At 37.7% G+C, this 258,266-nt stretch overlaps 3 protein-coding genes and 2 non-coding genes across 15 annotated transcripts; 4 read left to right on the top strand and 1 right to left on the bottom strand.

Annotated features, from left to right (window-relative positions):
* The first annotated feature begins 30,764 nt into the window (after positions 1-30,764).
* Positions 30,765-148,813, top strand: ANKRD26 (ankyrin repeat domain containing 26). Of its 7 annotated transcripts, XM_036998266.2 has the most exons (33): positions 30,766-31,185; positions 32,854-32,968; positions 33,130-33,303; positions 39,413-39,519; positions 42,720-42,781; positions 46,677-46,710; positions 48,379-48,451; positions 59,923-59,983; positions 60,077-60,273; positions 68,805-68,916; positions 69,214-69,275; positions 71,830-71,920; positions 81,320-81,418; positions 82,027-82,055; positions 82,149-82,221; positions 85,851-85,933; positions 89,718-89,872; positions 102,108-102,141; positions 102,421-102,559; positions 110,644-110,857; positions 112,211-112,394; positions 113,008-113,145; positions 114,587-115,537; positions 116,915-117,067; positions 119,915-119,985; positions 120,259-120,352; positions 122,436-122,548; positions 124,416-124,545; positions 131,001-131,291; positions 131,844-132,058; positions 133,255-133,486; positions 147,385-147,430; positions 148,570-148,813. In XM_036998266.2, exons 1-33 carry the CDS (start codon positions 30,935-30,937, stop codon positions 148,704-148,706), a joined length of 4,920 nt encoding a protein of 1,639 aa, XP_036854161.2. In that variant the 5' UTR covers positions 30,766-30,934; the 3' UTR covers positions 148,707-148,813. The 7 variants fall into 7 exon arrangements, with proteins under 7 accessions (XP_073085658.1, XP_073085660.1, XP_036854161.2 ...); XM_073229557.1 differs by lacking the exon at positions 131,001-131,291 and having other exon boundaries at positions 30,765-31,185; XM_073229554.1 differs by lacking the exon at positions 81,320-81,418 and having other exon boundaries at positions 30,767-31,185.
* On the bottom strand, positions 79,914-80,020 carry LOC118968334 (U6 spliceosomal RNA). The gene has a single exon (XR_005055956.2). It is a non-coding gene; the product is annotated as a U6 spliceosomal RNA (small nuclear RNA).
* Positions 87,125-88,036, top strand: LOC140848094 (putative coiled-coil domain-containing protein 144B; the record flags this gene model as incomplete). The annotated part of the gene is given in 2 exon segments (XM_073230377.1): positions 87,125-87,657; positions 87,659-88,036. Coding segments are annotated over 2 exon segments (813 nt in total), but the record flags the coding sequence as incomplete, so codon positions are not given.
* Positions 122,164-122,265, top strand: LOC118968353 (small nucleolar RNA U13). The gene has a single exon (XR_005055971.1). It is a non-coding gene; the product is annotated as a small nucleolar RNA U13 (small nucleolar RNA).
* Positions 148,814-148,951: 138 nt separating the features above from the next.
* LOC118968284 (uncharacterized) lies at positions 148,952-239,096 on the top strand. Of its 5 annotated transcripts, XM_073229560.1 has the most exons (16): positions 148,952-154,707; positions 155,885-156,054; positions 173,981-175,032; positions 191,351-191,465; positions 191,628-191,801; positions 202,909-203,015; positions 204,256-204,393; positions 206,435-206,514; positions 214,492-214,560; positions 217,185-217,249; positions 220,008-220,151; positions 226,115-226,291; positions 226,834-227,042; positions 234,139-234,208; positions 235,247-235,292; positions 236,379-239,096. In XM_073229560.1, the coding sequence occupies exons 6-16, from the start codon at positions 202,957-202,959 to the stop codon at positions 236,513-236,515; spliced, it is 1,194 nt and encodes a 397-aa protein (XP_073085661.1). In that variant the 5' UTR covers positions 148,952-154,707; positions 155,885-156,054; positions 173,981-175,032; positions 191,351-191,465; positions 191,628-191,801; positions 202,909-202,956; the 3' UTR covers positions 236,516-239,096. The 5 variants fall into 5 exon arrangements, with proteins under 5 accessions (XP_073085661.1, XP_073085664.1, XP_073085662.1 ...); XM_073229563.1 differs by lacking the exons at positions 148,952-154,707; positions 155,885-156,054 and having other exon boundaries at positions 169,547-174,038; positions 174,855-175,032; XM_073229561.1 differs by lacking the exons at positions 148,952-154,707; positions 155,885-156,054 and having other exon boundaries at positions 169,547-175,032.
* Positions 239,097-258,266: the final 19,170 nt, after the last annotated feature.

The following is a 258,266-nucleotide window of genomic DNA, read 5'->3' as shown; positions in this document are numbered from 1 at the left end:
CCTTGATCTTATTACTTCCCTTCTAATTGTTCCAACAAGTCCAGCATCTAAATCTTACAAGTTCCAGAAAGAGAAAATGAAGAGGAAGAAATTATCAGACAACTAACTAATGCAAGACTACCAGTACTGGACAACAGATACCTCGTAGGACTCATTGAGTGCCCAGAAAATTCCTTTTAAGGAAGACTGACACCAGAGCACATGATTATGGAATTGTAGAACATTAAGAAGATCCCAAAAGATTCCCAGATAGAAGAAACAGGTCATGTACTAATGACTGAGAACTAAAATAGGTTGGGGATCTCAAAAGAAATGCTTGAAGCTACAGCACAGTGGAGCAATGCCTTCAGAATTCCAACGGGTATTTTGAAACTAGAAGTCTATACTGAGCCAAACTACGTCATTTAAGTGCAATAGAATGAAGACATTTTTATACATACAAGGAATCAGAAAGTTTATCTCCTATACTCCCTTTGTCAGGAAATGACAAAGCAAGTGTGCATTTTGCTACATAAAAATAAAAATATGACGATGTCTTGCCAATGGGTTTCAGCCCCAACAGGTTCACTGTGGATTCAATGTGACCAAAAAAATGACAGAATGTTCTTAGGGGTGAAAGGGTTATTCCCAACTTAATTCCCACAGTGGCAGGTCAATCACTAAAATCCCAAGCACTCAGAGCGAGTCTGCAAGCAACAAGCCGGTCTCTGGGCCTCTGTCCTCGGCACTGCCACCACTCCAGCCTCTGCTCTGCCTTCCTGCAGCCTTGCAGCCCTGCCACTGTGTAGCCCAGAGCACTGGGCAGAGCTCTTTATATAGAGTCAGCAGCAATGTGTTGCCCACACGTGTGTAGTGACTAGCCAACCAGGGCCAGGTGAGAATCCCAGCCATAGGGACTCTCGTTTTATCAACAGACAAGAAAAAGGAAAAGCTGATGAGAAGAGTCCCACAACAAAGAGGTTTCAGCACGAGAGAGGACAAAAGAGCCAAAGGATGATGTTGAACAACGGGGATCCTGGGATGACAGCTACACAAGATGCCTAGAGAGCCGCAGTCCTTCTGGAAACACAATGATAGGAGTGTCTCCAAGAAGAGTACTGTATTTGAACATAGTGAGTGTGGATAAAATGAGAGTTCCCGTAGCCAGAATTCTCACCTGGCACTGGTTGACTAGCTCACTGCACACCTGTGGGAATACATGGCTGTTGACTCTATAAAAAGAGCTGCTCCCAGTGGTCTGGGCATGACACGGTGGCAGGGCTGCAAGGCTGCCAGAGAGCGGAGGCAAAGACGCTAGCTTGACCTACCGCCTGAGAACAAGCCAGGTAATAAACCCTTTCTCCCCAACAACGTTTTACAGTCGATTTATTTGGTCACACTGAATCCATAGCGAACTTGCCTGGGGCTGAAACCCATTGGCAAGACAGTGAGGGAGTCTTCCTTCTGTGAATGTGGAGATGAGTTAATAATAAATTAGAGTACAAAATGGTAAAAAAAAAATAAAAAAAACACCCTCCAAGTTACATAAAATTAACTGTCATAGCATCTTGATATATGGAAAGTATTTCATCTAAGATTTCTTCTTATGATTATTATTAATATTGGGAGAAATAGGAAGGTAAAAGGCAGGAGAACTGGCCAAGTTCTGTTGCAAGAAAGTTTTACTTTTTCATTCTACTATGATAAAAATGATCTTCACTTTATTTGCATATAGTGCATCTTTAGCTTCCAATTCTGTGAATGTTTTCTTACTTATGTATGTAAGTATTACTTTAGAATATTCCAAGGGTTCATTCATAAAATCTTATGAATCACTTGAGTAGCCCTTAACAAATCTTATCCCTTTGTTGGAAGGAGTAATTTGGGTAATTAAATAGGTATGAATCATTTGCTAGCTACTTTATGAATAAAGATGGAAAAATAGAGAATGTGATCTTGTATAATTTAATGTTTGACTAAATAGGTATATATCATTTGCTAGCTACTTTATGAATAAAGAATGGCAAAATAAAAAAAAGGTAAAAAAAAATGAGGCAAATTGACTTAACTGCTGGGATTATCTTTATATGTATTTTAGGAGACCTAGTTTCCACTTTTCCAGTGAGGACTCTCAGTAGTCTGACACAAAAACAGACCACAAATAGGAATATACTCTAACAATTACCATGGTAGGGTGCAACTAATCAAAGACATTATTGCCAATTAAAATCTCTTCAGTGTTTCATGCTAAGGCTAAAAAACAGTGCTCCTATTTAAGGATGCCTCTTGGATCTCTTCCTGACTTATAATGTTGTTTAGAGGTAGGAGTAAAGATGAGAATAATTACCATAGGTTTTTATTCACTTTTTGGAACTGAGAATTTCATCTTTTTAAATTCCTGAAACAGCAGCAGTGAATAGCCCTACTATAATTAGCGTTGCTGTTATTTCCAAAGATTCACGCTTACCATAAAGAGAAGAAAGAGTTTATCACTTGCAGGTCACTTGTTCTATTGAATTATGTAACTCCCTCTTCCTTTTAAATATCTTAGCCACCTGATAAACTAGCCTTCCCTAAACTTAATGGTGACTTTATTCCAGAACACATTTCCCACCTCAGGGTTTTATACCAGCAAAATTATGAACACTGTTTCAAACAGTGAAACCACCACGTAAACACTCCTCAGCTGACTCTCCTCAGCTCACTTAGAATATGTTCCTGGAAAAAAAAAAGTCTGCTGTCAATTCAATCACTTTTTAAGTGTGCAAGGTGTGCTCCCTATTTAAAAACAACATTGAAATAAGTTGGTAAAGCCTAGACACGTGTGAAAGGTAAACAATTTTTCCTCGGTAAATGGCACTTTGTAAATATGGATTTAGGGTAGCTGATTATTTTGTAATAGAACATTCATGTGTGAAGATTAATAGTCCCTGTTGCTAAATTACCATTTTCACCGGTATCTACAATTTTTTACAAACCCCTTTTAAAAGATAAATTTTAAAATATGGATTATTTTGCTTAAGTGAAATGGTCATCTGTACTAAAGATTCTATCACACTCATGAGGCATGCCCTTGAAGGTGGTAAAAATGTGGTTGGTTGACATTCCAATAAGTTAAATAAAACAGAAATCAAAATTAACTTAGAGTGTGGCATTTGGCTCCCCTTTCAAACCTGTGTTGAATTCTGCTTTCCTAAAAATTAAAACGTATTTAGAAATTCCTCCCCTCCACAAAATCCTCTTTGGAACTAAGACAGGGACCGTGGGCTTATAGTAGGGTGACGGCCTCCAGCAAAAAAAAAAAAAAAAAAAAGCAAGATAATGCATTCTGCTATTTGCTTTGGCCTGCTAGGGGGCCCAGTTTATTTTTCTAATTTTACTCAGGTGCTGCTTTTCTTGCTCCAGCCCTAAACAAATGATTTGTTGCAACTTGGGCAATGTAGCAAGCAAGCCCAAAGCAACATAGTAAAAACAGGAGGGATTCCATCTGGAAAATAAGATTTTGCCTCTTAAAAAGTAAGTTTCTTAACAGACAATAACTCAGCCCACCTTGGGAGCAAAGCAGGCAGTCTTGAGCCATATGCTCCCAGAACAGGAAGCTGGTATTCTGGGAGGAAATCAGAGCAATAAAATTCTTGTAAAGAACCAGGAAGACTCATAAGAAACTTAATGTCTCTTCAAAGTTAAACATTTTAGGACCACTTAGCAGGTGTACATCCCTAGCCCTTTGTCTCTCAAGTGCCAATAAAACCCCTAGACAACGCACCACCCCGGACCCTCTTATCCCCTCCTGGCTTGAGCCAGGAACTCTGTCCTCTCGCTTTCTCTCTAAATAAAAGCCTCTGCCTTGCTCTCCTACCTTGAATGTTTGTGAAGTTCATTCTTCAGCTCCGCGAACAAGAACCCTCAGTATCAGAAGGACTTAATATTGTGACAGTAACAATTTGCATGCATATTTATGAATTTTTTGCAACCCTAGTCAAAACCCTGAAACACCTGTTAAGAAAATTAAAAAGTTGGGTATTTAAAAAAAGGGAATCAGATTCTTTTCTTAGATCTTAAATAGGTAACGGGTCTGTAAAGAAAAAGCTTAAGGTATTAATGGAGACAACAGACTACCATTGAAATCTGAGTTGGGTATGGGACACTAATCAAAACACAATACAGAAAACAATGAAGATTAAAAGATGTGGCTACATTAACTATAAAATTAATATATCACTTAAGACAAAATACATTAAATGGTTGAAATATACATGACAAGAGTTAGTATACGTAACACTCAGATTCTCCTATAAATGAAAATGAAAAAATGTGAAAGGTCATGAGTGCTCATTTCACCAAGGAAATAAAAGTCAACAAAAAAGTTTTTTAAGAATTTCCCTCACTTGTAATCTAAAATGCAAATTAAAACAAGACACTTCATTTTGCCCATCAGATGTGTACAAATTAAGAAGATTTATGTTTATATTCTACAAAGAGGTGTGGAGAAAAGGACACTCATATTCATTGACAGGCATATAAATGGGTGACAGCCTTCTAGAGTACAATTTCTTAGTGTTAAACTATTCAAACTGCACAATTTCACTTTCAGTCTGCATGAGCTGGAAGACAATATGCACAAAAATTTTAATGCAACATTATTTTTAGCAACAATAAAAAGAGAAACAGCAAATGTCCATAGTAGGGAAATGCTTAAATTAATTGCTATACTCTGATAAATAGGAAAATTATAAATATCCATTTAATTGAATGCATTCTCTGACCTGTTCTGAAAACTGTCCATGATACACTGTTAAGGGCAAGAAGACAATTGCAGAAAGTTACATACTATTTTTATAGAAGAGCATGTCTATACATACATAGAAATGTAGTCATGAAATTGTTTACAAAGGTTACTTCTGGGAAGAGGGACTGGAACTTGGGGAATTAGATTCTGACTTTCATTTGATGCTTATCAATAGTGGTTTTGTTCTGTTTTTTACCATTTTTAAATTGCCAAGAAAATGTAGTTTATTTACAGATTCAGTCCATCTGAATGACTTTAATTACAAGTGTGTTGAAGTGTCAGGCAAAGACCTGTGTTAAAAAATAAGATTATGAGCTAGAATGTCCAGGTATAGTGTCAGAGTTTTGAATCTTAGGCATTTTTCCTTTCTTATAAAAATTTACAATGAGAAATAATGTGGTACTGTTTTATTCAGTTTTCATACAGTCTCAGAATTTTAAAACTTTGAAATCAAGGACAAGATGTCTGAAGTCCACCTCTGAAAGATCAGCAGAAACACAGCACATAGCACCATCATTCTTGAAGGTAGTTAGACCTTCTATTGGTTCACAAAAAGTAGTAATTTTCAAGTTATTAAAACAAGAATCTTCAATATCTGATTTCCTTTGTTAACCAGTTAATTTTCTCCTATCTTTCCACTTATGATAAAGAATTAATAACCTGTGTAATCACTATATTTACAACTCTTCTAGGTGCCAAACTTGTGCCTCTACTCCTTGGTTGGACATCTCCCTCTGGCTTTTTCCCTAACTTGCAGCAGCTCTGTGTTAATGAGTAGCATCCACCCAGGCTAGAAACCTGATGATCAACTTTGGTTTGTCCATTTACTTTGACATCCCATCCATTAATCACGACTGTCCTATTGATCCAGCCTCTTAAATTTCTTAAATCTCTCTCTTCATCCCCAGCTCCATTGCATCGACAGGCTATATACCATTTTTTGCCTTGATTGCTCTAAAGAAAGAGCTCATTTAATCTCCTTGCTATCAGCTTTGCTACCTTCACTCCAGCTTACAGATAGCCACCCACCAGTGTGTCTAAAATATATTCATGTAACATTTGTATTCCTTTGCTTTACTGTCAGATGCCTGCTGTGGCACAGGGCATTTCATCACTGGCCTCTGCCTACCAGTTTCCTGTTCTCATCTTCCAATGTGCCACCCATTCTGTATCCCTACCTTTCTCCTCTCTTGGCATTTTAAAGTCCTGTCGTACGAGACAGCTTGAAGTTGTTGAGCACTCAAGGCTGTTGTTTCATGATGTGTCAAATTATTCATGCTGTGTAATTTTCTGTGATTTAGATACCCTATTCTCTGTAAAGCCTTTCCTGACTTACTTAGGTAGCATTTCACTTCTTTTACTACATACCTAGTAGTTAAAATATAAAAATGATTTTTAAAACTTAGGTATTTATGTACCTCACCCCATTAAACTTAAAACATTCAGATCTTTGGTTACCTTTACACCTTCATGTGACCTATTAACAGTTTTAGTATAGAGTTCTTATGGAGAATTTCTTATATCAGTTGATTTTTGCAAGAATGTGGTGCAGTGTTAGTTTCCTTGCCATTGATTAAATAATTTATTGTGAGTCTTAATCTAAATCTTCACACTGACAGTAAAAATTTTAAAATCATAGAATTTGAATTTTTTTGTGAGTGGTCACTGTATTTGGGGGGTGATTATCTACATGATCAACCAGGACTGATGGTTGTTTGTGTACTTAGGGGTTTCTTCTGCAGGACAGAGGAACAGGTGTTGAGAATTTGGACAAACTCATGAAAACTAAGAACATACCTGAACCTCACCAAGATGCGTTTGAAACTGGTTTTGCACAGGTGTTCTGAAAGCCCAGGCACTAACACAGAAAAACAATGGTGAGTTGATTTGACACCATCCATACTTGGATTGAATATCTGAAAGGAACTCAGAGTCCACCTTTAAATGATTATAAATAACTTTGATAAGTTATCCAGCTTTTCATTTTCATTTCATTATCCAAAAGTTGTCATATATCCCATTGTATTTGTAACTTAAGATGTGAGGAAATGGAAATAATCTGCTGAACCTTTAATTTTCTAAGTGCTAAATCAAAGTCAAGGACAGAAGCACAAGTGGCTTCATGAAGTTTTTGGTAACGTGGCAATTATGCAAAAGAACGCCAAGTTACAAAATAGGATGTAATGAAATAGGAGTACCAGGAGTAAGCTAATTTTGCACTTCATTGAGCTGACATTTCTCATCAGTGTCTTTTGACACAGGCTTTTTCTTTTCTCCTCCAGATTCTCTAAGAAAACATTTATGGACTCTTAAAAAACCCATTTTTATCTGATAAAGGTTTTTATTTTTCTAACTTATTAGTTTAAATCTTTTAAAAACCTGTTTCTTTTTTAAAGTTAGTCTACCTAAGACTAAGAGAAAGAAAACACTAATGTTTGTGGCTCTAGGGTCTAGGCTTTTCCTTCCTAAATAAAGAATTCTCATATTGGGTCACTTTGCAGTTGTTTTTTGTTTTTTACATTGAAGAAGAAAAGTTTTAATCTGTTTTGATTGTGTACCACCTGCATTTTCAGAAGGCTTATTTTATTGACATTGCTTTACAGATTACAAGAAAAGTTCCTTCAAATACTGCACAACTTCAAGTTTTACTACTTGTTTTGAGAAAATAAATTTTGTTAAAATTCCAAGGATTATCTTAGAGGGAAAATATTAATTTCTAGTAGTGGTTAGTTTCCCAGAGTTTTAGGAAACCTGTCCAATTATAAAATTAAAAACATGTAGAAGAATTTCATAATAGCAATACAAAGGGAAATAGTTATCCATTTCAAAGACACTAATAAAGTTATTAAAATGTGTATTAAAAATTAACATACAAAATGAATCCCATATTTTCTCAGTTTGCCAGTCTAAGAAGTAATATTGTCAAGTTTAACTGGTTGCAACTGTATTTTCTATTACCACTCAGTTTTTACCCCTTGTTCTTTTTTATGACTGATTACCTTGAGAGAAAACATTGATAGAAAATTAAGAACATCGGTTGACCTAGCTCGCATTTCATCCCAGAATTTGCACATAGGCCCATATATTTTTAAGGTGGCATCACACATTATTCTTTATTTTTTTAATTGCTGTCTTGCATTAAGCAATACATAATTAAAATACAAAATGCATTGCCTATGGGTAGGTACTCTAATTTTTTATAAGATCCAACTGATTCGGCTGCAAACTTATTTGCATTGTTTATTAAGTCCATCAATACAGATAGTTTAAAAATAATTTGGTGGGCTATAACTATTAAGGTCCATTCTAGAATTACTGAATTAAATTTGCTCTCCTGACTTATAATACAATCTTGATATGTTGAAGGTTTCTTCTTAACCCTGTATTTTTGCCTACTAATTCTTTGCTTCTAAATTTCAATCTATCTTAAAGACAGTATTTTTGGCTGTCAAACTATCTTAAAGGCAATATTTTGGCTGCTTCTGAGAAAATTAGACATTGCTCAGTTTACTCATTTGCATCTGTCTAGTGTGGAAGTTTACTTGATGTTTAAGAAACATCAAAGTTTAAGAAAGCTTTGTATGGAATGTTATTCAGCCATAAGAGGAAAACAAATCCTACCATTTGCAACAACATGGATGGAGCTAGAGGATATTATGCTTAGTGAATTAAGCCAGGCAGAGAAAGACAAGTATCAAATGATTTCACTTATCTGTGGAGTATAACAACAAAGCAAAAACTGAAGGAACAAAACAGCAGCAGACTCACAGACCCCAAGAATGGACTAACCATTACCAACGGGAAAGGGACTGGGGAGGGTGGGTGGGAAGGGATGGATAAGGGGGAAAATGGGGCATTATGATGAGCACACATAATGTAAGGGGGGGTGAGACACAGAAAAGGAAGTATAAACAGAGAAGACAAGTAATGATTCTATAGCATCTTACTACGCTGATGGACAGTGACTGTAATGGGGTATATGGGGGGTACTTGAAAATGAAGGGAGTCTAGTAACCTTAATGTTGTTCAAGTAATTGTGCGTTAATGATCTCAAAATAAAAAAAAATAAAAGTAAATTAAATAAAAGACATGGTTAAATGAGAAGACAAGCCATAGACAGACAATATTGTATCATAAAGGATTTGTATCCAGAATATACAAAGGACTCTTTAAACTCAATAATAAATAAATAGAAATGGAAAAAAACAAGAAAGCTTTATAATAGTTACCCATGGTTTATCTCAAATATTTTACTACCCTACCAAACTCTTACTGTCTTTCTTATACTTAACCATGTCATTAGTGATATGTCATCTGAGGGCAACTAAAAACAGTTGTTAAAGGAATAAGGCTACATGAAAAGTGAAATAATCTGTTCAGGTGTGCCTCCTTTTTCTTTTAAATGCCAGTGCCAGTTTTTATATACTTCATAGTGTAGATCTCTAACCAGTTGTGTCAGGATAATCCAGGGTGATTGATAAAACTACCGTCTCTTCTGGGCCCTTCCCTAAATCTATGAAAGAGAAGTTCTGGGCCATGGCCTAGGAACCTGCATAAACATATTGCTAAAGTGATTTTTATGCACAATGGAATTTGAGAACCATTGGTTTAAATTTCCATTATTAGATATTATAAGGAAAAGAAACAGATAATTCTTAGTTTTAATTGGAAAGTACAAGGATGTCCTTTTAATGTGAATGATTTATTCCTTGAACGTGGTCTAGAAACACAGAAGCCCTAGTTTCTACTCCTCACTCTGATTTAATGTTTGTGAACTTAGATATTTAATTTAATTTTGGGGGACCTTCTTGCATCTGAAATGTAAGGTGGTGGGAATTTTATGAATCTGCCAAATATGTAAATGTTTCTTTTTTCCCCTTTAGTCTGTTTCTGGACAACAGCAGGGCTTGATTGTGCAGTAGGTCCTGTCTGGGTGAAAAATGTCATCTTCAAACATGTTAAAGGAGGAAGTTAAAAAGTTTCCCTTACCCTCTTCAAACATTATCTAATTGTATATGGTCAATATTTGATTCCAAAACTGTGAAATAGTAGAAGACATATATGTGGGTCTTTGCCCCCAATTCCTGTCACAGAGCTCCTAAACCCTTGCATTTTCCCAGTGGCAATAGCACTAGGAGCTTCTTTATAGTTTTACTATTTGGTCTTTGAACCTAATTCTTGACACAGGGTATCTAAATCCTTTGGAATTTCCTGGGTAATAGCAATGTTTTTTGCTCTAATGAGTGTGACTCTTGGTGGGCTTCTTGGTGGGGTCTAGTCAATACCACAAAGACCAAGCCATGATTGGAAGCTTGGAACTTTCAGCTCACTCCCTATTCTGAAGAGTGCAGACAGGCTGGAAATGGGATTAATAATCATCATGCCTGCACATGATTACTGAACACATGGTGGTGTAAGGAGAGTTAGCCTGCCTAGGGACACCTTGGAAGCTCTTCCTCTTCCCTCATACCTGGCTTTGCAAGTCTCTTTACCAAGCTTTTCCTTAGGGTAACTCCAGGGGAGAATCCCGGGGCAAAATACCTTTGAAACTGAAATCAGTCAAAGGGGGAAATAAAGTGGGAGAAAACCATTTATTGCCTACAAGCAGTCATCCACTTCTGGTCTCCCGTGTCTCTTGTGACCTGGATGCAGGAAAAAGGGATCCCACCCAACCTCTCCAGTCCAGATATGCCTCTGTTTGCCCATGTAATTACCTATGGAGATGGAGATGGAATACTTCTCTTCACCTCTTGGAAACACCTATTGATATGGACATGCACTGAAGCCAGGCAAGAGATTCTGGAAATATTGCAATTTTACCCACAGCCCACCTCTCCAGAAATCTCACCTCACAATCTACTCAATCACCATCTTCCACAATGGCCCCTGTGAGAGAAAAGTGGAGCACTGTAACCAGACTAATAACATAAAATAGCAACAGCAATAAAATAATGATAATCCTTCTGAATTTAGTTCAAAGTCCTATGCAGATTAAGTCCATAGCTCACCCATTCCACAGACAGTCAGTAGCTGAACAGGAAGGAAGTTCAGAGCAATCACCCCGCGGCAGCTGCAGAGAGTGGACAGGTCTGTACTGCAGAGAGTGGACAGGGACTCTAGAAGAAAATAAACATAGGGGGGCTAAGATACATATTTTAATGGCACCAGCATAGGCAAATCTTGCCCATCAGGTAGGATGCATGCCAGAGAGTGGTCCTGTGAAAGAACAGTGGCAGGAATGGGATCTCATCTTGGTCTAGTATACCAGACTTTCACCCTCCTCCCTGTGGGAGTTACAGATGTGTCAATATATAGGGCTATGGGAGGTATATGCACTGGCCATAACGATAAAACAAAACTTCCCCATAAGATGCTCTTTCCTCCTACACGTTTTGGGTACAATACTCTGACCATTGGGGGCCACTCTTCTGTTACTGCAGGAATACACAGGAGCCAGCTTCCTGGCCTTTACCCCAAGGTGCCAGAAGGGACAGCTGTCACCGGTCCATGTGTCAAAATGTCCAGGGTCATGTCCACTCAACAGAGTCTCCAGGGTTTAATGCAGGGGCTGTCAGCAGGATGTTGCTCTTCTGGCCATATCCTGGCTTCCATAACTCTTCTTTGGTTTGCACATATAGTTGTATAGGAGAAGCAACAATGTATGTTAGAATATCCACAGGGCTCAAGGCTCCTCTTCCAGGCTTCTCATTCAAACACCATAGCACTGTCTGTAAATGAACTGACCAGCCCCGTAGACTATTGTTGTCTGACTTCAGGCCAGATCTCAACAAACTGTTGTACCTCTCTATCATGCCTGCCCCAGTAGATATGGTACATGAAACTTCCACTTTATTCCTAATAGCTGCACCCATCTTTGTAACACATGTCCAGTAAATTGTGTGCCCGCAAAGAGATGCTCTAGGCTCCTCTTGGTAGTTGCTGATCTCAAAAGCAAGTGCAGGAAAAGCAACCAATAGTCCAGTAGCTGTGTTTACACAAGTCACAGCATAGCTATATCCTTCTGATATGGGCAGAGGCCCAATATAGTCTATCTGACACCTGATGAGGGATACCAGCCCCTTTACTATTGTTCCATGTTCCTGTGGGACTTGGTGTTAAGTCCCTCTTAGAGCACACAAAGTACTCCCTCTGGACTCTGTTGACTTCTTCAAAGGTTAATGGCAAGCCCCACTGTTGGGCTACAGCCCACATTGTCTTTTGCCCCATGTGCAACAAATGCTGATGTAACCATTGGGTCACATCAGAGGTAGGCTTTCCTTCTAGCCAGTGCACCTGGCCCAATGTGTCTGCTTCATCATTCCCTGGGGATGCCAAAGGCAAATATCTGGTCACATGATATATGGTAACTCTCTTAGTCTGACCAGAGGCCCATAGGTCTTGCCACAGCTCTTGCCCCCAAAGGGTCTGGTGATAAACCATCCAGTTGGCATGGTACCATGTCGGCAGCCACAAGGTCAAGCTCCGATAGACGGCCCAGCAGTCAGTGCAGACAACTATAGGGGAGGGCTCCTGGGTGATCACGAACCATACTGTCCACCACTCAGCCCACTGACTGCTCTTCCCCTCTCCATTCTCCACTATATATAGTCTCAGTCTTAGGATGGAAAGCCCAGCCCTCCACTTTGGAGGCTGCCCACTACTGTAGCCGTCTGTATACCAAGCATCTACAGGTATAGGGGCTTTTCTCTCCTGATAAGGACTCTCAGCTGATGGTGGCTCAAAAGCAAGTCTTCCTGCTTTCCACTGATATACATCACTGGCCCCAATAAGCGCTGGAGTTCTCCACTTAAGGGGCTAGTAGAGAGGTAGCTATGCTGCTGTAAGTACATGCCCCATTTGGCCAGTGTAGGCGTCTGTGCCACACCACTCCATGGCCTTTGGGTGCAGTCTCACACCCATCCCATGATGGGATAGGCCATTATTACCTTGCCCAACCTGTGGTGGGAGAAGCTGATGTTCTCTTTTATTATGATTCTGGATCAGAAGTTGATGAGATGTGGGTGTGGGAGTCACCATATAAGCAAGCTTTTTAGTCCATTCTGGATGTACTTTCATAGTGATACTAAATTTTCTTAATTTTAGGGGAAGAAGGCACTTACCTTTTCTTTGCTACTTGATTGTAATTGATAGTCAGTTGAAATAGCCATCATGGGATTCTGGTTCCAGGTAAATTATTGTGTGAGCTGAAACAGAACTGTACTTTTTTCCCAAATACAAGAGTTAACAGAAGTGCTGGATGAGGTCGGGGGCTGCTGAAAAGCTAGAGTTTTTGTTTGTTTCATTTTATTCATCTGTTCTATGGTATATAATTAAATAGTAAGTGACCTCAACTGATTGTATATCATTTTTACAGCTAGAAAAATAAGTACTCAGTTGTGTTTCTTAGGTATCATTCTGTATTGCATAGTATTTTTTCTTCTGAGGCTACTGTTCTTCAGTCAGTTTTAAAAAGATGTTCTATATCTTTTTTTGGCTTTTGACAATATTACAGGATTTTAATATTTAATATTTATATGATTTTGTTCAAAAAGTGTTGATTTGATTGCCTTATTTGAATCTTTTCTGTTTTCCTAGGAGAAGCAAAAGCAAATGCTCTTCATGTTATATTCACTGATGAATTAGATTCTGTTGGTGGGAAGTGAACTGAATCTCTGGTGCATCCATATTCAAGGCAAACTATAAATCAACTTCTTGCAGAAATGGATGGGTAATTGAATCTTTTCCTGAGTTTGTAATATGGGGACATATTTGGTAACATTCAAGAGCTAGGAAGAAATGTTATGTTTATAGGCACGAGAGTAGTCCCCTATGCAGAAAGTCAAGACATGCTATTGTCAGTATTATATTGTTTGCATTACTAAGGGAGTAGTTGATGTATCAACTACCCTTAACTGTTGATATCTACACCTTTTTCATTTATATATTATGACAGGAAAGCAATGATTACAAATGGGAATAGTAGTCTGTGGAGTTGTAAGGGAGAGTACACTGGCTCCTTCAAACTTTGTGGCCAGCTTCGAAGGTTGCAGTAGATTAAAAGCTTGCTTCAATTGTCATAGTGTAAAAAGAAGAGGAGTTACTGTGAAAGAAGCAAAAACAAACAAAAAGCTTTCTTAAAGTCATATAAAACATTCTGGAACCAAATAGGAAGTCTAGGAGCAAGTAATTCGAATGGGTAAACTTGAGAATAACATTTCAAAAATTAGTGCCCAAGCTTTTTGTGTCAGGTCTTCTCTTCCTAAGTAGAACAAATATTGTGAATGTGCATGATTATAGATGATATTGTGATTTATTATTAGCAGTTTTGTTGACGTGCACTGGCCTAACATTTGTTCCTTTTAAAAAAGCAATTAAAGACATTTTATTTGGGGCCTAAAAAATATATTAGTCCCTATTCTTTGCTTTTATGGTTAATGATAAACAATTTGTATACAGCATTTCTATATGTGTGCTGTTTTAATTTGCAGCAAAAAGGTCCTTTTTTAAGTAGTTTTAAACCCAATGGAGGAGTTATCATCATAGGATACACAAGCTTCCCAGAGACATTAAATAAGTATTAAAATATATTTTTGTGTGTGACATACTGATACATGCTAGAACATGGATGGATTTTGAAATCATTGTGCTGAGAAGGAAGCCCATCACAAAATAGCACATAATTATATGACTCCATTTATATGAAACATGCAGAATAAGCAAATCCTTAGCAACAGAAGGTAAACTGGTGGTTGTCAAAGGCTGTGGAGAAGGGGCAGTGACTACAAGTGGATATGGAGCTTTTATTTGGGAGGGTGGGTTTTTGTGTGTGTGTGTGTGTGAAAACTCCCTAAATTAGATTGTAGTGATGGTTGCACAACTCTAAATATATTAAAAAACACTGGATTAACCACCTTAAACTCTGTGGTATGCTAATAATATTCCAGTAAAGCTGGTAAAAGAATTTTCTGAAACAAATTTTTTTTGGGTGAGGAGCAGATTTTAAAATTTAATGTATTTTTATGTTTTTGTTGATTTAAAATAGAAGTTATTCATATTTTTCATTTGATCTTACAGTTTAAGTAAGGGCTGCTTGGATTAAGGTGGTGAGAGTAGAAATTAAGTGATGTGGTGAGTTCAAGAGATACCGATACAATGGAATTACAATGCCATTGTGACATTTTTTGGCCTGTTTTGGGGTTGTGCAAAGAGATGAAATCTCAAGAGGTAAATGGGGGAAACTCCCTTTCTTTTTACATATATATTAAATAGAAAAATAGATTTCTATTGTCACAGACCTTACCTTAAAAGCAGATAAATATGAAGTATACTTTTATTTTTTCAAGTAGCTTTTTGTCTTAAGTAGTCCTCATTTATCTATAATGGAACATTTCAAAGTACAAAAGTGTTATCTATGTGAACCAAGCTTTTAAAGGCTTTTATCTTTTATAAAGAGAAATCAACAGGTTTTACATTTATTTCTCATTTATGGTTTTTCCTTCTTGGTGTTCTGCCTCTTACATATCTGCTTTTCTATTTCAGGACTCTTATGAATGAGCAAAACATACCTTGAAAACTCATGCAAAAGAGCATAAGAACCTACCAGAAGCATTACTGACCTGTGAGACTTTGGATGCCGAAGAGATTCAAATTGTTCTTGAGGGGAAGAAATTGGAAATGAGATGATAACTCTCTTGAAATGGATGCGTTGCTTTTATTGTGAGAATGTAAGTGTGGTTGTCTCCTTTTGCAATGCTTTTCTCCCTCTCTTGGTATCAGTCAAGCGTGTGAAACACTTTGTCAGTCTTTTGTCACAGTTAACTAATGCTGGTTATTCTTGTGATGACACCTACTATAAATTAGCAATCTATAGCAAATATTTTAAAACCAGAAACTATCAGGATTGAAAACAGCAGGGTTGAGAAATGTTAATCAGTTATTAAAGTTGAAAATAAGTAATGATTTTATGGTTGGTTACTCTACTAGATGTGAATAAAATTTCCTGTAACTGCTAGGAAATATTTTGACTTAGCAAAGTTGTTGAAGGACTTTCTCTATTTCCAGATAATACCATTTAATATCATTTATCTTTGATAAAGAAATGATGCTATTAAGCTGTTGGTAAACCGTTTTTCTAATTACATCAATAGAAACTTCATTAAGAGGCACTTGATTGTGCTCCAAATTGTCCAGACATAAAATGGCTTAAAAAATCTAAGTGTGGAAAGCGTGGAGAGTTGAAAACAAACAGATACAATCAGAATTTAAATGATTCTAACCTTCTAAAAATGCAACATGCAGTTTCACGGTCTTTTCTTTTTTTAATGTTACTGTCACTGTGACTAATGAAATTCATTTCAAAGCACAGCAGCAGTGTTTTGTTAAATAGAGAAGTAACACAATTCACTTCTGAAGAGCTACATAATTATACTTGGTATTGGAAGAAAAATTGAACCAAGTACTCAATCTCCTTCAAAATGAACTTTTGATTTAACCTGTGTTAGAAGTGGAAAGTCATCTATGTTCTTTGTTCAAATTTTGTGACTATGAATGTGTTGTCACAGGATTTATAAGTAAGTTTAACTCCATAGAAAAACTATTTTAGAGCACATTATATTGGTTTTACAGCCCAATTATATTATTGAAGTAATTTTATTAAAATTATCTACAGTTTTCTAATGTCTTTTAAGCAGTATGTGGTTTTCATTGAAGTAGATGATAGATGGAGCTTGCTACATGATATTCTTGCTCACCTCTTTTTTTGGTAATTTTAAATTTTGATGTAATTCCAAACAGAAAAATGTTATCAGAATAATACAAGGAAGTCCCATTATCATTGATACACATTCACTAATTATTTTCATTTGTCCCATTTTTATTGTCCCCCATCTCCGTGTGTGTATGTGTGTGTGTGTGTGTGTGCATACATACACATGTCTGTGTGAACATGTGCATTAATTCTCTCAGGTAGACTTCTAGGATTGAAATTGCTGGGTCATGTAGTAAGTTTCTGTTAATCTTTGTAAAACCCTGATAAACTCTTTTCAAAGTACTTATAAAATATTATGTTCCGGCCACCAGTGTACAAGCGTTCTGGTTTTTCCTCATGTTCTACTGTACTTCCTATAGTCTTTTTGATGAGGCCATTTTAGTCGGTATGAAGTAATATCTCATTGTGGATTTAATTAACATTTCTTTAGCACTAATTTACATTTCTTTGAGCATCCCCTCCTATGCTATTGGCCATATCTTTGGAGAAATGTCTATTCAAATATTTTACACACTCACATCCCTTTTAGATTGTTTTTCTTATTATGTATTGTATATCAATCTTAGGTTTTGAATACAAGTCTTTTATCAGATGGATCTAGCTTTTTTTAATCCAGCCTGACAATCTCTGTTATTTGAGTGGGGTGTTTAGTTCACACTTTCTTATTCCTTTGCTTTGTAATCTTGTTGATTTTCAGGTGTCATAGAAATTATGGATTCTGATTTTCTTCCCAGTGGGTAGTTCTTGTTTAGTAATTTGCCTCCAGTAAATTTGTGAAGTCTGTTTCTACTACGGTGTGCTGTCACTGATGTCTTTGCTCATTTTTAAAAATTCTAAAGCTTGCTTTTTAACCATTGCTGCTGTCTGCATTACATACTAACATTTAGTCAAAAGACTGGACAGAGGTTGTGTTCAAACCTTGTCACTCAGGCCTTCCACTATACTGATGAATCTGTGTGTAGGCTTGCAGGTGCCTTAAATGTTCAGGTCATTTTCAACTCTGCCCTAGTTTTTGCTTTCTACTGGGCTTTTTTGCTTCTCCTTTGTATGTAAATGCAGGCTATGGTGACCCATGGGTGTGTGGGTGGCTTGAACCAGCTTCAGTTTCTACTCTGCATGCCTCTGGTAAATCTGGAGTATATGAAGCACTTATCAAATCTTGATAGCTGTATTAACCTCCATAATTTACAGTTAAATATCTAGCAGTTAAATACCTTGATTGTCCCAAACAGGACTGCAGCCTCAGACTAGAGAACTCTGGTTGTTTCCCCCTGAAATTATCACAATTAAATGCATCAAGTCAAGCGGGTCCCTTCTGTCAGTGGCAACAAGCCCAGGCATGGGACGTGGGAGCACAACACCACAGACTCATGCGGTTCTTACCATCATTTCCATGGTTTTCAGAGTTTTTCTTTGTTTGTTACGGGCTTCAGTTGATTTGAGCACTGAAAAGTTTTTTTTTAATACAATTTTATCCAACATTTTAGTTGCTTTTTAAAAAGGGGAGGTGATTTGTCAACTTCCTCACCTCATCATGCTGAAAGAGAATCTCTTGGACTCATTTTGGATCACAGTCCAACCAAAGCAGTTTAATAAGAAGGGACCTAGAGAGGACTTGTACCTTTTTCAAAGCTACCAGAATGCCAGTTTCACATGTAACCTGTATCTATTAAATTGATTACTGTTGGTAACCTACTTATTTTTAGATACTCTGTGTATTTATACTTCAAAATAAATGCTGAGTTATTTTAGTCTAAGTAGTTATGAACATAATGCTTCATGTAAGTATGTGACATTTAAACATGTTGGAATGTTGTCTTGATCTTTGTGTTGAAAGAAACACACCTAGTCATGGATATGGAAATTTGAAGAGTTGATACATTTGAACTGAGGGTTTTGTCTATGCAAATTATCCCCTGCCTCCACTCTGTCACCCATGAGTCCTGATTCTTTTAGGCAAGAATGCAATCCCCTCCATTTACAGCAGGAACTTAATTTAGTTACAATAAATGTTGTGATATCTTCAGTATTGCATCTGTATGGTGACATAATGGGTAGCTAATCTCTTAAGAACTTGAGAATGCATTTCATGGGGAAGAAAAGTAAACAAGTGACCAAGCTGCCAAAGGGGGAGCATGAGAGGAGAGCTGTAAAGCCTGGTTTGGGGAGCATCACAGGAATCTGCTGCAGCTCTGGAAGCAAATGTTGGACTCATAGCCAGGAAACCTGGAACCTGAGAGGATGGGTAAGGTGCTTTGGCTAATGAGGGAAGAATTGCTAATGTATTGAGACTGTTCTGTGCTCAGGATTTGTTTTGACAAAAAACTGAATGTATTGAAGGACCAAATAAATGCTGATCAAGCATGAGAATGAGTTGTTCTCGGGGAGACTATTTTAGATAACATACAAAAAGGCTTCTAAGAGTCTTCTCTAAGAAGAATCTTCACAAGAGAGCAATCCAAAGTGGATCTGGAGATTCCTTAAGAGATAAGGACAAAGAAAGGTCAACTGAATGGACTGCATTGACTCAGGTCAAGGGAGCTGCAGGTGAGAACAGCTGTGGGTATAGAAGTACCCCTGAGAGAAAGAATCAGATTTAAAATAATTGCCAGATTCAAACTGCTCAAACCTTAGAATAGAATCAGCCAGATAAGAACTCTACCACCTCCTCCAGTTACCCTGCCTGAGGGAGGAGGGATGGAATTAGGAAAGAAAGAAAGGACCATTCCTGGGCCTGGCCTGGCTGATGAACTCGGACTTTGGCATTATTGTAGTTATATGGGGCTGAACATTCTGTTTCATTGCTTTGTGAGTTCAAATAACTGTATGGACTTCTAATTATTTGAGAATAAGGTTTTTCTTTTTCTTTGTGGGTTAGGAGAAAAATACCTGAATATTTAAAAATATAGTGGGAGATGATGTTGCCTGCTGATTATATCCCATGTGTGAAAAATTGCGGTTATCTGTATTAACAGATTTTTGTTGGGACACATTTTTGGTGATATAATTCCATTTGCATGATTTTTCAAAATCTGAAATACTTGTGTAATTTCTATCACAATTATGTATGTGATGTGTGTGTGCATATAGATCAATGATTTGCATTTATAATAAGTTTATTTGGTCACAAATTTTATGTGACCAAATGTGTTGATATTTTCTAACTTCTGTTTTTTTGTTTGAAAAATCTTCCATCAATCATTAATAATACCACTTAACTTGTTTTCTTCTAAAATATGTAATGGTTTAATATTTTCATTAAAACACTAAGCACTTTACTAATTTGGAGTTCATTTTGGTTTATGTGTCTGAGATGTGTAGTTAAGTTCACAAATTGGTATTTCCCAAATTACTCATTGAATAACCACTTTTACATTTATGAGTTATATATTTTATACTCTATTATCTAATAGAGAAAGTTTAATTTATGTTAATTTTCTTTATTTAGTATGTGCTAGTTGAAAGGAAAGGAGCAACACACAGCAGCAATTCACCGGAGAGTTCCACTTTATTAGGGAAAGGTGCTGGGTTATATAGGAAGGGGCATAGGGTGATTGTGGTGTTACTTCTACAGGGCTGTTGGCTGTTGGCTAGGTGCTGGGATTGGGAGGGGGGCGAGAGGTGATTGGGCTTCAGGTGGTGCCGGCGGGAACCGAGGACCCCGAAAAGAAGCCGGAAGTTTGCCATCTTACTGGTGGGGATCCTTCATTCCCCCCTTTCTCCTCTATGGGTTTGTGGACGTTGCTTTCTCTCTGACTGCTTCTTGCTGAACAGGGGCGGAGAAGGGAGTGAGGGTTTGAGGATTGGGAGGAAAGGGTTGATAGGACTCCCCACAATAAGGATGAGTAGATGTGGACTTCTTCAGGTTGGAAATCAATGAAGGTTCCCTGTAACCATAGGTTGAGGACCTGTTGATTCCAATGGTGCCAAGAGGATATGGGTGTCAGGAGCCAGGCGTCTGTGGCCATTGTTTCCAGGAACAGTTTCCAGTGGAGAGAGGGGTCCATCTCAACATGTGGTGAGGAGGTCACGTGAGGGTGAGGGATCTTCTGTGGCCAGAAGCTGGTAGTTCCTGAGTAAAAGCTGGTTGAAAGCTTGATTAGAGATTTTTCCAACTTGGGATTTGATTAACTTTATTATACAGGGTAAGAAGAGACAGACGAGAAGAATGACTATTATGGGGCCTGCAATGGGCCAGAGCCAGGTGAGGAGGGGGTTTGTTAGTATTGAAGAGAATGGGTTGGAATTGGAAGCAGAGTGGAGACTGGAGGCAAGGTCGGTGAGTTTGGTGATGTCAGTTTCTACAATGCCAGATTCGTTGATGTAATAGCAGCACTCTTCTTGGAGGAAGACGCAGGTGCTGCCCTTCTCGGCTGTAAGCAGATCTAGGGCCCGCCAGTTTTGAAGGGTGACTTTAGCTAGCGAAGTGACCTGTCTTTGGAGAGAGGCTAGGGAATCGGCAGTGGATGTCAGGGCTCCCTCAAGTTTGGCATCGAGATCTCTAACTGCCCATAGAGAGTGACCCAAGGCTCCTCCCGAAAACCCCACCCCAATGGCTGAGGTGATCAAAGAGATACCTACCATGACGGGAAGGAAAGCAGCCATTTTTGTGCACGAGTGCAAGGGAGGTTGGAGCTCAAGGAATTCTGCCATGCTGTAAAGTGTAAACTGTGGGATTAGGGTGACGAGAATGCAGGGTGTATCGGAATTGAGAGGCAGTGAGTTGAAAAGACTGCCATTACACCAAAAGAAGTGTCCTGGTTGTGTAAAAGTCTTAGAGCCGGAGGTAGGCGTGTAGATAGAGAGGCAGTGAAATGCGCTGGAGGGGGGTGGAGTTGGGCCTACACAGTGGTGGATGGTGAGATTATCTGCGTATTCTGGTTCCCATAGGGGTATGTCTGCCAGGGGACGGAGGGGTTGTCCTTCTGCTTGGAAAGAGTAGTTGGAAATATTGAGGGGCACGGCGGCCAGCAGTGGGCGCTGTAGTGATGCGCACAAGAAACAATTGGCAGTGTTGAGGGTGTGGTTGAGAAAGATGGTGGTGTCTTGAATGAGCTGTAACCAAGAGTAGGAGGAATAAGAAGATGAAGAGGTGCCATCAATAGTTTGGATAATGACTTTCTCAGAATGTCTGATATCTGATGCAACTTGAGAGATCTGGGAGCGAGAGGGAACATACTCTCGAGAGATATGAAGGGTACCGTGGGGGGTCGAGGACCCCTTGTAGTAAACTGAGGCTGTTACTCCAGCAGCCCATCGAGAGTCCCAGGGATCTGGGATTGATAAGGAGAATGAGCAGTTGGGATATTTCATGAAATGGTTGGAGGAGTAATACTGTGGGTACTGGAAGTCACCCATGTAGTGAATGGCGCAAGACCAGTAGGGACATCCCCCGTAGGTGTCTTGCCATCGCCTGCAATAGGCTTGTCTTTGGTCATAGAGGAAGCAGAGGTAGGGAGAATAAAGGTAGCTGTAAATGAATACTTCGGTGGAGGGAGGAAAGTGGAGGTACAAAGGCTCAGAGCAGCCTTTCAGAGGGCAGTCTGATGTGGCAGTGAGGGCAGTAACTTTTGTTTGATGCTGTGTGTAAGTCTGCCTGACTTTGAATCGCCATACAAAGGAGGGTGGGGCGGCGGGGAAGACAATAGGAATGAGGGACAAAAGCAAGAGAGCAGTAAAGGAGGAAAAAGTCATGATTCGGGTATGGATGGCAAAGGGGGTGCACGGGAGATGCGGAGCTTCAAGGGATCAGAGGGATGAGGCGTGGTAGAGAAGACAGCGTCTTGGGCTGTATACAAAGGACTCTGGATTGTGACTTATGGGTCTTGGGTGTCCAGAGAAGGTGGGTCTTGGGTATTTGGTTTCAACCTGGAGATATGAATCCAAGGGGTGACAGAGTTATCAGGCAGTGAGAGCTTGGCGGCCGAGGGGGTGCAGAGAATAACTGGGTGAGAGAGGGCCGATCCTCTGGTGGCTTATAAAACACTAGTTGGCCGGGCTGTAAGACAGGAGGATTTTGGGAGGCGGATGGATCAGGAAGGAGCCAATCCTGACATTTCCACAATTCAGTGCGGAGGAGAGAGAGTAGTGGAAGGGCTATATTGGGAGGAATTGGTCCTTTGTGGGAAGGGAGCCCTGGGGGTAGAATCGGGCGGCCGTACATGATCTCAAAGGGCGACAAGAAGGAAGGTTTCTTTGGGAGGGCTCGAATGCGGAGTAGAGCTAAGGGAAGTAAGCGAACCCAGTCAAGGTATAGTTCTAGAGATAGTTTGGTCAGGATGTCTTTTAGAGTACTATTGGCTCTTTCTACTTTTCCTGAAGCTTGTGGTCGATAAGGACAATGTAAATGCCAGGGGAGCGAGAGCAACTTGGAGAGGTTCTGGATAATTTGGGCAGTGAACTCAGGGCCGTTATCTGATTGGAGGGAAATGGGCATCCCGAACCTAGGAAAGATCTGGGTGAGGAGGATAGAGGCAACTACGGACGCTCGTTTGTTAGTGGTGGGGAAAGCTTCGACCCATCCTGAAAATGTATCTACTAGCACGAGTAGGTATCTGGTACGTCGTACAGGGGGCATGTTAGTGAAGTCTATTTGCCAATCTGCAGCGGGCACATTACCCCTTGCTTGATGAGCCGGGAAGGGTCGGGCTTTGAGGGGGGTATTAGGGTTAGTGAGTTGGCAGATGGTGCACTTGCAGGTGATTTGGTTAAGTAGGGTTTTGTCTTCAGGAGAGAGAGGAAAAAAAGATTGTAAAAAATGGATCAAGGATTGGGGGCTGGGATGGAACAGGTCATGTAAGAGGCGGAAGAGAGACTCTTTGTCCTGAGAGCAGAGGGCGTCTTGTGATAAGGCTAAAACCGCAAGGGCAGACGGATTGTTGTCTGGTGTGTTTTCTTATAGGGCAACTGACCGGGCTACTCTGTCAGCTTTGTTGTTACCTCTTGCAATGGGAGAGTCATCTTTTTGATGTGATTTGTAGTGGACTATGCCTAGTCGGTGTGGGAGTTGTGAAGCCTCTAGAAGTTTAGTAATTAAGGCTGAATTAGTTATGGAATTCCCTTTTGTGGTGAGGAGGCCTCGTTCTTTCCATACTGCTGCGTGGGACAAGAGAATGTGGAATACGTACTTGGAGTCAGTGTACAATGTGAGAGACGTGTCCCAGGCCAGAGTGCAAGCTCTGGTGGCTGCAATGAGTTCAGCCTGCTGATTGGTTGTACCAGGGGGTAGGGCTCATGCCTCAATGACATCTTCGAGGGAGACTACTGCGTATCCTGAGTAGTGGGTGCCCTCATGTTTAAAGGAGGACCCATCAGTAAACCAGATGAGGTCGGAGTGTGAGAGGGCTCCTTCGGAGATTATGGAGTGGCACGGAAGGAAGTTGTGAAGGGCTTCCAGGCAATCATGCGAGGGAGTATGAGGAGAGTAGGGTAGAGGAAGAAGAGTGGCCGGATTCAGGGGCAGGCAGGGGAGGAAAGAAATGTTTGGATTTTGGAGGAAAGAGGATAGTAAGGTCAGGAGTCTGGAGGGAGGGAGAGTCTGTAAACTTTTGTAGGTTAAGAGATCTTTTAGGTGATGTGGGGACAGAATGGTAAGGGGCGCTCCGAATGTTAGTTTATGAGCTTCTTTCTGCAAGAGCTGTCCAGCGGCTAATGCCCGTAGGCAGGGGGCCCATCCCCGAACTGTGGGGTCTAATTGCTTGGAGAGATAAGCTACTGGGGCAAAGGATGGGCCATAATATTGGCCTAGGACTCCTAGAGCTTGACTGGACCTCTCATGAATGTATAATGAGAAGGGTTTTGACAAATCAGGGAGATGGAGAGCTGGAGCTTCTACAAGGGCTTGGCGGAGCTTAATGAAGGAGTGTTGGGGTGAGGATGATAATGGTTCTTCAGGGGGGCCCTTGCTGAGGTCATATAGGGGTCTTGCCAACAGGGAGAAGTTAGGGATGCACGCTCTAAAATACCCAGCCAGGCCTAGAAAGGAAAGGATTTCTGTCTTGGTTTTGGGAACGGGCAGGTCAGAGAGGAGTCGTTTTCTGTCTAAGGTAATGGACTTTCTTTGTTGAGACAGAAGGAATCCAAGGTAAGTGACAGAAGGGGAAGAGATTTGAGCTTTGACGGGGGATACTTGGTAACCTCTGGAAGCTAGAAGGTTAAGTAGGAGGGCAGTGTCAAGTTTAGACTGTTCCCATGAGGGACTGCAGAGTAGAAGATCATCTACATATTGTAATAAAGTGGACTCAGGGTGATCATGGTGAAACTGTTAGAGGTCTTGAGCTAGGACTTGTCCAAAAATATGGGGACTATCTCAGAAGCCTTGTGGCAAAACTGTCCAAGTAAGTTGTACAGAATGTCTTGTGTATGGGTCCGTCCAGGTGAAGGCAAAAAAATCTTGGGAGGAGGGGTCTAGAGGGATAGAAAAAAATGCGTCCTTGAGATCTAGGACTGAGAAGTGGGATGCAGAAGCAGGAATCTGCGATAAAAGTGTGTATGGATTTGGAACTAAGGGATGGATAGGGACAACGGCTATGTTGATGAGGCGAAGGTCTTGGACAAGGCGGAAAGATCCGTTGTTTTTTTTAACAGCTAATATGGGGGTATTAAATGGGGAGTGAGTGGGTCTGAGGTAGTTTTTGTTTAAGAGATCTTGAATGATGTGTTGGAGGCCTATGAGAGCTGAAGTGGTTATGGGGTATTGGGCCTGACAGATATACTGAGAGGGGTCACGTAATTTGATAGAGGCAGGGGGACATAGGGCCACGGAGGGGCTTGTAATGTCCCAAACTTTGGGATTTACAGGGTGTATAAGGGCGGAACCGGAGCTTTCATTGGGTAGAGGGGGGTTGTCGGCTATGAGGGCCATCAGAAAGGGAGTACTGGGGGCTGTGGGAGTGGATATAGTTATGGAAATGTGGAGGAGGGAAAGGATGTCCCATCCTAGTAAAGGGATGGGACACTGGGGCATAACTAGGAAGGAGTGGGAGAAAGGTATGGGACTGTCTAGGATTGTGCATAAAAGGGGGGGTTAATGGGAAAATCTGTTTACCTCCTACCCCAACTATAGGAGTAATGGCTGGCGTGGTAGGGCCCCGGTATTCTCGCAAGACTGAGAAGGTGGCTCCTGTATCTAGGAGGAAAGAGATGGGGCGACCGTCTACTGTTAAAGTAACCCTGGGCTCCTGTTTGGTGATGGAAATGGTGGGGTGAGAAGCCCCGGGCCCCATCAATCTTCTTCTGCCAGCCCCACTACGGCGGGCTTAGGATGGGGGTTGTTTGTACAGCCTCCCCTTCGGGTGGTTGGGCAATCAGACCCCCAGTGGCCCTTTTTGTGGCATCTGGGGCATGGGGTGGTAGGAGATCTGGGGGAGGGGCACGCCCTTGACCAATGTCCCTCTTTTCCGCACTTGAAACAAGCTTCTGGGGGGGGCTTGTCTGAAGAGGGGCGCCCAGGTTGTGGTTTTATCAGCTGGGCCAACATCTCGAAATTGGCCTGATCAGCTTTTTGTTTACAGCGTTCTTTCTCCTCCTCCTGGTTATGGAAGACTTTAAAGGCCACTGTTAGGATCTCAGTCTGTGGGGTAGCGGGGCCCTGTTCTAACTTTTTGAGTTTAGCTTTAATGTCGGGGTAGCTTTGAGCTAGGAAGTATGTCATAAGAACCTGTCTTCCTTCAGGTGTTTCTGGGTCCAGGCTGGTATACTGTAATAGGGCTTGAGTGAGTCTGTCTAAGAACCTGGAGGGGGTTTCGTCTCTCTTTTGAATTATGTCTTGGAGGTTTTGAAAATTGACTACTTTACAAGCTGCCTTTTTTAGACCTGCTATTAAGCAGGAGGCAAAAATATCTCGAGAGTGGAGACCCATGGCGGTGTTATAATCCCAGTGCGGGTCTTGTTCGGGGACAGCAGTGGGGCCAGGGGGACAGGTGGGGTCAGTCCTGTGGGTTTCGGTAGCATGCGTTTGGGCGAAGTCCCAAGCTCGTCTACGCTCTTCAGGGAGGAGAGTATTGGCCAGGAGCATGAAAATGTCATGATGCGTGAGGCTGTAAGACTGGAGGGTCCATTGAAACTCCCTGATGTATGTCGTGGGATCAGTGGAAAAGGAACCTAGGCGTTTCTCTAGTTGGGCTAAATCTCCTAAGGAGAAAGGGACGTGAACGCGCATGATGCCTTCGGATCCTGCTACTTCCCGGAGTGGGGCGATAATTATGGGAGGCCCTCGGGACCGAGTCTGAGGGGGACTGAAGGGTTCTGGCTCAATCTGTGCAGGGGAAACAGGTGATGGGGGCAAAGCCGCAATAATTTTGGGAGGCCCTTGGGACCGAATCTGAGGGGGCAAAGACGGACGAGGCTCTTGGAACTTAGTTAGAGGGGGGCTGAAAGGCTCAGGCTCAATTTGCGGGAGGGGGTAAGGTGAGGGGGACGGAGGAGGAGGGGGTGAGGTGCAGGAAGAGATGGTGGAGGAGGGGGAAGGGAGAGGATGGGAGGCTTCTGCGGGGGTGGAGGAGAGGAAGGGGGAGGGGCTGTTGTAGGAGAAGAAGGGGAAGGGAGAGGATGGGAGGCTTCTGCTGCGGGGAAAGAGGCAGCGGTGGCAGCGGTAGGGGGAGGGGCTGTTGTAGGAGAAGAAGGGGAAGGGAGAGGATGGGAAGCTTCTGCAGCGGGGAAAGAGGCAGCAGTGGTGGCAGTAGAGGAAGGGGGAGGGGCTGTTGTAGGAGAAGAAGGGGAAGGGAGGGGAAAGAGGCAGCGGTGGTGGCAGTAGAGGAAGGGGGAGGGGCTGTTGTAGGAGATGAAGGGGAAGGGAGAGGATGGGAGGCTTCTGCCGTGGGGAAAGAGGCGGCAGCGGCGGTGGAGGGTGGAGGGGTTGTAGGAGGGGGAGGGGCCGAAGGGGGAAGTCTGTATGGCGGAGGCTCGTCAGCCGGGTCAAAGGTAATTGAAGAGGGACTGGGAGTGTGTGGAGGGGAGGGAGACGGCTTGCAGGCTAGGAGAACTTGGGGCGGGGAGCAGGTGGTGCAGAGGCTGGGATTTTGAGCTAGGAGGTGAAAAGCTTTGATATAGGGAATCTCCTTCTATTTTTTCAGGCGCTGGCAGTAGTTAAAGAGATTGCGAGTGATGTTAGGATCAAGAGTTCCCCCTGCAGGCCATTGGTTGTTAATGTCTAGGGGGTATGTCGGCCAATCTTGGGAGCAATATTTACGGAGAAGTTTTGGTTTTATATCAGGCGTCAGGGAGAGGGTAGCCAGATGCTTAAGCAGGCATTCAAGAGGTGAACTTTCAGGGCGGGATGAGGAGGCTCCCATGGCTTAAGGACAGAGAAGGAGAGAAACAGGGGAAGACAAACGGAGATCCTCGGACTGGAAGCAGACCACAAGGAGACAAAGGGCGTCCCCGATGATCCTTGGTGGTCTGTGGAAACTCGTATACGAGTCGGAATTTCTTGGGAAGTGTGGGTCGTCACCCAGACTTCCCTAAGAAGGCAGAGTGCTGGAGTCACGAGGTACCTAGCGCTAGGTGTTTTCGGCGGACGGAACAGAAGGAGGAGGGGGCGGGGAAAGGGAGCGTTCTCATCGCAAAGGAGTCACCTCGTTTATGGCTGTTGGAGGGGGGAGCCTGAGAGTCCGCTGCAGCTGTGAAAGCCTGAGGCGGGGATTTATGGCTGTTGGAGGAGGGGCCTGAGGGTCCGCCGCAGCCGTGAAGGCCTGAGGCGGGGAGAGTTCCCTCCTCTTCCCTGAGCATCAGGGCCTTGCTGACGATCATGGTCAATGGCATTGCGATAGCTTGGAGAAGAGTGGCCCATCCCAGGGAAATTTTGCTTAAAAAGTTTCAGCACTGATGGAAGGGACGGTGAATTCGTTTATGGCTTTTGGAGGAGGGGCCTGAGGGTCCGCCGCAGCCGTGAAGGCCTGAGGCGGGGAGAGTTCCCTCCTCGTCCCCGAGCGTCAGGGCCTTGCCGGACGATCACGGTCAATGGCACTGCGATAGCTCAGGGAAGAGTGGCCCACCCCGGGGAAATTTTGCTTAAAAAGTTTCAGGCCTGAGGCGGGGTTTTATGGCTTTTGGAGGAGGGGCCTGAGGGTCCGCTGCAGCCGTGAAGGCCTGAGGCGGGGAGCGTTCCCTCTTCGTCCCCGAGCGTCAGGGCCTTGCCGGACCATCACGGTCAATGGCACTGCGATAGCTCGGGGAAGAGTGGCCCACCCCGGGGGGAAAACTTACCTAAAGGCCAGAGAGGAGTGGTGAGTGTGATGAGCCAGCGCCGGAAAAAGAGGACGAGGGCAAGCTGCTGCTGGTGTTGGGGGGAAGACGGGGCCCAGTTGGGGTGTCCCGTCTCCCGGGTTTTGGCACCAATGAAAGGAAAGGAGCGACACACAGCAGCAATTCACCGGAGAGTTCCGCTTTATTAGGGAAAGGTGCTGGGTTATATAGGAAGGGGCATGGGGTGATTGTGGTGTTACTTGTACGGGGCTGGTGGCTGTTGGCTAGGTGCTGGGATTGGGAGGGGGGCGAGAGGTGATTGGGCTTCAGGTGGCGCCGGCGGGAACCAAGGACCCCGAAAAGAAGCTGGAAGTTTGCCATCTTACTGGTGGGGACCCTTCACTAGTTAGCAGGCACAAGCCAGGGTGGGTACTGATGGGATTGGATTTTAAGGGACTTGGTAAGTGGGATGGAGTATAAGACTGGATAAGCAAGAATTCATAGATGCGGGGACTTTTTAGGGGGAGACAGGATTTAACACTCAAGCAAGAACCCCAGTGGACGGAGGAAATTTTATGTTAGGTTCTATATTATAACTCAGGAGACAGGAATGTTCAATGCTCAGTGAAGTGGAAGTGCCTGAGTTCTGTACAGTTGCAATACCCACTGTCCCGCAATTCAGTTTGATACGCTTAACTACCGAAAGTTAGCATAGACCCCACAGGTTAAGGGGCATAGTTCCGCAGGACTTCCCCCACTTCAAAACACACCCAACTCCCCAGTCCCCAGGCTACTTGCTCTTCTGTCTGACTTGGCTACAATTTGGGGATTCCCATGATCCTCCTTCAGGTTTGATAATTCATTATAATGACTCAGGAAACTGCTTTATTGAGGATTACTGATTTATTTATAAAGAATATGAAGAGACACCGAATGAAGATGTACATAGGGCAGAAAGATCTGGGCAAGGTCTACATGCCTTCCCCAAGCATGTCAGCCTCTCAGTTAATAGATGTGTTCATCAACCAGGAAGCTCTGTTATAGTCTCATTTCAGAGGGTTTTTTTGTATGTTTGTTTGTTCATTTTTTAATGGAGTTTCATTACACAAGCAAAATTGATTAAGTCACTGGTCATTTGGCAACTTGATTTCCAGTCTCCCTTGACAGTTGTGGGAGGCAAGAATTCTTTTTAATTTGGCATAATGATTAAAAATAAGTATCAAATAATGTAGAGGTAAACACTGCTAAGAGTATAATGAAAAGGAAGAATAAGGGGGGGAACTTTGGAGCTGTAATGAAAATTACAATATATTTTATAAAGAAGAGTACTGGTGCAAGAAGCAAACCCAATAGAAAACATACCAGAGAATTTAATGTTCAATAAAGTGGTGTTTTAAACTACGTGAGAAACAGTGGTTTAGGACAAGTGAATAACTTTTTTTTAAGTTCTCAAGTGATAAGCCATGCTCCAAAATAATCTTAGATTGAGTAAAGATTTAATTGGGGAGAAATAAAGCAAAAATAAAAATAAAACATAAATATAAGGTTGGGCCAAAGGGGAAGGAAAAGATGCTTGCAGAAATGTGTTTACATTTCATCTGGAGAATATGTATTCTTTTCTCCTAAGTCTGCAGTTAATAATATACATTGCCATAATCTCTGAAACCAAGAACACCACTTTCTGAATCCACTAAGTTCCTTGGAGACCTCCTGGGGCCCAGAGGGATGTAGAAGGAAAACTAACGCATAAGGAGGTTTCTAATTTTTCAGGGGAGTTTTCTGGGGAAGAGGTTCTCAGCATCCTGAAGTTTCTTGGCACTCCAACCTCAGACGTACACAAAGACCGTTTTTCCATATTTATTAGCTTAACTTTCATAAATTTCCCGAAATACTGAGCTAACTCTCACCACCTTCACCAGGAGCCAACGCTGCTCACCAGCGAAACGCTCTGATTCGTGACGTATGGGTCCCGCACATGCGCTCTCCGCACCTTTGCACGGGTGCACTGAACGCAAGCGCAGTGACGCAGTCTCGGTGAGGCGCACGCGCACGTGCGTTGAGCGGCTTTGCCAGCCGACAGTTAGTCTCAGCTGAAAGATTCGAAACCGCCGATCCGAGTTTGGCGGTTGTGGCCAGACCGGGTTGGCTTATCTCATAGCACTGGCGGAAGGCAGCGCCGGAGCTGAGGGTGTCTCTGGAAGCCCGTTGGCTCCGCAATGAAGAAGATTTTTGGTTTCGGGGGTAGGCAGAGCGACTCCCCTTGGGGCCCCTCCAGCAGCCAGCGGAGGGACAGCAGGGGCGGCCTGCGGAAGGACGGCAAGAGAGCCGACTCCCCGCCCGGGTACCACATTGCAGACAAAGATCTTGGGAAGATACACAAGGCTGCCAACTTGGGCAAAGTAGCCAAAGTGCAGCAGGTTCTATTGCTCGGAAAAAATGACTTAAATGATAGAGACAAGATGAACAGGTAACAGGGACTGGGAGGCCAGGGCGGCTCGGGAGGAGGTGGGCAGACCCGGAAAGTGCGCACCTTCCCTGGCTCCCCTGGGGAGCCAAGCCTCCTGGTGCGAGGCTCCACTGCACCTGGGTCTCGGAAGCCTGATGACAGTCAGGCGCCCAGGCCCACTTTATAAGCAGCAGAGACTAAAACTATAGCTGGTTTCAGACCCACTCGTAATTCCCCTTATACAGCATTTGACTGACAGTTTTTCAGTGACTTAGCTAAACATCAATAATAGAAAAACGAAATGAGGTATGGACAGCATTTTATTTTTAATGTACACATTTCATACCGTAATGTTTGATAGTACAGAAAGGTGCATAATGGTATAAAAGTGACTAACAAAAAGTAGTAGTGCATAACAGTGCATAATACATAATAAAAATAAAAATTTTATGTGATCGATCAACTTATACAAATTCTTTGGGTAAAATCCAGTGTCCATTTTATATTGGTGCACATCTATGTACATAGATGTTATTTCCTGATGGACCATGGAAAAGACTTTTGAAGTGGGAAAATATTCTTGAACAGGAAGATTCATTTTCTCAAAATGTGTTCTCTTCTTACATTTGTTAATTTTACATAAGCCGAATAAGAATATGTTTTTAAAAATTAGGGGTTTCACATGCTGTCCCTAATTTATCACTGCAATGATATTTAGAAAAATTATGTATACTAGACAAAGATTTGCCCTTCTAGATATCAAAATGTGCTGTTAATTTTCACAAAGTATTCCATTAGTAACAGCTGAAAAGGCAAATAAATGTATGGAACAGAATGGAAAATGACCAAGCTCCCAAACATATATAAGTCTTCAGAGCTTGATTCTGGTGACAATTCATATTAGTAGGAAAAGGTGAGTTTTTCATAAATGGTGGAGAAATACCTATCTGAAGAAAACTAGCTAGATTAGTATTCCACAAAAATAAGTTCCAGAAGGAATTTGTATTAGCAGTGAATTTTTCTTTTCCTTTTTGAAAAATCTGTGAGTTCTACAATGACAATGTATAGATGTAGTAAAAGTTAAGTGCTGCCAATTATAGTTGTCAGACATTATGAATTATAAATTGAATTGCAATGTCAGAGATGTTAAAATGTGAGAAAATGAGAATCTTAAAGTCATTATGATACAGTGTTCTGTCTAATCCTTAAAACATTTGCAAAGTAGGTGTAATTATATCATTTTACTCAATTGAAATAATTATCTTTGTAAAGTAGTAGTAATAGTAATAATTATAATAATATAACAATTGCTGACCTGTTTGTGCTAGGAACTGTTTTAAAACTTAGCATAGATTCTCATTTAAGCAAAGCAGTAGTGTCCTGTGAGATAACTTACTTTTTTCCCCATTTTGTTGATGAGGAAATTGAGGCACAGAAAGACTTAGGATCGCTAAAGTAGGATTCAAACCAAGGTGAGCTGAATCCCAAGGTCATGCTCTTTTATTCAAATAGACTGCTCTTTCATTAATGTGGTGAATACTAAGGCTAATAAATATTGTACCTTCTCCAGGAAAAAATAAATACTTGTTTACTTAATACATGCTATTTAATATTTACAATTGCATGAATAATTGTAATGTTTTGAAACAGTGCCATATAATTTCCTAAAAAGTGTTCACTCTTTCCTAGGACTGCTCTCCATTTAGCCTGTGCTAATGGCCATGCAGAGGTAGTAACTCTCCTAGTAGAAAGAAAATGCCAGCTTAACCTATATGATAATGAAAACAGGACAGCTCTTATTAAGGTATGTAGGAGCCATCTATGCCAGCCTGAGATGGATTTTATGTAATAGCTGAAAAGAGAGATAAATTCATCTCATTTAAATATAACTAATTGCAAAATCTATGAAGTGTTCAGATTGAAATCCTAGAATTTACAGTCTGTTTCTTGGTATACTACTGACAGGCCGTGCAATGCCAGCAGGAGGAATGTGCAACTATTCTTCTAGAACATGGTGCCAATCCAAATCTTACAGACACCGATGGCAACACTGCTCTCCACTATGCTGCCATTGGTCAGAATTTATCAATAGCTGAAAAGCTGCTTTCACACAACGCAAGCATTGAGGCAAGAAACAAGGTACAGATTACCCCATTTTATTTATAAATATTTGAAATAATGTTTTCAATATTTTTAGTCGCCATAAATATATAAAATCCTCTTTTACACCCCCCCCACACACACAGACATATACTGAATACTATACATCAGGCTCTGTCACCATGGAAACAATTCCAAATCCAAGTCAGAGAGGGCTAGAGAAACGTGGTGCCCATATAGAGGGCAAAACTCTCTTGGCCACTGTTCCACGCCAGAAGGAAGACCTTCCTGTGAGTGTGTGGGAGTGGGTGGTGGGCTCAGAGCCCACAAAAGACTGAAGGCTGAGAGGGTGTGAGGTGATGGTGGAGGCTGGAGGTTCTACAGGGCCTTAGGAAATGGGTGCTGCTGGGGATGGGTCTGATGAGAAATAGAGAGCTGGCAGCAGGCCAGAGGAGCTGGGTGAGTACATGTGGGAGGGGAAACAGCAGACCACAGGCTCTGGGCACTCTAGGACCCCAGAGCTCTTGAAGGTCAGTGTGATGGGCCAGGTTACGTTGATATCAGCGGGGCATTCACTTGTGCTGGCAGCCACTCTGCCAGCCATGTACCACCTTATGGTTTCTCACATCAGAGAGTAGCTCCTGCTCAGCCTTGTGTAGCTGGTCGCAGCATTATAGCTGTACGTGGGGAGCAGGTGATGGTGGGGATTGTGAAGCTGGTCTGTCTGCTTTAGGACATACATTAATTCCCATGGTGCAGCCTGCAGGAGCATACTTGGTTGACAGAATGTCAATTTTACATATTTGGAAACTCAAGCATTTCCTGACTGAAAATATTTTGAAATAACTTGTCTAAGATTGCACTTTAAATAATGACTAAAGAAGCATTAGAGAGTACAACTTTCTTGTATGCATTTATGGCAAGTATTTGTGAAAACACCAAATTTGTTAAAGTAAAGCTTTCAAGTATTTTTGTCCCACCCAAGTTTTTTTTCTAATTAGTGTAAAAAAACAAGAAAGCCAAATTCCTTGGAAATAGGCTTTATCTGAAACTCAAAACAAATGCATTTATAATATAAAATTGTGGCTGCTGTTGACAAGTTCCTATTTCATAAAAGAGTGAAAAGATGAGTGAAAAGATGAGTACCAAAGTTACTCATCTTTCATTGGCTAAAGCTTAAGAGGGAAAAAGGAAAAGGAGCGAGTAATGAAAAATATGCAGGCCAGTTTTGAAATTTGGCAAATGAAAGGGAATAAAAAGAAGTTTTTATGTTGTTTTTTTTTTCCTTCCTTGTTTTTACATGTTTAGGCAAGATCTCTCCAGCTTTGGGGGATAATAATTTTTAGTTTGGGAAAGAGGATGAGTGAGTTAGAAACTTGCTTACAGATTGATTTTAGGAGGACTCTGAGGAACCAAACCATCAGTGAACAGCTGGTGATGAAATAGGAAATGAGGGAAGAACTGATAGCCTATTCTAACAGAAACAGCCAGGTAGATAAGAGTCTAAAGTGCCTTCAAATCTAGAATGTCTTGATGGGAAGGGAGGAGTTTTTAAATAATGAAATCAAATTACATTTAGTATACTTACTAGTCCCTGTCCTACCCCTGCCCTGGAAAATTAGATGCTGTTTTGCTAAGTGACTCATTTCTTATGCTTATGCTTTCTTTTTTTTTTTCTTTTGACCAAATCCAAATAGAGGGATTTGGCCTAAGTATGTGAGATATGAGACTGAAGTGATTGTCCAGTTTGCCAGTTCTCAGCTAGAATTGTGCTGGTGAATCAGAATTGCCTGGGAAACTTTAAACAAAACTTAAGCTTAGACTGTCCCCTGAAGATTTTGACTAAGTCTAATAAGGCCTGGATGTATATGTTTAGAAATATTTCCTTGGGATACTGATACAGCTCTTGTGTAAGAAATACTGAATGGATAATTGTAATATCTAAATTTGAAGATCTCAAAAACTTAAGAAATTTCTAGAAGAATTGAGGTTTGATAGGCACTACTTCCTTCAGCTCTCTCCTTTCCAATTATGTTAGCCTGACTTCCTTCTGGCTCTACCTATGTGACCGAGAAATTGAAAAAGAGTATTATTGGTCATATATTTTGGCTTAAGGAATAACACCTTTTCTCCTTCCAATCATCAGTCATTCACTGGCACTTAGAGTGTCTTTAGAAATTGGCTTCTGGGTAGTCTTCTTAAGTAGGGGCAGACCCTTGGAGAATTTTGCACCTTTTGTTATTCAGGTCGTTAGGCCAACAAATTTGTTATTACAAGCACGGCTTTCTGATTGCAATAGTAATAAATCATGGATCTTCTTTTTAGCTGAAGCAGTGTGATAGACTGTTTCAGTATTTTTTAAATTTGTAGAGCTCTGGCATAGTTAGAATGGCAGTTTTAAACATTGAAATCCATGTAGTTAGTGACAATACATGGGAAAAGTTTTAATAACTTTGTTCCAGCAGTCCTGTGAACTAGTCACCCATTTGATTAATAGTCTCGGAGAATTAAATACAAATAGATTGTAGCTATTGCATCAAAAAGAATTAAATACCTAGGAATAAACCTAACCATGGAAGTGAAAAACCTATATTCTGAAAACTATAAGACATTCATGAAAGAAATTGAAGAAGACACAAAAAGTGGAAATCTATACTGTGCTCATGGATAGGAAGGATTAATATTGTCAAAATGATCCTCCTACCCAAAGCAATTTACAGGTTCAATGCAATCCTTATCAGAATTCCAACAGCATTTTGAACTGGAATAAATAGTTGTAATATTCATATGGAACCACAAAAGATCCTGAATAGCCAAAGCAATCCTGAGAAAGAAGAACAAAATGGGGGGGGATTGTGCTCCCTGACTTCAAGCTGTATTACAAAGCTACAGTAATCAAAGTAATATAGTACTGGCACAAGAACAGACCATAGATCAATGGAACAGAAAAGAGAGAGAGCCCAGATATTTGCCCATGCATATATGATCAATTAATATACAATAAAGGAGCCGTATCATATAATGGGGAGAATATAGCCTCTTCAATAATTAGTGGTGGGAAAACTGGACAGCTACGTGGAAGAGAATGAAAGTGGATTACTGACTAACTCCATATCCCCAAAAGTGAATTCAAAATGGATCAAAGACCTGAATGTGAGACTGGAAATCATAAAGCTCAGAAGAAAACAGGCAGAAATCTCTTGAACATAAATATGAGCAGTTTTTTTCCTGGATACATCTCCTCAGACGAGAAAAACAAAATAAAAAATGAACAAGTGTTACTACATCAAACTAAAAAGCTTCTGAACAGCAAATGACACCATGAGCAAAACCAAAAGGCATCTTACAGTATGGGAGAATATATTTGTAAATGATTTATCTGAAGAGGAGTTAACATCCAAAATATATAAGGAGCTCATATGCCTTAACACCAAAAAACCCCAAATAGCCTTATTAAAAAATGGGCAGAGAACCTGAACCAAAATTCTTCCTAAGTACAGATGGCCAACAGGCATATGAAAAGATGCTCCACATTGCTAGTTATCATGGAAATGCAAATAAAAACCACAGTGAGATATCACCCCACATGAGTTAGAATGGCCACTATCCAAAAGACAAGAAATAACAAGTGTTGGCAAGGATGCACAGAAAGGGAAACCCCATACTGTTGGTGGGAATGTAAATTAGTTCAACCACTGTGGAAAGCACATGGAGGTTCCTCAAAAAACTAAAAATAGAAATGCTTTTTGACCCAGTAATTCCACTTCTAGAAATTTACCTGAAGAAAACAAAATACCTGATTTGAAAAGATACATATACCCCTCTGTTTATTGCAGCACTATTTACAATAGCCAAGATATGGAAGCAACCTAAGTGACAATAGATGAATGGATAAAGAAGATGTGGTACATATACACAATGGAATATTATTTAGCCATAGGAAGAAAATAAATCCTAACCATTTGTAACAACACAGATGGAGCTAGAGGGTATTATGCTCAGTGAAATAAGCCAGGTGGAGAAAGACAAATACCATATGATTTCACTTATTTGTGGAATATAAAAACAAAGCAAAACAGAAGGAACAAATAGCAGTAGACTCACAGACCTAGAAGGGACTTGTGGTTATCATGGGGGGGATGGTTGGGGTGGGTGGGAGGGGAGGTTGAGACTGATAAACAGGCACAAAATTTCTCAATCATAGTGTATGCTGATCACAGCAATAATAGTACAGCATGGAGAATACAGCCAATGCTTCTGTAACATCTTTGCATGCTGACAGATAGTAGCTGTGCTGGTGGGGGTGCAGATTTGCTAATGTGGGTAACTTGAGCCACTGTGTTGTATACTTGAAGATAAGACTATATTCATTAAGAAAAATCCTTGGAGTGGGTATTAGGAAGCTTAATAGCAATTTTTATTTACATGTTGGGGTCCAATATTTTGATAAACCATATGATACTTAAGAAATATTTTACATACAAATATTTGCTTTATATACAACCCTTTGGAAATATAACATGTAAAAACACAGGTGGGCTATAGACTAATTGTGACCCTTGGATATGTTTAGTTTGCCTCCATAAAGTGAGTCAATATTTAAAATATAGGAGATTCATGCAGAAATCTGGGTTTCAGGCATCTCTTAATCATATCTGGAACACTGAGCCCACCCCACTGTTGGGTGTGCTGTGTAGAGGCTGCCCCTTTTCTTTACTTTCTTGGGTCACCTTTGCCTCTGCACAGTTAGGTCACAGTTCCTATTTTATAGTATATTTTGATAAAATTTTCAAGATTTTCAAGATAGTCTATATTAATTTATAATGTAGATTTCATATTTTATATTAACCTCAGGAACAGGATTGAATTTTTCAGTTGGAATTTATAGCTGGTTTTTTAAAAAGCTTTTTATATGCTATAAGAAATCATATTCCCACTGGAATGTCACTAAGCCTGATGAAGTTAATCTTGGTTATAGTTGGCTAAGTTATACATATTGCAGACAGTTGTATCTTTCTCCTAAGCATTGTTCCTTAACAGTACAACAGATTTAGTAACTTCCATTGTGCTAAAAATAATCCATATAGATCAATATTAGAAGTTTTATTGATAAGTCATTATATTTTTATTTTTGATTCATATTTTGCCTGGAATATAATTTTAAGTAGCAATTAAAATGGAAACCAGAATAAAAACAGATTTTTTTTAAAGTTGTTATGCAGGGTCCCAGGACTATCTTAACAACTGAGAATAAAATTTCATAGTGAGCTTACTAACAGCTAAGATAAAACTATCTTCTTACAGTAGGACAAAACCCATGGACCATGAACCATAGTAATAAGCAGTCAAATTTCATTTGAAGCCCGTCTCTTTTAATTCAGAGCCCATTTGCTAGTGACCCATTTGGAGCAGGAGTGCCTCACATTGACTTCAGGGAACCTGATATCATTGATAGAAGAGAATCAAGCAAGTTTGTATAACTTAAAGAAAACCTTCACTTTACTGGCAAGCTGTCAAAACTGTATCCCTGAAACTAATTCCTCAGCTGTTAATGTTTACCACAAAAAAGTATTGGTCAAAGTTAAACAGATTTCTTTAATACTAGACATACAATGCACAGCTTTATAATATTTCTCGAACAGATCATGGAATCTTATCATTGGGGCACAGTCATTAACTTTTGGTAAAGTACATATTCTTTGAATAATTATTGTAAGGAACACTAGAGAGAATCACTTAGGTTATTAATTCAGTAAAAATACTTAAAGCAGTTAATACTATGTTTTAAAGCTTGGAAGTAAAGAGATTAAGAAATAGCCCCTGTTCTCAAGAAGCTCTTGGTTTAGATGAGGAGCACTAAGGTCAGTATAGTACACCATGATCAACACTGTGATGGAAGCAAAGACTCGTTGGAACACTTCAATGTTTGAAGTGAATTTTTGAGAATGACTTGGCCGGTTATCTATCAAAGAGGTAGAGCAGGGGCGCTTCCAGAGAAAGCGGAAGATGAAAGCTCTGAGGGCTGAGAAGGAAGGGGCTACTTTTTATTTACTCCTATATTTTCTGTTTAAGGGCAGAGTGCCTTTTGTAAGTTTCTGGTTCATTTTAGAAATACGTAATTTTGTAAATTGTTTTTGCTGTTCTGCAGGATGACCTTACACCACTCTTACTTGCTGTAAGTGAAAACAAACAGCAAATGGTAGAATTTTTAGCAAAGAAAGAAGCAAGTATATGTGCAGCTGATATGATGAAAAGGTACAGTAGTGTTTTCTTTAAACCTTATATTGCTCTAGAGTGGTGAAAACCACTCAAGTCAGAAAGATTAAAATAGGATTAATTGATAATTACATAGTGAAAAATATCAACACATCATTAGTTAGTAGAAAAGCAGTTATTCGGATGGGGCAACAGTATATATAGCAGAATTCCTTTACAATATTGACTTGCAGTCTTGATCTTTTTTGCCCATATGATTTACTATTAGCTAAAGGGGGTGTCATATCAGTTTTCTAAAGTATAGACTCTTTAAAAACACAATTTTTGAATTTCTTTACCCTTTTATGGTGTTTTTTAACCTCTATATTTTTCCTTAAAAGATGCTTGTTAAACATAAATAGGAATTGATTTTATCTTGGATGTCTCTCTGCTTTAAGTTGCTTTTTTTAGAGTACTGATATTAGGTTGTTCCTGTGACTATTAATTATTACCATATACTATGGTCTTATCAGTTTTTGTCCTTTTTCATTTCTAGTGTATTTTGTTGTTTTTATTTTTCATTGGTATGGTAGAGGAAGCAAGGTAGCTTTAACTGAATAAACTTTGTTTACTGAAGTCATAGGTGGGTGATAAAGAGAAAAGAGATTGGCTTTAGATTCTCACAAGATTGAGTTTAATTCCTAGCTTTCCTACTTACCAGGTTGTTGACTTTGGGAACATTACTTATCAGCACCCGTCTGTTTCTTGATATGAAAAGGCAGATAATAATATATCCTTCAAGGGTGGTTGTATATAATTAAGATTGTAGATATAGCACTTAATTTAGTGCCTAGAACATACTTAGTATCATTAACTACGAGTATTACTGTTATTACTAATATTACTGTTTTAAGCATGCAAACGGCTTTTATCTGCTCTCTAGCTGACTTTGAAGTATAATATATCAGATCAAGGAAGAAATGGGGAATTCATTTAAATCTTCACCTACTTCAGATAAATGACCTCATCATAGTTTCTCGTCTGTCAAAAGACTTTAAATTAGCAACTTCTACTACTCAATACCCAAGTTAGACAAAAGGCTTCCTTTTTGCCGTGGAGGTAATTTACAAAGAAGAGCCCCTGAACATGTGAATGGTCAATTCTACACAGACAGGCAAGATATTAACTTGGTAAAGCATATCAAATTAGCTGTTTAAATAACTTAAGTTCCTAAGGGTGAAGTTAATCTTTCTGTTAATTTAGCACAGCCTTCATGCTTGCTGTAAATTATGAATCAACAAATACAGTCAGGCTTCTTCTTCAGCAAGGTATTGATTCTTTTCTCAAGGTATCTACGGATGGGCTGCAGAAAAATATGCTCGTGTTACTAGTTGTAATGTGTAAGTTCTTACATTAAAATGCTAGCTACTGCTCTACTGAGGTTTAAAATAATTTAACTGTTACTTGATATGTAACAGGTGAGATTTCATAGTTTGGTTCAGGTAATTTTGGAATAGCAATGAGTTAGTCCACGTCATCAGCCAGAAATCCAGCAAAAAGCTAGACTAGAAATAGCACTGGTGCTGGGTTCTTTATCACAGGGCTTTTAAGACCTAACATTATCCATTTCATTCCAGGTGTAACCTCTAGGCATGGGGCACAAATAATGTCTCATCTCTGATTTTTCTAATGTTATTTGGGTCTGGACGTCTTCAGTATAGCAGAAAATCCTGTACTTACCCCTGGGGACTATCTCCTATATGCTCACCCTTGAATTTTCCAAGAACCTAAGAGGTTCCCTAAGACCAAAGAGAGAGCCCTCTTTCATAAGACATTTGGAGGCAGGGAAAAGGACATTCTAATCATTCTGTTAATGCTGAATGCTGCAGTGTTGCTGTTGAAATGGTCTTTCAGGCCATCCTGATTGACCTTTGCTCCAAGGATGCCCTTGCTGTTCTAGATTACTCAGTCTTCATGGTGATCTACACTTAGACTGAAAAAGCTACACCTTTTCTCAGTTCACATATACATGTTTGTATGCTCAGCCACTAGTCTAAAGTACCAGCACCCTGTCCTGGCAGCTGGGCCTGCTAGCTTCAGCCACACACTATTCCCCTGACCCTCAAAAACTCATGGAGGGCCCACATACTAACCCAGAGCTTCATCCTAGCTGAAGAAATTGTTTGCCTTTTGTGTGTGCAAATATTATTTGGGACCATTAGTTGCAGATATTAGCAGAGAGGTTCAAATAATGCTGCAGGAAGAGATCAGACTTGCCTTTCTCCTTTGGTGATCTGTTTGAGTAGATAGAGAAGGAATAGTAGTAGTCAGAGCCAAGTTTTGATTTCTAGTAGTTTTCTGACTTTGGTGTGATTAGCTACAATGATAGGGGACAATTTTGTTATTTAATTTAATGAGGGAATATATCTATAAATAAATTTAGTTATGAATTATACAGTAGCTGAGATGCCTGGAATTGCCACAAAGGAAGAACAGCTGATAACCAAAAATAATGACATTTTCTGATCATTGCAACTAATTGGTTAGAACCTATGAAAATGTGCGTTAGATTTTATTTGGGATTCCAAAATAGTTTCAAGTTCAAGAACAAATTATTCCCTTGCTAGATTGTTTCTCCAATCATTTTGGGGGTGTAGTATCTCATTAAATCCTAACAACCTTGTAAAATGAGGCAGCAAGGTCCCTATTATATAGAGGAAGTCTTTGAATTGAAGAGATGCAGCTTGTCCAAGAACAAATAGTTGTTGGTTATAGAGCTAGGCCTTCTGAGTTCCAGAAACATCCGTTATGACATCTTTATCAAAACAGATTTTATCAAAGAACTTCTTAGGTTGGTTTTGCAAATTATAGGAGACACAAAGATGGAATGGACAGAGGTTTGTTTTAAGGTGCTCATGATAGAATAGAGCTGTTCTTGGTTAATTTCTGTGTTTTTTAAAACATAATTTTCAAAGAAAGCTTTCTTATTCATTTGTCTGCTTAACAAGTAATTGTTGAATTATGGCAAGCTACCTCTGACTAATTTTCTAAGCCATAGTGCCCCTTCAGTTCATCATTGGTCTACCTTGCTATTTTTCTTCTTTGATTACTGATATGCTTTTTGAAGTATATGGGGTAAAGTTTTGATAATAGCTGTGGTGTTATCCAAAGTACTCTTTAAGAATTTAATATATTTGGTAAATGTTTTTTCATATCAGTGTTAAAATAGTAATGTTATTTATAACCTTTTTTATACATAGCAATCGTAAAGAGGAAAAGGAATCTAAAATTTCTTCTCAAAATTCTCTAAATCCTTCTCCAGGTAAGAGTTCGGATAGTGAATTACTCTTGGTGGTCCTACCATAGATAAAGTAAGAATAAGGGAATTTTGATAATGAAAGAGCAAAGAAGAAAAACTATGTAAATTGCATATATATTTTTTCTTTATTTATTTCTTGATAGTCCAATATTCAGAATTATTTAAGAAGCTAATTGTCGGTAATTTAAAATCAGAGACAGTATTGTCTAAAAAGAAATTTATTTATTTAGTCATGACCCCTAAGATCTTATATAACTTTGTATAAATAAGAAAAAAGCTTTTTAAGTTAATATGTTCTATGTTTACTCTATAATCACATTATAACAAATTGGACTTGTTATAATAAAATAAAAAATAATGGTAAGAAATAATTAAATAAAAATGGACTTTTTATTTAAGTTTTACAGCAAATGGATTATGTTTAGTAAAATGAATGTTTCTTACTAAATAGTGATTGTCTCACTAAAAAAAATAGTCTTTAAGACTGGGAACTCAGCAATGCCCTCTTGGAACCATACATAAATGACAGGCAGTAAGAACTGCAGAACTTCACTGGTGTGCAGCAATACCAGTGAGACTGGCTCTTAGAAGACACCTGCTGGTAGTCCAGGAGTCAGAAAAGCAATGCCTCATTGAGAAACACAGGTTACTTTCCATATGGTTACACCAACAAGGTCTCACTGTTATCAACTTCATTCCTCGTAAGTCAAAACAGAATGAGATGTGTTGACTGCATTAGAACAGATGTTTCCTCCTGTTTGCAGGACAGTTGTCCTGAAACTGTTAGAACAAGATGCTCTGTTGTCACTAGTCAAAAGTTTACCATAATAAATATTCCAATGGCCCAACTTGGTTCTCAGCATATTATAATAAAAGTACAAAAATGTTTCACAATAGCAAAAACCCTGCATGCTCCCTAGGTGTGTTACCTTGTCCATTGTATACTCTGTACTGAATGATGATGCCTTCAGCTTAGCAGACTTTATCTAAGAACATCTTAGGTTGGTTTTGCAAATTATAGGAGACACAAATATGGAATGGACAGAGATTTGTTTTAAGTTGCTCATGATAGAATAGAGCTGTCCTTGGTTAATTTCTGTGTTTTTTAAACAGAATTTTCAAAGAAAACTTATTTATTCAATTGTCTGCTTAACAAATAATTGTCAAGTGTCTTTTAGGTACTAAGTGGTATTCTGAATGTTGGAGAAGATAAACATTTAAAAAACACAGTCCCCACCCTCCAGGAACTTTTTATTATCTTTGTAATTTTTATTATTTACTGTACTTTATTCAGTGCTTACACTGTGCCAGAGCCCACTAGGAACTTACAGTGAACATTATTTATCATTTTGTATTGGTGTTTGCTATGTGCCAGACACTTTAAATCCATGGGAGGAATTGGAGTTTTTAAAAAGTGGGTAGGATTTAAGGTAAGCATGCAGAGTGAGTAGAAGCTTGATGGGTAGAGGCAAAGAGATGATATTTGTCAGGAAGAACAGAAAGATTACTTGTTTGACAAAAGGAACAGCTGTGCAGAGGCTAAGATACTGCATAGATTTTTACAGGATTTATGAGCAGTGCAATTTTGCTGGCACAAAAAGTATGCTATGGGAGTGGCTGGGAATGAGGTGATAGCTAGCTGGGGCACTTGTGAAAGCACATCATACAGTATTGTAGAAAGGAATAGGTCTTCTGTAGGCCTTGGGAAATCTATTAGGTAGAATGCTTTTAGCTGCAAATAATACATAGGACCTAATTAACATTGGCTAAAATAATAGGAACCAGGATTGTTTTGTCGGTCAGTGATGTCTTCGGGGTCCCAGTTGTCCCTCTTTTAGCTCTGAAGTTGGCAGTATTTTATGTCTGCTTTCCTGGTTACCTAATTAGGAATGACTCCAAGCATCATATTCTCACATGACAGCATCCAAAAGCTAGAAGGATTACCTTTCTTTACATGTTTCTTTTAAATACAAAGAAAACTCAGGCTGAGTTCTCCTAACATTTTATAGACTGAGTTACATCTCATGCTCATTTCTAAACTGGTCTCTGGTAAACCCATTACTGCGATTAGCTTAGAATAATCATTTCTCTTGTTGGGGCTAGGGAGAGGCTACCTTTGTGTATTGGGACAATAAATATCCAAAGAATGTTGTTGGTTCTCCAGCAAGAATGAAAAATAACAAATGGCTGTCAAGGAGGAAGCCAGCAATATTTGCTGCAGGGGTTCATTGGAGAATTTTGAGCAGGAGAGTACAATGATTAGATTCGAGTATTATCGCCCTCTGGTTGTGGCATTATGCAGGCAGTACCAACCTTTTTGTGTAAAGAGCAGGGCAGTGAATGTTTTAGACCATGTGCTTTCTGTCAACATTTATTAACTGTGCCATTGTAGTTCAAAGGCAGTCTTAGACAAGACTTAGTGAATAATAAGTATGACTGCTCCAGTAAGACTGTTTACAAAACCAGATGGCAGATTGGATTTGGCTTGTGGGCCATAGTTTGCTGACCCTTCTTATAAAGGACAGATAGAAGGAAACCACAGAAAGAGACTGAGATGAAGGAAGCTGTTGTTTCCTTGGACTTGTATCAGTCCATTACGAAGTGTTCACCCATCCATGCTGAAATAAACACAGTCAGAGTGCTCAGTTTATTAAATTTAAAATGATCTTTTCTAGGCCTTTTGTCTTTCTCATTTGTTTTGCTTAAAATTTTTTATTCATTTAAGCAGTAACAATAATAGTTGGTGGCTTTTTTTTTCCTGTGAAAGCCGTTGATTAAGAGCCTATGTTTGACTGGGGCACTGGGGCAGTGGCAGTGGAGATACAAAGCAGAGACAGAGAAGAGGTGAATTTAACAAGACTTGATGGTTATTGAATGTAAAAAGTTAGGGAACAGAGAAAAATCTATGATGACTCGTGGGATTCCAGCTTGTGGGGGCATGTAAATTGTACATGATGGGTGAACAGAGATGGGCAGTGGGTCAGCAGAAAAGACCAGTTTTTTTCTGTACACGTTGAGTTTGATGGAATACCAATGTAAGATATTTTCAGTAATTGGATAATTGAATAGTAGGGTCTAGCTAGAGAGCTCCAAGGTTGGAGATGCAGATTTGAAATAATCTGATTATAGTTATGCAGTCATAGATCTGGATGAACTTATTTGTGATGGAGAACATGTAGAATGAGAAGGCCAGTGATAAAACCCTGGGAATATCAACACTGAAGGGGTGAGAAGAGGGAGAGTTAGTAAAGAGACAAGTAGGAGAGGAGATGGATCCAGATAGATTCTCCATCAGTGGAAGGAGAAAGTCTTAAGAGGTGATACTATATAAAACTGGAATCACTAAGTCTTTCATACTTGTCTTGTAATTGGTAAGAGGGACAAAGGGAGTCTGTTTCCTATGCTTTGCCATGCAAGCAAATTGCAGTGCCTGTAGCCCAAGCTTCCTTGTGGTGGGGGTTTTGTCCTAAACTGAGCAATATCAACTGAAGAGCTGGGAAAGCTGTGTTGTGTTTCAGCAAAATAAGTATATTCTCTTCTCACTGCACCTAGTGATAAAGTCCAGAAAAGTCATGCTCTTCAATTTGGACATTGTCAGTTTATGATCCTGATTCTGCTGCTGATACCATTTTTTGGTCTGTCTCATAGAGTTTAGGTAGGATGGTCACTGTGAACAGCAGTTCACTTGTAGCTATCAAATTTTGATAAATATTCAGGAAGGGAAATAAGAGTTCTTAATGCATTAATTGCCTACCAATAGTAAAATTAATATTCATTCCAGTATAGTCTCCTGGTATGTTCCCAAAGGAATACTTTTTTAACAAAGCATTAGTTTTACACTTTTAATATTCTCTATTTTTCTATTGCTGACTTAAATTTTATTTTTTGTGTCTTTTAGGGGCAGAGAGTTCTGGAGAAGACTCTTTAAACAGGTTGGTTCTTATAGTTTTTTAAAAGTTGTATGTTAACTGAGAGAAATCAGAGGAAAGAAACTAACATTTGATGAGTGTCCTAATTTGGGTCCCGCAGTATTATGTGCTTAACACTTGTTATCTCACCTAACTGTAGCTGTGCTGTTATAGCCTACCTTTTATTAATTAGGCAACTGGTTCACGTTGGTTGGTTAACTCCAACCAACTTTGCAAAGTAGCTGTGCTGTTATAGCCTACTTTTTATTAATTAGGCAACTGGTTCAGGTTGGTTGATTAACTCCCATTATTCCATAGTTAATGAATCACTGACCTATGATTGAACTGTCAGTTTGCCCAGCTCCCAGGTCCATTCTCCTGTCTCAGTGTAGATTGATAGGTGTCTGTGCAGCAGTGGACCAAAATAAAGGTCCCAATCAAATCAACTCAGAAAGTCAAATTTGACTAAGTGTTAACTCTGATGTGGAGTTTTCTTAAGCCCGGTTAGTCCAAGCATTTGTCCTAATATATCTGAAATTTGCAGTGGTAACTAGTACCTTATTTTTACTACCATCAAAGGTTTGGTTAGATCTCAATTGGCTATGGCCACAGAGCCATAGGTGTTATATAAGCAAGACCTAATTAGGCATGTCTTCTTGAGATGAATTCTTTTTCTGTAAGTGAAGAATATCTATGAATAGACCATGTTATGTTGATGAAATTTAGCATCTATTTAGAAGCAATTTCTAAAAGATTTCTCTGTGTACTGTCTTCCAAGTCTAGTTTTCCTTTCCTATTATTACCCTTACCTAGTTTTGTGAAGTTTTTTCCTTTACTTTTCTTTTCTTAGAGACTTTTTTTTCTTCCATGATTTTGCTGTAATCTTCTGTTGATTTTTTTTACCTTCTCTTCTCATGTTCTTTCTTTTGTTCTATTATTTTTCAAACTTCTGCCAGCTAAGTATTCTCCATTTTTCTGTAGACAAAAAATCAAAAGCAGAAAGAATTTTAGGATTTTAAAGATTCTTAGAGATTGATTAATCAAAACAGCGTCCAGAACTTCAATCTGTGTTTAACATCCTGGCCAAGTTGTTCAAATGGAGAATTTGAAACCCAAAGAGAGTAAAGTAATTAATTAATTATTTATCTGGATATTGTTAGTGTCAGAAATGAGATTTAAATTCAGGTTCCTTCCTTTTTTTATGATCCTGTTGGTCTGTTGGTAAATGTTTTCATAATAGAAAGGTGGGGAATAGGTTTAGTGAACACAGTGAAAGAGGCTAAGAATGAATTTGTAGAGGAGATCATGTTTCAAGAGGAACAACACTGGTTTGGATAGAAATAAGGGTTTTAGAGAAAAGATCAGAGTTTGGGGGGTTTATGATGATGGTTAGATAAAGCTAAATTACAGAAATGAGGGACACAGAGTGTTGGGTGTTGTCTAGAAAGTAATTTTAAATAGAAGGGTAAAGGGAGTCCTGAGCAGGTTGCTGCTTTTTTGTTTATTTCATTGAAGGTACTAGCCTACTTTGGGGTTTCTATTGAAAGATGAAAAAGTCATTTAAAGCTTTCTTAAAACAGAGGCCAAATTTTAATTATATCAAAATCTTCATTGAATAGATAGCCAACTTTTCACTCTTTTTTTTTTAAGAAATGAACTCACTCATTTTTGTTACATATTTTTACTCTAAAGGCTTTCCAACAAACCTGGCATTGATGATTCATGGCCTGCATCAGATGATGAAGACTTAGAAGTTGATACCAAGGTAAAATGCTCTCTAGTGAAATTAATTTTCCTGTATTTGTATAGTGTTTACTCTTAAAATTTAGCAGTGGTCTGCCAATCATCATTGTGTGCTTGTAACAGAAAGTTGGTCAGAGCAAACAATTTTATAGAAATACTACTGCTTGAATTTTTTTTTTTTTTACTGTGGTAAATACTGAAGGTGGGGGCTGAGGAGAAAAATGGGCTAGAAAATATATAGTGATAGGAAAATTATATTGGGAAAGCTCTCGTACAATGGAGAAAATAGGAAATTTGGTCAAGGATAAAGATTCCTACTGTAACTTTTAAATCATCCTAATATGACTTTTATAATACTCATGCTGAAAGGAATTCTTTAATGGATCCAATTACCTATCATAATAATCATGGATTCTTCCTGGTGGCTTTCAGTTTGAAAACCATATAGCATATATCACATAGGTTTTTTTTTTTGGACACTTTTTATCTTGGTATATACAGCTATAAAGAGTTTTTTTCTGTATTTCTATCCTTGCTTCTGCATTTGGACTAAAATATTATTAAAAATTGTGGAAATTTAGATATTTAAATCATCTTTCTCAAAATTAAAATTACAAAGGGATTCAACTATTTTATCAATATCATTTCATTAGGAAATTGAAACTCTTGACCTAATTGAAGGATACGTGTTTCACCTAAAATAATAACCAGCTTTAAGGTAGAGATTCTTAATAGCCATATGGTAAAACTTGCAATTTCAAAGACTTTTTATTTTATAGCTTTTAAAGCTACCTACTCAAAGTCCCTATATCACATTTTAATATTTCAAACTAAGGGATTTTTAAAGATTATAGTTATTTAAATGTTCATTTTAAAGCCCTTGCCTCACTACTGGAGGCTAGGAAACATAATTGTGCAATTTCCTGGATCACCTTGATTAAGGTCTGGCATGGTAGTAGCAGTTTAACATTTTTTTAGTGTGCATAAATGGAAAATGGAATTCTGTACAATGGATATTACAAGTAATTTGCGTAGTAATCATAATTAAATGAATTTGAATTTCTAAATATATGGCCTAAATTTATATTCCCTTTTAATGTTTAGGATGTATAAGTTCAATTGAGTTTTGTTGTAGAAATGTAATTCAGGGAAGAGGAAATCCCAGGGCAAAATATCTAGCTGAAACTGAAATGAGTAAAAGAAAAATAAAGTATAAAGTCTGTTTATTGCTTACAAACTGCTTTCCAGGGGCAGCTCTTCCTCTCAGGTTCAGATAAGCCCTCAGTTGCCCAGATAATTAGATCACTGATATGGAGATGAACTACTGCTTTCCACCCCTTAGGAACGCCTGTTGATATGGAGATACACTAAAACCAGGCAAGAGATTCTGAAATATTACAATTTTACCCGCAGGCCACCCCTCTAGAAATCTCACTTTACAACTTACTCTTTCCCCCTCTTCCACAATTGTCCCTGGGGGAGAAAACTGGAGCATTGTGACCAAACTAATGATATACAATATCAACAGCAATAAAATCATGACAATCCTCAAGCCAGAGGATTAAGCTAGGTTCAAAGTCCTATGCAGATTAATTCTATAGCTCACTGGTTCCAGCAGACAGGCAGTAGCTGAAGAGATAGTGATGCTGGGGTTCTTGTTTGCAGACTTGAAGAATGAACTTAGTAAACACCCAAGGTAGGAGAGCCAGGGAGAGGTTTTTATTGAGAGATACAGTGAGAGGACAAGAGAGCCCATAGTGGTGCATTGTCCAGGGGTTTTATAGGCAGTTGAGGATTTTTGGGAACTGATAAAGGGCGTAGGGGTGTGGACTTGTTAAAAGTGGTTTTAGGATGTTTGTCCTTGTTGAGACATTAAGTCCCTTTTAACACGCTAAACTGAATCTTACACAGGATTATAAATGATTGGCATAATAAAGACATGGGTTATGCTGAGATACTTTCCTTTATCTGGGGAACATTAACTGATGTCACTGAAGAATGACTCTAGAGCTTAATGTTAAATACAGAGTTTTGTTAGGGGGTTTCCTTGCATGTATACATTGCTCTGACTGTAAATATCCTGCCTTGCTTTTTCCAGAGGCCCTCATCCTACTCTGACTACACCCACAGTCCCTGTCTCAGTAGAGGGTTCACAGCAATCATCACATGGCAGCTGCAGCCAGGGGGCACATCCAGGCCACAGGGACTGTAGAAGAAAATAACCTTGAGAATGATAAACTATATGTTTTAATGACACTAGCATAGGTAAATCTTGTCCATCAGGTATGATACATGCAAGAGAGTGGTCCTGTGATAGAACAGTGGCAGGAATGGGATCTCTTCCTGGTCTAGTATACTAGACTTTGAACCCCTCTCTGTGGAGTTACACGTGTCAGTATTAGGGCTATGGGAGGTACATGCACTGGCCATAAAGATAAAAACCTCTCCATAAGATACTCTTTCCTCCTAGACATTTTGGGTACACTGCCATGATCTTTGGGGGCCACTCTTTTGTTACTCCAGGAATACACGTGAGGCCAGCTTCCAGGCCTTTTCCCCAAGGTGTCAGAAGGGACAGCTGTCACTGGTCCATGGGTTGAAATGTTTAGGGCCACATCCACTCAGCAGTGTCAACAGGGCTTATTGCAGGGGTTGTCAGCAGGTTGTTGCTCTGCTGGCCATATCCTGGCTTCAATAACCCCTTTTTGGTCTGCACATACAGTTGTATAGGAGAGGCAACAATGTGTGTTAGAACATCCATAGGGCTCAAGGCTCCTCTTTGGGGCTTCTCATTCAATAACACTGTAGCACTGTCCATAAATGAACTGAACAGCCCCGTAGAATATTGGTGTCCAACTTCAGGACAGATTTCAACAAACTGTTGTACCTATCATGCCTGCCCCAGAGAGTTATATGGTACATGATATTTCCACTTTATTTCTAATTGCTGCAATTATTCTTGTAGCGCATGTCAGTAAAGTGGGTGCCTTGATTGCCATAGGCTGCAAAGAGATGCTCCAGGCCTGTCTTGGTGGTTTGCTGATCTGCATGATGTGCAGGAAAAGCAACCAATAGTCCAGTAGCCATGTTCAGACAAGTCATGGCATACTGATATCCTTCTGATATGGGCACAGGCCCAATGGACACAGCCACCTGACAAGGGGTATTGGCCCCTTTACTATTGTCCCATGTTGCTGCAGGACTCAGTGTTAAGTCCCTCTTAGAGCACACAAGGAACTCCTTCCGGATTGTTGACTTCTTCAGAGGTCACTGGCAAGCCCCACTATTGGGCTATGGCCCACATTGTCTTTTGCCCTGTGTGCAACAACGCTTATGTAACCATTGGGATACATAAGAGGCAGGCTTTCCTTCTAGTCAGTGCACCTGGGCCAATATGTCTACTTCATCATCCCTGAGGATGCCAAAGGCAAATGGCGAGTCACATGATATACAGTAACAGTCTTAGTCTGACCAAAGGCCCATAGTTCTTTCCAGAACTCTTGCCTCTGGAAGTTGGCATGCTACTGTGTTGGTAGCCACAGGGTCAGGCCCTGACAGATGGCCCAGCTGTCAGTGCAGACAGCTATAGGGGAGTGCTCCTGGGTGATCATGAGCCATTCTGTCTGCAAGAAGGCCATTGGCTCTTCTTCCCCTCCCCATCCTCCATCCATATTGTCTTGGTCTTAGGATGGAAAGCCCAGCCCTCCACATCCGGGAGTGCCCACGACTGGAGCCGTCTGTATACCATGTATCTTCAGGTATAGGGGCTTTTCCCTCCTGATAAGGACTCTCGGCCGCCATTGGCTCAAAAACATGTTCTTTCTGCTTTCCACTGGTGTATGTTACTGGCCCCAGTAACCATTGGAGTTCTCCACTTGAGGGGATAGTGGAGAGGGCAGTACACTGCTCTAAATATGCACCCCATTTGGCCAGTGTAGGTGTCTGTGCCACACCAGTCCGTGGCCTTTGGATCTTGCACCCACCCTGCAATGAGATAGTTGGTTATTATTTTGGTTGGAGGTGTTCCGTGATGGGCTCTGTAGCAGCAAGGTGTGGTACACAGCAGCTAGTTGCTTCTCTGTCAAGGTACCGGACTCTGCTCCTTTCCATAGTTGTGACCAGAATCCAATGGGTTGGCATGTCTGTTCAAGCTGCTGCCAAAGACTCCATCCATAACGATCTTTGGTTACATGAACATCTAGCTCACAGGGCCTTGATGAGTCCATTATACTCAAGGCCTGTACAGTCTTGACTGCTGGCTTAGCAGCAGTAAAAGCAGGTGCATATGTCTCGTCCCAGTCCCATCTGATGCCCTTTCGTACCAGCGGTATAAGGGCTTCAGAATTTGTGTCAAGTGTGAGATAAACACTCTCCAGTAGTCCCAAAGACCCTAAAACTCTTGTAATACTGTCACAGTGGTAGGTATAGGGAAAGTCTGGATCTTGTCTATGACTACTTCAGGAATAACTTTTGTTTTACCCAACCAGACAACCCCCAAGAATTTTACAAACCAGGTCCCTGAACCTTGGTGCTGTTCTCAGCCCATCCTTCCTCCTGCAGATGTTGCAACAGTGTAGGAACTGCCTCTTCTAAACCTGCAAGAGAATCCAATGTGAGCATAATATCATCAATGTAGTGATACAGCCTCACCGTTTGTGGTTTCTTCCATGTGACCAAGTTCTGGGCTATAGTTCATGACAGATGGTGGGACTGTGGAGGTATCCCTGTGGAAGGACAGTGAATGTCCACTGCTGGCCTTCTCACATGAAGGCAAACTGTTCCTGACTTTTCCTGTGCAATGTCAATAGAGAAGAAAGGCTTAGCAATAGCCACAATATAATGATACATTCCTAGTTGATGGCTTGAGTGTGTCCAGAATGGCTGCTATAGAGGGGAAAGCAGCATGTAAAGGGGGTGTGACTTCAATCAATTCCCTGTAGTCAACTGTCCTATGCCAGGAGCTGTCTGGTCTGGCATTTTCACTGCCACACTGGGGAATTTAAAGGACTGTTGAGTGGACTTTATGATGCCCACCTTCTCCATCTCCTGCAGAGTTTCTCCAATTTCCTTGTGCCCCCCAGGCAATTCATACTGTTTAGTACTTGTTACTCACTGAGGTACAGGTAGAGCTGAAGGTGGGTGCTTAGCATGTCCCCTCAGAACTGCCTTTGTCACACATATCCTCAGTCTGAACTCACCTGCAGTGGTCTGTAACCACAGGCCCTGCAGGATATCTACCCTCGAAATATAAAGGGATGCGAGAAATGTATACAGTATAGTCTTTTGGGGGTAAATGCCCTATCCCCAATGGGATTTGGGCTTTCTTCACTCTTAATTGCCTTACCCTCATAGCCGTCTATCACAACAAGGGTCCCGGGAAAACACTCAGGGTTGCCATAAATCAGAGAACACTCAGCTCCTGTGTCTACCAGTGCCAAGACATGTACATTCACAGGGAACCAATGAATTGCTAATTCTACATGTGGCCTCCAGTCCCCACCACTTCCCCCAAGGTGGGGACCTTGACTCCCACCTTAGTCAAACTGCAATGCCCAATCATCCTCATGTGGATGAGAGGGCCCAGGTGAATATTGAGTACTGCCCCCAGGAAGTTTTGCAGGGACACAGGCTGGGCATGAGGCCTTGACTCTGGTTACTATGTCCTGGACCTTAGCAGCTGGAACTGCTGCTCTGGCTTTAATTGGTGCCACAGTTCTAACAACATGCTTTTGGGCTGCCCACCAAGTTTTCCTTTCACTACCCTGGCCTTTATCAAATAGACCCACATCTGGTTCCTCAAGACCTTCACGGGGCCTTTTGCACCTCTCCTTTCAGTTGTAGCCCATACTTCCCTCTGTGCCCTTCTTGTTTCAACCTCCCCGAGATCTGCTAAAGTACGAGTAGCCTCACTTATGGGTTACCCTACATGGGGGCAAGAGTATTCACTAGGGACTCAAAGATGTGGATGTGGGAGTTGTATGCAGCACCAGATTTCTTAGTCCTACAGTGAACAACTCCTTATCAGGGCCCAGGGGTCCATATTATAGATGATATTTTTCATGCCCAATCCCTGCAATACCTGTTGGAGCTCTACATATGTTTTCTAGCCTAGTGGATAAATATGGTAAATCACCCTGACTAGGCCAAACTGCCCTGATGGCAGCTGTCTGCCATTCCAGAAGTGTCTGATTCCCTGAGGCATAATGGGCACTTTGCAACTGCTGCTAGAGGGAAGGATGAGTCATGAGGGAAGCCAGTCTACTCACCTCAGTAGCTGACATAGGTTTTCTACCCCCATATCCCAGAGATATAAAAGCCATGTAGGCAGATTCCGATGGCCTTTGCCTATACCTGACGCTCATGTCCACCAGCTTATCCTGGGCATAGGGGTAGAGCATGGAGTCCTCCACAACCTGGGGAGGGGGGCTGCTCCTCCCCCTGAGGAGCCTGCAGTTGTTTCATTTTTATTTTTTTAATTATGGGCAGACGGACCTTTAATACAGGAGAGGCTGGTATCTTAGGGGGTGGCCTCGGCAGCAGATCGGCCTATGGCCCCACCTCCTCATCTCCTTCTGGCTCCTCCAATATCGTGGGGCTGAAGGCACCACTCTTTCCTCCCCCTCCCCCGTGGCCTCCTGTAACACGGCTTTTTTTGCTGCTTCCCCGTCACCACTGCTATGGAATTTTCCAGGAGTGTGACCTGTCTTTCCAATCACTGTCTCTCTTCCTTAAGGGCATCCCATAGGTTATTTTCCTGTTCCTCCAAGTGATGCTAAAATGTGTCTCTCTCCCACCTAAGTCTGTCTCTCCTCACTAACACTCTTGATAATCCTCTCTTTCTCCTTGATAGCCCTCTCTCTCTCCTGTATAACCCTCTCTCTCTCCTCAAGAACACTTTCCACTGTCTCGAGGAAAAAAGACCCTCCAATGCCATCTGCTATATGGCCACTCAGTGCCTCTAAGCAGTCTTCTAGCTCACAGAGGGCTAATTCTGTGGCTTCCAGTGTTTCCACCCTTCCCCAGTTCTGGGGAAGGCCCCACTCCTCTAGGAGGTGCTTTCCCCTAGACCAGTTCCCCAATAGGGGCTCCCAGATTGGAAGCCCCACAGACAAAGGGCTCCTAGGTGAAGCTGCACCCTGTGTCGCTGCAGCCACTGGGGCCTCCCAACTATTCACAGGGCAGGTTCTGGGCATCTCCCCACCGTCTCTAGGGGCTGCCCACTCAAGGGTTTCACCCCTTTATACAGATTTCAGGTTCAGAGGTCCTGCCAACTACTGCCAGGTGTAACTCGAGGGAGAGGAAATCCTGGGGCAAAATACCTTTAAAACTGAAATCAGTCAAAGGGAAAAATAAAGTTTAAAACCCATTTCTTGCTTACAAACTGCATTCCGGGGGCAGAGGCTCTGGCAGAGGCAAGCCAGTCCTCCACCCAACCTCTCAGGTTCAAATAAGCCCTTGGTTGCCCAGGTAACTACCCCTTGATATGGAGATGGACTACTTCTCTCCTCCCCTTAGAAGCACCTGTTGATATGGAGATACACTAAAACCAGGCAAGAGATTCTGGAAATATTACAATTTTACCCACATGTGTCATAAATAAAAAGGAGGTATATAAGTACATGATTATGAAAAAGAAGGTGGCAATATATTTATTAGCAACTTCCAATTGTGAGCTTATAATTTTAGATTAAGAAATTTCAACTTTTTTAGGCCCATCTTATTAGATATATCTTTTCCATTAGGTATATCTTTTCAAGCCATACATTTCTCCTTAGAATTCTGATTTTCAGCTCTTTCTCCAAGTGGAAAGTTGATAAGTACGAAACATTTCTTTTTCTATTTTTCTCTCTCTTTTGTGATAATTTACAGAATTTAGGTAGTGATAGATGACCATGTTCCACTAACTGAATGATTTATTTACAGTGAGAAAATTAACTTTTTATCACAGTCATATTTATAAACAAACAATTATAGAGTAATACAAATCAGAATGATTAGGGATATACTATGAACAAAAGCCTCTATTATATATATTACATACAGGAAGGTATACAGAGAGATATATATATTTCAGTATTTATAAATGTGTAAATTTAGGAATATACCAAAACAAAAGCTTCTGCTTTATATTATTTTAGTATATATATATAGTATATATAATTTTAGTGTGTGCATATATATATTTACATATATATTTTAGTGTATATATATATATATGAAATATGTAATACTTTATAAAAATGTATATTATAAAAACATATGTATAAAACAGAAGCTTCTGTTCATAGTATATCCCATCATACTTACATATATATTCATATATGTATACTGAAGAAATATTTACTTCTCCAAATACCTTATTGTATTTGTGTTTTTTCCTTTTTCCTTGTCTTAAGCTCATACTTGATTGGCCATACCTTATTTTTTCCTTTCTCCCTCCTCTCCTGCCTTTTTTTGTTGTTTATGATTTAACCTTAACCTAATTTTTTCCCTGCAGAAAACATTTCGTTAGTGTCTGTTCTTTCAATCTATCTCACTGCCCCTCTTGTCAACAAATTTGGTTATGCTTTTCTATTTAGTATGTGTATGTTGCTTTCATTCATGAATCATTGACCCACAAAGTTTATTTAATTTTTCCCTCTCTTTCTTGGATGGAATTGAATTTAAACAATCTTTTGTCTTTAGTTTTTGGCAAACAAAAAAGAACCTACTTGTACTGTTTGCAATTCCAGTTCATATAAATAAGATACTTCTAAAATCTAAAATTGTATTTTCCCCTACAAGAGATAATTCATGCAAGTATAAATCATGTCAAACACATTTCAAAATGTAACAAAAAATTTAAGTTTCTTAATGTTAGTTTTTTCAGTAATACTTCAAACTACCCAAGTATAAATTTTTGTTTTGGTTCTTTTGGTAAAGAAAATAATCTAGTACATATTACAGAATTTGTATAATAATCAATTAGCAGTAAGGAGAATAACATTTTGGTGCCACATAATTCATGTCTCATAATCCTTGCCCCTTTTATTTTTTTGGTATCATTAATGTACACTTACATGAGCAACATCGTGGTTACTAGATTCCCCCTATTATCAAGTCCCCACCACATACCCTGTTATAGTTACTGTCCAGGAGCGTAGTAAGATGCTATAGAGTCATTACTCGTCTTCTCTATACTATACTGCCTTCCCCCTGCTCCACCCCTACATTATTTGTGCTAATCATAATGCCTCTTTTACTCCTTATCCCTGCCTTCCCACCCATCCTCCCCAGTCCCTTTCCCTTTGGTAACTGTTAGTCCAATCTTGGGTTCTGTGAGTCTGATGCTGTTTTGTTCCTTCAGTTTTTTTCTTTGTTCTTATACTCCACAGATGAGTGAAATCATTTGATACTTGTCTTTCTGTACCTAGCTTATTTCACTAAGCATAATAACCTCTAGCTCCATCCATGTTGTTGCAAATGGTAGGATTTGTTTTCTTCTTATGGCTGAATAATATTCCATTGTATATATGTACCACATCTTCTTTATCAATTCATTTACTGATGGACACTTAGGTTGCTTCCATTTCTTGGCTATTGTAAATAGTGCTACAATAAACATAGTAGTGCATATGTCTTTTTCAAACTGGGCTCCTGCATTCTTAGGGTAAATTCCTAGAAGTGGAATTCCTGGGTCAAATGGTATTTCTATTTTTAGTTTTTTGAGGAACCTCCATACTGCTTTCCATAATGGTTGAACTAATTTACATTCCCACCAGCAGTGTAGGTGGGTCCCCCTTTCTCCTCATCCTTGCCAACATTTGTTGTTGTTGTTGTTTGTATGTCATTAGGATGTTGGCCATCCTAACTGGTGTGAGGTAATATCTCATTGTGGTTTTATTTTGCATTTCTCTGATGATTAGTGATATGGAGCATCTTTCATTGTGCCTGTTGGCTATCTGAATTTCTTCTTTGGAGAAGTGTTTGTTCAGCTCCTCTGCCCATTTTTTAATTGACTTATTTGCTTTTTGTTTGTTGAGGTGCTTGATCTCTTTATATAATTTGGATGTAAACCGCTTATCAGATAGGTCATTTATGGATATATTCTCCTATACTGTAGGATGTCTTTTTGTTCTACTGATGGTGTTGTTTGCTGTACAGAAGCTTTTTAGTTTAATATGGTCCCACTTGTTCATTTTTGCTTTTGTTTCTCTTGCCCGGGGAGATATGTTCATGAAGAAGTTGCTCATGTTTATGCTCAGGAGAGTTTTGCCTATGTTTTTTTCCAAGAGTTTTATGGTTTTGTGACTTTCATTCAGGTCTTTGATCCATTTTGAGTTTACTTTTGTGTATGGAGTTAGACAATAATCCAGTTTCATTCTCTTACATGTAGCTGTCCAGTTTGCCAACACCAGCTGTTGAAGGGACTGTCATTTCCCCATTGTATATCCATGGCTCTTTTATCATACATTAATTGACCATACATGCTTGAGTTTATATCTGGGCACTCTAGTCTGTTCCATTGGTCTATGGATCTGTTCTTGTGCCAGTACCAAATTGTCTTGATTACTGTGGCTTAGTAGTAGAGCTTGAAGTCAGGGTGTGTAATTACCCCACTTTAATCTTCCTTCTCAGGATTGCTTTGGCTATTTGGATCTTTTGTGTTTCCATATGAATTTTAGAACTATTTGGTCTAGTTCATTGAAGAGTACTGTTGATATTTTGATAGGGATTGAATTGAATCTGTACATTGCTTTAGGCAGGATGGCCATTTTGACAATATTAATTCTTCCTAGCCAAGAGCATTTGAGGAATTTCCATTTTTTAGTGTCCTCTTTAATTTCTCTTAAGAGTGTCTTGTAGTTTTCAGGGTATAGGTCTTTCACTTCCTTGGTAAGGTTTATTCCTAGGTATTTTATTTTTGATGCAATTGTGAATGGAATTATTTTCCTGATTTCTCTTTCTGCTAGTTCATTGTTAGTGTATAGGAATGCCACAGATATCTGTGTATTAATTTTGTATCCTGCAACTTTGCTGAGTTCAGATATTAGATCTAGTAGTTTTGGAATGGAGTCCTTAGGATTTTTTATGTACAGTATCATGTCATCTGCAGTGACAGTGACAGTTTGACTTCTTCCTTACCAGTCTGGATGCCTTTTATGTCTTTGTGTTGTCTAATTGCTGTGGCTAGGACCTATGTTGAATAAAAGTGGGGGGAGTGGGCATCCTTGTCTTGTTCCCGATCTTCAAGGAAAAGCTTTCATCTTCTCGCTGTTAAGTATAATGTTGGCTGTGGGTTTGTCATATCTGGCCTTTATTATGTTCGAGTACTTGCCCTCTCCTTACCCTTTAGATGAAGGTTAGCAAATGGCAAAACTGAGATTACATCTACATCTGAATGATTTCAAAGCCTCTCCTCTTTATGTTAGATCATCTAGTAAATGGTGAATATTATAGTTATTTTATCAAGTTTGATGCTTGTTTTTCTTAAAGCTATTAATTTTTTTCTAGAATGTCCTGAAACCAAGCTTAACAAAACTAATGACTGCTTCTCAGCAATCCAAGAAAAACAGTAAGCTATTTGAAGCCTGTCTGTTCTTGTGTTATTTGCTGATTCAAAATTACAGATATTTTCATGTACTCTTTACTTTGTTTTTCACTATAGCTGAAGCAAAACGTAGTGTAAGACCACACAAAAGAACCTTATTTGAGGACAGTAATTCTTATAGTGAAAATGAAGAAGTGGTTGAAACCCTTCCCAAGCCCTCAGTCGAAATCCAGGGCTGTTCTCATCCTTCCTTTCTATTCCCCAAGTCTGTGTTGAAACCTCCAAAGTCTTTAGTAGTCCTTGGTGTAACAAAGGTAAGTTGTTTTGCATTAAAGTTTTTCCTCCATGCTTTTTCACATACCACTGTCCTCGTATGCCATCTTGGAGGGAAAGAATTGGATAGCAACAAGGAAGAACAGCCAGATGAATAGGAAGATGAGGGGGATGAAGGGCCAGAATTCATTTAAGAAGAGCAAGATGAATATAAAGATTGAATAAGAGTCAAATCAGAAAAAGTATTATAAAGACACAACAGAAATAGGTTAAGTAACAACAGGAACTCTAAATTATAAAATACAGTAGAAATTATTTTGAATGTACAGTAAGAAAGCCAGGTAATAAAAAAAATGTTCAGATGCTTCTGAATGATTTATAGCTGATTTTTATGAAGAACTGAATGAAAATTTAATCCCCACTTTCAGGATTAATAAAGTGATAGGTTATATTTAATCTAGCAAAGACTGTGTTCATAGATAATACAAAATGAAATCTGCTTAGGCTTTATCAAATTTATTGTGAATTATGACTTTTTGGCCCTTCTGTTTCTAACTTAACTTACAATAACTCATGTTACTGTTTGGTATAATCTTGGTAAGTGTTTTAGATCTTTTTGAGAAGAAAGAAGAAATAATTATGCATTTTATTCAGTCTTCATTAGTCAAAATTTATGATTATATGAAGAGATTTTTCATCTCCATTAAATGAAAAATTAAATTTTAAGCTGCTACACTCTTAAATATATTAATGTAAAACTTATTCTTTTCTGGAGAAATTCTAATTTTTCTTTTTCTGATAGTGTGTGGGTGTAACAGATACATATGCACACAGCAAATGAATGAAATCCCAATTTATCATTTTTTTCTAATAGAAACTACTTGTTATTATAGAATCATAAGGAAGGAAAGATTGTTCACAGAATACAAAAAAATTATTTCTGGAAAATGATTATTACTTTTTAAAATGCCTCCAGCAACTGGTACATTTCATATTATTCTTGGGAAGTGTTATTAACTTTAGAAGTCACAGCTGTTAAACCTAACATGTGAATGCTTTCATATCTAATATTCAGAAATCGCGGTATTTTGGTTTTGTTTACTTCCTTCTCTCCTCGTGAATATTGGGTCCTGCCTGATAATCATAGATGTATTCTGTAACATCTTGAATTGGTGTTTCACAATTAAATCTTTTCACTAAACTTAAGAGTACTTATTCCAGAAATGAATATTTGCATGCATCCATTAAGGAGTATATTTTTTATTCTTGAGGCAAATGATGAAATATATAATTGAAAAACTGAGTCCCATGGTTCTTATTCTGTTCTTCTTTTTAATTTTCAAAATTTCAGAGTTCTGTGTAGGTTTGTATGACTTAAATATATCAGTTTAGTATGTTACAAGTATTTATCTTCTAATATCATATGTTACTTCTGGGTATGTTCATTAATTATTACTCCAAATGTGTTAATCCAAATCTTTCCTTGCAGTCCCTGCATGCCTCACATTTGATAGGTCCCAAACTAAAGACATTGTCCCTGACCTTTTCCTGAATTTTGGTAATCTGTTCTGTCCTCCAGTTTCCCTATCCTATTAAACAGCACCACTGAAACAGTGAAGCAGGCAAAATCCTGGCCTCCAACCTCTCCTGCCATCACTGCATCCCTTCACCAAGTTTAGTCTTTTTTTAAAAAATTTATTTTGGTATGATTAATCTACAATTACATGAGTAATATTATGTTTACTAGACTTCCCCCATCATCAAGTAACCCCCACATACCGCATTACAGTCACTGTCCATCGGCGTAGAAAGATGCTATAGAGTCACTACTTGTCTTTTCTGTGTTGTACAGCCCTCCCTGTGCTCCCCTCTACATTATGTCTGCTAATTGTAGTGCTCCCTTTTTCCCCCTTATCCCTCCCTTCCCACCCACCCTCCCTAGTCCCTTTCCCTTTGGTAACTGTTAGTCCATTCTTGGGTTCTGATGCTGTTTTGTTCCTTCAGTTTTTTTTCATGCTTTTATACTCCACACATGAATGAAATCATTTGATACTTGTCTTTTTCCACCTGGCTTATTTCACTGAGCATAATGCCCTCTAGCTCCATCCATGTTGTTGCAAATGGTAGGATTTGTTTTCTTCTTATGGCTGAATAATATTCCATTGTGTATATGTGCCACATCTTCTTTATCCATTCATCTACTGATGGACACTTAGGTTGCTTCCATTTCTTGGCTATTGTAAATAGTGCTGTGTAAAACATAGGGGTGCATTTGTCTTTTTGAAACTGGGCTGCTGCATTCTTAGGGTAAATTCCTAGGAGTGGAATTCCTGGGTCAAATGGTATTTCTATATCGAGTTGTTTGAGGAACCTCCATACTGCTTTCCACAATGGTTGAACTAATTTACATTCCCACCAGCAGTGTAGGAGGGTTCCCCTTTCTCCACAACCTCGCCAACATTTGTTGTTGTTTGTCTTTTGGATGGCCATCCTCACCAGGGTGAGGTGATACTCATTGTGGTCTTAATTTGCATTTCTCTGATGATTAGCAATGTGCAGCATCTCTTCATGTGCCTGTTGGCCATCTGAATTTCTTCTTTGGGGAAGTATCTGTTCAGATCCTCTGCCCATTTTTTAATTGGATTATTTGTTTTTTGTTTGTTTAGGTGTATGAGCTCTTTATATATTTTGGATGTTGGATCTGTCATTTATGAATATATTCTCCCATACAGTAGGATGACTTTTTGTTCTATTGATGGTGTCCTTTGCTGTACAGAATATTTTCAGCTTGATATAGTTCCACTTGTTCACCTTTGCTTTTGTTTCCCTTGCCTGGGGAGATATATTTATGAAAAAGTTGCTCATGTTTATATCCAAGAGATTTTTGCCTATGTTTTTTTCTAAGAGTTTTATTGTTTCATGACTTACATTCAGGTCTTTGATCCATTTTGAATTTGTTTTGCCAACACCAGCTGTTGAAGAGGCTCTCATTTCCCCATTGTATATCCATAGCTCCTTTATCATATATTAATTGACCATATATGTTTGGGATAATATCGGGACTCTCTATTCTGTTCCACTAGTCTGTGGGTCTGTTCTTGTGCCAGTACCAAATAGTCTTGATTACTGTGGCTTTGTAGTTAAGCTTGAAGTTTGGAAGCAAGACCCCACCTGCTTTATTCTTCCTTCTCAGGATTGCTTTGGCTATTCAGGGTCTTTTGTGGTTCCATATGAATTTTTGAACTATTTGTTCCAGTTTGTTGAAGAACACTTTTGGTATTTTGATAGGGATTGTATTGAATCTGTACATTGCCTTAGGCAGGATGGTCATTTTGACAATATTATTTCTTCCTAGCCAAGAGTATGGGATGGGTTTCCATTTGTTAGTGTCCTCTTTAATTTCTCTTAAGAGTGACTTGTAGTTTTCAGGGCATAGGTCTTTCACTTCCTTGGTAAGGTTTATTTCTAGGTATTTTATTCTTTTTGATGCAATTGTGAATGGAATTGTTTTCCTGATTTCTCTTTCTGCTAGTTCATTGTTAGTGTATAGGAATGCCACAGATTTCTGTGTATTAATTTTGTATGCTGCAACTTTGGTGAATTTAGATATTAGTTCTAGTAGTTTTGGAGTAGAGTCCTTAGGGTTTTTCATGTACAATATCATGTCATCTGCAAATAGTGACAGGTTGACTTCTTCTTTACCAACCTGGATGCCTTGTATTTCTTTATTTTGTCCTATTGCTGTTGCTAGGACCTCCAATACTATGTTGAATAACAGTGGGGAGAGTGGGCATCCCTGTCTTTCCTGATCTTAGGGGAAAAGCTTTCAGCTTCTTGCTGTTAAGTATGATATTGGCTGTGGGTTTATCATATATGGCCTGTATTATGTTGAGGTACTTGCCCTCTATACCCTTTTGTTGAGAGTTTTTATCCCTAATGGATGTGAATTTTGTCAAATGATGTTTCAGCATGTTTGGAGATGATCATGTGGTTTTTGTCCTTCTTTTTGTTGATGTGGTGGGTCATGTTGATGTATTTTATAATACTGTACCATCCTTGCATCCCTGAGATGAATCCCACTTGATCATGGTATATGATCCTCTTGATGTATTTTTGAATTTGGTTTGCTAATATTTTGTTGAGTATTTTTGCATCTATGTTCATCAGGGATATTGGTCTGTAATTTTCTTTTTTTGTTGGGTCTTTGCCTGGTTTTGGTATTAGAGAGATGCTGGCTTCATAGAATGAGTTTGGTAGTATTTCCTTCTCTTCCATTTTTTGGAAAACTTTAAGGAGAATGGGTATTATGTCTTCTCTAAATGTCTAGTAAAATTCAGTGGTGAATCCATCTCACCCAGGAGTTTTGTTCTTGGGTAGTTTTTTATTACTGATTCACTTTCGTTGCTGGTAATTGGTCTGTTTAGGTTTTCTGTTTCTTCCTCGTTCAGTCTTGGAAGATTGTATTTTTCTAGGAAGTTGTCCATTTCTTCTTGGTTATCCAGTTTGTTAGCATGTAGATTTTCATAGTATTCTCTAATAATTCTTCGTATTTCTGTAGTGTCCATCCTGATTTTTCCTTTCTCATTTCTTATTCTCTTTATGTGTGTAGAGTCTCTTTTTCTCTTAATAAGTCTGGCTAGATGTTTATCTATTTTGTTTATTTTCTCAAAGAACCAGCTCTTGGTTTCATTGATTTTATCTGTTGTTTTATTCTTCTCAATTTTATTTATTTATTTCTTCTCTGATCTTTATTATGTCCCACCTTCTGCTGACTTTGGGTCTCATTTGTTCTTCTTTTTCCAGTTTCAATAATTGTGACTTTAGACTATTCATTTGGGATTGTCCTTCCTTCTTTAAGTAGGCCTAGATTGCTATATACATTCATCTTAGAACTGCCTTTGCTGTGTCCTGCAGAAGTTGGGGCTTTGTCCTGTTGTTGTCATTTGTCTCCATGCATTGCTTGGTCTCTGTTTTAATTTGGTCATTGATCCATTGATTATTTAGGAGCATGTTGTTCAGCCTCCATGTGTTTGTGAGCCTTTTTGTTTTCTTTGTACAATTTATTACTAGTTTTATACCTTTGTGATCTGATAAGTTGGTTGGTAGAATTTCAATCTTTTTAGATTTCTGAGGCTCTTTTTCTGGCCTAGTATGTTGTCTATTCAGGAATATGTTCCATGTGCACTGGAGAAGAATGTGTATTCTGTTGCTTTTGTGTGTAGAGTTCTGTAGATGTCTGTTTGGTCCATCTTTTCTAGTATGTTGTTCAGTGCTTGTGTGTCCTTACTTATCTTCTGTCTTGTTTATCTGTCCTTTGGAGTGAGTGGTGTGTTGAAGTCTCCGAGAATGAATTCATTGCATTCTATTTCGTCCCTTAATTCTGTCAGTATTTGTTTAACATATGTTGGTGCTCCAGTGTTGGGTGCATATATATTTATAATGGTTATAACCTCTTGTTGGACTGCCCCCTTTATTACTATGTAATGTCCTTCTTTATCTCTTATTACTTTCTTTGTTTTGAAGTCTATTTTGTCTGATACAAGTACTGCAACTCCTGCTCTTTTCTCCCTATTGTTTGTATGAAATATCTTTTACATCCCTTGAGTTTTAGTCTGTGTATGTCTTTCAATTTGAGGTGGGTCTCTTTTAAGTAGCATAGAGATGGGTCTTGCTTTTTTATCCTTTATATTACTCTGTGACTTTTGGTTGGTGCATTCAGTCCATTTATATTTAGGGTGAGTATCAAAATATATGTACTTATTGCCATTGCAGGCTTTGTATTCATGGTTACCAAAGGTTCAAGGGTATCTTTACTATCTAACCATCTAACTTAACTCTCTTTAAGCTATTATAAACACAGTGTGACGATTCTTTATTTCTCTCCCTTCTTTTTCTTCCTCCTCCATTCTACATATGTTAGGTGTTTTATTCTGTACTCATTTGTGTTTCCTTTGACTGCTTTTGTGGATAGTTTATTTTATTTTTTTCCTTTAATTAGTATTTGATTGGTCTGCTTTCTTTGGTGTGATTTTATTTTCTCTGGTGACATCTATTTAGCCTTAGGAGGGCTTCCATTTAGAGCAGTCCCTTTAAAATATCCTGTAGATGTGATTTGTGGGAGGCACATTCCCTCAGCATTTGCTTTTCTGTGAGTTGTTTAATCCCCCCTTCAAATTTAAATAATAATCTTGCTGGATACAGTATTCTTGGTTTGAGGCCCTTCTGTTTCATTGCATGAAATATATCATGACATTCTCTTCTGGCCTGTAAGGTTTCTGTTGAGAAGTCTGATGATAGCCTGATGGGTTTTCCTTTGTAAGTGATCTTTTTTGTCTCCCTGGCTGCCTTTAATACACTGTCCTTGTCTTTGATCTTTGCCATTTTAATTATTATATGTCTTGGTGTTGTCCTCCTTGGGTCCCTTGTGTTGGGAGATCTGTGGGCTTCCATGGTCTGAGAGACAATTTCATTCCCCAGGTTGTACAGCAATTATTTCTTCAAAGACACTTTCTATCCCTTTTTCTCTCTCTTCTTCTGGTCACTCTTTAATGCAAATATTGTTCTGTTTGGATTGTTCACACAGTTCTCTTAATACTCTTTCATTCCTAGAGATCCCTTTTTCTATCTTTGCCTCAGCTTCTCTGTATTTCTATTCTCTGGTATCTATTCCATTAACAGTCTCTTCCACCTCATCCATTCTGCTCTTAAGGCCTTCTATAGATTGTTTCATTTCCTTTATCTCTCTCCAGAGTTCATCCCTTAGGTCTTGCATAGTTCTCTGTAGGTTCATAAGCATGGTTAAGACTTTTATTTTGAATTCTTTTTCAGGAAGATTGGTTATATCTATCTCACCAGGCCCTCTCTCTAGGGTTGTCTCAGTAATTTTGGACAGGACCAGATTCTTCTGCCTTTTCATGGTGATAGAAGTGGTTGCAGGCAGGTAGCACATGTGTCTACTGGGAGAACAAAGTCCCATCCTGCTTGCTGGTTACCTTACCCTTCACTGCTGCCTGTGTCAGTTACCCGCACACTGGGAGCAGTCTCTGGGATAATCTCGGGAGCTGCCTTGGGCAGTGCCCCACTCAGGCTAGCCTAGAACACTGCGGGGTGTCATCAGTGCATTGGATGTGTTCTTCTGTGTGAACAGTGCCCCTTCATGCCTTTTGGACCTTGCTCTGGCTTCTGCTGCCTGTGCAGTTTACCCACACACAGGGAGCAGTCTCTAGGATAATCTCCTGAGCTGCCATGAGTGGGGCGGCTCTCGGGGTAGCCCAGAGCCCTGTGGGGGTTGGCAGATGCATAGGGTGTGTTCTCCTGTGAGAACGGCACCCCTTCCTGCCCTCTGGACCTTGCTCCAGCTCCCTCTGTGCTGGGCAGCTACGCACCAGCGGCAGCCTCTGGGTCTGTGCCGGGTTTTCCTTTGTAGGTGATATGGTATATATATATATATATATATATATATATATATATTTATTCAGTCTGGATAGATACACTCTCCTTTGCACTGGGAGGAGACTCTGGGTGGTTGCTGTGGGCAGGGATTTTCTCTGGCTGCTCCACAGCTATGGCAGGTCAGCTGGTTTGCTTGCAGCACTGGCCAGGGGGAACTAATGGCATGCTGCTTATTGCAGTGAGAGGCTTTGGGGCTGGGTAACTCCCCAGGGGGCTGGAGCTCCTTAAGTTCCTTATTATTCCCAGCCTGCTGGGCTGAGTGTGCCAGGACGATTTTGTCCAGCTGTTAAGCACTTGTTCCTTTAATACTTTTAAAAAGCGCCTGCTTTTCTTTTGTCCCAGGGGAGCCGGCAGTGGGGACCGGCCTGTAGTCTCTGTCTCAGATTTTACTTTTCCATTTCTCTAATATCCAGTATACCACACAGTGTGTGTCTGTGCTTCCAGTGCAGGTTACTGGGACTGGTTATTTATCAGTCCTATGCTTCCACTCCCCATTCTGATTCTTTCCCTCCTGCTAGTGAGCTGGGGTCGGGGGAGTGCTCGGGTCCCACTGGGTCATAGCTTTGTATCTTACCCTCTTCATGAGATGCTGAGTTCTCACAGATGTAAATGTAGCCTGGCTGTTGTACTGTATCATCTGGTCTCTCTTTTAGGAGTAGTTGTATTTGTTGTATTTTCAAAAATATGTATGGTTTTGGGAGAAAATTTCTGCCTCTCTACTCATGCTGCCATCTTGAGCCCCTCCTCAAGTTTAGTCTTTTTTATTTGCTGACCATAATTCACTTTCTCAATCTTCCCCCCCTCAGTTACAAGATATAGCCTTTTTCTTGATCAGCATCTCCTGAGCTTCCCAGATACAACTGACTGTTCTCTTTTTTGCTTGACTCTCCTTTATTCACTTCAGTTGTAGAAATAATGAATGATACTAGTTTTCATGTTATCTCTACCCCTACTGGAATATAGGCAGACCTTTTATTTGTATTCCCAGCTTCTCCCAGGATAATGCCCACAATTTGATAGGTACAGTATATATTTGTGGTCTTACTGACTGACTGAGTGAGCAAGTGAATGAATATGTTGTTTTCTGAAATTGGGTTTTTGTTTCAATTTGTTTTTATAGAAAGAACCAACAAAGCCATCAGTTGGAAAACAAGAAAATTGTAATGATGCTGTTGAATGTACTCCACATAATTTGACTTCTTTTGATGGAGCACCCAAAAGTAATAGAGGTGGTAAGTGAGTTAACATCTATAAATTTTTTTCTATGCTTAAATGCTAGTGTAAAAAAATCTAAAGTGTATAGATCCAAATGTGACATCCGTTTCTTTTAAGGATTTTTCTTTTACCATCTTTCTTCATGAGTATCCCAACCACTACCAGTTTTTTCTTCCTGAAAATGCTTCAACTCTGAAATTTTCTGCTATTATTTTTATTTTATTGAAATGCTCATGAATGGAAATCAACTTTTATGTGTTTTTAAAAGTGATAGTAATTGTTCTCATTAGTGTGTCTGCAACTGCCTTTTATAGATATGATGTCTGCATTAGGATTGGGAGGGGAGGAAGACAGAGAATCACCTTGGGATTCTGAGGTACTGTTTTCTTTTCCTTTTTTTTTTAACTATAAGCCTTAAGTGATGTTTAACATAAAAGGAGATGCTTTGACTTTACTTTCTCACCATTTCATTATTTATTTTAACCTATAATTAGTATATAATTATGTGCTGAATACTGCATAACACAATTCTGTTAATTTGTAAGATTGACTTAATGAAACCAGTGTAATATAGTGCAAAAAAGTAAAGCCTAAGTCATAAGGGATCAGTTCTGATGTCATGTGAAAAAATTAAATTATTATTCCAGGCTAATCTATGGCCAAATGTATGATTCTATGGCATATATGAATGTGTAAAACTCCTAATGAGATTCAGTTTGGATTATAGTTTTTTACAATTTAGAACTGGAAAAATTAATGCCTGGGACTTAAAAGTATTGTAACATTTGGATTGTCTAGTAGCTTGGCAAGGACCTTTTAAGGAGAAGGAAAAGCATGGGAAGTGGTAATAAATGTATGGGATTATAATAACAAGTTTGATTTAGCAGTGTTTTAATGAGTAAAAACCATTCCAGATAGTTGGAGGAGCATGCATTGGATGCTTTATGGCAGCCATACTCATTGTGTTGTAAGTATAAAGTAATGATGACCTTTTCCAAGGAAACAACTGTGGAAGGAGATAAGGGCCTGATCTTAGATAATAGGCCACTGCTGCATAATGGTACAGGCATCATATTTGATGTCAGAAGACATACTAGTATCCTGGTTTTGTCACTTACAAGTATGGGATCTTGGAAAAACGTGTTTAGTCTGTTTAAATGTCAGTTACTTCATCACAAAAATGGTACTAATAACTACCTTTCAGGTATGTGTAATGAACAAATGTGAAAAACATTTGTAAACTGTATAAATGGTGCAATAGAAATGTGTGACGAAATGATCCCAGTGGTGTTCAGTGACAATATTGAGGACACTCTTTTTAAACATAAAAGACAATAAAATGGCAGTAGTGTCAAGAAAAGAATGGGGGAGTTGGAACAGTGTATGGATTTCTAATTTGGGGTTTGTTAAGTTTCAGTAGACAATTATTGGAGATAATCCATAGTTATACAATGATTTGGTACCAAGGCCATCACAATGAGATTATTTTAAATGTTTCAATTTTAAACAAATTTCTGTCACTGAATACCATCTATGTGCTGGGCAGTTAGACTTTGAAAGTACAAGTTCAAGGGTTAGGCTACAGTGGTAGGAGCAGAAAAACATAAGTCACTCTAAGTGCTTCATATAAAGAAATTGGAAAATGTTAGGTTAGAGAATATTGGGGGAGTTTGTAGTTAGGGTAGGGATTGAAGTGGGAATGGAATTTAGGTAGTCCAAAAAGATCTCTCTGGGTATGTCAAAAGCTGCCAGGTGAAAGGTGAGAAGGAGCCAGTCATGTGAAAGTCTAGGAGGAGTCTGGATGGAGAACAAAGTATTGCCTCTGTTCATACTTCACTCTAGTAACTTGGAGTGACGAGGAAGCAGGAACTGGGGTAACCATCATCATAGTCATTTTTATTATTATTGCTGTGTGTAGTAAAGAAAATGTGCATAATAAGTGCCTGGCACATTTTAGATGGTTAATGAATAATGTTCTTATTCTTCCCTTATTAAAACCTTCTATAGTTTTTGAAGAGTTGCATTAATTATATCAATAATTTTTTCTATTAAATGTAATTTAAAGAAAAATCTTCATCACTGCTTTGCCACTTTATTCAACCATTTTTCCTATCAATAAATAATAGTTGTATTCTTCCAAACCCTTGTTTCCTGAAATGAAGCAGTTTCTACAATTACCTGTTTATATTCAACATGACATGCTCCAAGGCTTCTTATGATGCCAAGTCTCTTATTTTAACACTAAAAAAATTTCTTTCTTTAGAAATAATTTTAAATTTATAGCAAGCATACTTATTAAAAAGTTATTTAAATCAGTATTTAAGAAAACAGTAGTCTTATTTGGTGGGGAATGCAAAGTCGAGTTAGATGTTTTGTTAAGTCCTTTTTGACTTGTGCATGTAAGTCAGGCTTTTGTCTATGAAAATAGTCTCTGGCCTTCCATGCTCAGTTTTACAGAATCAGTAGCTAAGGGAAGGTAAAAGATAGACTTGACCTAGAGAGAATAAATGAGGTTTCCTATTTAAATACTTTGGTTTTTAATAGATGCTTCTCCTATTTTTAAGTCTAATTGCTTTTAAAGTATGAAATTCAGATCTTCTCTTAGAAAGGGGTATCATTGATACATATTCTTATAAAGGTTTCACGTGAAAAACATTGTGGTTTCAACATTCACCCATATTATCAAGTCCTCATCCCCTCATTGCAGTTACTGTTCATCAATGTAGTAAGATGCTATAGAGTCGTTATTTGTGTTCTCAGCTGTACTGCCTTCCCCGTGACTTACCTATATTGTGATTGCTAATTGTAGTGCCGCTTAATCCCCTTCTCCCTCCCTCTCCACCCACCCTACCCACCCATGGTAACCGCTTGTCCCCTCTTGGAGGCTGTGACTCTGCTGTGCAACTCATTATTGATACTAATTTTAACAGAGTATCTCTGAGAGTCTTCCACAGAATGTTGATCATTTTTCTGGAGCTGCAGATCAAAGAGGAAAAAATATATTAAATAGTCAATTAGAAGGTAAGAACTGTATTTTATAAAAAAAGTCATTTGAAAGAATGTCAGTTTAAAACATGAATACTGATACATTCTAATATCCAAAGAAAATCACCTATTAAATGCGTAGTAATGAAAAAAGATGTGAAAATGAGAAAGTTATTTATTTTATCAGGTGTCCCCTGTGGATTGAGAGTTGTTAACACTAAAAGGCATTCAGTTATTGGTTTCATTTCATGATACTCTAAGACCTAAAAAAGTCTGGAAGTAAGGAAAAGGAAAAGAGGGAATGAAGAATGAGAAAGGCAGAGAGTAAAGGGAGCACAGGCAATAAAATACAGAAAAAGAAGCAGGTGTATATGGGGGATGGTGGTAAAATAATGGAGGAGCAGCACATTTGAAATACGGGAATCATATAAAGTGAGCTTCCAATACTAAAACCTGTCAGAGAAGGATAGTAAAATTTTCCCACTCTTAAACTGTTTTCCTCACTGTTGGGAAAGCATCAAGGATAGAGGCTCCTGATCATGCAGAGCTATGTTTACCTGCCATGGGTGAACATAAATTTTTCAGCTGTAAGTGTGTGTACTTGTATGTCATATAAATGTTGCAACTTCATAGGAGAGCATCACATGGGACAGAATTAGAGAATTGGAAGGAAGAAGAGAGCTGAGTCAGTTGCAGGGAGATCGAGGAAGCTATAAAGCTTTTCTGATGAAATTCCCATTAGTTTATGACTTTTAATGCATTTCAGTTTTGGAGAAGTGATACTGATGAATCTGATGCTACATTTCAGAAGATTTAAGATAAGGTAAAGGAATGGGGAAGGAGACTCAAAATCGACCAGAGTTTCTCAAATTTTAATGAATCACTTGGGAGCTTGTTGAAAATGCACATTCTGAGTTGCTGGTCTGGAATTCTGCATTTTTTTTTAATGTTAAGAGAAAATTTATTGTCTTACAATATCCATTTAAATAAACAGTAGGTAAGGGAACAAAAAAATCTTTTAAGGAAAGCAGAAAGAGGAAATTAATCCCTGACATATCATCTGTGGCCATTGGACCCAATTCTAGTCTTTGACTTTCTTTTTTGAGGAGATCTAACTAAGGATTTATGATTAATTCTTTCTTAGAGGTCTGGCAAAGAACAAAGAAAAAATATATTCATTAAAACAAACCAAAACTCTTATCTTGCTATAACTCTATGGAACTCCTACACATTTAAAACAGAATCTTCGTGATTTTGTATCCCTTATCTTAGAACATTTTTTATTCTTCATCTCAGGATTTATATTATTATAACTCATTGTGGAAGCTAGCCTTCAAGATAGTCCCCAATAATTCCTGCCTCTTGGTATTCAGGCCTTGGGTCATCCCTCCAGTTGACTGTGTACTCCCATTCCTGTGACTCTTGTACTTGTTATTTTTATTTTTATTAAGGTATCATTGATATATAATCTTATGAAGGTATCACAAGAAAAACAATATGGTTACTACATTCACCCTTATTATTAAGTTCCCCCCAAATCCCTTGCAGTCATTGTCCATCAGTGTAGTAAGATGCCACAGAGTCCCTACTTGTCTTCCCTGTGACCCCACACACACCTTTTCCACCAATTATGATACCCCTCAATCCCCTTCACCGTTTCTTACCCCTCCCCTTTGGTAATCGCTAGTCCCTTTTTGGGGTCTGTGAGTCTGCTGCTATTTTCTTCCTTCATTTTGCTTCGTTGTTATACTCCACAAATGAGGGAAATCATTTGCTATTTGTCTTTCTCTGCCTATTTCACTGAGCATAATATCCTCCAGCTCTATCCATGTTGTTGCAAATAGTAGGATTTGTTTCTTTCTTATGGCTGAATAGTATTCCATTGTGTATATGTACCACATCTTCTTTATCCATTCATCTACTGATGGACACTTAGGTTGCTTCCATTTATTGGCTATTGTAAATGGTGCTGCAATAAACATAGGGTGCATCTGTCTTTTTCAAACTGGGCTGCTGCATTCTTAGGGTAAATTCCTAGAAGTGGAATTCCTGTGTCAAATGGTATTTCTATTTTAAGTTTTTTGAGGAACCTCCATACTGCTTTCCACAGTGGTTGAACTAATTTACATTCCCCCCAGCAGTGTAGGAGGGTCCCCCTTTCTCCACATCCTTGTCAACAATTGTTGTTGTTTGTCTTTTGGATGGTGGCCATTCTAACTGGTGTGAGGTGATATCTCATTGTGGTTTTAATTTGCATTTCTCTGATGATTACTGATGTGGAACATCTTTTCATGTGCCTGTTGGCCATCTGAATTTCTTCTTTGGAGAAGTGTTTGATCAGCTCCTCTGCCCATTTTTTAATTGGATTATTTGCTTTTTGTTTGTTGAGTTTTGTGAGCTCTTTCTATATTTTGGATGTCAACCCCTTATCGGATATGTCATTTATGATATTCTTCCATACTCTAGGATGCCTTTTGTTCTACTGATGGTGTCCTTTGCTGTACATAAGCTTTTTAGTTTGATATAGTCCCACTTGTTCATTCTTGCTTTTGTTTCGCTTGCCAGGGGAGATTCGTTCATGAAGAAGTTGTTCATGTTTATTTTCAAGAGAGTTTGGCCTATGTTTTCTTCTAAGAGTTTTATTGTTTCATGACTTGCATTCAGGTCTTTGATCCATTTTGAATTTACTTTTGTGTCTGGAGTTAGACAGTACTCTAGTTTATTCTCTTACATGTAGCTGTCCAGTTTTGCCAACACCAGCTGTTGAAGAGGCTGTCATTTCCCCATTGTATATCCATGGCTCCTTTATCATATATTAATTGACCATATCTGCTTGGGTTAATATCTGGACTCTCTATTCTGTTACACTGGTCTATGTGTCTGTTCTTGTGCCAGTACAAAATTGTCTTGATTACTGTGGCTTTGTAGTAGAGCTCAAAGCTGGGAAGCAAGAACCCCCCTGCTTTATTCTTCCTTCTCAGGATTGCCTTGGCTATTCAGGGTCTTTTGTGGTTCCATATGAATTTTTGAACTATTTTTTCCAGTTCATTGAAGAATGCTGTCAGTATTTTGATAAGGATTGCACTGAATCTGTAGATTGCTTTAGGCAGGATGGTCATTTTGACAATATTATTTCTTCCTAGCCAAGAGCGTGGGATGAGTTTCCATTTGTGAGTGTCCTCTTTAATTTCTCTTAAGAGTGACTTGTAGTTTTCAGGGTATAGGTCTTTCACTTCCTTGGTTAGGTTTATTTCTAGGTATTTTATTCTTTTTGATGCAATTGTGAATGGAATTATTTTCCTGATTTCTCTTTCTGCTAGTTCATCATTATTATATAGGAATGCAAGAGATTTCTCTGTATTAATTTTGTATGCTGCAACTTTGCTGAGCTCAGATACTAGTTCTAGTAGTTTTGGAGTGGAATCTTTATGGGTTTTTATGTACAATATCATGTCATCTGCAAATAGTGACAGTTTGACTTCTTCCTTACCAATCTGGATGCCTTTTATTTTTTGTTTTGTCTGATTGCTGTGGCTAGTACCTCCAGTACTATGTTGAATAAAAGCGGGTAGAGTGGGCATCCCTGTCTTGTTCCTGATTTTAGAGGAAAAGTGTTCAGCTTTTCGCTGTTAAGTATAATGTTGGCTGTGGGTTTGTAATATATGGCCTTTATTATGTTGAGGTCCTAGCCCTCTATACCCATTTTGTTGAGAGTTTTTACCATGAATGGATGTTGAAATTTGTCAAATGCTTTTTTTGGCTTCTATGGAGATGATCATGTGGTTTTTGTCTTTCTTTTTGTTGATGTGGTGAAAGATGTTGGTGGATTTTTGAATGTTGTACCATCCTTGCATCCCTGAGATGAGTCCCAGTTGTTCATGGTGCATCATCCTCTTGATGTATTTTTGAATTTGGTTTGCTAATATTTTGTTGAGTTTTTTTGCTTCTATGTTCATCAGGGATATTGTTCTGTAATTTTCTTTTTTTGGTGGTATCTTTGCCTGATTTTCGTATTAGAGTGATGCTGACTTCATAGAATGACTTTGGAAGTATTCCCTCCTCTTCTATTTTTTGGAAGACTTTAAGGAGAATGGGTATTATGTCTTCTCTAAATGTCTGATAAAATTCAGCAGGGAATCCATCTGGTATGGCAGTTTTGTTCTTGGGTAGGTTTTTGATTACTGTTTAAATTTAATTGCTGGTAATTGGTCTGTTTAAATTTTCTGTTTCTTCCTGGGTCAGTCTTGGAAGGTTGTATTTTTCCAGGAAGTTTTCCATTTCTTCTTGTTTATCCTGTTTGTTAACATATGGATTTTCATAGTATTCTCTAATAATTCTTTGTATTTCTCTGGTGTCCATTATGAATTTTCCTTTCTTATTTCTGATTCTCTTAATGTGTGTAGATTCTCTTTTTCTCATAATAACTGTGACTAGGGATTTATCTATTTTGTTTATTTTCTCAAAGAACCAGCTTTTTGTTTCATTAATTTTGTCTATTGTTTTATTCTTCTCAACTTTATTTATTACTTCTCTGAACTTTATTATGTCCCTCCTTCTGCTGACTTTGGGCCTCATTTGCTCTTCTTTTTCCAGTATCAATAATCACGACTTTAGACTGTCATTTGGGATTATTTTTTCTTCTTTAAATAGGCCTGGACTGCTATATATTTTCCTCTTAGAACACCATCTCTGCACTGCACAGAACTTTGGGCATTGTGGTGGTGTTTTCATTTGTCTCCATATATTGCTAAATCTCTGTTTTAGTTTGGTCATTGATCCATTGAGTATTTAGGAGCACATTGTTAAACCTCCATGTGTTTGTGAGCCTTTTTGTTTTCTTTGTACAATTTATTTCTAGTTTTATACTTTTGTGATCTTAGAAGTTGGTTGGTAGAATTTCAGACTTTTTGAATTCACTTAGGTTCTTTTTGGGGCCTAGTATGTTGTCTATTCTGGAAAATGTTGCATGTGCACTGGAGAAGAATGTGTATCCTTCTGCTTTTGTGTGTAGAGTTCTGTAGATGTCCGTTAGGTCCTTCTCTTGTAGTATGTTGTTCAGTGCTTGTGTGTCCTTACTTATTTTCTGTCTTGTTGATCTGTCCTTTGGAGTGAGTGGTGTGTTGAAGTCTACGAAAATGAATTCACTGCATTCTATTTCCTCCTTTAATTCTGTTAGAATTTGTTTCACAAATGCTGGTGCTCCTGTGTTGGGTGCATATATATTTATAATGGTTATATCCTCTTGTTGGACTGACCCCTTTATCATTATGTAATGTCCTTCTTTATCTCTTGTTACTTTCTTTCTTTTGAAGTCTATTTTGTCTGATACAAGTAGTGCAACTCCTGCTTTTTTCTCCCTAATAGTTGCATGAAATATCTTTTTCCATCCCATCACTTTTAGTCTGTGTATGTCTTTGGGTTTAAAGTGAGCCTCTTGTAGGCAGTATATAGATGCATCTTGCTTTTTTATCCTTTCTATTACTCTGTATCTTTTGCTTGGTGCATTTAGTTAATTTACATTTAGGATCAATAGATATGTACTTATTGCCATTGCAGGCTTTGGATTCATGGTTACCAAAGGTTTAAGGGTAGCTTCTTTACTGTCCAACTGTCTACCTTAACTCGCTTATTATGCTATTATAAACACAGTGTGATGATTCTTTATTTCTCTCCCTTCTTTTTCTTCCTGCCCCACTCTTTATATCTTAGGTGTTTTATTCTGTACTCTTTGCATTTCCCTTGACTGATTTTGTGGATAGTTGATTTTATTTTTTGCCTTTATTTGGTATTTGGTTGGTCTACTTTCTTTGCTGTGTTTTTATTTTCTCTGGTGACAGCTATTTAGCCTTAGGCATACTTGTATCTAGAGAAGTCCTTTTAAAATACATTGTAGAGATGGTCTGGGAGGTAAATTCCCTAAACCTTGCTTATCTGGGAGTTGTTTAATCCCTCCTTATAATTTAAATGATAATCTTGCTAGATGCAGTATTCTTGGTTTGAGGCCCTTCTGTTTCATTTCATTAAATATATCATGCCGTTCTCTTCTGGCCTGTAAGGGTTTCTGCTGAGAAGTCTGATGATAGCCTGATGGGTTTTTCTTTGTAGGTGATCTTTTTTCTCTCTCTGGCTGCTTTTCATACTCTATCCTTGTCTTTGATCTTGGCCATTTTAATTATCATATTTCTTGGTGGTGTTCTCCTTGAATCTGTTGTGGTGGGAGGTCTATGGACTTCCATGGTCTGAGAGACTATTTCCTTCTCCAGATTGGGGAAGTTTTTAGCAATTATTTCTTCAAAGACACTTTCCCTTTTTCTCTCTTCTCCTTCTGGTATCCCTATAATGCAAATATGGTTCCATTTGGATTGGTCACACAGTTCTCTTAATATTCTTTCATTCCTAGAGATCCTTTTATCTCTCTCTGCCTCAGCTTCTCTGTATTCCTGTTCTCTGATTTCTATTCCATTAACAGTCTCTTCTACGTCATCTAGTCTGCTCTTATATCCTTCCATTGTTTGTTTCATTTCTGTTATCTCCTTCCTGAATTCATCCCTTAGCTTTTGAATATTTCTCTGTAGCTTCATTAGCATGCTTATGACTTAAATTTTGCATTCTTTTCCAGGAGGATTGGTGATTTTGGTCTCACCAAGCCCTCTCTCTGGTGTTTGAGGGATTTTGGACTGAACAAGGTTCTTTTACCTTCACATTTCAATGGGAGTGGTCACTGGTGAGTGGTGTGCATTTCACTTGGGAGAACAAAATCCCGTCTTGCCAGTTGCCTTGCCTGTCTCCACTGTCCCTGCCTGTTAACTGCATACAGGGAGCAACCTTTGGGTTATTCCCCTAATCTGCCATGGGAAGGGTGGCCTTCGAGATGGCCTTGGGCAATGGCAGGGGTCACAGGCCAGCAGCACATGTTCTGCCACAAGAGCAAAGCCCCTTTGTCTCTTCTGCTCTCTGTGCCCGTCTCCACTATCTGTGCCTGTCAACTGTGTGCAGGGAGCAGTGTCTGGGTTAATCTCCTGAGCTGTGGTGGCAGGGCAGACCTTGGGATGGCTTAGGGCCCTGGTGGGGGTCGCAGGTGAGTGGCGTGTGTTCTGCCACCATAATGGAGCCCCTTTTTGCTTCCTGGGCTCTGCGTCTGTCTTCATTGTCTGTGCTGGTCAACTGCACACAGGGAACCACCTGTGGGTTAATCCCCTGAGCTGCTGTTGGTGGGGCGGCCCTCAGAATGGCCTAGGGTACTGGTGGAGGTTGCAGGTGAGTGGTGTGTGTTCTGCCGTGAGAACAAAACCCCTTTGTGCCTCTGTGACTCTGCGCTGGTCTCAGCTGTATGTGCCGGTCAACCACGTGCAGGGAGCAGCCTCTGGGTCTGGGCTGGTTAGCCATACTCAGGTAGAAGCCTCTGTACTAAGCTTTGTGGTTGCTGTAGACAGGGCTGCTCCCTGGCTGTTACCCAGAAATGGCACATCAGCCGGTTTGCTTGCTGTGCTGGCAGTGGGGAAGAAAGAGCAGGCTGCTTATTGCTGTCAGGGGTTTCAGACCTGTGTTGCTACCCAGGGGGTTAGGGCACCTGAAGTTCCTTAAAGTTCCCAGCCTGCTGGACTGAGTGTGCCAGGATGATTTTGCCCACCTGTTAACCCTTGTCCCTTTAAGTCTTTTTTTTCACCCACATTTTTTTTTTTGAGAGGGCATCTCTCATATTTATTGGTCAAATGGTTGTTAAGAACAATAAAATTCTGTACAGGGGAGTCAATGCTCAATGCACAACCATTAATCCACTCCCAGCCTAATTCTCATCAGTCTCCAATCTTCTGAAGCATAACGAACAAGTTCTTACATGGTGAACAGTACAAGGGCAGTCATCACAAAAACTTTCGGTTTTGATCACTCATTATGAACTATAAACAATCAGGTCAAATATGAATATTCGTTTGATTTTTATACTTGCTTTATATGTGAATCCCACATTTCTCCCTTTATTATTATTATTATTATTATTATTATTATTATTATTATTATTATTTTAAATAAAAATATGGAACGCTTCACGAATTTGCATGTCATCCTTGCGCTGGGGCCATGCTAATCTTCTCTGTATCATTCCAATTTTAGTATATGTGCTGCTGAAGCGAGCACCCTTTAAGTCTTTTAAAGCACCCACTTTTCTTTTGTCCCAGGGCAGCCAGCTGTGGGGACCTGTTCACAGTCTCAATCTCAGACCTTGCTTTTCAGCTCCTCCAATATCCAGTGCACCATTCAGTGTGTGTGTCTGTGCTACCGGGGCAGACATCAGGGCTGGTTATTTAGCAGTCCTGTGCTTCCATTCCTGCTCCACTCTGATTCCCTTCCTACCACCAGTGAGCTGGTGTAGGGGGAGTGCTTGCGTCCTGCCGGGTCACGGCTTTGTATCCTACCCTTCTTCATGAGATGTTGGGCTCTCGCAGATGTAGCCTGGCTCATGTACTGTATCTTCTGGTCACTCTTTTAGGATTAGTTGTATTCTCTGTGTTTTCAAAATATATATGGTTTTGGGAGATTTCCGCCACCCTTCTCACACTGCCATCTTGAGAAATCCCGATTCTGCATTTCTTACAAGCTCTCAGGTGATGCCAATGTCTCTGGTCCTTAGATCGTGTGCTCCATTGTAACTAGGGTGTAGACTTCCCCATAAGAGATTTGGAAGCCTTTGGATAGTTCAAGACATAACAGGATCGAGGAAAAGCATTGTTTTGCTTTTATTTCTGAGCATGTTTGTAGCCAGAGGAGAGCAAAGACACGAAGAAATAGAAATATAGTTGTAAGATATCTTTGCTAAGAGGAAAGAAGAACAAAAAGAATGTCAACAGGGAATAATTAAGATCATAGATGTAGAGGTAACTTTTGAAGAGGAAGGGGAGTGGTAAAAGGAATGAGGGAGGAAAGAAATGTGTTAGCTAGGCAATTTTGGAATTGATGAGGAACTTTAGAGTAATCACTTTAGATGGCCTCAGGATTATTTGCATTGCAACTGAAGATTAGATCACTGCTGGTGCAGAAAATACTGGCAGCAGGACAGAGTACTCAGATCAGGGTAAACTATAGCCACTCATTCCTCCCCTTCAGAACTGTTGGCATCAGAATTCGTTATTTAAATGACATTAATTTTGATACCAAACATCAGCTGTTTTTTTTAAAGATAATTTTTTGATAAGATAGCTTTTTCATAAAAATTCTTGAAGGGCTAGTATGGTATTCCAAACCAGACTAATTTGGGAAACAAAAGAAATTACAAAGTTCATCACCTAAATGCTAAAATTGTGATTTTCAGCAAATACTACATTGATTTTGAAATACAAAAGATTTTTCATATCTAACAATTCTGTGGCAATTAAATTAATTTTTTCCTTTTTAGTAACCATATTAAGTACTGAAAGCTTATTATACATTATTTCTTAGATGTGTTTTATATACCTTCTTGCATGAATGGACAAAGAAAGTTAAAGATTACTAAACTAGAGGATGCAAGACATGTAGGCATACCAGAAGTCCACATGGGTATGAAAAAAATGAATATTTTTAAAACTATTATTCTACAAGTGTATATCCAACCTGACCAATTCATAACACTTTCTCTAAAGAGAAATGAATTATGCATTCTCCTGAACTGTCATCACATCTGTGTACTTGCTAAATTATAGGATAAATGGAAGAATATGACAAATACTTGTAGTATAATGGTATAAATGATTTTGCTGTACCTCATTAAAGACATGCTGTTGCATTCAACCATCTGCTTTCACATTTATCCCCTCAGGGTCATGATTTGTTCCTCTGACTACAGATCATTTTTCTCCCCACCAATCAGCATGTTCACATTGGTATACATGCATTTTTCTATTTTATTTGAAATATAATCTTACTTTGTAAATATTAATTGCATATTTTATTAAACCTATAGTCCTCTTTTTTCTTCAGGATTTATAACAGATTCATATTTTTGTCTTGTTGCTTTTCTAACCCCTCAAAAAAACAAAGCACCAAAACCTGATGTCATCATTTTCAAAGCCAAGCATGAGGATTCAGCTCAGTACTAACTCTGCATGAATACATAGTTGGCTTTCTTATTTCCATATCATTGATTACATATCTCACTTGCTTTTTAGATTCTCCTGAAAAATATCCCCACTTGGAGGTAAAAACTTATCTATATTTATCTTGGTTTATTAATCATAGAGTGTATGAAGTTAAACTAGTTATTAACCACCTTATTTCAAAACCCATTCAGCCTGCTGCCAAAGTGGAAGACTCTGTTCCTAATAAAACAGTAGGGGTGAAGGCGATACTAACATCCAAATCAGGTAAATTTTGCAATACAGGCTTAGCTCTGAAAAGAAGTACACTAAATATTTGTAATGCACAGTTTTCTTACTCCCAATTTTTTTTTTTTTTGCAAATTTAATTGAAGGTTTTCATAAATAAGGCAGATGTCATTGTCGGTACCTGTGAAAAAAGATTTATGAACATTTGAAAAAGACATTTTAAAACTGGAAGCTTTAACTCAGAAATTTCTATTTTTGTGTTTTGATACCCTAAATTTCCCAGTTTGAATTCCCTGTATTTCTTAGGGTTCCCCAGGGGTTAATTATTCGACTCTTAAGATTTTTTCAATGTTTTAAAATGCTTATTTGAATTCTGACTTTAACCTAGACTAAAGCTCCACTTGCTGATGTGTCAATTATGTTTTACCTTTATTTCATCTTAGTGTTGTTACACTGATTATCTTAAGCCAACCAGATGTTCTAAGCAGACTGTATGTATGTGTGTGTGTATGATGTCTTTGATTATTAAAAATGGGCAAAATCCTGGAAGATGACTGGTTAGCCAGAGACGGGTAAGATTCCTCAAGGGAGGAACAACCTAAGAGAGGCACAGTCGCAGGGGGGCCATCAGGTGAGAAATTGGGGATCAACAGTGGTGAGGCTTAGAACCTCACCCCCCCTGTTTTGAGAGAAATCTTCTGCATCCGTGGATGTTTTGCTGCCCTTGTCTAGCTTGGATTAACACATAGTCTACAGGCACACACCTGATCATCTACAATTGCTCTCTTACAACACTAAGCTATGTTTTCTACCTTTATCTTGCATCTACCTACCACTTCAGCATTTTATTAAAAATAAAAATAATAATAATAATAAAGGGAGAAATGTGGGATCCACATATAAATCAAGTATAAAAATCAAACGAATATTCATATTTGACCTGATTGTTTATAATTCATAATGCGTGATCAAAACCGAAAGTTTCTGTGATGAATGCCCTTGTACTGTTCACCATGTAAGAACTTATTCACTATGTAAGAATTCATTCACCATGTAAGAACTTGTTCGTTATGCTTCAGAAGATTGGGAACTGACGAGAATTAGGCTTGAGATGGATTAATGATGGTGCATTGAGCATTGACCCCCCTATACAGAATTTTATTGTTGTTAACAACCATTTGATCGATAAATATGAGAGATGCCCTCTCAAAAAAAAAATGGGCAAAATATTTAATTACACTCTCATGAATATTTAGTAGATTTTTAAAACAGTGATTCTAAGGAACTTTTAGTTAGATGGGTTATATTTATTGATACTCATGATATTATAGATAATTAGAAATTAAAACTAAAAAATTTTAAATACATGTGTACCCAATCATATATCCCATTAGCCATTAGTGCTATGATGTTACACATATCTTATCTCTGAAACATTCCACAGTATACTTGTAAGAGAATGAGAGTGAAAATGGCAAGTAGCATTTAGTATTATGATGAAAATAGTTTTGACCTCTCTGACCCCATGTGCAGGTGGATCTTAGAACTCTAGGGATTCCCAGGTGATACTTGAGAACCACCACTTTAAACGATGCAGGGCTCATGGATGAAATGATAAACTGTCCTTTGTGATGAAAGGGCTTCAAAGATTCCTTGCTTTTTCTCTCACTTATTTTAAAAAGTTTAAATCTGTCAATTTGTTTTTTTTAAAAAAGGGAAATATTTTTGTTAGTATTCATTTCCTTTCTCATGGCACTCTATACTCTTTGGACCTAGAAAATTAAGGTCACTTAAGGCTGTCTTTTCTCACATAATTTATGATATTTATCCAGGCTTAACAAATGAATTCTGAAGATATTTGTGCATCAGTGTAGTTAAGGTAGTACCACTCATTGAATTTTTTTGGAAACCCATGTCTCTACAACACATCATACCATCATGCATATTTAAGTGTAAAATAAGTGGTTACCCATAAACTTCATTAATAACAAAATAATTCATACCTTCATGAATCTTAATTACTAATAAACAAAGCTCTATGGAATACAGAATATGTAATAGACATTGATGAGCAAATCAGAGTAAGTAATACAAGAAAATAGAAAAAATGAGAGACTATAGTTAAACTTATCTATACGAATGGCTGTATAGGCCATGTAAAATACAATGAGCTGTGAAGGAGTAGTGTGTTTGGTGGGGAGAGGAGGATTCTCTGATAAAGACAACTACAAGTTAGTCAAATTTGTATTATTATTTACATTCTAATAAATGGAAACTTTGTTTTCAGAGTTTGCAGGTTGGGATTCTACTAGTTTCAGTTTTGAGACTTGTCAGAGATCCAGAGATTTGAAAATTGATGATAAATGTATATTTGTGTCACAATCAATCACCAGAAATCAGACAGCATCCACAGAATTTGGACAGATGACCTTAATAGATAAAGAAAAGATTAATATTGGAGCTGTGTTTCTGTTAGGGAATTATACGCTCTGTGACCTGTGTGAATCACAGCTTTCAGAAAAGAGAGAGAGCAAAGAAAGTAGTGAAGCATAGAGAATTCAACCCTGGATTACTTCTCCAGGGCTTCACCATAGTTTTGACTTTTCAAACATCATTTTGTGGTAAAATCTTTGTGTTTACTCTATGCAACGTACAGCCAAACAGAATACCTTTTAGCAAGATATTTGCATTCTTTCTCTAAACAGAGCAATATATAAGCAACAAAGAATTAGAAGGAGGAATTTATTTTAGGCTGGTATTCAGAATATACTTGAGTGGGTAGTAGAATTGTATTTAGAGTTTGGGGACTATTTGGGAAACTAGGTAAATATTTAAAGATTGAAGATTGCCTACTCAAACAAAATGTAGTTTCTTAGCTTTATTTTTATAGCTCTGAATTCAAAATTACTAGTTATAACTATATTTGGTGTAACTAAAAGAGTACCCTCCAAAACCAAAAATTAAAATATTCCTTGTATTTTCCATGTCTATATAATTTAGAATTGGCTTTCCCAGGACGAATGGGAATTATCGAGAATTTACTACTACCAGTTATGTACACAGTCTGTCAACTTGTTTTATAATATTTTAATGAATAAATAGTTCACAAGGAATGTTGGCTTTAAGGAGCATTGTATCATTTAAAACTAATATATAGAAAACAATTTTAATTCTCTTAGGATACCTAGTCTGTTGAACAACTACATGTAATGTGTTTTCTACTTTATGTACCAGTTAATTCAATCCCCTAATCAGTTATATGCTCAGGTCTGTAGTAATAAAGCATACACTATTTTTTCCACCCCTATAGTTTTATCTTTTCTTTCTTATTGTTAGAATTAACATTGTACTTACAAAATATTTTCAGCTATATCCTAGAGTAGTGACTGTGAGCTGTAGTTAGTCCAGTTAGTTACCTGTACAACTGACCTGCTTGCTCTGTTTCCTCACAAGTTTGGCAGATCCGTGAAGCAGGTGATACCTAGTATTTCCCAAATGTTTGTTGAATTTATAGATAATTTGGAAGTATTACCTAAAGAAGTAAATATTCAGCTAAAGATAAAGCTTAACTTAAACTCTCGATTGATAAAAATATTATTTTCTGTGTTTTTAAAGATTATGGCTTTTATCTAACCATTCTAAGTAGTTCATTTTAACTAAACATATAGATTTGTCAGCAGAAGTAGACTTACAAATGATATCAGAGGAAGAACAAGAAAGGCTTGATGGAAGTGATTATAATCACCCACAGGTATGTAAAAATTATAATTTAAGTTTCTGGTTTAATAATGTTTACTATGCTTTAATATTGTAACATAGTACAAATGAAATTACCTTTTGAACTAGCCTTTCAGAGTCAATAGATGATCACTCAATAATAATTCTTTATAAAATGTCACAAACTTAAAATATTGTTAGAAAGTGTTATAGCTTATAACTAACTTTATCCTTAGAATTAAGGTAAACAGAATTTTCTGAATATTGTTTGTTTCTCTATTTTTATAACATCTTCACATGATAAAGAAGTTAACATTCAAATATCAAATCATATGACTAAGCAGTTGAAATTATGAACAGTGTAACAATGATAGCCACTGTGTTGGATTCATATAAAAAGAATAATAATTTGCAGTTTCATTTTGCCAATCACTAAATGCTAAGATAAAGATTTATTCTGCCTTGTGATCTATAATTGACTTCAGAAACTACATTCAGGGAGAGAATGGGGTCATAAAATCAACCCAACTGCCTATTAAGAGAGTCACACCTTCCAGGATGGGACGTTTGTTGTTAGGTTACAATCAATAACTTTCTAATTTATTTCATTTCAGTTTTGGAAATCAGTTAAGATTTTGTTATTCACTCATCAGGGGATATTAGAATATATTAGAACTGGGTGCAAGCAGATAATCAATATCCATGTATACACTATCACTATATATAATTTGAATTAAAATTTAGGAATTTGCTTTTCTTTCTGATGTTAATTGATAATTGACTTCTTATAATTTAAAGTTTACCTATTCTCTATTAATCTTCAAAAAGAATCCTTAAGTGCACTATAGGGATTTTCTATTTAAGATATAGTGAGGTGAAATAATATTAAGTGAGGAAACCTTTGTAACAGTAAAAATAAAATCATCTCCTAACTCATTTTTGGTAGAGTTAACATAATAAATTGTTCAGTTCCAATAGTGACAAAATTAGATTTGTGGGGGGTTCCTTTTAATTTAGGCTAAGACAAGTTATTTTTCATTTCTTAGTTATAATCCAGTGATTTGGGAGTAGCTAAACATAGATTAAGAAATCTAACAGTTAAATTTTATTTTCTAATTCTTCTTTGTCCATACTTCATTAAGGATAAAGTTATTTTACAAACATGTACTCTGGCAGAAAAGATAGCATAAAATCAAATCAAGCAAATTAATTTTCCACCTTTGCATTTGCAAAAAAATGTAAAGAAGCAGAAGTGAATGAGGAATGTGATAGACAGGATTTATGTGTGTATTCAGGACTTCCTTGTATGCAAAAGCATGAGGAAATGTGGATTAAACAAGGAAAATCAGAGTGGAAAGGTAATTTAAAACTTGTCACAGATGAGTTAAGGCAGAAGTTTGGTGAAATTTGTGAAAAATACAAAATTGCAGCTTGTCCTGAGGAAGAGCCACTACATGATAATGCTAAAGCAGAAGTAAAGAAAATACCTATTTTGACAAACAGTAAACCTGATTATGATGAAAGAGATGCATTTGGAGTGCCTGTCTCTGTAGTATTCTAGGCACTTCCTGAACAGAAAGAAAATGTCTTTCCATCTCATTCATACTCTGGATCCCTGGAATGAACTTGCCAGTCATCTCCTAAGCTTTATTTAATCGAAAATAAATTAGACTATGAAAATTGTAACAAACCAGACACTGAACATGTTTTTAACAAAAATTAGGAGAGTTTTTATAATGATACAGAAAATAAAGTAAGGGGTAGTTACATGTGAAGTGAAAGAAGACCAAGAGTTTGATAAGCAAATGACAAAAAATAAGAGTCAAAATACCACCAATTGGAAATTAGACATTGAACATGTATCTCATAGTGATACAAAAAGCCTTTTTGATTTGTGGGTTGAATGCTCCAGTGAGATGAAATACGTGATTCAAATAAAAAGGCACGGTATTTCTGCTGTTAGACAAACTTATAAGGAAACAAAACCAATAGAAGACTTGTTCCAGAAGCCATTATTTGCAGATAATTGCAGATGCTAATAACTATAAAAGCATGGAATCCAAATTACAAAATGTGAGTTCTCCACAGTGTAGTGACAGAACCTCAGAAATATATCTAAATGAAGGATTGCAGCAAAATGTGCAAAAGTTTAAGAATGAGATAGGCATGTTACAAGTAGAGTGCCTGGCTTTGTAAAAAGAAAGTTCAACTGTAAAAAGAGATAGACATTCATTGTTGCTACTGTTTTTTCTCTTTGTAAATTATGTGATCCCTTCTGATTTTTCACTATGACAAAAGCTGTGTCTAGAAGTAGATTATTTCCACAATCTAAATAATAGGAGTCAGGAAGACATTCTTATAATTTTTTTCCCTTCATCAACCTCAGTCTAAGTCTGTGAGTCTTCCAAGTGGCATATGAACTGGGAATCTAATTTAGCTGTGTACCATGTGACTTCTGAACCAGAGTAAGCATAAAGGAAGTTGCTTTAAAAATGTAATAAGCTCTGGGTTTTTAAAAATCTATTCGCTTAAATAGAGATGACATTTCCATAAACAATAAAATGGGAAGGAAGCAATGAAATATAAGCAAGTATTCCCAGCGAACCTAATCAATCTATTTATTGTTCTTTAGTATGTGTAATCTAATCTGATTTACTCAAACTCTCGGAATTTAGAATTCCAACATGTCCACTTCGATATATTTCTAATAACTAATATTATATATACTTCCACATTTTTTATCGCCACTCTCAGATGTTCCTGTTGAGTCAAACCTTTATATTGTTATTTAAGTGTGGTAAGTTTTGATGTGTATGCCTTTATTATATAGGTAGCATAAACCTTCAGTAAAAAATTCAGTGTTTAAGTCCAAAGGAGAAAATTGAGTTTTGAGGTGCATTGAGTTTTTAAAATAGTCAAGATCTAGAGATATCCTCCTTTAAAAGAGAAATTACGTAGTTGTCTAGATGTCCATCACCTCCAACAAAGGTATTAAATTACCATGCCAAAGTAACACTTTTAGATTATCTGATTAATTTGATGAGTTTATCTGGTAATTTATCTGATTCAGTATTAAGGAATTATATTACCTCTTTTGATGCCATAAAATGCAAAGTGTGCCACTAAGGAGCTTTGTACAAATCATTTAACCTTTCTTGGTTTTCTTCCATTATTTGTAGAGAAGGGGCTAAAGTTGATAATTACTTCTATACCCTCTAGCTATAAAACATTGTGGTTATTGGATATAAAATTTGAGGAGCATTGCTCATTTTCCAGAATTCTATGGATTGTCAGTTTTGCTCTGCTCCTTGTGTGTGGTGAACTTTGGTTTACACATTTTAGTGCACATCATCACTTTCTCGATACCCTGAAATCCAAATGAATTAAAATTTTAAAAGGCATTGGGGAAAGAGTAGCTTAGTGCAGAAGGAGGAGTGCATCCTGTTTGTCATGGAAGCACCACAAGGACACTTCCTCTAAATGGTAAAGACAGAAGAGGATAAATTTTGTGTCTGTTATTGTGTTTCTGTCTCTGGCCAAGTGAGGGGGTAATGTTAGATAGCCAAGAGTGAATGGATGTAAGTAAGATCCCAAGATTAAGAAATGTTGGCTAATTCTACTGCTTTTATTCAAACAGAAATGAAACAGAGTTTGCAAACATTTCTGTGACCTGTAATGATAAAATTAAAGTAAGCACAGAAATATTTGTATCAGTTAAGATCAGGCAGAGTCAAATGATAAAGTTAATGAAAACAAAGAATTTCTTTTTAATGAATAAAGTAATAACAATCATCCTTAGTCTCAAACTTTCCTTAAAGGTTGAAGAAGAAAAGCAGCAGCACAAAAGTAATGACATAGGAGGATCAGGAAACATATATGCTGCTGCTACTGCTGATGGGGTAACTCAACAAAGAAAAAGGGACAAAACTGATAACCAGCAATTTCCTCTTACGCAGAGTGAAGATTCTGATAGGTAAGCCTATTTAACACTAGGTAATTGTTACTTTCCTATAAAATGAATTCTAATCTGAGCTAATACTCATGATTAACAAATTTTATACTTTTACTGGAGATAATCAGCCTTGCCTGGTAATCAGAAGAACACAAATAACATACTACTTTTTGCAGCCATAATGATAAATATCTTTAAAAAATAATAAAAATAACCAGATAACGCAAATGTTGAGGACAAGGCATTCTCCTACACTGTTGGTAGATGAAATTGGTAAAATCTTTCTGAGGAGAAGTTTAGCAGTGTGTTTCAAAATTTCAAATATGTCATCTCCTGATCCCTACCACTTCACTTCCAGGACTAGACCCTACAAGAAAACATGACTTGTGTAAACACACATATGCACACAAACATACACATACATTCTAAAAACATATATTATACATTATTATATATATAATATATACCAGATCATTATATATATATATGTTATGTGTGTGTGTATTATGACAGTTATGTTAAGGCTATTTATATAAATATGCTGCACATGTATGTAAGGATATTGATTATAGCATTGTGATCTCAAAAAGTAGGAGATAGTCTAAATACCCACCAATAAGGATACAAAGTAATACAGTATACAAATTAACTATTATCTGAGCTAATATTCATGATTAACAAATTTTATACTTAATAAAGTGAAGTTACATTTAGTGTACTGATTGTTTCACAACTAAAGTATATTTAAAGCATTTGCCTCATTGTTATGTCTTAAGCAAATTTTGTTAGAGTACTTTAAATATCTGCTGAGTTACGAAGGAAGTTAGATGTTACACTGGCATTTTACTTTGTTACCAACAAAATTGCTAGTTAGCAGATTTTTTCTTTTTGTTCCGAGTGCATGACACTCAAGAATATTTGACCCAGTGAAAACTCTTTCTTCCAAAAAACTTTCTTCATATGGCTTTCAGGGTATCACTTACTCACTGCGTTTCCTCCTAGCAATCACCAACTTGTTCTCTGTTTCTCTGAGTTTGTTCTTTTAGGATTCCACATGTACATCAGATCATACAGTTTTGTTTTTCTCTGACTTACTTCAATTAGTATAATGCTCTCAAGGTTCACCCATGTTGTTACAAATGGCAGGATTTCCTTCCATTGTAAATATATACATTAAAAAAAATCTGTTGGTCCACTGATGGACACTTAGGTTGTTTCTATGTCTTTGCTGTTATAAATAGTGCTGCAACAAACAGGATTGCAGATATCTCTCAGCAGTGATTTCATTTCCTTCAGATATATGCCCAGAAGTAATATTGTTGGATCATATGGTGGTCTACTTTTAATTTTTTGAAGAGCCTTCATACTGTTTTCCACAGTGGCTATGCTAATTTCTGTTCCCACCAACACTGCATGAGGTTTCCACGTCTTTATGAACACTTGCTATCTCTTGTCTTTGACAGGAGCCATGTAACAGTTGTGAGTGAATATCTCATTGTGGTTTTGATGTGCATTTCCCTGATGATTTGTGATATTAAGCACCTTGTCATGTACCTTTCAGCATTTGAACGTCTTCATTGGAAAAATGGCAATTAAGATGCTTTGTCCATTTTTTCTTGGATTGTTTTTTGCTAATAAGTTGTATGAGTTTCTTATTTATTTTGGATATTAACCCTTTAGCAGATGATGTGCTTTGCACATGTTTTCCCCCATTCTGTAGGTTGCCTTTTCATTTTGTTGCCTGTTTCTTTTGCTCTGTAGGAACTATTTAGTTTTTTGTAGCTCTATTTATTTTTGCTTTTGTTGCTTGTGTTTTGGTTTCACATCCAAAGTCACTGCCAAGACCAATGTCAAGGATTTTTTCACTTGTGGTTTCTTGAAGGAGTTTTATGGTTTCAGATCTTAACAATTAATTTATTAATCCATTTTGAGTTAATTTTTGTGAATAGTGTAAGATGGGGGTCCAATTTCATTCTTTTGTATGTGAATATCCAATTTTCTTAGCACCATCTACTAGAGACTGTGTTTCCTTAGTTGAGTATTCTTGGCTTTCTTGTCAAATATTCATTGACCATATGCATGGGTTTATTTCTGTGTTCTCAGTTCTGTTCCATTGCTCTTTGTGTTTACTTTTCTGCCAGTACCATGTTGTTTTGATTCCTATAGCTTTGTAATATAGTTTGAAGTCAGAAGGCATCACACTTCCTTCTTTCTCAAGATATTCCCTTCTCAAGATTGCCTTGACCATTTGGGGTCTTTTGTGGTTCCATACATACTTTAGCATTGTTTTTTCCATTTCTGTGAAAAATGCTGGTGGCATTTTGGTAGTGATTGCATTGAATCTGTAGATGGCTTTGAGTAATATGAACATTTAACAATATTAATTTTTCTGATCCATGATCAGGGGGATGTCTTCCCATTTGTTTCAGTCTTTTGCAATTTCTTTTATCAAAGTTTTTTAGTTTTCAGTATATAATATATCTTTCACCTACTTGGTTAACTTTATTCCTAAGTATTTTATTCTTTTTGATGTTTTTGTGAATAGAATATTTTATTTACTATTTTTTAGATACTTTGTTGTTAGTGTGCAGAACTGCAACTAATTTCTGTATGTTGATTTTGTATCCTGCAACTTTAGTGAATTCATTGATTATTTTTAACAATTTTTAATGGTGTCTTTAGGATTTTGTTATAAAGAAGATCACATCATATACAAACAGTTTTACTTCTTCCTTTATGATTTAGGTGCCTTTTATTTCTTTTTCTTGACTGATTGCTCTGGCTAGGACTTGTAGTATTATGTTGAAAAGGAAGAGTGGGAACCTTTGTCTTGTTCCTGGTCTTAGAGGAAAAGCTTTCAGTTTTTCCCCACTGAGTATGATGTTAGTTAGTGGCTTGTCATAGGCCTTCATTATGTTCAGGTACATTCCTTGCATACCTACTTTTTGTTGAGAGTTTTTATCATGAAAGGATGTTGAATTTTGTCAAATGCTTTTTCTGCACATATTAAGATGATCTTATGATTTTTATCTTTCATTTTATTAACATGGTATGGCAATTTTAAAATTTGATTTGATTGATTTCTGAAGGATAACTCGGGGGTAGTTTTCTGGGTTGGCAATTTTTTCTTTTAGAACTTTGAATATGTAATGCCACTCTCTCTGTCCTGGCCTATAAGGTTTCTGCTGAAAAATGGCTAATAGTCTTATAGGGGTTTACTTGTAGGTGAAAAGCATCTTTCTTCTTGTCACTTTTAAGAACCTCTCTTTGTCTTTGATTCTTGACACTTTCATTATGATTTGTCTTTGTGAAGAGCTCTTTAGGTTGAGTTTGTTTGGTGACCTGTGAGCTTCAGATACTTGGATGTCCAAATCTCTCTGTAGGCTTAGGAAGTTCTCAACCATTACTTCTTTAAACTTTCTGCCTCCTTCAACCTCTCTTCTTCTGGAACTGCAATATTTCACAGATTGTTTCTTTTGATGGTATCCCATAATTCACATAGGCTTTCTTCACCTCTTTGCATTCCTTTTTTCTCTGCTTTCCTCTGGATTAATTTCAAAGTTCCTGTCTTTAAACTCACAGATTTTTTCTTCTTTTTTTATTTGATTGATTCTGCTTTCTATTCTCTATTGCATTTTTCCTTTCATTTATTGTATTCTTCAGCTTCAGAATTTTTGCTTGGGTCTTTTTTAAATTATTTCTGTCACTTTCTTAAACTTATCATTTTGCTCATTATTGTTCTCCTGATTTTGTTGAATTGTCTTTTTGTGCTTTTTTGTAGCTCATTGAGTTTCCTTAACACTGCTATTTTGAATTCTTTGTCAGATAAATTACAGCTCTCCAGGCCTTCGGAATCAGTTACTAGAAGATTATTGTGATCCTCTGGTGGTTCCATATTTCCTTGATTTTTCATGTTCTTTGAAGTTTTGCATTGCTGTCCTTTAGTCTTTAATGACTGCCTTCTCCAGTGTGTTCAAACTTAGTTTTTTTTTTCCCGCACTGGTAGACTTGAACTTTGCTTGAAAACTGGATTTCCAAAAAGGCTCTCATCCATGAGTGATTATCTAAGACAGTGTTTCCCAGGGCTCCCTGATGAAATTATGGGCTGGAGTCAGTTTATGGGCTTCTGGCAGGTCCACAGCTGGGACAATAGCCTGAATGCCTGTTGCCTGAGGCATAGGTGGATGAGACTCCTCTGAGGTCCCTTGGCCTATGATGCTAGATTCCACAGTTCCCACAAAGGCACTTCTATCCATGGATGGATGCCAGATTGTTGGTGCTGTGATAAAACAGGTACATCGTACTCAGCTGTGATGTTGACGTCACTCTGACATATAGGTATTTTACAAGTAAAGTTTTTCCCGCTGAGATAACTTCCCTGATTTCATCCTTGATATTATATGTGCCTTAATGCTATGCTAAAAACTTCATTTAAGTTAAACATTGTTATATTTTAAATAAAAACCAAAATACAACACAAATCTAATGATTACTTCTGTGTTTAAGAGTCATTGCTTTTAGGCAGTGAATTCTAGCTTTTTAGTGTAACATTCAAGGTTCATTAGAATTTCTTTCCTGACTCATCTCTTACTACTTGTTTCCAATATTTTATACTTTTCCTTTCAGGTTCCAGGCACTATGTAAATGCCATGTGCCTAGTCTTTGTGTTCACATCCTAATCTCTAAGTAGAATGGTTTTACTCCCATTTCTTTTCCTGAGGACCTCTTCTGTTTATTTTCCTTTTTTGGTAAAGCCTTCATTATGCTCACAGCTTTTCATATGTCAACTCTTACATATCACGTTGTATCATAATTGTCTATTTATCTGTCCTTTGAAGGAAGGAATATGTTGTAAATGGTTGGTACTTCATAATTCTGTGAATTAATATGTGAATTAAGATGCATAACAGAATTTTACAAAAATTCTTTTATTCTTTGTGAGTAAAATTATTAGAAAACATTGGCTTTTTTATGGATTTTTAAAAATATGAAGGAACTAAAGAAAAATTAAAATGACAAATGAACATCAGAAGAATCTGTGACTAAACTAATGTTTGAGAAGGCTGATTCACTAACTGGTGGTCTTCTACAAGTGAATGATGACAGCAGTTCAAGTGAAATAGGTCAGGGTGAAGGAAGGTAAAATCTATACATACTTTATTTCCATATGAATGAATTTTACCAATGATTATTTTTTGTGGAACGAAGACACTATAACATAGTGACAGGCCAATTCAAAAGAATGCTCACGTATCCTTTCTCAAATTTCAAACGCTGCTGAAAGGTTAAGATGAGGCTAACTGACTTTGATAAGGAGCATTTTCAATAAATAGGTGTCATGGAAAGTAGACCAGTAGTGAATAAGTGTAAACCATTTCTTAGAGATTTTTTAATGGAAAAAGCAATAGAGAAATCAATGATAACCAAAGAATGTGGAGTTCAAGGGAATCCTTTTTTAATTTTAAGATGGGATCTTGTAGAATATGTTTGTATGCTGTTGGAAATGAGCCAATAGAAAAGGAATTAGTCATTTAATTTTATTTTGTTTGTATTTTCAAGTATTAAAAATCTTATTGAATGTGTGAGACTGACTGGTAGTTACCACAGGGGAGGGGATGGGATGGGTGGGTGAAATAGGTGAAGGGGATAAAGACGCACAAAATCTCTATCATCATATAAAGTAGTTATGGGGATGAAAGTACAGCATAGAGAATATAGTCAATAGGTCTGTAACATCTTTCTATGTTGACAGTAACTACAGTAGTTGGGTAGGATTTCCTAATGTGTATAACTGTCGAATCACCGTTATATACTTGAAACCAATATAATGTTGTATATCAAAGATACTTCAATAAGAAAAAATTTTTAAATAAAGATTATAGTAAATAAGTGGTCCACAGTACTCCTATTCATGTATTATTTTATGGTAAGAAGTTGTTGATTCAGAATTGGTTCCTAAGAGGAATATTCTCATATGATTGAATATATACATGATTACTTAAGTTATTTTATCATACATAAATATTTAAAAATTATATACTAATAAATATAAAAACAGGTCACACTGAATAGAATGTAATCATTCCTTGATGATTTTAGATATTTAGTGCCTTTGACAGTATTGTCATGAACAGCTATGATTTTGCAAGGTGCTCTGAGGGATCAGGTTATAGTAACTTCATGGTTGTTTGGATTCTGGAGGAAAAGAGAAGATTTTTGTTTATTTACAATAGAAATAGAACTATAAATCTATTACATTATTACTTTTGGAGTATAAAATTCTAAATTACAAAATCCATGCAATGACATTGGCACATATTATGTGTTTAGTAAGTACATGCTGTATACACAGATACACAGTTGATGACTGAATGAATGCCTTTTGATGAATTTCTTTAGAAAAAGCAAATCTTTAGTTATGGAAAGTAGATTTCCAATATTGCCTATGTATGAAGTCTTTTTTTAATTTTCAAATCTTTAAGTGAAGTGTAGTTGACATACATTAGTTTCAGGTGTACAACACAGTACTCTTATTTTTAAAAAAACTTGTAAGACTCATAAATTATTTATAATCAGTGCAAAATGGAATAATAATATAGATTCACTTGCTATATTTCTTAGAAACACTTAAAAATAAATAACACTTTCACAGTATATTGTAAAACATGTTTTGAATTATGACTCTGCTACTGACTAGCTATTGGGGCTTGAGTAAGTTAGCCTTTCTGTGCCTCACTGTCTTTCTGGATAAAATACCTATTATATTACCTACTTCATAGAACTGTCAGGAGAAAAGTACCTTTAACACAGGTAAAATTCTTATAATAATACAGAGTAGGGGATAGAGGATTAAAGATGGCAGCATGAGAGGTGAGACAGAGGCCTCCTCCCAAAACCACATACAAAAACATAATTAATATAACTAATCCTAAAAGAGCAATAGGAAAGAAGGCTATGCCAGCCTGCATACACCTGGAGAAAAGAACAGACCTCATGGAACAGGGTAACATACCAAAGCTGTGATCCAGTGGGACCCAAGCCCTTCTTCCCCTGCCATAGCTCACCGGCAGGAGGAAGAGAAATGGAGTGGGGAGGGAGTGGAGGCCTAGGACTGCCGAACACCCAGCTCTGAAGATCCACTCTGGAGCACAAACCTACATTGCATTGTGCTCTGCTCTGGAGATCAGTGGGGTTGGAAAGCTAAGACAGGTGGAATACTTGGAGAAACTGAGATTCCAGCCACTTGCAGAAAACGGATCCACATCTGGCTGCTCTGGGACAAAAGATAGGCAGGCACTCTGAGAGACTTCCCAACAGCGAGAGGGCTGCTAAAAGGGCAAGGACTGCACAGAGCTTACTGCTCAGGAGAAAGGGCATGTGAACAGAATTGTCCAGGCACACTCTGCCAAGCAGGTTGGGAACTTTCAGGAGCTTCAGGCATTCCATCCCCCTGACTACCAGCTCCAAGGCCCCCCACCATGATGTACAGCCTGCTGCTCTTTCCTCCCTGCCGACCCACACTGGCTTACAAACCGGCAGCCCTGCCCTGGCAACAGCCCAGCCAGAGGGAGGCCCCACCTATGGCATCTAAAAACGCAAAGCACAGAGGCTTACACCTGTGCACACAGCTACTGTTCCTAGCAGTGGAGAGAGGCACAGCAGCCAGGAAGCAGTAGATTTTTCCTTCTCCCAGGCACTAGCGCCACTCCCCTGCAACCCCCAACATCACTCCTGGGGCAGAGTAGCTCCAGAGTACAGCTTCTGTGCACTAGAGGGTGCCACATACAAGTATAAACAGTCTAAACTCACAATTAACGAAACTAAAAAAAGAAGAACAAATGAGGCCCAATGTCAGAAGAAGGTGGGACATAATAAAGATTAGAGCAGAAATAAATAAAATTGATAAGAATAAAACAATAGAAAGAATCAATGAAATCAGGAGCTGGTTCATTGAGAAAATAAACAAAATAGATAAACCCCTAGCCAGACTTATCAAGAAAAATAGTCTACGCACATAAACTGAATCAGAAATGAGAGAGGAAAAATCACTATGCACACCACAGAAATACAAAGAATTATGAGAGAAATACAAAGAATTATATGGTGACAAATTGGATAACCTAGAAGAAATGAACAACTTTCTAGAAAAATACAACCTTCCAAGGATGACCCTGGAAGAAACATAAAATTTGAACAGACCAATCACCAGCAATGAAATTGAAATGGTAATCAAAATGTACCTAAGAAAAAAACCCCTGGATGGAATGGCTTCATCACTGAATTTTATCAAACATTTACTGAAGACCTAATACCCAGTGTCCTTATAGATTTCTAAAAAGTAGAAGAGCTGGGAATACTCCCAAGCTCATTATATGAGACCAGAATCTCTCTAATACCAAAACTAGGCAAAGACACCACAAAAAAAGAAAATTACAGACCAATATCCCTGATGAACATAGATGCAAAAATACTCAACAAAATATTAGCAAACTGAATTCAAAAATACATCAAAAAGAACATCCATCATGATCAAGTATTATTTATTCCAGGGATGTAAAGATAGTACAATATTCGAAAATCCATTAACGTCATCCACCAAATCAACAAAAAGGACAAAAACCACATGATCATCTCCATAGATGTTGAAAAAGCATTTGACAAAATTCAATATCCATTCATGATAAAAACTCTCAACAAAATGGGTATAGAGGGCAAGCACCTGAACATAATAAAGGCCATATATGACAAACCCAGAGCCAACATCATACTTAACAGTGAGAAGGTGAAAGCTTTTCCTTTAAGATCGGGAATGAGACAAGGATGCCCACTCTCCCTGCTTTTATTCAACATAGTTCTGGGCGTCCTAGCCACGGCAATTAGAAAACACAAAAAAATAAGAAGGATCCAGATTGGTAAAGAAGAAGTTAAACTTTCACTGTTTGCAGATGACATGATATTGTACCTAAAAAACCCTGAAGAATCCACTCCAAAACTACTAGATCTAATATATGAATTCAGCAAAGTTGCAGGATACAAAATTAATACACAGAAATCTCTTGCATTCCCATACACTAATGATGAACTAGCAGAAGGAGAAATCAGGAAAACAATTCCATTCACAATTGCATCAAAAAGAATAAAATACCTGGGAATAAACCTAACAGAGGAAGTGAAAGACCTATACCCTCATGAGAAAAATTAAAGATACCAATAATGGAAATACATCCTGTACTTATGGATAGGAGTAATTATTATTATCTAAATGGCCATCCTGCCTAAAGCAATCTACAGATTCATGCAATCCCTATCAAAATACCAACATCATTCTCCAACAAACTACAGCAAATAGTTCTAAAATTCATATCTATCCAGAAAAGATCTGGAATAGCCAAAGTAATCCTTAGAAGGAAAAATAAAGATGGGAGGGGATTACGCTTCTCAACTTCAAGTTCTACTACAAAGCCACAGTAATCAAGATAATTTGGTACTAGCACAAGAGCACACCCATAAACCAGTGGAATAGACTAGAGAGCCCAGATATAAACCCAAACATATATGATCAATTAATATATGATAAAGAAGCCATGGACATACAGTGGGGAAATTACAGCCTCTTCAACTGGTGTTGGCAAAACTGGACAGCAAGTCATGAAACCATAAAACTCTTAGAAGACAACATAGGCAAAAATCTCCTGAATATAAACATGAGCAACTTTTTTTCTGAACACATCTCCTTGAGCAAGGGAAACAAAAGCAAACATGAACACATGGGACTACATCAAACTAAAAAGGTTCTGTACAGCAAAGGACACAATCAGCAGAACAAAAAGGCATCCTACATTATGGGAGAATATATTCGTAAATAACATATCTGACAAGGGGTTAACATCAGAATATACAAAGAGCTCACATGCCTCAACAACCCATAAGCAAATAACCCTATTAAAAAAATGGACAGAGGATAGGATTCAAGATGGCAGTGTGAGGAAATAAATTCAAGGTTATTGAAAAGCAACATAGTAGCATCAGTCTCTTTAATTTATGATTTCATCCTGTCTCTGACCTCAGCTATTTCAAATCAACTTTTCCTCAGTAGGAAACTCCCAGGTTCTATAACAAGTTAAAACAGTGAATGCCAAGTTTCCTCTACCTACATATAGACATTAAATTAAACTCATCAGGTCATGTGTCTAAGAGATTAGGTGACACTCATACTCAAAGGCAGATCTCCATTTCCCATAAGTTAAAAATCAAGATTTTATGGGTAAGAAAGGAATCTAAACAAGGAAAATTTGCCAATGGAGATAATAAAGGTGACTAGCATTCAGAAATAAGGGGCTGGGTTGACAAGCCCCTAACATAAACCATGTTTATTGATATTCATGATGTTTTTCATATTGTAAAATTCATCTACTTGGACTGCTTTCTATCTCTGATTATACAGATGCTGTATCTTATGCATGACTGACCAAAGTATCGCTACTTTCTCCAGGGAGCCTGATCAATCCTCTCCAAACATTTACTCTTTTTGATTAAGGGGTATAATATGTATGCCATTATATAAAAAATGTTATCTAGACTTTAAAAAAAAATGGATAGAGGATATGAACAGAGACTTCTCCAAAGAAGAAATTCAGATGGCCAACACGCATGTGCAAAGATGCTCCACATTGCTAATTATCAGGGAAATCCAAATTAAAACCACAATGAGATATCACCTCATACCAGTTAGGATGACTAGCATTGAAAATACTAAGAACAACAGATTCTGGCAAGGATGCAAAGAAAGGAGAACCCTCCTATACTGCTGGTGGCAATGTAAACTAGTTTAACCAAAAAACTAAAAATAGAAATATCATGTGACCTAGGAATTCACTCCTAGGACTTTACCCAAAGAATACAAGTTCTAACTTGAAAAGACATATGCACCCCTATGTTTATTGGAGCACTATTTACATTAGCCAAGATATGGAAGCAACCTGAGTGTCCATCAGTGGATGAATGGATAAAGAGGTGGTGGTACATATACACAATGGAATATTATTCAGCCATAAGAAAAAAGAAGTCCTACCATTTGCAACAACATTGATAGAGCTAGACAGTATTATGCTTAATGAAAAAAATCAGGTAGAGAAAGTCAAATAAATACCAAATGATTTCCCTCATTTGTGGAGTATAACATCAAATCAAAACTGAAGGAACAAAACAGCAACAGACTCACAAACTCCAAGAAGGGCTAGCGGTTAGCAAAGGGGAGGAGTAGGGAAGAGCGAGTGGGGAGGGAGGGAGTAAGGGATTGAGGGTATTATGGTGTTGGGGGGATCATGGGGAAGACAGTGTAGCACAGAGAAGACACATAGTGACTCTGTGGCATCTTGTTACACTGATGGACAGTGACTACAATGGGGTATGTGGGGGGAGTTGATAATAGTGAATGTAGTAACCACATTGTTTTTCATGTGAAACCGTTATAAGAGTGCATATCAATGATATCTTAGTAAAAAAAATTAAAAATAAAATAATGCAAAATACATTTGACCATTGTACAGCACAGGGGTTAGAGGCACCCACAGCCCCTGACCTCTATTCAGTCAAAAATCCATGTATAACTTTTGACTCTCCAAAAATTAACTACTAATAGCCTCTGTTGAATGTAAGCTTCAGTAATAACATGTAGCCAATTAATACATGTTTACTATATTATATGAATTATATATTATACTCTTAAACTAGAGAAAAGAAAATATTTTTTCAAATTGTTGCTGATCTTTATGAAAATTTCCAATATGTTTATTGAAATAAAATTTGTGTGTAACTGGACCTGCATCATTCAAACTAAACCCATGTTGTTCAAGGCTCAACTGTAATTGCGTAAGTCCTTAAAAGGCTCAGATCCTGGTTACTAAAAGAGTTTCCTTTATGTAAGTACTCAAGTAATACTTTCTAATCAGGTTTTTTAGTACCAGTAAAAGCTTCTTTTTATTGAAAATGGCAACTAAAAATCTTGATACATTTCTTCCTATCAAATAATTCAAGTAATATTGTGCTTTTCCTTTTCCTTTGACTGTTAGTTTGGTCTAAATTTAATACTTTGTTAGTTTTAATAGCATATTTTCTTCATCCTTTAATGTTACTCTATTTATTGTTTAATCACTTTAGAATATTAAATACAAATGCAGAGATATCATATAAAAACAATAGGTGAACATATTGTTTTAAGTATTTAATATTTGTCTGAAAAAATTTTGTTTTTTAGACCTGCAAAGAAAACATCTGATGAAAGGAATAAGGTATTGTAAGAAATAAATTACAAAAATATTATTCTGCAGTAAAAAAATATAAAAGTTATAGTAAAGAGTAGAAAATCTTCCTTTGTAGATATTGAATTTGAAAAAGTAATTTAGAATCACTAGTTATTTATTAAGGTATTTTTTTGGTGAAAATCAGTTTCTTAAGAAGTACTTATGGTTTTGCTTTTATAAAAAGATGAATATTTATTGTCGCTGTACACTTAGTATATTTTATGAATACTTTGGGGACGTTTTGAAATAGTATTTTTTTATTTGTAGGTCAAAAAGCAAATTAATTCAATGGATGACCTTGATGACTTAACTCAGTCATCTGAAACAGCTTCAGAGGGCAAGTTGCCTTACTCTACTTATAAGAATTCCATGTTGCTAATTGAACAACTTGGCATGGAGTGTAAAGGTAGGACCATTGTATAAATATAAAGCTTTTTAATACACTATGGTAATATAAGCACACCTTATCTAGGACTACACCATAAAGCACTTAATGTGTATTTCAAATCTATCCATCTCAGAAATATGTTTATGTTAAAATAAAATGAGAGCTATTGTATACTCTCAGCCAATGAGCTATAATAATTTCCATGTGCTTTTCGGAATGTAAATGGCACACTAGTGTATTTGTTGACTGTGTTTTTCTTCTGTGTTTTCACCCAAGGTCAGGTTACCATAATTTTCCAACCAGAATATTGAAATGGCCTCAGAACTGTTTTCCTTGCCTTTCCACCTCCTAGAACCTTGGTCTACACTGTAACCATAATTATTAGATATTTTTGAAAATTCAGATCTAAATAGACATTCACTGCTTTAAATTTCCATTTATGTACTACTGTGGCAGCATTCCACAAATTTTAATATGTTTTCATTTTCATTCCATTAAAAATAGTTTCTAATTTCTCTTTTCATTACCCATTTGACCCAAGGGTTAATTAGATGTATATTTAGTTTACAAATATTTGAGTATTTTCCAGAGGTATTTTTGTTACTGATTTCTAGATTGATTTCTTTGTCATCAGGCATCCTACGTTGTATGACTTAAATCCTTTTGAGTTCTTTCAGTAAGATTTGTTTTTTGACCCAGAATATAATCTGTTTTGTTACGTGTTCCATGGGTGCCTGAGGAGAATGGTGGTATTCAAATCTACCCTATCCTTGCTGACTTTATGCCTAGTGAAATCTCAGACTATAATTGTGAATTTGTCTATTTCTCTTTGCATTTCTAGTAATTTTTACTTCATGTATTTTGAAACTGTTATTAGCTACATAAACATTTAGGGTTAGTATGCTTCTTATTCATGTACCCTTTCAGCATTATGAAATGACCTTGTTTATTGTTGGTAGTATTTTTTTCTCCAATCTGTTTTGTCTGGTATTAATATAACCAATTCAACTCAACCTTTTGTCACCTCTTAGTGTGGCATATCATATTTCTATCCTTTTAACAAATCTGTGTTTTTAAATATAAAGTGCATTACTTATAGGTGGCATATAATTTAGATCTTGCTTTTTGATCCAATCTGAAAGTTTGCCATTTAGTTGAGCTTTTTAGACCATTTTCACTTAATATAACAACTGTATCACTGATATAATTGATTTGAATCTGTCATCATGTGGTTTGAGTTCTGTTTATCCCATATGCTCTTTGTTCCCCGTTTCCTCTTTCTATGCCTTCTTTTAGATTAAATGAGTACCTATATGATACAGTTTTATTTCTGTTTCTGGCTTATTAGCTATAACTCTTCTGTTTTGATATTTTGGTGGTTGCTTTGAGGTTAATAGTACATGACTTTAAGTATTACAGTCCACCTTCAAGTAACATTATACCACATCATATACAAGAAAATCAGGGTAGGGAGTAGGTGAAGGTGAAAGGGATAAAGAAGTACAAACTTCAAATTACAAAATAAATTAGTCACAGTAATGGAAGGTAACAGGGAATATAGCCAATGATATTGTAATATCTTGGTATTGTGACAGATGGTACCTACACCTATTGTGGTGAGAAATTAGTAATGTGTATTATTGTCTAGTCACTATGTTGTACATCTGAAACCAAAATAAAATGATGTATCACCTATATTCAACTTAAAAAAAAGATAATAGGAGGCAGAGCCAGGATGGTGGCGTGAGTAGGGCAGTGGAAATCTCCTCTCAAAACCATATAGGTTTTTGAACACACAACAAATACAACTATTCTTAAAAGAGAGACTAGAAGATTCAGGACAACAGCCAGGCTACATTGACATCTGTGAGAACCCAGCACCTCACAAAGGGGGAAAGATACAAGCCAAGGCCCGGCGAGACCCAGGCACTCCCCGACCCCAGCTTCCAGGCGGAAGGAGAGGAGTTGGAGTGGGGAGGAAGAGGGAGCCCAGGACTGCTGAATACCCAGCCCTAGTCATACTCATCAGGAGCGTAGACACACACTGTGTGGTGTGCTGGATACTAGGGAAATGGAACAGTAAAACCTGCAAGCGGGTTCCCACAGCTGGCACCCCTGGAACAAAAGAAAAGCAAGTGCTTTTTGAAAGTCTTAAAGGGACAGGGCCCTCACAGCTGGATGGAAGCGTCCAGGCACACTCAACCCAGCAGCTGGGAATCCCGGGGAACTCCAGGCGCCATAACCCCCTGGGCGGCAGTGCAACTCTGAGACCCCTCACAGTGATAAACAGCCTCCCACCCATTTCAACTCCAGCGCAGCCCCGCTATAGCAGAGCAGCAGCCTAAGATGGGCCACGCCCACAGCAGCCATGCAGAGCTTCCTCCACAGCGGCATGGGCAAGAATCAGAGATCCTGTCTGCATGCAGCTGCCCAGCACAAGATGCTAGGGGTCACCATTCTCCCAGGAGAGGAAGGCAAGGAGCAAGCAGGAAGGAACTTTGTTCTTCCAGCTGACAGATGTGCCAACTGCCCAAGACCACCTCTATCTCCATGAAAAGGCAGAAGAATTTGACCCAGACCAGAATCACACAGACATCCTCCCCTGAGAGGGAACCTGGGGAGATAGACTTAACCAATCTTCATGAAAAATAATTCAAAATAAAGGTCATAACCATGCTGATGGACTAGCAGAGAAATATGCAAGAGCTAAGGAGGGAGAATATAGAAATAAAACAATCTCTGGAATGACTTAAAAGCAGAATGGACAAGGTGCAAGAGGCCGTTAATGGAATAGAAATCAGAGAACAGAAACAGAGAAGCTGATGCAGACAGAGATAAAAGGATCTCAAGGAATGAAACAATATTAAGAGAACTGTGTGACCAATACAAACAGAACAATGTCCACATTATAGGGGTACCAGAAGAAGAAGAAGAAGAGAGAGAGAGACAAAGGGATAGAAAGTGTATTTGAAAAATTTTTGCTGAAAACTTCCCTAAACTTGGGGAGGAAATCGTCGCTTAAACCATGGAAGCACACAGACCCCCCAACAGAAGGAACCCAAGGAGGACAACACCAAGACACATAATAATTAAAAAGGCAAAGTTAAGGACAAGGTCAGAGTATTAAAGGCAGCCAGAGAGAGAAAAAAGATCACCTACAAAGGAAAACCCATCAGGCAATCATCAGACTTCTCAACAGAAACCTTACAGGACAGAAGAAAATGGCATGATATATTTAATGCAATGAAACAGAAGGGCCTTGAACCAAGAATACTGTATCCAGCACGATTATCGTTTCAATATGAAGGAGGAATTAAACAATTCCCAGACAAGCAAAAGTTGAGGGAATTTGCCTCCCACAAACCACTTCTACAGGGTATTTTAGAGGGACTCATCTAGATGGGAGCACTCCTAAGGCAAAATAGATGTCACCAGAAAAATTAAAATCACAGCAAAGAAAGCAGACCAACCAAATACTATCTATGAAATCAACTGCCCACAAAAGCAGTCAAAGGAAACACAAAAGAGCCCAAAATAAAACACTTAACATATAAAGAATGGAGAAGGAGGAATAAGAAGGGAGAGAAATAAAGAATCATCAGACTGTGTTTACAATAGCTCAGTAAGCGAGTTAAGTTAGACAGTAAGATAGCAAAGAAGTTAACCTTGAACCTTTGGTAACCACGAACCTAAAGCCTGCAATGACAATAAGTACATATCTTTCAATAATCACCCTAAATGTAAATGGACTGAATGCGCCAATCAAAAGACACAGAGTAATAGAATGGATAAAAAAGCAAGACCCTTCTATATGCTGCCTAAAAGAGACTCACCTCAAACCCAAAGACATGCACAGACTAAAAGTCAAGGGATGGAAAAAGATATTTCATGCAAACAACAAGGAGAAAAAAGCAGGTGTTGCAATACTAGTATCAGATAAAATAGACTTCCAAACAAAGAAAGTCACAAGAGATAAAGAAGGACATTACATAATGATAAAAGGGTCAGTCCATCAAGAGGATATAACCATTATAAATATATATGCACCCAATAGAGGAACACCAACATACTTGAAGCAAATACTAGCAGAACTAAAGGAGAAAATAGAATGCAATGCATTTATTTTAGGAGACTTCAACACACCACTCACTCCAAAGGACAGATCCACCAGACAGAAAATAAGTAAGGACGCAGAGGCACTGAACAACACACTAGAACAGATGGACCTAATAGACATCTACAGAACTCTACACCCTAAAGCAAGAGGATACACATTCTTCTCAAGTGCACATGGAACATTCTCCAAATAGACCACATACTAGGCCACAAAAAGAGCCTCAGTAAATTCAAAAAGGTTGAAATTCTACCAACCAACTTCTCATTCCCAAAGGTATAAAACTAGAAATAAATTGTACAAAGAAAGGCAAAAGGCTCACAAACACATGGAGGCTTAACAACATGCTCCTAAATAATCAATGGATCCACAACCAAATCAAAATAGAGATCAAGCAATATATGGAAACAAATGACAATAACAACACCACACCCCAACTTCTGCAGGACACAGCGAAAGCAGTTTTTTTTTTAAATTTTGATATCATTGATCTACAGTTACATGAGGAACATTGTTTACTAGGCTCCTCCCTTCACCAAGACCCCCCACAAACCCCATTACAGTCACTGTCCATCTGTGTAATAAGATGCACAATCAATAATTGTCTTCTCTGTGTTGCAGATCTCTCCCTGTGCCTCCCCCAACATTATGCATGGTAATCGTAATGCCCCATTTCTTTTTCCCTGCACTTATACCTCCCTTCCCACCCATCCTCCCCAGTCCCTTTCCCTTTGGTAACTGTTAGTCCATTCTTGGGTTCTGTGAGTCTGCTGATGTTTTATTCTTTCAGTTTTTCCTTTGTTCTTATACTTCACAGATGAGTGAAATCATTTGATACTTGTTTTTCTCCACCTGGCTTATTTCACTGAGCATAATACCCTCTAGCTCCATCCGTGTTGTTGCAAATGGTAGGATTTGTTTTCTTCTTATGGCTGAAATATATTCCATTGTGTAAATGTACCACATCTTTTTTATCCATTCATCTACTGATGGACACTTAGGTTGCTTCCATTTCTTGGCTATTGTAAATAGTGCTGTGATAAACATAAGGGTGCATCTGTCCTTTTCACTGGGCTGTTGTATTCCTAGGGTAAAGTCCTAGAAGGGGGATTCCTGGGTCAAATGGTATTTCTATTTTGAGCTTTTTGAAGAACCTCCATACTGATTTCCACAGTGGTTGAACTAATTTACATTCCCACAAACAGTGTAGGAGGGTTCCTCTTTCTCTACAACTTTGCCAACATTTGTTGTTGTTTGTGTTTCAGATCGTACCGATCCTTACTGGTGTGACGTGATATCTCATTGTGGTTTTAATTTGCATTTCTCTGATGACTAGTGATGTGGAGCATCTTTTCACTGTCTGTTGGCCATCTGAATTTCTTCTTTGGAGAACTCTCTGTTCAGCTTCTCTGCCCCTTTTTTAATTGGATAATTTGCTTTTTGTTTGCTGACGTGCATGAGCTCTTTATATATTTTGGATATCAACCCTTTATCAGATCTGTGATTTATGAATATAGTCTCCCATACTGTATGTAGGATGCCTTTTTGTTCAACTGATGGTGTCCTTTGCTGTGCAGAAGTTTTTCAGCTTGATATAGTCCCACTTGTTCATTTTTGCTTTTGTTTCCCTTGCCCAGGGAGATAGGTTCATGAAGAAGTCACTCATGTTTATGTCCAAGAGATTTTTGCCTATGTTTTTTTCTAAGAGTTTTATGGTTTCATGACTTACATTCAGGTCTTTGATCCATTTCGAATTTACTTTTGCGTATGGGGTTAGACAGTGATCCAGTTTCATTCTCTTACATGTAGGTGTCCAGTTTTGCCAGCACCAACTGTTGAAGAGGCTGTCTTTTCCCCATTGTATGTCCATGGCTCCTTTATCGTATATTAATTGACCATATATGTTTGGGTTAATGTCTGGAGTCTCTCTTCTGTTCCACTGGTCTGTGGCTTGGGTCTTTTGCCAGTATGAAATTGTCTTGATTACTGTGGCTTTGTAGTAGAGCTTGAAGTTAGGGAGGGAGATACCCCCCACTTTACTCTTCCTTCTCAGGTTTACTTTGGCTATTCAGGGTCTTTGGTGTTTCCACATGAATTTTTGAACTATTTGTTCCCCTTTGTTGAAGAATGCTGTTGTTAATTTGATAGGGATTGCATCAAATCTGTATATTGCTTTGGGTAGGATGGCCATTTTGACAATATTAATAAGAGCATGGGATGAGTCTCCATTTGTTAGTGTTCTCTTTAATTTATCTTAAGAGTTTTCAGGATATAGGTCTTCCACTTTCTTGGTTAGGTTTATTCCTAGGTGTTTTATTCTTTTTGATGCAATTGTGAATGGAATTGTGTTCCTGATTTCTCTTTTTATTAGTTCATTGTTAGTGTATAGGAAATCCACAGATTTCTGTGTATTAATTTTGTATCCTTCAACTTTGCTGAATTCCTTTATTAGTTCTAGTAGTTTTAGAATGGAATCTTTAGGGTTTTTTATATACAATATCATGTCATCTGCAAATAGTGACAGTTTTGCTTCTTCTTTACCAGTCTGGATTCCCTATATTTCTTTGTTTTGTCTAATTCCCGTTGCTAGGACCTCCAGCACTATGTTGAATAACAGTGGGGAGAATGGGTATGTGGGGGGAACTTGGTGAAGGGGGCAGTCTTGTAAACATAATGTTCCTAATGTAATTGTAGATTAAATATATGAAACTTAAAAAATAATAAATAAGAAAAGGTAACAGCTTACTTCCATTTCTTGTCTCCTTGTCAGATCCTTTCTAGATCTGTGGGGTTATAATTTTCCTTAAATTTATAAAGTTTTTGGCCATTTCTTCTTCAAATATTTTTCTGTCCCTTTACCCCACCACTTTGATTAAGTATATATTAGCCACTTGAGTATTTTCACAGCTTACTGATGCCAAACTTATGAATGTTTCATTTTGTGATGTCTAATAAGTGTTTATTCCCATCCAGTGCATTCTTCACCGGTGACATAATTTGCATCTCTATAAATGCTGTTTGATTTTTTAAAAATAGCTTCTATGCCTCTACTTGTCTTTTTAGCTTTGGTTTTGCCTACAGTTAAATTACTTGGGAAGAGTTTTATCTTTTCGTGTCTTGTGTTGTGATATGTTAGGTGAATATGGAGTAGTGCTCAACCCAGGGCTAATTATTCCCTACTACTGAAGTAAGACCTTTCTGACTACTGTAGTCCTTGTCCTGTGAATTGTAAGTTTTCCCAGCCTGGCTTGGGGAACAGACACCACTCCTGGTGCTGCTGGGTTCTCACTGGGAGCTCTGTCTGCCTTGGTGTATAGCCTCATCACAGCTCAGGTGGTAATTGGACTCTGTCTCAGTTCCTTCTCTCTGTCATGGTCTCAGAATTCTCTAGAGGCAGGGAACTGAGGCATTCCTTAGACTGACTCCATTTGTTTTCAGGCATCATTGTCCTTCATGGCCTAAAGTCCTTTGTCTTGAAAATCATTTTTAAATGTATTTTTTCTGTTTTGCTTTTGCTTGTTTCAGGCAGGAGGACGAATCAGTACCTGTTACTCTCTTCACCAGAAGCAGCTTGCAGTATAATGATGGCCCAGGCCACAGACTGTCTAGAATGCTCCTTCTCCTCTGCTTGTAGCCATCTTGTTCTCAGGGAAGTCTTCTCTGGGCCGAGTTTTGGTCAAGTTCTGTTAATGTGATCACAGAACTCTGTTTTCCTAGAGTATCTATTAGAATTTATAATTACTTCATTTATAATTATTTATAAATTATAATTAATTTTTAATTATTTTCTCCTCCACTAGACTTTAAGCTACACAGTAGCCAGAGGTCTTGTCTGTTTTGTCTACAGAACTTAATATAATTTCTTCCACATTATAGGTACTCAGTATATATTCAGTGTCTGAATGAGTGAATGTGAAAAGGGACAGTTCTTTGTACACAAAAGGTAATCATATATTTCATTTCTGTTTTTGTTTTCTCCCTGGTGCAGATTCTGTGAGCTTACTGAAAATCCAGGATGCAGTTCTTTCATATGAAAGATTAATAGAACTTAAAAAAGGTCACTGTGAACTACTTAAAGGAAAAGTAAAAAATATGGAACATAAGGTTAGTGGACTACAAAAGGAGCTATCAGAAACAAAAGAGATGGCATCACAGTTAGAGCATCAAAAAGTGGAATGGGAACAAGAACTCTGCAGTTTGAGGTATAACATCTTGGTTTTAAAGAAATTTCTGAACTATTTACTTTTATACTATGGATATGTAGAAGTTTCATAATTACTAACTTTGTGGGATTTTACTGGGAAAAAACTTGTTTAGTATTGTGGAATATGAAATACTTGTAAACACTGTAGCAAGTTCTTAATGGTGACTACTTCTACTAATAATTTAGTGTATAGCTCAGTCATTAATTTGAATGGCCACATAGAGGCCTACCTCATTATTTATTTTAAAAAATTATTGTTGTTTTTCCTTTTATTAAATAATTAATGTTGCAGCAAATATTTTTCATATAAATCTGCTTCCACATTTCTGGTTATTTACTTGGAATAAATTCATCAAGTATAAAAACTTTAAAGTGATATTATTTAAAGTATAAATAAAATCTTGTATAAAAAACAGTAATGACAAAATTGTGTGTGTATATTTGATCTATACTTTTAACTTGTTCTCAAGAAAGTTATATTAAATTTACACTCCCACCAACAGAGTATGAAGTGGACGTTTTTCTCAAGACTGAAAAACGTGTTAGAAATCTATATGCATTTTTACTGTTAACATATGCATGGAGTAAAAAATAAAATGGAAAGTGATTACTTATTAGTTATTTAACATCTCATACATAGATAAAATTACTTCAAAGGTATGTGCTGAAAGCTTATGTTACTCTTTATTGTTTACTTAATTTGGAACCTATGTTCCTCCAAAAGATTTTAAAATAATGTAGAAAATAGATAATACTGAACAAGATAAGTTGAAAAGTGCTGTAAAAGAAGAAACATAAAACTTACAGGGCAGCAGATAGTAGACTCAGCTAGGGAGTCTTGGGTTGCAGTAATCTGCAGATACATGTGGTGTAAAAGACATCTGCAGATGCTGTCTTACACTGCAAATCATTTTTAAGGGGACCTATAATATTTTGTGAAGTTAAAAGTTTATTTCTAATGAATTTATAAATGTATTTACAAACAACTTCTTTTTTGAATTAGTAACTAAATGATCCATCCTACTGGAGGAGTAATTATGACTATATAGGGAAAAAAAGGGTCACTTTCAACTCAAATTTTACTGAATAAGTTCAAAATTCTTTTCCTTTACTGGAGTTTCTACTGACTAAAACTTACTAAGTAGAAGAATGATTTTCATTGCTACTTCTCAAGTATATGTATTTTTGGAAGAGATTAAAGTAAGAAATTAAATAATGTGAGACACAGAAAAGGAAAAAAATACAAGGATGTGGGAATTTGGGGATTATAAACCAGTGTGTGTAGAACTAGATCAGAAAAACAGCCTATTTCTAACAGAACAAATTTTAAGATAAATATATTTAACTGTAGATTTACCTTAAAACAAGAAAAAGAAAAGAGAAGAAATGCTGATATGTTGTATGAAAAAACTAGAATGCATTTAAGAAGAAAAGAGGAGCAACACAGTAAAGAAGTTGAAAAGAAACAGCAATTGGAATTTGCTCTTCGAACACGAGACATGGAATTGAGGACTGTAAGAATTAATCTGAATCAGGTACATTCATCTTAGGGAAAATTTTCTTATTTCTAACATTGTTTCATCAATATTATTTATAATATTCCTTTGATTTAATATATATTATTTGAGGGTAAGCTAAAAAGATTATCTCATCCTAATGTGAATGATGACATTTATAGCTAAAATTATTCATTTATTGCAATTCTTGGAATTTAATAGATGCTCTGTATGTTTTCTGGATGAAGGAAGGGTAGGTAAATTGAGCTTAATCATTATGTTTAAGCATAAATCGTTATGCTTAAACAAATGTTAAATATAAATTTAACATAAATGTTGACATAAACATAAATGTTAAAACATTTTGCTTAAACATAAATGTTTATTTTGGCTTTTTTATGTTAAAGTACATGTTAAATTACCTTGTTTTGAATAGAAATTTTATTTCACAGTATTTTATCTGCCTATATTTTTGTTCTATTTATGACAAATTTTGCTGTCATTTAAATGAAAATTTGAGTTATTCATATGGGATAAAAATTGTTGTGCTTAAAGGGCCAATTTTTTAACAGTTTTTTTAAGGTTCTGCTCTTAAGCTTTTGACTTTGTTTTAAGTGATAGAGACCAAAAACCCAATGAAGTGTGTTTTTAGGTTACAGAAGAGCGAAATGACATTCAGAGGCAACTTTCTCAAGAACAGAATGCCAGAATATTGCAAGACAGGATTCTGACCAATCACCTTTGCAAACAAAAGGGGACAGAAATGGCACATACAAAAATGAATTCTGAGGTATTTTTCTTTAGTCATTTTCAAATGTGTGTTTATGTATTTGTATGTGTATATATTTAAAATATCAACAGTATATATGTCATGGAAAGTATGGAGGATTTTTAAAGCCTATATATGTGTATATACATTTGGTGGTGGTGGTGGTGGTGGTGGTGGTTGAAGGTTACATTTTTGGTTGAGTGGATAAAATCATATCTTAAATCCATTTGTCTGTAACCATCAAGTTGTGATATTCATAACAGTCTTATTCAGAGGAGAGGCTTTTACTATTTTCCATAGGAATTATGAACTTCCATAATCCCAAAACTATTGCTACTTAAAACATATTTTCCAGTTTTGGGAAGGGCTTTCACCTCTTTGATAGATTAACAGGGAAGATATTCATCACTTCCACTGTTGGTGTGGAAGATAAGTACAGCCACTTCAAAGACCATAGTTTGGATGTCACTCTCCTCTGAAAAAAATAGTCATACAAGGAGCTTTTGAAAACAATGATATGCCATTATACATACTTAGTGATAAGGTATTGATAAGTATTTTAGTCCTAGGAAAATAGTTCAGTGTATTTTCCCCTATTAAACACTTACTTTTATGTGAAATATCAAGCAGAAGCAAATAATCCCATGGTTTTTTAAGAAGAACTCTATAAATTTTACCTTATTTACCATTAGTATTTTGAAATACAAGGCTTCGTCTTTCTTTATACATTTAAACCAGAAAAGTAATTGTGGTTGGGTGCTCCTGTGGTAGAGTCAGAGACCTGGGGAAAATTCTGCAGCTTGCTCACACTTTTAACCTTTCGATTCCAGAAGAACTATGATGACTAACTTGAGTTCACTGTATGTAAAAGTGTTTAGTACAATGTCAAGATTTATCAGATATCAGTAGATATGATTCTTATAATTATTAGAAATTCTAAATGTTAGAAAAGCAGATTAGATTTAGACTAGATGTCATTAGAAAAGATTCTAAAATGTTAGAAAAGAAAAAAATCTATGGAATATTTTTAGGAAAAAGAATTGTAGGAAACAATCTGTATGAATATATGCTGAGCTAAGGCTTTTACTATGGGGTAGCCGAATAGATTTCAGACTGGAAACTCAATTTTTAAGTATAGTTTTAAATATAGATTTATTATTCTTTTATGCCTTTTGAGATGTAATTCAGGGAAAGGCCTTTCTTATTCTGAGATTTTTAAAAATTCTCTCTTGGTTTCTTTTTTTACTTTCATGGGCTCATTGTCTTCAGTTCATTTTTTGAAATTTTGGAAATTCATGTGTATAGTTTGAGGTTAGGATCCAACTTAATTTTTCCCAGTTAGATATCCATTTATCACAGCCTTTTCATTGTATAAACATTCAGGTTATCCTTTATTTTCAGAGGAAATCATGATATGTCTTTTCATTGAGTGCTAGCTGAAAGTCTCCTTTCTTTTACTTAGGTTTCTGATGGTCATGAAAAAGATCTTTTGCATAAAAACCACATGTTGCAGGATGAAATTGCCATGCTAAGACTGGAAATAGACACAATAAAAAATCAGAACCAGGAAAAGGAAAAGAAATGTTTTGAGGACATTGAAATTATAAAAGAAAAAAATGATGATCTTCAAAAGACAATAAAAGTGAATGAGGAAACACTAACAAAAGCCATACTCCAATACAGTGGACAGCTTAATGTCCTGACAGCTGAGAATACAATGCTAAACTCTAAGCTGGAGAACGAAAAACAAAACAAAGAAAGATTGGAGACAGAAGTTGAATCATACCATTCTAGACTGGCTGCTGCTATACAGGATTATGATCAAAGTCAGGCATCAAAAAGAGATCTAGAACTCGCTTTTCAGAGAGCAAAAGATGAGTGGTTTCGTCTACAGGACAAAATCAATTTTGATGTGTCTAACCTAAAAGATAACAATGAGACTCTTTCTCAGCAGCTTTCTAAAGCTGAAAGTAAATTCAATAGCCTCGAAATTGAGCTCCATCACATGAGAGATGCTCTCAGAGAAAAGACTTTGGTTTTAGAACTTGTGCAAAGAGACCTAAGCCACATACAGTGTCGAAATAAGGAAATTGAACAAATGTATCAGAATGAGCAAGGTAAAGTGAGTAAGTACATTGGAAAGCAGGAATCCTTAGAGGAGAGATTATCTCAACTACAAAGTGAAAATACATTGCTCCGACAGCAGTTGGATGATGCTCAGAACAAAGCTGACAATAAAGAAAAGACAGTAATTAATATCCAAGACCAGTTTCAGGAAATTGTAAAAAAACTTCAAGCTGAAAGTGAAAAACAAGGTCTTATGCTGAAAGAAAGAAATGAAGAATTAATCAATTATTGTAATAATTTAAAAGAAAGAATACATCAGTATGAAAATGAGAAAGCAGAAAGAGAAGTAAGTATCCAGGAAAATAAATGAACTTCCTAAAAGAAAATTCAAAGTAATATTTGATTATGGCTAAATGTTGAAACTAGTTGAATATAAGAAATATGTACTGTATAAGTATGTAGACTGTAAATCAGCTTAAAAGCATGCTTTGTATCCAGCCAAAAAATTAGACCTGGAGGTGCTTTACTTTGAAAAAAGGTATTGTGTTGACTATGAAATTTTAAGAAGTTAAGTTATAAATTGTTATTGGATTGAGACTGATTTAAACAATTTAGTCTTATACTGCTAAAATAATTTTAATCTTCATGTCAATACATTTTAATACCATGATGGAGCAGATAAATAGAAATGCTCATACCGAAAATGAACCTTAAGATTCAATGAAGTGGATCATCTTGGCAGTCAATTCCAGATTTCCCAATGAAATGAAGTGCAGATGCTGTATCTCATAGTCCTTTTCCTTCAGTGTCTTTTTATACATTTTTAGTTGATATAATTTTATTCTTATTCATGTCAGTTTGAATTAAATTTGGAAATATTTTAGTCCCAAGCATGTATTCTTATAACCTCTAACTATTTAACAGCAGCTACTTTTCAATACATCATAATTTGGGACAAATGTGAGTTTTAGCAAAACCATATTTGATTTAATCTTCCCACTGCTATTTATTACTCTGAACATTTTTATAAATAATTTGCTTATAATTCTCATTTCAAGGAGAAATGTAGTTAAGAAGAGGTTATAAGACATAAGCTCACACACAGCAAACTTACTGGATCTAAGTGTGTCCAATACTATAACTGTTTGTGATTGGAGCTATTTTTCAGACTAATGAGGGGTAGCAGGATTCTTGTGTAGCAGGAATGGAGTAAGTTGTAAGAGCCAAGGTCAGGGAGGCAGGTAGGGGCCCAATTACCTAGGGCCTGAGGCCCATTGGCATGACTTGACTTTTATTCTGACATGGGAGTCTATTGGAAGGACTCAGGCAGAGGATTGAATATGTGAGGAACTCTGAAGTCTATTTAGGCCACTAATAAAAATGAGGAAAAATGTTTCACAGTGTAGAATTTACCACCCCTAGTCCTACTTACATACCATTTCCTTTTGAGACTTCACGAGGCTATAAAGCTCTGTAAATTCTGAGGGGATGTGGATAGTGGGACTGAGTTCATTGTGTGAGTACACAGTAGTGATGAGGCAGGAGGATCACATCTTCTTTGTCCTTAACTAAATTCGGTAAACAGGAATGTGTGAACATGAGGAAAAGGTGAATTGGTGAATGTGGTGATATTTTTCAAAATACATATGTTAGAGTTATATATTAACATAATAATAAGGTGATTTATAAAATCAGTTTGATCAGAACAGAAATATGTTATTAGGTAGTTATGAGACAACTTCAACAAGAACTGGCTGATACCCTAAAAAAACAATCTATGTCAGAGGCTTCTCTGGAGGTTACATCACGTTACCGAATTAATTTAGAAGATGAAACACAGGATTTAAAGAAGAAATTGAGGCAAATCAGAACTCAAGTATGTATGAAATTTAATGTGTCAACAGTTTATCTATAAGCTGACTAAATAATACAGTGTTTTAGAATACTAGTTTCTGTGGACAGCATTCCTTTATATTTTCATTATAATTAATTTAGAACAATTTTATTATCTTTATAATATACATATTTCTTAAACTCTGACTTTCATTCTGCCATTTGTATTGTACATTTTTTCTTAGAACATTTACCCTTAGGAAAGCTGAGAATTATGCATCATTCTCACAGAAATTGAGACTTTTTTTCTTAGTACTAAACATTGTTTTTTATAAATCTCTCTTTTAGCATGATAAGGTAAATCAGATAAAATTAGAGGGTAATTGTTTAATGGAATGTTTTAGAAAATTGTCTTTTTTCTGGTCTTCACTTTGGTGAATGGAAATAGGAGCTGTGTACATTTACTTTGTGGATTTCAGGATAATTTGTACAAAAGGTCCTTATATAAACCAATTGAAATTAGATACTTCCCTCATTTCCCTTTGAGATATACTGTAAAAACATGGAAATACTCAAATTATATATAGTATGTATCCAAAAATAGAGAATTAAGAAAATTTTCTAGATCCAACCATTGGACTTTTTTAAGCCTTTTTGAGATATTCATATACAATACAATTTACGCATTTAAAATGTCTAATTCAGTATCTCTGGTGTATTCACAGACTTATATGTGTATAACTGTCCCTGCAATCAAGAACATTTTCATCACCCCAAAAAGAAACCCCACATCCCTCAGCCATCACCCCCAGCTCCCACCTTCCCCAGCCCCAGGCAACACCAGTCTACTTTCTATTTCCAAGATTTGCCTATTCTGGATATTTCATGTAAGTGGATCCACAAGATGTGGTCCTTTGTGACTAGCTTCTTTTCAGTTAACATAATATGTTCAAGGTTCATCATGTTATAGCACATATTAGTACTTCATTTATTTTTATTATCAACAATTCTCCATGGGGTAGCTTACCCACTTATACATAAGTTGATGGACCTTTGGGTTGTGTCCACTTGTTGGCTATTAATAATGATGCTATAAGCATTCATTTACAAGTTACTGTGGGCATGTTTTTATTTCCGTGCCACTAGATTTTATCCTGAGTTAATTGGGCTGATGTCACCATCTCTTGGCCTTTGCTCATGTGTCCTTCCTGACCCTGTTGCTCTTGCCTAATCCTGCATCACTCAGACCTGCTCACACCTCCATTCTCCTGAAGCTGTCTCTAACTGTTCTCTCATTGGCCTTACCAGCATTTATCATCTAGTCTGTGCAGAACAATTTTAATTTAGCCCCTTATTTTATTTTATTTTTTCATGAGATAATCTTTTCTTTCCAAGTTTGTCTAAGGGGAAATAGTACTTGATATGCATGGTACCTATTCTTGTATAAATTAAAATATTTCAGCTGTTGTTTATTCTATAACTTACCAATAATTTCTCTTTTGGAACACTGATATAATAAGGCTTTTATTCTAAGTGTATTTTAAGCAATTAAATATAAAATTGAAAGCAGTTAACCTAATAGAGGAGAATTGTTGAATGCTCTCTTTCCCCCCTCCCACTATGGAATAAAGTCTAAATTTGCCTGCCTTCCTTAAGCAGCCAGAATGGGGACTTACAGATGTATAGCACTTAACCAGCTGTAAAGCTCTGGAGATAGCTTTTATGATCTGCCATGCTATCTAACCTTATCACGGTATTTGCTAAATCAGTGAACCTAAACAGTTGCTGGGAATGAAGTCGTTTGGGAACTTTGAGGGCCCATTATTCCCATGTCTGTGGCTTTACCCTGTTTCTGATGCTCGTGTAAGTTAGGTACTACTCAGTCCAAGAGGGCCTGTTTGCACTGTACTCTGTGATCATTGCACATGGAGTAGTTCAGGGAGGCAGTAAGTTATAAATTATAAACAGGAAAAAAAAAGTAGACACAACCCAAAGGTCCATCAACTTATGAATGAGTAAATGGTTAAACCACACCATCAAGTATTCTTTTGACAAAAATAAAAATAAATGAAGTACTGATATGTGATATAACATGATGAACCCTGAACACATTGAGTGAAAGAAGCTAGTCACAAAGGACCATATACTGTGGTTCCGCTTATATGAAGATATCCAGAGTAGACAAATCTTGGGAACAGAAATACTGGTGGTTGCCTGGGGCTGAGGAATATGGGAGCTGGGGGTGATGGCTGAGGGATGCAGGGCTTTTTTTTGGGTGATAAAAATGTTCTGCATGATTGATTGCACTTGATTGTACTTGGTTGGTGGAATTGGTGAACGTTGTGGGGCTATATCCTGAGCTAATAAGTAGTGGAGTTGGGATGTTCCCCACCCCGGGTGTTCTGGCTCCTATGTAGATACTGCCTCTTGAATGATTTCATGAAACATTTGGTTGTCACTGAAAGCAGAATGTTAACTTTAGAATCAGATTGAGTAGCTGTGGTTATTCACCTATGTGAATATTTAAAATTATAGGTGATGTGGTGCTTATAATAAAACAGAAATATTTGACCTAAGATAATTTCATCTCTTTACCCATTTGACCAGTGTACAAATCTGTGCATTTATCTGATGAAATATAATTTAAAAACATGAATACCTAGAGAAGAGATTGATAAACTTTTCTGTAAAGGGCCAGAGTGTAAATATTTTAGGCTTCATGGGCCTTAAGATCTCTGTTGTAACCACTCAGCTCTGCTGTTATGCATGAAAGTAGTTGTAAATAATGTAGAAGAGTGTGGCTGTGTGCCAGTAAAATTTAGTTTCAAAAGCAGGTGATGGCAGGTTTGTAGTGTATTATCAGTAAAGTTTATTATTTTCTTTATTTTAGTTGGAAGAAGCACAAGGTCAACATATAGAGGCTGTAAGATGTGCTCAGAAGACACAGGATCACTTGCAAAAGTACAGTTTAAAGCTGCACAGATAATAACTTGAGTATCTATAAAGTAGATAAGCAATGTAGTATGGGAATTGTTTCTCAGGATAATATGTATTGTTGGGCTGGATAAAAATTTCAGCTTTGAGCTATTTTGAAATGCGTTATTTTTGCACATTTATGGCACAATTGCCAAGTCATCTACTTGTCAAATTTTTAAGTGTTTATGTAATTGCACCTTCAGGTGTTTGTTTGGAAATTATGTGCTAGAATAATTATTTTTAAAATACACATTTTAGGCTTGAAATCGAAAATGACAACTTAAAAGTAACAATCAAAAAGCAAGTGGGCAAAATTGAACAGCTTCAGAAAAACCTTTTAAGTACAAGTTTGGTAAGTCAGTCTCTTAATTTCTGTCATACTGTGAGAAATACACTCACTGGTCCAAACTCAGTAAGTGGATACGGAGACAAAAAGAACAGCAGAATGAACAGCAGAATGAGGCCTTAATGGCGGTCTTGTAAGATCGGGTGTCTGGTAAGCAGGCACAGCTGGGGCAGTTGGCTGAAGTAATTCCCTAGCACGTGAGTCCCTTCCCTGGTTCCTCATTGGATGAGTACTACCGGTTTACGTTCTTTCCCGGATGTTGCCTAAGCAAGTTATATTCATATTAGGCTTTCCCTTACATTTGTCTTAATTTTATTGACTGATTTAAACCTTTTCTCTTTTCCCAAATAGGCACAGCCCATTCTTTATCAAATCCCCCACTGCCCCAGCCTGAGCAACTTCCTGGCTTGTATTTCACCACGTGGCCCTTTGTTAATATCTTACTGTTAAAATGTTTAAACTTCTGGTGGGAGTAAATCACATTTCAGTTTTATGTTTTTTCTAACAATACCAAAAAGGAATTTTTAAATTTTTCTAATAGTACCTAAGGATATTTTGGACAATATGAAAAATCTCATTGATAAAAATATTTTTTGTATTCATAGTGATGCTAATTGCTACTAGTAGTGCAATTCCTTTTTATAGTCATAAGTTAATGATTTTTGTAAGATCTTAATAAAAAATATTGTGATTGTCTACAGACAATATTTTATATATACCACATTTTGTTTATCCATTCATCTGTTGACAAATTTTGTTTTTTCCCACCTTTTGGCTATAATCAATAATGCTGCTATGAACATTTGCATACAGATATCTATTTGAGTTCTTGCTAATGTTTTCTCATGTTAAAAAATTCCCAGAAATTTGAGGAATGATTTGATCTGAAATTCTGAATTTCTCTTGCAAATCTAAATCTTTCAGTGAGACTTTGACAATGAATTACTTCCAATATTGTAATTCCTGCTCTTTGTCAAGAATGAATACTAGATTATTATGCAAACAATCCTCTGAAAGGAATGTATCATTTGTTGGAATTTAAAGAGAAGAGATGCCATTAAAAAGTAGACATGGCTGGTCAGTCAGAGCTTCCCACAGTAACAGTGCTCGTAGCACTGCAAGTTCAGAAGCTGTTTTTTCTCATTTGCTTGAGTTAATCAGCCTTTCCAAGATTTAACAGTCTAACCTCAGAAGAGATAGATGTGTAATCCAGGATTGCAATTAATTGACCTATAGTGAAAAATTGACCTATAGTAACTATATGCCAAGCAGAGCAGGGACTCTCCTGCCGTTCCCACTATCCTTTATAGGAGAGGCTACAGATCATAAAGAAGATTGCATTATGAACCCCAAGTTGGAGCATGAGGTAGATTTACCTACCATCTAATTTCAGTCACAATAACTAGATTAGGTTCATGCAAATTTCATTATACAGATAAACCTACTGGGGAACTAGAATATTCTGTTGACTGGTCCTTTGGTGGCTGAAGAAACATTGAAAATTATTATTATTTTTACTTGTGTAAATCAGTTACATTGTATTAGCACACTTTTCATACCTGTGATATGACAATTTGTTGATAAGGAGTCTTCTGTGAATGAAACTGGTCCCCTTCCAGTATCATGCACAAATCTATTAAGGTATCAAAAATTCAAAAAATTTTAAGAATACCCAAACTGATTTGATAAGGAGTCTTCTGTGAATGAAACTGGTCCCCTTCCAGTGTCATGCAGAAATCTATTAAGGTATTAAAAATTCAAAAAATTTTAAGAACACCCAAAACTGATTAAGCTTATTTAAAAATAACAAAGGATTCATCCTTTTTTAGTTCATAAGCATGATTGAGTGTTCTTGCTTTCGCATGACTGTGTGCCTCCCTCAAACCTTGGTACAGTGTTCGCACATTACCCATCTGATTTGAAAAAAAAGGGAAAAAAATAATGAGGGATTTTTCTAGACTACTTATAGAAATGACTCAGGATTATTACATAGAATTACTAGCCACACTCATGAGAAATAATAGTTTTAAGAAAGAAGGGTGAGTTTCTAAATTTTTAAAAATAATTTTCTTAAAAATTTTTTTCATAGTATCAAGGTGAAAAGGAACAGTTAAAGAAATTGACAGAGTTAAAACAATCTCTAGAACATAGTTTGGATCAAGAAGTGAAGAAAAACAGTGAATTAGAAAAAGATATTTCTGGGTGAGATTTTAACATTTCAATTCATTTCAACCATTAATTGATTTAACTATAATTCTGCTTTACTAAAATCTAAATACAAATTCATTTTACATCCACATTTCTTAAATTAAACAGATTATCCTACTTAAAAATTTACTTTAGAAACTCAAAATCTGAAGCTTTTTTAGAATGCCAAAATATTACATTTATTCTTTAATGATTCCTAGAACAATAACAACAATGCCTTTTGCATAGCATGTCAGCTGAATTCATCGGTTACCTTGAATCTGTATTTCTGCAAGATATCTTTGCTCTCTTTGGTAATGTTTCCTTCTTTTAGTAGTTCTTCCTGTCAGCATTCAAATATTTTAATATCTAAAAACCTGTATCATTGTTTAACAACATCAAAATTATCTTACTGTGGCTTTTATTTTATTTTTTAGTTATGTTTCATTCATACAAATATATATGCATGATTTGAAGAACAAAATGAGTAATTGGTTTCTACCACTCAGATCAAAAGAATGGACTATTTTCCTATGTCTGTTAAGTCCCCACATGGCTTCATTTCTGTTTATTTGCTGAATTCTTAAATTTGTTCCCTGATTCTCATCAATATTTTCCTCTCATTTAAGTGTCTTTGTCCGCCTTGTTTTCCATCCCTTTCATGGTGTTCAGATTGCACTTGCCAAGATTTCTACACCTTTTTTTTCATATCGTTAATGTACAATTATTTGAACATTATGGTTACTAGACTCCCCCTATTATCAAGTCCCCCCCACATACCCCATTACAGTCACTGTCCATCAGCATAGTAAAATGCTATAGAATGATTACTTGTCTTCTCTGTATATACTGCCTTCCCCATGTTTCCAACCCCCTACATTATGTGTGCTAATCATAAAGCTCCATTTTCCCCCTTATCCCTCCCTTCCCACCCATCCTCCTCAGTCCCTTTCCCTTTGGTAACTGTTAGTCCATTCTTGGGTTCTGTGAGTCTGCTGCTGTTTTGTTCCTTCAGTTTTTGTGTTTTGTTGTTATACTCCACAGATGAGTGAAATCATTTGGTACTTGTCTTTCTCCACCTGGCTTATTTCACTGAGCATAACACCCTCTAGCTCCATCCATGTTGTTGCAAATGGTGGGATTTGTTTTCTTCTTATGGCTGAATAATATTCCATTGTGTATATGTACCACCTCTTCTTTATCCATTCATCTATGGATGGACACTTAGGTTGCTTCCATTTCTTGGCTATTGTAAATAGTGCTGCGATAAACATAGGATCTACACCTCTTCTTAAGACAGTCTTGAAGAGACTGTTACACTTTCTCTCTCTGCCGATTTCCTTTCTCCTAAAGCTCTGCCTCTTTCCTTTTCCTGTCAACTCAGACTTCAGAGATTCTTTTTTCCTATTTCTATTTTGAATGATCTCCCTTGATGTATGTTGTGTGTATTTTCTTTTCTTCTTGTATGCTGTGGTTAATAGATACTAAAATATATTTTTGTGTATTTTTCAAAACATTTGTATATAAGTATGTTTTTTCTTTTTTACCTTGGATACTGACATCTGGTTTTTAATTAATAGTAATAGGTTAATGTTTTATATGACCATGCTAAAAATAGATATGAATAACTTATGTATAAGAACTCTTTATAAGTAGAATATTAACCCTTTAACTGTAATACGTCATAAAATTTTTCTTCATATTATTTACCTAAGATTACAATTTAGTTAGCATGCTTTCACAAAGTGAGACTGTAATGTATGAGAGGATTGTAATTTATAGATTTGTTTATTTTATTTGATAGAGCATAATATCTGCTAAAATAATTATTAAATATTTGCTTTTAAAGAACTTGACTTACTCATTCTGCACATTTCTGCAGACTTAAGAAACTCTTAAATAGGACAAGAAAGAAGTTAAATGAATATGAAAATGGAGAGCTTTGTTTCCATGGAGATTTAAAACCCGATCAAACTGAAATGGACATTCAGATTAATAAACTAAAACATAAGGTAATTTTCAATCAATTTTGGGACCCAGTATCACTTAATGTTGGGAAATATAAATCGTTCAATGCTTTGAGCAGGAAAATGCAGATTTGTCCATTAGTTTATAGACTTGATACATTTTTTTATCAAATGTATTGCAATTATCAAAAGGATTGCAATTAATTGACCTATAGTGAAAAATTGACCTATAGTAACTATTTGCCAAGCAGAGCAGGGACTCTCCTGCCATTCCCACTCCTGCCATTCTCACTCTCCTTTGCTGAGTCCCTTATGTCTTGAACCCTTGCTGGTGCTCTAAAAGCAAGCAACACACCATTGTACAACCCTGTAGCACAGGCACCACCTCATTGTCGCCAAGTAAAAGTAACAGCTGTATTGAGATAAAATGATCATCCTACCAGTTCACTCATTCAGTGTTTACATACAATTCAGTGGCTTTTAGTTTCTTCAGAGAGTACCACAATCAATTTCAGAACTTTTCATCACCCTTAAGAGAAACGCCATACATTTAGCTGTGACTCTGTGCAGTTTCCCCTTCCCTACTCTTCTCAGCCCTAGGGAAACACTACTCTGCCCTGTGTTTTTACAGATGTGCCTACCCTGAACATTTCATATCAGTGGAATCACACAGTATGTGGCCTTTGTGACTGTCTTCTTTCATTTACTGTAATGTTTTCAAGGTACATGTATTTCATAGCATGTGTCAGTATTTCATTTCATTTTATTGCTAAATAATACTCCATTTTATGGACATACTGCACTTTATCTGTTTATCAGTTAATGGACCCTGGGTTGTTTCCACGTTTTGGCTAATGTTAATAATGCTGCTTTGAACATTCATGTACAAGTTTTTGTGTGAGCATATGTTTTCATTTCTCTTGGGTATATACTTTGAATGAAATTGCTGGATCATATGGTAACTCTGTGTTTAACCTTTTGAAGAACTGCCAGTCTGTTTTCCAAAGTGGCTGCACATTTCATATTTTCATTAGTAGTGTTTGAGGGTTCCTTTTTTTCTACATTCTTGCCAACATTTCTCACTATCTGTCTTTTTTAGTATAGCCATCCTGGTGGGTGTGAAATGGCATCTCATTCTTGTTTTGATTTTCATTTTTATGATGAGTAATGATGTTGAGCATCTTTTTATATGCTTATTAACCATTCATGTATCTTCTTTGAAGACCTGTCTATTCAGTTACTTGGCCCATTTTGATATTGGAGTCTTTTTGTAAGTGAATTGTGAGAGTGATTTATATATCCTAGATACAAATCCCTTATCAGTTAAAGGGATTTCAGATATTTTCTCCTTTTCCATAGCTTGCCTTTTCATTTTCTTGATGAAGTCCACTTAATCTACTTTTAGCTTTTGGTGTCGTGCCTGAGAAGCCATTGCCAAATCTTGTCACAAGGACATACACCTTTGTTTTCTCTTATGAGTTTTATAATTTTAGCTCTCACATTTTGAGCTAATTTTGTATATATGCTATGAAGTAGAGGTCTGATTTTATTCTTCTGTATATGCATATTTAGTGGTCCCAGTACCACATATTATAAACACAATTCTTGTCTCATTTAATAGTTTGGCGCTCTTGTTGAAAATCAATTCACCATAAATTGAGAGTTTATTTTGTATTCCCGATTCTAATACAGTAGTCTACATGTCTATCCTATGCAGGTACCAAATCAAATTTTATGAGAACTCTTTCCTGGTTGTCTTGTGTATTACCACTTGTTTACATGATAATAAAAAGTCAGTGTAGCCAACTGACTGCTCTCCACTCCTGTGGAGAATTTTTGCATCTCAGAGAGCCTTTGCCCAGCTTATGTCTGGCTGGCTCTGTGACATGATGGGAAGTCAGGCTAACAAAGGTAGAGCCCATTCCCTTTTCTCCCACACCTTTAGTTTCTCACCCAGTTCCCGCACTCCAGTCCCATTTACATCAGTCTGGGTCACAGGATCTGCTGACTCAGTCTGTGTACTTCATTATATTTCATTGACTCATTATAGTGCATAGACTGATCCATAGATTTCACCATCTGGGAAGGAAGAGATGAAGTCTGGGCTTTGGCTTTCCTGTCTGGACATCTTGCTAATTCATCATCTTGCATTTCAGAATTAAATACTGTTTTGGCCTGGTTCTTGTGTGTAACATTGGGCCTGACTTTGTTCTTGGTGTTGACCCTACATTCTCAGAAATCACAGTTCTCTGTATCCACCTTCTTTTACTTAAGCAGAAAGATGCATAGCTGTGTTTTATAGCTCAGTACATAATTAGTGGAATCATATTCATTCTATCCAAACAAAAAATGTCAAGAGTACAGCTGTTAAAAGGCAGGAAATATTCAAGTAATTATTGATTAGTCATTGATTTACTCAGAATGTCAAAGCCAAATTGTATGATACAGAGAAAAATTATAGTACTACATAAAGATGGAATGGTTTTACTTCCCCATACTAACAAGCTTGAAGTAAAGTGAAGGAGAAATTATATTTAACTTAAATACACAGCCAGGTGTCCTACAGACTACAGCCAGGAAAAGTGTGGCCAGGACAGCTTGTCTCTGTTCCTCTCAGCTTCAACTGGGGCAACTCAAAGGCTGGGGCAGGAGTCACCTGGAGTCCACTCACCTGGCTGGCTGCTGGTTTGGGCCCTGGCTGGGACTTTAGTTGGGCCAGGCAACTGGGACACCTGGCCTGTCCAGGCTGACCAGCCTTGGGATGCAGACAGCATCACCTTCACCATGTTCTGTTCATTGGGAGCAAGTCACTGAGGTTGGCCCATATTCTAGCTTTTTTAAAGGAATGAACATTTTAAAAGTTAGGGATACATTTGAAAAGCACAATTTTTAATTATCCTCCCACATGAGAAATGCACTCCAATTAGTATGTTAAATACTTGAAACCAATTTAATACTGTATGTCAATTATACTTGAAATAAAAAAACAAAAAGTATATATCCACATAGCCAAAACACCAGTCAAGATATATAAAACATTTCCATTAAAAAAAGGAGAATAGACTAACCCCCACCCAATACCTGCCTGCCAAGCCTCAGTGGTGATGGCATCTGGTTGAGGCTTGAGTCCGAGGTCTTACCATCTTCATCAGGTGCAGATGCAGACAGGTGTCTGGGCTGTGGTTTCTAGAGTTTAGCCATTGGAGTACAATTCCTCTCAATATGAAGACTGAGAACTGAAGAGACAAGTTATCTACCATCCACTGGGCCAACATTCTGCTGACCTGCTCAAGACTCTCCCATTCAGAATGGAAAGTGGGAGACACATTAGTCCATTGCTATTCTGAAATGCAGCCTGATGCACACTGCTAGTTCTTTGAGGAAGATAGTCCTAATTATGGGAATGCCTTTCAGTGGCCCTTTCCTGTACCTCTGAGCTTTCTGCTCTGTCTTACTTATAAGAAATGGCTTGTGTTTGCACTGTTTACTCATGCTTCCTACCTATAGAACTTCTAAGACCCAAAGGCCTCTTTTCATTTGTTTTCTCTTGGTCTCTTTCAGTCCAGGCCAGCAAGCAGTGTTTTTGCTACTACTGCTTTAACAACCTTGAGTTTCTTGTGACTTTTACTGAGGTTCATGCTATTAAGAAAGCTACCCCCACAGACATTTTGAGATAAGCTCTTCACTTTGGACTTCTTGTGAAGCTATTGTAGGATGGGTGCCTTAAAACATAAACTCTGAAGATCCTTAGAGGAATGTGATGCACTCTGCCTTAAATCTTTCTGAGGTCTTATGAAAGGTTTATAGTGTTGGCTTCAACCTTAGACCATGTTTTCCTGGCAGCACCCTGGATATGATCTTAGTTCAGATGTCATTTCTTTTAGAATTATTTGGCAATTAGACATGAGGAAAGGCTGTAATTGGGAAACAGATATTTGACCCTAGTAAGCCCTAGTTCCTTTATGTGTAATCATCTTCTTCAACTTATCTTGCCCCTTGATCTTTACTTTCAGCTGCTTTGGAGCAAGAGTCCCCTTTCCTCCAGGTTCCAGTGTCACTGTCTTTCCCTGCCTAGAAGCCCTTGCTGTCAGCCTCTTCAGGAGCTGTCAGGCTTCCACTCACAGGCTCCTGGAGGCCCTGCTGTTTTTCATTCCGACTCTTCTCTACCTCCTTTCAGGTTCCATCTATCGCCCTGTTCAAAGGCACTCTTTATGTGTTTGTTTGTTTTTTAATGGCAGCACCCCATTTTTAATATCAGTATCTGTGCCAGTTACTTACTGCTGCATAATAAACCACCTCAAAACCTAGTGGCTCAAAACAGTACTTATTTTGTTCACAAATCTACAGTTTAGCAAGGCTCAGTGAGGCAAGCTTGGGATGACGTGCCACTGGGGACTAGAATCACCTGAAGGCTCTTCACATGTTTGGCAGTTGAAGCTGGCTTTATTTTTTTTTAAGTATTGTTGATATACTATCTGACATTGCTTTCAAAGTTTCCCCTATTGTTAAATCCTCACCTCCTGTAGTGTGGTTACTATAAACAGATGTTACAGAACCATTGACTATATTCTCCATGCTGTACTACAGTTCCCATGACCAACTAACAGTGGGATTGGGAGTTATTGTGCCTCTTTATCCCCCTCACCCTCCCCACCAACCTGCCCCAACCCCTCCTTCTTGGTAACCACTAATCACTTCTCAGTGTCTATGAGTCTACTGCTAATTTGTTCCTTCTGTTTTGCTTTATTTTTGTATTCCACAAATGAGTGAAATCATATGGTACTTGTCTTTCCATGCTTGGTTTATTTCACAGAGCATAATACCCTGTAGATCCATCCATTTTGTTGCAAATGGCAGGATTTCTTTCTTTTTATGGCTAAATAATATTCCTTTGTGTATATGTACCACATCTTCCCTAGCCATTCATCTACTGATGGACACTTAGGTTGCTTCCATATCTTGACTTTGTAAATAATGTGGTGATAAACATAGGGGTGCATATGTCTTTTCAAGTTAGGGATTTTGTTGTCTTTAGGCAAATTCTTAGAAGTGAAATTACTGGATTGAATGGTATTTCTATTTTTAGTTTTTTGAGGAATATCCATATTGCTTCCCATTTTGGCAATTGTACCAATTTACATTCCCACAAGCAGTGTAGGAGGGTTACCGTTTCTCCACATCCTCACTTGTTATTTCTTGTCTTTTGGTTAATGGCCATTCTAACTGATGTGAGTTAATACCTCATTGTGGCTTTGATTTGCATTTCCCTAATGATTAACAATATGGAGCATCTTCTCACATGACTGTTGGTCATTTGTATTTCTTCTTTGGAGAAGTGTCTATTCAGGTCCTCTGCCCATTTTTTAATTGGGATATTTGTTTTTTGGATGTTGAGGCATATGTTCTTTAGCTATTTTGGATGTTAACCCAAAGCTGGTATTGTCTGGCACATAGCTAGGGCAGTCTCGGCTGGCACATATATACAAGGAAGGATTCACTGGGGGCCCTGGGCTTCTTCACAGCAAGGTAGCTGGGTTCCAAGGTGAGCTTCCCTAGAGAGAGAGAATTAGATGGAAGCTGTTTCACATTTTCTAACCCAGCCTGAGGAGTCACATAGCAGTTCCACCTTATTCTCTTCACTAGAATTCAGGTAGTGAGGGCACACATACCAAAAGGGAGGGAATTCCGTGGGAAAGGTGTCAAAGAATTCTGTAAAACCACCACATCCACTCATCTTGTCTTAGAAAGTAATTATTATATCTAAAGGAAAATAGTTCTTCCCAGCTCAGTATCACTGAAATTCCAGCAAGTATTTTTCTTTTTTCTTTTATTTAGTATGTTTTCTTATTTGATGGAAAGTAATTAAAGATTACAGATAGCAATGTGGAATTGTCTCATTTTTTGAAAATATGGATCATTTCACTAAAATTTCTTAGTGGAAGATGTGAATTCTCCTTAACCCTGACAATTATCTCCTTGGAACGTGATTTAAATTAGTATAAAACATTTGTAGTTGAGAAAAAGGCTTATGGCATTAGAATCCATATTTATGGATCATTAATTAGTCTTAGTCTTCAAAGTTTTATTTTGGGAGGCATTTATTGACTCAGGCCTAAATAACTCAGTGTGATGGCTCTAAAACTTCTTTTAAAATTATGAAGAGTTAAGATGGGGGAACCCTTCTACCGAGAGGTAACATATAATCATTTTATGGAGAAAGACATGGAATAATAATAGAAAAATAGAGGAGTATAGGGTCAAGTGCAAATGTTGTATGGCAAAGATGATGACAGTAAATTATATATTTTTGTGTCTCCTGGTGATTTTAATTTTGTTCCTGATTTTCTGAGTAATTTAAGTTTCAATGTTCTAAGACTCTACTATGGTATGGGTAGCGTTTTATTGTAACTGAATTTATTTCAAAACTTGATACTGGCTTTGACTTGGACTATTCTCAGTCCACCTTCGTAATTACTAAACTAATTATTTTATTCATGCAGATTGATGATCTTACAGCAAAACTGGAAACTTCATCTTCAAAATGTCAAAATCTAGATGCAAGAAATCAAGTTCTTCAACAGGAGCTATTATCTATGAGAGCAATGCAAAAGAAATGTGAAAAACTAGAGAGGAATAAAAAGAAGTTGGAAGAGAAAGTAGTAAACCTCAGGACTCATATAGAAATAAATATGGTAGAACACAGCCAAGTAAAACTGTATAAGCGGGACATTGAAGAAAGAGCAAGACAGGAAATAGTAGAAAAATTAAAAGAAGTCAATCTGTTTTTACAGGTTAATTTATTAATCTGTAATATGCCTTAATTTCACTGCAGATTACATTTTGGATATATACATTGTTTCCTCTACTTAGAGCAGTTTGTTTTATAGATTTCTGGAGGGAAGGTGGCATATGTTTGTCCCTTTAAATATTTCAGTTTCCATTGTTATTATCACAAAATTGACCTTTCAGAATGATTCTCACTAGATAATCATTTTATTTTAAGTCTGGTTGGTATAAGAATATTAAGATAAAAAGAAAAATTGTGAATTAAAAATTATACCATACTCTTAGATTATATTGTTTAATTTTAAATATTTTAAATTGATTCTGTTACTCTTTGAATCGTCATATTACATGAATACTAAGATAAAACTGATTCAACTCTATTTTTATAATTCAGATTTAATTCAGTTGAGGTCCTGATAAATATATTAAACTTCAGCTTTATTTTTCACGTTTAAAATTGCTCTCTGAATCACTGACTCAGAACCAGAGGGAACAAATATGTTATAATTATTCAGGTTATAATTATTTTAAAAATGTATCCTTTCAATTTGCTTTAGGCACAAGCAGCATCTCAAGAAAAGTTAGAGCAGTTGAGAGAAAATAATAGTGCTTCAATAAGAAGCCAGATGGAACTCAGAATTAAAGACCTGGAATTTGAGCTCTCCAAAACAAAAACTTCTCAATATTCTAGTAAAACAGAATTGGAAAAATACAAGCAACTCTACCTGGAAGAATTAAAAGTTAGAAATTCATTGGAAAATAAACTAAACATGTAAGTCAAAACATAGAGTCATAGAAAATAAATTGAGCTCATTAGTTTGCTTCTAAAGCATTGTTTTTATCGAGCCAGGTTTATAAGTGTAGTAGGAAGTGAAAGCTAACTGTATAGTAAACTTTGGAAAATGATGTTCATTAATAAAGTTACCTTCAAAATGTTAGTCCAGCACAGTTTGTATCTCTCTCCCATTGTTTGGTTTTACATGACTTTTTTTTCTCTCTTAATATTTTCATTGGTACCCTAACCCACTATTGATTAAGCATGGTGTTTTGGAAGCTTTATAATTTAGATCATGATAACATTATAAAATTGCTTTTCAGAATTTCCCTAAACAGAAATATTAATAAGATTAATAAGTTTAACTATTTCTTGGCAGACTACGTCTTAAACCCAAAGGGCCAAGAATTGTTACTCAGCACACCCTGGCACTTGGAAATTTATTTTCTTGATTTTGATCTTTGGTGTCATCACGAGAGGGCTCCTTGAGACAGACTATCCTTTATGGTTTTTCTGCTCTACGTAAACGCATGCATGTGAAGTAGGGAAATACTAACATAGGGATGAAGAGCAGTATAATTCATAAAGTGGCTAAAAATAACACTGGACTGCCTGAGGGGTGCATGGAAAACAGAAAGGATGGATCCCTTGGTGATATTATTATATGCTAATTGCATCCAGAGCTATTTTAGTTCTTTTTGATTACCCTCTCCTCTCTTTCTTGCCTAGATATTGTTGCTCTAAATTATTCCTCAGTGCCAAATGCTTAATTTTTCTGAGGTAATGAAACATAAAAGGGTGAGGAAAGCAAATGTGTGAAAATTCTTTGAGGGATGCTTTATGTTTTATTGCTAAACTGGTTTACTAAATAGGTCTAAGTGGCCTCCTCAAGAATCTTTTAAATACAGCTATTCCAGAAGGCAGCAGGCATTGCCAGTAAGCCACCTGCATTGCTCATAGCCGTTTCTCTCCCTTCCCTCCTTTGAATTACTTGTTACTTCGGAATCCCCCTAGAAAAATATGTACTTCTTTACAAGTTTAAGCCTATAATTGTATACAGTAAGTCTTTGGCACATTTTCAGTGCTAAAACAGTTCTATAAGAAGTGCTATTTACTGTTACAGTAAGTTTTTAAAAATGCAACTTATTTAGGTATCATTTAAGGAAAAATTAGTAAGCATTTGCTTATTCCAGTCTCTACAGGACTAATGAGAGGCTAACAGAGATCAATGCCAAAATTCTTGAGGAAAACCAGCAGAACAGAACTTTACTCAGCACTCTTACTATGAGGCCAGCGCTGGAAGCAACTTGCATTGGAAATCTTAAAGATTCAGTGCTCAATAGAAATCTTACTCCAAGAGAAAACTTACTGATTCCTACCCCAAACCCGCGGACTTCAGATAACATAGAGACATTCCTTGCCAAGGTTAGTCACGCTGTTGTTTTTTCTCTTGTGTTTCAAATTTCTGATATAATTCTTGTTTTTAATGTTGTGAAAGTCTGAGTTGTTTGATTACTGCATACTAAGTAAAATTCGTAATTATCTGGGCTTATAAGAAAGGAGACAAAAATTTTGTTTTATTAAGTACTTGGGTCTCTCATTTTTAAGAGATACCTACTGTTAACTTTAGTCAGGAAGTAGAACTAAATTGACACAGTTTAAATTTCTTGAAAAGTTGAATCTTGAAAAAAATGTATCAGTGCTGCATTAAATTTGATTTTAGAAATTAACTTTTACTGCCTCATAACCACAGGTAGACTTTGAGATGCTTTGGCTTACTTTCTGATTGATTTCAGTGGTGGGGAATGATCCTTTTAATGTAATGTTGAGTTCTGTTTGTTAACATTTTGTTGAGGATTTTTGCATCAATGTTCATCAGAGATATTTGTTTGTAATTTTATTTTATTTTGGTAGTGTCTTTGTCTGGTTTTGGTATCAGGATAATGGATAATGGATAAACTCAGAATGAATTTGGAAGCATTCCTTTGTCTTCAATTTTTTGGAAATATTGATAGTAGTTATTAACTCTTCTTTAAATGTTTGGTGGAATTCATCTGTGAAGACTTCTATTCATGGACTTTTGTTTGCTCAGGATTTTTTTTTTTATAACTATTCAATTCATTACTGGTAAGCAGTGTGACCAGATACTCTATTTCCTCCTGATTCAGTCTTGGAAGATTGTGTTTCTAAGAATTTTTCCATTTCTTCTCTGTTGTCCAGCTTATTGGCATATAATGTTTCATAGTCTCTTATAATCCTTTGTATTTTTGGGTGTCAGTTGTAACTTCTCCTTTTGAATTTCTCATTTTATTTATTGGGGTCCTCTCTTTTTTTCTTGATAAGTCTGACTAAAGGTTTATCAATTTTGTTTATCTTTTCAAAGAAACAGGTCTTAGTTTCATTGATCTTTTCTCCTTTTTTGTCTTTATTTCATTTATTTCCACTGTAATGTTTACTAATTCCTTCCTTCTACTAATTTTGGACTTTGTTTTGCTCTGTTTTTTCCTAATTCCTTTAGGAGTAAGGTAAGATTGTTTATTTGAGGTTTTTTTTCTTTATTGAGGTAGACCTGTTTAAACTTCCCTCTTAGAACTGCTGTTACTGAGTCCCAAGGATTTTGGAATGTTGTGCTTCCGTTTTCATTTGTGTCTCAAGGTATTTTTCTTATTTCCTCTCTGATTTCTTTGTTGGTTTGGTAGCATGTTTAGCCTATACCTTTGGTGTTTTACAGGTTTTTTCTTGTAATCGACTTCTAGTTTAATGCCATTGTAGTTGCAAAAGATGCTGGATAAGATTTCAGTCTTCTTAAATTTATTAAGACTTGTTTTATTGCCTAACATGTGATCTGTCCTGCAGAATCTTCCATGTGCATTTCAAAAGAATATGTATTCTGCTGTTTTTAGATGGAATGTTTTGTATGTATCTGTTAATTCCATCTGGTCTATTGAATCTTCCAAGACAATGTTTCCTTATTGATTTTCTGCCTGGATTATCAATCTGTTGATGTAGGTGTGGTGTTAAAGTTCTCTACTATTATTTCATTACTGCTGATTTCTCCCTTTATTTGTGTTTATATTTCGATGTTCCTATGTTGGGTACATAGATATTTTTTGTGGCAGGTGGGAGCCACTTTGGAAGGGCACCTGCCAGGGTGAGAATTTGTGTGGGGCAGTGTTCAGGTGAGCACTGAGGCAGTGTGAGTGGTGTCAGCAAAGTGGATGGAGAGTGTCAGAATTCATTCCCACCAGGGTGAGGCTGGAGAGGCTGAGGGAAAGCAAGAAAAATGGAAGGACTTTACATTTTGAGAGAAAAATCCCTACCTATCTGTAGGAATTTGCCCTGCCCCTGTGACACATGCCCTAAAATGAGTCAATAAATCTTTATGTATAATTCAGGCATTTTTCAAAATGCTTCCTCTGTGCTGGATCTCAGAGCAAGTGATATTGTGCATAGGCCCTTAAAGAACACTGTCTCAGTTTCCTGTAGCCCTCTGGCACTCCCAGAGTTAAAAGCCCCACTGATTTTCAAAGCCACATTTTATGGGGGCTCATCTTCCTGGTGGAGATATCCAGAGCAGGGGTGGGGCTTGAACCTATTGTTCCTCGGGGAGGACCCAGGATGTCCCTCCCACTTGGGAGTTACTGCACTGTGGGTTGGTTCCCAGCTGCATCTCTGTCCCTCCTTTCTTGATGTGGCTTTTTTATATCTCCAGCTGTGGAAGAGCTGTTTTGCTAGTCCTCAGGTTGTTCTCATAGTTGGTCATACTATATGTAGCTGCAGCCTTAGTGTTTCCATCAGGGAAGGTGAACTCAGGATTTTCCTTCTGTGCTGTCTTCCCCTCTCTTCTCCCATACAGTACTATCAACAATGCTTTCTAAATGGGGTTATGCAAAACATCAGAGTAAAACAGTTAATATTCCTAAGACCCAACTTTTTACATTATAGAACTGTATCTCAACAGATTACTGAGTCACATTTCTTCCTGTTTACCTCCAAAGGCAATGCCTGCTCTGAATTCTAACTCTAATCAAACTGTCCGAATAGTTAAGCTAGTTTCTTATAAGGCAGAGACAGAGTTTAATAAACTTGTTTAGTATGCCCATTATATGCTGTGTATAGTTCCCCATGTCCTTGCTTCATTTTGCCTACTTAGACAAATACCCAGTAAGCATCTTATCTTTTGAAAGATACAAGTAATCACTCAGCTTTTTCCAATTCATTTCTCTCCCTACTTAATTTTTCAACACCTTAATCAACAATTATTTCCTCAGGTCTTTTCTCTGCAACAAGATGAATGTATTTAATATTTATAAACTTACAAGTGTAATTTCCTTCATACCTTAACCTATTTACAATTTGATAATGAATTGCAGTGGTTTAAATGGATAAACTTGTTTTCATTACATTTTTATATTTATTTTTGTAACATTTAAAATTAAAATGATCAAATTTTAACTTAAAATTATCAGTAGTTATTGAAAATGTGTGTGTATGTATGTGTTTGGCATATATGTATTAATGAATTGGTCTCAAAAAGAGTGCAACATTATTTTCCAACCAATAACATCAACTATAATTTTGTCAGGTAGCTTGTCAATAAATTATTATAATAATTATTATTAATTTATTAATTTTGATATGGTTAATGTAAAATTCCTTGAACCACATTATGGTTACTAGACTCCCCCTATTATCAAGTCAACCGACATACCCCATTACAGTCACTGTCCATCAGTGTAGTAAGATGCTGTAGAATCATTACTTGTCCTCTCTGTATATACTGCCTTTCCTGTGTCCCTCCCCACTGCTACATTATGTGTGCTAATCATAATGCCCCTTTTACCCCCTTATCCCTCCCTTCACATCCATCCGCCCCAGTCACTTTCCCTTTGGTAACTGTTAGTCCATTCTTTGGTTCTGTGAGTCTGCTGCTGTTTTATTCCTTCAGTTTTTTCCTTTGTTCTTATACTTCACATATGACTGAAATCATTTGATACTTGTCTTTCTCTGCCCGGCTTATTTCACTGAGCATAATACCCTCTAGCTCCATCCATGTTGTTGTAAATGGTAGGATTTGTTTTCTTCTTATGGTTGAATAATATTCCATTGTGTATATGTACTACATCTTCTTTATTCATTCATCTACTGATGGACACTTAGGTTTCTCCCATTTCTTGACTATTGTAAATAGTGCTGCGATAAACTTAGGGGTGCATCTGTCTTTTTCAAACTGGGCTGCTGCATTCTTTGGGTAAATTCCTTGAAGTGGAATTCCTGGGTCAGATGGTATTTCTATATCGAGTTGTTTGAGGAACCTCCATACTGTTTTCCACAATGGTTGAACTAATTTACATTCCTACTAGCAGTGTAGGAGGGTTCCCCTTTCTCCACATGGTCGCCAATAATTGTTAGTGTTTGTTTTTTGGATGGGGGCCATCCTAACTGGTGTGAGGTGATATCTCATTCTGGTTTTAATTTTCATTTTTCTTATGATTAACACTATGGAGCGTCTTTTCATGTGCCTGTTGGCCATCTGAATTTCTTCTTTGGGGAACTGTCTATTCAACTCCTCTGCCCATTTTTAAATTTTGCTTGTTTGCTTTTTGTTTGTTGAGTTTTGTGAGCTTTTTATATAATTTGGATGTCAACCCCTTATTGGATATGTCATTTATAAATATATTCTCCCATATTGTAGGATGTCATTTGGTTCTACTGATGGTGTCATTTCCTGTACAGAAGCTTTTTAGTTTGATACAGTCCCACTTGTTCATTTTTACATTTGTTTCCCTTGTCCGGGAAGATATGTTCATGAAGAAGTTGCTCATGTTTTATGTCCAAGAGATTTTTGTCTATGTTTTTTTCTCAGAGTTTGTGGTTTCATGACTTACATTCAGGTCTTTGCTACATTTTGAGTTTACTTTTGTGTATGGAGTTAGACAATAATCCAGTTTCATTCTCTTACATGTAGCTGTCCAGTTTGGCAACACCAGCTGTTGAAGGGGCTGTCATTTCCCCATTGTATATCCATGGCTCTTTTATCATACATTAATTGACCATACGTGCTTGAGTTTATATCTGGCCTCTCTATTCTTTTCCACTGGTCTATGGGTCTGTCCTTGTGCCAGTACCAAATAGTCTTGATTACTGTGGCTTTGTAGTAGAGCTTGATGTCATGGAGCATAATTCCCCCTGCTTTATTCTTCCTTCTCAGGATTGCTTTGGCTATTCAGGTCTTTTGTGGTTTCATATGAATTTTAGAACTATTTGTTCCAATTCGTTGAAGAATGCTGTTGGCATTGAATCTGTAGATTGCTTAAGGTAGGATGGCCATTTTGACAATATTAATTCTTCGTAGCCAAGAGCATGGGATGAATTTCCATTTATTAGTGTCCTCTTTTATTTCTCCTAAGAGTGTCTTGTAGTGTTCAGGGTATAGGTCTTTCATTTCCTTGGTTAGGTTTATTTGTATGTATTTTATTATTTTTCATGCAATTGTGAATGAAATTGTTTTCCTGATTTCTCTTTCTGCAAGCTCATCATTAGTGTATAGATATACAACAGATTTCTGTGTATTAATTTTGTATCCTGCAACTGTGATGAATTCAGATATTAGATCTAGTAGCTTTGGAGTGGATTTCTTAGGGTTTTTTATGTACAGTATCATGTCATCTGCAAATAGTGACAGTTTGACTTCTTCCTTGCCAGTCTCAATGCCTTTTATTTCTTTGTGTTGTCTGATTGCCATGGCTAGGACCTCCAGAACTATGTTGAATAAAAGTGGGGAGAGTGGGCATCCTTGTCTTGTTCCCAATCTTAAAGGAAAAGTTTTCAGCTTCATGCTGTTAAGTATAATGTTGGCTGGGGGTTTGTGATATATGGCCTTTATTATGTTGAAGTACTTGCCCTCTATACCCACTTTGTTGAGAGTTTTTATCATGAATGCATGTTGAATTCTTTCAAATGCTTTTTCAGCATCTATGGAGATGATCATGTCGTTTTTGTCCTTTTTTTTTTGGTGTACTGGATGATGTTGATGGATTTTAGAATGCTGTACAATCCTTGCATCCCTGGGATGAATCCCACTTGATCATGACAGATGATCTTTTTTATGTATTTTTGAATTTGGTTTGTTAATATTTTGTTGAGTATTTTTGCATCCATGTTCATCAGGGATATTGGTCTGTAATTTTCTTTTATTGTGGTGTCTTTGCCTGGTTTTGGTATTATAGTAATGCTGGCCTCATAGAATGAGTTTGGGAGGATTCCCTCCTTTTCAACTTTTTGGAAAACTTTAAGGAGGATGGCTATTAGGTCTTCGCTAAATGTTTGATAAAATTCAGAAGTGCAACCATCTATTCTAGGGTTTTTGTTCTTAGGTAGTTTTTTGTTCACCAGTTCAATTTCATTTCTGGTAATTGGTCTCTTCAGATTTTCTGTTTCTTCTTGGATCAGCCTTGGAAGAGTTTATTTTTCTAGAAAGTTGTCCATTTCTTTTAGGTTATCCAGTTTCTCAGCATATAATTTTTCATAGTATTCTCTAATAATTCTTTGTATTTCTGTGGTGACCATCATGATTTTTCCTTTCTCATTTCTGATTCTGTTTTTGTGTGTACACTCTCTTTTTTTCTTGATAAGTCTGGCTACGTGTTTATCTATTTTGTTTATTTTCTTGAAGAACCAGCTCTTGCTTTCATTGAATCTTCCTATTGTTTTATTCTTCTCAATTTTGTTTATTTCTGCTTTAATCTTTATTATGTCTGTCCTTCTAGCAACTTTGGGCCTAATTTGTTCTTCTTTTTCTAGTTTCATTAATTCTGAGTTCAGACTGCTTATATGGGATTGTTCTTCTTTCTTGAGGTAGGCCTGTATTGCAATATATTCCCCTCTTAGCATGGCCTTTGCTGCATCCCACAGATTTTGTGTTGTTGAATTATTGTTGTCATTTTTCTCCAAATAGGGCTTGATCTCTGTTTTTACTTGGTCATTGATCCATTGATTATTTAGGATCATGTTATTAAGCCTCCATGTGTTTGTGGGCTTTTTTGTTTTCTTTCTGTAATTTATTTCTAGTTTCATACCTCTGTGATCTGAGAAGCTGGTTGGTAGAATTTCAATCTTTTTGAATTTACTGAGGCTCTTTTTGTGGCCTAGTATGTGGTCTATTCTTGAAAATGTTCCATCTGCCCTGAAGATGAATGTGTATCTTGTTCCTTTTGGATGGAATGTTCTGTAGATGTCTGTTAGATCCATCTGTTCTAATATGTTGTTCAGTGCCTCTGTCTCTTATTTCCTGTCTGGCTGATCTGTCCATTGGAGTGAGTGGTGTGTTGAAGTCTCCTAAAATGAATGAATTTCATTCTATTTCCCCCTTTAATTCTGTTAGTATTTGTTTCACATATGTAGGTGATCCAGTGTTGGTTGCATAGATATTTATAATAGTTATATCCTCTTGTTGGACTGACCCTTTTATCATTATGTAATGTCCTTCTTTATCTTTTGTTACTTTCTGTGTTTTGAAGTCAATTTTGTCTGATACAAATACTGCAACTCCTGCTTTTTTCTCAGAATTAGTTGCATGAAACATCTTTTTCCATCACTTTACTTTCAATTTGTGTATATGTTTGGGTTTGAAGTGAGTCTCTTGTAGGCAGCATATAGATGGGTCTGGTTTTTTTATTGATGCAGTATCTGTATGTCTTTTGATTGGTGCATCCAGAGCATTTTCATTTACAGTGATTATCGATAGGTATGTACGTATGGCAACTTCAGTCTTTGGATTTGTGGTTACCAAAGGTTGAAGGGTAATTCCTTTTCTGTCAGTCTTATTTAACTCACGTCTTATGCTATTACAAACAAAATGTAAATGTTCTTTCTTTTCTCTCCTTTTTCTTCCTCCTCCATTCTTTCTTTGTTATGAATCATATTCTGTACTCTTTGTCTATTCCTTGGGTGGCATCTATTTTGCCTAAGGAATACTTCGATCTATAGGAGTCCCTCTAAAATGTACTGTATAGGTGGTTTGTGGGAGGTCAATTCTCTCAGCTTTTGCTTCTCTGAAAATTGTTTAATACCTCCTTCAAATTTAAATGAGAACCTTGCCAGGTAGAGTATTCTTGGTTCAAGGCCCTTCTGCTTCATTGCATTAAATATATTATGCCACTCCCTTCTGGCCTGTAAGGTTTCTGTTGAGAAGTCTGAAGATAGCCTGATGAGTTTTCCTTTGTGATCTTTTTACTCTCTCTAGCTGCTTTTAAAAGTATGTCTTTATCCTTGATTTTGCCATTTTAATTTTTATATGTCTTGATGTTGTCTTCCTTGGGTTCCTTGTGTTGGGAGATCTGTACACCTCCATGGCTTGAGAGACTGTCTCCTTCCCCCGATTGGGAATGTTTTCAGCAATTACCTCTACAATGACACTTTCTGTCCCTTTCTCTCTGTCTTCTTTTCTGGTACTCCTGTAATGTGTATATTTTTCTGTTTGGATTGGTCACACAGTTTTCTCAATAATCCTTCATTCTTAGAGATTCTTTTTTCTCTCTGTGCCTCAGCTTCTTTGTATTCCTCTTCTCTAATTTCTATTCTATTTACCATCTCTTCTACTACATCTAATTGGCTTTTAAATCCCTTGATTGTACGTTTCATTTCAGATATGGAATTTCATAATGATTGAATCTCTAACTTAAGTTCATTCCTGAGTTCTTGATTATTTTTCTGTACCTCCATAAGCATATTTATAATTTTTATTTTGAACTCTCTTTCAGGAAGATTGGTGAGTTCAGTTTCATTTGGCCCTTTTTCTGGGGTTTGTGAGATTTTGGTCTGAACTATGTTCTTTTGACATTTCATATTTCTGTGTGGTGTGCACTAGTGCCCAGAAGCTCCAGTCTCTGAAGCTGCTCAGCCCCTAGAGTGAGGTTGGGGGTCATAGGGGAGTGGAGCTGGTGCCTTGGAGGAGGAAAGATATGTTTCCTGATTCCTGTCTGCCAAGCTTGTCTCTAGTGTCAGAGCCAGTGAGCCAAGCACACAGGTGTAAGCCACTGTGCTTTGCATGTCTAGCTGTTGTAGGCAGGGCCTCCCTTTGGCTGGCCTGATCCCAACACAGTGACTGCCAGTTTGCAAATCAGTGCCAGCAGCCTAGGAGGAAGGTGCAGCAGGCTGCATGTCACTGTGCAGGACCTCAGAGCCGAGCATCCATACAGGGGGATGGAGCGCCTGAAGCTCCTCAAAGTTCCCAACCACCTGGGCAGAGCGCACCCAGACAACCTTGTCCAGCTGTCCCTTCTCCTGTGCAGGAAGCTCTGTGCAAATGCCATCCCTTCAGCAGCCCTTTCACTGCTAGGAAGCCTTTCTGACTGCCTGCCTTTCCTCTGACACAGAGGAGTAGGATGTGGATCTCCTCCTCCACAAACAGCTGGAATCTCAGTCTCTCAAGTACTCCCCCTGTCTGAGATCCCCAACGTCCAGAGCACCACACAATATACGTCTCTGCTCACAAAGCAGATCTCCAGGGTAGGTGTTCAGTAGTCCGAAGCTTCCACCCCCTCCGTGTCCATTTCTCTTCCTCCTGCCAGTGAGCTGGGGTGGGGGAAGGGCTCGGGTCCTGCCAGATTAAGGCTTTCGTACTTTACCCTGTTTTGTGAGGTCTGCTCAGTTCATCAAGTCTGTATGCAGTCTGGTTCAGTCTTCTTTCTTTTTGCTGATTTAGAGTTAGTTGTGTGAATTAACCATATTTCTATACTATTTGTGGTTTTGGGAGGAGTTCTCCATCTCACCTCTCACACCGCCATCTTGAATCCCCAATAAATTATTATTGAGTGAATGAACAATATTTATTGTTGTTGTTATTGGCTTCATTATATTTCTTTCTAAAAGTTCCTTTCACCTTTTTCCCTCTTGAAAGTGGGGGCTGTTCTGAACAATATAGATTAATTATAAAATCAAGGAAGAAGAAAATGTTTCTCTGAATGTTGTGTAGTTATCTTTCTTGTTGGAGCTCTGGTGGGGTAGGTGGCAGATGACACTCCTCTTCACCTTCTGAATTGAGAGCAGAGGAGTCAGCCAGATAGATGAAGATGGACTTACCAGCTTTATTACTAACTAACACGTACTGTTGGGGGTTGACTTTGTTTACCTTGTGTCTCGTCCCACTGCAACAGTGAATTGAAAGTCAGAGACACAGCAGTGAAGTAGAGTGAAGGTTTTATTTGAATACACTCCAAGGGAGGGAGTGGGCCAGAGTCAAGGTGCACAAAGGCAGGTTTACTTGAATAAAGGAAAAAGGAAGGAAAAACAGGGAGGAAAGGGAAGCTCAATGAACTCCTGCTTGGCATTGGGCAAATCCCTTGCCAACTGCTAAAGCCAGTGTCACCTGGTGTCTGGTATCCACTTGAATCTGCATGGTGTAGGAACTAAGCCAACTACTATCCAGGATTTGGGGGAGCCACAGAGCACTTGATGGAGTGAGATTATATTCTGAGGACTTCCCAAAACAAAGAAAAGAGATTTTCAAGCAGGCTACTAAAGAGCATGATGGCACAGCTGTAGTTCCATCAGGTCACCCAGGGGAGGGGGACTTGCAAGCTCAAAGGAGAGCTCTCAGCAGCCCCACCCTGCTTATCTGGAGTAGAACAGAGAGTGACACACTCAAAGAAAGGGAAGTGTGGCAACCTCAGAGAGGAGGTACACTTAAAGGGTGTTGGGTCTGGGGTTTTATAGAGCCTTTTGGGTGATTTATAATTCCTTTGAAGTTTTGTCTTAAGAATAGGGTTATTTAGGTGACTTTTGGCCTGGATGTCAGCATTCTTTGTCCACATAGGTTTATTTACACTTCTGAGGTCTGTCTCCTGCCCTGGTGACAAAGTTACTTGATTAAGGGGCTGAAAAAAAGGGAAAAACCGCATATAGGTTGTTAAAGAATAAGCTGGGTCTTTTAGCAGGCTAAGTAGATGTTCCAATGGCATAATCTTGTTGGAGCAATGAAGACATGGGCTGCTCTTGGATACTTTTGTTTATCTGAGGTATATCTGGACATTCTAAGTTATTCCTGGCCTTTGGAACTTCAACTGATTAACTTATTAACTGTGTAAGTCCTTTCTGGCTCTCTGGTTTTATCTGGTTCACTCTTTTTTTCTTTGGTATCATTAATCTACAATTACATGAGTAACAGTATGTTTACTAGACTACCCCCATCACCAAGTGCCCCACACATACCCCATCACAGTCTGGTTCACTCTTTGAGTCCCATTTAGTGGGCTTCACTGGCCTCATTCTCCCTCTATCTGCTCATATCTATTTTTCTGCCTAACAATACTAATGAATTAGAGGTTGTAGTTTAGATGTGGAACAGTGCAGTCTTCTAAATACTTCATCCCAAATAACATGTTCTTCTAAATTCTGACTGAATTTAAATTATAATCAAAATTAATCATGTCTTTTGTACATAACTAATTATGAGAGGTTGGACAGAAATATGCTAGATGATAAAGAGAAGTCTGTTTTATTTCAAATTTTGCTATAAGCAATCCATAACATGGATAATTTACTTATTGATTGATTTTGGTAAACCAGGTTTTATTTGGAAGAAACAAATACTTCTTTTAAGGAAGAATTTCCTCAAGTTTAGCTTGCTTGATTCAACTAAAGATTTTCTTCTTCAAGGTCCCGTTCCTATGAATAATAAATGTGTGTTTTATAAATTGAGTATATTGGTTGCTAAGAGGATTTAGGATATTAATTTTATTCCTTTATTTTTATTCATGACTTTAAAGCTTATAATCTAGTTAGAAAGCTATTTTGTGTCTCAGACCTATACAACACTGGGCTACATGACAAGGTTTTACATATTCATTTTCTCTGAGTTAAAGTTAAAAATATATGTATTTTTCTTGAATTTGATGAGGTAGCTGGTGTAGAACTCTAGGCTTGGTTAAGAAAACCTAAAGCCCATTCCTTGCCTGCAGCTCATTGGTTTTGTGATCTTAGGCAAGTCTCACTGAGCCTTGTTGCCTCTTAATGTAAAATTAGTGACTTTAAATAAATTAGTGACTTTCATACCTTAAAACATTTTTTCTTTCAAACAATAGAATCTTTCTTTAAAAGAGAAAAAATTACATTAAACTATTACATAAAACAGAGATAAGTAGAGCTGCCAGCTAGAGAGATGGAGTGAGGCAGTGTCCCCAGTGGAACCTTAGATTTCTAAGGACAGTTTGAGGGCCAGCAATTATGAGAAAACCCTTCTAATTAATAATCTTTTAAGTTAAAATTTGCTGATACATTGTTTTCTTGTGTGTAATTTTCACCCCTTCATTTTTATTTATTTATTTTTATAATTGGGGTATCCTTGATATACAATCTTATGAAGGTTTCACATGAGCAACATTGTGGTTACTACCTTCACCCATATTATCAAGTCCTCACTCCCACCTCATTATAGTCACTGTCTATAAGCATAGTAAGATGCTATAGAGTCATTACTTGTCTTCTCCATGCTCTTCTGCATTCCCCGTGATCCACCTATATTGTGTGTTAATCAAAATGCCCCTTAATCCCCTTCTCCCTCCCTCCCCACCTACCCTCCCCAACCCCTTCCCTTTGGTAACTGTTAGTCCCTTGGAGTCTGTGAGTCTGCTGTTGTTTTGTTCCTTCAGTTTTGCTTTGTTGTTATACTCCACAGACAAGTGAAATCATTTTTCTCCCCTTTATTGTTAATAAATGGAAAAGTATAAATAAAATTGCAAATGTGTTCTCCTTATTAATGGACTTTGAGCTACTTCTACCATCATAACACAGTCCTTACCTAGAAATCAACATAAATGTCAAGGAAGTAAATATTTAGGAAAAGAACTTTTGGGGAAAAGATAATTAACATTACATTGGTAGTTCCTTAATTCATGTTACATAAAAATGTGATTTACATTTTACATAGTGTTTATAAACGGTAATACAAAATTGTTTCAATCAATAAAGGCTTCTTCTTGAACTGGGATTGAGTTTTTAATTTTAAAGCCCTGTCTAGTAATGTTGTTGTCACATTATTCCTTTCATAAGGCCTGTGTGTAATGCAGTTGTCACAAAAGTGTTATGGAAAACAGTTTCTGAAAATATTGGAAACATGTTAGCCAAAAAACTTGTCTTCGCACCTAAAATTTGTAAAGGCATGACATATCACATGATCATCATCATCACAGTGTTTATTATATTCAGTATACTGCTTTAGACCCTATTTTGAAGGCAGTTAGTGAGAGGATCCATTTTATCGGAAAGATTTAAATAAGAACACATTTATTGTAATAAGATGCAGTATAACCCTTTTATTGTAAAAAGGACACTTGTATTATAGTTTGAAATATTCTCCCACATTTTATAATTAAGTAGGTAAGTATAACTAGTCAAGGGTTTCCAAAATTGGCCCCAACTTCTAGAAAGGAAACAAAAGTTACAATTAGAGAATTTTGTATCTTTTGCCTTGTTTCTAATTCTAGAAAGTTATTAATTTGGAAACTAAGTTCGAAAACTAGCTCTAGCCTCTATTTTTCCTTTCTCCAAGCAGATTTTCTGAAATCTTTGCATCCATATGAATAGAGAGGTGTTTTAGTCATAATACAGATAACAGATTGTTTATACTTCATTTTTTGCCAGTAGAATTTTTATATTACATTATTATGACAGTCCACTTTCTTCACTTTATCTATTTAAGATCCTATTCTGAAAAATTAATAGCACAGATGGACAGTGACTCTAATGGGGTATGTGGTGGGGACTTGATAATAGTGGGAGTCTAGTAAACATAATGTTGCTCATGTAATTGTACATTAATAATACAAAAAAAAGTGAAAAAAATTAAGAGCACAGACCATACCTTAAGATTTTAATTTTCTAAAACTCCAAGAAGGGAAAACCCATTCTTTGGAAAAATTAATTAGAGCAAAAAAAAAAAAACTGATTAAACTTTCATAAAGGGCAGTTTTTCTAAGAATTACAAAGTAATATGTTCAGTGTACAATATGACTTGAATTGTTTAAATTTCTTCACACCAGTAAGATCAAACATCACCTTTGTGAAATTTTGTAAATCCAGTACACCAATGTTGTACTTTTTGTCAGGTTAATCAAATAGCATTACAGATACATGTTATCTGAAATTAAATAGGAATTTATTTTATTTTATTTATGTGATTATTTTTCTATTTAAACAATCCCCAAGTTAAGTCTAGTTTCTAATAAAGGTATTATTTAAAGGCCATATTTCATCAGCTATGTATCATTTATATGATAATGTCTCATTTAACTTAAAAATTATAAATAACATTTGACTTATTTCAGGTGCAGCAGGAATTGGAAGAGAATATAACTAGAGAACTAGAAGAAGGTATGTTGGTAAAATATATGATTAAATTTATATGTCATTGCTTTCTGGAATAAATGCTAAATACTAAATAGCAACCCTTTGCATTGTTTGGATAATAGGTATTACATTAAATATTTCTTATACATATCTAATGAAAAATGTGAAAGCATAGCCATTCATAATGAAAAATATTTTTATTCCTCATTTATTAAGGATGTTCCACACCTTTTTAAAAATCTAAAAATGTCCATGTATCTGTTCTTATTTTTAGCTACACCTTTCCTTTATTTTGGCTATTCCTGTAGAACTGTCAACCTGCACTTCTCAGAACACATGGGTTTCATCAACTATTCATGTTTCTGGTAGTGATTTAAGGCTAAAAAATTGAGACCCATCTACTAATAGGCAATTATAGTTTGAATAACTGTCACTTCATTGGTGACATTTTAATCTCATTGATTTGACAAAACATTGATTTTGTTATTGGTTTTACCTTTTACTCCTCAGGAAAAATTCAAATTCCTTAGCAAGGAATAAAAACACCCAAATCAGTTTGGTTCTTGCCAAAATCCTTCCGCCTCATCTCTTGCTACTTACCCTACTGTGCCCTTTTGCTCTAGCCTGTTGTCAAACTAGCCTACTTATAATTCCACAGATGTTCTTCCTCACCTCTAGCTCTTTGCAGATGCTTCTTCCCTCTATCTGGCACATCCTCCCCCTGTCATCAGGTATCAGTTTACATCACCTTTGCCAAACAGCTGACAACATTGACACAAAACTGGGATGTCCCTTCTGTGTGTTCCAGTAGTGCCCTGGTTTATACTTTTCATGGTATACCTGACTGTTTGGGGACTGCCGGTCGGTCTGTTTTTCTAGGTTATAGTATACGGTGGTCAGGGTGACCTGTGTCATCTTTATCTTGTGTAGTTCCATCTTGTAATGAGAAACCCAGAAGCTCTGATACTTTGCCACAGTAGCAACTGATTCAGCGTGCAACCATGGGAAGTTATATTTACTAGTAATCTTGTATTTTGTATTATAGTTGTATATAGATATTTTTCATTCTCAACACTTAAAAAGGTTCCAACTTTTTTTACTAACGTAACACTTGTTAACTCGGAAGTATTTTAAATAAAGAATATAATTATTTTTCTTTCCAGCTGCTGCTGAATTTGAATCTGAATTCTGTAGAGTTCCTCCACTAGGATCTACTGATATGTCAAATCCAACTCAATATCTACTTTTGAAAACAGCACAAGAATATGCACAGATTTTGAGGAAAAATTATATGATCTGAAAGATAAATGTAAAAATATATATACTGGTCTGTTTATATCATCCTTTTGCATTAAACATAGGACATGTGAAAATCTTTATTAAAGGAAAATATTTTTGTTTCATGTGTATGATGAAAATTTATACACTATTTTAAACTTTATTTCCTGGCACCTTACTAACTTTTAAGATTTTGTGAATGAAAGCTGGCACTATGGAGCTGCCTGAGTACCAGCTATTTAAACAGCATCCAAACACTCACATTGTTGTTAATACCTCAGGGGGGTTAATTTTTAGCTTTTTTGTATTTTCCAATTTTTAACACGATATACGGACCTCAAGATGTAGACAGACATTTTGATATGCTACTGCTATGGATATTATCAATATTTTGATGTGTTAATGATTGTTAGAGTGCTATAAAATATTTAATTTAATTTTAAACACTGATGCACAGATATTTTTTCATGAAGAAATAAGATTTGCCTAAGGCTTTTCTCCTTTTCTATTTATTTATTTTGATTTATTTTTTGGGAAACAGTGTTAAAATTAGAGAAAAGTTCCCAGTTTTAGTACAAAGAGCTTCATTCCCTGGCATCATCTGAGAATATTTGCTGACATTAAGCCACCTTCCCTGATTCCTTTAGTGTTTATTTCCTACATGTTAGTATGTTCCACATAATTACCAGAAAATTAACACTAATACATTTGAGCATTCAATCCTCATGTTTTTTTCACATGTTGCCACTAGTCTGTAGTGTCCCTTAGAGCAAAAAGATGCCATTCAGACCCACACATCACATTTGGCTGTTGTGCCTGTTAGTCGCCATCAGTCTGGAACAGTTCCTCAGTCTGTCCTTGATTTTCATGACCTTAAATCTTTTGAAGAGTAAATCCCAGTAACGTAGAATGTACCTCAATGTGGATTTTTCTGTTTTTATTGATAAGCTTCAAATCAAACACTTTCAGCCAAAGGCTTACAGAAGTGGTCCTATAGTCTTTCTCCCTGCATCCTGTCATTTGGCCTATGATTTTGATTTGTCCCCTTCCTGGTGATATTATAGCAATGGTCACTGAGAATGTAGCAAGGCCAGATTTCTCCACTAGAATGTCCCCTTTTCACTTTATAGTGAATTATTATTTTATAGGGAAGAGCTTTGAGACTATGTAAATGCCTTTGTTCCTCATCAAATTTCTGATTATTCATTTACTTCCGTCAATATGGATTCATTGTTTATTTTATTCAGTGGGCTATAAATTGTTAATACCATTTTTAAAGTTCATTTTTCTTTTAGAAATGTTCTATTTTGATAATTTCAGACATATGGAAAAGTTGCAAGAATAGTGCAAAGAACTCTTGGATCCCATTCCCCAAACAACATTTTACTGTATTTGCTTTATGTTTTCTCCCTTCTTCTCACTTTCTAGATAAATATGCAGGTAGGAATATAATAGGTTTTTTTTTTCCTGAACCATTTGTAAATTGTAGACATGATTACTCCTATGAACAAGGAATTATTTTAACATAACTGTAGCATAATTATCAAAATCAGAAAGATCTATCGACCCTATTCAGATTTTGCTAATTGTCTCAATAATATCTTTTTTAGGCAGAGAAAAGCTATTATGCTGTGTTGTGTCCAAACGTCCTCTGTCTTTAGTCGCCTTCAATCTGGGGCAGTACGTTAGTCTTTGATGTTCATGATATGTACATTTTGAAGAGTGTAGGTCAGCTGTTTTATAGGTATTTTGGTTATTCTGAAGATTTTTCCTCAGTTCAGGTTTGTTGGATATTTCCTCATGAGCAGATTCCGGTTATGCCTGTTTGGGCAGGATTGTCACACAAGTGATGCTGAGTTCATGTCAAAACAGTGAATCTTGAAGGCACAGTCTTGGTACCATTTCTGGCAATGTTGACTTTGATCATTTCGTTAAGAAATGTCTGTCAGGTATGAATTCATAAGTATGTAATTGGATAACTAAATTAAAAGTTTAACTTTGATTTTAAGATACAGTTGATATTAACAGAACTTAAATAATGTATGTATTATACTTAAATTGCCCTTTTTAGTACACTCATAACTTCTTTTACCATTACCGTGGCCTCTATACAATACAGATTCATGTTTTGTAATTATGATGCTAACCATAGTCTTAATCATTTTTATTAATTACCACCTATAAGTAGCCAACTTTTCTTTTCTTCAGACAGAAATCTACAAGACAGGAATCCAAAAATTGCTGATGTTTTTTTACAAATACAAATTGTAGATTATCCTTATAAATTTTTCAGATTGCAAAAGAAATGCGTATATAAAATCATCGGACATTTTGATGTTGAATCATTTGATAATGGATAGGAGTAAATTCAAATGTTTTTGACTAAAATTTTTTATTTGTGGCAACAAAAAATGTTGAAAATTCTTTGATTCTTTTCCCTTTAAGAGGGGAGCCTTATTCTCCCTTTAGTATGGACTACACTTAGGGGTATATTTCTAATGAATAGAACAAAGTGGTCATGACAATGTGCGACTTAAGAGACAAGGTAATGAAAAGCACTAGTGTCCTCCTTTCTGTCTGAGATCATTTGTTCTGGCAGAAGCCAGCTGCCAGGTGGTGAGGACTCTCAAGCAGCTTTATGGAGAGGTCCCTGTGGAGAGCTGAGGCCTTCAGCTGATAGCCATGTGAGTGAGCCATCTTGGAAGTGGACCCTCCCTGCCTGCCTTGTAGTAAGTTACAGATAATCCATTTCCGTTCATGTATCAGGGACAAAATAATATTCAGAGACTGACTTTTGCAGGGGTACATCATGAAGATTCATGTCCTTAGAAGTTTGCAGGAAAGAGGTGTTTTTGTTTTAATCAGCTGGATGCATTGAAAGTGTTGTTCATCAAGATGACAGTGTTTGGAGGTGTCCTATTAATTGTCTGACTGGGCTGTTGAATGCAGTATTAAACCTTTTGAAATTGAACTTCAAGAACTTTGTATCAAGGAGACCTGATTTTAAGAGAATTTATCATCAGCTGGATGGAGAGTTTCTGGTATGTGATGTTGGTGGGGATGGTGAAAGGATTTTATGTACTATAGGCAATCTTAACTGGGCTTGTATAGGACCCATATGCATTTTAAGCTATGAAAGATGGTAAACACATTTATAAGTCCTGGTTGTTTAGTTGGCTGAATACACTTGAATTTAAATTGTAGAATTAGGAAAGATACAGAACGTGAACTTACTCATTGAGAAGAGATCAAACCATCTCTTAAATATGACTAATTAAAATAATTTAAAACTTTTCAAAGAAATAGAAAATATGCCTTAAAATATTTTGATTACTATAGTTTTAAAGAACTTAGTATTTCTGACTTCAGTACATCCATTACCAAAAATGCTGAAAAGAAAAATATTTGGGAAAATAAAGGTAACTGAAAATCTCATTACTCAGAGGTCCCATTTTAGAATAAATTCTTAAATTTTTAAATCTCTACACAAATATGTATATGCGTACTATTTAAAAGAATGTTATAGTTCTACAGTCTACTTTTTTCATTTAACAACATACTGTGAATTTACTTCTCTATCAATAACTATGGAATGAAAAGTAACTGGAACCTGGAGTCAGATTATCTGGGTTGGAATCCTTGCTCCTATATTTACTTGCTGAGTGACTTTGAACATGCCACTGAACCTATCAAAATTCTGGCTGTCTTCATCAGTTAAATAGGAAGTATGATAGAAACTAATGTTTATGGCAATAAAGTAAGTAAAATACATAATACAAAACCTGGCATATAGTAAGAAACCTTTTAATTTATTAATTAAAATTTATTTAGCATCTACTGAGTTCATTATTGTTACACTAGGAGATAGTGTTGAATAGAGTAAAGAAAAATAAAATAGAAAGTATGTAAATTATGTGAATATTGCTTAAAATATTTTACATTAAATAATTCTATAAAGTAAAACAGAGAAAAAAAATTGCCTGCCATATGGAACTTACATTCTAGAGGAAGAGTGTGGTAAAATAAAAAGTAAATATTTGGTCTTTGTTCCCAGTTCTTGGCAGAGCTCCTAAAACCCTTGGAATTTCCTGTGTGACAGGACCATCTTGTTATTCTTAAGGAGACCCTTTGGGTCACATTTGGATTTATGCCAGATAAGGTGATGTAGGGTGGGGTGTTTAGACAGTCTCAGGGCTGCAGGTGATCTCTTGAAAGATATGGTGTGTTTAGAAGTTAGAAACTCTGAGTCCCAACCCCCTAGTCTCTGGGAGAGGAGGGCTGGCCTGGTGGCTGAGCTCTAAAAATGCTTGAACAAGGAGATTCAATGCAGACATTCTCAGTGCAAGAGGGTTGTTCACTCCCACTCCTTGGGACACATGAGCTCTTTTGCTTAGGACCCTTTTGGACCTCCTCCAGTACACTTCCTCACCTGGCTGTTCATTTCTGTTTCATAATGGACCAGTAAATGTAAGTTTTCCTTCTTCTGGGAGCTGTTCTAGCAAATTATTGAACCTGAGGAAGGTGTTGTGGGAACCCGTGATTTATAGCTGGTAGAAATATGGGTGGCCTGGGACTTGCGACTGGCATCTGAAATGGGGGCAGTCTTGTGGGCCGGAGCCTTTACCTGTGGAGTCTGCCCAACACTGGGTCGATTAGTGTCAGATTGCATTGAATTCTGGTTTGTTAGTTGGTGTCCAAGAATAGGTTGAGACAGATAATAAACAATACATACATAAATAAGTAAACACATAAAGTATGTTAGATACTAAAAGTATCAAAAAGAAAAAATAGAGCAAAGGGGATAAATATTTTTAGGGGAGGGTTGTTGAAACTTTAGGTTGGCTAGTGAAAAGACTTGCAAAGAGGAGACCCCTGAGTTAAAGAACTGAAGGGAGCACCAGAACAAGCTGTTACTGACAGGAGGGAATAAACAGCCACGCAAAGTCCATGAAGGAAGGCTGCCAGGTGTGTTCCAGGAACAGCAGGGAAGCCAGTGTGGCTAGAACACAGAGAATGAAGTGAAACATGGCAGTGAGTAAATTTGGAGAGGTAATAAAGAACCACAGAGGGCTCTCTATGTCCTAGTTAGATATTTGGCTTTTACTGTAAAGGAAAAATACCATTTGAGGGTTTTGAGCAGAGGAGTGATGAGATCTGGCTTTTGGTTTTAATATAGCAGATTCAGGGACAGTAGTTAGGAGGTTATTGCAAAAGTCCACATATAAACAGTGGTAACTTAAAACAGGTTGGTGCAGTGGGAAAGTTAACAAGCATAAAATTCTGCATATATTCAGACTTGTTAAGAAATGTCTGAATGTGGGTAAAATTGTAGCATTTCCAGAATATCTCGCCTGGCTTTAGTATATCTGCATATCAATAGGCGTTCAGAGGTAGAAAGAAGTATGGCTTTAGTGCATTTGCATCTTTCCTCAGAGGTGGAGGAGTTCATCTCCATATCAATGGGTGATTTACCTGGACAACTGAGGACTTATCTGTACCTGAGAGGTGAGAGGGAGGGACAGTGTTGTGGCTGCTGGAGCAGAGGAGAAAGATGGCCTGAGACTGCAGTTTGTAAGAAATAAATGGGTTTCAAACTTTATTTCTCCCTTTGACTGATTTTGGTTTTTAGGAGTATTTTGCCCGGAATTTCCTTTCCCCAGACTGACAATTGGCGTAGTATTGGCAGGATTCCTGTGAACCCAAAATCTGTCATAATGGGTGCGAACTTTGGGAGGGCCGCCCCTAGAAATGATGGAGAAAAGCGGTGCTCATGCCAAGGGACATGTGTCTACACTCGTGTGGTCCTGGAGGCACCACCGCTGCTGGCCACGCCAACCCCGGCCCGTGGCTCAAGCCTAAGGCTACTGCTTCTACCACTGCTGCTGCTCTTGCTGCCAGCCGGAACCTGGCCACAGCCATAGAAAGGAGCAGAGGTCCGGATCACCTTGATAGAGAAGAAACTGTCTGCTGGGTACCATGCCTTGCTGGCTACAGAGCCCATCACCGGAACAGCTCTGACCAAGGTAATAACCTCCTATCCCATCGCAGGGTGGGTGTGAGAGTGGACCCAAAGGCCATGGAGTAGGGTGGCACAGACACCTCAAAAGACAATGTGGGCCCATCAGTGGGGCTTGTCTTTCACCTTTGAAGAAGCCAGCCAAGTCCAGAAGGAGTGCCCGGCACATTTTTAAATTAGTAGACAAATGTTTATCTGGAAGCCTGAGACTCTGTAAAGCAAATAAATTAAAGAAAGTGGGTTCTTCCAACAGACTTTATCCTCTATGAAGGATGTTATTGGTGGGTGACATACAGTAGGTATTTAATAAATGTTCATTGAGTGATGAATGGTGGGAAGGGTAGATTTCCTTTTTACACCTAATACATTCACTAGTACTAAGCATACTTGTGTGAACATCTGTATTCCTCTTCACACATGATCATTAAGTATTTTCCAAGGAGAAAAAAAAATCCTGGCCAGATAAAAGCCCTGCAAAAATGTCCAACATACGTTGTGTGTCGGTAGGTTTGCATTTATTGCTAAAAACAACCCATGCCGGCACTCCCTCCCTCATGGTTATTGACGTAATGTGATTTCACATGTCGGAATGTTCTGGATGGAATTTGTCACTGCTTGTATTCTGAGGACTTTCCATTGAAAGTGACAGATGGCATTTTCCTAGTGTCTCTAAGATGGTTCAGGTCAGTCAAGAGGGCTTAACATTTAACAACTGGGCAAGTGGGGTGTACTTATTTAAGGTGAAGCCATATAATTACACTTGGCTTTGTGCAATGTTGGTTTGAATGTATTTCTTTTACACTTTTAAAAAATACAAAAGTACAGTGAACAACTCACAGACAACAGGTAAAAACTACCTCTGCTCTTTTTTCAAAATGGGAATTCAGAGGCGTAACTCTGCAGGAGTGTCCCTCAGATAGGAGAGATTGCCTTAGTGCCTAAATCATACTGCCCGGAAAGGCAGGGCATGGAGACCTCTTTCCCTTCTACCATGTCATGACTTGAAATCTGTGTTCAGAGTGTGGTTTCAGAAATGGGAAGGGACCAGTAGAATTTTAAATTAAAATAATTTGGACTGTGAAGAAAAAATTAATACATTGATATTCATGGAATATATTCAATCTTGTTAAGAGTTTTAAATATGGTTGGAATTAAATAATACATATGTAAACCATATGTTTCAGCCATTCACTGGATTTGGGAGATAACATTCGACTTGATTTGTTTGATGGTGGAACGCTCGTGATCGAAAACATGCACGAGTCAGACCAAGGTGCATATCAATGTGTGGTCAGAAACTCATCTGGGGAAGAAAAGACACCGAAGGCCAGGCCCAGATACTCCACTCCTCCAGGTAAAGCTGCTCCTTCCTGATTGAACTCAGTGTAAGCGCATCAGTTAGCCAGCAGGTATTCCCATTAGAATGACTTTCTAGAGCCTCTAAAGTATGTGATGCTTAAAAGGGAGACAGTTGCCATTGTATGTCACCGTATAATCTTGTTTTAGAGAAACTTGACTTTTTTTCTGTTGAAGCTTAGTTTCCTCCCTTAGTTCTAGTCTCTTCCAGTCACCATAGGTGCTTTCCTGACTTTGTTACCTGCTTAGGTTTCTCAGAAGATCACCCAGCACCCTGGGCAGAGGGAAACAGTGGCACCTCGGCAGGAAGATCATCCTTTAAACATTTCACTCAGTCCTTCATTCCTAATTAATCCACTCAACAAAGCTTTATTGGATGCTCACAGGTCAACCCCTCAGCTTTCCAGGAGCTTTGCCATAATGTCCGCAGCTGATGTAAACCAGACACAATAACTGTGACAAATTTTTATTAGTGTCATTTTGAGATGATGGAAAAAGTGAGACACTGTCTCTCGCCTTACTGATCCTACAGTCTACTAGGTGATTGCCATCATTCAACAAAATGGTTAGTTTGATGATGGGTAAGGAGAGGGATTAGAGGCAACAGAGAGAGTTAGAGGTCCTTTCCTATAAACTCCCCTCAGAGGAGAGTTGTGTGCTGGGAAATGTGTAAAAATTGGTTCTGTGGGTTAAGAGGAAATCCTGACTTGCAGCATTTGGCAGTTTCCATGCTGTAAATGTTCCCGAGTCTGAGCTCCTGCCACTCGCCATGTGACAGGCCAATAAGTCGAGAGACAAGATGTTGGGGCAAGGAAAGCAGCTTTATTCAGAAAGCCAGCAGACTGAGAAGATGGTGGGCATGCCCTAAAGCCCCATCATGCCAGCTCCAAGCTTCTTCTATGCAAGGCAAGAGGGAGCAGGAATGGGGGCAGTTAGGAGTGACAAGGCTGCAGACAAGGGCACCAGAGAGGGTCTGAGATGAGCTGAGAAGCTCTGTGTCCTAAGCTGAGTCTCATTGACCCGGGGCTGGTCATGATGTTCCTAAAACTCTCTGACAGGGCAGTCATTATGTTCATACATATTTCCCTATCTGCTGAAGGAAGCAAGCTTTGGGGAAGGAGCTATTTGCAGAAATCTCAAATTCAGAAAAAAATTCCTTTCGATGATCAACAAGCCTAAGTGCAGTGCTGCAGGCTGAGCAGAAGTCTTTTTCCTTTTTTTTTCTTTTGGCCAAAAGGTTAAGGCAGCAAAGGGGACAGAGTATGCAGGCGAGATGCCAACTGTTTCACTGGGTTACGTAAATAATCCCACCATGGCCCATTCCAAGCTACTGACATGACATCACTGGATGTGGAGCGGGGAGGAGATGCGGAGAAGCACACCACAGCAGTGAATTTCTGTGTGCACACACAACACACGCAAATCATCTCAAGACACCAGATAACAGTAAAATGTGGGATAGTTAGAAGGGTCTTTGATATTAATGAAATTTATTAGTTGTAAGTTCGTGTCATTTAATTCCGAACAATATCTGTGTGTAACAACCAGATGACAAAATCCTGAAAATTTGGTAACTGGCTCCAACACACTCCTCAAAGAGGAGGAGCCCTTGGAACAGATTTGAAAAGCAATGTTCACTCAAGAAAGGTTTTTCCAGGACCAGTGACATCTAGGCTGAAAGCAAGGACAAGTGGGAGAAAGCCAGACAAATAGAGTTGAAATATTATTTTAACAGAAAGGACAGTAAGGGCACACTCCTGGCCTGGGAGGGTTGAGAGTCGCATGAGGTTTGGGATTCGACGAGGTGAAAGGCAGAGTCAGTTATCAGGCTGCACTGTCAGAGTGATGAGAGTTGGATTTTTCTTTTACAAAGATCTCTCTGGCAGTGGTCTGGAGAGCAAGCAGGGGAATGGTGGCAGGGACGGGCAGTGATGAAGGGAACAGGACAATGGCGCCAAGAGCAGAGGTATCCAGGATAAATATGTATTTGAGCTGGACATCAAGTGCACTGGAGACTCCTTTCCTAGTTCGAATGGAATTTCTAGCTGGCAAACCCACTAGCTTCTTCCAGAGCCTCACCCTCTTTCCCTGCGCTTCAAGGCTGTTGCCACACACAGGAGGTTTGGACCCTGACGCCCTCTGGTCATTTGCTAAGGCCCTCGTCCTGCTTTCTACAGCTCCCTGAAATGTGCTGCTCTGCACAGCCCAGCCCTCCTGCGCCCCTCCACCTGCCCTGCCTAACTACATTTCTGCCTCTTTGCAGCTTGCCTTGAGTTCTAAAGCAATCCCAAGCATTCAAGCTTGAAGAATTAATGAAAAGAATCCATAGTTTTTATTGCTGATACCTTTCCTGAGATATTTCCCCTGCCTTCTCACTCATTTTCATGTGTGAATTTTTTGCATTCCTCAAGCACCCGTCATCTCATTTTTCCCATTTCTGTTGAAATGGCCTCCCAATGGATCAGATTCAGCCTCTAACGCTACCTTTTCTTCAATTCTCTACAAATTTAGTTTCAACAGATATTATCTTCTTTTCCGTTTCTGCTGCCATTGACTAATGTCAAAAATTCTTACCTCAGTTATTGTCATGCTTTTCCTAAGCACCCTCCCTCCTGTGGCACACTTTCTTCTCTAGGACTTGACACCTAACTAATGGTTTTCAAGGCATAGAGTAGTTTTACTGACTACATGTTTTGTCCTCTGTGCTGATAACTATGACATGATTACATAAGCAAAGAAATGTGTCTTGTGCATCTTTTCAATTTCTAGCATTTTCCTAATAGACTCAATGCATTCAAGACTGTTAACATTGAATTAGATCTTGATTGTTGAATTAGATTAAATCAGTTTATCTTTACAGGGTTTATTCATCTCAGGCATTAAGGAGCTCCCAAAACTTAGATCCAATAATTAGGCATTTTTAATACCTAATAAATCTTTAATTTCTGCCTGAGATCCATTCCCCAACCCAAGAAAAGATGAATGATCTATGGTAATTGTATTTATTTTTATGAATTTATGGACTTCTCTTTCTGATCTTCAACTGTTTGTGATACCCATGGAAAAATATCCTTGCAGTGTTTTGGGGGAAAATGTATTACAAAATTTAAATTAATGTAACTTATGTTCTAGAGATGCTACAACTATTCACGACTAAACGAACACACACACATTCTCCTTCTGCTTCTCATTTTCTCCTTGACTGTTTCTCTGTTTTGTTCTGCTGTAAGTACACAAACACTATAGTCAAAGCAGTCAACATTTCAGAGCCTCCAGCATAAGTATTGAATTGTGGCCAACTGAAATTTAACTAATCATTTTATATGTACACATTACAAGCAAAACTTTCATGTTAAACTATATTAATCACTCTATTTACTAGATTTTAGTACAGTGATAAGTGCATATCAATATTCTGTTGTATTATGTAAAAAACAGAAAATCAAAATATAGGGATAAAATAAAGAAGAAAATAAAGTTGTTCAAGAAGAAAATCATTTATTTATTTACTTTGCTACTGGGACATTTATACATGAATATCAGGGAAGTTAATTCATATCTGCATCCCATGTCAAATAAATTTCATGGCATTAGAAATATATTTTTATAAAGGAGAAAAAAAGTATAAGTTCATAAATTAAAAATTTGTAACAAATTTTAAGATTTAAGATAAGCAGTATATGTGTGTGTGTGTGTTCACACAATACCAATTAGGAGATTAGAATGTGTCAATGTAAAATAGCACTTATAGAATATTTTATGATTTAGATCCTTTCATTCACCAAGCCATCCTAATTAAAGGGGAAACACTGTAACTCTACCTGTTGTGTAATAAGTAGTACAAAGAGGAACATGCCATTTGAGTTTCTATCCTAAATTGGGGAGTATAACCAAGGAACGTAATCCACCATAATAAAAAATACACAGTAACACTTTAAGCAAAATCTGGGCATTGTATATAAACATGCATTTTAATAACTGATGTTCAAAGCAAGGCATTTATAATAGAAAGATTTGTTAAGGATGTCCTTTTTTTCATAGATGTAACATATTTTTAATTGTTTGAATATATTTAAATAACCTAAAATTGACACAGTATTTAGTTGATCCTGTGTTTACTGGGAATGTATCCTTTTGTTTGGGATGTGTTTTATTTGGCAAATATGCTCATGCCTGCACACTTCTTACTCTGGGTAATATTTGACATCTGAATGCTATACATTTTACTTTAGAAACAATTTTTGTTTAAAGCATAATTCATTTTAACACCTACCATATATATATTGATAAACTATTATGTGTTGTAAAGTATAAGATTTATTTCTTCCTTGCAGAAATTGTTCAGTATGAGGACACAAGGCATTTATATTGAAGATTTGAAGTGTGAGATGTGGAGAAAATTCTGGGTTAAATCATCAGACTAAACTTTATTGCTCTCAGCCACTTTAGATACCTTATTTATTACTGGAATTAATATTCTCATTTCTTAAAAAGGTGGCAGTGGACACTCTCACAAGTCCTTCCTGGCATAGAATTTCTGTTTCTGTGATAGATTTCAACTGTGCAATAATAGTCAGGAAGCAGTTTATGGCAAGTCTAAGTAATAGAACACTTACCATTGAGATATTTAAAAAATATGTGGGCAAAGCTAAAAGTGAAATGTGATATAAAATTTACTGAATGAAAATTCTGGAGCACAAATGACATGCACATACATTTTTAAAATTATATGAAAATACATCTAAACAATGCTGTTTTCCCTGATATTCTGAATTGAGTATCGAATCATTCGCTGGAAGTTTCATTTTGGTTGACCCACAACCCTTCTACTTCTGCATGTTAAGGTTGATCTTGGGCATGTTCTAACTGGATGCCTCGCTTTCCCGTGGGGACCTCTTATCCGGCCCACAGCCCTAATAACACCCATATTCCTACAGGCAGGAGCCTGAGACCCCAGGATTTCTTCTTCCTTCTCTTCCTTTGCTCCAACTGCCTCTTCCCACCAGTCTTCCTCCCAAAGATTGCTGTTTCTCACTTCTCTTCTCTACATGCCCTCCTCTTCCTTAGTTCAGTCTCTGGTCACTTGGGCTTTTGAATAGCTTCCTACATGATCTTCCCACCAATAATATTCTCTACTTCAAGTATGTCCTCAACCCAATAGATTAGTATTGAACTCAACTGAAAGAGAATGAAGTTTACATTAGTTGACTTTAAGTTAGTGAGACCTTTTCTATTATGTTAAGTAAGTAACCTGTATCAAACCCATATTAATATTCTAATAAAAAATAATTAACATTTCTTGGACACTGGCCATGTGCTCTAAGTGCTATATACACCTTTTTATTTATTTAATTCTAGTGGGATCTAGTTATTTTCTAAATTCTGAATGAATAATTGATTATTTGATGTTTTAATCCAGTTATTTCTCATTGTCTGGACAAAATATGTTTCAAATCCACGAAGTTGTTGCACAATGAGTGAATTATGAAATATCAAAAATCTTTAATTATACTTACTCAAATATATAGCAAAATGAAATTGATAATTTAATAAGTTTAAATTACTATTTTACTATATTGATTGACTTACTGTGGATATGGTATAAATTTGTTTACATAATAATGACTAAATACAGGGCAATCTTGTTTACCTCGCCACACTCTAACAGTGCAGTGGATAGTGAAATATTTCTGTAAATAACAGCATATACCTAAAATACACACAAATATTTCGAATACCTTTAAAAATGAGGAAAACACTTCCCATCAATTTATATATAAAATCTATAATGAACATATATGTCTATCGTGAGATAAGCCACGTGTTCTAAAATTTTGTAGCATTCAAGGTCAAGTTCTATAAATTGGATTTCCAGGTTTGGGGTAGAGTAGTGCTTGGAGAGTTCAGAGATTATAAAGAAAATAAAGAATTAAAATAAAAAGCATGTCTCAAGCATCAAAATCTAAAAACAAGTAACTGGTGTCTTTCCTTTCCCAGCCTCTGAAAAACAGTGCAGCCTGCAAGACAGTGAGCCCATTTACATACTTAATGATGCAAAATGATGAGGCAGAGTTCTGCAGTTCAAAGAAAATGCTATGGCTGGCAGGCCTTACTGTTGATCTGCGTGCTGAGGAAGTGTCTGCCTTCTGAGGACAGCCCTCATGACTCAGTGTTATGCTTTTTGGGAGAAGACTTAATGTGATCAAGACTATTTAGCTATGATAGTTCATTAGTGAGCTATTTTTCTCCAGGAGGAAGGGAGGGGGAAATACAGAATATTCAAAAAAGGCTTGGTGATTGTGAAAGAAAGTGGGCTTTCACTGAGGTCTAGGTATTTTGCAGTGACAGTGACAGCAGGGGACAGCTGTTTCATTTCAGTGTCCTCCCTCTGGGTTCTGTCCCATCATCCAGAGCCTGACCTTTGATACCCTGTGCACAGAGCGGCTGAGCCAGGTGACCCAAGTTCCCCTTCCCTGAAAGGGCTCCAGTTTGTCTTTTGAGTTTATCCTCAATAAGTAATAGTCTCATAGGTCCATGGACAGAATTGAAAGTAAATGTTCATCAGATAATTTTAAGCTTATTTTGTAGCTTTGCTGAGGCCCTGTCTCCTTCCTCTTAACCCCAAGACTTGATGAAAGAAAATGAACTAGTTCTCCCTCCATCTCTGCTAAATATTGCATAAAAAAACGCAGAATATGCTCAGTTTTCTGATTATCCTATCCTTTATGATATTAATTGGAGTGTTTGATGAAACAAATGTGATATCAGTATAATTTGATTCTAATGTGCACCAATAAAATGAATTTGCTTTGCATAATAATGTGCTGTTCTGAAAAAAATTATGGATATCTCCCTGTTTGTACCAAATCAAATAAAACAATACTGAAACCAAATGAATAATAAAAAAGGTTAGCTTAATTTACCCTAAAACTACGAAACATTAAAGAAGTCAAAATTACCATAACATAAAAGTGAGAGTTAATATTACCAAAAACATTTTCTGTTAACATGTTACATTTAATGTGCTTTTAAGAATCTGTGAACAAATTATATGCTATTTGTACACTTTAGAGTTTGTCTGAAAGAATATTTACATATATATGATCTCAGTTTTCTTGTTACTTTTTCTTCCTTTAATACCTACACACTTGCTGGTTTCTTATTAACACAGAAATGGCATGTCAAGTTTAAGGAAATGACCCAGCATCAAGGGATAATTATGTGAGGCTATAGATTAGGTATTGGTTGAAACAATAATCATTGAAAGATACCTTATATTTGCATGTGACATACAGTTTTCAAAATACTTTGCATGCCTTTTTTATTGGACAATCATATTTGATAACCACATCAGTCCTGAACTATATGCTAGCAAACTTTATGTCTGTTTTATGAAAGTGTCAGCAGATTTCAAAGAGGTGGTGTACAACTCCTCATGCTTGCCAATTTTATACAACCATAACAGCAAAACTATTATTTTATAACTAGAATACAAGTAAAATGATCAAACAAATAAAATTCAGATTGATGTGTTAAATAATGCTTTCCTGAAGTTTAGTATCACTTCCCAAGTTCTGTCTGGCTCAATGAACAGCATTTTGGGTTGTGGCTACCACTATGTGCAGTGTGAAAACGCAGTGCTAGCACACTTTTTTCTAAATAGACCTTTGGTAGCATATTGTGCACGCAGGTGCCCAGGTCCAGTGACAATAATTGTCTTAAAAAGAACCCACGATTCATGGCACTTTCTACACTTCAGGTTCACAAGTGAAGCATCCCTTCACTTTCAGTCTGTGTTTGTCTTTAGGTCTGAAATGAGTCTCTTGTAGGCAGCATATAGATGGGTCTTGTTTCTTTATCCATTCTGTAATCCTGTGTCTTTTGATTGGTGCATTCAGTCCATTTACATTTAAGGTAGCTATTGACAGATATGTTTTTATTGCTATTTTACTGGTTGTTTCCCTAGTTCCTCTCTGTTCCTTTCTTCTTCTCTTACACTCTTCTTTTGTTATTTGAATGTTTTCTTTAGTGTTGTGATTGGATTTCTTTTTGTTAAACTTTTTTGGTATCTATTATAAGCTTGAGGCTTGTGGTTACCTTAAGATTTGTTTATAGTTTCCTAAATATACAACAGTCTATATTTGGTTGCTCTTTTTCGAACACAAACTGAAAGTACTTCTTTTATATTTTTCTTCCTCCTCTACACTTTATGTATTAGATGTCATAATCTGTACTTTTTGTATAGTTAATTTTACTACTTTTGTTTTTAACTTCATACTTCCTTGTAAGTAATTGGTCTACCACCTTTACTATGAGTTTATTTTCACTGATGAAAATATTTAGCCTTATGAATATTTCCATTTACAGAAAGTCCCTTTAATTTATCCCATAAGGCCAGTACAGTGGTGGTGAATTCATTTAACTTTTGTTTATCTGGAAAACTTTTAACCTCTCCTTCAATTCTGAATGATAACCATGCTGGGATAAGATTCTTGGGTATAGGTGCTTCCCTTTCAATACATTAATTATTCCATGCCATTCCCTCTGCCTGTAAAGTTTATCCTGAAAAGTCTGCTAGTAGCCTGACGGGTTTCTCTTGTATGTAATTTTTTGTCTCTCTCTGGCTGCCTTCAGTACTCTCCTTATCTTTAATCTTTGTCATTTTAGTTATTACATGTCTTGTTGTTTTCTTGGGGTTCCTTTTGTTAGGGGTTTTCTGTACTTTCAGGTCTGGGTATCTATTTTCTTCCCCAGATTGGGGAAGTTTTCAGCAATTATTTCTTTAAAGAGACTTTCTATTCCTTTGTCTCTCTCTCTCTCTTCTCTCTCTGGGACCCATATTTTGTGGATATTGTTTCACTTGGAGTTGTCACACAGCTCTGTTATCATCCTCTCATTTCTGGAGATCTTTTTTCTTTCTGTTCCTCAGCTTCTCAGTGTTCCTCTTCTCTAATTTCCATCTCATCGATTGTCTCCTCTCCTTCCATCTATTATTCATTCCCTCCATTGTATTTTTAATTTCAGTTACTGTATTCTTCAGCTCTGAGTGACTCTTTTTCAACTCTTCCATCTCTATTTTGAAGTCCTCCTCAGGACTGTCAGTACTCTTCCACAGATCAGTGAGCATATTTCTAACTGTTACTTTGAAATCTTTCTTCAGAAGATTGGTGATTTCCTTTTCATTTACCCTCTTTCTGGTGTCTTATTCTGTTCTTTTGTTTAGAACTTCTTCCTCTGCCTCCTCATTTTATCTGGGTTTCTGTGTTTTTTCCTTTGTATCAGATAGATCTGCTATGCTTCCTGGTCTAGAAAATAATAGTTTATGAAGAACGCATCCTGTGGTTCCCAGAGCTCAAGCTTTGTGCTCACTTCTGCTTGGTTCTCATTTGTGGTGGAGCTGCAATTCCTGTTGGTGGGCTGTGGGTGGGGCCACGTTTACTCCCATCTAACAGCAGTGGTTGATCTCTGCCAGCAGAGTCCCTTTATGATTATGTAGGGGAACCTCAGCTGGGATCATTGTAGGTAAGGCCACCCCTCTGCCCATCTGCCAGCAGTGGCTGATCTCAGTCTAATAGCTTAACTCAGCAGGCCCTTTGTTAGCCAAGCAGAAGTGAGCAGGGATGGTTGTGGGCAGGGCCACCCTCTGCCTGCCTTGCAGTGATGGAAGCCCAGCAGGGTGAGCGGGCTGGACAGGCATGTAGGTGTACAGAGAAACACCTTGGGACTGAGCTGCCAGTGAAGTGAAAGGGTTGGAGCACTGAGGGTGGCTCCTATGAGCACCTGACCAGTTGGGCTGTGGGAGGGCTGGGGAAGTAACCACCGGCCCTTTCTATGGCAGAGAGTTCATCCAACTTCCACCCCTCTGGTACCCTTCCCATTGCTGGTAACTCTTTCAGGCTGCTCCCTCTGTGTTGGGTCTCAGCAGAACCGATAGAGCACGCCTGTCCTCCATGAGTGTCAGGTGTCTCAGTCCCCCAGAGTGCTCTAACTCTCCCTGGTGCCAAGCCCTGAAATCATCAAAGCCCAGCACAATGTGGACTCATGGTCCTGGAACAGTTCTCCAGGGACAGGGGTGCAGAGTTCCTGAGTGCTTATTCCATCCCCACTCTGTTCCTCTCTCTCCCACTAATGGGCTAGTATGGCAGAAGGACTTGGGTCCTGATTGATTACAGCTCTGCCACTTGACCCTTCTCTGTGTAGTCTTTTCTTCTTCACTGGGTGTAGGTGGTCTGTTCTGCAGTCTTCGGACCATTTTCAGGGTTAGCTGATTTTGTTGTAGTTGCTTTTTTGGAGTGAAGTGGGAGGAGGTTTCTGCCTTACCTTCCTCCTCTGTTGTGTTTTTTTATCCCCTCTCCAATGACATTAATTTTAAATTAAATTTTTGAGGTGGTTTCAGTACTTACTCTTGTTTTCAATAGTACTGAAAAGTTGTTTTGTCTATGTCACATAAATTGTTATTACAATTTTAATAGTCTCAAAAATGAACTCAATAATATGTTGATTATTTTTCTATGGGTTTTAAATATTTACTCATGATCATTTTTATGAAACATTTTTTTTCACTTTAAAGTTAAACTTCAGAAACCATCATCTGGAAAATATTTATATGTTGAAGATTATCAATTCTATGTGAAAAGCTTCCTTTTCTATAATATTCAATTTCACAGAATTCTCACACATCAAAGCGCTATAGAAACAGCATGAATTATTTTTCACTGAAATTTTGAGTTCAATTCTTACTTTAAGAAATCTTTAGGGATGTGATAATATTTACTTCGTTTTAATGTTTAATATTAAAGCAAGGTGGCTGAAGAGATGACAAAGTGCTAACACACTTGAGTCTTATTTGAACCAGTGTTGTAAAAAAGAAAATATTTCATGTGGCTTTACTAGATTTGGGAATGTTTTCATTCCCTGAATAATGCTCTTATTGCTGTTGGAAGCTTTGCCTCAGGATAATTACCTATTTCTCTGCAATGGACAGTATCATATGGACACTGTATAATATTTTTATTGTCTTAGAAGTTTTTGTAATGCCATTTATATGACATCATTCCTAACTTCAAGGTCTTTTTGATACTTTTAATAATGAAACTGATTTCTGAAACAATACAGCGTGGATGAGCTGGCAATGCCTTTGTTGAGTCATCCATTCCTGATGCTGTGCAGAGAGTTGACAGTGCAATTAACTCCACACAAAGACATTTGTTTTCAAAGTAAGAATTTATTTTATTTTGATTGCAAAATTATTTTCACTTCAGTTCTACTTAGTTTTTGCAATCTCCATGAATTGCAACAGGGATAGAACATACGATTGCCAAAGCTTATTTTCTTTATGTGCATGCAACAACTCTCTGGGTGAGCCATAACTATCAGTTCTACCTCAAGGAAAAGGAAACTTGCTCCCCTTATATATACATGGCATAAACTTATGTCAACGACCCACTCTAAAGGGTCTCACAAGAGGTATCAGGCAATGGGCTTTGTGATGCCAGCATCCACTGGTCAAACCCAGTGCCTACACCAGTCTTTGATTTGAGAGTGATTGTCAGGTTAAACATGTCTTGTCATAAACTGGTAGTCCACAAGTGAATATTTTGGTTGGGATTTGTGGTGCTTGATTTATTTTACCTTGGATCAGAATGTCTTTATACCAGCACAGCCTCCTGGTCCTATAAACTCCCTATCAGACCCTAGGAAGCACCTGGGATGTTTTGTAACATTTGAATGTGTTAAAGAAAATGATTGCTGTCTTCAGAATCAATAGATTATATACTCAGTCTTTGCAGTTGTTGGTCATAAAGGAATGCCTTTCAATGCCATAATCAGGTATTGCTCGGCTCCCTGCTTAGCCACAAACAGCATGGCATATGATCAGGGCTGGGGTTCTAGAGCCATACAGTCTATTTATAGTCCTACAGCAATTCTCCAATAAAATGGGTGTGGAAGGAACATACCTCAACCTAATAAAGGCCATATATGACAAACCCACAGCCAACATCATACTCAGTAGAAAAACCTGAAAGCTTTTCCTCTAAGATCAGCATAAGGACATGAATGCGCACTCTCACTACTTTTATTCAACATAGTACCAGAAATCCTAGTCATGGGAATCAGACAAGAAAAAGAAATGAAAGGCATCCAAACTGGTAAGAACTAAAGCTATCACTATTTATAGATGACATGGTACTATATACAGAAAACACTGAAGACTCCATCAAAAAACTGTTAGAACTAACAAATGAATTCAGCAAAGTTGCAGGATAATAAATCAGTACACAGAAATCTATTGCATTTCTGTATACAAATGACGAACTAGCAGTAAAAGAAATCAGGAAAACAATTCCATCTGCAGTTGGTTCAAAAATAATAAAATACCTCGGAATAAACCTATTCCAGGAGGTGAAAGACCTATACTCTGGAAACTATAGTATATTAATGGGAAAAAAAAGGCACAAATCAATGGAAATCTATCCTATGCTGAAGTATGGGAAGACAATATTTTCAAATGGCTAATCTACCCAAAGTAATTTACAGATTCAATTAAACCCTTATCAAAGTACCAATGACATTTTTCAATGAACTTGAGCAAATAATCCTAAAATTTATATGGAACTACAAAAGACCCCACGTAGCCAAAGCCATCTTGAGAAAGAACAGAGCTGGGTATAACATGCAACCTGATTTCAAGCCATACTGCAAAGATACAGTGATTAAGATAGATGGTACTGGCACAAGAAAAGTCCCATAGGTTAATTGAACATAATTAATAGAAAGCCCACAAATAAACCTATGCATATGTGGTCAACTAATATATGATGGAGAAGTCATGAATATACAATGGGGAAAACAAAGTCTCTTCAGTAAATGGTCTTGGAAAAACTGGATAGCTACATGTAAGAGAATGATCGCTACCTTAAACTACACAAAAATAAAGTCAAAATGGATGAAGACCTAAATATAAGAAATGAAACCATAAAACTCTTAGAAGAAAACATCTCATGTTAGTTGTAGAAATAGAAGTACAACGTAGAGAATATAAGCAATAATAGTGTAATATCTTGGTATGGTAATGGGGTTACTGCATTTATGGCAAGCTAGTAGTAATGTATATAATTATTGAATCACAATTTTATATATGTGAAACCAATATAAGATTATATATCATTTTTACTCCAACCAAACAAAAAGAAGTACAAACATCAGTATTTTTATTTAGAATATTACCTATTCATCCTTAAGACTTTCCTTTTATGGTTTTTCCATTTGGTTTTCTCAGTACTTAACCTCTGGTCTTTGCTTCTGTTTTTAAACTATCTTTTATTCTGTTAATATATTTCAAAATGTGATCATTTATTCATTTATTTATTTCAAATAGCAGTTATTATATATATATATATATATATATATATATATATTTGTGTGTGTGTGTGTGTATGTGTGTGTGTGTTTCCCTTTTACCCTGTCATTTGTGAGTCAGATAAACTACAAACTGTATTTATCTATTTGCATTATTTTCTTTAGATTTAAGTGTTCAAAAAATTATATACATATGTAAATAACAGTTAAGAATTTATTCTAGCCTAAATGCAGAATTAATATTTTAATGTATACCATTTACTCATTTGTCTATTTATTTATTTGTTTAATTATTGCCAGAACAATTCCAGCCAACAATATAACTATTCACATAAATATGTAAACATGTATTTTACCTTCAGTTAAGTAATCACTGCTGGCACACAGTGGATGTTTTGTAGTTAGAATTATTAATGAAAAGCCTGACTACCTCAAGTAGAGATAATGAAGGAACAGTGTGTGTTAGACAATTGAAAAGGTATTAATTCACATAGTTAAGGCTCCTTATAGATGCTCCTGAATTTCACTGTACTCAGAACACATGGAGCTGTATTTCAGTGTTTCCTTCCAAAAAGCTTATCTTTTAAAACTTGACTGAAGTGTAACAAAATGTCCTTTTTGGTCAGAAAACACTAAAATACTCTAACTTGTGCTCTTAGACGTTGAGGCCAGTTGGCCGTGCTCCACACTGCTGACAAGCATTGGCTCCCAGGACCCTCCTGCCACTGTGCCTGTGGTACCTGGTAGTAAAATCCTCAGGTCTCCCATGGGGAGGTCAGTGCTACAAAGGTCTGTAGGCAGTATCACTGACAGGCTCCTTGTACAGCATCCGTTTTAATGCTTTATTTACTAACATGCCCCAGTGCTGCAGACTGTGGGCAGCATGGTGTCCCTGGAGCATTAAGCCTCTATGTTCCCTGTCCATGGACACCATTCCTACTCCAATACACCCTCTTCTGGCTGATTCTCCTGTAGGGGTTGTGAATAAAATGAGCTTTTACCTCCTTTTATTTTCTCTACCTTACTAATGTGACCATGTTGAAACTTCTGGAACAAAAATGTGTAGGTGGCTTAGACATTGAGGCATTTCATGCCTCTCCAGTTCAACTCTAGGTCTTTGATTTGACGTCTTTAAAGTCCAAATGGTAGATATGATGTAGTATACACTGAAGATGATTCCCATTTCAAATTTTCCTAAAATTCCAAAAAATAAAAGGAAAACAAATTAAATAAAAATGAGAGAAATATTTTATTAGATTTAACTCTTTTAAGATATTTTAAGATTTAAATAAATTTTTATCCATTTTCTTTTAAAGTTTTGTTGACTTCTCCTCTAACAATTGTTTTTTTTCACCTTGAGAACATTTTCCATTTGCATTACTGGGACAGTCTTATAGGATCTAAGACTCTCCTTTGGAAAGCATCATTGTTATTTTTTTAGATCATGTTTGAAGATGCTAGACCATCAGTTTGGAACACAGTGAGTCATCCAAAAAGTTTTGGCATCAATTACATGGAAAGTTAACATAAGAATCACCTTTAGATTCTTAAAATCCCATCTTTTTATAGCAAGAGTGTTTTACCATTAAGAGGTAGAGACCAATATTACCTAAATATCCCTGTTAATTCTAAATAAGGAAACACACACACACACACACACACACACACACACCATAGAACCAAGGCCCTCTGAGCACATGGCAGATGTGTTCTGGTGCTGCCTGTGGTGAAGCAGATATCCTGCCAAGAGGGGCGGTCACACACACACACACCTGACTTCCTTGAACCCATCCTCTGGTTTAGACAAACTGTGTGTCTTCAGCTTCTGAAAATGAATTCTTTACCCCAGGGGAATGTGCCCATCCTGGGATCACAGTTTGGTTCTCTCCTTTCTTGTGGTGTATGTTATCCCCTCGGTTAGCAAATCTAATTAGAATCAAAAGGGTGCATGCAGCAGGGTTCAGAGATGAAACTTGGAGGCACGCATACACACAGTACACCAGGCCCAGCCGTCTGCTGTCCTTAAGTGACTTCTTATCTGCGAGCCCCTAGTCTGATCACAGTCATACTTAAAATAGGGGAAATGCCAGCCAAGCTTTCTGGCCAGAAACACAGGAGCCGCTGCTAGGGCTCTTCACTCTGTTCTCACTCCTGCTCTTTGTTTTCCAGGAAGCCTTGCTCTTTCCTGCAAGCTGTTTTTACTCCTGTGTTGTTTTTTAGAGACATCCCCATATGTGCAACAATTTGTATCTTTTTTATTGACCATTCTTTCGGATTTTTCTTGGCTGTAGTTATTCTATTTTTCTTGATTAATACATCCCTCAGGAGTCACAGAGTTCTGTGTTTTTTCTGTGATTTAGTTTCTGTTTTTGTTTGCCCCTCAGTAAAATGTTAAGGTTTTCTATTTACATTTTTAAATTTCCAAAAAAAATCATTGTCCAAAAACTGATAAAGAATCACTAACCTTTGCACTTGTAATCACATATTTTTCTCTGTTCTTAAGCTGAAACTGCTTCCCGTTGTCAAAGGTTCAGAAGTAATGGAAATAAAACCAATGCACACCAAACTAGTAATTTAATAGTTTATACACACACCAGAGACAGTTTGCAAACTGGTAGCACTGAAAACAAAAGATGGGATGTGGCTGAGGGGTACATGGTTCTAAAGCAGTTTATACAGTAGATTCTTCACTTACATAATAGATTCTTTATATAGTAGACTGTTTATCCTATTTGAATTTCCTTAAGTGATAGGGATTGGTTAAGGGTTACCTCATATTAACCTTGGGAAACAGTTCAAGTTTTGCTTATGATTCCCAGAGACAAAAACAAGAAGTCACTCAGGTCAAGTTATCTTTGCAAAATAAGCTAAATTAAGCCGTTTTGCTTGCCTAAGCTGTTTTTGCCTTCCCAGGGAATTTTTATGGTTGGTCTGCATTGGTTTTTCATTGTAACTCTGTGAAGCTCTCAGATTCACCAGGCTTGCTTGACTTCCCATGCACACTGATCTTCCCCGCAGCCTTCAGGCCCTGACTAAGTTTTCTGTGAGCTGCACCACCAGTCTGTGGGCACTTTCTGGCTACCATCAAAGATGCCTTATATTATGATAATCAACTTAAAGCCCCTACCAGCTTGAGTTTATAAGACTTCTATCATCTGTACTTTTTAAAATACAATACTGTACATTTACATGTTATTAAATCATGCTTCTTATCATTTTTTTTAAAGATCACCTTTTAGAGAAAGGGTGTTTTGAATGCTACTACTAGAAAATTGTTTTAAGGGGTATTTTCCAACAGACACAGCATTTCTAACATAAACAGTAAGTTACCCATGTCCATTTACAAAATGTTTACAATTAAAGACAATTTCTATATGGAAACTTTAACTTTGCAGTAGCCAAAATTATAACTATAACTACCATTCAAATCTTATCATTAAGAAACAATAATTGCTAATATTTATTAACTGCTCTAAGAAACAATAATTGCTAATATTCATTAACTGCTCTTTAAGTACCAGATTCTGAACTAAATACTTTATATTGTGTTTCATTTGGCCTTGAGTATCCAGCAAAGTAGATCAAGCAAACAATTTTTTAGTATCAGGGCTAAATATTACTTATATCAAATTTACCAAACAAGAATTGTGCCTTCATACTAGACATAATAAAGTTCTGTCTTTTATTTTATTAGTGAATTCAGGGTAAAAGTCTTCATCAACCTTTGATGTAACTCTCCTGTGATGAAAGTGCTATACTTATTCTCTACATGACATTTTATTTCTTAATGCACTTTTTTGATTTTTCAACTATTGCTTTCAACCTTCCCAACTCTGTGATATTGAAACAGACTTTCTATGCCATTATTTCAGGGATTTATTTTCTTTTTTTCTGCATATGCTTGGCTTACGTGTTTTTCTGTTTTTTTATATATCTTATTTGGTCAATTAAGCAAACCACTACTACATTATTTTTGCCAAATCACTTAATTCTGTTAATTGTTTAGTGTGTGCTTTTTCACAGAGAGGAATCTAATACTAATTAAGGTAATGCAGATGATCACTTCCCCACCATGCACATGCACACTCTCAATTTTTGTGTCAATTTGTGCAGACAAAGTTTCCTCCAGTCACTTAGCATCCAAAGGGGTCTGTGCTTGGCAAAGAGCAACTTAGCCAGAAAATGGATTATCTGGTTAATCCATTTAATGGAATACTTGATTATCTGGTGTTTGGAACCTTAAACGAGAATTTCTGCAATGGGCAACACTGCGGCGTGTTGAAGGGAATGCCTATTTAAGGCATGACCGAGCTTCATTTGAAAAATGAAAACTTTCAAAATCAATTGCTATTAGTTATTGGATGTCATAGTGAAATTCTAACCAGATGGAAAAATTTCTTCCGAGTGTTATCTACTTAGTAGAGGAATTTCATAAGTTCATTTAAATTCTGTCTGCTATCCATTAACATACTATTCATAACCTGTATTATTTCCTAACTAATATCTAGCTGTAGTGTTTTTTTTTTATATGATATAAAGCACAGTATATGATTTTCTCTTTTTAGGGGGGAGCAGAACATAACATTCCAGTTGTCATTTCAAAAATCTCCAAGGAGCAAAGAGGTAAAGTGTTAAGAGAATTATATAGAAGCCATTCCTTTGTAAATCATGATTATTGAAAAATAAGAGGAACTTTAAGAATGATACATTAGCATATGGCCGACTAGCTCCAGGGTCCCCTAGACCAGGCAGTAAGTGGCCGAGTCTGATTCCTTAATCTGTGCCCTTCATTACTCCAGGGGGAGGCTTTTCTCACAGGAAAGCAACAAGGAAAAATAAAGAGCATGTGACTGTGAGTGAACTAGGAACTGCATAACTTTCCAATTGTTTCATTAAACAACATGTAGACAAATGTAATGATAACAAGTCACGTCAAATATAGGCAACTGCAAATATATATTTTTTTCAGTTTTTATATGCAACTTAACTCAGCCTATCACATGAAATTTCATCTAGGGAATAACTGCAGATGCAAACAACTGTTGCACTGACTGAAGTCAGTAAGACAAATAATGTTTTAAAAAGTTCTTGTAGCTGCTTCCATAGGTTTTGGATTGAAGGTCTAGTTCTCAACCTCTTCACAGACACCTTAAAGTCATATGTACATGGGAAAATTTATCCATTCATCCAGAAGAGTGACTGATTTTTGGCAACTGTTAGATCTGAAACCATAGAATTTAAATAGAAACGTCTCAGCATGTATGTTAATATCAATACTGAATCATGTGATTGTTTTTGTTCCATTACTTGTTCTTTTAAGATGTGATTTGTATAAAGCATTTAATTTTCTGGACCAGTTTTGACTTTATTTAGTTAAAAAAACTTTTACCTGTGTGAATAAAGTAGCCCATACATAATCAGTTGTCCTTGTCATTATAGCGGAACTTTCAGGACTGCTTTTTATTGGAGACGTGATTCTACAGGTATGTAATTTATCATTTTTCTCTATGCGCAAGCAAAACATAAGGCCAATTCACAATATGCCATGTTAAGTTTTGCTTTTCTTTCACTGCAGATAAATGGAATTAATGTGAGAAAATGCAGACATAAAGAAATGGTGAGGTCTCTTTACTTTTCTCTAATATCACAATTTTTCCCATATGCAAACAAGGTTGCATTGATAAAAATTGTTCATTTTATTCATTAAGAAATTAGGACATTGCTCAAGTATGCTATCAGATTTTCAAATGATCTCAATTTTTTTTAATGTTAGAAACAGATCCATAGCACCACCCAGGATGAAATGTAATTCAAATAAATACCTACAGAGGTCACCTACTATGATTTTTCAGTTTTTCTGTTAATCCCTACCCGTTAATATCCAAGTATATGTCTAGGTAAAAGCTATGTCTGAATCATTACAAATATTTAAAAGCTTATAAATGGTAACATTTATATATGTAAAATCTCAGTAGCAAGGACATTTGGAAGAGCATGTAAAGACTGTGTGTGTGTGTGTGTGTGTGTGTGTGTGCGTGTGTGTGTGTGCGCATGTGTGCACGCACGAGACAGAGAGACAGAATTCAGAGGAGCTTGATTTCTAAATTTTGTTTTGGCACTAGGCAGAATTTTACCAGTTTTTAGTGTGGCATTTGCTTGGATGTCAGTAAATGTGCAGATCTGAAGCCCCAGCCTCAGATATGTTAATTTAATCAGTTTACTTGAGCCCAGGAATTTTTAACAACCAGTCCACATGGCTTCTTTGTAGGTAACCTCTAAACTGCACTCTGGGAGAAACTGGGAAGTTGAGGAGCTTCCACTGGGGATGGTGAGATGATGGAAGAAATAACACAGAAAGGAACAGAACCGTGATTAGTGTTTTGGGAAACATTTGTTATGGTTGATTAACCCCACTGAATTTCTGTATCAGCTTACATAGGAAGGGATAGAGAAGTTACATTTAATAGTTTATATTCAAGGGTCAGACAAGGTGAAAAATACTGTAAGCCTTTTGCCTATCGCAACTCTAGTTTATTTGGTTTTTGAATACATTACTCCTCTGTTAAGAGCTATTTGTAGAAAACTTCTGATATGTTTCTACATTTCAAACCTCAAAGAGGCAATCGCAAGTGTCTATAAAAAGTCTATTCCACAGGTAGTGACAAGAGAGGGTTCTCTGTTGTGAGCCCTCAGAATAACTAATCAAGGTTTGTTACTATTGATGACCTGTCTTTGCTTATCAAGAATCTTACTTAGGCCACCCTATTGCCACTCTGGTGAACATGATATAAAAAATAAGAATTTCAGGTCTCAAGATTGCTACATATATGTACCAAGAAAAGTCATACTTTTGAACAGGTTTCTAGAGAAATGAACAAACAGGAGGACACAGAGCTCCCTGTTCAGCAGACTTGTGTAGATTTGAAATAGAGCCCTGAAAACAAAGATATTTTAAATTAAGGGTTTTTTTTTTCAAAAGTACAAAGTAATTTTAAGCTCATTATACAGGGAGCAAAACAGTGCATTGTCTTTTAAAGCCACGTGCTGTTAGATGGGTTCAGGTTTGCAGCTGGCCCTTCAAAGGCAGGCAGCATGCTCAGACAAACTGATGAAGTTTTGATTAAACAGATCAGTGTGGCATCAAAGATTTGAATGTGCAAATAATGACACTTCTTAATGGTGTTCATCCTGATTCAAAGGAATTTAGGATTGTATGGCAAATAATGTGTAGCCCTTCACGGTAAATTTATTTTTCTGACAGGCTTAATGTTATCAACTTTCAAACATAGGTACTGATATTCTTATTTAGTTCCAACATTTAATTTTCCGATGCTTTAGTCCTCACTGCTAATAATCTAAACAAATAGACTTACTTACACCTCAGTAGGACCGAGATATTGATTAAGAGTTTAACTTTGACTCACATGGGCAGAAAAAGGCACAAGCTAAGAGGATGTGGGTGACCTTAGAGCATGCTGACTTCCCACAGTCCTTATTCCAAGTCAGTGATTCCCATAGAGCTGTAAATTCAAGAACAATTGGGTACGTGTGACAGAATGTTGATTGTGCATGTAACTTTTCCGTTATTCACCTACACTATTCATTGACAGTGTTAGAAATTATGCATTTGGCCTGATCAGCTTCACTCACAGGATGCCTGCAATGGTATAGTTATAATGTCCATGTTGGAGTTACAAGGTTTGATCTATGTAGAAGCGGGAACCCATGCTGTCCACTGTGGGCACTCTGTAGAATTATTAATGGGGTTCTCAGCCAAAAGCCTAGAATTAGATGATCACAGCCTTTGTGTCTATCAGTTTCTCATATTAACAGTCTGAGTGTGCAGTCAGCCAGTGCTGGGCTTCACCCACCCCACCCAGAGCATTCTTCTCACCAGAGGCTTGCTATGGAAGAGATACTCCCAAAGTTTCCTTATTGAAAAAGTCTAGAACAGTGTTGTTTTTCATGTGACATGGTGGGGGACACAGCAGAATAATGAGTGTAGATGGCTCACCAGCTCAGAAACAATTGTATACAAATCCTAGCTCATCCACTCACTAACATGATAATTTCAGGCAAAAGAACTAAACCTCTTCTTTCACCACCAAGACCAGGGCCCCAAGCTACTTTCCTGTCCCCCCTCTCAGATGACCTGGACCTGGACGAGCTCCAGCTAGGGATGGGGGATGCAAAGCCACAGCCTAGTGTCCAGGGTAGCCCTACTCCAGGCTCCTTCAAGCCCTGTGAGCACCTCTTTGAGAGCTGGGGCATCCGCCTGGCTGTGTGGGCCATCATGCTGCTCTCTGTGCTCTGTAACGGGCTGGTGCTGCTGAGTGTGTTTGCCGGTGGGCCTGGCCCCCTGGTCCCCGTCAAATTCGTTGTGGGTGCAATTCCAGGGACCAGCACCTTGACTGGCATTTCCTGTGGCCTCCTAGCCTCGGTGGACACCTTGACCTTCGGCCAATAAAGTTTGCGGAGTACGGAGCCCGCTGGGAGGTGGGGCTGGGCTGCCAGGCCATGGGCTTCCTGGCCATCCTGGGGTCCGAGGCCTCCGTCCTGCTGCTCACCCTGGCTGCGGTGCAGTGCAGCATCTCCATCACCTGCGTCCAGGCCTACAGGAAGGACCCCTCCCTGGGCAGCGTTCAAGCAGGGGCCCTGGGCTGCCTGACGCTGGCAGGGCTGGCAGCGGCCCTGTCCCCCACCTCAGTGGGAGAATACAGAAGGGAGTGGCGTGATGTATTGATGTATTTAATGCAATGAAGCAGAATGGCCTGGAACCAAGATTACATTATCTGGCAAGATTATCATTTAAATTTGAAGGAGGGATTAAACAATTTCCAGATAAGCAAAAGCTGAGAGAATTCACCTCCCACAAACCATCTCAACACACTGTTTTGGAGAGACTACTATAGATGGAAGTGTTCTTACGGTTTAATAGCTGTCACCAGAGGTAATAAAACCACCGTAAAGAAAGTAGAACAGCTACTACTAAGCAAATGCAAAATTAAATATTCCCAAAGTCAATCAAGGGATAGACAAAGAGTACAGAATATAATACCTAATATATAAAGAATGGAGGAGAAAGAAAAAGGATGAGAAAAAGAAAAGAACCCTTAGATTGTGTTTGTAATGGCATATTAAGTGAGTTAAGTTAGACTCTTAGATAGTAAGGGTGTTAACCTTGAACCTTTGGTAACGATGAATCTAAAGCCTGCAATGACAATAAGTGCATACCTATCAATAATCACCCTAAAAGTAAATGGACTGAATGCACCAATCAAAAGACATAGAGTCACTGAGTGGATAAAAAAACAAGACACATTTATATGCTGCCTACAAGAGACTCACTTTAAACCCAAAGACATAAACAGACTAAAAGTGAAGGGATGAAAAATAATATTTCATGCAATGAATAGAGAGAAAAAAGCAGGAGTTGCATTACTTGTATCAGACAAAATTGACTTCAAAACAAAGGAAGTCACAAGAGGCAAAGGAGGACATCACATAATGATAAAGGGGTTAATCCAGCAAGAAGATATAACCATTATAAATATCTATGCTCCCAACACAGGAACAACTACATACGTGAAACAAATACTCACTGGATTAAAAGGAGAAATAGAATGCAATGCATTCATTCTAGGAGACTTCAACACTGCCTTCACTCTGAAGGACAGATCAACCAGACAGAAAATAAGTAAAGACAGAAAGGCACTGAACAACACAGTAGAACAAATGACCTAACAGACATCTACAGAACCCTACACCCAAAAGCAGCAGAGTAGACATTCTTCTCAAGTGCACATGGAACATTTTCAAGAATAGATCATATACTAGGCCACAAAAAGAGCCTTAGTAAATTCAAAAAGATTGAAATTGTATCAACCAGTTTCTCTGACCACAAAGATATGAAACTAGAAATAAATTAGGCAAAGAAAATGAAAAATCCCACAAACACATGGAGGCTTCACAACATGCTCCTAAATAACCAATGGATCAATGACCAAATAAAAACAGAGATCAAGCAATATATGGAGACAAATGACAACAATAATTCAACACTGCAAAATCTGTGGAGCACAGCCAAAGCCATACTAACAGGAAAGTATATTGCAATACAGGCCTACCTCAAGAAAGAAGAACAATCCCATACAAGCCGTCTAAACTCACAATTAATGAAACTAGAAAAAGAAGAACAAATGAGGCCCAAAGTCAGTAGAAGGAGGGGCCAAATAAAGATTAGAGCAGAAATAAGTAAAATCGAGAAGAATAAAACAATATGAAGAATCAATGAAAGCAAGAGCTGGTTCTTTGAGAACATAAACAAAATAGATAAACCCCTAGCCAGACTTACCAAGAAAAAAAGAGAGTCCACACACATAAACAGAATCAGAAGTGAGAAACGTAAAATCACTATGGACACCACAGAAATACAAAGAATTATTAGAGATTACTATGAAAAATTATATGCTAACAGACCAGATAACCTAGTAGAAATGGACAACTTTCTACAAAAATACAACCTTCCAAGGCTGACCAAGGCAGAAACAGAAAATCTAAACAGACCAATTACCAGCAACGAAATTGAACTGGTAATCAAAAGACCACCTAGGAACAAAATTCCTCTACCAGATGACTTCACCACTGAATTTTATAAAACATATAGTGAAGACCTAATACCCATCCTCCTTAAAGTATTCTAAAAAGTAGAAGAGGAGGGAATACTTCCTAACTCATTCTAGGAGGCCAGCATCACTCTACTACCAAAACCAGGCAAAGACACCACAAAAAAAGAAAATTACAGTCCAATATCCCTGATGAACATAGTTGCAAATTTACTCAACAAGAGTAGCAATCCAAATTCAAAAATACATCAAAAATATCATCTATCATGATTAAGTAGGATTTATTCCAGGGATGAAACGATGGTACAATATTTGAAAATCCATCAACATCATCCACCACATAAATAAAAAGAAGGATAAAATCCACACGATCATCTCCATAGATACTGAAAAAGCATTTGACAAAATTTAACACCCATTCATGATAAAAACTCTCAATCAAATGGGTACAGAGGCCTAGTGCCTCAACATAATAAAGGCCATATATGACAAACCCACAGCCAGCATTATACTTAACAATAAGAAGCTGAAAGCTTTTCCTTCAAGTTTGGGAACAAGACAAGCATTGCCACTTTCCCCACTTCCATTCAACACAGTACTGGAAGTACTAGCCACGGCAATCAGACAGCACAAAGAAATAAAAGGCCTCCAGATTGGCAAGGAACAAGTTCAACTTTCCCTGTTTTCAGATAACATGATATTGTACATGAAAAAACCTAAAGAATCCACTCCAAAACTACTAGATGTAATATCTGAATTCAGAAAAGTTACAGGATACAAAATTAATACACAGAAATCTGTTGCATTCCTATACACTAACAATGAACTAGCAGAGAGAGTAGTCAGAAAAACAATTCCATTAACAATTGTATCAGAAATAATAAAATACCTAGGAATAAACCTAACCAAGGAAGTGAAAGACCTATACTCTGGAAACTACAAGACACTCATGAGAGAAATTAAAGACAATACCAATAAATGGAAACACATCCCATGCTCATGGGTGGGAAGGATTAATATTGTCACTGTGGCCATCCTGCTTTAAGCTATCTATACATTCAATGCAATTCCTATCAAAATTCCAACAGCATTCTTCAACGAACTAGAGAATTCATCCTAAAATTCATATGGAACCACAAAAGACCCTGAATAGCCAAAGCAATCCTGAGAAGGAAGAATAAAGCAGGGGGAATTATGCTCCCTAACTTCAAGATCTACTACAAAGCTCCAGTAATCAAGACAATTTGGTACTGGCACAAGAGCAGACCCATAGACCCATAGAACAGACTAGAGCTCTGATGTAAACCCAACCATATATAGTCAATTAATATATGATACAGGAGCCATGGACATACAATGGGGAAATGACAGCCTCTTCAACAGCTGATGTTGGCAAAACTGGACAGCTACATGCAAGAAAATGAAACAGCTACATGCAAGAGAACAGCTGGTGTTGGCAAAACTGGACAGCTACATGCAAGAGAATGAAACTGGATTAACCCCATACACAAAAGTAAACACGAAATGGATTAAAGACTTGAATGTAAGTCATGAAACCATAGAAGACAACATAGGCAAACATCTCCTGAATATAAGCATGAGTAACCTCTTCCTGAACCTTGAGCAAGGGAAACAAAAGCAGAAATGAACTCATGGGACTACATCACACTGAAAAGTTTCTGTATGGCAAAGGACAACATCAACAGAACATAAAGGCATCCTACAATACGGGAGAATATATTTGTAAATGACATATCCGATAAGGGGTTAACATCCAAAATATATAAAGAAATTAGATGCCTCAACACCCAAAAAGCAAATAATCCTATCAACAAATGGGCAGTGGATATGAAGAGACAGTTCTCCAAAGAAGAAATTCAGATGGCCAACAGGCACAAGAAAAGATGCTCCACATCACTAATTATCAGGGAAATGAAAATTGAAACCACAATGAGATATCACCTCACATCAGTTAGGATGGTCAACATCAAAAAGACTAGGAACAACAAGTGTTTGCAAGGATGCAGAGAAAGGGAAACCCTCCTACACTGCTGGTGGGAATATAAACTAGTACAACCATTGTGGAAAGCAGTATGGAGGTTCCTCAAAAAAACTATAAATGGAAATACAATTTGACCTAGGAATTCCACTCCTAGGAATTTACCCATAGAAAACAACTTCTCAGATTCAAAAAGACATATGCACCCCTTTGTTTATTGCAGCACTATTTACAATAGCCAAGATAGGGAAACAACCTAAGTGTCCATCAGTAGATGAATGGATAAAGATGATGTGGTTCATATACATAATAGAATACTACTCAGCCATAGGAAAGAAACAAATCCTACCATTTGCAACAACATGGATGGAGCTAGAAGGTATCATGCTCAGTGAAATAGGTCAGGCAGAGAAAGACAAATACCAAATGATTTCCCTCATTTGTGGAGTATAACAATGAAGCAAAACTGAAGGAGCAAAATAGCAGCAGACTCACAGACTCCAAATGGGTCTAGGAGTTATCAAAGGAGAGGGGTGGAGGAGAGCCGGTGGGGAGGTAGTGAGAAGGGAATTGTAGGGTATCATGATTAGTGCACACGGTGTGTGGTGTCACAGGGTAGACAGTACAGCACAGAGAAGACAAGTAGGGACTCTGTGGCATCTTACTACCCTGATGGACAGTGACTGCATTGGGGTATGGGGTGGGACTTGATAATAAGGGTGAATGCAGTAACCACACTGTTTTTCTTGTGAAACCTTCAGAAGAGTGTACATCAGTGATACCTTAAAAAAGAAAGAATAAGCTGGGACTTCTAGCAGACTAAGGTAAAAAAAAATAAGGAACTTGGAACATTCTGGCCCTTTAACTGATGTTGAAACATTTGTAATTTTTCGTTTTTCCAGTTGCAATCTATATTATGTGCCTTAATCTACAAGCCATTAATAAATGGCAGTATTGATTTGTTTACTGTATGTGAGGTTGCACATTTTTGTTATCTGAGACCTGAAAGGCACTTTTTTGGATAGATTGTTGATAAAACTGGATGCAGTGAATTAAAATAAATGTCTAGTACTAACTACACCATTAAGTACCTATGATTTTGGCCAAAAATCAGTTCCCTCATCTTTAGAAGAGACAGAGGAGGCAGATAAAATGTGAGGCTGTCTTTCAGCTAGTGTTTCATGAATCCAACCTTCCCAGTCAGTCTTTACTACCACACCACTGAAATAAATCATGATTGGCAAACAGGATTTCACCGGACACTTCTACTAAGGTTACCTACTAAACATGAAGGGATCTCCTCTTCTCTTCTAAAGTCCTTCATGAATATACCCTACACTTGCATTTCCTTTATAGAAATGAAGTGTGTTACTTGAAATGTATTACTGGTGTGTGTGTGTATGTGTAAAGAGAATTATATATAAATAGAGAAATATCTATGTATATGAATGATTCTGTCCTAAAAGGTTCATTGAAAATTAGTGTAATCTTAAAGAAGAATGTGTGATTACATATTTAGAAAAGTGATATTGTTTAATTTTCAAATGTTTATGGATCTTTCCTATTTCTTTCTGTTTTTCATTTCTAATTTAATATTGACTTAGTCGAAGAATATATTTCACGTGATTCCAGATCTTTAAATTTCATTGAGGTTTGTGTTACGGTTTATCCTGGAATATATCACATGTGTGTTTATAAAGAATATGGATATACTCTGTTATTTTGGGGTAGACAATGATTTTCAAGTCTCAGGTATGTAAAACTGGTTGATAGTACTATTTAGAACTTCTTTATTTCTACAGACTTTTAATTGTCATATCAATTATTATGATAGTAATATCTAAATCTCTGTCATTAAAAAAATATTTTTCTTTTAGTTCTGTTATTTGCTCCATTATATATTAGGTTTCTTTTGTTAAGTGTATATACATTTATAACTTAAATATTCATAAGATATGGACATTTTTATCATCATGAGATGTCTGTTTTTTCTCTCTATAACATTTCTTGGCTTAAAGTCTATTTTCTCTAATGTTAATATTGCTGCTCCACCTCTCTTATGGTTCCTATATCCAGTCTGACAATATCTACATTTGATTAAATTCTTCCACACAATCACGTTTAAAATATATACTGATGTGCTTGGATGTACATCTGACATTTTGTTGCTTCTTTTGTAGGGGGTTCATGTCTTTATATTCTGTTTCTTTTAATTGCCTTACTTATGCTAATCAAGTAATTTTAATGTAGTATTTTAACACCTATGTTGATTTTTTTAACTGTACACTTTTATTTTTGTTTTTATTTTTTAGAATTTACTCTTGGGATTGAATTAGGCATCTTTAAATTAACACAGTCCACTTTAACTTTATACTGACTTAATTTTGGTATTATTTAGAAACTTTCCCTCATTTTAATATAGATCCATTTCAACCTCCTTTCTTTCCGCTCTTTCTGTCAGATATACATTACATATATGTTATAAATTGAAAAATACAGCATTATATTTATTGTTTAAGTAGTCATATTATTTCATAAGTTACTGAAAGAAGAAGGGTTTATAATTGCCAACATATTTACTATTTATGGTGCTTTTTAGTCTTTACTATGGAACCAGGTTTCTGTCTGATAGCGTTTTTGTCCATATTGTAGGATTTCTTTGAATCTTTCATGGATGGAAGGTCTGTTGGTAGCCATGAATTCTCTCTCACTTCTTACTTATCTGGGAAACATTTTTTTGTTGTTGTTTTTTTTGTCCCCTCCCCTGCTCCCACCCCCTTCCTGGGAAAGTTTTTATTTTGTCTTTACTTTGAAGGATAGTTTTGTAGAAATGTTGTTTGACCTTTTTTACCTTTTTTGTTTGTATCTTTTAACACTTTGAATACGTCACTCCACAGTCACTTGACATCATTTCTGATATAAAGTTAGCTCCTAAGCATGCTGATGATTTTTAGTGAAAGTTTTGAGGCTTTTAATATTTTTTCTTATATTTGTCTTTCAGAAGTTTGACTTATGATGTATCTGGGCATAAATCTCTTTGTGTTTATTCTATTTAAGATTGTTGAATTTCTTGAATAATAGGTTAAAGTTTTCTTTGAATTTTTTTAAGTTTTCAGCCATTATTTCCTAGAATAATGTTATCCCTTTCTCTTCTGTCCTTCTTGAACTTTCACCACTTATGTCACTATGCTAATCATTGTCACACAGGCCTCCATATCCTTTAATTTTAATTTTTTTGATAAATTCTATTCATCTATGAGTCTATTTCTTTCTTATTAATTCTGTTTTCAGTACTTCTCAACTTTTCAAATTCCATCTGGCTCTTTCATTCTAATTTAAATTTCTCTATGGAGGTTACCTATTTGTTGAGATACTGCCATATTTTCCTTAAGAAAGAATTTGAACATCATATTATAATAGCTTCTTAATTTTTTGTTAACTAAATATATCACCAACTTTGTTCATTCAGAGTCAGTTTCAGTGGACTGCTCCCTGACTGGAATGGACCATATTTTCCTTTGTGTGGGTGTGTATGTGTGTGTGTGTGTCTTATAATTTTTGGTTGATAATTAGACACTTTAGATAATTCATTTTATCATCTCTGCATTTTTTTTTGACAGTTTATTTGTTTTATTTTTTTCCAGTATGCCTGGCTGCAGAATCTGTCTGCCCTATGCTGAGCAGTCACTGATATCTTTGTTCAGTTATTTCCTTAATTTTTATTTTTATTTTTTGCCTCACTTCTAAGGGATAACTTCTATATCTTTGTATCTTAATGGCTAGCGAATGATTTGGGAAGAGATTGTGTGAAGACATCTCAAACCCATAGGCTTCCACTATACCCTGATTATTCTGTTTAGGTTGGAAAATGGAGTCGAAATTCAGCCTCCTCTCAAGTTCCCTAGGCTTTTCTTCCACTTCATTTTGGTGGGTCTTCCTTGTCCACAGTTTCCCAGTTAGCCAGGGATGTATGGAGAGCTGATTTAACTATCTCCTTTCCAGGGTCAATCTGTTAAATCTGTCAATTTGACAATTTCCTCAACAGATATCACGATGTCATACTGGCAAACTATGACATCCACCCATTTGTATTTTACCAAGTTTGCTAGTTTAGCTGTCAATGCCAGAAGTTATGCTTCCAGCCCCGGTTGATTCTAAGCTTCTGGTATCAAAGATACTGGGTTTAATTTCCAGGCCTACCTGACTAAGGTAATTATTTTCACTGATCACTGAGGATGGAGTTGGAGGATGGAAGCACTGAGGCAGCAATACCACAGATGCCCAAAATTCTAGCAGGCATTCTATTTTGAAGAATACCATTTTTCAGTTTTTTATCTGTCTTCAATCTCTAGAGACCTGAAATGGTTGTTTTTGACAACCGTTTCCAGTTTTAGACTTGTTTGATCTAATTATCACTTGTTAACCTTTTCAAAAATCAGTAGTATTAAATGTTTTTTTGTATCATGCACAATTTTGGTAGATGTTATGGTAAAAAATAAAACTTGAAATTTGAGGTATTAAAGCTAAATAAACTATTCACAAAAACATAAGGCTGATTTTGAGAACCTAAAAGGCATGTAGTATATGTACGCTATACCTGGGCCTGAAGAGGCATGAGAAGGACACTTTATATGCATAAGGATGCCTGACAAAGACGTGCTTTGGCAGCCGGTCTTGGTGAGCCCTTAGCAGCCTCTGCCAGGCCAGGGCTGGGAAATATACACAATCACCTGGTATAGTTTCTGCCCTCTTTTCTTTTATTAGTTTCTCTCACAGAACAAAGCAAGAGGGCAAGAGAGTATGTTCATGGAGTAAGTCAGCCTTCCAGTCACAGAACATACTGCAGAAGGATGGAAATTAGGCCATATCAGGGAAACTGTAGATATACAGCATACTTTTTAAGCAGCTTCCTATCTGACTGGTTTCCATCTAGCATGATAATCAACTTTTTGGAAAATTTATTAGAAGAAAGGCATAAAATAAATGACTATGGTATTCCATTTTACACCATACTAAATGTATTTCTTTTACTTTTGGGCTACCTTTAAATTTCTAAAGCACAAGTGAAAACATAATGGGCATTGTAGAAAGTTTACAATGGAAATAAACGCTTAATATTGTATTTTGAAATCATCACATAGAGCTTTGTGCCTTTTAGTAGTTTTAGTAGAATCGGAAAGACAGAGGGATTAATTTAAACTTTGTATTATATGCATGTTTCAATTCTCTATTATGCAGATTCTTTATTACTGAGCTCTAATGAGAGCACTACGGTGCTCTCACTAATAACACTCCAATAAACATCACGGCTCATACAAATTGTTCAGTGTTTCAGATATGAATTTAAATGTATTTTAGAAATGGATTTTTATTTTCACATATGAATATTATCAGTTCTTTTGATAGTAATAGTAAAACTGGGTCCCAAAAAGGATGTTGCAGTCTTACAATTCAGGAGGGTCTCTCTCTGCCTTCATCTCGCGACCAGTATAGGACACATGGCTCACAGTGGGTAGTTCCTTGGGCGGTTGACATTGACTAAACTCCCATTTATCTTTTTCTTTTCATGGGCCCTGGATTTAACCCTTTCGTACTTGAACTGTAGTGACTCACACTCATCAGCCTCCCTTCTAGGTATGTCTGTAGAAATGTAGTATGGTTGTATTAGTTTTCTATTGCTGCCATAGGAAATTGATGCAAAGTTAGCTGCTTAAATATACAGATATATTATCTCACATTTCTGGAGGTGAGCAGTCTCACATGGTCTCATTGACTAAAGCTCAGGAAGAGAATTTGTTTCCTTCTCCAACTTTTCCAAGGTGTAGGCGGAGGACAGTTCCTGCAGTCAAAGATCCGAGATCCTCTGCTCCTTGCTAGCTGTCCAGATTGCTGTATTACTTGTCTGGCTTCCTACATATTCAAAACTCGGAATGGTGGCTTGAGGCCCCTCTCATGCTTTGAATCTCTGTTCTTTCTTGTGCTACATTATTCTGATGGGCTCTTCAGCCTCCATTTGCCACTGTGAAGGATGTATGTGATTAGATTGAGGCCACCTAGATAATCCAGGATAATGTGTGCTCTGAGGCATGAATAATTGTTTTCCTGATTTCTCTCTCTGCTAGTTCATTTTTAGTGTATAGGAATGCCACAGATTTCTTTCTATTAATTTTATATCCTGCAACTTTGCTCAATTCCAATATTAGGTCTAGTTTTGTGGGGAGGAGGCTTTCACCATCCTGAAGTTTCACGCTGCTCTTGCCCCCATACACAGCTTTTCCGTATGGACTAGTCTACCTTCTGCCAATTTCCCAACTCAGCCACACACACACACACACACACACACACACACCGCCCACCAATGCTCCTCTCAATCATCAGCCGAAATGAGCCTTGTCTGGGCCCAGCACATACACTCTCCACACCCTTGGTCTCTGAGTGCCCTGCCCTGTGATGTCATCTGGGCGGGGCACTTGTGTTGCCTGGAGTTATTGTGTGCTAACTGCTGACAGGGGTCTGGGCTGTTGTGGCCCCTAGGTTGGCTTATACAGCACTAGTGCTGTGGAGCGGACGGCAGCAGGGGAGCTGAGGTCTCCTGAAGCCCGAGGCTTTGTTATGATGGAGAGGATATTTGGATCCCAGGGCCTGAAGTGTTGGCCATCTTTGCGCTCCTTCAGAAACCATTCCACTAACACAGAGGTTGACTGCTGGGGAGTCAACTTTCAGGCCCAGTACCATATCCGAAGCAAAGATGTCAGAAAGATCCACATGGCTGCCAGTAAGGGCAAAGTAGCCAGAGTGCAGCAGATTCTGTTTATGGGGAAAAATGGCTTGAATGACACGGACAAGAAGAATAGGTAAGAGGGGCCGGGAGGCCAGAGGCGGTCTGGGAGGAGGTGGGTGGACCTGGGAAAGCGCTCACCTTCCAGGCTCACCTGGGGAGCCGTGCCTCCTGGCACCAAGGCCCCACAGGACCTGGGTCCCGGAAGCCTGACAAGGGGTACCTGCTGCCCATGCCCACAGTATGAGAAGAAGAGACAAAAACTAGCGATTTCAGACTAACTCATAATTATTACAGAGCACTTATGGACAATTTTGCAGTCATTTAACTAAACATCACTAATAGGAAAACGGAGTATAGATAGCATTTTATTTTAATGTATACGTAACAAAGTATCTGAAGAAGATGGAATTGGGAAGAAATGGGAGCTCAAGAAAGATTCACTATGGTCAACTAAAGAACTTCATACCATAATATTAGATATTACAGAAAAGTGCATAATGAAATAAAAGTGCCTAACAATACTGCCTATTGTCCTAAGTTGATCATCACACATATCTAATTTTCTTACAACCTGTAAATGTAAATATTGAATAAAACCAGCTATCCTTATCACTGAATCCTGAATTTCCTTTGGCTTAAAGTTTCATGAAAATCAAAATACTTATTTTTTAAAAATTTCTGCTTCTGTTTTGATATTTCAGAAGAACCACTATTTCATAATGCTTTTTTTATTAGTTTTATTTTGGTATCATTAATCTACAATTACATGAAGGACATTATGTTTACTAGGCTCCCCCCTTCACCAAGTTCCCCCAACATACCCATTCATAGTCACTGTCCGTCGACATATTATGATGCTGTAAAATCACTACTTGTATTCTCTGTGTTGCACAGCCCTCCTCACACTCCCCCACCCCCACACTATACGTGTTAATAGTAATGCCCCCTTTCTTTTTTCCCACCCTTATCCCTCCCTTCCCACCCGTCCTCCCCAGTCCCTTTCCCTTTGGTAACTGTTAGTCCATTCTTGGGTTCTGTGCTTCTGCTGCCGTTTTGTTCCTTCAGTTTTCTTTTGTTCTTAGACTCCACATATGAGTGAAATCATTTGCTACTTGTCTTTCTCTGCCTGGCTTATTTCACTCAGCATAATATCCTCTAGCTCCATCCATGTTGTTGCAAATGGTAGGATCTGTTTTTTTCTTATAGCTGAGTAATATTCCATTGTGTGTATGTACCACATCTTCTTTATCCATTCATCTAGTGATGGACATTTAGGTTGCTTCCATATCTTGGCTATTGTAAATAGTGCAGCGATGAACATAGGGGTGTATCTGTCTTTTTCAAACTGGGGTGCTGCATTCTTAGGGTAAATACCTAAAAGAATTCCTGGGTCAAATGGTATGTCTATTTTGAGCATTTTGAGGAACCTCCATAGTGCTTTCCACAATGGTTGAACTAATTTACATTCCTACCAGTAGTGTAGGAGGGTTTCCCTTTCTCCACAACCTCGCCAACATTTGTTGTTGTTTGTCTTTTGGATGGTAGCCATCCTTACTGGTGTGAGATGATATCTCATTGTGGTTTTAATTTGCATTTCTCTGATGACAAGCGATGTGGAGCATCTTTTCATGTGTCTGTTGGCCATCTGAATTTCTTCTTTAGAGAACTGTCTATTCAGCTCCTCTGCCCAGTTTTTAATCATATTATTTGCTTTTTGTTTGTTGAGGTGTGTGAGCTCTTTATATATTTTGGATGTCAACCCTTTATCAGATCTGTCATTTATGAATATCATAATGCTTTTAAAAACTAAAATTTATTTAAATCCAAGTATGTGAACTGCAGTAGATCTGTTGTGTATACCATTATTTCATTTAATGTAATTCAGTGGATGGTCTGATGCTGTACTATTTTATGCACCAATAAGAAACGTTTTAAATGCTGCCAATTAGTTATCAGGCGTTATGAATTATAGCTGCATTCCAATGTGAGATGTTAAAATGTGAGGGAATGAGAATCTTAAAATGATTCAAACACAGTGCTCTAATTAAAACATTTTTGTAAAGTAGGCACAATTATATCATTTTACTAAATTGGATTCCCTTTATAAAGGAGTAGTAATAGTAATAATTATAACAATAGTGTAATAATTGCTGACCTGCTGTTTGTGCTAGGAACTGTTCTAAAGCATTTAGCATAGATTCTTATTTAAATATAACAGTAGTATCCCATGAAATAACTTACTTTTATCCCCATTATGTTGATGAGGAAATTGAGGCACCAAAAGGCCAACTGATCTCTAAGGTGTAAGATTCAAACCTAAGATGAGCTGAATCCCCAGGTCATGCTATTTCTATCAAGTAGTCTGCACTTTCATTAATGTGGTGAGTAATAAGGCTGATAAATATTGTACCTTCTCCAGAAAAAGTAGATTTGTTTTGAAGACTTAGCTCTTTAATGTTCACAATCACATGAATAATTGTATGTTTTGAGAAGAGTGCATTGTTCCTAACAAGTCCACTCACTTTCCTAGGACTGCTCTGCATTTGGCCTGTGCCAACGGCCATGCAGAAGTGGTAACTGTTCTGCTACAGAGAAAATGTGAGCTTAACCTCCGTGACAACCTAGAGAGGACACCCCTGATCAAGGTATGTAGGAGCTGTCGATGCCAGCCTGAGATGGATTTGATGTAATAGCTGAGAAGATAAATCAATTTCTCTCATTTAAGTATAACTCACTGGTGAAACCTGTAGAGTGTCTACTTTGAAATCCTAGAATTTATACTGTGTTTCTTTGTGTAATACCTACAGGCCGTGCAATGCCAGCAAGAGAAATGCGCACATATTCTTTTAAACCATGGTGCCGATCCCAATGTAAGTGACATCTATGGCAACACAGCTTTACACTATGCAGCTTGTGGTGAGTGTGTAACAACAGTGGCACAGCTCCTTTCGCACAACGCAGACATTGAGGCAAACAATGAGGTATGCACCCACCACCTTTATCTACAAAAATTTGAATAAGATGTTTTTAATTTCTTTAGTAGCCATTGATGTATAAAATTCTTTTACATATACATCCGTATGTGTGTGTATATGTAGACACATACATATACTGCATACTCGACATCGGGCCCTGTCACCATGGAAACACCTCCAAAGCCAAGTCAGGGAGGGCTAGAGAAAGGATGCCCATACAGAGGGCAGAACAGTCTCCTGGCCCTGCTTTCCCCGAGGAGGAGGACCTTCCCTTGACTGCCTGGGAGGGGGTGGTAGGCTCAGAGCCCACAAAGGACTGAAGGCTGAGGGGCTGTGAGGTGATGGTGGAGGCTGACTGCTCTGCAGAGCCTTAGGAAATGGGTGCTGCTGGGGATGGGTGGAAGGAGAGGTGGAGAACTGGTACCAGGCCAGAGGAGCTGGGTGAGTGCATGTGGGATGTGGAAGCGGCACACCACAGGACCTGGGCACTCTGGGACCCCAGGGCTCTGAAGATCCAGTGAGGGGTTTGGGTCACATCTTGACATCAGCAGGGCAATTCCCTTGTACTGGCAGCTGCTCTGCCAGCCATGTACCACCTTAGGGTTTTCATATCACAAAGTAGCTCCTGCTCAGCCTCATGCAGCTCCTCACCAGCTTATAGCTGCATGTAGGGAACAGGTGATGGTGAAGCTGATCTGCCTGCTGTTTCTTCTGGACGTACGTTACCTCCCATGCGGCAGCCCCAACAGGTTAATATAGTTAGGATCAATTTTACATATTTGGAAAATCAAGCATTTCCTGACTGAAAATATTTTAAAATAACTAAGATTTCACTCAAAATAATGGCTCTTCTAAGAAAGCATTAGAGTACAGCTTTGTTACATGCGTTCATGGCAGATGTTTGTGAAAACACTGAATTTGCTGAAGTACAGCTTTTCTTTCAAATATTTTTTCCGCACCCAAGTTTTTTTCTAATTGGTGTCAAGCAACACAGGAAAGCCAAGTTTGCTTTGGAAATAGGCTTTATCTAAAAAGAAAACAAAAGAAATGCATTTTATCATCTGAAATTGTGGCTACTCTTGACGAGTTTCTATTTTATTAAAAAAACTGACTTACGTAAAAGCGATTCCTCTTTCACTGGCTAAAGTTTCAGAGGCAAAAAGGAAAGGGAAAAGGAGAGAGAGTGCAATCAGAAATATGGAGGCCAATTTGGAATTTGGGCACATGAAGGGAAAGAACAAGACGAGGTGTTTTGTGTTTGCTTTGTCCTTCTTGCTTTTCTCTGTTTAGGCAAGATGTCTTCAGCCTTGAGGGAAAATAATTGTTTGTTTGGGAAAGAGGATGAATGGGTTGTAAACTTGCTTAGAGATCAACATTAGGAGGACTCTGAGGAACCAGACTGGCAGGGAGCAGTTGGTGATGAGGTGGGAAACGAGGGAAGATGATGTAATGAACTGATATATCCCGTTCTCTCAGAAACAGCCACGTAGACGGGACCTAACTCTGCCTTCAGATCTAGAACATCTTGATGGGAAGGGAGGAGTTTATGAATAACGAAATCAAGTTATATTTTGGGTTTCCTTACAAGTCCCTGTTCTGCCCCCACCGAGAAAAATTAAATGCGGTTTTGCTAAGTGACTCATCTCTTGTGCTTTCCTTTCTTTGATAAAATCCTCTAGTGATAGCAGGAATTGACCACATATGTGAGAGATGAGAATGACGTGATTGTCCAGTGCACCAGTGCTCAGCTAGGGTTGTGCTGGTTAATCGAATTGCCTGGGAAACTTTAAAAAACCAAGTCCAGTAAGGCCTGGATATGTATGTATATTTGGAAATATTTCCTTGAGGTACTGATACAGCTCTTGCTTAACAACTACTGAATGGATAAGTGTAATATATAAATTTGCAGATCTCACAAACTTAAGAAATCCCTAGAAGTGTTGGAATTTGATAGGTTACTACTTCCTTCAGCTCTCTCCTTTCTGACAATTTTAGCCTGACTTCCATCTGGCCCTACCTCTGTGACTGAGAAGTTTAAAAAGAATATTACTGGCGATATCTGTTGGCCTAAACAAAACATGTTTTTCCTTCCAGCCATCAGTTATTCCCTAGCACTCAAAGAGTCTTTAGTAATTTGCTTCTGGATAGTCTTAATAAGTAGAGGCTGACCCTTGAAGGATTTTGCATCTTTTGGTATCAGTAAAGTCATTAGGCCAACAAATTGGTTATCACAAGCAGGGTTCTCCGATGGCAATAGTAGTAAATCATGGACCTTCTTTTTAGCTGAAGCCGTGTGATAGAGTGTCTCAGTATGTCTGTTAAATTCACAGATCCCTGGCATAATTAGAATTGCAATTTTAAATATCGAAATCCATGTAGTTAGTGACAAAAGTGATGGGAATTTTTTTAATAGTTTAGGTTCAGCAGTCCTAAGAACTAGTTATCCATTTGATTAACAATCTGGGAGAATTAAATAAAAATAGATTGTAGCTTTCATAAGCATTGGAAAAATTCTTTGAGGTGGTATTATGAATCATTTTTGGTTTTTATCAAATGTACAGCACGATGGTTCTATAGTACCCCTCCTCCTCCCTCCAACATCCCTGCCTAGTTTGCTCCCCCTTTGTAACCACTAGACGCTTCTCAGTGTCTGTGAGTCTAATGCTGTTTTGTTCTTTTTCTTTTTCTTCTTTTTATATTCCACAAATAAGTGAAATCATATGGTATTTGTCTTTCTGCACCTGGCTTATCTCCCTGATCATAATACCCTCAAGATGCATTCATGTTGTTGCAAGTGGCAGGATTTCCTTTTCAGAGCAAAATAATATTCCATTGTATATGTACCACATCTTTATCCAGTCATCTACTGATGGATGCTTAGGTTGCTTCCACATTTTGGCTATTGTAAACGGTGTGACAATAAACATAGGGGTGCATATATGTTTTTGAAGCAGGGATTTTGTTTTCTTCAGGCAAATTTCCAGGAGTGGAATTCCTGGGTCAAACAGTATTTCTATTTTTAGTCTTTTGAGGAACCTCCATACTGCTTTCCATAGTGGTTGTACCAACTTGCAGTCCCACCAACAGTGTAGGAGTGATCCTATTTCTGGGTATTATGAATCTTAATAGCAATTTTTATTACATGTTGGGGCCCAGTGTTTTGGTAAACCATATGATACTAAAAAAAGGGGAGATTTTTGCATACACCGATTTGTTTTATACACAACCACTGGGAAATGTGAAAAATGTAAAACAAGTGAACTATAGACTAACTGTGGCCCCTGAATACATTTAATTTGCCCCAATAAATTGAGTCAATATTTAAAATGAAGGGGACTCATGTAGAAATCTGGGCTTCAGGCTTCTCTTAAAGGATCATATCTGCAACGTGGAATCATGCCTACTCTGAGGTGTGGTGCTGTGCAGAGGGCTTCCCCTTTATCTGTTCCCCTGTCCCCACCTGGGGTCTTTACTTCCTTGAGTCACCTACTTTGCCCTCTATAAACACTGGAGGTTACAATTTGACGTTAGACTATTTTATAGTATTTTTTGATAAATATTCAAGATTTTTGAGATGGTTTGTATTAATTTACAATGTAGAGTTTACGTCATATATTAATCTCAGGAATAGGCTTGACTTAAATTAGAATTTATAAGAGGTTTATATTTACTTATTCCCTTTTTATTTGCTTATTTTTATTTATTCATTCATTTATTTATTGATACATCATTAACATACACCTACATGAACAATATTGTGGTTACTAGATTCCCCCCATTATCAAGTCCCCACCACATACCCCATTAAGGTCACTGTCCACTAGTGTAGTAAGATGTTATAGAATCACTACTTATCTGTGTTAAACTGCCTTTCCCGTGTCTTCCCCCACCACACACATTATGTATGCTAATCATAATGCCCCTTTTTCCGCTTATCCCTCCCTTCCCACCCGTCCTCCCCAGTCCGTTTCCCTTTGGTAACTGTGACTCCATTTGTGGGTTCTGTGAGTCTGCTGCTGTTTTGTTCCTTAACTTTTTGCTTTGATCTTACACTCCACAGATGAGTGAAATCATCTGACACTTGTCTTTCTCTGCCTGGCTTATTTCACTGAGCATAATACCCTCTAGCTCCATCCACGTTGTTGCAAATGGTAGGATTTGTTTTCTTCTTATGGCTGAATAGTGTTCCATTGTGTATATGTACCACATCTTCTTTATCCATTCATCTACTGAGGGATCCTTAGATTGCTTCCATTTTTTGGCTATTGTAAATAGTGCTGCCAAAAACATAGGGGTGCACCTATGTCTTTTTCAAACTGGGTTCCTGCATCCTTAGGGTAAATTCCCAGGAGTGGAATTCCTGGGTCAAATGGTATTTCTATTTTTAGTTTTCTGAGGCACCTCCATCCTACTTTCCACAATGGTTGAACCAATTTACATTCCCATCAGCAGTGTAGGAGGGTTTCCTTTCCTCCACAACCTCACCATCATTTGTTGTTGTTTTGTCCTTTCAATGTTGGCCATCCTAACTGGTGTGAGGTGATATCTCACTGAGGTTTTAATTTGCATGTCTCTGATTTGTGTGATGTGGAGCATCTTTTCACATGCCAGTTGGGCATCTGAATTTCTTCTTTAGAGAAGTGTCTGTTCAGATCCTGTGCCCACATTTTAATTGGGTTATTTGCTTTTTGTTTGTTGAGGTGCCTGGGCTCTTTCTGTATTTTGGAGGTCAACCCATTATTGGATCTGTCATTTATGAATATATTCTCCCATACTGCAGGATGCCTTTTTGTTAATCTGATGGTGTCCTTTGCTGTACAGAAGCTTTTTAGTTTGATATAGTCCCACTTGTTCATTTTTGCTTTTGTTTCCCTTGCCTGCGGAGATATGTTTATGAAGAAGTTGCTTATGTCTAAGAGTTTTATGGTTTCATGACTTCCATTCAGGTCTTTGATCCATTTCAAATTTACTTTTGTGTATGGAGCTACACAATAATCCTGTTTCATTCTCTTACATTTAGCTGTCCAGTTTTTCTAACATCAGCTGTTGAAGAGGCTGTCATTTCCCCATTGTATATCAATGGCTCCTCTATAATACATTAATTGACCACATATGCGTGGGTTAATATCTGGACTCTCTATTCTGTTCCACTGGTGTATGGCTCTGTTCTTGTGCCAGTACCAAATTGTCTTGATTACTGTGGTTTGAGGTAGAGCTTAAGGTTGGGAAGCGCGGTCCCCCTGCTTTATTCTTCCTTCTCAGGATTGCTTTAGCTATTCGGGTTCTTTTGTGGTTCCATATCAATTTTAGAACTCTTCCAGTTCATTGAAGAATGCTGTCGGTATTTTGTTAGGGATTGTGTTAAATCTGTAGATTCAATTAGGCACGATGGCGATTTTAACAATATTAATTCTTCCTCTCCAAGAGCATGGGGTGATTTTCCATTTATAGGTATCCTCTTTAATTTCCCTTAGGAGATTCTTGTAGTTTTCAGAGTATAGGTCTTTCACTTCCTTGGTTAGGTTTATTCCTAGGTATTTTATTCTTTTTGCTGCTTTTGTGAATGGAATTGTTTTCCTTATTTCTCTTTCTGCTAGTTCATCATTACCGTATAGGAATGCAACAGATTTCTCTGTATTCATTTTGTATCCTGCAACTTTGCTGAATTCAGATATTAGTTCTAGTAGTTTTGGAATGGAGTCCTTAGGGTTCTTTACATACAGTATCATGTCATCTGCAAACAGTGACAGTTTGAATTCTTCTTTACCAATCTGGATGCATTTTCTTTCTTTGTGTTGTGTGATTGCTGTGGCTAGGACCTCCAGTACTATGATGAATAAAAGCATGGAGAGTGGGAATCCTTGTCTTGTTCCCAATCTTAGAGGAAAAGCTTTCAGCTTCTTGCTGTTAAGTATGATGTTGGCTGTGGTTTTGTCAGATATGGCCTTTATTATATTGAGGAACTCACCCTCCTATACCGATTTTCTTGAAAGTTTTTATCATGAATGGATGTTGAATACTGTTAAATCCTTTTTCAGCATCTACGGAAAGATCGTATGGTTTTGGTCCCTCTTTTTGTTAATTTGGTGGATGCTGATGATGGATTTTCTAATGTAGTACTGTCCTTGCATTCCTGAGATGAATCCCGCTTGATCATGGTGTATGATCCTCTTGATGTATCTTTGAATTCACTTTCCTAATATCTTGCTATGTATTTTTGCATCTGTGTTCATCAGGGATATTGGTCTGTAGTTTTCTCTTTTTTTTTTTTTGTGGTGTCTTTGCCTTGTTTTGGTATTAGAGTGATGCTGGCTTCATAGAATGAGTTAGGAAGTATTCCCTCCTCTTCTATTTTTTGGAAAACTTTAAGGAGAAAATGGGTATTATGTCTTCTCTAAATGTCTGATAAAATTCAGCAATGAATCCCTCTGGTATGGGGCTTTTGTTCTGGGGTAGTATTTTGATCACCAATTCAATTTCATTGCTGGCAATTGATTTGTTTAGATTTTCTGTTTCTTCCTGGGTCAGTCTTGGCAGGTTGTATTTTTTTAGAAAGTTGTCCATTTCTTCTAGGTTATCCAGTTTGTTAGCATACAGATTTTCATAGCATTCTCTGATAATTCTTTGTATTTCTGTGGGGTCTGTAGTGATTTTTCCTTCCTCATTTCTGATTCTGTTTATTTGTGTAGATTCTCTTTTTTTCTTAATAAGTCTTGCTAGGGGTTTATCAGCTTTGTTTACTTTTCAATGAACCAGCTAGTGGTTTCATTAATTTTTTCTATTGTTTTATTCTCCTCAGTTTTATTTATTTCTTCTCTGATCTTTATTATGTCCCTCCTGTTACTGATTTTGGGACTCATTTGTTCTTTGAACAGTTTCAATAATTGTGAATTTAGACAATTCATCTTGGATTGTTCTACCTTCTTTAAATAGGCCTGAATGGCTATATACTTCCCTTTTAGAACTGTTTTCACTGCATCCCACAGAAGTAGTTGCGTTGTGGTGGTGTTTTCATTTGTCTCCATATATTGGTTGATCTCTGCTTTACTTTAGTCATTGATCCATTGATTGATTAGGAGCATGTTGTTAATCCTCCATGTATTTGTGAGCCTTTTAGTTTTCTTTGTACAGTTTGTATCTAGTTTTATACCCTTATGATATGAAAAGTTGGTTGGCACAATTTCTCTCTTTTCTAATTTACTGAGTCTCTTTTTGTGGCCTAGTATGTGGTCTATTCTGGAAAATGTTCCATGTGCACTTGAAAACAATGTGTGTCCTGCTGCTTTTGGGTGTAGAGTAGTGTAGATGTCCATTAGGTCCATCTATTCTAATGTTTTGTTCATGCCTCTGTGTCCTTACTTACTTTCTGTCTGATTGATCTGTCCTTCAGAGTGAGTGGAGTGTTGAAGTCTCCTAGAATGAATGCATTGCATTCTATTTTCCCTTTTAATTCAGTTAGTATTTCTTTCACATATGTAGGTGCTTCTGTGTTCAGAGCATAGATATTTATAATGGTTATATATTCTTGTTGGATTGATCCCTTTATCATTATGTAATGTCCTTCTTTTTCTCTTGTGACTTTCTTTAAAGTCTATTTTGTCTGATACTAGTACTACAACACCTGATTTTTTCTCCCTATTAGTTGCATGAACTACCTTTTTCCATCCCTTCACATTTAGTCTGTGCATGTCTTTGATTTTGAAGTGAGTCTCTTGTAGGCAGCATATAGATGGGTCTTGTTTTTTGTCCGTTCAGTGACTATGTCTTTTGATTCGTGCTTTCAGACCATTTACTTTAAGGGTGATTATCAATAGGTATGTACTTATTGCCATTGCAGGGTTTAGATCTGTGTTTACCAAATGTTCAAGGGTAACTTTCTTACTATCTAAGACTCTAACTTAAGTCACTTAGTATGCTATTACAAATACAATCTAAAGGTTCTTTTTTTTCTTTTTCCCTCCTTTTCTTCCTCCTCCATTCCTTATATATTATATATCAGATTCTGTACTTTTTGTCTATCCCTTTTTATTACCTCTGGTGACAGCTATTAAACCTTAGGAGCACTTCCATCTGTAGCAGTCCCTCCAAAATACACTGTAGAGATGGTTTCTGGGAGCTAAATTCTCTCTGCTTTTCCTTATCTGGTTATTATTTGATCCCTCCTTCAAATTTGAAAGATAATCTTCCTGGATAAAGTTTTCTTGGTTTGAGGCCCTTCTTCTTCATTGCATTAAATATATCATTCCACTCATTTCTGGCATGTAAGGTTTCTGCTGAGAAATCTGATGAAAGCCTGATGGGTTTTCCTTTGTATATTATCTTATTTCTGTCTCTGGCTTCTTTTACTAGTCTGTCCTTATCCTTGATCTTTGCCATTTTAATTATTATATGTTTTGGTGTTTTTGTCCTTGGGTCCCTGTGTTGGGAGATCTGTGCACCTCCATGGCCTGAGAGACTATCTCCTTCCCCAGATTGGGGAAGTTTTCAGCAATTACTTCCTAAAAGACACCTTCTATCTTTTTCTTCTGGTACCCCTATAATCAAATATTGTTCCATTTGTGTTGGTCACACAGTTCTCTCAGTATTCTTCCAGTCTTTGTGCCTCAGCTTCTTTGTATTTCTCTTCCATATCCCTAATTTCTATTTCATTTATTGTCTCCACTGTATCTAATCTGCTTTTAATACCCTCCATTGTGTTCTTCAACTATTTGATCTCTGTCCTAAATTCATTCCTGAGATCTTGAATATTTTTCTATACCTCCATGAGTATGTCAATGGTTTTTATTTTGAAATATCTTTCAGGAAGATTCATGAGGTCGATTTCATTTCAATCTTTCTCAAGTGTATTCATCATTTTGCTTTCAACCAAGTTCCTTTGACAGTTCATAGTTTGTCTGTGGTGCCCTGTAGTGCCCAGAAGCTCTACTCTCTGGAGCTGTTTAGCGCCTGGAGCAATGTCGGGGGTCGCAGCAGAGCTGTGTTGGTGCCTTGGTGGAGGAAAGAGCTGTTTCCTGCTTCCGGGCTGCTATGCCTGTCTCCACTGCCCAAACCAGTGGGCCAAACACACAGGTGTAAGCCTCTATGCTGTGTGTTTGTAGCTGCCGTAGGCGGAGCTTCCCTCTGGCTGGCCTGATGGCAGGGCAAGTTTTGCTGGTTTGTGATCCCGAGCCAGCTGCACGCTAGCCAGGCGGGAGTAAGACACAGCAGGCTGTGTATCATGGTGGTGGTGGGGGCCTTGGAGCTGTGTATGTAGCCAGGGGGATGGAGTGCCTAAAGATAGTTTAAGCTCCCAACCTGCTGGGAAGAGTGCACCCAGACAATTTTGGCTACCTGTCCATTCTCCTGAGCAGTAAGCTCTGCACAATCCTTGTCCCTTTAGCAGCCCTCTCACTTTTAGGAAGTCTCTCAGACTGCCCACCCACATCAGCCAGATATGAATCCCTGTTTTCCACAAGCAGCTGGAATTTCCATCTCTGCAGGTATTCAGCCTGTCTTAGCTTTCCAACCACACTAAATCAGAGCAGCGTTGAATGTAGGTTCGTGCTCCCAGAGCAGATCTCCAGGGCTAGGTGTTCAGGAGTCACAGGTGTCCACTCACCCCCTGCTCTGTTTCTTCCTCTTCTGCTGGGCTGGGGTAGGGGAAAGGGTTGGGTCCCACCAGGTCAGGTATGTTACCATATTCTGTGAGGTCTGCTCTTTTCTCCATGTGTATGCAGTCTGGTGCAGCCTTCTTTCCTGTTGCTCTTTCAGGATTAGTTGTATTAATTATATTTTCATATTATGTGTCATTTTAGGAGTTCTCTGTCTCACCTCTTATGCTGCCATCTTTTCTATAAGTGGTTTTTTAAATGACTTTTTTTTACATGTATTATTGGTAATCCTATCCCCACTGGAATGTCTATAAACCTAATGAGGTTGATCATGGTTACAGTCAGTTAGGTTATCTGTTTAGTGTAGACAATATTATATCTTTTCCCTCAGCATTGTTCCTTAAAAATGCAAGTGATTTAGTTAACTTCCATTATGCTACAAATAATCCATGTAGATCAGTATTAGAAGTTTTATTGATAAGCCATTATATTTTTATTTGATTCATATTTTGCATGGAATAGAATTTTAAGTGGCAATTAAAATGGAATCCTAAATAAAAAGATTTTTTAGTGGGCCCAGGGTTATCATTACAATTGGGATTAAAATTTCATATTGTGCTTACTAACAGCAAAGGTAAAACAAAACTATCTTCTTATAGGACAAAACCCATGGACCATTTGGTTATAAGCAATCCTTTCATTCGAAGCGTGTCGCTTTTAATTCAGAGTCCATTTTCTAGTGACCCATTCGAAGCAGTAGTGCCTGACATTGACATCTTGGAACCTGACACCATTGATAGAAGAATCAAGCAATTTTGTACACATGGGAAAAACCCTCATTTTTACTGGAAAGCTGTCAGAACTATCCCTGAAACACTTAATTCCTCAAATGTTAATGTTTGCAACAAAGAAGTATTGGGCAGATAGGGAGTAAGCAAAGTTAAACAGATTTCCTTAGTACTAGACATATAAAGCACAGCTTTAAAATATTTCTCAAATACAGAACATGGAATTCTCACTGTGGCATAGTCATTAACTTTTGGTAAAGTACATATTCTTTGGAATAATTGTTGTAAGAAACAGTACCCTAGAGAGACTCACTTCGGTTAACTCAGTAAAAATAGTTAAAGCACTTCCTACTACATCTTAAAGCTTGGAGATACAGAGAGATTAAGAAATAGCCCCTGTCCTCAAGAAACTCTTGGTTTAGAGGGGAAGCAGTAAGGCAAGTACAGCACACCATGGTCAATACTGTGAAGGGAAGCAAAGACTTCCTGGAAGACTTCAGTATTTGCAGTGGGTTGTGGAGAATGCCTTTGCAGGTAGTCTGTCGAAGAGGTGTAGAGGAAGGGCATTGCCAGAGAAGGAGCAGCAGGTGAAAACTGAGGGCTGAGAAGGAAGGGGCCACTTTTTATTTTCCTTCTATATTATATGTTTAAGGGCAGAGGATCTTTCATAACTTTTTTATTCAGTTTAGAAATATATGATTTTCTAAATTGTAAATTGTTTTTGCTGATTTACAGGAAGGCTTCACACCACTTTTGCTTGCTATAAGGCAAAGAAAGTGTGAAATGACAAAGTATTTGTTAACTAAAGGAGCAAATGTACATGCTGTTGATAAGAAAAAAAGGTACAGTATTTTCTTAAACCTTGTATTTCTCTAGCGTCGTGATAAACACATCAGAAGATTAAGTGTAGGATTAATTGATAATTACGTAGTGGAAAATATCAACACATCATTAGTAGAAAAGCAATGATTCTGACTAGGCAACAGTCTGTACAGCAGGGTTCTTTTACAATATTAGCTGATGACATTTGCAATCTGACTTTTTTGCTCATGATTTTTAGATTAGCTAAAGGGTGGGTTTCATATTGGTTTTTATAAAATACAGGCTTTTTCAGGACACAATTTTGGACTTCTTAATGCTTTTATAGTATTTTTTTTACCTCTACTTTACATACATCTTTTCCTAGAAGATGCTTCTTGAGCTTAAAAAGGAATTGATTTTTGTCTTTTGGAAGTGTCTTTGCTTTAAGTTGCTTTCTTTAAAGAATAATGATGTTATTAGGTTATTCCTAAGTGACTGTTAATGACTATTACCAGATAATATGGGCTCATGAGTTTTTATCCTTTTTCACTTCTAATATATTTTGATGTTTTTATTTTTCATTGGTATGGTAGAAGGAAGAAAGATAGCTTTAGTTGAACAAACTTTCCATTTACTGAAGACAAGTCATAGGTGGGTGATAAAGAGAAAGGAGGTGGGCTTTGGGTTCTCAGAAGACTGAGTGTGATACCTCAGTTTCCTGCTTGTTAGGCGTGTGACCTTGGGAACATTACTTATCAGCACCAATATGTTTGATATAAAATAGGATTATAATATATCCTTCAAGAATGGTTGTATATAAGATTATAGATACATCATTTAGTTTAGTGCTTAGCACATACTTAGCATCTTAACTGCAACTATGAGTACTACCATTATTACTAATATTGTTATAAGCCTGCAAATAGCTTTAATGTATCAGACTTCAGTCTTTTTCAAGTATAATATACTGGACTAAGGAAGAAATGGGGGATTCTTCATTTAAATCTTCACCGATTTCAGAAAAGTGACCTCACTATAGTTTCTTGTCCACCAGAGGACTTGAAAGTAGCAACTTCTACTACATAATAGCCAAGTGGGACAAAAGGCTTCCTTTTTGTCCATTCCTTTTAGTCTTGGAGGTAATTTACAAAGATGAACCCTTGACCATGAGAATGGTCAGTTCTACACAGACAGGCAAGATTTTAACTTGGTAAAGTGTATCAAGTTAGCTATTTAAGTAACAAAGTTCCTAAGGGTGAAGTTATTTCTCTGTCATTTTAGAACAACACTCATGCTTGCTATAGATAATGGATCAACAGTTATAGCCAGGCTGCTTCTTCAGCAAGATATTGATGTCTTTTCGGAAGATACCCTTGGATGGACTGCAGAAAATTATGCTTATAAGAGAGGTTTGAATACGTAAGTATTTACATTAAAATGCTAGCTACCACTGAACTAATGTTTAAAATAACTGTTACTCAATATGTAACAGGTGATTTCGTAGTTTGGTTCAGTCAGTTTTGGACTGGCACTACACATAGGGCACATCATCAGCCAGAAACCCTGCAAAAAGCTAGACTGGTAGCAATGGTGCCCAGTTCTTTATCACAGGACTTTTTTTAAGATATAACATTATCCATTTAATTCTATATATATCAGCTATGCATGAGGCACAAATAATGTCACATCTCCGAATTTTCTACTGTTACCTGGACATGTTCACAATAGCAGAAAATCCTGCTTTTTTCCCTGGGTACTACCCCTATACTCTCCCCCCTGAATTTTCCAAGAACCCAAGGGTTTCCCTAAGACCAAAGAGACAGTGCTCTTTCATAAGTCCCTTGGAGGGGGCGGGAAAGGACACTCTATGTTCTGTTTGTTTCCACTGCTTGTACTACTGCAGCATTGCTACTGAAATGGCCCTACAGGCAGTGCTGATTGACCTTTGCTCCCAGGATGTCCTTGCCTTTCTAGATTCCTGTCTTCATGGTGATCCACACTAGACTGGAAAAGCCACACCTTTTCTCAGTTCACATACATATGCTTGTATGTTCAGCCACTATTTCAGAGCATGAGCTCCCTGTTCTGGCACCTGGGCCTGCTAGCTTCAGCAACACACTTTTCTGCACACCCTCAAAAGCCTTATGGAGAGCCTGCACCCTAGCCTGAGACCCTCACAATGACTCACCCTTTGAGGATATTGTCTGTCCTGTTTGCCGATATTAGGTGGGACCATTAGCTGCAGATATTAGCAGAGAGGTTCAGATAAGGCTGCAGGAAGAGATTAGACTTGCCTTCTCGTAGGATGTTCTGTACCCACAGGGTAGAGGGTTTCCTAGGTCATGGAACACCCCATATTGCCCTGACCTAAATAGTGGGACCAGTTTGCCTGAGATTCCATAATTAAGGTTCACCCCTTAAGTGGTCTGTTTTCCATAATGATGAAAATTTCCAAAGTGCCTTGAGTGGAGTTCAGGTTTCAAAATACTTTCAGATTCTGCCTCACAAGAAAGCCAGCCACTCAACAGGAATCTCTGAATCTCAAGTAGGTTACTTGGCATTAGGAGAGCTAAGCCCCATCCATGTCTCATCAGAATCCACATGTACAAGAGTAGGGGTAAGTCTTTCAAGTCAACTGGAGATGACATGGAGATGAACCATCATTCAGATAAAGACCTGCTAGTTCAAAGTTTGAGTAGATGGAGAGGAAAAAGTAGCAGTCGGCGCCAGGTTTTGACTTCTATTGGTTTGTGCCGTCGGTGTGATTAGCTACAGTGATAGGGGACAATGCTGTCATCCAACTTAATGAGGTAGTATATTTATAAGTTACTTATCACCTAAATTACCACAAAGAAAGAACAGTTAACCGAAAATAATTATGTCTTCTGAACACGGCAGCTAACTTGTTAGAACATGTGAAAACCCACTGGGTTTTATTTGGTATTCCAAAATAGTTTCAAGTTGAAGAGCAAATCATTCCATTCCTTGAGTGTTCCTGTGAGCATTTTGGGGGTATAGTAGCTTATGAAACCCTTGCAACAACTTTGTAAAATGAGGCGGCAAGATCCCTACTTTCTAGAGCAAGATACCTAATTTCTAGAGCAAGACTTTGAATTGAAGAGAAGCAGCTTGTCCAATAACAAAAAGCTGTTGGTTATAGAGCTAGGCCTTCTGAGTTCAAGACACATCCATCCATTATGGCACGCTAAGTCTGACTCATTTACTGAGCTATAGTGCCCTCAGTTCATGACTGGTCCACCTTACTATCTTACCGCTTGTCATATTTAATTATTTGCTTGATAAAAAGTTTGTAACACTTAGAAATTTGGAGTATATGGGCTAATTAAGGCTTTGTATTAGCTGTTATTATCCAAAATATTCTTAGGAATGTTATTTGATAAATGTTTTTCAAATCAGTACTAAAGTAGTAATATTATTTGTAACCTTTCTTTACACATAGCATTTGCCAACTAATTGATGTGTACAAAGTGGACAAGGGAATTAAAAATTCTTCTCAAAATAATCGAAACTCTTCTCCAGGTAAGAGTTGAGATACTGAATTGCCCTTGGTGGTCTATCATAGATAAAGTAAGAATAAGGGAGTTTTGATAATGAAAGACCAATGAAGAAAAACGGTGTATAAGTTACATGTATACTTTTTCTTTCTTAATTTTTCTTAATAGTTCAATATTCAGAATAATTTTTAAAGCTAATGTAAGTAACTTAAAATTTGAGATGGTGTTTATTTCAATAGTCTGAAAAGGAATTTAGTCATGACCCCTAAAATCCCATATATCTTTGTGTACATAAAAGATTTTTAAGGTAAATGTTGTATCTTTCCTCTATAATCACATTATAACAAACTGAACTTGTCATAATAAAGTAGAAAGTAAGGTCAAATATGATAAATAAAAATAGAATATTTTATAACAATGAATTACATTTAGTACATGAATGTTTCTTATTACATACTGATTTATCTCACTAATAAAAATAACTGTCTTTAAAACTGGGAACACAGCAGTACCTTCCTGGAAGAACCATACATAAATGGCAGACACTCAGAACTTCACTGGTGTGCAGCAGTACTGCTGAGACAGGCTCTTAAAGACTCCTGCTGGAAGTACAGGAGTCAGAAAAGCCATGCCTCGTTGAGAAACACAGCTTATTTTTCATACTGTTACACTAACATGGCCTGTTACCAGCTTCATACCTCATTAAGTCAAACCTGAATGAGAGAGGCCAGGTGCTGTCACATCTGCTAAGTGGGGCCATAATAGTTTGAAAGCAGTCGTAGACAAGACATAAGTGAATAAGCATGACTGCTCCCAGACGACTGTTTCGAAGCCAGATGGTAGACTGGATTTGGCCTGCGGGCCACAGTTGATGACCCTTCATATAGAGGACACAGTGAAGGAAAACACAGAAGGTGACACAGCCAAAGGAAGTTTTTGTTTCTTTGGACTCATATCAGCCCATCTTGAGGTGTTCACCCAATGGTACTGAAATGAACACAGTCCGGGTGCTCAATTTATTCAACTTCCAATGTTGGCCATTTGTGACAGAGAGAGAGAGGGAGAGAGCTCTTTCATTATTAAAACTGCAAAAAGTAATTATACCCTGATAAATATTGGTAGACTTTTAAAACAGTAATTCTGAAATGTTTTGGTCTTAGGATTCCTCTGTATTATTAAAAATTACTGAGAATTCCTAGGAAGTTTTACTTAAATGGGTTGTATCTATTGATAGTCATGACATTAGAAGTTAAAACTGAAACATTCTAAATACAAATGTACATGATCATACATCGCATTAACTATTAGAGCTCTGATGTTATCACATACCATATCTCTGGAACATTACACTGTATGCTTGTAAAGAGAATGAGAATGGAAATGGCAAGTAACATTGAGCTTTATAGCAAAAATACTTGGACCTGTTGGACCCCATGAGCAGATGGATCTTGGGACTCCAGGGACTCCCAGGTGATGTTTCACAACCACCACTTTAAGCCAGGCGGGGCTCATGGATGAAACTTTTAGCAGTCCTTTTGATGGAAGGGCTTCAAAGTTTCCATCCAAATTTTGGGTTTTTTTTTTTGCTCACTTGCTTAAAATTTAGAGTTTAAATCTGTCTTAAAGAAAATAATTTTGTTATATATTCATTTCCTAACTCATGGCACTCTATACTCTGGAGTCAACTTGCCCTCTTTTAACTTGGAAAACAGGCCACTCAAGGCTGTCTTTTCTCACATAACTGACTGTGCTTATTCCAGGTTTAACAAGTGAATTCTGAAGATCCTGGTGCATACTGTAATTAAAGTGATGCCACTCACTGACAACTTTTATGAAACCTATGTCTTTACAGCACCCAATAACCAGTATGCACGCTTAAACGTAAAATAAGTGGTTACCCATAAATTTCATTAATAATAAAATTCATACCTTGAAGAATCTTAATTCCTCATTAAGCTCTACAGAATATAGAATAGGTAATAGAGATTGATGAGCAAGTCAAAGTAAGTGATAGTAGAAATTATAAAAGTAGAAAAAATGAGGGACCGTGGTTAATTAGGCTTCCCTACGTGGATAGCAGTACAGGGCATGTAAAATGGGAATTAGGAGAAAGAGTAATTTCTTCTAGGCTAGCATTGAGAATATACCTAAGAGTGTATAGCAGGATTGTGTTTAGAGTTTAGAGACTGTTTGGGAAACTAGGTAGATAGACAAAGACCAAACTTAGTCTCCTAGTTTTATTTTTTATAGCCCTGAATTCACAAGTATTAGTTACAGCTACATTAAGTGTAACTAAAAGAGCACCTTCCAAAGCCAAAAATTAAAATATTCCTTGTATTTTCTATGACTTTATGTAATTTAGAGTTGGCTCGACCAGGAGTAATGGAAAATATTGGGATTGACTACACAGTGCCGCCTCTGATATGTACACAGTCTATCAACTTGTCTTACACTTTTTTTCATATCATTAATCTACAATTACATGAAGAACATTATGTTTACTAGGCGTCCCCCTTCACCAAGACACCTCTTCCCATACCCCATTACAGTCAGTCCACCAGCATAGTAAGATGCTATAGAATCACTACTGGTCTTCACTGTGTTGCACAGCCGTCCCCATGCCCGCCCTACATTATACATGCTAATCGTAAGGCCCCCTTTCTTTATCCCCACACTTATCCCTCCCTTCCCACACATCCTTCCTAATCCCTTTCCCTTTGGTAACTGTTAGTCCATTCTTGGGTTCTGTGATTCTGCTGCTGTTTTGTTCCTTCAGTTTTTCTTTGTTCTTATACTCCACATATGAGTGAAATCATTTGATACTTGTCTTTCTCCACCTGGCTTATTTCACTGGGAATAATATGCTCTAGTTCCATCCATGTTATTCCAAATGAAAGGAGTTGTTTTCTTCTTATGGCTGAATAATATTCCATTGTGTACCACATCTTCCTTATCCATTCATCTACTGATGGACAGTTAGGTTGTTTCCATTTCTTGGCTATTCTAAATAGTGCTGCGATAAACACAGGGGTGCATCTGTCTTTTTCAAACTGGTCTACTGCATTCTTAGGGTAAATTCCTAGAAGTGGAATTCCTGGGTCAAGTGGTATGTCTATTTTGAGCTTTTTGAGGAACCTCCATACTGCTTTCCACAATGGTTGTACTAATTTACATTTCCACCTGCAGTGTAGGAGGGTTCATCTTTCTCCACAACCTTGCCAACATTTGTTGTTGTTTGTCTTTTGGATGGTGACGATCCTTACTGGTGTGAGGTGATATCTCATTGTGGTTTTAATTCGCATTTCTCTGATGACTAGCGATGTGGAGCATCTTTTCATGTTTCTGTTGGCCATCTGAATTTCTTTGGAGAACTGTCTATTCAGCTCTTCTGACCAATTGTTAATTGAATTATTTGCTTTTTTTTTGTTGAGGTGCCTGAGCTCTTTATATATTTTGGATGTCAACCCTTTATCGGAACTGTCATTTATGAATATATTTTCCCATACTGTAGGGTACCTTTTTGTTCTATTGATGGTGTCCTTTGCTGTACAGAAGCTTTTCAGCTTAATATAGTCCCACTTATTCATTTTTACTTTTGTTTCCCTTCCCTGGGGAGATATGTCCATGAAGATGTTGCGCATGTTTACGTCCAAGAGATTTTTGCCAATGTTTTTTTCTAGGAGTTTTATGATTTCATGACTTACATTCAGGTCTTTTATCCATTTCTAATTTACTTGTGTGTATGGGGTTAGACAGTGACCAGTTTCATTCTCTTACATCTAGTTGTCCAGTTTTGCCAGCACCATCTTTTGAAGAGAATGCCATTTCCCCATTGTATGTCCATGGCTCCTTTATCATATATTAATTGACCATATAAGTTTGGGTTAATGTCTGGAGTCTCTATTCTGTTCCACTGGTCTGTGGCTCTGTTCTTGTGCCAGTACCAAATTATGTTGATTACTGTGGCTTTGTAGTAGAGCTTGAAGTTGGGGAGTGAGCTGCCCCCCCAATTCATTCTTCCTTCTCAGGATTGCTTTGGCTATTCGGGGTCTTTGGGTATTCCATATGAATTTTTGAACTATTTGGTCCAGTTCGTTGAAGTATGCTTTTGGTAATTTGATAGGGATTGCATCAAATCTGTATATTGCTTTGTGCAGGATGGCCATTTTGATGATATTATTTCTTCCTAGCCAAGAGCATGGGATGAGTTTCAATTTGTTAGTGTCCCCTTTAATTTCTCTTAAGAGTGTCTTGTAGTTTTCAAGGTATAGGTCTTTCACTTACTTGGTTAGGTTTATTCCTAGGTATTTTATTTTTTTTGATGCAATTGTAAATGGAAATGTTTTCCTGATTTCTCTTTCTATTAGTTCATTGTTACTGTATAGGAAAGCTACAGATTTCTGTGTGTTAATTTTGGAGTGGAGTCGTTAGGGATTTTTATGTACAGTATCATGTTATCTGCAAATAGTGACAGCTTAAGTTCTGCTTTACCAATTTGGATTGGTTGTATTTCGTTGTTTTGTCTAATTGCCGTGGCTGGAACCTCCACTGCTATGTTGAATAACAGTGGGGAGAGTGGGCATACCTTTCTTGTTCCCGATCTCAGAGGAAAAGCTTTCAGCTTCTCGGTGTTCAGTATGATGTTGGCTGTGGGCTTATCATATATGGCCTTTATTGTGTTGAGGTACTTGCCCTCTATACCCATTTTGCTGAGAGTTTTTATCATAAATGGATGTTGAATTATGTCGAATGCTTTTACAGTACCTATGGAGATGATCATGTGGTTTTTGTCTTTCTTTTTATTTATGTGGTGGATAATGTTGATGGATTTTCAGATGTTGTACCATCCTTGCATCCCTGGGATGAATCCCACTTAGTCATGGTGTATGATCCTTTTGATGTATTTTTCAATTCGGTTTGCAAATATTTTGTTGAGTATTTTTGCATCTATGCTCATCAGGGATATTGGTCTGTAATTTTTTTTTTGGTAGGGTCTTTGGCTTCATAGAATGAGTTTGCAAGTATTCACTCCTCTTCTGTTTTCTGGAAAACTTTAAGGAGAAGAGGTATTATGTCTTCTCTGTATGTCTGATAAAATTCCGAGGTAAATCCATCTGGGCTGGGGGTTTTGTTCCTGGGTAGTTTTTTGATTACCACTTCAATTAAATTGCTGGTAATTGGTTTGTTTAGATTTGGTGTTTCTTCCTTGGTCACTCTTGGAAGGTTGTGTATCTCTAGGAAATTGTCCATTTCTCCTCGGTTTTCCAGCTTCTTAGCGCATACATTTTCATAGTATTCTCTAATAATTCTTTGTATTTCTGTGGGCTCAGTCGTGATTTTTCCTTTCTCGTTTCTGATTCTGTTGATGTGTGTTGATTCTCTTTTTCTCTTAATAAGTCTGGCTAGAGGTGTATCTATTTTGTTTATTTTCTCAAAGAACCAGCTCTTGGTTTCATTGACTTTTGCTATTGTTTTATTCTTCTCAATTTTATTTATTTCTTCTCTGATCTTTAGTATGTCCCTCCTTCTGCTAACCTTAGGTCTCATCTCTTCCTCTTTATCCAATTTCGATAATTGTGTCCTTAGACTATTCATTTGGAATTGTTCTTCCTTCTTTAAATATGCCTAGGTTGCTATATAATTTCCTCTTAAAACTGCTTTCCCACAGAAGTTGGGGCTTTGTGTTGTTGTCAATTCTTCCCATATATTTCTTGATCTGTATTTTGATTTGGTCATTGATCCACTGATTATTTAGGAGCTTGTTGTTTAGCCTCCATGTGTTTATGAGCTGTTTTGCTTTCTTTGTACAATTTATTTCTAGTTTTATACCTTTGGGTCTGAGAAGTTGGTTGGTAGAATTTCAATCATTTTTAATTTACTGAGGCTCTTTTTGTGGCCTAGTATATGGTCTATTTTGGAGAATGTTCCATGTGCACTTGAGAAGAATGTGTATCCTGTCCTTTTTGGGTGTTGAGTTCTATAGATGTCTATTCAGTCCATCTTTTCTAGTGTGTTGTTCAGTGCCTCTGTGTCCTTACTTAATTTCTCTCTGGTAGATCTGTCCTTGGGAGTCAGTGGTGTGTTGAAGTCTCTTAAAATAAATGCATTGCATTCTATTTCCTCCTTTAATTCTATATTTGTTTCTCATATGCTGGTGCTCCTGTATTGGTTGCATATATATTTATAATGGTTATGTCCTCTTGTTGGAATGACCCATTTATCATTATATAATGTCCTTCTTTATCTCTTGTGACTTTCCATGTTTTGAAGTCTATTTTTTCTGATACTAGTACTGCAACACCTACTTTTTTCTCTGTGTTGTTTGCATGAAATACCTTTTTCCATCCCTTGACTTTTAGTCTGTGCATGTGTTTGGGTTTGAGGTGAGTCTCTTGTAAGCAACATGTAGATGGGTCTTGCTTTTTTATCCATTCTATTACTCTGTGTCTTTTGATTGGTCCATTCATTCCATTTGCATGTATGGTGATTATTGAAAGATATGTACTTACTGCTATTGCAGGCTTTAGGTTCGTGGTTACCAAGGGTTCATGGATACGTTCTTTACTATCTTACTGTCTAACTTCACTCACTTATTGAGCTATTATAAACACAGTCTAATGATTCTTTATTTCTCTCCCTTCTTATTCCTCCTCCTCCATTCTTTGTACATTAGGTGGTTTATTTGTGTGCTCTTTTTTGTTTCATTTGACTGCTTTTGGGGGTAGTTGATTTCATTTTTTGCCTTTAGTTAATATTTGATAGTTCTGCTTTCTTAGGTCTGATTTTATTTTCTCTGGTGACATCTGTTTAGCCTTAGGAGTGCTTCCTTCTAGAGCAGTCCCTCTAAAATACCCTTTAGAGGTGGTTTGTGTGAGGCAAATTCTCTAAACTTTTGCTTGTTTGGGAATTTTTTAATCCCACCTTCATATTTAAATGAAAATCTTGCTGGATACAGTACCCTTGGTTCAAAGCCCTTCTGTTTCATTGCGTTAAATATGTTGTGCCGTTCTCTTCTGGACTGTAAGGTTTCTGTTGAGAAGTCTGATGTTAACCTGATGGTTTTTCCTTTGTAGGTGACCTTTTTCCTCTCTCTAGCTGCTTTTAAAACTCTGTCCTTGTCCTTCATCTTTGCCATTTTAATTATTATGTGTCTTGGTGTTGTCCTCCTTGGGTGCCTTCTGTTGGACGTTCTGGGTACTTCTGTGCTCTGAATGATTATTTCCTCCCCCAGTTTGGGTAAGTTATCAGCAATTATTTCTTCAAATACACTTTCTATCCATTTTTCTCTCTTCTTCTGGTATCCGAATAATGCGGATATTGTTCCTTTTGGATTGGTTACACAGCTCTCTTAATATTGTTTCATTCCTGGAGATCATTTTATCTCTCTCTGCATCAGCTTCTATGCATTCCTGTTCTCTGGTTTGTATTCCATCAATGGCCTCTTGCATCTCTTCCATTCTGCTAATAAATCCTTCCAGAGATTGTTTCATTTGTGTTATCTCCTTCCAGACATCATCCCTTAGCTCCTGCATGTTTCTCTGCAGCTCCATTAGCACGGTTATAAACTTTATTTTGAATTCTTTTTCAGAGAGATTGGTTAGGTCTATCTCCCCAGATTCCTTCTCAGGGGAGGATGTCTGGGTTGGACTTACCTGTGTCAAATTCTTCTGCCTTTTCATGGCGATAGAGGTAGTTGTGGGGAACTGGCACATGTGGTGGCTGCGAGAACATCCCTTCTTGCTGGTAGGTGGCCTTCGTCTCCTGGGAGAATGGCAACCACTAGTGGCTTGTGCTGGACAACTGTGCGAAGACGGGGTTAGTTAATTAGGCTTACTTACGTGAATGGCAGTACAGGGCATTTAAGCGGTGAGGGAGCAGTGTGTCTCAGTGGGGAGGGGAGGACGTGGGAGTGCTTCTCTGATAAACACGTTGCATAAGTTAGCCAAATTTGTATCATTACTTACAGACTAATACATGGAAATCTTGTTTTCCAATTTTTCAGGTTCGGTCTCTCCTGGTATCACGGTCAGTGATGTGTCCAATCAGACACCTGGGGAACTGAAAACTGAAGGTAAGTGTACATTTGTGTCACTGTCAATGAACAAAAATCACTCAGCATCCACAGAATTTGGACAGATGACCCACAGAGATAAAGGAAAGATTAATATTGGAGCTGTGTTTCTGTTAGAGGATTATAAACTCTGACCTTTGTGAATCACAGCTTCCAGAGGACAGAGAGAGCACAGAAGGTAAGAAAAAAAGCATAGGGAATTCAACCCCTGATCACCTCTGCATGGCTTCATGTAGTTTTGATTTTTCAAAAATCATTTTGTGACAAAATCTTTGTGGTTACTCTTTCTATGCAACCTACAAGCAAACATAATACCTTTTAGCAATGATTGGCATTCTGTCTCTCCCTAAACAATATATAAACAACAGAAGTAGGAGAAAGAGTAATTTCTTCTAGGCTAGTATTGAGAATATACTTAAGAGTGTGTAACAGGATTGAGTTTAGAGTTTAGGGACTGTTTGGGAAACTAGGTAGATAGGTAAACATTGCCTACTCAGACCAAACGTAGTCTCCTAGCTTTATTTTTATAGCCCTGAATTCACAAGTATTAGTTGCAGCTACATTAAGTGTAACTAGAAGAGCACCTTCCAAAGCCAAAAATTAAAATATTCCTTGTATTTTCTATGACTTTATGTAATTTAGAGTTGGCTTTCCCAGGAGTAATGGGAATTATTGGGAATTTACTACACAGTGCTGCCTCTGATATGTACACAGAGTCTGTTAACTTGTCTTACAATTTTTTAACAAACAAATAATACACAAGGAGTGTTGGTTATTTTGAGGATTGAATCATTTAAAACTAAAATACAGAAAACCAATTTTAATACTGCCAGGATAACAGTCTGTTATTAACCACATGTAATATGTCTGCTGATTAACCACATGTAATGTGTATTCTAACTTTATGCACCAGTTAATTCAGTGCCCTTTATAAGTCATAGGCTCAGGTATCCACTAAAATGTTATATAATATTTTTCACACCCTTTAGTTTTATCTTCTTTTTCTTTTTACCTTTACAATTAGCAATGTAGTTCACAAAAGATTTTCAGTAATATCCTAGAGCAGTGATAACTTTGAGCTGTCAGCCCAGTTATTTACCTGTACAACTGACTTGTTTGCTCTGTTTCCTCACAAGTTGGGCAGACCCAAAGAGCAGGACATTTAAAACAAAACACCTACACAAGTTCCTGCTGCATTGGAAGATGAGAGATAGAAATACTACAGATTTAAATATAAGCAACTTAGACCAGTTCATGTGGACCATTGCTCTTCTTAGCTAATACCTTTTACAAAGTAATGAGCAGAGTTAGTTTTCCAGGGACCTTAATTTTATGATGAGCCGTGGTAATTTTGTATCCTAAATATATTTCCAGAATCTTCTCAGTTCAGGCCTGTATCATCTTTATTTTACATTACTGCTTTATAATATGTCTGCTTCCATTTATTCCCTTGCTCTCCAACCATATTCATCCCTCCCGTCAGTTCTTAGAGTGACCTATCTCAGCTACAAGTAACAACCATGAAGCACCCTAAAACACATTTATGTCCAGGCATCCAAAATTACATATAAGGAAGGCTTTGGTAATCTGAGTCCTACCTAACTCCCTACCATCAGCCTTTTCTACTGCCCACCCTCTTCTCTGGCATTCTGAACTGCTGGGGATGCCAGCCTAACCAATCCCTGTATTTCAGTCAGATAGTCACCCCATTATGTGCTGCTCTGCCTGTCTTGTAGTGGTCCTGCATGCTCTCCGCATTTCTGCCCTCTACCCATTTGGTTCTGGCTAACCTCACTGTTTAAGGCAGCACAGGCATTATCTCTAAAAACCCGTTCCTGATTCCTGTTGTCCACGGTCTTCTTTAAACCTTCAAGTATTTAGCTGGATCTCAATAAATAACAGTTGAGTAAAGTAACTAATGACTATTTATACAAAGATGATTTACAAGACTGTCCCCTATAGTTTCGGAGCAAAGGGGACAAACACGTAGATGATAATTTATGGCTCTTATGGTAAAGACATACAAGAGAAATGTATAAAACACTAAGGTAGGCCCAAAGAAACACCTATTCATAGGGGGAAAGACAGCCATAGTAAGGGAGGGCTTTGTACAGCAGTCTGAATCTTGTAAGAGGAAGAGGAGTTTGTCAATAATAGTGCAGCCAAACATTTCAGGTAAAGGAGGGGTGGTGTATACCCCAATGAAGTCATAGAAAGTAATAATTTTGGTTCCTGAATAATGTAGCTGAAGCCTAGCATGTTGTTAAGATCGTACACTTTTGAGGTAGAAAATAGAGTATCTTGTGGCTTTATATGTTTCTTCTGCATTTTTAAATTTTGTTTTTTTTTCTGATTATTTTGTTTGATGTTAGATGGATGGATTTTTGAATGAGGCTTTTACATGTTTGTATGCATTTATCCTGGCAATTTCTAGTATTTCCCAAGTGTTTGTTGAAGTTGTACATAAGTTAGAAATATTTCCTAAATAAGTATTCAGATAAAGATGAAGCTTAATTTAAACTCTCAATTGATAAAATGTTATTTTCTCTTTTTTTAAGAGTATGGCTTTTATTGAACCATTCTGTTGTAGTTCAATTTAACTGAATATATCAATTTGTCAGCAGAACAAGACGTCATAATGATGTCAAAGAAAGAACGGCCTGATGGAAGTGACTATAACCACCAACAGGTATATAAAAAATTTTAATTTCTGGTTTAATATTGTTGACTATTCTTTAATGTTGTAACATAGTTTAAATGAAATTACCTTTTCAACTAGTCCTTCAGAGTCAATAGATCACTTCATAGGAAGTCTACAATTTTACTACTTGCAAAAATGAATGAGAAATATCATAGAATACATCTATATATTCAGGTCTTCCTCATGCAAAAGTGTGAGGAAATGTGGATCAAACTAGGCAAATTGAGTAAAAAAAATAATTTAAAACTCATCACAAATGAGTTAAAGCAGAAGTTTAGTGATCTTTAGGAAAAAGAATTTTAGGAAATAAAATATGCCCAAATATATGCCGATCTAAGGCTCTTACTCTAGGGTAACTAAATTGGTTAGATTTCAGACTTTGAAGTCAATTTTTCAGTGTAGCTAGATTCATTATTATTCTAGTTTATGCCTTCTGAGTCGTAATTCTTCAGTTAAATTTTGAGTAAAGTTTGAGATTTGGATCCAACTTAGTTTTTTTTTCAGTTGGATATCCATTCATCACAAAATTTTTCATTGTATAAACATTCAGCTTGTCCCCTATTTTCAGAGGAAATCATGATAAGTCTTTTAATTGAGTGCTAGCTGAAAGTCTCCTTTTACTTAGATTTCTGAGTCATGAACATCTATTGCTTAAAATCTACATGTTGCAGGATAAAATTCCCATGCTAAAACCAGAAACACAAGCAATGAAAAATCAGAAAGAAAAGAAATATCTTGAGGACACTGAAATTATAAAAGAAAAAGATGATCTTCAAAAGAAAACAGTGATTAAGGAAACATCTACAAATGTAATGTTCCAGTATGGTGGATGGCTTGACTTCCTGACATCTGAGAATACAATGCTACATTCTAAGTTGCAGAATGAAAAAGCAAGCAAAGAAAGATTGGAGACAGAAGTTGTATCAGACAATTCTAGACTGTCTACTGCTACCCGTGATCATGAGCAAAGTCAGGCATCAGAAAGAGAACTAGGATTTGCTTTCCATAGTCTTAGAGCAAGAAATGAGTGGTTTCTGTCTAGTCAGGAAGAAAACATGAGCATTCTTTCTCAACAGCTTTCTAAAGCTGAACGTAAAGTCAGTAGCCTGGAAATTGAGCTGAGTCACACCAGAGATGCCCTTAGAGAAAAGACTTTGGACTTAGAAAGTGTGCAAACAGACCTAAGGCACATACCCCGTCAAAAGAAGAACAGTGAACACAAGTATGAGAACAAACAAGATAAACTGAATAAATACATCAGAAAGCAGGAGTTCTTAGAAAACAGATTATCTCAACTACAAAGTGAAAATGAGTTGCTCCGACAGCAACTGAATACTGCTCAGAACAAAGCTAAAAATGAACTCCAAACTGAAAGGGAAAAATGTCTTACCCTAGAAGGAAGGAATAAAGAATTACTCGATGATTTTAGTCGTCTCAAAGAAAGAATGAAACAAGGTGAAAATGAGAAAAGAGAACTAGAAGTAAGTATCCAGGAAAATAAACATTTTTCAAAATTCCTGAAAGAAAATTCAAAGTAATATTTGATTATGGAAAAGTGTTGAGTCTATTGAATATAAAAAGGATATAGACTATAAATATCTTAAAGGCATGCTTGTAGCCAGCAAAAAAATTAATTTGGCAGGTGCTTTATTTTGAAGAAAGACATTTGTGTTGACTATGTTCATTTATAATTTAGTCTTATACTGCTTAAATAATAATTTTAGTCTTTGTGTCATCACATTTTAATACTGTGATGAAGCAGATAAGTGGAAATGCTCATACTTAAAATGAAACTCTAGATTCAATCAAGTGGATCACCTTGACAGTTATTCCAGATTTCCCAGATGAGATGAAGGGCCGATGCTGTATGTCACAGTCCTTTTCCTTCAGTAGCTTTTATACATTTTCAGTTGGTGTAATTTTATTGTGATTCATGTCAATTTGAATTAAATTTGGAAACATTTTAGTCTGAAATCGTGTATTATGACCTTTTCAAAGGCATCTGCTCTCCAAAACATCATATTTTAAGACAAATGTGGTGACATATAGCAAAAAAACAGATTTGATTTTTCCCATTGCTATTTAAAATCTACTTCAAACATATTTACAAAGAGTTTGCTCACAATTCTCATTTCAAGGAGAAATGTAGGTTAGTACATAACAAACTTACTGGATATAATAAGTGTGTCCAGTACAAAGAGAACTGTAACTGTCTGTGATTGGAGCTCTTTTTCAGACTAATGTGCAGTGGCAGCAGGATTTGTCTATAGCAGGAATGGAGTGCATTATAGGAGCCAAGGTCAGGGAGGCAGGGAGAGGCCTGGTTACCTAGGGCCTGAGTCCCACTGACATGACTTCACATTTATTCTCAGATGAGGATCTGTTGCAAGGACTCACACAGAGGATTCAGTATGTGAGGAACTCTGAAGTCAGTTTAAGTTACTAGGAAAAAAGAGGGAAAACCTTTCACAACATATAATTTACCACCTCCAAGTCTCACGTATATGGTTTTTGTTTTTTTTTTGAGACTTCCCTAGGTGGTAAAGCTCTGCAAATTCTTAGGGGGAGTGGATAGTGGGGCCGAATTCATTGTCTTAAGTATACAATACTGATTAGGCAGGAGGATCACACAAAATTCAGTAAACAGGAATGTGTATGCATGAGGAAAAGGTGAATTGATGAATGCAGTAACATTTTTCAAAACACGTATGTTAGAGTTACATATTAACAACAAATATGTTATTAGGTACTTGTGAGACACAAACTCCAACAAGAATGGGCTGATGTGGAAATACAACGATTTGAGTCAGAGAGTTTGCTAGAAGCTGCCTCCTACTATACCAATGAGAGACAGGACTTAAAGAAGAAATTAAATCAAGCCCTAAGTCAGGTATGTGTAAAATTTAACATACCAACAGTTAATCTATAGCTAATGAAATAATACACAGTGTTTTAGAATATTAATTTCTGTGGACAGCTTTTACATTTTCATTACAACAAATTTATTACAATTCTGTCTTTACAATGCACTTATTAAACTCTGACTTTAGTTCTGCCATTTATATTATGCATTTTTTCTTACAATATTTATCCTTAGGAAAACAGAATTACGCATCACTCCTCACATCAGTTGAGGCTTTATTTGTTAGTTCCATCCATTGTTTTTTTTTACAGATCTCTCTTTTGCCATGATGAGGCAATCCAAATAAAATCACAGCATAAAGTTTAATGGAATGTTTCAGAAAGTTGTAATTTTTGTTACCTTCACTATTGCAGATGTAGAATACATTTATTTTGTGGATTTCAGGTTAATTGTACAAAAGGTCATTATATAAACCATTTGAAATGAGATACTTCCGTCATTTCCTTCCCCTTTACATATTCCGTAGAAATGTGGAAAGATTCAGATCATGTATAGTATGTATCCAAACATAGAGAATTAAGAAAATTATCTACATCCAGCTGTTAGTCAGAAAAATAGATATGAGTGAGGTGGAAAAAGAGTAAGGACAGGAAAAAGCCCACTGAAAAAGACCCAGAGTTAATCAGTTAACGCTCAAAAGGCCAGGAACAACTTGGCCTGGAATGTTTGAATATTCCCCAGATAAAGGAGGGCACCTCAGCATAGCCCATGTCTTTATTGTGTTAATTATGCAGGCCCAATTTATTTTTTCACTTTACCTATCTGCTGGTCTTTTTCTCCTTCACCACTAATCAAATAACTTGCAACCCAGGCAACTAATTTAGCATGCAGGCCCAGCTGTAAACAGCATAGTAAAAGGCAGTAAGTTAAGTAAGATTCTTATCTTACTCTTTCCCAAGTGGTACTTGAGGGTTCTGATGCTTTTCTACATTCTTACCATATCTGTCATCATTTGTCTTTTTTATTGTAGCCATCTCATAGTTAGTGGGTGTGAAATGGCATCTCACTGTGGTTTTGATATGCATTTTTCTGATGAATAATGTTTTTGAGCATCTTTTCCTATGCTTATTATCCATTCAGGTATCTTCTTTGAAGAACTGGCTGTTTGATTCCTTTGCCTATTTTAATATTGGACTGTCTTCTTATAAGTGAATTAAAAGAGTTATTTCTGTATTCTAGATACAGATCCCTTATCAGATAAAGGGTTTTCAAGTATTTTCTCCTATTCTATAGCTTGCCTTTTCACTGTCCTGATGAATCCAGTTAATCTGCTTTTCTCCTTTGGTGTCATCTAAGTAACCATTGCCAAATCCAGTCACAAAGATACACACCTTTGTTTTTTCCTTTGGGTTTTATAATTTTTGCGCTTACATGTTGAGTTGACTTTGTATATTTGCTACAAAGTAGAGGTCTGATTTTATTCTTCTGTATATGGATATTCAGTGGCCCCAGTACCATGGGTTAAAAAGATTATTCTTGACCCATTTAACCTTTTGGCACCCTCGTTGAAAATCAGTTCACCAGAGTTTATTTTGTATTCCCAATTCTAATACGGTTGCATCATGTCTATCCTTATGCCAGTACCAAATCAAATATTGTGAGGACTCTTTCACGGTCATCTTGAATATTACCACTTGCTTCTCTCAGCTCATGCAGACACTTTCAGCTTCAGAGAGCCTTTGTCCAGCTTGTGCCCTGCTGGCTGTGCCATGATGGGAAGTCAGGCTAACAACAAAGGTAGAGCCCATTCCCTTTCTTTTCTCCATTCACACCTTTAGTCTCTCACCAGTGTTCCTCCACCTCACTCCCATTTGCATGTCTGGGTCGCAGGATCTGCTGACTCAGTCTGTGTAGTTCATTATGTTTCGGCGACTCACTGTAGGGCATAGACTGATCCATAGATTTCACCATCTAGGAAGGAAGAGATGAAGTCTGGGCTTTTGGCTTTCTCTTTGGAAGTCTTGCTAATCTGTCATCTTGCAATTCACAATTAAATCTTCTTTTGACCTGGTTCTTGTGTGTAATCCTGAGGCCAACCTTGTTCTTGGTGCTGATCCTATGTTCTCAGAAACCTCAGTTCTCCGTATCCACCTCCTTTTACTTAAATCGAAAGAGATGGATAGCTATACTTTATAGCTCAGTGCATAATTGACAGAATCCTATTTCTTCCTATCCCAAGAAAAAAAGAACGTCAAGAGTACAATTCTTAAAAGTGAGGTAATTATTCAACCAAGTCATTGAATAAACAATTGACTTTATCAGAATGTCAAAGCTAAACTGTATGATAGGCAGAAGTACTACGGTGCAACATAAAGATGAGATGGTCTTACCTCCCCATACTGACAACCTTGAGGTAAGATAAAGGAGAAATTGTACTTAAATAGTCCAAAGGACACTGCATTTATTTTACTACTGAGATTAAAAATGATTCCTTAATGTTCTCTCCTTATTTCCTCACTGAGGAAAGTAAAATGAAGATTGAGTGCTAGACTGACTAATAAATACTCCATGCTGTCTATTAGAATTTCAGTTAATTAAAATCGGACAAAAGGCGTCATTTTTGGCTACGAAAGTATTTCAGTTGTTATTCTTTAAATCCTATGTCTCTCCTTGCTTACCAGTCTTCCCTATCCCCTAACTTGAGGAAAAATTCTGAAGAGGAATGTATGCCTAGGGGTAAAAATTTGTAATTGAAAGGAACCCTAGAAAAACTTTTTAGATCTTCTAGTCATCTGCTTCTTCTCATTAGCATTGTTTTCCATTAATAAATTAATCTCAACATTTATTATAACCCATTTAAAGGGGACTCATTTCTACTGTTTGGCACCCTTGTTGAAAATCAGTTCACCACAAATAAGTTAGTTTTCATATTATCCCTTTTTTCACCACTTTCCTCCGTATCTGTTTTACCCTAATAAACTCCCAGGTTCAGTAGCTTAAATAACATTATCTTATTCACAAACCTCCATCAAGAAAGTGTGGCCAGGACAGCTGGTCTCTGCTTCCTTCAGCTTTAGCTGGGACAGCTCGACGGCTGAGGCTGGAGTCATTTGGAGGCTAGTTTACTCACATGTCCGATTGTTGGTGCCAGGCCCTGACTGGGACGTTAGTTGGGCTGGGCAGCTGGAACACCTGGCCTATCCAGGCCAACCAGCCTTGGAATTCATACAGCATCACCTTCACCATATTCTGTTCACTGGGAGAAAGTCAGTAAGGTTGGCCCATAACCTTCCTTTTTAAAATAAATTAATGGATGTTTTAAAAGTAGAGACACATTTAAAAAGCACAATTTTTAATTACCCTCCCACATGAAAAACATACTCCAATCACTATGTTATATACTTGAAACCAGTGTAATATCATATGTCAACTATACTTAAAATTGAAAAGCCAAAGAGACAACAACAAAATATATATCCATGTAGCCAAAACACTGGTCAAGATATATAAAACATTTCCATAAAAAAGGTAAAGGCAAAAAACACACACTCACCCGTACCCTATACCTGCATGCCAAGCCTCAGTGACGATGGCATCCAGTTCAGGCTGGAGTCTGAGATCTTACATCTTCATCAGGTGCAGATGGGACAGGAGCCTGGGCTGTGGCTTCTACAGTTTAGCCCTTGGAGTACAATTCCTCTCAATACAAAAATTGAGAACTGAAGAGCCAAGTCATCTACCACCACCCACAGAGCCAACATTCTGCTGACCTGCTCAAGACTCTCATTCAGAATGGAAAATGGGAGACACATTAGTCCATAGCAATTCTGAAAGGCAGCCTGCTGCAGGCTGCTAGTTCTCTGAGGAAGACTTAGTCCTAATCATGGGAATGCCTCTCCGTGGCCCTTTGCTGTGCCTCTGAGCTCTCAGTTCTGTCTTGTTCATAAGAGAGGACCTGTGTTTGCATCTGTTTTTTCAGCCTGCTTCCTCCCTGTAGAACTTCTAAGACCCAAAGGCCTCTTTTCATTTGTATTCTCTCCATCTCTCAGTCCAGGCTACCAGGCAGTGTTTTTGCTAATACTGTTTTTAAACAGTTTCCTGTGAATTTTATTGGGGTTCATGCCAATAGGAAAGGGACCCTCATGAGTCATTTTGAGATAAGCTCTTCACTTTGGGCTTCCTGTGAAGCTGTTGTAGGATGGTGCCTTAAAATGTATAAACTCTGAAGATCCTTAGAAGAAGTTGAGGCACCACCATAAATCTTTCTGAGATCCTAACAAAGGATTTTACAGTCTTGGCTGCAACGTTAGGTTGTGTTTTCTCCTGGCAGCACCCTGGATTTTATCTCAGTTCAGAAGTCATTTCTTTTAGAATTATTTGGCAATTAGACATGAGGAAAGGCTGTAATTGGGAAACAGATATCTGACCCGAGTAAGCCCTAGTTCCTTTATGTGTAAAATTCTTCAGCTTATCTTGCTCACCGATCTTTACTTCCAGCTGCTTTGGAGCAAGAGTCCCCTTTCCTCCAGGTTCCAGTGTCACTGTCTTTCCCTGCCTAGAAGCCCTTGCTGTCAGCCTCTTCAGGGGCCGTCAGGCTTCCACTAACATGCTCCCGGAGGCCCTGCTGGTTTTCATTCTGACTCTTCTCCACCTCCTTTGAGGTTTCATCTATTGCCCTGTTCAAAGGCACTCTTTTTGTGTTTTAGTTGTTTTGTTTTGTTTTTTAATGGCAGCACCCCATTTTTAATATCAGTATCTGTGCCAGTTATTTATTGCTGCATGATGAACCACCTCAAAACCTAGTGGCTCAAGACAGTACTTATTTTGTTCACAAATCTACAGTTTAGGCAAGGCTCAGTGAGGCGAGCTTCTTTCTTCTCCACTTGGCATCATCTGGGATGATACACCACTGGGGACTAGCATCACCTAAAGGTGCCACATGCACTTGTTTGGCAGTTGAAGTCAGCTTTTGGCTGGCACAGAAGCTACATCAGTCTCAGTTGGCACATCTCTGTGAGGATTCACTAGGTGCCCTGGGTGCTTCACAGCAAGGGGGCTGGGTTCCTAGGGTAAGCCTCCCTAGAGAGAGAATAGAGAATATCAGATGGAAGCTGTATTTACACTTTCTAACCAAGCCATGGGTTCACACAGCAGTTCCACCATATGCTCTTCACTAGAAACCAGGTAGTAAGGCCACACATATGAAAGAGTAGGGAATTTCACAGGAAATGTAAAATTTGTAAGAATTTGTAAAAACCACATCCACTCACCTTGTCTTACCAAATAACCACTGTATCTAAACAAAAGTAGTTCTTCCCAGCTCGGTATCGCTGAAATTACAACAGGTTTTCTTTTTGTTAATTATGTTTTCTTATTTGGTGGCAAGAAACAAAAGATGACAAGATAGCACTATGGAGTTGTGGTATTGTTCAGAAAAATGTATGGATCATCTCCCTAAAATTCCATATTGCGAGATATGAATTCTCCTTAACTGTGACAACCCTTTCCTTGGAAACTGATTTGAATTAGCATAAAACATTTGTAGTTGAGAAAAAGGCTTATGGCATTAGAATACATACTTATAGATCATTAGAGTCTTATTTTGGGAGGCATTTATTGACTTAGGGCTAAATAACTCAATGTGATAGTTCTGAAACTTTTTTTTAATTATGAAGTGTTAGGATGGAGGACCTTTCCTACTGAGAGGTGGCATATAATAACTTTATGGAGAAACAACATGGGAATAAGAGCATTAAACCAAGTGCAAATGTTGTAATGGCAAAAATGACAGCAAAGGGTGTATTATTTTGACTCCTGGTAGTTTTAATTTTGTTCTTGATTGTCTGAGTAATTCAAGGTTCAGTGTTCTAAGATTCTACTATGGTATGAGTAACATTTTATAACTTAATTTATTTTAATTGATACTGGCTTTGACTTGGGCTATTCTCAGTCTACCTTCATTACAAAGCTCACTTATTTCATTCATGTAGGTTGTTGATCTTTCAAGAAAACTGGAACTTTCATCTTCAGAAGTCAGAAACCTTAAAACTCACATGGCAAGGATGTCACTAGAACACAGTAAGATGGAACAGTACAGACGGGACACTGAAGAAAGAGCAAGACCGAAAGCAGTAGAAAAATTAAAAGAAGTCGATTGGTTTTTACAGGTTAATTTATTAATCTGTAATGTGCCTTAATTCATCTCCCTGCAGATTACATTTTTGATATATACATTTATCTCTGTTTCCTCTACTTTTATGCCAGTTGGTTTCATATATTTCTGGGAGCATGGGAGCATGTGTTTCTCCTAAATATTTCAGTTTCCATCATTATCACAAAATCCATCTTTCAGAATCATTCTCATTAGACAATCAGAACTTTTAAGACTGGTTGACAAGAGGAAAAGGAAATTGTGATTTAAAAAGTATACCATATTCTTGGATTATATTGTTTAAATATTTTAACTATAGATTGTTATTCTTTGAAATGTCAGATTATATGAGTACTAAAATAAGAATGATTCAACCTTATTTTTATAATGCACATTTAATTCAGATGAGGTTTAGGTAAATATATTAAACTTCAAGTCTTTTTTTCACATTTAAAATTGCTTTCTGAAACACTGAGTCAAAACTAAGGGAAACAAATATGCTATAATTATTCAGATTATACTTACTTAAAAAACGCATTCTTTTAATTTGTTTTAAAGGATGAATCACAAAAGAGATTACATCAGTGGAGAGAGAAGGATAATTCTTCGTTTAGAATGCAAATGGAATTCAGAATTAAAGATCTGGAACTTCAACTCTCCAAAAAAATTTCTCAAGAAGATTCCATTAGAGCTGAATTGGAGAAATATAAACAATTACACCAAGAAGAAGTAAATACCACCCTGTCATTGGCAAAGCAACTAGACAAGTAAGTCAAAACAGAATCATAGAAAATAAATTAAGCTCATTAGTTTGCCTCTAAAGCATTATTTCTATGGAGCCAGGTTTATAAGATTAGTAGGAATGAAAGCTAACTGGATACTATATTCTGGAAAATGATATTTGTAAATGAACTTACATTTAAAATATTCCTTCAAGACAGTTTTTGTACCCCTCTCCCCTTTCTTGGTTTTAAATGACTTTATTTTTTCCTTTTAATATTTTCATAGTTAACCTGATCTACTAGTCTTGAAGCTCATTGTTTTTGAAGCTTTCTAACTTAGACAGTGATATTATTATAAAATGACTTCCTAAAGAATTCCACTAAATAGAAATATTAATGAGTTTAACTATTTTTTGGAAGATTACATCTTAAACTCAAAGGGCCAAGTACTACTACTCAGCTGTTCACTATGAATTCAGTGAGATGGAGAAATGACAAGGGAACGTTCCTGGGGTTAAAAGGTTTCTACCTGGCTTTATTCTCCCATCAGTGGTTGGACACTAGAATCACATGCACCCAAAACTCTGCAGGTCCGTAACCCACATCTCTGCCTCTGGAAAGGGTTCTTTATATAATGACTCAGCCATTAATAGCTTATTGCCTATGGGTGTGGAAGCAGTGGCCTAGCAGCAGGACAATTAAATTGACCAGTTTAGGTTCTGGTGAGGATCCTGGCAATAGTAACTTCCATTTTCCTCACATTAGCACATCTGCTGCATGGAAGTTTTGTTTTCCTGATTGTAATCTTTGGTGTTATCACTAGAGGGCTTCATGGAACAAACTATCATAATTTTTCTACTCTACATAAAGGCATTCGTGTGAAATAAAGACTGACATAGGGATGAACAGCACTATAATTCACAAAGTGGTTAAAAATAACACTGTGGGGGGAGGAGGAGACAAGATGACAGCGTGAGTAAGGCAGTGGAAATCTCCTCCCAAAACCATACATATTTTTTAAAATAAAAACAAATACAACTATTCATAAAAGAGAGACCAGAAGATACAGTACAATACCAGGCTGCATCTACATTTGTGAGAACTCAGCATCTCACGAAGAGGGTTAAGATACAAGCTGCAGCCTGGTGGGACCAGAGCACCCCCACAACCCCAGCTCCCGAGTGGGAGAAAAGGAGTTGTAACGGGGAAGGAGTGGGAGCCCAGGGCTGCTAAACACGCAGCCCTAGTCAACCACACCAGGAGTGAAAACACACGGTACGTAGTGCACTGGAAATTAGGGAAACGGAACAGTAAAATCCATGAGCAGGTCCCCGCAAACAGTGCCCATTGGACAAAAGAAAAGTGAGTGCTTTTTCAAAAGTCTTAAAAGGGACAGGGGCCTCACAGCTGGATGGAAGGATCCTGGCACACTCAGATCAGCAGCTGGGAACCCCAGAGAACTCTGGGTACCCTACCCCCTGTAAGGCAGCACAGCTCTAAGGCCTCTCACGGCGATAAACAGCCTCCCGTCCATCCCCCCTCCGGTGCAGCCCCGGCATGGCAGCGAGTAGCTTGGGAGAGGCCAAACCCACAGCAACTGCCCAGAGCCTACTCTGCAGCCATCAGGGGAAGACTCAGAGGCACCATCTGTGCACAACTGCCCAGCACAAGCTGCTAGGGGTCGCTGTTCTCACAGGAAAGGAAGGTGAAAGGACTTTGTTCTCCCAGCTGAAATACACACCAACTGCCGAAGACTACTTCTATCGCCATGAAAAGGCAGAAGAATTTGATCCAGACAAGAATAACCCTGACATACCCCAAGAGGGAACCTGGCGACATAGATTTAACCAATCTTCCTAAAAAAGAATTCAAAATAAAGGTGATAACCATACTGATGGAGCTACAGAGAAATATGCAGGAGCTAATGGATAAGGATGGGAAGGACAATACAGAAATAAAACGATCTCTGGAAGGACTTAAGAGCAGACTGGATGAGGTGCAAGAGGCCATTAATATAATCAGAATCAGAGAACAGCAACACAGAGAAGTTGATGCAGAGAGAGATAAAAGGATCTCCAGGAATGAAAGATAATGAAGAGAACTGTGTGACCAATACAAATGGAACAATATTCGCATTAGAAGGGTACCAGAAAAAGAAGAGAGAGAAAAAGGAATAGAAACTGTCTTTGAAAAAATAAATGCTGAAAACTTCCTCAAACTGGGGGAGGAAATAGTCTCTCAGATGACGGAAGCCCACAGAACACCCGACAGAAGGGACCCAAGAAGGACAACACCAAGACACACAATAATTAAAATGGCAAAGATCAAGGACAAGGACAGACTATTAAAGGCAGCCAGAGAGAGAAAAAAAGATCACCTACAAAGGAAAACCCAGCAGGCTATCATCAGACCTCAACAGAAACCTTACAGGACAGAAGAGAATGGCATGATGTATTTAATGCAATTAAACAGAAAGGCCTTGAACCAAGAATACTGTATCCAGCAGGATTATCATTTAAATATGAAGGAGGGATTAAACAATGCCCAGACAAGCAACAGTTGAGGGAATTTGCTTCCCACAAACCACCTCTACAGGGTCTTTTAGAGGGACTGCTCTAGATGGAAGCACTCCAAAGACTAATTAGATGTCACCAGAGAAAATAAAATCACAGCGAAGAAAGCAGACCAACCAAATACTAACTAAAGGCAAAAAATAAAATCAACTACTCACAAAAGCAATCAAAGGAAACACAAAAGAGCACAGAATAAAACACCCAACATATAAAGAATGGAGTACAAGGAATAAGAAGGTAGAAAAATACAGAAACATCAGACAGTGTTTATAATAGCTCAATAAGTGAGTTAAGTTAGATGGTAAGATAGGAAAGAAGCTAACCTTGAACCTTTGGTAACCACGAATCTAAAGCCTGCAATGGCAATAAGTACATATATTTCAATAATCACCCCTAAATGTCAACGGACCGAATGCACCAATCAAAAGAAACAGAGTAATACAATGGATAAAAAAGCAAGACCCATCTATATGCTGCTTACAAGAGACTTGCCTCAAACCCAAAGACATGCACAGACTAAAAGTAGAGGGATGGAAAAAGACATTTCATGCAAACAACAGGGAGAAAAAAGCAGGTATAGCAGTTTTAGTATCAGACAAAACAGAATTCAAAACAAAGTAACAAGAGATAAAGAAGGACATTACAGAATGATAAAGGGGTCAGTACAAGAGAATATAACCATTATAAATTCTAAAAGGAAAGTATATAGCAATCCAGGCATATTTAAAGAACAATCCCAAATGAATAGTGTAAAGTGACAATTATTGAAATTGAAAAAAAAGAACACATGAGGCCTAAGGTCAGTAGAAGGAGGGACATAATAAAGGTAAGAGAAGAAATCAATAAAACTGAGAAGAATAAAACAAGAGAAAATATCAATGAAACCAAGAGCTGATTCTCTGAGAAAATAAACAAAATAGATAAGCCCCTAGCCAGACTTATTAAGAGAAAAAGAGAATCAACACCCATTAACAGAATCAGAAATGAGAAAGGAAAAATCACAACGGACCCCCACAGAAATACAAAGAATTATTAGAGAATACTGTGAAAACCAATATGCGAACAAGCTGGAAAACCTAGAGGAAATGGACTACTTCCTAGAAAAATACAACCTTCCAAGACTGACCAAGGAAGAAACAGAAAATCTAAACGGACCTATTACCAGCAACAAAATTGAGGTGGTAATCAAAAAACTACCCAAGGGCAAAACCCCCGGGCCAGATGGATTTACCACGGAATTTTATCAGACATACAGAGAAGATATAATACCCATTCTTCTTAAAGATTTCTAAAAAAAATTGAGTGGAAGGAATACTCCCAAACTCATTCTATGAAGCCAGCATCACCCTAATACCAAAACCAGGAAAAGACCCCACCAAAAAAGAAAATTACACACCAATATCAAGGGATGGAACATAGATGCAAAAATACTCAACAAAATATTAGCAAATCGAATTCAGAAATATGTCAAGAGGATCATACACCATGACCAAGTGGGATTCATCCCAGGGATGCAAGGATGGTACAACATCTGAAAATCCATCAACATAATCCACCACATAAATAAAAAGAAAGACAAAAACCACATGATAATCACCATACATGCTGCAAAAGCATTTGACAGAATTCAACACCCATTCATGATAACAACTCTCAGCAAAATGGGTATAGAGGGCAAGTACCTCAACATAATAAAGGCCATATATGATAAGCCCACAGCCAACATCATACTGAAAAGCAAGAAGCTGAAAGCTTTTCCTCTGAGATCAGGAACAAGACAGGGATGCCCACTCTCCCCACTGTTATTCAACATAGTACTGGAGGTCCTAGGCATGGCAATTAGACAAAAGAACAAAATACAACCAATCCAAATTGGTAAAGAAGAACTTAAGCTGTCACTATTTGCAGATGACATGATACTGTACATAAAAAACCCTAAAGACTCCACTCCAAAACTACAAGAACTGATATCACAATTCAGCAAAGTTGCAGGATACAAAATTAATATGCAGAAATCTGTGGCTTTCCTATACATTGACAATGAACTAACAGAAAGAGAAATCAGGAAAACAATTCCATTCACAATTGCATCAAACAGAATAAAATACCTAAGAATAAACCTAACCAAGGAAGTATAAAAGGCCTATACCCTGAAAACTACAAGACACTCTTACAAGAACCTAAAGAAGACACTAACAAATGTAAACTCGTGCAATGCTCTTGGCTAGGAAGAATTAATATTGTCAAAATGGCCATCCTGCCCAAAGCAATCTATAGATTCAATGTAATCCCTATCAAAATACCAACAGCATTCTTCAACAAACTGGAACAAATAGTTCTAAAATACATATGGTGCCATGTAAGACACCAAATGGCCAAAGCAATACTGACGAGGAAAAATAAAGTGTGGGGGGATCTCACTCCCCAACTTCAAGCTCTACTACAAAGCCACATAAACAATACAATTTGGTAACAGCACAAGTTCAGAGGCACAGACCAGTGGAACAGAATAGAAACTCCAGATATTAACATAAACATATATGGTCCATTAATATATGATAAAGGAGCCATGGACACAGAATGGGAAAACGACAGCCTCTTCAACACTTGGTATTAGCAAAACTGGACAGCTACATGTAAGAAAATGAAACCGGATCATTGTCAAACCCCATACACAAAAGTAAATTCAAAATGGATCACAGACGCGAATGTAAGTCATGAAACCATAAAGCTCTTAGAAAAAATCATAGGCAAAAATCTCTTGGATATAAACATGAGCAACGTCTTCATGAACATATGTCCCCAGGCAAAGGAAACTAAAGCAAAAATGAAAAAGTGGGACTATATAAAGCTGAATAGCTGCTGTACAGCAAAGGACACCATCAATAGAACAAAAAGGCATCCTACAGTATGGGAGAAGTTCATATAGGACAGATCGGATAAAGGGTTGACATCCAAAATATCTAAAGAGCTCACACACCTCTACAAACAAAAAGCAAATAATCCAATTAAAAAATGGGCAGAGGAGCTGAATAGACACTTCTCCAAAGAAGAAGTTCAAATGACCAACAGACACATGAAAAGATGCTCCACATCGCTAGTCATCAGAGAAATGCAAATTAAAACCACTATGAGATATCACCTCACACCAGTAAGGATCTCCACCATCCAAAAGACAAACAACAACAAATGTTGGCAAGGTTGTGGAGAAAAGGGGAACCCTCCTACACTGTTGGTGGGAATGTAAATTAATTCAACCATTGTGGAAAGCAGTATGGAGGTTCCTCAAAATGCTCAAAATGGAAATACCATTTGACCCAAGAATTCCACTCCTAGGAATTTACCCTAAAACACAGTAGTCCAGTTTGAAAAATACAGATGCACCCCTGTGTTTCTCACAGCACTCTTTAGAATAGCCAAGAAATGGAAACAACCTAACTGTCCATCAGTAGATGAATGGATAAAGAAGATGTGGTGCGTATACACAATGGAATATTATTCAGCCATAAGAAGAAAAAAAATCCTACCATTTGCAGCAACATGGATGGAGCTAGAGGGTATTATGCTCAGAGAAATAAGCCAGTTGGAGAAAGACAAGTACCAAATGATTTCACCCATATGTGGAGTAAAAGAACAAAAAAAAATCTGAAGGAGAAAAACAGCAACAGAATCACAGAACCCAAGAATGGACTAACAGTTCCCAAGGGAAAGGGACTGGGGAGGATGGGTGGGAAGGGAGGGATAAGGAGCGGGAAAAGAAAGGGGACATTACAATTAGCATGTATAATGTAGGGGACGCACAAGGAGGGCTATGCATCACAGAGAAGAAAAGTAGTGTTTCTACAGCATCTTACTATGCTGATGGACAGTGACTGTAACGGGGTTTGTGGGGGGGTACTTGGTGCAGGGGGTTCCTAGTAAACATAATGTTCCTCATGTAATTGCAGATTAATAATACCAAAATAAAAAAAATAATAACAACACTGTGGTCTGCCTGAGGGAGTACATGGAAAACAGAAAGGATGGATACCTTGGTGACGATGTTACATGCTAACTGCCTCCAGAGCTATTTTATTCTTTGGTCACCCACACCCTTTTTCCTCCCCTACAGATTGTTGCTCTCAATTATGCCTCAGTGCCTAATGCCTAATTTCTCTGAGATAATGAGTGAGTCATAAAGGGTGGTAAAAGCAAATGCTTGAAAATGTCTTCCATGGATGCTTTATCTTTTATCTCTAAACTGGTTTACTAAATAGGTTTAAGTGTCTCCTCATGAATCTTGTAAATACAGCCATTCCAGAAGGCAGGAAGTTCTACTTGTAAGCCCTCTATATCATGAATAGCCGTTTCTCTCCCTTCCCTACTTTGAATTACTTGTTAGCTACTAGTCACCCTAGAAAAACATGTACTTAATTGTATACAATAGATCTTCAGCAGATTTTCAATGCTGAAACACTGTTTTGTAAGAAATTCAATTTACTATTGTGGTAACTTTTTAATGCAAGGCATTTAGGTATCACTTAGGGAAAAATGAAATAATAAGCATTTGTTTACACCACTCTCCACAGGATTACTGTGAAGTTAGCAGAGATCAATAGCAAACATAGAGAGAAGGAAATGGACACATTCTTTGCCAAGGTTAGTTATACTATCCTTTTTCCCCCAGGTTTCAAATTTGTGATGTAATTCTTGTTCTTAATTTGTTGAAATTCTAGTTGTTTAACTGATTAGTGCTCACTATTTAAAAGTCATAATTCTTTGTGCTTCTGAGAAAGGAGACCGAAATTTTATTTTTTAAAGTTGTTGGATTTCTCATTTTCAAGAGATACCTAATCTTAACTCTATTCAGTAAGTGAAACTAAACTGACACATTTTAAATTTCGTGAAAAGCTGCATATTGAAAAAGATGCATCAAAACTACTACTTTCCAGAAAGGCAACAAAATGGTCATTAAAGAATTGAGTATTATTTGCCTTGTTTCTAATTCTAGAAAGTTATGAATCAGAAATTAAGTTTGAAAACTGGCTCTAGCCTCTATTTTTCCTGTCTTCAAGCAGACATTCTGAAATCTTTGTGTCCATATGCAGTAGAGAGAGATTTTGTAGTCATAGCACAGATAGAAAAATGATTTCACTTAACTTTTTGCAGGAATTTTTACATGGCATTGTTATGACACTCCCACTTTCTTCATTTTATGTATTTTAGATCCTGTGCTGAAAAATTAATAGCACAGATTATACCTTATCTAAAAGTACAATAATAGAAAGCCCTTTTGAAGGAAAAATTCATTAGAGTAAAAAAACTGATAAAGCTTGCATACAGGATAGTTTTTCTAAGTCTGGCAAAGTAATGCAGTCAGTGTATAATATGACTTGAATTGTTTAAATTTCTTCTTAATAGTAAGATCAAATATCACCTTTCTGAAATCATGTATTTAACACACACCAATATTGTACTTTTTATCAGATTAATCAAAATAACATTGCAGATATGTTATCTAAAATTAAGTAGGAATTTATTTTATTCATGTGATTATTTTTCTGTGTAAGCAATCCCTAAGGTAAGTCTAGTCTCTAAAACTATTAGTTAAAGGCCATACTTCATCAGCTATGTGTCACTCCCATGATAATGTCTTGCTTAACTTAAAAATGACAAATAATATTTGACTTATTTCAGATGGAGCAAGAATTTGACAAAAATATAACTAGAGCACAAAAAGAAGGTATGTTGCCAAAATGTATTAATTAAATTTAGATGTCACTGCTTTCTGAAATGAACGCTGAATAGTAAATAGCAACTCTTTCCATTGTTCAGATAATAGGTATTATGTAAATATTTGTTTCTTATACATATCTAATAAGAAAATGTGAGGGCACAGCCATTCATAGTGAAGAATATACTTCTTCCTCATTTATTCAGCATGTTCCATAGATTTTTAAAAATCTCAACACATCCATCAGTCTGTTCTTATTTTTGGCTATACCTTTTCTTTTACTTCTGCTATTCCTTTAGAACTCTTATCCTGCACTTCTCAGAACACATGGGCTTTGTCAGCTTCTCATGTTTCTGGCAGTGATTTAAGGCCAAAAAACCAAGACGCACCTACTAATAGGCAATTTTAAGTGTCACTTGAAGGATGACATTTAAATCTCTAGCCATTGACTTGGTCATTGGTTTTGTCTTTCTACTCTCACGAAAAATTACAAATACCTTAGCAAGGAATAAAAACACCCAAATAAAATTTGGTGCTTGCCAAGTCCTTCAGTCTCATCTCTTGCTACTTACCCTACTCTGCACATTTGCTCTAGCATTTCACTGAACTAGACTACTTACAGTTCCACAAATGTTCTTCCTCACCTCTAGCTCTTTGCAGATGCTTCTTCCCTCTATCTGGCACATCTTTTCCTTTTCCTGCAATATCAGTTTGGATGTCCCCTCTGTGTTTTCTAATAGCACCCTGTTTTATACCTGTCATGGTATACCTGACTGTGTGGGAACTGGCTGTCGGTCTGTTTTTCCCGTTTACAGAATATGGTTGTCACGGTGAACTGTGTCATCTTTATCTTCTATAGTTCCATCTTGTAATAAGAAAACCAGAAGCTCTGATACTTAGCCACAATTGGAATTAATTGTGTGTAACTATGGGCAAGTTATATTTCCTAGTAGTCTTGTATTTTGTACCGCAGTTGTGTAGAGATTTTTTTCATTTTTAACACCCTTAAAGGCCCCAACTTCTTTTTATTAACTCGTACATGTTAACTCTAAAGTATTTTATATAAAGAGTATAATTGTTTCTGTTTCTTTCCAGATGCTGCTAAATTTGAATTTGAATCCTCTATAGCTGCTCCTCTAGGATCTATGGATGGGTTAACTCCAACTCAAGCTCTACTTTTGAAGACGTCACAGGAATATGCACAGATTTTGAACAAAAACTATATGATCTGAAAGAAATGTAAAATGTACTTGTCTCATGGAGGGGAAAAAGACGGCTGACAGTGAGAGAACTGAGGCAGAAACCACCTCCCAAAACCACATGTAATGAAAATACAGCAAATACCAGTAACCCTAAAAGAGTGACCCAGAAGACAGCAACACACTGCCTACATCTGCGGAAAAGAAAAGACCTTAAAAAAAAGGGTAAAGTAGCAAACTCAACCCAGCAGGTTAGGAACATTCAGGACCATCAGATGCTCCATTCCCCTGGCTGGCAGTGCAGTGCTGAGACCCCCCTCACTGTGATATGCAGCCTGCCACTCATTCTTCCCAGCAGGCATGAGTCCGCACAGCTGATGCTACCACCATTGCACCAGGTCACGTGGAGGGCAGCCCCACCTAAGGTACCTACCGGGGCATAACACAGAGGTTCCTACCTCCATTCTCGGCCTACTGGACCTGGCAGTGGATACAGACACTGCAGCCAGGTAGCATTTTCATGCTACCAAAAGAACTTTTCCTCCTGGAAGGCACCAGCGCTGCGCACCTGTGACCGCACCAACCCTCCAGGTGTTGGATAGCTCCAGAGAGTAGAGCTGGGCACTAGAGGGTGCCACCTACACAAAGGTATTGTTCCATAGTCATCATCAGAATGATGAAACAGCAAAAGAATTTTGTACAAACCAGGATACCTCAAACACCTGAAAGAGGGCTCAGTGAAACTGAAGTCACCAATCTTCTTGATAAAGATTTCAAAATAAAAATCATAAACATGCTCACATAGCTACAGAAAAATATTCAAGATCTCATTGACAACTTCAAGAGAGAGAGAAATTTGAAAAATACAGTATCTGAAATAAAACACACACTTGAGGGATTTTAAAGCAGATTAGAAAAGGAGATGGTCAATGGAACAGGAATTAGAGAACAGGAATATAAAGAAGTTGAGGCACAGAGAGAAAAAAGGTTCTAGGAATGAAAGAATAATAAGACAACTCTGCAACCAATCCTAATGGAATAATATTCACATTACAGGGCTATCAAAAGAAGAAGAAGAGAAAAGAAGAAAATGCAGCTTTGAGGAAATACTGAAAACTTTCCCTGTCTAGGAAAGGAAAGAGTCGCTCAAGCCATGCAAGTGCAAAGATCTCCCAACTCAAGGGACCCTAGGAAGACACCACCAAGCCATATAATAATTAAAATGGCAAAGATCAAGGACATGGACAGAGTATTAAAAGAAGCCAGAGAGAGAAAAAAGATCACATACAAAGGAAGGCCCATCAGGATATCAGCAGACGTCTCAGCAGCAAACTTACATGCCAGAAAGGAGTGGCATGACATATTTAATGAAATGAAACAAGGCCTCCAACCAAGAATACTCTCCTTGGAAAGATTATCACTTAAATTTGAAGCAGGGATTAAACAATATTCAGATAAGAAAAAGTTGAGGGAATTTACCTTCCACAAACCATCTCTACAGATTATTTTAAAGGGACTGCTCCAAAGGCTAAATAGCTGTCACGAGAGAAAATAAAACCATAGTAAAGGTAGTAGACCATGTAATTACTAAGCAAATGCAAAATTATATCAGTTACCCAAAAGGTCAGTCAAGGGATACACAAAGAATACAGGATATGACACCTAAAATAAACAGAGTGGAGGAGGATGAAAAAGAGGGGGGAATAAAAGAACCTTTAGATTATGTTTGAACTACTGTAATGAGCAAGTTAAACTTAGACTGTTAGATAGTAAAGAAGCTGCCCTTGAACCTTCGGTAACTGCAGTGGCAATAAGTACATATCTATTGATAATAACCCTAAATGTAAATTGACTGCACCAATCAAAAGACACAGAGTTACAGAATGGATAAACAAGCAAGACCCGTCTATATGCTACCTACAAGAGACTCGCTTCAAACCCAAAGACACACACAGACTAAAAGTGAAGGGATGGAAAAAGATATTTCATGAAAATAATAGGGAGAAAAAAGCATGAGTTGCAGTACTTATATCAGAAAAATAGACTTCAAAAACAAAAAAAGTAACAAGAGACAAAGACGGACATTATGTAATGACAAAGAAGTCAGTCCAACAATAAGATGTAACCACTACAGATATCTATGTACTCAACATAGTATTTGTTTCATGTATTTGGATGTTCCTAACAGAATTAGAGGCTGAAATAGAATGCAATGCATTCATTTTAGAAGATTTCAACACTCCACTCACTCCAAAGGACAGATCAACCAGACAGAAAATAAGTGAGGAGACAGAGGCACTGAACACATCAGAACAGATGGACCTAACAGATGGGCCTAACAGACATCTAAGGACACTCCACCCAAAAGCAGCAGGATACACAGCTTTCACAAGTGCACATGGAACACTTTCCAGAACAGATCACATACTAGGCCACAAAAAGAGCCTCAGTAAATTGAGAAGATTAAAAACATGCCAACCAGCTTCTCAGACCACAAAGGTATGAAACCAGAAATTATTCCAAGACAAAAAAAAAAAACCACACTTCATAATGCTCCTTATCTAAAGCTGAATTGGGTTTTACTTAGAATTGGAATAAAGATCTTACAAGTGTTTTGAGAGAGTTTTTTTTAATTCTTCATTTAAAGCACTAAATATCGCTTATCAAGGCTTCAAATGGTCCTCAATAGCTAGAGGCCTTTCAAAAAACACACCTTTTTTTTCCTGAGGCCTTTTATGACCTCTGTGTGGCATTTTTAAAAATTATTTATTTATTTATGTATTTATTGTATCACTGATATACAATCTTATGCTCAGGTTTTACATGAGAAATATTGTGGTTACTACCTTCCCCTTATTATCAAGTCCCCACCACATATCCCATTACAGTCACTGTCCATCAGCATAGTCAAATGCTATAGAGTCACTGCTTGTCTTCTGTGTGCTATATATACTGCCTTCCTCATGCCCCCCCTATATTTTGTGTGACAATAATCATGATGCCCGTTAATCCCCTTATCCCTCCCTTCCCACCCACCATACCTAGTCCATTCTTGGGTTCTGTGAGTCTGCTGCTCTTTTGTTCCTGCAGTTTTTGCTTTGTTGTTGTACTCCACAGATGAGGGAAATCATATGGTGCTTGTCTTGCTCCACCTGGCTTATTTTACTGACCATAATTCCCCCTAGCTCCATCCATGTTGTTGCAAATGGTAGGATTTGTTTTCTTCTTATGGCTGAATAGTATTCCATTGTGTATATGTACCACATCCTTATCCATTCATCTACTGATGGACACATAGGTTGCCCATAGCTCCGCCATTGTAAACAGTACTGCAATAAACATAGGGATGCATATGTCTTCTTGAAACTGTGAGCCTGTTTTCTTAGGATAAATTCCTAGAAGCGGCATTCCTGGGTCAAATGATATTTCTTTTTTTAGTTTTTTTGAGGAACCTCCATACTGCTTTCCACAATGGTTGAACTAATATACATTCCCACCAGTGGTGTAGGTGGGTTCCCCTTTTTCCACATCCTCACCAGCATTTGTTGTTTGTCTTTTGGCTGTTGGCCATCCTAACTGGTGTGAGGTGATATCCCATTGTGGTTTTAATTTGCATTTCTCTGATGATTGGGGATATGGAGCATCTTTTCATGTGCCTGCTGGTCATCTGAATTTCTTAAAAAATCACACTCCTAAAGCTGTGTAAATCCTGTCTAATCTTAACCCCAAGGAAAGGGCTGAGTTAGCAGAAGTACTGTCTGAGGATAGACAAGTATTTTGTGCAAGTATTATCAAGTGGTGCAAAAAAAAGTGCCATGTCTCTTCATTTAAAGATTTAAGATTTAAATATTTATTTACTTTGTAATCGATAGTTGCCGGAGTCCAGGGGTGTGTGTGAAACCCAAAAGGATGAGACGGTGTCGGTGCATGGAGAGACAGGACACAGAGTCAGATGGAAGTGATCTCTCGACAAAGTGTCAATGACAGCTTTATTTATACCATTTTGCACAAGGATATGATTATTTTTTATTGTTCTGTTGATTAATTGGTATGGGCAGTTCATTAATAGGTATAGGCAAGCTTTCTTCTTTCTAATCTATTCATGGTTGGTCAAGTGTTAGGTGATCATTTTCTGTTCCTTGACCAAAACTTTTCCTAGCAACATGTACTCTTTCATGTTTTACATTTCTATGCAACACAGTTTCTAAGTAGTGCATGTGACCATAGGAGTGTGCAGTATGTAGCAGTGACTATGGAGTCTATCAGCTCAGGGTGAAATACAGGTCACCTACTGCCACAGTTGGCTGTGATTCTTTCCCACAAAAATAATCTTAGAGGCTGTAATAAATTTATAATCAATCTAAAATCATAAACTCATATCTTCATTATACACCCTTTTATAGGGCACAGTAAGCAGCAAACTAAATTTCCCCTTCTTATCTACATTTATCTTTCTTCTGTGTGGATACCAAAATCTCCCTGACATATAATATACAGGTCTCCATGACTCCACTACTGCAGGGTCTAAACAAGTTTTTACATGGTGAACAATGCAAGGGCATTCATGTCATAGAAACTGTTTCTGTTTTAACTACAAATCTTAAACTATAAACAATCAAGTCAAATATCATGTATCATTATTCATTTGATTTTTATACTTTATATGTGAATCTCACATTTTCTCCTTTACATTTCTAATAAAATGTTGATGTAGGTAGATGCAAGATATAGATGGAAAGCATGATTTAGTGCTGTAAGATGGCAAGTGTAGATGATCAGGTCTGTGCCTGTAGACTAGGTATCAATCCAAGCCAGACAAGGGCAACAAAACATCCACGGGTGTAGACAATTTCTCTCAAAACTGGGGGGTGGGGGGGGGTGGTTCTAAGCCTCACCTCTGTTGGCCCCCATTTTCTCACCTGATGGCCCTCCTGCGACTGTGCCTGTCTTAGGTTGTTCCTCCCTTGAGGAATCTTACCCGTCTCTGACTAACCAGCCATCTTCCGGGGCCATACAGGGAGATGTAAAGCTGGTGACTGAGAGAGAAGTAATGTTCGTTGAAAATGTTAGCTTTTTACTTCTTTGCAGATTTATGCCCTGTGGCTTCCCGGCCTGCACTTGTCTTGAGGTATCTTTACTTCTTGGAAAATTATGGTACTTGGTAATTTCACATATAAGGCATGAATTTTAGTAAATGGCTGTAATGACAAAGGAAGAAAAGTTGTACAAGTAGCAAATAGAAGAAAACATGAGAAGATGGATTAAGTGTCAGACAGGGTTATTCTATTCAGTAATCTCTCATAACTCTATTTCTCTAATTTTCCTATAAAACTCTTCATCACTAATTTCACTAGCATTGCAAATGAGGGAGGCATTCCCACTTAAGTGGAGATGGGGTAGTCAATGTTTGACTAACTAACTGCAGGTTTTGGTATTCTATGCCAAGATAGCCATCTGGCCCCTGCGTGTTCTATTCTTCAGGAGCACTGTCCTGAAAAGCTTTGGGGAAGTTTATGTTCTCCTCCTTTCCATGCTGCTTATCAAAGGTTAGCTTAGTCTTTGGCAAAAATGCGAGCAAAAGCAAAGCCAATAGTATAATGGAGAATAACAAAATCAAGGTGGTAATAGGGGGAGCCGGCTGCGAAGGCCCCTGCTTTGCAGGGGTCTTCCTCCAGCCTGAGCTTTGCTACACAGCTGAGTAGCATGGCTCCCGCCATATAGTGACAGAAGACCTGATAACTGACATCACTGAACATGTATGGTTATATCTCTAAGGCAGGAAGAAATGTGAAGGTTGACAAGATTGTTTAAGTTGCCTTTATACAATAAAGAATAACCAGATAAAAACACAGTGAAAAGAATGTTTATTTTTTTCTAATGGGATTTTTTCTACTTTAGTTATCATCTCATTATTCTCTTCAACAAGTGGTCTATGCCTGACTTATCAAGACATACTTGCTAAGAACATCAGAATGCCTTATCCACATGAAAAAAAGAAAAAATGGATACCTATATAAGATCCATTTATGTACTTCTTGCCAAAAGAATTATCATTACCCTCAAACCAATCTAGTTTTAAGATAAATTGGTAAGGGCAACTGATAAAACATCTCAAAAAAGTATTGTACTAAACTCACATTCTTTAATTTGGGTCTATGGCCTCCATATATCAATGACTCTTAAACTCATTTGCTATTACATCTCCCCTCAACCAGGATTCTGAAGTATAACTATCTAGGTCCTAGAAATAACCCTGAAGTAACTGAATATCAAGTTAGCAAGAACTCTCCAGCAATTTTAGTTTGTGGGAAGGTCACAGTCTTTCACCCAAGTCACTGAACAGTTTTTCTTCTGAAACAAAGTAGATGAGGAGGTACAGTGAACAAACTGTAAAATTGGCTAGTAGTTCTGTCATATGGTCCCACATAACCTTACATTTTAAAAGTGACTTCACACTTTTAACCAACCAAATATAGTAGGGGAGTTACAGCTTTTAGTTCAAACTAGCTCTATAATCTTCACCAAATCACACAACTTTTTAAGGCTCTCAGTTCCTACATATAAAATGACCAGATCAGATTGATTCCTTAAAATTTGTTTCCAACCTAAAAATCTATTATTTCATTTCCCTCAGACTTTTTCAAATCCCTTTCAAAAGTGATTAGGGCACTAAAGAGTGAAAGAATATGTGCTTGTCTTTTTCTGACAGCCCACACAGCAAAGATTTCTGAGCTCTTCCAGCATGTTCAAAACCTAGGTATTAATCCAATTCATACCTGATTTCCCTTGTAGTATGATGATTCCTAAAAGTTAATGACACTGTCTGTGGTAACAGCTTCCTTTTTCTGCTAACATTCTCCCTTTAGACTCGTGGTCCCAAAGATATTCTGCTTAGTCAAGATGAGTCTCATAACCCATAAAAAGTGTTAAGATTTTGATTTGTCTATATACCTTTATGGGAAACATCAAGACTTCTGGAAAGTAGTTTTGTACAGCTGGACAATAGCACATAGGATCTCCAGTCACCACATTTACTGAAAAATGTGACAAACTTAGAGGAAAAAATATGAGTTTTAGGTTATCAGTTGACCTTTAAGTAAATTCTGAAGCTGAAATTAATGTTTCTATTTTAAATAGCTGTGAAAGAATTTTTACATTGTATAAAACAACTCCCCCAAAATCTATGCCTTCATCTTCAGCTAAATGTAGTTACGGATAAAGCTGTAAATGGAGTTACGGATAAACTTGGGAGGCCTGAAATAAAAAAGACTAGTCAATGAAAATGTTGAAAATATAAATAGTATAATGCCTATGAATTTGGGTTTTTAGCATGTTAGTGGTTAATCTGGGCTAAATCACCTCCCCAATTTACTCCTCTCGACCCCAAGTTGTTAATATCAAAACCAGTTCCTCTGGTAGAAAACATTTCCTTCTAGTCCAAACTTACTATCTGAACAAATATTTAAATACCTTGATTTCTATGATCTCCAAAGTCAAAAGTACTGGACTCTATGTAATACTTATTGAGTTTCAAATTAATATTTCTTTATTAAATCTGTTAAAACAGCAAAAGTTTTAGTCACAAGACTATTGATTCAGCAAAACAAGAAAAAAATGAATTAGTTGCAATTTCCCACAATCCTTGTCTAAAGGGAGTAAGGGTCTTCTCACAAGACACTGAATAGAGCTTTTCTTTTGAAACAAAGAGTATAGGGTACAGTGAACAAACTGTAAAGCTAACTACTTTGGTCATATGGTTCTCTGCAATGTTCTTACAGTTTAACAATTAGCGATTGTTGTTTGCAGCTTCTAATCGATTATAATCAGTAAAGACACAGTAGCTTCTGCCAGTAAAAGTCATGTGAGTCTAAGCATATTCCTAATTTTCAAACAGATTATCAGAACCTAATTCAGAAAGTTTAAAGGATAAAAGAAAGTTCAAGAATTTTCCATTTTTATTAGTATAAAATTTAATTCCCATTAGGTATTAAGTACTTATTGAAGTATGTTTATATTTAAATATTTTATACTTCAGAATTGGTAAAGTTACCAGACTCACAAAAATTTACACAGAAAATATTTTAATACATACTATACACATACCTGAACAAATAAAAGGCCTCATGATAATAACTAATGTGAGGTAATCTAATCTAGTCTACTGATAGGGGGAAAGCTAAATACTTCCAAATACAGTGCCTTAATTTGTCAAGTAATATTCCTGTAACAGTACTTGGATCAAATGGAGACTACAGATACCACCTACTCTACTCTATGTTAATGTATGGAAATCACCGGGCTGGCGAGGCTGCAGGGAAAATTATGAAGATGACAGCAAGTCCACCTACATTCACTTGCACTTTTTCCTCAGAAAGAACTGTCACCCCATCCCCCAATAAACCTCTATAATAAAGATAAATGTGGGGATTATGCCAAGTTGACCCCATGATTTGTTCTCCTCCTCAACACACATCTGATTTGACAAACATTTAGGTCTCCAAAGAGGGAGGTGAAAGTAAAATCATACTTGGGGTATTCATGGGCTCTGTGTCAAAGGTCCTTTAGCAGTATTGCAGCTGCTGCATACGAAGAGTAAAGTGGACAGAGCACAGAGAACCACAAAATGATGGTATATCTGCTCTAAAAGGCATCTTTGAAAATCATCTCCTCCAAACTTTTAATTATACAAACATATTTCATACCATATTTGATTAACTTGTGATTTCCTAAGAGCACTCACTCATTTGTGGGAAAGACACACATACATACACAAACAAAAGGACAAGCAGGCATAAGTATTCAACCACAGAATGATAAATTCCATAAATCAGGTACTTTAATCAGTGCTTTAAATCAATACAATAAATAGTGAAATTAGGTTTAATATAAACCTATAATAAATCACTGGGTTTTCATATTTTTCTGAAAGGAAATAAATCAGGACAGAAATTACAATGCTATTGAAATCTATGAAATTACACGAGAGCCTTTCCGAGCAAATGAAATATGAGATTCAGTAATCTTAAAAATGAACCAGGATTAATTGCTTAGGTTTACTGAAACATCCTGAAAGTGTTCAACTTCATATTAAGTATAGGTTACTGTTGAAATGAATTTTTACTTTTCTTCTGTCACACAATGTATGTAGAAAGAGAGCTCTCAAGAGCTTCTTGAAACAAAAGGATTCAAAAAGATACTTGGAGGAGAAGGAGGGTAAAAGGGCCAGCAAGGGAACAAATGAGGATCCACTGGGCAGTGGCTGAAGATTTAGAAGAGCACATGTATTCTGTTTTTACTATCCTTGGGATGTGTACCCAACCGTTTCCGAACACAGAGGTGGGCCATGCTGCTGCTACAGACACAAAATTCTCTCTACTACTATATAAAAAGAGTGAGGTAGGATTTTTGAAGGGGAAAATGTAACATTTAGAATTCATACCTTAAGTATGGCTGGAGTATCAGGCAAACTTATAAACTTTCATATTTATATTCTGAGTAGTTTTGAAGTCTTCCAAAAGGATAATCCATATCCAGGAGGGAAAAATAAATCATATTCAGCAAGCTCAGCTTATCCAGTCTTTTCAGCAAACCAGATCTAAGCCCAACCTATGTTAAAAACCTGGATTCAAAGAAATAGACATTCATCTATTCTATTTGTTGAATCCCTCCCTGCCTCTGACCCGCAGATAATGGAAGAGACTCGAGATATCGAAGATCTGAAAGGACAAACCAGGGGACTCGAGGCTTAACTGTGCAAGAGTGGTGCTGAGAGTGCACCTCTCATATTTATTGATCAAATGGTTGTTAACAACAACAAAATTCTGTATAGGGGACTCAATACACAATCATTAATCAACCCTAAACCTTAACTCTCAACAGTCTCCAATCTTCTGTAGTATAACGAACAAGTTCTTACATGGTGAACAATGCAAGGGCAGTCATATCATAGAATCTTTTGGTTTTGATCACGCATCATGAACTATAAACAATCAAGTCAGATATAATTATTCATTTGATTTTTATACTTGATTTATATGCAAATCCCACAACTATTCTCTATTGTTCCTCACCTATACATTTCCATGTAATAGCTCCCCACTTACTGAGGACTGCTCATAATCTTCCTCTCTACCTAAACTTTTATTTTAAACCCTAGGAATCTCTCAACATCTACGTATTGTCCCATTGAGCTTCAACAATGAAATATCCTCTGTTCTACTCCAGTCCTAAAACTCGTCCCTTTGTCATCACCCAGAACAACTCCACCTCAAAAAGGTAGAATCCAACACTGCACTCTCTGACCATACTTCCTCCTCTTATCTCTCTTGCCTTCCATTTCTAGGACACCTCGTAGAGATCTCCAGTCCTAGAATCCCAGCTCCCTCTCCTAGACTCACTTCCTTCCCCCTACTAGCTCTGCCATTAAGTAGCATAAGTTACATCTTCCACACCTGTAAAATGGGATAATATGTACACTTCGTATCTACTCATTAACTGAACAAGTATTTGAGCCCATTCTTTATGCCAGGCACTGGGAATACACAAATAAAAAAATACCTCCTTGCCCTCATGGAATTTACATTCTACAATCTTCTGTGACAACTACAGTTGTTGCGAGGATTAAATAGGTTAATATTTATACAGAATAATACACAGAACATAATATGCAACATTTGCTACAATGGATCATCTAAACTGCTCTAAATCAATACCTTAGCTTCCCTACACATCATTTTTCACTGTACCAGCCTGGTAAAACCTCAGTCCTTAGATGAATGCTACCTCCTGATCTCCATCACTCATTTAGGCTACAGAGGGCAACTAAAGAAATCACAACTGTACCAACCTGTTTCATTAACAATGCATAGTTTCTCTTCTCACTTTGATCCAATAGTGATCACTCATTACTTCACTTGTCCTTGGTTAGCACTTTCTGTCCTTTGTGGGACTTCCCTTCCTCTGCTTGACTCTGAAACACTGATGGTCCCCAACACGCTGTCTTCTGCTCTCTTTTTTCTCCTGAGCCCACATACACGCCCTATATGGTCCCATGGTTTCAGACACTGATTTTTCCAGCCCAGAGCCCGTCACATCCCACAGTATCAAATTCAAAAGGCCAACTGCCCTGTTAGACACCCTGCACTGGATATTTCACTACCATCTCAAACTCACAACATCCCAAACTGACTTCCTGAGCTTCTAAATTGATCCCTACAAATTCTCTCTTAGTTTGGTGTCATTACCTTCCATGCGGTCACCCCAGCTAGAACCCAGTTTGGAGTTAAGCTTGTTTACTTCTCCACTGACTACTTGCAAGCATCAAGTCCTACTGAATTTCTTACTTACCAACAACAAAGGTAAACAATCTGAAGTTTGTCCCTCTTCTCCATTTCTATGAACTGAGCCTCAATCTAAACCCTCATCAGCTCTCATTAAGTCCACTATCTTCCAAATGGCTTCCCTGCCTCAAATCTTTTTCCCTTCAAATTTATAATCCACAACAGCTACCAGAGTAATCTGTTAAACCTAACTACAATCAGATCAGGCTCCTGCTTAAAACTCTTTGATGGCTTCCCAAAACATAGAATCAGAGATGGAGTCTAAGTTCCTAAACATGGCATAAAGAACCCTCCACAATCTGCCTCCATACCTCTCCATCACTCTCTGCCCCTTATTTGCAATGTGCTTTTGCTCCTGTTCTCCTCTCGGTTGGTCCTCTGCTTCCATCCCCCTGTGCCCCTCACTTCGATTCTTACATACACATACACACACACCTTCTCTCTCTCTGATCCTTTAATGTTCAGTTTGGACATTATCTCTCCAGGTAATGCTTTCTTTGACCATTCTTTCCATTTCTCTATATTTTAGTGACTGTACTGTATTAACAGTATCTGTCTCTATGTCTCTATCCACCATTTGACCATGAGCTCCATATGTGCAAAACCAGTTTTTTCCACCATTGTATCCCTAGCAATTAGGAGTCCTACAACACATTAGGCAATCATTTAATGTTTGGACTATCATAGAATGGACTAACAGTTACCAAAGGGAAAGGGACTGGGGAGAGTGGGTGGGAAGGGAGGGAGGGAGAAGAGGAATAAGGGGCATTACGATACATTATACTATCTCATCTTCTACAAAGAATGTCATCGAGTACCAAATTGTAAAATTATACAAATCTGAAAATGAAAAGTAAGGTGATTTACTGTTCCTTTCGGAATGTTAACTGCTATTACTAAAACATTATCAGTGGGTCTTAAAGATTAGCTGCAGCTCCATCGACAAAAACCAAACATTAAATTGCTATAGTTTATCATACAAATGGTTTCCTGTGTGTACCAAAAGAATAAGTTAATAATTCATAAAATGAATCCCCCTGTTTTGACTTCTGAAAGAAAGATATGCTTGGTAGGGGAAGGGAGGAACAACTTGGAGACTTCAAGACACAGATAAAATAATGTAATCACCCGAGAGGACTCATTTGGCCCAATTTTGAAGTGGAAAAAGTTCAGATTCTTACGGTCCTCACACTAACACACACAAGTGAAATACATAGTAACACAGCAATTTTGCATTATTTTCAAAAATATAATCAAGAAATACTTATTTTCTGTGAAACACTTTATGAAGGTTATACCACAATATCTACCACAGTATACTTTACTCTCCTGTGCTGTTGAGATGGATTAATCCAGAACAACTTAAAATACCATATATTACATGACCTAGTCTCCCTAGCAGAGAAGTGGGTGGGACCTGTCATAATTACCCAGAATTCTTCGTTAACATCCCAAATTATCTGATGGTCAAAGCTGTAAACTGCTATACATTTATACATATTCTTAAAAAATAAATGTCTTTATTCAGCTGCAAGAGCTTTTCTTATTTAAAAGTAACATACATGAAATAAGCCAGGTGGAGAAAGACAAGCACCAAATGATTTCACTCATCTGTGGACCATAAGAAGAAAGCAAAAAAATGAAGGAACAAAACAGCAGCAGACTCACAGAACCCAAGAATGGACTAACAGTTACCAAAGGGAAAGGGACTGGGGAGAGTGGGTGGGAAGGGAGGGAGGGAGAAGAGGAATAAGGGGCATTACGATTAGCACACATAACGTAGGGTGGTGCATGAGGAAGGCAGCATAACACAGAGAAGACAACCCAGTGACTCCATAACATCTTACTATGTTGACGGACAGTGACTGTAATGGGGTATGTGGTGGGGACTTGATAATGGGCAGAATCTAGTAGCCACAATGTTGCTCATGTAATTCTATATTAATGATACCAAAATTTTTAAGAAGTGCAAAAACAACCACAAAACAAACAAAACAAGTAACATACCTACTTATTAGTCTTACAAAAGAAAAACAGGCCACTCAAGTAAATTAAGGACGGAATACTGTCTCTTTGAAGGATCTCTGAAAGTAAATTAGGCCATATACATAGTTTCAGCTCTAAAGTAAAAATCAGTAACAGTCCTCTGTTTTGCCTGATAAAACCAAGTGCCACTGAAAGTTAAACTACTTGAAGTAGCTAATAAAACAACAGCTGAAATTATCTTAGAGACATTTATCATGAGCATACAGCTACAGGATAAAACCTCTCAAGAACCTCTAAAGTACAGGTTCTAAGTGGGAATAGGGTTAGGCGTTGACCCATACATAGAAAGACTTTCATGTAGTTGTAAAACTGTAGAATTTATATGGAAATTTCTGTAAGCTAACATCAGAGTCTCAAAAGAATGTGGTCCTCAGGGGATGAAGAACAACTGCTCTGAAGGATCTAAGTCTTCTCTCTTTACCCCTGGTGCCTACTCTTAAATAGTACTACTACCTTCTTCATAAATCACTTAAAATTATCCAACATTCTCCTCACAGTCTATAGAATTTCCCCAAAGTGTCATGTCAACATCCCTGAATCAAAGATTGCTTTCCAAAACTTCTACTTGCTACTGTTAAACTTTGACTTTATTTTATGATTCTATCAATTCACCTTTGGAAAAAGAGGTCACTGTGACCATTTGTGCATTTATGATAAAGTAAACCATGAAATATTGCAGTTAGTAGCAATGACCTAGATGTACATACATGACCAGATCTCAAAGAATGCTGAGTGAACAAAGTAAAATATATAGCAAAATGGCAGCTTTGCAGATGCAAAACACACAAAAGAACTAGATAATTTTACAAGGACAGAGACATAACCAAGAACATATATAAAACACATTAGATGGGGTACAAGTGAGGATTGGGATGGGCAGAGTGAATGGCAGTTGAGAATGGGAAAAGTAAAAATTGTAATCCAAATAGGAATATGCCTATAAGCAATACTCTCTACAACTCAAATATTTTGTTAGTCACACCAACTACTAAATTTTTATACAATTTTGGCAAGTGGTTAGAAATACTTCTACCTGAAATGACTAAGCATTCTAAACATCTTGGTCTGAACTATGATAAATTTGAAAATTCATGGCATCCAGTTCTCAGCTGTTACAAACAGTCTAATAAGAGGAATACTGAGCTCCGAGTATGAAAAGCTATAACCTAGTACTTACTATATATACTAAGTAGTACTAGCACTTGAGCAGTCCTTTTATGTCTTCAATCTGTTTTCTTATCTGCAAAAATGGATTTGGCTTATTCTCCAAATTCTTACAGCTCCAAAATTATTTCATTAATTTTCTTAATCAATATTTATTAATATGCAATTACTTTCTCTCCTCCAACTATCCCCCCAGCAACCCCCACAAAAAAAAGAAGCAAAAAGCAAGAGTATCAAAAGAGGGCTAAAAAAGAAATGAAGGAATAGGAACTTAGTTCCTACAGGAAGCATTATCGGGACATCAGTTTTGACAAGAAACTTCAGTATGGTATGAGCATGTCTAGATTTTAACCTTGATGGAGGTTAAAAAACGAATGTTTATTACATCAGTAATAGCAACTTTATTACAAAACTAATTCCGACTTAGTTTTTTAGGGTGGAAAGGAGAAAAGATTAAAGAGAAACAGTGATTTTGTACAGCCTTTTCAAGATCTAAGGCAGAGTAAGTTTATCCTGAGCCCAAGTTAGCACCATCTATTCTTTGAAGAGTATCACTGTGCCCTGTCCCACACGTGACTATGACTCCTCCTCAAAGCCATGTGAAAGCCTCTTAAGCAGCTTCTAACTTGAAAGACCCTAAATTTGAGCTTATCTGTATCAGTTTTCAGATAAAAAGGGACGGACCTCTGAGGATGCCTTCCATATTAAAAATGTAAGATTCCAAGAGAATCATGAATTTTCTAATCAAAACTCTTCACACTGAGCATTTAACAAAAAACCCAAACATTCAATTAGAATGTAGACTGAATAGATATAAAGATCTTAGATTAGGAAAATTAGGATATATTGTCCATTGATGACCACGAATAGTAACTGAGCTATCTAAATAACAACAGTATCACATTTTACAAAAAGAAATTTGAAACTGGATTATTTAAGATATCTAAAAACCAAAATTGGAATAAACTTATCTGAAAATTTGAAATTAGAATACTTTAAAAGAGAAAGATCTTTGAACAGTCTTAGAATACAGCAATAAAAATAAGAAATTGACCTAATTCCCACGTTTATCTTCCATTCACATTTAATTTTAAGTATGGATGGGGAAAGAGGGAGGAGAGAGGGAATTAAGTGGTCACAAGCATCTGTAACTAGTAATTCCAGCACACATGTAGTTGGTACTGCAAAACAGACGTTGAAGCTTTTCCCACGCCTCCATACTCTACAGTCTCCTACCAATAGCTACAGTTCCTAACTGACACTCGGCCGGGACCCGCGCACACGCGCGCACGGACGAAACGCAGCCCGCAATCCGCCGCCACACGCCGCGCGCCCGCAGCCCCGGCAGGCCCAAGACGCGGGGCCGAGTGACAGCGACCACGACGGCCGGGGCCGCGGCGCGCGGCAAGCACTTTGCAGGGTCCGCGCCAGCACAAGTTACTTCCCCGGCTCCCGGGGGCCTCCGCGCTGAGGGAGGCTAACACGGACGGGGATGAGGAGACGAGGAGGCGCCGAGGGGCAGCAGAGTGGGGAAACGCGCGGAGAGAAGCAACAAGCCGCTCCACCCAGACCAGAAAACTGGCCGGCCGCGTCCCAGCCGCCCGCCCAGCGCCGGGGATGCGGCGGCGGCGGCGAACCGTCCCGGGGGTGGGGGGGGGCGGCAGCGGCGGCAGGAGCGGCCGGCGGGAGAGAAACCAGGTAAGAGACTTAACGGGTCAGGACGAGCGGAGGGGCCGCGGCGCGGGTCGGGCAGCTGCGGCGGCGGAGGCGGGCAGAGAGCGCTACGACCCACTTGGCCGTCCCGGCTCCGGCCGCCTCGCCCGCATGACCCCCGGGTCGCCCCGGCTGCCGGACTCCGCCGCTACCCGGTCCCTCCCGCTACTCACCGTTACTGCGCCGCGGGCTCGCCTGCAGTCTGCGCTCACACCTGGGGGAATCCGTCTGCTCCTCCTGCGGCCGCCCGAATGTTCGAGCCACTTCCTCCGCTTCTCTCCGCACCAACCCTGTCTAATGACACTCACGGCTTTACGGCACCACCTTCCTTACACCCAGAGCCGCTCGCTCTATGGCGGAACCTTGTTGCTAGGGAGAGGGTGGTTTGAACCAACCATAAAACATTACTGAGGAAGCGTGGATGGGGAGGGTGGGAGAAGGGAATTAAAGGGCAACACGATTAACACAACATAATGTAGGGCGGTCACGGGGAAGACAGCATAGCACAGAGAAGACAAGTAGTGACACTGCAGCATCTAACTACTCTGATGGACAGTGACTGTAAAGGGGTGTGTGTGTGTGTGTTGCGGGGACTTGATAACATGGGTGAATGTAGTAACCGCAATGTTGCTTATGTGAATCCTTCATAACATTGTTATTAATAACAAACATTTTTTTAATTCCTGAGAAAAATTAAAGAAGAATAAATGAAGAGAGGTGGCATGTTCAGGGATTCCAAAATTCAACTGAATTTCGGTTCTCCCTAGATCAGCTGTAGATTCAACATAATCCCCATCATAAGCCTGCAGCCTTTTTTATTATTATTATTCAGGTGTCACTGATATACACTCTTATGAAGGTTTCACATGAAAAACGTAGTTTCAACATTCACCCATACTATCAAGTCCTCCTCATACCCCATTGCAGTCACTGTCCATCAGTGTAGTAAGATGCCACAGTCACTACTTGTCTTCTCTGTGCTACACTGTCTTCCCCATGATCCCCCCACACCATGTGTACTAATCATAATACCCCTCAGTCCCCTTCTTCCTCCCCTGAGGTGTACCGGACCTCTGCTTCTTTCCATAGTTGTGACCATATCCAACAGGTTGGCGTGTCCGTTCAAGCTGCTGCCAAAGAACCCATCCATAACCATCTTCGGTTACATGAACATCTAGTTCACAGGGCCTTGGTGAGTCCATTACATTCAAGTTCTGTACGACCTTGACTGCCCACTTGGCAGCACTAAAAGCAGCTGCATGTGTCTCATCCCAGTCCCACCTGATGTCCTTCCGTACCAACTGGTATAAGGGCCTCAGAATTTGCACCAAGTGCTGGATAAACCCTTTCCAGTAGCCCAAAAGACCCCAAAACTCTTGTAATATTGCCACAGTTCTAACAAGATTCTATTGGGCTGCCCATTGAATTTTTCTTTCAGGTCCTGGAGACCTTCACAGGGCCTTGTGCACTTCTCCTTTCAGTCGTAGCCCATACTTTGCTCCATGCCCTTATTGTTTCAACCTCCCGCACATCTGCTAAAGTACAAGTAGCCTCACTTATGGGTTGCCCTAGGTGGGGGGCATTTCCTAGTTCATGTTGTATGTCAACTGAATCCTCAAAAGTATGACAATAGCACATTAACTGTGTTTATACTCAGGTTAAATAAAATTATTAGCCTGTGAAGTATAGCAGTTTTAGTTGCAAGTTTTATGCAGAATAGCCTAAAAAAGAAAGGAAAAGGCTTTTATTAGAACCTGTTGTGTTATTGATGAGAACGTAAGAGCGATGGGCCTGCCAATATTTCTGGAAAGCAGCAACTGTATTCTACAAAACATTGATGGGCTAAACAAGCTATTAATAACAGTTGCTTTTAACACTTTAAATGGTCAGGCTGTGTTGCCTAACCACAAGGACAAGTAGGTCATCACTCTCAAACATTATGCAATATAAGAAACATAAATGAGACCTCTGTGCAGAGAAAAAACCCACAGCTATGGCTCTAGAGTTCTTTTGCTATTCAACTTTAACAGAAAGCATCCCACTTAAAGTTATAAACATGTGTAACCCTTTTTTACTAAAAGATTTATCACCACTTATTTAATTATCTACCTAAGGCTGAACAAGGTATTATTAGTCCTACTGTCCAGCTCCAGCCCTAAAATACACAACCTAATATCTGGAACCAAAATTAAGAAAAACATTGTCTCTTTGTTATTCTTACACTGTGAGATGAATAAATTTCTGCCCCCCTACAAACCTGCAGAGTGTCCATCTCTCTGGGTTTATGAACACCTAACCAATCATTCATAAGTTGCCGAACCACATTCAGTAAATACATGGGGAAATATCTAGATTTTTAATCAGATGAAGAAGGCCTTGTTCATTGGCCGCCTGTCTTTCAAGTCAATGACTTTCAATGCACTCTTCTTCCTGGTAGTCACTGGACTGCGAGCATTAACCTCACTTAGGATAAATTTTAAAAAAGAAAATCTAGAATCAGATATTTAAAAAATAAAAACAGAAATGGAAGGGAAAAGATTTCATAAATGAAGAATAAATGATTAGGAGTCCAAGGAAAATATATTTGAATGAAAATTTAATAAGAAATACTGAGTAAAACCAAGAAAACTGAAGGAATAAAAACAAAGTAGGTACAATAGCAAAGAGAGAGAGAGAAAGGAACTGAAACAGAAGATAAGCAAAGAAAGATTATACATATACCAGAATTTAAATATATAATTAGAATCCTTGAAGAAAACAAAACAATGGAACAGAACCAATACCACAATCCAAGAAAATTATTGCTAGAAATGAGAAAAGTTAAGTGTACATATGAAGAAACCTAGAAAAATTAGCCAGAAATGATCAACCTTGAGAATTATCCTAGTAAAACTCGAACAATGGAAAATATGTCAATGCTTCAAGGCAAAAAAATGAGGGTAAGAAAATAGCCTTGCACCAGAGATATCGAGAGCAGAATAATATTTTCAAGAAAGTCAAGGAAAAAAAAAACTGTAAGCCAAGGATTTTGCATCCAGTCAAGCTGTCATTCAAGGGGCCAGACTATAGAAAAACTTCTTAGAATGTGCAAGATCTGTGCCTGTACTGTACACCTGAGCCTTTCTTGAGGAATATACAGGTGGATGAGTTTTATGCAAATGGGAGATCAATGGGGAAATATCAGCAAAAGAACTAATGACAAATATCTAACATATTTAATTTTAGATTTGATGTGAAAACAAGATGACAGCATGAGTGGAAGAACAGTATATAAACATTGCATATTTAAAGTAGCAAGAATGAAAAAAGAATAAATGGGAAGAAAAGGAAAGTAAAATAGGATTGTTTCCTGTAATAAAGGTAACAACAGTGTCAAAGGATGTCAGTTAAAAGGTTATGTATGGGAGGGGAGGAGCCAAGATGGCAGCATGAGTAGGACAGAAGAAATCTCCTCCCAAAAACATATATATTTTTGAAAATACAAAAAATTCAACTATTCCTAAAAGAGAGACCAGAAGATACAGGACAACAGCCAGGCTACATCTACACATGTGAGAACTCAGCACCTCATGAAGGGAGTAAGATACAAGCTGCGGCCCGGCAGGACCTAAGTGCCCCTCACTCCAGCTCCCGGCAGGAGGAGAGGAGTTGGAGCAGGGAGGGAGAGGGAGTCCAGGGCTGCTAAATACCCAGCCCCAGCCATCCGCACCAGAGCGCAGACACACAGTGCGTAGGTTGCTGGATACTAGGGGAACAAGACAGTAAAACCTGCGAGCAGGTCCCCGCAGCTGGGGCACCTCAGAAAAAAGAAAAACGAATGCTTTTTGAAAGTCTTAAAGGGACAGGGACCTCACAGCTGGACGGCAGCATCCCAGCACAGTCAGACCAGCAGCTGGGAATCCCGGGGAACTCCAGGTGCCCTAACACCCTGGGCGGCAGCACAGCTCTTAGGCCCCTGATGGCGATAAACAGCCTTCTGACCATTCCTCTCTGGCGCGGCACCACCAGAGCGGAGCAGCAGCCTGAAGGCAGCCATGCCCACAGCAACCACAGAGCTTACTCAACAGTGGCCGGGAAAGAATCAGACCCCATCTGTATGCAGCTGCCCAGCACAAGCCGCTAAGGGTTGCCATTCTCCCAGGAAAGGAAGGCCAGGAGCAAGTGTAAAGGGACTCAGTTTTCCCAGCCCACACACGCACCAACTGCCTACGACAACCTCCATTGCCATGAAAAGGCAGAAGAATTTGATATAGACCAGACTAACCCAGACATCCTCCCGTGAGAGGGAATCAGAGGAGATACACTAAGCCACTTTTCCTGAAAAAGTATTCAAAATAAAGGTCATAACCATGCTGATGGAGCAGCAGAGAAATATGCAAGAGTTAAGGAGGGAGAATACAGAAATAAAACAATCTCTGGAAGGACGTAAAAGCAGAATGGACAAGGTGCAAGAGGCCATTAATGGAATAGAAATCAGAGAACAGGAATGCAGACAAGCTGATGCAGACACAGATAAAAGGATCTCCAGGAATGAAAGAACATTAAGAGAACTTGGTGTCTCCAATCCAAACGGAACAATATCCACATTATAGGGGTACCAGAAGAAGAAGAGAGAGAGAAAGGGATAGAGAGTGTCTTTGAAGAAATTATTGCTGAAACTTCCCCAAACTGGGGGAAGAAATAGCGTCTCAGACCACAGAAGCACAAAGAACTCCCAACACAAGGGACCCAAGGATGACAACACCAAGACACATAATAATTAAAATGGCAAAAATCAAAGACAGGGACAGAGTATTAAAGGCAGCAAAAGAGAGAAAAAAGGTCACCTACAAAGGAACATCCATCAGGTTATCATCAGATTTAACAGAAACATAACAGGACAGAAGAGAATGGCATACTCTAATGCAATGAAACAGAAGGGCCTTGAACAAAGGATACTGTGTACAGCACAATTTTCATTTAAATATGAAGGAGCAATTAAATAATCCACAGACAGGTAAAAGTTGAGGGAATTTGCCTCCCGCAAACTACCTCTACAAGGTATTTTAGAGGGACTGCTCTAGATGGAAGCACTCCTAAGGCTAAATAGATGTCACTACAGAAAATAAAATCACAGCAAACAAAGTGGAACAATCAAATACTAACTAAAGGCAAAAAATGAAATCAACTACTCACAAAAGCAGTGAAAGGAAACTTAAAACAGCACACACACACACACAAACAAACAAAAAAAAAAAACCACCTAACGTACAAAGAATGAAGGAGGAGGAATAAGGGAGACATACAAAAAGAGACTCAGAAATAAAGAATCATCAGATGGTGTTTATAATAGCTCAATAAGTGAGTGAAGTAAGACACTAAGATAGTAAAGAACTAACCTTGAACCTTTGGTAACCATGAACCTAAAGCCTGCAATGGCAAAAAGTACATATCTTTCAATAATCACCCTAAAGGTAAATGGACAGAATGCACCAATCAAAAGACACAGAGTAAGAGAATGGATAAAAAAGCAAGACCCATCT

Source organism: Manis javanica, chromosome 2 (genome assembly GCF_040802235.1).
Source record: "Manis javanica isolate MJ-LG chromosome 2, MJ_LKY, whole genome shotgun sequence".
Classification (NCBI taxonomy): Eukaryota; Metazoa; Chordata; class Mammalia; order Pholidota; family Manidae; genus Manis; species Manis javanica.
The sequence above is the reverse complement of the archived record's forward strand: the minus strand, read 5'-3'. Positions and strand labels throughout refer to the sequence as shown.

Coding starts and splice junctions, on each gene's coding strand:
- ANKRD26 (XM_036998266.2), top strand. CDS start 30,935: ATGAAGAAGATTTTTGGTTTCGGGGGTAGGCAGAGCGACTCCCCTTGG. Junction 42,782..46,676: donor TTCTCTAAATCCTTCTCCAG/GTAAGAGTTCGG, acceptor TGTGTCTTTTAG/GGGCAGAGAGTTCTGGAGAA. Junction 82,056..82,148: donor AAAAATATCCCCACTTGGAG/GTAAAAACTTAT, acceptor AAACCCATTCAG/CCTGCTGCCAAAGTGGAAGA.
- LOC118968284 (XM_073229560.1), top strand. CDS start 202,957: ATGACAAAGTATTTGTTAACTAAAGGAGCAAATGTACATGCTGTTGAT. Junction 220,152..226,114: donor TAAATCAAGCCCTAAGTCAG/GTATGTGTAAAA, acceptor TCATTCATGTAG/GTTGTTGATCTTTCAAGAAA. Junction 234,209..235,246: donor TGGACACATTCTTTGCCAAG/GTTAGTTATACT, acceptor GACTTATTTCAG/ATGGAGCAAGAATTTGACAA.